This window comes from Haemaphysalis longicornis, unplaced genomic scaffold, assembly GCF_048455015.1.
Source record: "Haemaphysalis longicornis isolate Haplotype H1 unplaced genomic scaffold, Haemaphysalis longicornis Haplotype H1 scaffold_7, whole genome shotgun sequence".
Taxonomy (NCBI): domain Eukaryota; kingdom Metazoa; phylum Arthropoda; class Arachnida; order Ixodida; family Ixodidae; genus Haemaphysalis; species Haemaphysalis longicornis.
In genome coordinates, this window is record NW_027526422.1 from 178028935 (window position 1) to 178274096 (window position 245162).

The window sequence follows — 245162 nt, forward strand, 5'->3', positions numbered from 1 at the left end:
GATACCGAAAGGATCCTCTGAAAAACGTTGAATTTGTCAACACTGCTTTTTCAGGACATTTAATGCTGTTTTGTCCTCGCTAACAGGGAGCGTGAAGTGCTTTCAGCCTCCCCGAAGTTTAGGCCACCAGGTGTCTTTTATATGAAAGCAGAATTTTGTATTGGGTTGTGGCCGTCACGAAGGTTTTCAGAATTATTTAACGCTAATAAGACCTCATGTGAGATTCTTACTTTATCGGCTCCACGTGTATGAGTGGTCACCTCTCTGGTTTCCAGATCATAAAAATATTTTAATTGGTATTCTGCAATTATTTCACTAAGTTGCCCTCACAGCGAAAGTGGCCTACTCTCATTCAATCTTGTTTACGGACGGGCGAATTGCAAACCTGACAGAATTATATTCTGGTACCAAGAAAAGAAACGCACGTGCGCTATTCCCGAAAACACAGCAGGTAAACGCGACGCGAGTAAGTAGGGCGTTACCCTTAAGCTCCTCGCTGTTGTTGTCAACGCAGGTGGTTCAACCAGCGGGGAATGTCCACCATGCCCTTATACCGAGACACGTGTCATAAAACACTGGCTGTGCCGCAGCCTTCGGAGCCTGCCGCGAACCGCCTGACTAAAAAATGCTTAGTATGCAAATTTTCAATTCGATGCGTTTTATGTTGCCACCAGTTTACCTGGAGTAGGGTAATTCAGTAATATCCGAAAATGTGCTGACCCTCCCGGCCGCCAGAAAGAGGCTCGTCAACACCTTTACCTTGTTTATTGTTCTCGCATTTGCTTTTTTCCGCAAGGCGTCAAACAGCAGTGATTATATTGGCGGCATTCCATACAGTGATGTTTACTAGCAGGCTGACAGCAGGGGATTCACCTCATCTGTTCTGTGCCCTCAGTCGCGTCGCAGCTACAGCTGGGGGACGATGTGCGATAAAGGCGGATACAGAGTAAAGGCGAGTTCAAGCGCGTGTATCCTCCGACGTGAATTTATTCCTGCTTCGCGTGTACAAAACCCCAAAATTTACGGCCTCAAAACATCAGTTCGGCGTTGGTCACCATTACAGCGAACGAACTGACTCAAGTAGAGCTCCGCAAAGCGAACAATCAACGTCCAGGTACGAACATTAAAAAATTCGTTTGCATAGATTTTTAGGATGGCTACTTTCATAGTGACATCCATGCGTCCACTTGCTCCTTACAATGCTCATTTCTGAGTGATTTTGTATGTGTGTGTGTACATATGACAGAATACTCGTTTTATAAGACCAAAGTATTTTGGTCGCCATGTACAGGTTAAGAAGGATGATGAGTGATGAAAAGAGTAAAACGTAGCAGAAAATGAGCGTGATGCGTTTAGCATCAAATTCACGGAGGGGACATCCAGTGCCGGATTAGGAAACTTTGGGGCCCGGGGCTACTGCGTCCTTGGGGCCCTAATTATGATGATGAGTATGATGATGATAATGATTCCGCTTTAATAGGCGAAAATTTTCCAAGCCCGTGTTATGCTCTCTGATCAGTGATAAATTATCATTATTTTACGCTTTCCTGAAACTAATTTCTTGGCTTGATGCCTAGTATTATATAACGGATTTTATCAGGCGTAAAAGTTAGTACGGTTTGATTGCCGGTCCATCACAGATTCCCAATTAATCGAGCAGCCGTGTCGGCCTGCACATGCCATGGTACAGAAGAGTATTTTCTTACAAGAAGCGTATTTTATTAAGCCTGTAAGGTTTTAGTTTTATTGTGAAGTTCTCCACATATGGGAGGGCTCAAAGTCCGCGCAGGCAGCTGTCACTCACAGACATCTGCCAAACAGTTAGCCGCCACGGCTTACGGGCCAGAATCCTGTAGGTTAGCCGCGCAGACGAGAAAGCACGCGGCGGTTAGAACACGCGCCACCTTTGAAGGAAGTTGGGAGGGGGGCGGCGGGGGGGCTCTGACGTGTCGCGCAACGCAACCTTCCTATTGCGGTACGATTAACACAAAGACGATGATAAGCAGAAAAATGTCGCTTTTTTGGGCTGGGGAGCGGTCCGCTTCGTGGGTGGGTTTGCGCATGGCCGTCGAACTTTCAGCGGCGATGAACTCCTGTTGCGCAGCTGGGATGGTCTTGCTAGTCGCCAAGCCGTTACACATTAACGGGTCCCCTTTGGGTTGGAGAGCAACAGGTGAGCACGAGAGATGGCATCAGACAACAGTTTACTAGGGATAGAATGTTGTCGGTACAAAACCTACACTCGCCAAAATGCTATAAACAATAGGTAAAAAACAAATGACGTTTCGGGGCCCGTACAGGTCCCTTGTTCACATATGAAGCCGATTTGTACCGACAATGTTTGTACCGACAATGTTTGTACTGACCACATTTGTACCGACAATGTTATTTCATCGCCAGACGAGTTTTCGTCGAACCTTGGACTACAAGGGATAGAATGTCTCTGCTCACCCCCGCGCTGCTGCTCCCGTCGGTGCCACGCAACAGTTCCAGCAGTCAGTAGTTGTAGATCGGTCGGGTTGTTGTTCGGTCGTAACTGGCAGTGGAAACACGCTGAAGCTTCTCGTTTAGATTCGGGGTCTACGACGAAGGCGAGTGTGGGTGGACCTCTCGCATTCGAGTCCTCAACACATCAACCGCGTCCACTGTTTTCCCGCGCTCCTTTGGGGGTTCCTCTCCTTCGGCCGCCGGGCCCAAGCTGGACCAGATCTGCGGACCGCCCTTTGGACCGCGCCGTCCGCCGTCTTATTCCAAAGCGAAAAGCGCCTACGGGGACAAACAGCTTACCGCCGAGTCGCGGCGGAGGTCCGTTTTCAAGACGGCATCGAAGGGGTCGCACGCAGGATATGTTTTTAAGTGGACACAGCTTTCGTCATCCCGAAAGGAAACAGACGTTGTTGTTGCTTTGTTTGGCGTCCACGCCTGAGCTCTTCACACCGCCTAGGCCTGCTGATTCCCCAGCTCGAAGGGAGCCGCTAGGGTCGGGCTGGTCAGGCGGCCTCTGCGTCCGCGCGGAGTGGCGCCTAGAGAATTACGCTACGAATGGAGTCGCGCGGACATGTGGTTTCCGCAACGCTTGTTGCACAGACAGTCTGTAGAGGCTACAGCACACAGGCGCGGGCTGAAGCGGCGGTGAAGCCTAACGACCCCGCGAGTGGCCTGCACAACCTTTGAACATTTAAATAACCATATATACGCTGACCATTGAGCGAGAAATATCGTGTCAATATCAATCACGCTTATGCGACTCAACTAATCCACTAGCTTTATTAAACGGGTCGTCATCGCAATGAACTTCCTTGTCAAGCGCTATACATTGAAATTTGTGGCAGAAACTGTATGAGCCCGTAGGGCAGTGCTTGAGTTGTCAATAATTACATATAACGTCCCTCAGGCTTAAACAATTTACAATGTTCTTCAGACATTATTTCATTATGCGCATGCCTGACCCTTTCTTATACCTAAACATGCGCGCGCCGAAACGTCCGCGTACCTAGATGACCGTGTACCGAAAAGACTACCGAAACGACCTGTACCGAAAAAGACTGGAGCCGAGATCGGGGCCTTTTTTATGTGGCTTCTTAGGCCCGGTAAACCTGTGTACCCACGACTTTTGATCCAAGACGTCTTCTCAAAAATCTCGGTAAAATAAGGAAGAGGAGTAGGAATAACTAAATTAAATTGAAATGGACTCGAAGGTTGACAACCATAACGTGAGGGGCCCCCCACTCCTCCCCACCGGTCACGAGTTAGTCAGCTTCGGTGTGAAGGTGAGGTTGAAGCTCCTACCTTCAACTTCCAATGCGGGCAGCGAGCACACTCAAGATATTTTTTTTTTCATATGATTGAGTGGGGCCCCTGACAGCTGGGAGCCCGGGGCTGCAGCCCCCGTAGCCCCCACCTTAATCCGGCCCTGGGGACATCCCATCTCAAAGTTACCAAACGAAGTGTGTTAGGTCTTACACGTAAAGCACTGAACTGAGAACAGGTGCACCATCCGAGCAACGAATCAGTACTAAATAACGCAGTTAGCTTTTGGAAGGGAGAGTTGGCAGTAGGGAAGTAAATAAAACTTTCGGGGGCAAAGAATGGATTAGGGTGACAAAGATTGGCTGCAGTTAAAACATGCAGTCTCCATATTGAAATCTACACAAATGGCCTAGCCATGATGATAGGCATGATGACGACGGAGACGATGTTGCTTGGAGAATTCAGACGTTGCAGTACTATTTTGATGTAGCACCGAAGTAATGATGGCATTAGGTCCATATGTCAATATCATTGCATTTTATATAAGAAAAGCTTAGTTTTTCTAGGATAGGTGATACTTTCTCGGTCTTGCGTAAATGTTATATTCTCAACTTAAGCACCAGTAAAAATGGGTGCTTGAATAGTGTCAGTAACTTAACGGTTCTCCAACGACTTCAAAGAAATGGTGCAGTTTCAAATTTGAAAGCAGCAACATTGTTGTGCAATTGCGATTCTGAGAAGAGCAAGACTGACTAAAAACGCCTTAGAACTGATTAAACACGCGCCTACCTGAGTAATAAAATGTGCAACTCGGACCACCTCTTAACAAGCTTCTAGGAAGGTTTATAAATGAGAAAAAAGGATGAGTGAAACTTCATTTTGTGATAAGAATAAGAGAGGGTTACAGCCGGTGACCCTGCTGTTCCGGGACCCAATTGGTCAAGGCCGCCGCTCTCGCCCGTTGAGCTAGAGCCATTTGAGACTCCCGACCCGACCAATTGAGCACGGCTGCCTCCCATGCCTCTCTGGTAAGGAAAGGGTTGGGGGATAACGCAGGGTTGCTATGACATTCCCACACCATGTGGAAGGTATCCGACACCTCCCAACAGTGCACAAATGGAAGCACAACTGGGAATGGAAGCACAAGGGGATATCAGTTTGGTGTTTAGTTGGTTGGAAAATTTTGGCTCGGTAGTAATTATAGTCCCGTATTCCTCCCATATAAATGCCACAAGTACTTGTCAAACATTTGTCATGCGAGATACTAACAAAACAACCCAAATTGACAACACCAATGTGGTTTATCATTAGACACCGGATTTTCAGCCAAGTCTTGGAAAGCAAGCGCTAGCAGCAGTGAACAAGGGGCACATTTTTCAATCCAAAAATCTGGAAATCATAGTAGTTTGCGATTGTTTCCACAATTTTTATGTTATTCTGCGCTTTGTTCCGCGTGCTCTCCGTTCAGATTTTGTCAAACAAGTGCAGTCGCATCCTCGTTTTAGGAGTATATTCTAATCCAACTCTATTTTCAACACAGCGATTCAGCATCAAAAAAGCATTTGTTAGTAGATCATTCCCGTTATTAAAAGCCAACGGCAAAACATCACTGCACAGTTGCATTTCCTCACGCCGTGAAATTCATACTGCCAACTGGCTCTAAAACACACTTTTCAATCACAAATCTTTTCAGTTGCTCAACTCCTTTTGAAAAAGTCTTCCCGGAACAATTCGGGTAGTATTATTGTATAGGAGAAAATTGCTGCCGTTGTTTACTAGGTTGTACCTATTCGTCGTATCTCAAGTTGATTATTTTCACGACTGTTTTTGTTGTGTCGCAATTAAATTGCGTCAGCACACAAAGCATCACTTGGTTCAATCAATACTGCCAGCTCTCAAGTATTATTTTTCGTGCCAGTTTTACTATAAGCGATGCTCCAGCAAGCGACAGTGGCCATTGTTCATGAATGCGAGCAGTGCACTTCTTGAATGAAACCAATGAATCGTCATTATCTCAGCAGTTTTATTGAATGGCTATGCACAACATCTGCCGCCTTTGTGTCATCATAAACAATAACACTTTTAGTTTTCCTGTCGTAGATGCAGGTTGCGCACGTCTTCGTTAGGAATTATTTGCGTTGATGTAAAAATTTATTTGTGCCTATGTTTATGACGTTCGGGCACTAAACCATTTTTTGCTTGCCTAGTTTTGGCGCCTAAAACGCTATTTTAATGCCTAAGTGTTCGGCCTTTATTTATCACAGACGAAGACCTATGTAGAAGAATTTTTGGCTGAAACTTTTAGGGATGCTGTGGCCTTCATTACTTAAAATGTTGTGCATTTCCCCTGTGGGGAAAATTTTGAATGTAAATGCCTTAGGTGCTATGTGTAATGCTAGTTATTTGTGCCCAATGAAGTTGTCATCAGCCTTTATGTAAGCAACTGCAAAACCATGCTTGTCGCATCCTGAAGTTTGGATTTGCTTGTCCTTTTTATGTTTACTTAAACATCAACGTTGCATGTGCAGGCCCTAGGTCATCATATCTTAGCGTTGATTGTTCGGTGTTCGTCATTTTGGGGGAACAAGAGAAGAGTTTTTCAGCAGTTTTTTATATTTAGGTTCATATTTGAAAAGGGTTTAGACTGAAGAGTCTTTCAACCAGGTTATTTGCAGTAATGTTTTACATCTTACTAAGGAGAAAGGTATTGCTAATAGTGCTTATTCTGCTTCAATCGAGCCACCTGTCTTTTTTGGCAAGCACCTCTTTAAAAACTGCGAATCATTCTCAAAAGTCTAGAAAACCCTGGTTAAGACGCTGGCAGTAGCAGTGGTAGAAGTTTATTTTGTCAAAATGTTGTGGTGATTTTACAATGGTTATTAGCTCAGTCACCAGGACAGCGGGGCTGCCGATGTTTTGGAAGCTCGGTGTCTTCAGCCAACGGGGCGAGCGCCTCCTGTCCCAGTGGGCTTGGCTATATACGGTAGCCTCTCACTCTAGGAAGGATGATATGAAGAAGGGGATGACTTATTGTAAGCGTGCTGGTATGTCCGGGATGACGACATTATGTGGTGAGCGAAGCTCATTTTACTTAACAGAAGGGTCAAGCATCTTTGTACTTCGCATGTTATATCATGTACATGAGATGTGGAGTGGAAAATGATAGCGTTTGAAACTGCCTGAGAAGCACTGCATGCCTTCGACTGAGTGGTGGAGGCGGTGGTGAAAAAAGTTCGCGATCCTGGCGGAAATGGTAGATAAAATCACTGAATACCATCCTTGTTGCAAAACGATTGCAGGCTATCCTCAGGGGAAAACGAGGCTCTACGGAAGTCACCTCTCGAGCAATATCAAGAACACGGTCGTTTCTTATTGGCCAAGGGTAGGCTAGTGACCGGACGAAGCGGGAGGTCTGGCTATGAGTCTGCGACCCTTGCGGTAGGGTTGCCAAGGTTCTAAATGATATTCTGCCGTTTAGAAAATTTAGCAAAGCCGATTTGAGATCAGTTATTATGTTTAGCCAGGAGACTGGCTGTGGGCTATGGCTAGACAGATTGCCATTTCCTCTGCCTGCATGCCGACAGTGCAGTTTTCGGATGCTGTAGGGATGGGACTCTTAGAGTCGACTCACGCTAGTGCCGATGCGCCCCTGTCTTTACATGGGCGGCGTCAGTGTGTACAACAGTAGACTCCGGTGGGTGTTGTTTGGCGAGGGCCTTTATTGTACCTCACGGCGATCCCTCTTGTGGATGGGGTGCATTCGTCTAGGCTTCGGAGATACTCTGCTGACACCCGTCAGAACAGGCGGAATGGAAACCAGTCGCCTGTACTTGTGGTACGAGGCCTAAGACTTTAGTGTGCAACGACCGGCAAAGCTGCGAGAGAGCCTGTCTAGTGGTGCGGATCTCTGTGCCGCGATAAGTTTGGAGAGGGTAATGTGTATCCATAGGTGCAGTAAGTGCGCTGTTGACGTGTGCTGAAGGAATTCGAACACTCGCCTGTTTGCCGTAATGATGTGGCTGTCAACTTCATTTTGGTCAGTGTTTTGCACGCGAGTTTGTATTACTTAAATAAAGTTGAACTCTTTGAGGTCGTTGTGCCTTGTCGGCACCCCGGAGATGAGCGGGGTGGATTGGGAGACCATCTCGATCTCCCTGAGTGCATCGGTATGCCGGCCATCGTCGTTTAGGCGGAGGCCCAAGGTCGTGATGGAGATGCTGGCCCCTGATGATGCGGTTACATTCAATATCGGTGGGTTTTTATGAGGTTGTTTGCAGATGAAAAGCTCCAACGCTTGGAGTAGCACGATAAGTAGAGCAGGGCTGCGTACCCCTCAATGATATGAATTGCCAATTGCAGGGCTCCCTGGATTCGCCATTCGAGCCTTGAACCCTTCACAGGGTGATATCGTTTGGTTGTTGGAATGATGTAGGCGGGGTATGTCCGAGGGAACGTAGGGAGGTCCCTTATTGCGAGTCTAAAAAGGCAAGTCATGCCAGGACTAAACTTCTGTTAGATTTCTCGGGCAAGAAGGTAACCAGATGCATATTACGTGATCGATGTGTAGTGGATTGTCAGGTTTTGTGAGTATGGTTTTTGTCACTCGCTACTTCTCCGAGATTTTACCGAGGGTGCAGCATTCATTATAAAGGGCCGCTACACCGGAGATGGATTCATCGCCCAACTACGCAAGAATATTATTGGTAATATTGTCAGGGCATGGGGCCCACCTGGTTTTTAGTTCATCAATGGCAGCCTTGACCTCGGCTTCGGTAAAAGGAACATCTAAGGAGGCTTCCCCAGTGTATGCTGGGTGTTTTGGGTGAGCGCCTTGCGGCATGCCCTTGTGTAAATATGGGATGAGTACCCGTAGTGTCCGCGGATAGCTGTGAATCAAGAGGGCCACCGTTTGATTGTGGGCCGATTTAGTCGATGTCGGATAAAGAAGGTGACGCTAGATTTTCGAAGTTGTTTTGGCGATAATTTTTTTTATGAGCGGAGTCAAATTACAAAATATAGCTATCCGATTCCAATCTGCAAGCGTGGCTTTCAATCTGCTGATTATTTTGCGCTGTTTTATGAGAAGACCGCGGCGGCGTTTAGGGTGGGTCAGTCTGTTTTTTGAGGATGTCCCTAGCCTGAATGAGGTTAGTCAGGCACTCTGTTGTGTAGCCACTTCTACCATTCTGAGAGAGTGTCTACGGTAGGGATAGTATCCTGTGTTATTTTACAAAAAAGGTCAAAGTGTATAAACGAAGCCCATTCATGATATAAAAGTAAAGAATGTTTTCTATCATGCTTTTTTGCGGTTACTGCGTGCGAAACTTTAGTAATCTACAGGAAAATAGCGGAGCGCGGCATTAAAGCTAGTTAAAAGTGCGGACTAGGAGGACCGTATGCCTATGTACCCATGCTTGAAATAAACCAATGATTGATTGATTGATTGATTGATTGATTGATTGATTGATTGATTGATTGATTGATTGATTGATTGATTGATTGATTGATTGATTGATTGATTGATTGACCCCTTTTGGGAAATAGTGGGCACCCAGTTACAATACGAAAACTGATAAACACAGTTCTACGCCACGAAAATGTAAGTTTTCCACACGAGGATATCAGAGAAAGCGGCAGTGATGTAATTTGGTGGCACAGAGGTTGCTGATGCTTTGAACTCACAAAAGTTATATGTACGCCAATATGCCTGGCAGGTAAACCAACTTTATCTGACGATGATGATTAATGATCGTGGGTGAAGTGAAAGAAAGAAACACTTCCCCTGGTCAGTAGTTGAGCCTGGGTCTCTCGCATTATGAAGCCGGCGTATATCCGGTTGCTCCATTTCGACATTGTCGAGGCGAACGCCAAGCAACATGTAGATTCGCGCCGTACACCCCAAACCCAAATGTTAAAGGCCTACGGAGAGCCCACCCGAGAGTTGCTGTGGATATTATAAACGAGTGCGTACCTCCAGAGTAGCACATCATCGCAGATATGATTGGCCAACCAAAGAATCCTTCACGGGAAAGCTTCGCGTGTAACCATCGTCGTCGTTAGACGGAGGGGTGCATGACCTTTTAGTGGAAAGCTGACGTCAGCTGAGATGGTATATATTGTTATACCAATGTTCGACCGAGACCTTGCATGGCAATTTCCGCCCAGAGCATGAATGGTGAAGGTGAACGAATAAGTTGCGGCATGGTGCACCTCGCGTGCTTTTGAGCGACCGAGGCAAGGCCCTTTTATTCCAAGTTCTTGCGGAAGGGCTTCGAGCTTCAAATACAGTTCATGAAACGAGTACCAGCTACCACGCTCAGATTGACGCCTCACCGAACGATTTCATAGAAGTCTCTCCGACATGCTCTCCATGCACATTAAACCAGACCACACCAGCTGTGATCACGCTCTCCCTTTTTGCCTATAATACGGCGGTACAGCGCACCAGCGGCTATTCCCTTTTGTTCCTCTCGTTTTGGGCGTTCCCGATCCTTTGTTATGCACAGCGCATTGCTATCTCGACTGGTGTCTCCTGCAACTCCATTTTCCTAACAGTTGATCTCTCGAGTCAACCAGTGCCGTCAGCTAGCCCGCATAAACACCGAAGCAGCGCAGCAACAACGAAAAACACAGTATGATGCCACTAACAACGACTTCCATTTACACCCAGGAGATGAAGTGTTACTCCGGACACGAATTCGTTCGCTTGACTTGTGCGGGAAGTTTTTGCACCGGTATATTGGTCCCTACGTCGTTGCTGAGAAAATTTCTCTTCTGAATTACCGAGTGTGTCCGGCAACTGTGTCCACAGATAATCGCAGACGCGGAAGCTAAATTGTGCATTTTTCTCGCATAAAGCGTTTTATCCCCCGCAGATCTTAAATGGGAGGTCTGATAGGGCCCGTAAAGACTACGAAACCGTACGCTAGACTGTCAATGATAGAATCGATGAGAAACCAGAAAGAGAATTAACGCCATGGCTGGTAAAAACAACAAGTACATCATCAGGCAATGGAACTGCAGGGGGTACAAAAACAAGAGAGGCAACGTGGAGCTCTTCCTAAACAACAAAGAAGTGGAAAATAGACCAGACATATTATGCCTACAGGAAACCGGAGGGATAGCGAAGATGACCTTCTACAAAGCTTTTGGGCCACTGAACGGGATCAAGAAGCACGGGAAGGAAACGGTCACGACGCTGGTTAGAAGAAATATCCCAACCCTCCAACACGACACCGGAATAGAAACTATAGAGCATGCATTAATCGAAGTTATACCTGGAAGAAAGGGAAAACAAAGCAGCCTCTTCATACTTAACCTCTACAGTAGTCCAAAAGAAAAGAATGGGTTCACTAACCTACTGAAGAGGGTCACGAAGATTGCGGACAAATATCCTTTGGTAATAGTAGGCGATTTCAATGCTCACCACGCGGAATGGGGATACGACAGAGAAACCAAAAGAGGCCGTACCTTATGGATGGACGCCCAAAACCTCGGCCTAACTCTTCAAACCGACTCGAGTTTTCCGACAAGAACGGGCAACAGCGTCAGCAAAGACACGACACCCGACCTAACGTTCACCAAAAACTTGAGAGAGAAATTCGTCTGGGCAAACCTACACGAAAATCTCGGAAGCGACCACTACATAGTACAAAGTACATTGGAAACAGGACCTCCTCAAAAGCGTAAAGGCAAAGAAATCCGCATAACGGAATGGGATAAGTTCAGAGAGATTAGATATTCAAGAAAAGAGGCAGAAGGAGAACACTGCGCTGAAATAAAGGATATCCATGAATGGATCAAGCAACTACAAGAGGATGCTGGGACAGCCACGAAAACAATACCACAAGAAGCCGACCTGCAGCAAGCAGACTCCCGACTCTTACACATGTGGGAGGCAAAGAACAGCCTACACAAAAGACTGGGCTCTCAAAAACACAACAGAACCCTCAGAAAGAAAATAGCAACGATAAACAAGCAAATAGAAGAACATGCAAACAAACTGTCGAGACAAAACTGGCACGACATGTGCAACAGAATGGACTCGCAGATAAGCTTAGCGAAAACCTGGAACATCTTCAGGCACCTAATTAATCCAGAAGGCAGCAAAACGGCCCAAGGAGTAAACCTAAAGAAGATTATTCACCTGTACGAAGGCACAGAAGAGGACCTAATCAAAGACATCCGAGAGAAATATTTTGGAGGAACGCATCAACTCAAGAGCCGCAACGGAAAATACCAAGGTGCGCCGAACCCCACACTCGACAGACCGATTTCGGAGAGTGAGGTCAGGGCGGCTATCCAGGAACTCAAGCCGAAGTCGGCGCCGGGCCCAGACGGCATCACAAATAAGATCATAAGAAACATGGATGACGCCTCCATAGAAGCACTCACCAAATTCTTCAATCATGTTTGGAACAAGGGCCAACTCTCTGAAACATGGAAGACAGCCAACATAGTAATGATTCCCAAACCTGGAAAAAAGTTACATCTTAACAATCTTAGGCCAATCTCCCTGACATCATGTCTGGGAAAGCTCCTCGAGCATATAATCCTAAACAGACTCAACAAACAAATGGAGTCAAACGGCCTCTACCCAGACACGATGATTGGCTTTAGAGCAAACCTATCGACGCAGGACATACTCCTACAATTAAAACAAGCAATCATAGACGGAGAAGGGGCATCTATCTTGGACACGAGAGCCCTTTTAGGACTAGACATCACCAAAGCATTCGACAGGGTCAGCCACGATGCGATACTAAATTCCATCGACAAACTCGGACTCGGAGAAAAGGCCTTCAACTACGTAGAAAATTTTCTCAAGAACAGAACTGCCAAGATAAAGATTGGAGAAATCGAATCGAAGGAATTTGACATGATTAATAGAGGAACACCGCAAGGCTCGGTGTTATCACCTTTTCTTTTCAACATGGCGATGATAGGCCTCCCTGATGAACTTAATAAAATTCAACCACACCATATATGCAGATGACCTCACATTATGGGTGGCAGGAGGCAGCGATGGCAACATACAGAGCACATTACAAGAAGCTATAAACACGGTTGTGGAGTTCTTATCTTCGAGAGGCCTGGAATGCTCCCCCGAGAAATCGGAACTACTGGTTAAGAAGTACCGAAAATCGACCAAACAAGCGCCAAGGGAACATGAGATGATCACGCTCACCCTACAAAACAGACCCATTCCGACGGTGAACGCTATCAAAATATTAGGCCTCAGAATACAAGAAAAAGGCTCAAACACCGAGGCGGTCAACGTCCTGGAGAGAAACGTAAACCAGACCATCAGGCTCATATCCAGGGTAACCAATCGACACCACGGCCTCAAAGAAAGCAATATAATAAGACTCATACAAGCATATATAATATCAAGAATTGCGTACACGACTCCCTTCCTGAAATTGAAAACAGAAGAAAAGACCAAGCTAAACAGCCTGATTAAAAGAGCGTACAAAAGGGCCATAGGAATACCGATCAGCACCTCAAATTAGAAGCTGGAGGCCCTTGGACTACACAATACGCTGGATGAAATAATCGAAGCCCAACAACTAGCACAGCACGAGAGACTCTCAAGAAGCAAAACAGGCAGATACATCCTAGACAAACTAAATATCAGAACCAGAACACAGCAGGAGGGACCCAAACAAGAAATGGACACAAGAATCAGAGAAACGTTCATCATAACCAGCATCCCAAGGAACATGCATCCAAATTACAACCAAGAAAGAAGACAGGAGAGAGCGAAGGCTCTCCACAAGAAATATGGTGAACTAGAAGGTACCCTATACACAGATACGGCCTTACAACAAGGACCTAAAAGAAAATCTATGCTATGTGTAGTCATGGACAATGCGGGATCTATTGTGACAGCCTGCACGATTATGACCAAATACCCGCAGATCGGAGAGGAGGCGGCAATAGCCCTCGCCATGGCTACCGGAAAGGCAAAAAGAATAATTAGTGATTCGAAGACAGCAATCCTAAACTTCTCACGAGGCTACATCTCGACAACAGCATACAGTATTATTAAAGACATAAAACGAGACCCTGAAGCCAAAACCGCACTAATATGGACTCCAGCGCACTCCGGAATGCCTGGCAATGAAGTCGCACATGAGGCTGCTCGAGATCTAGTCTACCGAGCCCCCCAACCCCCTGCGGACACACTGCCAGATGAAACAGCGGATGACAGAGACCCACTCACAACATATAGAGAAATCTTGTACCACTACAGATGCAACAGGAAAAAGTACCCAGAGGCACACGGCAATCTGAATAGATCCCAGGCCATCGCCTGGCGACAAATACAGACAGGAACTTTCCCCAACCCACTTCTGTATAGCTACTACTACCCCGGGACAGTCAGCGACCTTTGCAAAGCATGCGGCCAAAGGGCAGACCTCAAACACATAATATGGGCATGCAGAGAAAAGCAAAAACACACACAAAGAATAAACATCTTTAATGAGGAGCAATGGGAGACGGCGCTGCTCAGCTCCGAAGAACTACTACAGCAACTACTGATCCAAGAAGCTGAAGAAGCCGCCAGGGGTCAAGGACTCCTGGCCGACGACTGAAAAGAAGGGCAGGGAAATCCCCCTCCTTCCCCTTCTGGCTTTCTGGAAAAAAAATAAAGTTGTTTCTCTCTCTCTCTCTCTCTCTTAAATCAACGCGGCCAGGTGGCCGCTTCCAACCACAGGTGCCAGGGGGGATGTGAGCGCTTACTCGTGCGCTCGTGCACTTAAATGCATCGTGGAACTACCCTACACCATGCCCGTACCCCGCCCACCGGTGTCGTCAATCTCGCACCTGTACGTGACCATTACAATGATCATTTCTACATGATCATCATCACAAGTCGCTTGGTTGTTGAGTCACGATCTTGCAAGTACAGCGGGCAACCGTTCGATCTGCTGCCGCCCTGAAAGAAGCGTCCTGTCTCCTCACAACATACAGTTAAGACCCGATCCAACAAACTCTCCGGGAACAGCGAATTATTTCGTTAAATCGAGAACTTCGCAAAATTGAGACTGCCATTTCACAGTCAGTTGATTCCATAGATTCCATGACTTAAGACGTGCGCATCCCAGCAGCTACCATGGCATCCTAATTGCGGCGGCCGCGGCGCTCGCCTGCGGATAATGTAGCAATGCCTGAACTGTCCGCGGTGAAAATAATAATAATAAAATGCTAGGGGTTCTGGTGGAAACGAATTCATTTCCTGACAAAAAATTGTGCAGAAATTCAGAGAATTATCTACTAATGCATAACAGTCTTATGCCGCGTGTCTTGAGTGTGAATTTATTGCAGGCAAATTATTAGGTTTTTCTAAATCCTTCCCGGCCAATTATCTCCAGTTACGCTACTATAAACATCACAGGTGAAACTTTTGCGAAACCTTCATTATTGTAAAAATGAAGGGCGTTACACGGTTCCCCATTCCGTAATTATATTATATTTTTCTTATTTTTTAGTTTTTCATAATTTCGTTCGACCAATCATGTCAATTTACGCTATTATAACGCTTACAGGTGAAACTTTCGCGAAATCAGCGTGCAGTGCGTTACACGGTTGGAAATTTTCGGTAATATTTTATATTTTTTCATTTTCTGAGTGTTCGAAATTTCTTTGTGGAAAAGCCATGCCTTATAAGTTCTGCCATTTTTAGCATTTTCTAAATATTTTTAATATTTTTTCGTTTTTCAAAATATCGTCCGTCCCATTATCTCCATTTACCGTATTATAAGGATTACATTTGGAACTATCGCGAAATATGCGTTATTGTAGAAATGCAGGGCGTTACAGGATTCACCGTTTTTCCGTAATTTCTGTATTTTTGTTATTTTTTTATTTTATCTAAATTTCGCGCAAACCGTTATCTCCTTTTACGCCATTATAGCGATTACAGGTGGAAATTTCTCGATATCTCTATTTTTGTGGAAATGCAGGGCGTTACAAGGTCCAGGCTGTAAGGGTACTCCGCAAAGAATGCTGCGCATTAAAAGAAGCCTGTGATTTTCGCCTGTGTACTCTTCGTTAGCATTGTTCGGAGCGACTTTTCCGAAGCACCCAAGAGCGTTCATGGCGTGCACTGTTCCTTCGTGGGTCCCAGCGCACCACCTGAGCAAGCCCGTAGCATCCATCACTTGGTGTGGAGCGCGCACACCAGCTTCGACGTCCTGTGACACTTCTTGTTTGCTGGAAACTAAGTCTACGATTTCATCTATACCTCCGTCGTGTCGGCGTCTGCATCTGCGTCGGCGCTCAGGTAGTCGTGGAAGCTCAAGTCTGCTGCCACCTCTTTAGCCGACGAAGCTCTTTCCGAAAACTGGGAGGGATTTTTTCTTGCTCGCGTTGAGGACTCGCGGAACTCGAAATACTTCGTTAAATACTTGTGGGGAATCGGAAGTTATTTATTCGTTAAATGTTGAAAGTCGTAAGACATCTCGTTAGACCGAGTTGTTATTATATATATATATATATATATATATATATATAAAAGGCAATCATACCTCATTCGGCACTATAAAACACTGTTAAAACGCCAAACAGCACTGGCAATAAGGACTGCAACTTTGATATGTGTCCTTACGGAATCCCTCGTCCCGTACGTCTCTGTTCTACAAAAAATATATATATATATATATATATAGTCTGGAAAAATAAAAACTCACACAGAGCACGAGAAAATAAGGTAAGTAGAGACAGAGACACACGAGGAAAACATTAAAAATGAAAGTTTACGGACCTTTCAGGAAGAGGACTTTCTTTCTTCAGAGTACAGAATTTCAAGGTTATACATATATGTAAAAAATGTAGCAAGGGCGAGGGCAGGGCAAGGCAAGGGAAGGGAGAGTGTGTACAATGGGATGATGGTTGGTGCGCAGCGAAAAAAATGAGGGAAGTGGAAGAGGAAAAAAAAAGATTACAAGAAATCACAATCACGTGGTACGAACGTGAGAAAAAAACAGCAAAAGAAGAAAAGAAACAGAAAGAAATTTTTTTAACAAGGTAATTCACCCTTTCCTTCGTGGCAACAGGGGTGAAAGACGGGGTCAAAACAAGATATGTCTATGCACGCATTTGACATGGGCAAAAAAATCAGTCACGCGGAACGAACATGATAAAAATAGAACTGAATAAAAGAAGAAACAGTACCAAGAAAAAAATTTAAAAAGATAATTCCCCTTTTCCTCTTGGCAACAGGGGGGAATGAGAGGAGTGAAAACAGTATATGCTCTCACACACATTTGGCATTGGCAAAAAAAATAATAAAGAAATCACAGTCCCTGGTACGAACATGAGGAAGAAGTACGAAGAAAAAGAAATTAACAAGGTAATTGCTATCTTCAGTGTCCCGTGGCAACTGAGGGAAAGAAAGGGGTCAAAAGTAGATATGCCCATGCACGCACATGGCGCACATCTGGTCATACACATCCGTTCTATAAATAACAGTCAGGTGATTGAAACTTGAGAGTACTATACTTGGCTTCTGTTGGTGGGAGGTAAGGGTAACGCGCACAAAAGCAGTCAGGCAGGCAGTGTCGACCAGAAATGAGTGTACATTCCCATACAAAGAGCAGGAAAAAAAACAGGAAAAAAAACGGAAGAAAAAAAAAGAGAAAAGGAGAAAAAGAAACAGGGTAAAACAAGTCATGAAAGAAAGATAACAGAAGGCAAGTGCACGCACCTGACGCTCACCAGGAGGCGCACATCTGGTCGGCACATGGGGAAACCAATAGAAATCATCATCATCATCATCATCATCATGGTACCAGTTCAGGGAACGTCGAGGCGGTCAGAAAAGAATATTAGAAAGCAGCAGTACAAAAGATGAAGGGGAGAGGAAAGCAATCACACATGCTCGCGTGCACAAATCAATTACAAGGTGAGAGTATTAAAGCTAACAATGGTACCGCAGCCTTCTACCCAGAACATAATGTCCAGACTCGCTGGTCAGACTTGGTTTAGTGATGCCACTGTGCTAAAAAACGCGGTGCTAGCACGAAACTATAACCGTCTACGGGGGGTCGCCATTTGATGGGAGAATATTATCGATCGAAAGAAATGAACAGGCGTAACACTATTCTTAGAAATGCAGAATTCCAGCATATGAATAAGAAGAAGGAAAGAGGGGTAGGAGAAGGCGAAAGCCGAAATTTTAATCGGAGGAAAGACACGTCTATGGGGGACACACTTTACTTGCTTTACCGACTCGCTTAATTACTTCCTGGTAGATTCGAATGTGTTAGCGTTGTTTCACATTGTGAACGCAAAAATGGGTGATAGATAACGTTGTTTACTTTAATATCATTAGATGCTGGGAGAGGAGATGGCCCGATGCTTGGTTGATGGTGAAAGGGTCTAAAGAATATAATCGATGTGATGTCTCTTATCTATGCCGACAAAAATATCTTAAAAAGAGGCTACAGCACGATAAGAAAATTAGCTTGAATTTTCCGAATATAAAATGCGTTCTATGGAGAATAATCAATATTATGTATCTTATCTATAAGAAGAAAGATTTAAAAAACAGGGTTTACTATTTTTTTACATGCAGCTGCCTTCAGCTTCAGTTTGCCGTAGCAAACATGCGACAACAGTCGATTATGCTTTGCCACGTCCTCTTTGCGTACGTGGTGTTCGTGGTTATCACCAGCGCTGAAAGTACCCGAACGTCTGCTACCGACGTGCAGCCATCCATCGAACAGGCGGAAGAGCTTGCTCGCGAGCTGACGCAAATATTGGACAGCGTGAAATGTGAGTGAACCTTTTCTCGCCAGTAAAAACTATTCCTCCTGAATAGCAACTGCCCGGTCGCAACTGTCGCGACGCGACAAACCGGCTGCTGGTATGGATACTCTCCTGCTCACCCTGAGCTAATCAGCCATAACGAGCGGTTATGGCGACACTGCAGACAAACCCTTTGGCCTGCCGAGCACTACTTCACCGCATTCACCACAAGAAATTCCCCTCGCGAATTCGTCCACTCTGTGGGGACCCAGCCTCACTAACCCACTCTATGAGGTCCTGTCCTCAAGATCTTCCCGTGTGCTGCTGATCGCGAGGACGCGGATTGGATTACCGTCAGCGGCAGTTGCTTTTCTGATGGAGGTGAAAAGCGAAAACGCGCGTGTTTTCGATATTTTGGCGTACGTTAAATGTCCCCAGGTGGTTAAAATGCCTCCAGAGCCCTCACTACGGCATGCCTCATCGCCTAAGTTACGTCGGCGCGTTAAACCCTAAGATCAATCAAGATCTATTTCCCTCCACAGTTAATGAACAGCAGTGGGAGGGAGCGCTGGGCAGCTCGGTCCCAGAGGTCCAGATACTTCTGGTCACCCGCACTGACAACGTCGTCACCGGCCTCAGACCGACGGCCACACTGCCCCCATACACCCGCTTAAAACTCAGCAATGCGATTTCTTTCAGTTCGGAATCACCAAGATTAGTCGTAATGCGATAAGGCTTTATTTAAAGGGTTCAAGATGAAGATGAAGTTCCCGCATAAAACTGTCCGCATCTGAGAAAGATTTCAAATCTCAGCTCCAAACTTTTCAAATACCTACCCGCAGCTTCACCGCATTAGGGATCCTGAATTAAAGTGCCTCTTCATGCTTCGCCCTCTCAGTCAAGTTTATTATTTCGTAAAACATGCCAATGTGTTGGTACAGCCAGATATTATTACACCATTTACTAAACACACGTCTTGCCTCATTGTCGTAGAAACACAAGTCGCGATCCTTGCACCGATTTCTCGGGGGTAGAAACAAAATATATCCCGCTGATGCTAAAAGCTTCACAATTAACAAAAACATTTAAAGCAAAACTTTACTAAGTCGAGCCGGGTTGCGCCATCGTTTGCAATTTGACTGTTATTTGACCGCAGCCGCGCCGTAGCCTTGGCAACGCATCACGTGAATCGGCGCTAAGAGCTACGCGCCGCCGCGTGCGGTATCTGCTGCTGGGTCGCCGCCTGCCTGGCTGTCTTCTCTGGGCGTTGCTCGGGAATGAGTCGTCGTCGGCAAGCGGCGTCCGACCGCCGCGCGGATATCGCCCGGGAAGCAGCTTCCCTACAGAGGGTACGGAATGCCAAGCGCGCAAAGCTAGCGTCGGAGACTGAAAAAGAGCGAGTCGTTCGGCTCGCATGACACCGGAAGAGGGATCAAAAGCATTCGCCATACGTGGATTAACGATTAGTGTATACCTGGTATGACACAGCTAAATCAAAGGTTAACTAAGTAAAAACAAGACTTACCTAGGCTGAACCAAGCTTTCGCTTTGTATTTCCAGGGTTAGCTGAGCTAAGCCGCAGCCATTTTTGCCAGCAGAGCTGTTTAAGGTTTTAGTTACGCCGTCCAGCGTTACCAAAAAAGACCAAGAAAAATATCTAGCGCGGGTGAGCGTGCCCCTCGTGTGGAGCGCCCCCGTCGGCCAGGCTCGCGCGTGGGCTGGCGTCACGTGAGTAGCTTACAAGAACAACAAAAAATCACGCCATATCCACGGAATGAATGATGATAAGTGGGGCGAAGCTCGAGAGGGGGAGATCATCGGTAACCGTAACTCTCCCGTGAAAGTTCGCCCATTACATCATTAAGAAAGACGTAAGACTGTGTGCGTGCATTGTACAAATCAACTTTTATTTTCGGAGTCAATGCTCCCAGGCCCAGACCTGGTGAAAGACCACGCACCTCGACCACAATTTGTCACGTAGGATGGGACACAACGGTAAAGAAAGAACTTTTATTTAGGGCGAACTTGTGCCCGAACAAGACGAGAGGAAACGAGCAAAGGTCCTTGCGTCTCGTTCGATCTCCGAGAACGACTGCCTGCGTTCGTGGCGCGATCTCTTGCGTGATCTCCCCCTCGCAGTGCACGTGCGCTCGCGCCTCCGTTGGCGAACACAGATGAGCTCGCGCTCCCGGTGCCGAGTTTGCTCTGCCGGTTGCAGCCGGTTCTTGCGCGTTCAACGCGGCCCACTTTGCGACATCTCCGAAAGCATGCGGCGGTCACGTACCACGAGACACAAGGGATGGACAGACCCATGACTTAAGGAGCTTCGCCCCTAAAATACCGAGCGCACGTGAGCGTGCGCCTCGTGACGAGCTCCCGGCGTCAACCAGCTCGACCTTCGAGAACACTCTGCAAATCGGTCGTGGCGTGATCGCTCGCATGTTCTCACCGCCAGTTCACCGGCGTTCGCGCGCCTGAAGCGAGGACCACAGACGCCGAGTTCACGCTACAGACGCCTAGAGTGAGAAGCCGGTGTCCCATGTGAGCTCTACGAGCACATCATATCATCTAACCTAAAGCTTTATTTAGAATCAATAAATTTCTTTTACTTCTTACAACACGGTTTTAGCACATCTCTGTGCTGCGGAACTTAATAAGCCGAATTCCCAGATGGGCTACTACAACACATGGACGACAACCTTCAAATAGTCGCAATATCTTGGATTTTTCCAAGGCCGAATTTGATTGCATTTCTTACAACAATCTGCTTGCAAAAATATCTTCCCTCAGTATCAGCCCAAACATTATAAAATGAATTGAAAATTTTTAACAGGACGCGCCGAGTTTACTTGCCCCAACAATTTTCAGACAATCCTTACCAATGAGCCTGAGGTGTTCCCCAGGCTGCAGGCTTATCCTTACTGTTGTTTTTATTTACGTAAACGACCTCCCTGCTAACATATCATCAAGGTTGCTCTTTTTGCGGACGATTGCGTCCTGTGTAACCCCCTTCTTACATCTAGCTACACTATCGCCCTGCAACATGATCTTGACACCATCGCGGCGTGGTGCGAAAAATGGCATGTATTTAAACCATGCAAAATGCAAAGTAATGTCTTTAACGCGCAAACGCGCAACCACAGATCACGCTTATCGCATTCACTATGTTGGTATTGACCACGCCAGTGCTTACAAATATCTAGGACTTCATATGATGCAATCACTGTCATGGGTGACACATGTTCCAACAATCCGCTGTGAGGCTTCACACCCACTTCGGTACTTTCACCGTAACTTAAAATCCGCATCTTATTTAACGTACATTCAAATACAGCAGGGGTACGCATCATCCTTTTGGCCTCCACACAAGCTTATCTTACCGACGGCTTAGAAACCGTGCAAAACCGCGCTGTTTGTTTCATTGCTTCCCAATATTGAAGATACATCAGCAAACCGCCTTAAAACAAACTGTGTCTTTAATCGCTTGCCTCATGGTGCAAAGCGTCTCCTCTCTGTCTTCTTCAGATTTTCTCGTACTTCACCTGGTCAGGACACGCCCTCCTGAAAGGTGTGTTTTGAACATCATCCCGCTTATCTTACCTTCGCCCCTTGGCGGCGACGAAGTGCCGCAGGATGGCGATGAGCAACTCATGCTTCCCCCACGCTGTCAAACCTCGGAAAGCTATCCCAGATAATATTGCTTCGTGCAGCAACCGCACAAAATTTCGTGAAAAACTAACATATTTCAGTAACCAAAGTGACGCTAGCTAAGTACCGTGCCTGCGTTCGTCGTCTTGTTTTTTTATCTTGTATTACACGGCTGCAAAATGTATTCATACTCTTGCTGCTGTTACTTGAGAGTTCATTGCTTTGTTTTCTTATTTCCTTTTTTGTTGTGGTTGTTTCTTGTTAAAATAAATGATCATTCTTACTTTTTTATGAAGGTATTGCAACCGTGATGTATGCCCTGTCGCTCGAGTGTTAAGTTCTTTCTTTCTTTGTTTCCTTTTTTTGTTTTTCTTCCTTGTTAAAATTTGTGATCATTGTTACCTTTTTGTCCCCCCCCCCCCTTGCCTTCGTGCCCTTAAAGATGACTAAATGAAATGAAATAAAAAACGCTACTACTCCGTGGATACATCTTTCAAGGTCATTCATCGCGTCTGCAGCCACCGGCGCGCAAGCAGGGGCCCAATTCCCTAAAAAAGGGCCGTCGTTTTGAAACGACCCGGTAGCGCCATGAAAATGCATGTGTTCTTGTGCGGGGGGCACCACTTTGAGGGGCAGAAAATGTGGGAGCACCACGTTGAGGACCACTGTAAACAGGGAGCGAAGTGACGCTCAATGCACCCGGTCGGTTTGATTGTCCCGCGGTGGCTCAGTGGCTAAGGCGTTGCGCTGCTGAGCACGAGGTCGCGGGTTCGATTCCCGGCCGGGGCGGCCGCTTTTCTGATGGAGGCGAAAAGCAAAAACGCCCGTGTGTACGAGATTTCGGCGCACGTTAAAGATCCCCAGATGGTCAAAATTAATCCGGAGCCCTCCACTACGGCGCGCCTCATCGCCTGCGTTGCGTCGGCGCGTTAAACCCCACAATCAATCAATCAATCGTTTTGATTGTCGCTTCGCACATTGTTTACAGTGACCATCCACAAGGTTTCCGCCGGTCTGTTACCCCGCAAAGCGGCGCCCCAACTCGATGACACATGTATTTGTATGGCGCTACCGCGTCGTTTCGAAACGACGCCCCGTCGTTTTAGAGAATTGGGCCCCACCACGTGTGTGTCGTATCTCTCATTCGCTCGTTCCCTCGCTGTTGCAGTACCCCGTTACTAGGCGAGCGGGAAACAGATGCTTCGCCGGAGCATTATTTCTCAGTGTCGACATCGATGGCGCGCCGGACGAGCTGTCTGTGGATGTAGCTTCATTCAGGGAGCGTGAGGATGGGCACAACTAACCAGAAAAAATGGTTAGTCGGCAGGTTGCGCAATGTCATACAAAGGAAACATTCACGAAACTGTTTTTCATAGCCTCTGCTTTCGCTAGTGATAACTAGGTTCGAAAGAGTTAAAGCTGAGCCATTTTTAAGTGCGAATGCACTTCTTAAGCGAGCCTGAAGCATCCGCCGCCGTCCGCATAGCAACAGCTGCGGGTGCGCGCGCTCCTCGTCTTCCTTGGCAACGGGGGGAGATGGGCGCGCGCTGCCTGGCCGCTGACATGGCACATACCCCCGTGGGGGATTGGCCAGGAATCGGGCGTGAGAAGGGCTTATGCACCCGCTTAAAGGAGTACTGACACGAAATTTCAAAGCTGAGATCCGCTCTAGCAATCAAGTACAACAACAACACAAATAGGTGTCTGTGCATGGCACATACCCACGTGGGGGATTGGCCAGGAATCGGGCGTGAGAAGGGCCAATGCAACCGCTTAAAGGAGTACTGACACGAAATTTCAAAGCTGAGATCCGCTCTAGCAATCAAGTACAACGACAACACAAATAGGTGTCTGTGAATAAATGCATCTTTCTTTCTTTGTAGTTGTGTGTGTGTGTGTGTGATCTCTCTTTCACGAACATTACCGAACCGCGCAAATTCAACTCCTGCATTCGCACTTTCACATTCTTCCCCTAGGGGAAATGCGGGGAATTTTTCTGTTCCTGTAGCTCTACAATCTTTTGCTTTGTTTCATACAACAAATTATGCGCGTACATTCATTTTGGGATGAAGTGGACGTGCTTTCAAAGTTGATGCGCGACGATGGAGACAGCATTGTTTAAAAAAGAGATATTTTTTTCAGCTTCTATTCTGCCACGCCACTGCGCCGATCTCCTGGATGCCGGACAGAGGACGAATGGAGTGTACACGATTTTTCACGCGGCGGCGGGCCCGTCTGGCCAGACCGTCTCTTGTGACATGGAAACTGATGGAGGAGGCTGGACGGTGTGTGAGACGTCTCTTTTTGCTGAGAACGTTGCTTTGCTGCATCCGCTTGAGCAGATTTGTCCTCTTTTAGAGCGCTTGGCATTTATATAGTGCATCTGAAATTGCCTTTAAGTCTCAGTTTATTTTGGCAGCGCTGAGGACACAGTAGGACCAGCTGTAGGATACAGGTGACAAGTACGTCCCTGACAACACCCAGGACGCCGTTTGCGGGAAGACATCACCCGGAACGTAACCAGCTGCGATGCAACTTACTATGATGACACACTTCTGGTGTTAATATTGCTTTTAGTGAAGATGTCGCTGACATGATTCGCATGTGGATATGCGGCCCTTGATGTAAAAAGCCGTCTCAAAATACAGGTGGCTCGCCTGGAATCGAATGACGGTCCGGAAATTACCAGCAAGTAAACGGAAGGCGTGGATTTTGAGGCTCAGCAGAGTGACAAGGCGTGGAGAATCGATGCAGGGCGCAGACGGCAGGGACGCAAAACAATATAACTGTGACATAAAATGCTTTCTGTTACTCCGTCCTCAATCAGCTTCAAGTCGCAAGCATTTTGAGCCTCAACTCGGCATAAGTTTCCTGCAATGTCAACCAACCTATCGTACGTTGTGAAAACATGCAACAGTCATTCAAATTCTTGATTTGTTCGCTTTTGCGGCTTTTCTTGCGTCTTTTCCCTGAGAGTGGAGGTATTTATTGTAAACGGAAAAGCAATTTTCCACTTTCGTTAGGGCATACATGAACGTATGCGCAGTTTAGGTGCGCATACATTCAGATGATACTTGATATGATGCATCCAGACAGAATACAGGGTATGAATTAAATGTGAAGACGGAGAGAGAGAAGGAAGAGGGAGGAAGGGAGAAAAGGCTCTTTAGTGAAGATGGAGAGAGGTTTGCCGGCGTTGGGATGGAGGCACAAAGGGCCGAAGAATGAGCGGAAGAGAGAAAAAAAAAAGAAAAAAGAACAAAACTATCGTGCAATTGGCGCAATGACGAACTTTCACACATTTTTTTTTGTTCGGAGCCTTGGCCGCGTAATTTACTGTTTAGAAACTAGGCCAATATCATTCAAGTATGAAAGCAAACTCTTTAGGGTTTGGCGCTCCTTCGAGGGACAAGTCCATGGTCCTAAAATAATCTTGAGAGTTATTTGGCCCTGTTCTAAACGTTCAGTCCCTTTAAAATAGTGTGATATGGGTGCCATGCAGGCTGCACATTCTAATAGAACGTGTTCAACCGTTTTAACACAATAATAATTATAGCAGTACCGGTTTGGCGTCACTTAAAGGCGAATTAGGTAACTGCTTGTGCATGCGCATTTCAGCCGTAGACGGTGATATAACGTTTCCAGGTTACGAGGCAGCTGCCTCGGAAGTCTTGACTTTGATTATGGGCCAGTCGTGTGCCAAAGGCAATGGGTAGTTTGCAAGTTATTCCACAGACTGTTTCTTTCAGTCACTTGAAAGCGATGAGCCATGGCACAAGCTTCTCATTTAGTGAAAGCACCTTACGCTATTTCCTGCGCAGAAGGCCTTCACGGGTCGCTTTGTTAGTCTTTTTGGTTCCCTTTGATGCCGCTGTATCGAGCTATTCACTGAAATTGAACGCTACGTTCAGTAGACCAGGCGGAGTGGGGAAGGTATGAGATGTCACAGGCTGCGGTTTGATGGGGGGAGAGGGAACATATCTTCTCCTCGAACGAATTTGTAGAGCAGCTTTGGAGCCCGTGAAAATGCTCCGCTGCTACGGTACATGGCGCAGGATGTAAACAGTTGCTTCCTTAAGGGCACAAAGCTCAGCCACTGCCGAAAGTGTTTGTCGCTCCAGAGCTCTTCAACAGTTAGTGACTCCAGAGCTTTTCACCAGTTCGTGGTGTGTACAATCAAAAGAAAGCTTTACATGGATGATGAACCATCGGTAAGTACGAACGTTCTTGCTGAATGCGTTTTATCCATGTAGTCTAGAGCGATGTGGGGGATCTATGACCGGGGCATAGTCTTTTAGGGCCAGTTCCTGGGATACCACATTGAATTTGAAGGGGAGCAAGGCTACAAGGAGGGCAATGTGGCGATATTATTTGTGAGGGCTGGGTTGGAACGGACAGCGGTATTATATGAATCATTTCGGCAAATCAACAGCTACCGCACTTGGAGGCGATACGACTTAGGAAGTGATTTCTTGCGTGTAGCCGATGCCTCAAGTGCACTGGAAGAGTCTATTTTGTTGTCGAAAAGGCAGTGCTACGGTTCCAACACTCGAAAATCCCTTCGAAAGTCCTAGACAGGAACGTAGGTTGCTTTTCTTGCCACCTCAAGGCTTTTCTTGCTTGTCTCACATATTTCATTCAGGATGAGGAGACTGTAACGCAGCGCTCGATCCTCATAGCTCTTGAAGCTGAAGGCCGCAAGCTGTCAGGTAGTTAGGGATGCTGTATAGGGCTCTCTGCAAACGCTGCTGTGTACTTTGTCGTAAACGCAAAGCACTCCATCCACAGCTGTCATCTGCGTAAGGCGTGATCTTCATTTCGCGCAGCACAAGAAGCTAATTAGCAGGTCAGCAAGCTTCAACCCTCTTTTACTCGTGTGCTACCCCATTACATTGAGTGTATTGAGATCCTCACAAATAATGTTCTGGTCTCGTTTTCCCTTCTCCTCCCAGTGTGAGTTTCCGCTTAAGTTTCACTTAGGGAGAGCGCGCAGTGTTTATGTGATTTTCTAGCCGTGACCTATCGAAGGCAGCCCCTGGCTCGACGTAGGCGGATATTAATGTGAGAAGTTGACGGCCCATAACAATAGTCCCACAGACATACTCATTGTGTAGTGTAGTGTGATGTCCGCTTCTACGAAGGGCCTGTCGCCGCGAATACCGACAAATAATCTCCCTGGCCTGTTAAACCACCGAGAAGGGCAATAATTGATAACCGTTCTTACGAAACTCATAACCCACACGAGGCTCTTAGATGACTATAAAGGGAAAGCGGTAGTTGTTCATAAGGTAACGAAAGTCTTCCTACTTAGATCGCAAGCACCTGTAGACTCCCTGTAATTGGAGTGAAGTGGCAGTCCAGGGACTCGAGCTTGCATTGTTATGGCGCTCCTCCAGGCGAGCAATGCAGCGCTGAGAACGAGGCGTTCACCAATGGCTCTAAAGCCAAAACAGGTTCGACTTCGGGGAGGCGCCGGAAAACAGCATTTCAGGGAGGATAGCCTTGATAGCGGTGAACATCATGGCTATTACAACCTGTCCGAGGTCAGTAGTGGTAGAGGTGACTGTGGTCGGGTTTCGATGGTCGTTCCGTGTGTGCGGGCATCGGTCAGAGTGAGACGTCGACTTGGGAGCTTGCTTGTGGGCTAGTTGGTATATTAGAGAGTTTTAGCAGTCCGCCTGTTCCGTTGGTTACGTTGTTACCGGGTTGTCCGGGACCCAGGGCGAGGAGGAAGGGCGAGAAGGCATGGACATGCCGAAGGCCGACCCACGGAACTAATGTCCCAGCCGCGACGAATGCACAAGTGCCCAGACGGGTCCCGGTCAACCCGGTAACTACGCACACGGTGGAATGGACGGACTGCTAAAACTCTCTATTATGAATTATAAAGCACTGCGCTGGAGGGGCCTGAACGTCATTGGTTGCTATTCCGGATCGTCACGTGACGCCAGCCTACTTAAGCAGCTTGCTTGCCCGGCTCTGCTGGGTTTCGGTGCCGACATGAGGACCGCACGCTTACGGCTCCTCTTTCTACAGGTTGGTGAATTTTACCGTTATAAACGAGTGCCCATGCGCTCAAGGTTGGTACCGAAACCCAAAGAGTCTGCTTGTATGAACATTGTAAAAAGTCTCGTAGTGTGTATACCATGTACATTGCACAGATGTATAACAGAGGCAAGATTACTGTTAGCTGGTGATGTTGAAGTTAATCCCGGGCCTATAAATAAGGAAGCAGAGCAGGAGCTTATCGAAACCATGCGACGTATACCTAAAATAATAGAAGACCAACAAATAATAGTAAAAGAACTTAGAGAGCTAAGGAATTACCAGAAATCACTTGAAGAAAAAATTGATAAACTGGCATCAAAACTGGAAGGTTTGACTGAAGTGACTTCCGTAAAAACTACTGAACAGCTTCAAGCTCAGAACTGCCAGTTGTATGATGCCATGCGTAACGTAATACACAAGGAGGACGATTTAGAAAACCGGTCACGCAGGAATAATTTACTTTTCTTTGGTTTGAGCGATGCTGATAAAGAAACCTGGGATGAATCAGAGGCGAAAGTTATCTCTTTATGCGCAGAAAAACTAAAAGTGCCAGTGAGTCCTTCTTCAATTGAGAGAGCCCACAGGATAGGAAAGTGCGCTGAAGGAAAACTAAGGCCAATAATTGTTAGATTTGCTCAGTTTAAAGATAAACAGCGAGTACTATCCGCGGCTTCGAGGCTGAAGGATACTGACTTTTCATTAAGCGAAGATTTCTCGAAAACTGTGGGCATTTCCAGAAGCAAATTGGTAGCATTTGCACGTGAAAGAAACGCCAAGATAACGCTAAAGTACGATAAGCTAACCATGGATGGTAAAACATATTTCTGGGATGCATCAGGCAGCACTGTTCGAGAATGTGATTCGAGTAGTCGAATAGCAGTAGTTAGGCAGAGTGAGTTGAGCAATGAAGCTAGTTTTGTTGACCAAGAGGGCAATCAGTAGCAACCATTGCCCGCTGCTTCGCAATCATCCCGACTAAGTCCGCGTGCATCTGATCACCTGTCAATCATCGTTAATTGTCGAAGTCTCAAAAATAAGTCTACTGAATTTACTGCACTGTTGAACATGTTGCAGCCGGATGTTGTTATTGGTACAGAGTCCTAGTTGAACTCTGATATAACTAGTGCTGAGGTCTTTCCTTCGGGATTCAAAGTTTATCGGAGGGACAGAGATGCTCGGGGAGGTGGTGTATTTATTCTTGTTAACGACATTATCGACAGTGTACCCATCAATAATTTTGACAGTGTCTCGGAATTGGTATGGTGGAGACTAAACGTATCACATGGAAACAGTCTTGTAGTTGGCTCTTTTTATAGATCACCCAGTTTTAATAGCATCGAACCATTCTGTAGTTTATCGAGAACGTTATCAGTTTTCGCATCGGAAAAAGTAATATTAGGGGGTGACTTCAACATGCCAGAGGTTGAATGGTACGACCGTTTACCGGTTGAAAGCAGCCGAAACACGCTTCACACCGCTTTTTACGAACTAATTCAAGTCTATGGACTACATCAGTTTGTTGATTTACCAACCCGTTTTGGTACTACTGGAGGTAACGTATTAGATCTACTGTTCGCTAACGATACTGATTTAGTCGAGTCTGTTACAATAGTCCCAGGAATCAGCGATCATGAAGTTGTGCTTGGTTCCATTGTTTGTGAAAGACCTGTGTGCAGTAAGCAGTGTCCGCGGAAAGTGTACACGTATGACAGAGGTAATTATGACGCAATAACCAACAGACTTGACTCTTTCTTTCCGACTTTTTTAGATCAAAGTTGTCACACTAATATGAACGATTTGTGGGCGCTTTTTAAAGAAAAGCTACTTCATTTTATTAATATGTATATACCGTCTAGAGTGTTGTCGGGAAAACAGCGCTCTGAAAAACCTTGGATGAATGCTAAGCTAAGTTCCACAATAAAAGCAAAATCACGGGTATTCAAAAAGTACCATAAATCAGGCCATCCTGCCCTCTACACTAAGCTAAACTCGATGAATAAAAAACTTAAGAATGAACTATGGCAAGCGAAGCATGCGTACTTGTCAGGTCTAGCTGATAAAATCAAAACAAATCCAAAAGAAGTTTGGCGATATATAAAGAGTAGTAAAAAAGACGGCAATGCAATTCTGGTCGTAATAAATGATAATGAATTGGTTAAAGATGACGTAGGTAAAGCTGAATGCTTTAGTAAGTACTTTCATTCTGTATTTAACACACACCAACTGAGTGGAGTTCCTGGATATTTCATACACTTGCCCAACATGGACGAAATCGTTATAACTGAACCAGGTGTACGTGCCCTTGCTGGATAACCTGAACCCACATTCTGCAAACGGTCCTGATGGTATCTCTAACCATGTACTGAAGCATTGCGCATCTGCTATTTCTCCCTTCCTAGTAATATTCTTTAACAAATCACTGCATGATGCAATGTTACCAAAGGATTGGAAATTGGCTAACACAACTCCTATTCAAAAAAAGGTGATAAAGGAAACGTACACAATTATCGGCCGCTGTCCTTAACATCGGTTTGCTGTAAGACTTTAGAGCATATAATTTATTCAGGTCTTATGAAACATCTCCAGGATAATGATTTCTTCACAGCTACACAGCACGGCTTTCGCTCCGGATTATCTTGCACAACCCAATTAACCGAATGTATCCACGATATCACACTTGGTATAAACAACAGCACTCAGATAGATGCAGTATTTCTAGACCTAAAAAAGGCATTTGATGTGGTGTCGCGCAACCTACTTTTGTTTAAATTATCTAGTCTAGGAATTCCAGAGCGTTTACTCGGCTGGATCCAAGACTACCTACATATGCGTGAACAATGTGTCGTCGTCAATGGCGCGTCGTCTTCACCTGTTGAAGTTTTATCCGGTGTACCACAGGGGTCTGTGCTCGGACCACTGTTATTTTTTAATCTTCATAAATGACATGCCAGCTGATCTTAAATTTACAGTTAGACTGTACGCAGATGACTGTGTGTTGTATCTTCCAGTTACGTGCATAAATGACGCGAAAATTTTGCAGACTGACCTGGACGCTGTAACTAGTTGGTGTGATAAATGGATAATGTTATTGAACATAAAGAAGTGTTACCATGTAAAATTTACAAATAAGATAAATAAGTTAGTAACTTCATACCGCATAAATGAAACCGCCTTGCAAATGTGCTATAAAGTTAGATATCTGGGTGTCACATTTTCTTCGACTATGAATTGGTCTGCGCAAGTGGACACAGTTGCGGCGAAAGCATCCCGGATGTTGTATTTTTTTCAAAGAAACTTTAAACACGCCCCTACAGGTTTGAAGGAAACGTTGTACGCCACTAACATTAGGCCTGTGCTAGAATACGCTTGCCAATCATGGGATCCATTTACTAATAAAAATATTGATAAGTTAGAGCGCGTCCAAAACCGAGTCGCACGCTTTGTCACAGCCAATTACGATTTTACTGTCAGAAGCTCGAGTATTGTTGACGGACTTGGATGGAAAACCTTGGAAAAACGTAGGAAAGTATTGAGGTTAAAATTTTTATTTAACATTCTAAGTGATAAGACAGGAATTAACAAAAACATTTATATAAAAGAACCTCATTACATCACTACTAGATGAGATAACCCAAGAAAAATTAGCCCGTATCAGTGCCGCATTGATGTCTTTAAATACTAATTTTTTCCTAAAACGATCGAAGATTGGAATGCTCTACCCAGTGAAGTAGTTCCCGCATCTGATGTTCACACTGCCATCGATGATTTTGTGATGTAACATGTTACAGTTGTGTATTATGCTCCCCCAATGTATTTCTAAGTGATGTTGCCCTTTTGTGTATTGCCCTTTTTGGTGATTGCTTTATGCATCAAGATTATAACCCCCCTACAATAATGTCATATCGGCGCTGTAGGTATATGTAACAAATAAATAAAAAAAATTGACACTTACGAATAACGGCAGGACACGAGATGCGCACATACGAAAGTGTAACGAAAAGCCCACTTTCGTTGTTGTGCATCTGGTGCCTCGCCGTCCTTCGTCAATGTGAACTTAGTGAAGTGTTTTATAATTCGTTGATTTAGACTGTGTGTCTTCTGGCAACAGCGACTTGGTGTCCTCCGGAACAGACGTTGCGTATGACTTGTTAGGTGTCGCCTTGATTTGCGACGACTGTTCTGCTCAAAGAGAGTTTGTTGCCTTGTTAGGTGCCCTCTTGGTTTGCGACGACTGATCTGCTTGAAGAGAGTTGTTCATGCAAACACCGTTTCCAGGGTTCGGAGTGGGTCATGTCGTCTGGGGCGTTTACCTCCCACATGCCGTAGGGCCAAAGTGAGGGTAGCAGCTTTTTTCTTTCTTTGGACAGGATCCTTTGGACGCCGGGTTCCAGCCGTTACAATTTGCACAACGTGAATGTGACCACGATGTGCCGTCGTTGTAAGAAGGCTGCCTAGCCAACACTTAGCACCGCACAGGGCCGTTGCAGTGCTTAGCAACGTGTTCGTGTCGCTGACCCTTAAAGCACTGCGTAGCTGCACCTATATATTCCCTTATAGGCTAGCTACGAAACCCAAGGTATGTCCGCTTAGGCAAGGAGGACCTACTCGCAAACTTGAGTCACTGTGCCACGTCGTGACTCTGACTTTACCGTTTTCATCGAAAACGTACGGCACCTGTCGCCTGAGATATATTACATCTTTATCATTCACTGTCGGTGTGCTCTAGAGGCACGCGTCGAATTATGCAAGAAGCCCCTGAGTAAGAGCCAGGAACCGAAACTCCGAGGGCCATACTTCCGTGACCTCTAATAGCCAATAGGCCACAGCAAGTGTTGGCATTGTGGCAATGAGGCTGTCATTCTTGTTCATACGATGTGTCAGTACGTTTTCTTGAGCCGACGTGACAAATCCTGCCGCTAGAATGTTTGGATTAGGCCTCCAAAGGGAACGTCCTGGTTGCAATGGCTCAAACGTCACTGGTATTCCTGCCGATCGCGCTTTTTGTACTAGACTACTGCAAATACAGCCTGGTCCGTTGCCTCGACTGCTTCGACCACCGCAGCCGCGTTCTCTTGCACCTCGCCGACAGCGAAAGCATACCGTGCAAATAGAATGGAATCGCGCAGTCGAAGAGCACCCCGTGAAATTGTGCATCTAATATGTTCAACTTTCTGACAGGTAATCCAAAAGCGTGGACAGTTCAAGAATCGGGTGTACTATTTTTACCGAAACTGGGCTCAGTACAAGGTCGGCTTTGGAAGCGCTGCTCAAGAGTACTGGATTGGTAAGTGGTAATGAGATATTCATTGTTAATTCGTAAAACTAAATCCTTCACTTTGGTGTCTTTTTAAAGGGGTATTTCTCAATATATTTTCGAACCAGCAATCAACCAAATGATGTGACAAAAGACGTTGCAAACATCAGGGTAACAAAAAAAAAAACTCCCACCTCCCCTCGCCGGAACCCCTGTGTAGGTAGATGCGACGGATAGGGGGTTCACGTTGCAGCGTTGGACAGCGGATGAACGGCGCTGCAACGATGGAGCGGAGCGGCGCAGGCACCGCGTTTTATAGCACGCATAACGCTGAGGGGAAGCGCCGGCGCCAGTGCGTCTGCCGCGGCTATGACGCAACACAATCCAACACAATCCACTTTAATCCAATCCAATCCGAATCCAAGCCAAGCCAAGCCAAGTCAAGCCAATCCAAGCCAATCCAATCGAATCCAATCCAATGCCCCTCGCGAGAGAGTGTTCGCTATCGGAGAGGAGAGGGGGTGAGCGGCGGAGAGCGAAGCTGACGCGGCGAGGAGAATGGGGGAGGGGTGGACGCCGACAACAACGACGCCGACTCCGGATGCAGGGACTAGGCGGGTGAATGAGATGCCTTCGCATCTGAAAATGTTTGCTGTATTCGAAAAAAAATATGGTTCAGAAAACCCCGGAATCACATGATTGCAGTACTGCAGAAATTAAATTAGAAAATTATCGGAGAAAGTAACGACAATTCCTCCCCTTGATTTAGTGAGTCGGCATCTCTCCGTCATTTTATCTGTACGCGACAACCCGTTCTCCCGGGAGAGGGCATCACTTTGTCCTTGAAGGGAGTGGATTGGGAAGGAAAAAACTCCCACCTCCCCTCGCGGGAACCCCTGTGTAGATGTGACGCATAGGGGGTTCACGTTGCAGCGTTGGACAGCGGAGGAACGGCGCTGGAACGATGGAGCGGAGCGGTGCAGGCACCGCGTTTTATAGCGCGCGTAACGGTGAGGGGACGCGCCGGCGCCAGCGCATCTGCCGCGGCTATGACGCAACACAATCCAACACAATCCACTTTAATCCAATCCAATCCAAATCCAATCCAAGCCAAGCCGAGAGGAGAGGAGAGGGGGTGAGCGGCGGAGAGCGAAGCTGGCGTGGCGAGGAGAATGGGGGAGGAGTGGACACCGACAACGACGCCGACGCCGGATGCATGGACAAGGCGGGTGAATGAGATGCGTGGCATCTAAAAAAACTGAAGAGAGGTAAGAAAAGAGGAAGTTGACTGCAGTTACACCTTCAAACTGAACAGGGTAAGGGTATTTAGAGGCAGGTGACTGAGGAGAGGGGTAGGCGGATGGTGGGCGAAGCACATTCATTTCATCGTCACAAATCGGTCACGAAACTGGAATAACGCCGGCCGCATCAAGTCGACAGTCATCGATCAGGGTTCTTAAGTTTTTTTGTACCAAATATCTTCGCCTACGCCGATGACGAAAGCGAAATATCCAATACGATGTACTAGTACCGGTCCCGCCGCTAACGGTTGGAATTAAGCATTAACGAATACCTTCTGCGAAAAAACAAACAAACGAATCCCTTCCCTACCGGGAAGAGAGGTGCACGCGAAGATTGTTCAACCCTGTAAACCCGCAAACCAATTTCTGATGTAATCCCTGTGGGGCCAAACGAAATCTCCAACCCTTGCTTGCGCAAACCCTTACTCTGGCCGCCCTTGTCGTTCCGCCTGACTTTCCGAATGGCGAAACTCAGGATTAGCTCGCAGAGCACACGCACGTTCACGGCGGTCCCACTCCGACTGTGGTTCTTTCAGTCCTGCCAGGCTGCTTTTCTGATGGATGGGAAAAGCAAAAAACCCCGTGTTTCGAGATTTAAGCGCACGTTAAAGATACCCATGGGGTCAAAATTACTTCCACTCCTTCCACTACCGCGCGGCTCATAGACCAGGTGCAGCTACGGCACGATACATAGCACAGATATCATTATTAACGGGAGCGTTTCAACGTCACCTTTTTCAGGAAGGTTACGGCAGCAACATGTCGATTGCAAGTCCTGGGCCTGCTTTCTACGGCATGCCAAGGAATGAGGCACACTGCAGTTGTATATACAAGAACTCTTTATATATAAAAGAACATTATATATACAAGAACAAGAAGATCGTATATACAAGAACTCTTTATGCGGTTATATACAAGAACTCTTTACTTACATCATGGCAGTCTACCCCCAGCCACACCTTGCAGGCCCATACCACAACTACCACCAGGGTCTCGAGTCCGAGTCTCAGCGCCCAGCCAGCTTGTGCCACCCTACCGCCCGCCACGCCACGTCCACTAGCGTCATCCCTCGGACGCTGATGTCCCCAGGTCTCGCGGACCGTGGCCTCCGCGATTTGCTGCCGGCGGCGCGCCGGCGCGCCGCCGGTAGCCGATCGCGGAGGCCACGCGCGGACCAAGGCTTCCGCGAACCGTCGGCAGCCGATCGCCGAGGCCATGCGCGGCAGGCGAGGAGGGCTAGGGGAGAGAGCTCCCGGCGAGGGGCGCCGAAGCTTTCCCCACAAATTTCACGCTTCATAACTTCTCAAAAAGTACCAATGCCCATCAAAACGTTCTCAAATCACAGTATATCTCACACCGCACAACTGAATGGGAAATTAGTGTCCCCGAAGTCCCTCTCAAATTTCGCATGCGCCCCTTTGTCAGTCCAACCTATATTCGCCGCTCACCGCTGCGTGTACTTTTCCGGCATTTTTCTTCCTAAGAACCCTGCTGTTTCTCCGATTCCACCGATCGAGGAAACGCCGGGTGTCAGCACATGCGCTTAAAGGAGCCATGAAGAGAAAATACAGCTTCGTTTAATTTAAAAGAACTAGGATTCAGTATCTCACTCAGCTCCATTGCAGCCACAAAAGATGTTTTTTAACGAAAAAAAAGCAAGAATTATTTAATAACTTTCAAATTTTGCGCCACAGTGACGTGTTATGAGCAAGAATGACGTCATACGGGCCAACAATAAAACATAATTTTCAGTGCGTTAACTGCACGTTAGCATTCAAGTCATGCGGTCAAATGGAACTAGAGGCCCCATTACAGACGTCCAGTCATGTGTCGTCTCGACAGGTCAGTTAGGCGGCCGTCAATCGCACAAACAAGGTTCCGTGACGTCATAGAAAAGTTGCGGGAAACTGGCTAGTGGGTCGCGACTGCTTTACACGTTTTCTTTAATATATTCGTTATTTGTTCGAAGATTGCGATGATATTGGCATCATTGTTATCGGGACTACGCAGTCTTTCTAATAAACCCAACTTGTATTTTGTCTTCATTGCTCCTTTAACTGGTTTGCCCAGCGTCGTCATAGAAGAGAACGTTATGCAGTATCGGGTGGTTTCTTAAGCTTCTTGTTGCTACTCCAGGTATCCCGATATGTCTTCATGATTTTCTGGCCTCCTCACACATGGCACTGGAAGGTTTAAGGTTCGGACAAAAGAATGCATGAAAATTTAGCCTTGTAAAACTCGGCTGCAAAAGCATTCGGCGTTCTTTAAATGACAACAACCCAAAACCACTGTTTGTCGTTAGCTCTCATTACTCCAACTACCACAAAAAAAAAAACAATTGCGGAAATGCAAAGGAAACTCGCAATGTGGACAGAGGCAGCAGATTTGCGAATCACAAATATATTTTCACCAGAAAGATGTCAGAATGTCCAGGTTTAGGATTGTTTTTATCCGTGCGTTTCATCCCAGGAAACGACGCTCTTCACGCTCTCACATCAGGCAATGAGTCCATGGCGTTTCGAGTGGTTCTCATCAATAACACGCACGATTACGCGTTACTGGACTATGAGAGCATCCGTGTGGCATCAGAGAAGGACCTTTACAAGATACAGCTGGGAAAGTTCCTGGGCCCTAATGGTGAGAACGCTTCTAACAACATTGACCGAAACTCACACCACAGAGTTAAAAGTATTTAAAACAAGCAGTGTTTGCCCCCTGTGTGCTGTAAGTGAGCGTGGGATTACTGCGGTCAGAAAATGACAAAGTCACATGCACCGTGCTTTTAACACCGGTGGAGTATTTAAGCTGTGGGAAAACGTGAGCCTGCTTGTGCTACCAATTCGCTGTGAACAAAAGATAGGTTAATTATTACACGAATCATCCAAGGTAATTGTACAATGTCGAAAGCTGCAAAGAGGTCTTGGTACACACATTTCATCCGCTGTTTTACCCGTAGTCACTTCTGTCCAAGAATTGAACCTGTCCACGCTCTGGTTTCCCTTTCCACAGAAGGTGTCACGCTCCTGGTGACGCTTTCTTGCCCAACTCTTTCTCCTCTCCGCTAACTCTATCGTTTTCCCGAAATATTAAATGTGGCAAATGTGAAGGAGAACACACTGGTCCAGTACGCAGTTGCTCGTCGTGACACATGAATTTGCTGTGCTCAAGGCATGTGGCTACGTACAAAGAATGTACCACAGCTTTGACAACCTAGACTTTTGGAGATGATGATAAGCCAACGCCGAATTATATTCAAACGGGTTGAAGGACTCCCAGTTGTTATTTCCTGTGAATCCAATTCACACCCTGATTTCACTGCCCTTACCGTAGTAGCACGAGTACAGCCACCTTCAATCGGCGGCCGCGTCTTAATCCCGGCTTACTGGTACCCGTACAGGAATTTTCACCATGCCTTAGAGCTCCCTGAAAGCGATGAGTGCTAACACACAAGAGTTGCAGTGTTAGAGCACAACCTAAACCTAAAGCCCAACAAACGCGTAACTTTGTCAAGATAAACTCAAACAAAAGGCAGAGACGAGCTAGTTGGTGGACATTCATGAGTGAAACTTATGTGCAAACTGGCACAGGGACAAGAAAGGAAAACGAGACCATTTGATATAAAGCGCTCGTCTCGTTTCCTTTTCTCGTCCCTGTGTCAGTTGGTGATTAAGTTTCACTCATGGTTGTTGTCAACCTTATTTTACAGAACGGGCATTCACATTTTTCCTTATTTATCAAAATGTTCGATGATCATCCGTACCTTTTTATTTCAAGGTAGACCTTGAATCGCGTAAGTAGGCTTAAGCGATTCGCGCTTGCTGATAAGTCTTTCGTGGGGCTTATCTTGTGTCACGTGTTGTATCCACGACGCACTCAGTGCGCGCCTCAGTTCATGGCAAAATGCTTTGTGCCGTGCACCAGGAAACCAAAGAATATTGGGTCTCCTTGATTATCAGTCCCGGATCGTCCGCGGACTGCCCGAGACGCGATCTGGCGCTCGATTTTCCGATGTATTCCTATGGTACAGGTGCCCCAAAAATAATACGGAGCACGGGAGCGGTGGCCGGAGCGGGCAAAACTGCATGCCAGCGCGATCTATCTGTAGATGCGCCGCAGATAGCGAGAGTGCGCGGGCACATCCGGCTGTCCCGTCTCGATGTCCTGATGCTCGCCTTATCGCCGGCTCAAGCGAAGCCGCTCTGCTGCAATCCCTGCTCGCCAGGAGCGCTTTCGGAGCTTCATGAAGGCCTGTTTACGCAGAGCCAGCGAGGAAAGCTTCGTCTTGAGCGGGGGGTCCGCTTTCTGCTTCGTCATGAATGACACCGATTACACTATGGGTGCCTGCCGTGCCTCGCGGTCCGCTTGATTTTGAATCACGTGACAAGGACAGTGCTTGGCTCAAGCTAACGCAAAAAAAAAACGAGCAAGAAAAATTCATGCGCGTATTGGCTGCATTGCTTTGATGGTTCCAATCAGTGCTCAAGAGAATTGAGAAAGTGAGCGGAGTGGAGGCCAGTTGCTTCAAAACAAATCGACTTTATCACATAAAGTGAAATAAACTACAAGAAATGGGAATAAAGTCAACTTAGCGCGGGCTCTGCGGCAATATCTTGCAGTCATGAAAAAATGATTCAAAGGTACTGACAATTAACAGTTAAAACAGGTACTGACAAAACAGTTAAAACAGACTTCTTCGACCTACACAAGAGTTCAATAACGGGTGAAGTTGCCACCCACATTGATCACTTCTGCAATGCGCCGAGGCAACGACTCATACAGAGTATCAACGTATCCGGGCAACTCTCGAATAGTTTTTCATTCCTCTCTTACTGCCTCCCAAAGGTCGTCTGCAGTTGTGGCATGATTACAGCGAGAAATTCGGCTCTTGAGGTATCTCCAGACATTCTCAATTATATTCAAATCAGCGCCTTTAGGTGTCCAGTCCAGCAACCGAACAGCTCGTTCTTCTAGCAAGGCTTTTACCTTACGCGCAGTGTGGACGGGGCTGTAATCTTTCTGAAGAAAAAAAAGACCATCTTTAAAAGGCCCGTCCAGCACATAGGGGAGCAGATGTTCAAGCAGGTCGCAATAGCTGCCAGCGTTGAAGTTCGGTGGCAGACGGACCAGTGGACCGAGGCCTTCTGCGCTGACAGCTCCCCAGACGTTCACGCAACAACAACTGCTGCTGAAGACTTGCGTCATAAAGGCCGGCAGGTATCTGATGAGGAAACATAATATTTAGTGGTACTGAGACCCGTGGAAGAATATAATTTAAAAGGACGATTAACTCAAAAGTTTCACTGATGTCATTTCAAGAAATAATAGAGAGAAATAATCACTTTGTGGCTGAACAACTACATAAACACACGCAAGAAATTGAACGTCTCTACTATATTACTGGCGTGCAAACGAAAGAGCTTTCTAAAAGCATCCCTCTCGCTTTATACACATGAATAAGTTTGCGGGGTACCTGCAACTTGCTGGACGCCATACACGCCGTTGTTGGTCCCATCTCGTGGAGAAGGTTGATTCGTCGGTGAAGACAACCTCTCGCCAGTCGTCCACAGTCCACTGCTCGTGAGCACGAGCAAATGCAAGGCGTTGTTTCTTCTGTTTTGCCGTAAGTACGGCTTTTGCGCAGCCACACATCCGTTTAGACCCGTTTAGACATCCGTTTAGATCCGTTTAGATCCGTTCAGACGGTTTCTAATTGTGCTCAGACTGACGTTGAGGTTCAGGACATCGCGGATATCCCTCGCACTTTGAAAAGGATCTTCGAAGGCTGCAGCAACGATGAGGCGGTCCAGCTCGTCGGAAGTGCAGCGCTGGCGGCCTGAACGTGGAGCGTCGGCAAGGCGACCGTCTTCGTCCCGGTAGGCTTGAATAATTCTATTCACAGCAGTCATAGACCTCCCAGTACGACGACAGATCTCACGTTGCGGAACTCCTTGAACGGAAAGAAGGACGATTTCCCGCCTGGCGCTTAGTGGTACTCGAGGCGGCATCTTCGTTTCTTGCACTGGAAAGTGCTACAGTACCCGCTGATATATATGTGCATGTGGGCGTGTTGTGCTCTTGATTATCTAGATGATACCATGAACGTTGATGCGGTAACCGAACGAACGCGTCCAAGGAACACGCCTAGGGCACGCACACTGCCGGACAGTGAAAGTGAGATTGCATTGTCGGCGAAGCAGGCTGCGTGCATAAAATATACTAGTTTAGCGCACGCAAAACTTCCTGTAAATGCAGGACAGACCGCGCAGGCGCAGACAAATGATCAAGGTGCCCAGCTTCTGAACCGCACGCCAAAGCCGCATGTGCGAATGTATTTAAAACGCTTTTACAACCTTGAAGTGAAAGCTTGCACGTGTTATTCACATCAGAAATTCAGATGTCTTCAGAACATAGTCACCTTTGGGAGGCAGTAAGAGAGGAATGGGAAACTTCGGGAGTTGCCCGGATACGTTATTACTCTGTATGATTCGTTGCCTCGGCGCATTGCAGAATTAATCAATGTGGGTGGCAACTTCACCCGTTATTAAACTCTTGTGTATACGTCGAAGAAGTCTGTTTTAACTATTTGTTTCATTGTCAGTACCTTTGCATCATTTTTTCATGAGTGGAAGATATTGCCGCAGAGCCCGCGCTAAGTTGACTATATTCCCATTTCTTGTAGTTTATTTCACTTTATGTGATAAAGTCGATTTGTTTTGAAGCAACTGGCCTCCACTCCGCTCACTTTCTCAATCCTCTTGAGCACTGATTGGAACCATCAAAGCAATGCAGCCAATACGCGCATAAATTTTTCTTGCTCGTTTTTTTTGCGTTAGCTTGAGCCAAGCATTGTCTTTGTCACGTGATTCAAAATCAAGCGGATCGCGAGGCACGGCAGGCACCCATAGTGTAATCAGTGTCATTCATGACGAAGCAGAAAGCGGACCCCCCCCCCCCCCCCCCCTCCGCTCAAGACGAAGCTTTCTTCGCTGGCTCTGCGTAAAAAGGCCTTCATGAAGCTCCGAAAGCGCCCCTGGCGAGCAGGGATTGCAGCAGAGCGGCTTCGCTTGAGCCGGCGATAAGGCGAGCATTAGAACATCGAGACGGGACAGCCGGATGTGCCCGCGCACTATCGTTATCTGCGGCGCATCTACAGATAGATCGCGCTGGCATGCAGTTTTGCCCGCTCCGGCCACCGCTCCCGTGCTCCGTATTATTTTTGGGGCACCTGTACTTCCGGCCTGAAGGCAGTCCTCGGACTGCCCGCGGACCGTCTAGGACTGGTAAATCGAGGATCCCCATTGTCTTACCGCGAAAGATTCTATTTCCTTCAGAGGTGCTAAAATGGACACAGGTAAGCTTCTCAAACCGGTTATTTCTTATATTTCGACTTTAAAATACCCGCATCAGTTGTCCTGACATTTACAAAAGGCGCCATTAAATGCGAGCTTCGTACAAGGTTGATGCGGAAGTGATGATGGACTGTTTTGCGAAACCAAGCACTGATGCATCAGTAAAACGTTGTTTTCACTTATATTTCAATCAAAAGCATTCTCTTACATCGAATCTCAGTTCAAAAGACGAGCCTCGGTCTGTGACATACTATGCTGTATTACAAGTTCCTTCAAGGCGTCGCAACAGCTGCCGTTAAAGGGTCACATTCGCCTGGCGCCCTTCCGCACACTCGCACACAGAAACGCGCACCACTTTGCCTACAGGATCTCTATACTCTAATAATCCATAGTTCGTTTCCAGTGAATGCCTGTGTAGCAAGAGCTAGTAATTTTCCGAAGCCAAAATACGCTTCGTATGTGCAGACAACAATATCTAGGGAATCATTCCCGCACTTACCTTTCTTATTTTGGGAGAGCTTGTTTAGAACGCTAACAAAATGTTCTGCTACTGAATTGTATCCACATCGCTCTTGGCATGCTCCGCTGGATACCCTTTTCTCCACACACGTGCAGGTTGGGACTCGATGGAGGTGTCTAACGGCCAAAGCTTCTCCACGTACGACCGTGACAACGACAAGTGGTCAGACAACTGCGCAGTGACGTACCGCGGCGCCTGGTGGTACAACCGTTGTCACTCGGCCAACCTGAATGGCCTCAACCTCAACGGCGCACACGACAGCTTCGCTGATGGCATGGACTGGAGTCTGCGAGGATACACCACCCCGCTGCAATACTACTCTTATCCAAGCGCACTCATGATGATCCGGCCCGCCAAACTGCTCCGCCGTTGACAAGAGTGAATATCAAGGACGTTCTGGTGAGGGGCAACGAGAAACCTAGCCAATACCGTTGCCTCCATTTGTCAGTTTCTTGGCCTCAGGCCTATTTATAAATAAAGTCGTTCATTCATTCCCAAACTGCAGATGCCTTGCGGTTCTTTTTTTGTAATCTTTTCGCTCTCAATAGCTGCAGATTTCACACTTAATACATTTATTAGTTCCAAAAAAAAGAAATAAGTTACAACATCACAGATGTAGAGGGGAAAGTACGGTAGTCAATTACTATAGTGGGACACTCCATGCTCTAGTGGGGCTCTCAAAGTCAGGTATAAGTCACTCTCCTCGGCTATATGCTCGGCACTGCTCTGCAGCTGTACATACATGCACAATGAAACAGGGCTAGAACCGCCGTCTCGGGATGTCACCCGTAGAGGACATTAGCTCCGGATGTCGCCCGTAGAGGACATGTCACCCGTAGAGGACTTTAGCTATTCGTATCGACATTCCTATGGGTGTCTTTAGCTTCTTTTATAACTGGTTACATGGTTGTCTTTAGCTATTTGTATCGGCATTCTTATGGGTGTCTTTAGCTTCTCGTATAGCCGGTTCTATGGCTGTCTTTAGCTATTCGTATCCACATTCCTATGGGTGTCTTTAGCGTCTTCTATAGCCAGTTCTGTGGTTCTCTTTAGATATTCGTATCGACATTCCTATGGGTGTCTTTAGCTTCTTCTATAGCCGGTTCTATGGTTGTCTTTAGCTATTCGTATCGACATTCCTATGGGTGTCGTTATCTTCTTCTATAGCCGGTTCTATGGCCGTCTTCAGCTCTTATTTTGATATCGCTTGGCTATAGAAGAAGCTAAAGACACCCATAGGAATGTCCATAGGAATGGCCAAAGACAGCCATAGAAACGTCTAAAGATAATTGGGCCAAATAGCTAAAGACAACCATAGGAAGAGTTTTCAACAGCCGAACATACGATATTTTTGCATGGGCTGCAGCCAGAAGAGAATCACCACTACTTGAAACACAGCGACAGAAGCAGCCGCTGAGAAATTATTGACACGCTGCCATGCTGGCATATAGCCTTGCGGATCTCTAGAACTTCTCCTGTGGCACTTAGGTTGTGTGCCTATCTGCATTCTGTAATATATGCCCCGTGAACACTTCAGCGATATAGGGGGAGTGCAAGGTTGCGATTGCAAACGCTTCACCTGTTTTCATTCACAAAAGGCTCAAACACAGGCAAACAAGGAAAGCAAAACCAACGGGTTTATCCATCCCATTCATTACATAAAAGGCTACTATCTACGCTCCTTCGCCGCCAGTAAACAGTTGTTCAGATACGCCGATCGAAACACACAGCACACACATTCCAACACTCGGGCTCGCAATTAGGTTATTCGCTCGACAGCCACACTACGCGGCACATTCCCCGCGAACGTCCGCTGAGACACAAATACCTACAGGTGCTGGGTAGTCCACAGAAAAGAAAGCACTCAGAAGTCGTTCATTTCACTCAGTACTCAATGCACGAAGTTGCAAGTATGGTGGCTGAAATGGAAATGCACTCTTAATTAAACAATGAAGACGGTCGCACACAATGCAATAATAAAAAACGTTTTCCAAGTCCGCTCAATTAGTTACTTGTAAGTTTTCTCAGTTCTCGAAAAAATAATTATCTTTGTCTCATCACCGCGGCCAAATCTTCACTTCTGTGTACGTTGCAATGCCCATGTGGTGCAGGGTAGTTTAGAAAAGTATTCGTAAACACCAAAAAAAGTCCTGCATTTCTCGCACTATAGAGTCTCTGTAGTTCGTAAGATCACTCACCCTGGAGTTTTGCGTACGATGGAATTCCTGTCACAGTATCGCAGGTTTCCATTTTCACATGACTTGGAGTTGATGTTGAAATAATCGTAACACTCACCATAAACACCGAAATTTACGACACCAAAAAGTGGCATATTGTTTGGCGTCACACCATCTACACGAGCACATTGCCGTCGAATCGAAATTCCCAGCACCAGGCAACACGTCCCATGCCCGCGCACATGAGCAAGGAGACGAAATGTGGCTGACTGAGTACATCCAGGTATAAGCAGGTCCATCGCGATAGCAAATAGGTCGGAGATACGTGCCCATATTTTGATCTTTTTCTAACTTGTTCGCTGGTAATTATTTTTTTTGGTAAATACAAGATCGCTTAACGTTTTGTTTTCTTCATCCCAAAAAACTATATCTATTCTCAGTACTCAGGGAAAATTGTCTGTCACTATCATTGCTGGGCGCATGAATACTAACACAGCGCGGAACGCCTGACCCTCTTTTCAACGAAAACTTTCCTTCCCACGGCCGGGCTGCAGCGTGGACGCATGCCGCACCCACGCCGACCCTTTCCGGCCATGTCATTCAGTGCCCATCGGCAAAACCAGTGTACCAAACAAACAAACGAAAATAAAACAGGAAGCAGGGGTGTCCCCTCTACCTTTTCATCGCTTACCAGAATTTCCTTACCGTGCCTCCTTCGGTCCAGCGTGGGTCGCTCTCCCCCTTTCTCACTGACTAATTTCAAAGTGGGCTCCGCAGGAGAAGGAATGCGGTTGTTCGCAGATGCCACCATATTTCTGACTGTGTCCGCACGTACCGTGGGCCGCGAAAGTTCTTTCCAATTTGTTTCGACGCTGAGAGGGCCGTTCTGAGAGAAGCCCGCTTTTTTTCTTGACCGCGGAAGCGAAGAGCCGCAGAGGAAGAATTCTCCGAACTTATACGTCTTTCGGTCAACGTTCATTTGCAAGCTTTGCCGACGCGCACTATCCAAAGTTGCAAACTGAGTTTGAGCGTTAATCTGTTGCGGCCTTTAATTGTACTTCTCCCGCATTGTTGCTATAAGAACAAAAACTTTCATATAACCCGCCGATGAACCTCATCATCGTTATTCAATCTGTGTTGTAGATGTAGATAGGTAGATCATGAGTATATGAATTACGCGTCATAAGTCATATTAAAACCAGCGGAATAGGATTGAATAGTTGCTCGAATTATACCTTTATAGGTTAACAATTTTTTATTAGCGGCTGGAGACTTGGAGCCTTATGTCACTATGTAGTTAGCTAAGGAAGCTTTTATGGATGCAGGCCTGTAAATTCTGCGCCAAGCGCTTCCCTTATTCCGGCTAAATGTTGCTTAATTGTCACACGTCTAAAGTTTTAGAGTTATATATTCCGCTGTAGCCAGCCGCAGAAGCTTTTATGGGTGGCTCACTTGAGATTTAGGGCAGATTCTCTCCAATAGCTGGAAAAAGACTGCTGAATGGTTTTGAGTCTGTAGAGTTAGAGCTAAACAATAGTCTTAGCAAGCCAAAAGAACTTTTATGGCTTTGTCTCCAGCTTTAGGACGAACTCTTTTCAATAGCTGGCAAAAGACAGCTGAATGGTTTTAAGTCTGTGGACTTAAAGCTAAACAATGGTCTATAGCCAGCCAAAAGAGCTTTGTCCCGGCTGGTCTATAGAACTAAAGCCATACATTTTTCGTTAGCTGGCTACAGTAACCTGAATAGCTCTGACTCTATAGACTAAACACACTAGGATGTTCTATAATCGTCTAAAGAGAATTGTATGGTTTACATTCTTTAGTGCATAAAAACTTCAATAGCTGGCTATAGCCTAATTTATGCAGTTTTATGGGTGATCATAGGGACCCATAGGTGGCCATAGCTGACCATACATTTTTCCATAGACGCCCATAAGGCACTTTTTGTATGGGCGAACATCGGCGCCAGCGAGTTGATAACGACAATGGCCCACGCTCGAAACTTTACGGCTGCGTACCATGTAGACTGTAAATTAAATGGGAATAACTAGTACAATAACAAACAAAGTGGCAGGGTATTCAGTTTTATAGCCGCCAGTACCTTTAAAGGGATCTGTATCAATTGATTTATTGGTTGTTGTGTTTAACGCGCCGACGCAACGCAAGCGATGAGACGCGCCGTAGTGGAGGGCTCCGGATTACTTTTGGCCACCTGGGGATAAAACCCGCGTCCTTGGGCTCTGAGCCACTGCACTCCAAGCCGCTGAGCCACTGCAGTGGGTAATCTGTATCAATGCCATAATGAATATTTTGCAGGTGCCGTCGCGGAAATAATCAAGGCCTTTCGCCGTTGGGGGAATCTGCGATCTTTTCGCCACACGAAAAAGAAATCTTACCGCTTTTGTACCCCACGTTGAGAAAGGCGTAAACGGTTGCCGATAAAATCTAGTTTTTTTATATATCATAACGTAGAGGACATAAATCGCTGTGGGCTTTTGCGGTGTGTGAAGGTGGTATTTCGCTGTTGCCAGATTCGCGCGGATTGAAAGATATGTGCGATACCTGCTGCGGCGAGAAATGCACGGATACGTGCACGACTTTGTTGCAGACCGTCAAGCTGTCACCAAGGTGGTTGACCTCCAATCAGAGACCTTGGCGTGGTGAAGTTGGGGCACGTCGCAAGTTACTGTCCGATCTCCAATACCTTCCATTAGCGCCCTGATAAACCTGCCAGAAAATTGAAAGAAATTCAGTATATAAATCATGGCATTTACGCCGACAACATAACTATCTGGGTGAATAAGGGGGCGACAGGAACCATTCAGGACCGCCTCCAACAGGCCGCATACGTCGTTTATGCTTACGCTATGGGGTGTGTTCTCACCTGCGCGCCTCAGAAATCGTAGCTTCACATGTTGCAAAAACGCACCGAGATCGAACCATCGACATCCATGTCATGTTGGATGGGATCAAGATCTAGCCCACTTCAACCAAAAAAAGAATACTCGGCATAACATTGCAAGAACACCCGACTAATCAAGAAACCGGGCTCGTCCACCGCAGAAATCGTCAGGATGCTCAGCCGCATTGCCAGCCAAAACCACGGCATGAAGGTGCGGGACATGCTGCATACTGGCTCTGCTACTTAGCCTGGCTACTGCGTTGTTCTACGTGAAAAGAATCAGCAGCGCCACCTACTTCCTACAAAAGCGGCTCATGAGGTGGGGAGTTAGCAACAAACCTTGTAATATGTAATATCTATAGGGCTATGAATGGCCATTCTCTGTTTTGTCAGTGAATGGCTAAGAAATGTGTGTTGAAAATATTAGAAAGTAAGAAGAGGTGGCCACTGCCAGCTGCCTCATACTATCACCATCATTGTAATATTGCAGTTCTATCCGGCCATAAAGAAATACTCATGTCCCGCTACCCAGGACTTGGTTTATTCAACAAAATGGCACCCTGCTCAGGACTACAGCATTGAGTAAGACTACGTCGTGACTAGGACTAAACCGTCCAACAACTGAGTGTGGGCCCCCGTACAAAAAATTAGTAGTGGCTTAGGTCTGCTATGCCAAGATATACGTAGCGTGAGCTAAGGTTCAGCAATCCAGTCCAGTCCAGTCCAATTCAATCTAATCGAATCCAGCCCAGTCCAGTCCAGTCCAATTCTGCCCAGTCGCTACTCCTCGCGCATGCTCAGCACGGCTCTTCACACAGCACGGTTCTTCGCGAGCCACACGAAACGGCTATCAAGCGGCTCCGGTGCAGCGTCAGACTTGGCTACTGCGCAATTGAGTTGCACACCTGGGCACGCGCCGGCGGCAGTGCGTCTGTCGCGGCTATGACGCAACACAATCCAACACAATCCACGTTATACCAATCCATTCCAAGCCCCGCCAATCTAATCCAATCCAATTCAATGTCCCTCGCGCTTGCGCAGAACGACCCTTCACGGCACACGCGAAACTGCTCAACCTCGGCCAGTGTAGCTTACGCTACAAAATGACGTGATACGGCGGCGTTGCGACTGCACTACTACTGGCGACCACTGACCGCAAACGTCCGGAAAGAAGAGCCAGGGAGGAATAATTGAGGACGTGCCAAATAGTTACGTGACCCCACGCTAGCGACGCTACCGAATCTTGGCGAACGCCTTGCGGCCACCAGCGGAGGAAGCGCTTCGGTTTTTCGCCAGCTATGAGTCTTCTCGATGACCCAAAGCACTAACGACGCCGAGCATCGACATGGCGGCCTTTTCAAACAAAGACGCTTAGTCCGCAACAATCCCACAAAACTGTTTGACATTAAATCACAGATGAATTCTGAGACACAGTAAATTAGTGAGCTGATTTTTCTAAAAAAAAAGCCTGAAAAGAAAACATAAAATTATAAAGCTGTCCAGCCGCCTGGACAGCACCCTTCGAAACTCGTTCCTCTCGTTTGCCATTGCCACCTTTACGGCCCCATCGGTACATACCCATACACCACCAAGGCGGCTCGTATTGCACACGCGGAGGTGGCCTACTCTTCACCGGTACTGCCGTTTCCCTTCCTCTGTGCACGATGCGTAGCTTTAATTCTGAGCCGTTTCCTGATCCTTTTTTGGCTTTTTTAGGTGCGAAGAACCTTAAGTCCTCGCAATGTCCGCCCGCCGTCCGACGGTGTCTCCCCATGTTCTTCGTTGTCCGTGCGCAGTCACTACAGCGAGCTACACGAGTGGGCGCTACGCGCAAACACGACTACAGCGAGTTACACGAGAGGGCGCTACGCTCAAACACGAGATCAAAGTGCAGTTTTGGCGCACCGTTTGAATGGGGCGTGGAGCAGCACCCTATTTATACTTGGGACGCGACTGGAGCGCGAATTGTCTTGCGTGTGGCGTTTGTCATTTACAGTGCAGCTACTGCACCCCAAATCATTTAATAAACTTTGAGTGCATCATCGTGCACGGACAATAGCACTCATCCACACAATACACACAATTTGCGTCCCAGTGCTTCGCACCCTCGGCATCTTTCACGACGTAAAGTTTGCATTTCCCCTTTTCCCACTCCGCGATCACTAGCTGAAGCCTCACCGTCCGACTTTTTCGGATTCTATGAACTTCAAAACAATGTGTTGTACCTTCCGCATTCCATGAAGCGTAGAGATTTAGGGCTTCCGACTTTCAATGACGTCAACCGTCTGTCGTAGCTACTATTTTGTGATCTCGTGAACTCTCCCTCAGACACGATGGTGCAACTGCACTGGAAGGCGAACTGCATGCCATCAATTGGGCCCTTAATCATATTTGCTACGACCTCAATACCCGACCACCAGCCAAAATACGGATTCTAACGGACTCGTTCGAAGCAATTCAAGAACTTCGCAAGCCACTCTCCCTCAACCCGCTCGGCAACTCTATAATCTTACACAAAGGACTCATCAAAAGCCACAACGTGCACATCAGAATTGACTGGATTCCAGGCCACGAGGAGACCGGCCCAGGGAACCAGTCCGCGCACGAGGCGGCACAGGAGTGTTTGAACTTTACGCCTCCACTGGTTCCCCTTTCAGCCTCCACACCCACTCCTCCAGTCCTCCTCCTTCTCCGAATAAAGAAACGTAAAAGACAACGTTACCAACAGGTTACACCGCCTGGGTATCTTGCCAACATCGTCTCCTGCAGCAGATACGAGGAAGTATTCATTAACAAGCTATGCGCGGATGCCGCCTACACTCCTCACATTACCTAGAAATGGACAAGATGCCCCAACACACACCCACGCTGCCCCTACTGTAACACTGACGTCAAATCAGATCTCCACCACCTAGTGTAGACGTGCCCACGCTTTTCCAAACATCGCCCAGAGAGTTTAACAAACATTAATCCCTACACCCTACCACATGAAGCACATACTGGATTAGACGCGTCTTCATTACGAACAATTGCCGCTTTTGCAGTTATGAGTGGTCTGGCGCGAGTAGTCTAACTGGGGCCGACCCCGGTGAAGACCTTCAGGTCCCCATAACACGAATCCCTCTTCGAATACGGACCTTGATTAGTGATACCCTTCCTTCTATCCCTCTCCCCACTGTACGGCAAACGCCCTACTTGCTCCAATAAAAAGACTCAATCAATAAATCGTGTGCAAGCACTGAAATGTGAAATATCCCGTATGCGCTCTAAATGAACCTTCAAGATTTAATACAAGTTCGGTTTATTTGAACGGTGGTAACATTACCCCAATAATCACGGCAATTTTTCTGCTAACTTTGGTGGTTCTCCGCACCACAGCTACACCCTGGGTTCAGATTTATTGCTGTGGAGTAGTAGCAAGAAACATTTATAGACTTCGGTTGGAAGATACGAACTTCAATTCAGCTAACTTAGGCCAAGAGGGCTTGCTGGTTAAGAGGGCTTGCTGCTGCTCCGGATATGATTTGTCAGCGGGAGGTAACAGAAAAACATGCACCCCTCCGTCTAACCACGACCATGGTTTGAACGCGAAGCTTGCTCGTGATAGGTTCTTTGGTTTGCCAATCCCACACTGCGAGTATGTTCTCCTCTGGAGGAACGCACGACTTATCTATAATAACCCCCGCAACTCTCGGGTGTGCACTCCGCAGGCCTAACTTTTGAATTTGGGGTGCATGGCGCGAATCGGTACCTGCTGCTTGGCGTTCCCTTCCACCGTGTCGAAATGCAGCAATGCGATAGAAGCCGGCCTCATAACACGAGGTATCGAGGTTCGATTCAGGCCACGGGAAGCGTTTTCCTCTTTCACTCCAACCACGATCATTCATCATCATCTTCAAGGAAACTTGGCTTTCCTGCAGGGCGCATTGTCGCTACAGACGCCGTCAGTGAGTACAATAAAGCACCGCTTTAGTAATTTCCACCCCAGTGCTTTGTGAACATGCGGCAAAATGTTGACACACCGGCATATCCGTTTTTCAGGTATCTCGAAAGACGCGCAGTGACGCAGGGATCAAACCTGCCTCTACCTCCATATCAGCACAACGCCTCCAACGGGTAACCGTGGGGGCCAAGTTAATTGAAATAATATTACAATAATAACAAAAAAGAACAAAAACATTAAGGAGCCGCCAAGCATTTTCTCCTGAGTCCCTTGGTACGTTCGGAGGCCGCTTAACAAAGCTCCCGCGTCAATAACCATGATCTGACCATCAACGTCAGGTTCCGTGTGAATTCCCGGTGTGAATACAAGCCTGCAGTTTATAAGCCAGTTGCTTTGTTTTTGGTACCAACTGGGGAAATAGCTTCTGACCTTGTGTAGCTAGAAAATGAAAAAAATTGTCAGTTCTTGTGATATATTTTCAATTATAAAAGAACACCATCCTGGGCCAGAATGAACTGAAATGCTATCAAAAGGTAGCGCTTTCGAAGGAAGCGAGAGCGAACGGGGTGATCGTGCTCTGTTTACAGTCTAGAAAAGTCCGCCCTTTACCCGCCCTATTTAGACCTTCGCGTTTATGGGTCTTCCGCGACGCCAGAGGCAATTACTATGCAATTCTACGCAGCCAGTTTTGCGCGTGAGCTGCTTCTCAGCCGGGTCTGACATGCTGACATACGAGAAAAAAGGTGTAGCGACTTGTCACCCCGCCATTAGAAAAGTAGAGGCCTCCTTGATAAGAGACATTCGACAGGCGACCGGCATTTCTGAAGAAAGTAAACACTGAACAGAAGTGAGGGATCTTGCGACGTCGACTCCGGAACACGTGTCTCAAGTGCTCAGTTTATCTCCCCCGGGGAATTCGCTGCATTTCACTTTACAAGAGCGCCCGGCTGCTTCACGTGCATTTCCTGCCTTGCAATAAATCTGCCAGAGGACTAGACGGCACGGAATATGCATGCGCGCTTGGTGAAGGCAGAAAAATACACGTAAAATACTGCAAGCTCTGCGTGCATCCACCGTAAAGCTTATCATCAGGGCGTCGTCCCTTATTGGTCTCTTTAAATGTTGCTAAGCGGTTTACCGCATCGATGTTCGGAGGCACGAATCGTAAGAACCGGGGCAGTGAGTTTGGAACTATTTTCTCTCGGGCAGTTAAAGGGTCGTATCGTTCGGACTCTTCTTGACGCTTTAGAACTGCGTACAAGTAGCAGCGAGGCAAAGCGTTGTATCTTGTTTACACAAAAAAAAAAGCACACGCGTCCTGCTCTGAACACCTGGGAGCACTGAACGCCGCTTCACATAAAACCGTCTGCCTCGTGTCTGCCTGACCATTGGGCTGCAGACGGCGCGCGTCTCGTAAGAGTGGTGCAGCTCTCGGGAACTAGGGCAGGTTTTGCGAAGAGGCTGCAAGACGTACTCCTGGGAAACTGGCAAGTCTCTTCGGATATATAGTTTTAGCGTGTTTGTGAATCGTATCGATGTTTGACATTGGGCCCACCTATATGGAAGTTCTGGCTTATTACTGTTGTATTACTGGTGTGCACGCTTGACATTCTACAACTGAATGCATATTTGGTCCTGTTTTGTGGAGTAGATTATAGAGTGGCTTCCCTAGTGGTTTGACCGCAAAACTGTTCCGAGGAAAAACAAAGCATTTGATGCAATCTATCTAACGCGGGCCAAAAGGTGTCGTATATTTCTGCGGACAAGTATTTCAACATTTATTCAATGTAAAGGTGCGCTTTTAAGTGTATGTTCATCTGAAATCACTACTGCAGGTATACATATCACCCGCGTAGGACTTGCTGACTATATTACCGTGATTTGTTCAAAACAAAACGCCCCTTACTTGCATTCCCTTCTTCCATCTATGAAAGCAGCCACGTTCAGCCATTCTACCGATTACTACGAGAGCGTGTTGATCAATCCTATTAGAAACACTAATTAAAGAAAAGACAGCTGTACGAAAGACGCAATGCTGTAGATTTGAAACGCCCGCATTACGTTCGAGTGGTATGAAGCAGTACATTCGCATCGGCGTACTAGGCTACCAACAGTGCTGAAATGGGTTCTCCCAGCAACAGCATGGTTCTACACAGTAGCTCCCAAACGTGTTAGAGTTAAAGTACCATCACAGACTTTTGCAGAGGTTAAACTAACTATATACACAAGAAAAGAAGCAGGGCTATCGACCCCCTTAATGTCGTGGCCAGCTTTTTTTGGGTTCCCACTTTCTTAGCGTGCTGTTGTTCAAAAAAGATAAACGAAAACAATAGGAATATTTATAAAATTTGTGCCTGGCTTAACCTATACATACCGGAGATTGTAGCAGCAGGCTGTGTTTTTTCTGGCAGAAAGAAACAGTAGATGCAGGGCAACGGCAGACTTTCCAGCAGTAGGTAGCCTGCACTTGCGCAATGCGTACTCAAATTATGTTCATCCGGTTCTTGTTTTCTTTTTGTCAAGTTTGTACCAGCAGCTTTCTTCGCTCAAAGTAGTATTTCGTGCTTCTACCGGCATTCCACCTCACTTTTTGTCCCTGCCCTGGCGGCAACAGCTCTGGAAATCCAGAGCTGTTGCGCAGTAGTTGTCACGACGCTAATTTCTTCAAATAACCTGTTAACATGGTTGCAAGCACCATGGGTGCCCTTCGCTCAGTGTGGACAAATACTCAGAATCATGCTATGCTAATGCGAAAAGAATAGGTTTGATCACCTTTCCTTACTGCCTCGTTTTTTAACTGTCATTACAATCCTTGTGTCTCATCGTGAAAGCTGCACCTGAAGTAATAATGTGCTTTTGTCTGGCCTTTTTCAATAGGGCGGTTACGTTCAGCTGATGACTATCTCGAAATGGATAAGTGCGCAGTTGTCGAATAAGCCACGTGTACAGTTTCGGATTGAATTTCTTGACGTGCTGCCGCGAGATGCAAGCAAAGGAACATCCGCAACGAACTCGAGTGCGGGTTTGCGAAGGACCCATTTTTTTTAGTTGTACGTGCTCATCAGTTTGTGTTCTGTCGCTAAATAAGGGAAACTCTGTGGTCCTGTAACGCATAATTACAATATTGTGAAAGTTTCGCGCTTGAGCGATTCTACGATAACATTCAAATTTTCTACCTGAAGACATCGTGCGCTGTTGTCTTCCTAAATTTAACATCGGCGTTCGCTACCTCGATATAATTTTATGCCTCTTAAAAAAGTGTAAGCATGTGACTGGATTGAGGCTGTTTATTTTTACTCTGTTTCCTCAACGCGCACCGTTTTTAAAAAAATAACACGGTTTTTGAAATTACGCACTCTAGAAACCAACGTATTTTTATGGTTTCCTTTCTCTTCGCAGACGTTAGTAGCGACGCCTATAAGGGGATATAGTCACTAAACATCGCCAAAAGAATAGAATGGAATAGGAAATTGACCACCGTTCACTGAAGTGGCATTATTTTTCGAGCTGCAAAGTAATCCACGTGTATATATAAAAATAGAGTCAGTCGTGACCGCCTTCAAGTCACTGTAGTAACGAAACCCTAGGATGGTGTAGGCGGAATGGTCCATCAATAATTTGTGTGGAAATAAATTTATTTTTGAAAATTTTTAAAGCGAAAAAGAAATTAGAAAAAGCATGCTTTGCGGGTGGAATCTCAAACCGCGACTTCAGAATGCGCGCCCGATGCCATACCAGCTAGCATACGAGGAGGCTGTGCTTCCTTTGACTTGCATGGGTACTTTTATAAATGTGGTATCATCTTACGCCTGGTAGTGGTTTTTAGCGCCCCTCCTGCAACTCTGGGCAATGTAGATAGTCTATTAATATTAACCCCAGGGCCATGAATTGAGCGCCTTCAGCGTTGAGAGAGCAGTCAACTAGCTGGTAGGCCTGTTATGCTACGCATGGCACCAAGACAGCCAGAGCCGAGGCCCTAGCCCTAGAATATCGAAATAAGAGCACGTTCAATGAATGCAGAAAGAAAAGGCAGCAGTCGTGAATGCTGGGGAAGGCCTAAGGGGAGTACTTGATTTTTTCTGTGAAATGGGTTCTTTTTAAATGTGTAAAAGACGGAAAAAGCGAGACCTTCGTAAAGCGGGACCTGAACAGATGACCTTCAGAATGTGCGACGCGATATCAACTAGTCTAACAAAATTCACGCGCTTCGCTGTGAAACATTTAAAGCAGCGAAAAAATATGGCTGCGTATATCTGCTCACTTCGCTGTAACTGTCGTCACAAGACGATAGTCTTCGGTCGTTTCTGCTGCGTAAATATTGCTTCTATTCACCTCCCACCCCTCGTGCTCTTTCCCTCCATTTCGGTCATTCCACGGCGGTGGAAGTTTGCTAAAGTCAATTCAATTGTCCCGCGTTCCACTGCTCGCGCCATCAAGTGAAACTTTTTGTTGCTATTGAAGTTGGAACTATACCACGAGTTCAGGGCTCGCGCGAGCTCTCCTTGTATTTCTAGGTCAAAATTTTTTTCAACTCGTATTTTTTGTATTCCCAAATATCAAGCACACATTTATTTTCAAATACAAGAACAGTGCGAGTAGAGTTCGAGCATTGTTGTCATGCTTCAAATATGCGGAATCTTTTCTTTTTCAATAAAAATGTTGGTAAGTATGAAGTGTGTTCCCACATTTAGTGGTTTTTGAAATATTTATCTATATAAACCTCTGGCTGAGGCGTTGTGCTGCTGAGCCTGAGAACGCGGGTTCGATTCCCGGCCGTGGCGGCCACTTTTCTGATGGAGGCGAAAAGCGAAAATGTCCGTGGGTTCAAGATTTCGGCGCACGTAAAGATCCCCAGGCGGTCAAAATTAATCCGGAGCCTTCCACTTAGGCGCGCTTAATCACCTGTGTACCGTCGGAGCGTAATACCTCTCCATCAATCAATCAATCAATCAATCAATCAATCAATCAATCAATCAATCAATCAATCAATCAATCAATCAATCAATCAATCAATCAATCAGTAACTTAGTCAGTCAATCAATCACTCAATCAATCAATCAATCAATCAATCAATCAATCAGTAACTTAGTCAATCAGTCAGTCAGTCAGTCAATCAGTAACTTAATCAGTCAGTCAGTCAGTCAGTCAGTCAGTCAGTCAGTCAGTCAGTCAATAAATCAATATAAACGTCTCCTTCAAGTATTCTTTTACTTTTAACCGCAAGGCCGAGTCGTGGGACACACACACATACAGGCAAACCAAAATTTTCTGCTTTAACTTGCACAACAAAGACTATTGTATTTCAAACCCAACGACCACACGACATGTCTATGTCCAGCTTGGTGATCGGGAAAGGAGATCAGGTCAATGTTTTCCTGTTCATCTTACCACTTTGACGGTTCTTCTAAAAAAATGTTTTAACAATCGCGTTAAGCGGTAGTAGGGCCGGTGTGCTTGGTCGTTTTTTCTTCCTGTTTTTTACGAGTTTATATCTGATTAGTATAGAATACCAAATAAACACCAATCCCTAACGTAACATATCACCGAGCGTTCAGTCAAAGTTAAGGATATGGCTGCCCCTGGAAGGCGGTAGCGATGCATAATTAAGGTAGGTTGAAATAGTGAAACCGCGATTTTTACAACTTCTATTTTAATAAGCGAATTAACATACGATGGTGGGGAAAGCTGACGGTACCAGGGAATACATTGCCCACCGACTGCCATCTTCTTGGGATGTTTCACAACACATTCTCAATGTCTTTCCGCCCTCAACAACAACGTTAATATGTAGCGGCCTGATTTTTAGAAAATATTTGGACGTACTTTTTTTAAAACTCCGACCGCTAATATGATATTTTTTTTTTGTCCTAACAGAGCAAAAACTTGTCGGAATGTGCTCTTGGTACGGTCCACCGCAATTTTCATCGTTACCCCGACTTGCCTTTCAGTAACCTAGATATGGCCCGCTCCTCACTCATACACAGGGTGATCAAAGTTAAATTGACAACTTTGTTTAAAATTAGGCGCTTAGATTTACGTGAACCCCAACTCTACAGTGACGTTATGCGAGCAGGGGGACACAGAATGGGGTGGTAATTATTGGTTTCGGTGGGCTAATTAAGTAAAATTGTAAAACTAACTTTCTGTGGCAGCAGTAAGCAGGCATATTTGTTTTAAAGAGTTGGACACAATCACCTTTCTACACACATTCATTTGGCAGAATCCTACAAGCGCATCCGTAGCCCGGGATATCGAACTGCGAATTTTAAATACCGTTCGTATGATTACGCATGCAAGGCAGTGGGGACCGCGCAAAGCTCCTCCCTTTTGTCCCGTGCTGTCTGTGTCCGGTGTTTAGTTTGACAACGGGTTGGAGGCATAGGCAAAAGTGACAACTGCCCCTCTCTCACTCTCGGCTGGCTAAATCAGAAAAGACAGCGGTTCCGCGTATTGAAGTTTGCGATTACTCAGGCCAAGACTGAAAGGGTGCCAGTTATCCCTTTTGCCGATGCCTTCACCCCTTGTCAAACTAAACACAGAACACAGCAGGCACGTGACAAAAGGAAGGCGCTTTGCGGCGATCCTCACTGCCTTGCATGCGTAATCTAGCGAGCGGAAACTAAACTTCGTAATTTGATACCGCGGACTACGAAAGCGCTAAAAGAATCTGCCCAATGAAACTGTTTAGAAAGACGATTGCGTCTAACTTTTCAATGCAAACATGCCTGCCTACTGCAGCAACTAAAAATTAGGCCACTGAGATCCATAATTACCACCTCATTCTGTGTCCCTCTTGGCGCCCAACCTTACTGTAGAGTTAGTGTACACGTCAATTTAATCACGTAATTTACAGGGAAACCTGTCGGCTTAACTTTGATCACCCTGTGTAGGGTAGCGTGCTTTCCGTACATTGTGATGCACAGTTAAAGTAATTCATGAAAGAGACGTGAAGACAACATACAATTTTGTTCAATTAGCGAGAACTAGCCTTTGGTAACTCCCTCAGCTTCATTCCAGACACGAAAGACATTTTTTAACTAAAAAAAGTACGCAAGAACTTCTGAAGGCCTTTTATGTTTCGCAGTACAGGGACGTAATATGGGCAGAAGTTATGTAATGCGGGCCGGCATTGAAACCGTTGTTATCGGTGTATCGACGCACGTTAGCGTTGAAGGGATACGCTCAAACGGAACTAGAGGGCCCACAATCGCAAAGTCGTGTTTCTTGCCTGCGGTTTAGTTAGGCGGTCGCCAATCACACACACAAGATATTTTGACGATAAAAAATCGCGAAAAAGTGGCTGGGAGTCACTTCGGCTTTGTGTCGTTTTATTGTGTCGATTATTTTTTTGATGTTTCGAGTAGAATTGATGTAATTGTTGACGTCGCAAAGCAGTCTTTTTAGAGAACTAAACATGTATTTTGTGTTCATGGCCCACTTGGGCGGTATTCAGAGAATCGGTGTGAACCTAAAATTTTCAAAGTGGAGCCGAGTTTACAATTTACCACGCTAACCAAACTCCCATGCACTGCACAATTTTGGGTCGACACTAGCATCCCCTTTGTGAACATTAAGTGTATCAAGACTCTTCTGCCCAAGGTTGCCTCTGTGGCTTCTGGATAGGGCTCAACATAAAATGGCCAATCTTTCCAAAATTTTCCCTGCCTTCTTGGGATCCGTGTGCCAGACGCCGACATAGAGTGTGCATTTTGTGCCCTGCCTGGGGGTATGGTCCTAAAAGCAAAAAATCGCTCTCCGCACGCACTTCCATTCTCTAGCTACAAAATGACGTGATACGGCGGCGTTGCAACTGCACTACTACCGGCGACCACTGACCGGAAACGTCCGGGAAGAAGAGCCAAGGAGGAATAATTGAGGACGCGCCAAACAGTTACGTGACCCCACGCTAGCGACGCTACCGAATCTTGGCGAACGCCTTGCTTCACCAGCGGAGGAAGCGCTTCGGTTTTTCGCCAGCTATGATACTAGTATGCTCGCCAAAGTAGGGCGGCATCAACTTAATTTTTACTCGTGTCACTCATTGTAGATATTGGTGTGATCATTGACCATTATTTTGTCGCGATGCCAGTTTTCCGCAATAACTGCAATTTATAACACCACAAGTGCCCTGTTTCTGTTCACGCAGGGTCCGATAAAAGTGCCAAATATCTTCCAGGCGCTGAAATTATCCACCGAAAGACATCGTATCCAGGGCGTAAATTAGTCGCTGAGAAACTAACCCTGGGAATTGAAGGAAAATAAACACCGTAAAATGAGAAATCATTCAAATGTGCAATATAGAGCGATATCTCACCCTACCCTTGATAAGCGAGTGCAATGGTCTTGACAAACAGTGCTGACTTAGGAGAAAGTCGGAGAGAGTATCGCAAACCGTTGGCCACATCGTGGAGCGTGTCTTGAGCACCCTCCCTTTGTGAGAGGCAGTGATATCATGCCAAAGAATGAAGTGAGCAATCATTACATCTGTTCTAAAAATCAACGAACACTTCGTCGAAATGACCACAATAGGGGAACGCGAAGCTTTTCAAAATAAAGACCAGCACCGAACGAACCAACTTAGAAGCGAGCGTTGCCTACTAATTTTTGACGATTAGTATGTTGGTAACGTGATTCCTAGCTTCTCGGTATGGGAAGGTGGCGTGAAGGGGATCTACGCACTCCTGATACTGACATGGCTTTCCCTAGCGTTCAACCATCACCGTCGTTAGGCGGAGGGGTGCATTTTCTGTCTAATTTTTTACGTCCGTGTACCCCTTTCGAGATTGAAACTGCTTCGACAGCGCGGGAATGACGCAATTGTTTAGACGTCGGCCTCATAACGGGAGGGACCCTGGTTCCCTTTTCACCCCGGGAAGCATTTCTATTTTTTTAACTTCACCACACGATCACCATAAACGTCACAGAAAGTTGGCCTTCCTACAGTGCGTTTTGGGCAGACTACAGACGACATCATTAACAGGTTGAAAACTTCGCTTTAAGAAACTGTAAAGTGATTCCGACTGTAATCATGAAACACTGCATTTATTTCCACACAGCACAGTCAAGTGAGTGAGTGCATAACTTTATTGAGCCCTAGATGGGGGTAAGGGAAGAAGTGAGATGGGAGTCCCCTTCATTCTTCCCCCCTCAGACGGCGGCCAGGAGTCCTTGCACCTTGGCGGCGTCTTCGGCCATCTGGACGGCTCGGAGTTGAACGTCCGGGTCTGAACTGAGTAGCACGGTCTCCCACTGCTCTGAGGAAGTGATGTCTAGTGCTTGAGCTGTGGTGTTCACTTTAAGGGGGCAGGCCCATAAAATGTGTTCAAGGTCGGCCCTTGCTGAACATAATTTACACTTATTTTCGTATAGACCGGGGTAACAATGACTGTACGTCACCGGGTTCGGAAAAGTGTAGGACTGAAGTAGACGCCCTGCTACTGACTGCCACTTTCCCAAGGTGCGATGAGGGGCGGGATATCTGGCCCTCCCTAATCTGTAATGGTCGATTATCTCCCAATAGGTCACCATGCGGTTCCTACCCCCCGTGCGAAACGATGCCTCAGGTGTTTCTGGGCAGTCTCGGAAGCTCAGACCTCAAGCTGCCTCGTGAGCGTTTTCGTTCCCCGGAAGTGCAGAGTGCGCTGGTGCCCATACCCCTCGGAGTCTTACTTCTTTGAATCCTCTAAGGATTCCTTGGGCCTCGGGTGAGATCCTTCCGTTTGCGATGTTTACGATTGCAGATTTGGAATCGCTTATTATGTATTTCGCTCTCGTAGAAGAAAGCGCCAGTGCAATGGCTGCCCTTTCTCCTACCTCCGGAGTGTCCGTGCGGATCGTTGCCGAGGCTATGCAATGGCCCGGCCGATCGACTACTGCCACGGCCATGGCGTTGTGTCCACAATATTCGGCCGCGTCCACGTAGACCACGTCACCAGATCGTTCGAATCGCTTTTGGAGGGCTTTGGCTCTTTAATTCCTGCGCTGTAGGTTATGCACGGGATGCATATTTCTGGGCAGAGGGTTGTGTATATACGTGCCCTCTGCTCGCTAAGGATATCCACCTTTTTTCCTTGTTGAGCCGCACAGTCAACCTTACCGCTCGGTTGAAGCTGTCTCCGCTAAATATTGCCAGTAACTGCAATATGGTAGCAATATGTTTCGTTGCCAAGGTATTGGTGGTGTACACACGCGCTCAAAGACTATGACCATCACGCACCATGTCAGCGGCTCCCATTATTTTCCCTGTGTGTATACGTCACTGTTTTTGTGAACAGCTGCTCAATTAAAGTGTGCTTCCCATCCCCCACGGGGGCAGCGTCTGGGCAAGTGCTCCGATGGCCCTTCTCTGGATTGTGGTTGTAATCACTCACGCGTTGCCTAAACCACGGCTTATCCGCTTGCTGCGGTGCGTACTCTGGAAGGTGGTGGCTGCTCTCTCCTGGCTGCGCTTTCAGTTGGCTACTCTGCTCCCGACGACGGCCGCTGCGCTTTTCTTGTGTCCATCGAAAGTGCCCCTCCCCCTTCTATAAACGTCTTTCTGTTGTTCGTTCATAAATGGAGGGGGGGGGGGGTGGAGTTCTAAACTGTTGACGGCGGAAGAACCCGTCCGCCAAAACAAAACCCTACAAGAGCAAAGAACGGCTCCCGTAGATTGCTCGAGCTGCGGAATGCAGGAAAAATGAATTGAATTCAGAAAGCCTCCACCGTCTTTCTCGTGGGTGGAGCGAAAAGGGAGGGGAAGAGCGTGAGAGGTCGGAGGGGGAGATAAGGTAGGCAGAGGCGGCAGAAGACTATCTTCTCTGGATAATACTTGCAGCGGATTAAGCAGACACAGCCATTTTTTTGGTTTGTTTTAAGCTATAAATGGCCCATTAGGCGACAGACAGTGCCCGGTATACATATTCCCCGGCACAAAAACATCCTCCAACCCTCCCATTGGGTGCAACTCTTTTCCTATCGCGCTCTCTGCGGCAGTATGTTCCGTTCCGCTGTGCTGTCTGAAGAGTATGCATCATCGGAGGCCGGAATCTTAGCTGTAGGGAAATGTAGCCGTCCACGCCCGTACACCGTAGATAGCCCTCAGATAATCTATTAAAACATTTCTGGCAAGCAAATATCGAAGGTGCACTCAGCAGCATTCGATTGGATATTAACGATTTTCCACTCCAAGTTCTTGAGAGGTGCTTAAGCACCCTCATAATTACCTAAAATATGTCCGTTTGTTTCTTTTGTGGGAAGATGTATTTTTTGTTGTGGTGGTGTAACCTATCGTCCACCTGAAAAACACACTTTATCCACAATAGGGGAAGTTAATTTCTTCCATGGCATTTCTGTTAGTGAAGGCGAAAGATAACAATAATAACGTAAGATAACCTACATTTCTCTTTTTACGTCCAACAGCATTGTCAAGTTCCCTTGAGAACATCTCGGGATAACCTGCACCATGTTCAGCAACGTCGTCTTACTCAGCGTCGTCGCCGTGGCTGCCACCAGGGCCGCGGCCACGGTCACTGCGCTCAGCGTGCGCCCATCCATCGAGCAGGCTGAACAGCGGGCCCGGGAGCTGACGCAGATACTGGCCGATCTGAAATGTGAGTCTCCCTTTGATTGCACAGCAGCTGTAAAATGGCGGTAGTGGGACAAGGGGTGTCCTGTAGTGGCGGCGTGTTCTCTCCAGCAGAGCGGGCTGTTGTCGCACGGCAAAACCGTGTATAGATAGGAAAAAAACCACGTTCACCTCCTGCACTGTCGTGGCGCAGGCGAGGGTGGCACAGAATGTGCCGCATGATATAACGACTGCCGGTGAATGAGTGAGCGGCCAGTGCAGGATAGCCTGTCCACAAAGCGAGTACGAAAATTTGTTGAGTTTAAGACTGACGTTGTGCCTCCCAAGTCATACCGGACGTCGCCTATATCGGTCAAACGGTGCGCTGGATGAGCTGAAACCTTCACTAGCACAGGAGGAGTTTAAAAGGAATAAATGTACACCCGCTTATTGCAAAAAGCGAAGCCCCCTAACGCGGCCTGAGGACCTCTGAAGAGGCGGAAATGAGATAGAAGGAGAGTGGCAAGAACATGCAAAGAAGGGCAGCCAACAGCAGTTCCCAATGCCTGCTTCGTTGAAAATCAGCAGAGGGCCAAGCAGGTGCTTCCTGTGAGTTGGGGCTAAAAGCAGTCTGAAAAAAATTAAATAATTTTCCACTTTTACCGCATGTCACTTCTTGTGAGTGCTCGGCATGCTTCAGTGATATATTTCGCGCATGCATAATCTACATGTACGCGAAGTGATGGAGGCCTTCCCTGTAGGAACAGAATGTGCGTGAGTTACCGGTCCTTTTCTTTCGCTTGGGCAGTGAGAACCCATTCATGTTGGTGAGTTGTGTGGTGCTGCCTTTCCGTGCTTTAGTTGTTGTTTTTTTCCGTGTACATTCCTGATGCCAGTGAAACCTCCACATCTCATCTGTACGAATACGTAACTTACTGAGGTAGTACTTTTGTTAAGACAGTCGACAATTTAGTCCCCCCAACAAGAGATTAGTTTCCTAAAAAAAAAAAACAGTTGCGATTTTAGTCCTCGTCTCAGGCCTCGTCTGGCTTGTGGTGTTGAAGTAGAAACGAATTCCTACAAGCTCGCGCTATTCACCATCCATATCCAATCGCTACACAGAAATCATGCGCCACGGTTGTCAGAGCAGCCTCCTCCCTCCTTATTCAATGTACGCGATGCCAAACTGTGGCGCATACTGCAGACAGAAACGTACTCCAACACCCCCAGCCTTCATTTACGATATCCTACTTCATAATTCTGCAACAGCCCCACCTACCATACCCACCAATTAAACACGCCATGTTGCATGGGCATACCCTAACAACAAGAATATCCTCCTTTCATTCTTAACCACAAAGCACAGCTATAGAAAAGTAGTTTCCACATTGTGGCTTGTAAATGAAAAAGACTAAGCGTTGCTAGAGGGAGCTAAACTTAAATCATGTCATTAAATATTCGTTGATGTCTCTGACGCATTTTTTGCATCTGAGATAATTTCGGCCAAATATTTTGATGTGACATAATGATAATAACCAGATCTGAAGGTGCACGATTAGTAATACCTGTGGCGTCAAAGACTGCAGTATTGTCATTCTTTGAAAGACCGTCGTATAATGCACGGGGCAGTGCTGAGCAATGCATGAGAGATATACTGACGCAATTTAAGAAGGACGAGGGAAAAAATCCTCAGCCCTTTCACTCGGTGAAGAAGGACGAAAAAGAGCGAGAGAGAAACTTTATTTCAAGACTCCAGTTAAGTGCATTGGGTGACCGGAAGCCGCAGCCTGCCGGTGACCAAGGCATCTAGTTCCGCGAAACTCGCCTGCGTCTGCAAGTTCCAAGCTGCCCAGCGCCTCGTTCCAGAGCTCGACTGCGGGTATTAAGGAATATGTGTCTTCAGGGCATATCCGGTGCTGCACCTGCAGGACAATTTGGTTAGGGGTATAAATTCGGGTTAAACTGGTTCAGTGCAGAGCGACATGACAGTATGTTCACCTGTAGCAGGCGCCACGGACGTTTTTCGGCGTTAATAAGATCCCGATATGCGGGCGGATACACTCGGCCAGAGAGGCGATAATATGTGATGATTTCATGATAGCTGTGATGATTTCATGATAGAAAAGTAGATCAAACGCGGAGTAATTCTAGAGTCGTCTTAGCGGCAAATTGTCATATGATGTATTGCGGAGACGTTCGGCTAAACAACAGTTACAGCCGTTCTCTGTAACCCTACACCACCCGTAGACACCAGACAGAAAATCTAATGTTTACAACCTCATGGTGAACTATTTATTTATTTATTTATTTATTTATTTATTTATTTATTTATTTTTAATACTGCCACTCCCAGCTTGAGAGCATTGCATCTGGGCACAACAAATACAATGCATTGATATGCCACAGTAGTTACAGGGAACGAAGATAAGAATGAGGCACATAAAACAAAACGTTCATCACTCGATGACGCTTAGTCACAAAAAACTTTCCGTTTTGCATAAAACCACCGGCATGAATTGTATAATTCTAACATTTTCAACACAAGATGTCAAAAGAAGCAATCAAGATAAAACATTAATGAGGCACATAAAACAAAACGTTCATCACTCGATGACGCTTAGTCACAAAAAACTTTCCGTTTTGCATAAAACCACCGGCATGAATTGTATAATTCTAACATTTTCAACACAAGATGTCAAAAGAAGCAATCAAGATAAAACATTACAGAGGCTAGGACACTTGAATAGACGGGAAAAAAGACAATAAAGACTCAAATATTTCATCCTTGAACATTGTAGTACTTCCCGAGAACTAGGGAAAACTAAGGCGGAACACATGAAAATGGGACAAGGGTGCGAAAAAGTACACTTTTTAGTGAGGTAATAATCAGAGGATAATATACATCATGTGTATCAGCCCACAACGTGAGTTCACAGAAAAAACGGTGAAGTGTTAGCTTTCACTTAACTCGTCAATTATTTTCGTGAATTTAGCTGATGAACTGAGTCTGGTGATGTCAGGATCCAACTGGTTCCATTCTTGTATCGCATGCGGGAAAAATGAATATTTAAATGTATCATTGTGAGGGAAATATTCTGTTAAAGGGTAATCGTGCTGGTGTCGCGTTCGGCGGCCCCGTGAAAATGAAGTATACTTGGTAACGACAATTTTATAAGAGTTATGAAGCAACTGGAACAGAAATTTAAGACGCGCCTGCCTTCCCCTAACTGCCAGTGTATGCAGGCCAGATGCCGATAGTAGCATGATAGTAGGTTGGTCGTTGAATCAGTGCACCTATACTTATTAGATGCGACTGCACCTCATTCACTCGCCTTGTCCCTCCATACGGCGTTGTTGTTGTCCGTCCACACCCCTCCCCATTCTCCTCGCCGCGCGAGCTGCGCTCTCCGCCGCTCGCCCCCTCTCCTCTCCGATAGCGAACACTCTCTCGCGAGGGGCATTGGATTGGATTCGATTGGGTAGGCTTGGCTTGGCTGAGATTGGATTTGGATTGAATTAAAGTGGATTGTGTTGGATTATGTTGCGTCATAGCCGCGCCACGTTGCGTCATAGCCGCGGTCATTCCAGCACCGGCGTTCCGATTTCCGTCGATGCGTTGAATGGAGCCTAACAATTCTGCTATCGCCCGCGCAACCGTAACAAGCACCGATCACTGTGATAACAGGGATGCTAGCACCACTGAAGACAAGGCCGCGTGCTAAATAAAGAATACATCATACGCGTTCCTCACACGTTTCACGCAATTAGAGAATCAACCCAACGGAAACACCAACTGAACCCCCAAGATGCGTCGCATCTCCACAGGGTTCCCCTGGCGGGAAGGTGGGGTAATTTTTTGAATGAGTCTAATACCTTTTCGCTGCACATTTTCTAAAGTCATGATAAGCGTTGTAGTGTCTTCGTGTTTTCGGCGACCTAATCTATAATCTAGAACAAATTGCAGTTTAAGTTCAGTGTTCCTTTAATAATCTGTTTTCGAAGGAACTTCGAGGAGCATTTCGGAAGTTCTAAAAAATCGACGTCAATAATAAACGTCCATATGTCTTGATGTCCTTGAATGATCTGCATGTATTCCTGTTGGCCGAGGTAACGGAGTTCCATTTTGTTTTGCTTCAAGCTGCCATTCTACCACGGCACTGCACCGATCTCCTTGGCGCCGGGCAGAGGACGAGCGGAGTGTACACAGTTTTCCACAAGGCGGCGGGCCCTTCCGGTCAACCGGTATACTGCGACATGGACACTGACGGCGGAGGATGGACGGTTGGTCATCTCATTTCATTATACCCTGAAATGTATTTTGATTGCTCCCCGTGTGTTTTTTAAATTGTTTACTGGTCTCTTGGCTTCCGAGTGGACTGTGTCATGGGGTCATTGCTTTTGTTGTTTTTTTCTTTAAAAATAATTCAGTGTACTTGCTCTCGTACAAAACTCGCCTAAAGTAGTTCCCTACGGTATCCGGAATATCCTTTTTTGTTGTTCTTGTAACCGCAGAGCCGCGTAAAATAATGTCAATATCGTTTGTACAAAATTTTTCGGCACGTTTGCACAACATCGAAAGTGTAACGCCTTATGAACCAGTGCTCGTTTTCGGAAGAAACGTAATGCTAAAACCTTTGCGTTGCACGTGCATGCGCCAAGTCGGAGCGAAATAGGACTGCCATATATTCTCCCCTCCTTGCCGCAGATTCCACCCTTCGCAAATTCCAAAGAACGCTGCAAACGGGCTCGGCCCATTCGAAGTTTAGCTGGATAAGTGTAAAATGTGGAATCTTAAGCCCCACAGGTGAGTGCTTCAAGAAAAAAAAGAACTTCAGTAAAAAAAATTCCCGCGCCTTCCCGCGAGGGGAACACGATAAATGCAAAGCATTGGGGCCTCAGTACTGATTGAAGGCAGTGTTGCTTCCATCGCTTCTTCCGTAATGCTGGAGTAGCAGACACGAGTAAACGTGGGCACGAGCGTCAACCAAGGAAGGAAGGAGCAACGCAGTGACTGAAACACGAGCGACCGCTAGCCGCTATATTTGCAGTGCGCGCAGTAGAGAGAGAGCAGTACGGGGGGGAGAGCGCGCATGCGCAAGCAGCGCGCGCCCTTCCACGCCCCACCGCGCTGCTATCACGCACCTGTTACGCCGAGACCGCGACGGAGCCAACGGGCTGACTACGACGCATGCGCGCGCCAGCTGCTGTTGAGAGAGAGGAGGGAAGGAGAGGCGCACCTGCTGCGAACGCGGAGCTGTTGACACCGTTCGACGCAGGAAGAGGCGAGGCTAAGAAATGCTCTGCATTTAAAACGTGTGTCTCTATGCATACCAGGAAAGAGGCAGTCACGTGGCGATGGTTGCAGACAAACAATTTCTCAAGACCTGTTTCCCTCAACCGCTGCTATCCAGACCTTTACTCAAACCTCTGCTCTTTGTGCAACAGCAGAGCAGACCTACACCGCATCGGATGTGGTCCTGCCATGAGTTCAAAAAAAAATAGGACCGCCTATAATAGCAAATCCTATGTAAACACACTTAACAGATAAAAATTAAGACTGTAGAACAAGGGGAGACTATTATGTTCAGCTCCACACCGGAGGCACAACTCACAGCAGTCCACATGGCAGAAGCCGCCGCGAGGATCCAAGGAATCCTGGCGAATGGCTGAGGGAGAGACCGTCCAAGTAGTCTACCCTTCCGAACCCATCTCGGGCATCAAATAAATTCATCTCTCTCTCTCTCTCTCTCTCTCTCTCTCTCTCTCTCTCTGTGCATACCCATAATGCCTGAACTATCTCTTAATAGCAGTTGTACGTATTGATTCTTGGCCATGGTTAGTAAGCTCAGTGAGGCTGTTTTGCATGGTGTGAATAATCTCAAGATGAGATGGCGATGGACTTGTTGAGCCAGTTTTTTTTTCATTCACGAGCTATATATCTGATGCCCGTTTCATAATATACACGATCTCCATTTAGGATCCCGGCAATGCGACAAACATTCGTGTGATTCACGGTGTTAATGTTTACGGTGTCATCCCCACACCTCTTGAAGGGCAGAAAAAAAGTTCAACCTCTTAGGCTTAATACGAAATTCCGTACTCGTATAATTTTATTTATTTATTTATTTATTTCAAAATACTGCAACCCAGGGAGGGTTATAGCAGGAGTGGGTACAAAAGTTTTTGTACAATGCAGATGTGGGATCAGTGTAATGTATCTACACCGGGTTAGGAAAAATAAAACAAGAAAACCAAATAATACATATTAATTACATCGAAAGCAACACACATACAGTAGCAAAATTTAAACAGTTATATTTTACAGAGGCGCCATACACTATAATACAATGGGAAGACAGTGATGACGTGAACACTATTGCGATTATTGCGATTAGACCACTGTCAAAAATTGCTGCTGCGGCTGTGCACGAACAGAGCCAGGCAGGGCATTCCACCACTCTATGGTGCGGGGAAAGAAACTGTATTTGAAAATATCGGTTCGGGCAAATATTGATGTCAGGTTAAGATAGTGATGGCTTCGCGTTGATAATGGTCTCGAAAATGTGAAGTGAGTATCGCTATAAGGGGAGTGCACGGCAGAATGTAACAATTTTAACGACTCGATGCGCCTGCGTTCGGCAAGTAGGGTTAGATTAAGAGACAGCAAAGCAGAGGTAGGCGAAAAATGTCTGTCGTAACAGCGGCATATAAATCGAATGGCTTTTCTTTGAACTGATTCGATTTTATTAATTTCGAGCTGCTTGTGCGGGTTCCACACGGGTGAGGCGTATTCGATTATTGGGCGGATTAATGACTTGTACATAATGAGTTTAGTATCTTTAGGAGCTTTAGCTAAAACACGACGTAAATATCCAAGTTTTTTTAAGGCTTTAGCAGTTATGTAGTCTATGTGTTTCACCCATGATAATTTATTGTCGAAGATAACGCCAAGATACTTGTAATTATTTACCCTAGACAGCGTGCAGTTGTTAAACGAGTAGCAGAACTGGGAAGAGGATATGCTGGTAGTGAAGGTTAGTATAACAGTCTTATTAAAATTAATTTTCATCTGCCATTTACTGCACCAGGAACAGAAGTTAGCAAATGATTCGTTGAGAACTTGGTGATCGTTTTGCGAGTTGATTACTTGATATAACACGCAATCATCTGCATAAAGTCGTATACTGGAATTTATGTTACTCGGAAGATCATTAATATACAAGAGAAATAACAGTGGTCCAAGGACTGAGCCTTGTGGAACTCCTGAAGAGACATCCATAGTAGAAGATTCAGCAGAATTAAAACAAACAGATTGTGTGCGCTCGGAAAGAAAGTTAGAAATCCATTGAACAAGAGAAGGATTTTTTAGTATTGCGTTTAATTTACACAGTAATTTAGAATGAATGACGGTGTCAAAAGCTTTTGAAAGGTCTATGAATATGGCATCTATTTGGCTTCCGGAGTCCATGCTGCGAGATATGTCGTGTGTAAATTCTACCAGTTGCGTTACAGTACTGAAACCACGACGAAAACCGTGCTGAACTTTTGAAAGTATGGAATTTGACTCAAGGTACTCCATTATATGTTTAAAAATTATATGTTCGATAAGCTTACATGAGTGTGAGGTTATAGAGATGGGCCTGTAGTTCGAGAACAGTTGTCGATCGCCCGCTTTAAAGAACGGAAGTACCTTCGCATGTTTCCATGCTAAAGGGACAGTGGCGGTGGACAGCGATTTCTGAAAAATGATGGTGAGGTAACGGGATGTCCAAAGTGAGTAGCGAACGAGAAATGCATTCGGGATATTATCCGGTCCCGCGCCTTTTTTAGTATCTAAGTTCAAAATGAGGTTCAGAATCCCTTGCTCACTCACTGAAACATCGGTAATGGGAGAATAGCAAGGAGCATTCGAAAACGGAGGAATTACACTGTTATCGTCCGTAAAGACTGAGTTAAAATACGTGTTGAAAGCGTGTGATATCTCTTTAGTATCTGAGATTATTTGGCCTCCGGAAACAAATGAGGTCAAATAATAAACAAATAATAAAAGAAATAAGAGCGCACTGTAGAGCTTTTGTTTGCCTGCAGGTAATCCAGAGGAGAGGACAGTTCGGGAATCGGGTCTACAACTTCTACCGCAACTGGACCGAGTACAAGCGTGGCTTCGGTAATCCATCTGAAGAATATTGGATTGGTAAGTAGTCAGGCAGGTGCTTGAGTGGAATGCACATGGGGGGATGGTACTTTTGAGTAGGTAGTACGCCAAATTCTCTCTTAAAACAAAATGGGTCTTGTAGGACCACGGAAACAGACGGAATGCTACTGCAATTGAAGTTTAAGACTAACAGTATTTGTCTATCGCTAGGTGGTAAATAGCTAAAACTCGGTACAGCCACTCAGTTTATTTACTGCGATTATTATTTATCCCACAGGAAAGCCAGTTACGTTACTGCCGTACTGAATATACAAATGCAAAGCAGTTTTACCTTTGTGTGTTTAACAGGATAAACACAGATTACTTTTATTAGTAGTAATAAACGCACCGAAGCACGGGCTAAGGTGAAGTAGTGGACGGCTCCAGATTATTTTCTACCAAGTGGGGATCTACAACGTGTGCCGAAACCTCAACACACAGAGGTTTTCGCTTTTGGCCTCCATCAGAGAAGCAGCCACCGCATCGGGGATCGAATCCGCGACCTTGGGCTCAACAGCACAACGCCATAGCCACTGAGCCACCGCGGCGAGTAGCCGCATAAGACAACGATCTCAGCTGCGCTCATTACCGAATACCGACGTTTCGAAGGAGAGTAAGTCACAATACGTGCAACTGAGGGGGGGCACTAGAACAGCTTTTTTAAGGCGACCGTAAGTTCAAAGAGGCGACGAGTTGTCCTGTTTCTAAGGCCCAATTTGCTTTAGTCATGTCCCATGAAACCTGGCAAAGTAAAGTATCTTTTTTTTGGTACAGTACTTAAACAGTGAGTGAAGAGATTGTAACAGAAGTCGTAAAATTGCACCATTCGTATCCGTTAATCTACCTGTAATGGTTGCGGCGTCGAGCCACCTGGGAGTGGTTTAGCGTCAGCGAGCGCACCTGCCTTTGTGTCCGCTGTGCGCCATTTTACTCATAGCGTTAACGTGCCTGTGTGGCAGAAAAGCCGGCGTCCTCAGCGGCATTGACCGCGAGCGGAGAAACCGTAGCGCCACCTTGCGGTGTCCACTGAAACTACCGGATTTGTAAGGCTGTGGCCCAAGAGATGGTGTGCAAGCATAGGGACCGATAAAGCCCCTGGAACCACAAAAGTGCCGCCATAATGCCATCAGCGGGTGGGGCGCTGGCAACGTTGGGGTGTTGTTGCCAGATAAGGTTTAGCGCTGCGGTCGCGTCGTCTGATTCGCATAGAAACCGCTGCTTGCGCGTGTGAACGTTCCTCCAGCTGGCGGATAAGAACCTTTTGGTATGTTATTTGAGAATTCCGTGTAACTTTCCAACCAAATGAGAAACAGGTTACAGAAGAGTGTTTTTGTTTTCCACTGTACTATATTAAAGGGACACTGAAGTGAATTTGCCAAGCTCCCGTTTTTGTTTGCACTGTGTAGACTGGCTCAAATTAGCACGCTTTTCATCGTTTATCCGGTTGACAAGTCGGTAATTATTTTACAAAGCGCGAAAGAAGAAAAACTACCATGCGCGGTTTGCGGCGGCCGCATCAACTAAGGCTGTGACGTTGGGAGGAGGGGGCACCGTGATTGGACGATACCCAATGTTAGCAATCAAACAAGTTTCGGTTTCGGTTTCGGTTCTGTAAAACACAACCGATGGCGTTGATGGATGGGCATTCTCAATATCTCAGTAATCATCCTACCGCGCTTCTGCCATGTTGTCGCCTGTAAAATGCATAAGATAAGCCTCCCAGGACGGCTTGGAATCGTAGCATTCACTAGCAGAGGCCTACGCAGTGCATGAACGCCCTCCGCGTCCCCGCAGACGCTCAAATGCCATGCGCTTTTCCCCCCTATTTGGAGCTTGCCTCACACATGCCTGTATCGTAAAAAGCGTGTTCGCACCAAGCCAAGGGTCTGTTGATTCTCGCCTGTGCCCACTGCCCGCAAGCAGTCGGTGCTTATGGCAACAGCACGCCAACGAGAACTCGCTAGCGCGCCAGTGCCAGCCTGCGCGCGTTCTGTGGACTAGTTCGTGGAGCAATGAACGTTGCGGACCAAAAAAAGGTGAACTCAGTATAGAAAACATCGGCGGAAAACGAAAAAGTTAATTTATAAAAAAAAAGCACGCAATGGCGGGGATTCGAACTTGTGACTTGCAAAACACTTGCGATAACATACCTAGCACTCCAAACCACTGGGCCACGAGCGAGCGCTGCCCACCAAGGAAATATAAGGTATATAATGTATATTCAGTTTACACTTTTATGTAGTTTTAGCATTCCAAGCAGCTTAGGTGACTATTTGTTGTTTTGCGCTCGTGCAGTAAGCATCCCCCAAGTTTCCACAATATCTCACGTCTAGCAATTGCATTTCTTAGACGGAAAAACGTTCGCAGATGCGTAGTCGTGCTGCTGGCCGCTGTGCTTGTTCGCCCAGCGCAAAAAAGTGCTTCCCGCACCCTAGTTTTACGCTGTACGGTAAAAATATCAGTTGATGATTTTATTTCCTTATACCTATATTGACTTCGCTGACTCTTCTCCCGCCTTCAAGAGGCCTTATATTTTGCTACTGGCGTACCAGTCAGCGAAGCGTCGCATGTGCGCTTGTGCAGCGCTTGTGTGAAGCGACCTTGTCTTGGAGCTAGATATAGTGTACAAACTAACCAAGTAAAGAAAGGAACATTCTTCCATTCACAAAAGTGTCCTGCCGACCTACCTCTTTATCACCCCCTTTCTCCTCTCTAATCTTTATATCCCCCTCCTCCCTCTCCCCACCGCACTGGATTGTATGCAGGTGAGCCCCCAGTTGGGCTCAATAATGTCCCCAGTGCACTTCCTTTTCCTTTTCACCGGAACCACCTAAGAAGAAGGCTTCGTTTCAACTGAACGAACGAATTGCGACGACCCGTCGACGGCCGGCGGACGAAACGCTGGGCCGACTGACTCTGTCTGAAAGGGACACTGAAGTGATATGTAAACATTGCGGGATTACTAGCGCAAATTGTAGTCCGGAGTCCCCAGGTCATGTTTCGACCACTCTAGGCGCGTTTACGCGATTTTATTTAGTAGAAAAACTAATTCGAAAACGCTGTCCTCCTCTCTTTACGCTCGCCCATTTTCTGTGGCGTTTTCGTGTGACGTCAGGACGGGATGAGCTGGCAATTGGCTGCGCCACGGCTGCGCTACTGCCACTACTGCACGGCTCCCCGGCCGACAGAGTCAGTCGGCCCAGCGTTTCGTCCGCCGGCCGCCGGCGGGTCGTCGCAATCAAGGAGGTTAAAAAAAAATTGCTTGGTCGCAATTCGTTCGCTTAGTTGAAACGAAGCCAGGACACGTTTGTGAATGGAAGAATGTGCCTTTCTTTACTTGGTTTGTTTGTACACTGTATCTAGCTCCAAGTCAAGGTCGCTTCACACAAGCGCTGCACATGCGACGCTTCGCTGACTGGTACGCCAGTAGGAAAATATAAGGCCTCTTGAAGGCGGGAGAAGAGTCAGCGAAGTCAATATAGGTACTAAGCAAATAAAATCAACTGATATTTTTACCGTACAGCGTAAAACTAGGGCGCGGGAAGCACTTTTTTGCGCTGGGCGAACAAGCACAGCGGTCAGCAGCACGACTACGCATCTGCGAACGCTTTTCCGTCTACGAAATGCAATTGCTAGACGTGAGCTACTGTGGAAACTCGGGACCGCTTACTGCACGATCGCAGTGCAACAAATAGTCACCTAAGCGGCTTGAAATGCCAAAACTAAATAAAAGTGTAAACCGGTTGTACAATATATACCCTATATTAGCAAGGCTTCCGCGTCCCGCTCCGTGGCCTAGCAGTCTGGTGCGCTAGGAATTCACCCCGAATGTTTTGCGAGTCACGAGTTCGAATCCCCGCGGGTACGTGCTTTTTTTTTTTTTGTAAGTTAACTTTTTTGTTTTCCGCCGATGTTTTCTATATTGAGTTCACCGTTTTTGGGGCCGCAACGTTCATGGCTACACGAACTAGTTCACAAAACGCGCGCAGGCTGGCACTGGCGCGCTAGCGAGTTCTCGTTGGCGTGCTGTTGCCATAAGCACCGACTGCTTGCAGGCAGTGGGCACAGGCCCGAATGAACAGACCCTTGGCCTGGTGCGAACACGCTTTTTACGATACAGGCATGAGGGAGGCAAGCTCCAAATATGGGGGAAAAGCGCATGACATTTGGGCGTCTGCGGGTACGCGGAGGGCGTTCATGCACTGCGTAGGTCTCGGCTAGTGAATGCTACGACTACAAGCCGTCCTGGGAGGCTTATCTTGTGCATTTTACAGCCGACAACATGGCAGAAGCGCGGTACGATGATTACTGAGATATTGAGAATGCCCATCCAACAAAGCCATTGGTTATGTTTTACAGAACCGAAACCGAAACCGAAACTTGTGTGATTGCTAACCTTGGGCATCGTCCAATCACGGCGCCCCTCCTCTCAACGTCACACCCTTAGTTGGTGCGGCCGCCGCAAACCGCGCATGGTAGTTTTTCTTCTTTCGCGCTTTGTAAAATAATTACCGATTTGTCAACCGGATAAACGATGAAAAGTGTGCTAATTTGAGCCAGTCTACGCAGTGCAAGCAAAAACGGGAGCTTGACAAATTCACTTCAGTGTCCCTTGAAGGCTGGGGAGCCGTGCAGTAGCGCAGCCTATTGCGATCTCGGCTCCTCCCGACGTCACACGAAAACGCCACAGAAAATGGGCGAGCGTAAAGAGAGGAGGACAGCATTTTCGAATTAATTTTTCAACTAAATAAAATCGTGTAAACGCGCCCAGAGTGGTCGAAACATGGGCTGGGGACTCCGGATTCCGGACTACAATTTGCGCTAGTAATCCCGCAATGTTTACATATCACTTCAGTGTCCCTTTAACGCCATGGGGAAGCAAAACGTCTTCCCGAGCGCAATAAAGTCACTGAAACTTCGTGCACCGCAGCTCAAACTTGCACGCATTGTTTGGGTGAACGTCATCTCTATCACAAGCTGGCTGTTTTTACCAAATAGTGTCAAATCCCCCCCCCCCCCACGTTTATCGGGAAAGTTTTCAAACATGCAGTGGTGAGTAGGGTGCATATCAGCGAACATCTACATTGTTAGTACGCCCCAGTGGCATACACTGAATATCTTTCCGGGTTTCAGGGAGCGAAGAAAGTGCTGAAAAAAATACCAAATCATCAAGGAAGGAAATGTAAATGTTTAATGAAAAATCTATTTTGATGCTCAAAAGTTAAAAAACATTATATCCTTAAGTGGCCTCGTCCTAAGCTATATAAACTCCTCCACCCGGTCACCCTGTAAGAAATTAGGCATGGAAACAAGGGGGGGGGGGAAGAAGAGGGGGACGGGTGCCTGCCTTTCCCGTGCTCGCACGGAGCCTATGCGCGGTTTATTTACCCTACATCACAATATGTATCAGTTCACTCATATTAGCTTTAAAATGTTCGAAAGATTGCTATCAGCACGTGCTGCAAATGCATTCAATCTTGAATTTTCCAGTGCGCGCCTCGTGAAGTTATTGCAAGAGGGAATTTCCCATAGTCATCGGCATTATTAAGGGACTGCGGCCTTCGAATGCACAGCCCCTTTCATCATACCGCCCTTGAAGTTTAGCGAATTGACACATAAAAGGTCTCATTGAAGAAGTATACTCACCCCAACATCATGCGTTTGCATTATTTTTTAGGCAGGTACTGGGATGTACAGAATGCAAAAAAAGGGCAGGGGTCGTATGATGCATATAAAAACAAGCGAATCTCAAACAAAACTGGCCTAAGCTTCGTAATCGACCCCATACAACACGTACCATTTGCGCCTTTGAACGCTCCAACCATTCCGTTTTGTCCGTAACACCCATCTCGGCCCAACGCCATCTCTAAAGCCATCTGTAAAGCTCTCGAACAGTCTAATGTCTCCTTTGCGGAAAGATTTGTCCCGTCGAATTCTGCGAATCCATATCGATCGTCGCTTCGCATCTGCCTTGTCGCTTAGAATCGAAAAAAAAAAGTTTCTTTCCTGACTAACTCCTGTTGCTGCAGTCAAAAGCAGAGCACCTTGGCATTCTGTTATCCTTTACGTTACGCTGTAGCCCTCAACCGAATGATAGGAACGCGCATGAAATTGACGATACGATCCGACTGTCCCACGATCCCAGCGGCCGCTCAGGGGGAGAACCGATCAGTTGGACCAATTGTGGTCACCGCCTAACACGTGTCCGAAACGGACCAATGAATGGCGCGGATTCGCGCGGCGGCGGAGAGAAAAGGAAGACGGTACTTTTCCAGCTCCAGTGGCCTTAGGGGTACGCACTGCGTGGTGCACAGTAGGCCGCTTCTGGTAGATGACATATTGTTTAACTGGCCGCTCGTTCGTGCCAATGTCGAGCTTGGTCGTGTTGTGATGACGCCATGCACGCACCTACACTGGCAGTACCATATTCCATTTGGCTATTCGATTTTTCGAAATATTTTAGGGGTGGGCGATTGGTCAATTAACGTTCAGATTAATCGATTAATGCTTTAGTCGCGATTATTTTTTTAATCGGTTAATCGAATGAAGTTTAGGCCGCCACGGGAGAAAGGCCTGCTGTCTTCAACCCTGCGTGCGACTCGGCGTTATTTTTTTGCGTTTTTACGTCCCACCTACCAGCCTTCTCCTTTCCATTAGCTCCCGCCACCCTGAACTACCGCGTTGCATTTGTCCGGATCGTCGCTGTCAGTTCCGCAGGCGAAGGGGGAACGCCGTGCTGTTCAACGTTTAGTGCTGTTCACGCCGCGCAGCTCTGAGAAGAAAATGCTGTTTGAGGGTTCGTTTAACCGAAAAAACATGCTTCCGCATCGGCGAACACTCGCAGCGGAAGTGATCGGCGGCGGCTGTTTGAAGAATTTACACTCTCAAAGAGTAGATTGCACAGCACCATTGTAGGCTGGCCAACGAACCCTGCGTGCCAAGATGTTTTCCAAAAAATACCGCCTGCGACGATCTCCGTCTCACAGCGAGAAAGCTGGGCGATGCGCTTGCGGACAACAGCACTCGCTAGTGGGGACTTACATGTGTCGAGACGTCGCTATACGCCTTTGACCTTTTTCGTGTCACGTGCTTTTCACGTCGTCAATTATCCATGGACCTCCCGTGAACAGAGCTGCCTTTGATGCCTTCCGCGCATGCGCTTTCCTGGTTGCGCTCAGCTGCTGGTGTCATTCTCCTTTCGGTGTAAAAATGTTGCTGTGTGTTCCAGTAACTTCAACGCCACGCGAGCATGTGTTCAGCACAGCCGGGATGACTGTCAACAAGCAAAGAAACTCTCTGCTGCCTGAAATTTTAACAAGCCTCTTTGTCTCCGCAACTGGATGAATTATCACTGATTGTCTAAAACGATTTGTACAAACTAGCATCGACAACGTGAAAATGAAAACAACCATAAACAAAAACTGAACATTATGGGTCTTTTAAGCCTTATTCACCTAAATGAACACATCCCCTTAATCGATTAATGAACCGATCAAAGGAAGCCGGTTAACCGGATTAAAATTTTTGATTGACGCCCAGCCCAAAAATATTTATAACCGAAAACAGCCGAAGGATGTACAGTACGGTACGGGGACTCTTGTTAGAGTGCGTTGAGCATTACATTTTCTGCTCCGCCCTTTACGTTCCGGGAAACTCCTACGCGGCCGTGTGTTTTAGACAAATACACCGTAAAAGATATTACAAGCGGTCTCGGAAGAGTGCTGTGAGCTTAGAGACCGTGCGTGGCTTCTTCTTTGTTTGACGGTGCTTATAAGATTGCACAAAACAATTATTCTCGTCCTCGCTTTTAACCCTGATGGCCTAGAGGCCGTTTTCTCTCTCTAATGCTGTCCGTTGAAATCTTTTGACGTGCTCAGTGCTGCCTATTGCGATATGCAGAGGGTTTGGTTGCTGGACGAGGCCCTATATTCTCCACTCCACAACCCCCCTTCCAAGATTACCTTGTGTCTACTTCAAGGGGCACTCGCCTCTTAACATTCCTATTTGACTTAACACTTCATGACCCACGGACTTAAAAACCGTTGCCCACAAATAAGAAAAGCTGTACAAATACATGTCAATGTTCACAACGGCCTAGTTTTCTTATTTTGGAGATATGCCACGTCTGTAGTGAAATTTAAAAAAAATCTCGTGCATGCTAGTCAGCTAGCGCCGTCTAGTGAAAACTGTATACCAAAAATGCGTTCATTGTTTTTTTTTGTCTCAGTAAAGAAGCGACATGCTTTTAAAAGAAGAAAACGAGGCCGTTACGAACATTTCAATCAATTTGAAAAATCTTCCGTGTCGGTACAAGATGCTTTAGAATCCCGTGGATCATGAATTAGTAAGTACCGTCGGAATGCGATCAGGTGAATCCCCCTGAAGTGGATGGCAGGACACTTTAGTCGTTGTAAGGACATACCAATTTTGAAAAACACACACATCACTATTTCTCCCTCTTAAAGTACGATTGCCTTTTTATGTATCGGTAGCACGTGTTTAAAATCTAACAAATCATGCAAATGAATTATTTATTTATTTATTTATTTAATACATACTTCAGACCACAGTTGTGGTCCTGGCAGGACGAGCACTTGAATAGCACAATAATACAAAAAGAGCAAAAGGGACAAAGCTATAGTATGCGCTTGGTATGGTGTTAGCGATCTAGGGTGATGGTGCCGCGTGTGTCTTGTGATCAGGGCGGATGTATACAGAGAGGAGTCGATAGCCAATTCATGGTTAGTAAGTGAGCAGAGGAAATCGAGACGAAATTTTTGTCTTCTAACTGAAGCGTGCGAATGTTATTGGCAATCATTAATTCAGAGGGAGAATATCTCTTCCAATTTATCGATGTTATTTTTGGTATACGGGTCCCATACTACAGCAGCATACTCAAGTTTTGGTCTAACGTATGAATGGTAGCAAAGAAGTTTAACACATGGAGGCGAATTACGAAGTTTGTGTCTCAAGAAACACAGTTTTCGAAAAGCGGAGGAGCAGATGTTGTCGATGTGCAAGTTCCAGGAAAGATTATTATTAGTGAACGTTACGCCTAAGTATTTGAAGCTGTTGACTTGGTTCACCGCGCACGATCCCAGTGTGTACTGAAATTCGAATGGATATTTTTTACGCGTTATGCGGAGGGAAACAGTTTTCTTTGCGTTGACAACCATGCCCCATTCCTTGCACCAACTGTATATATTGTCCAGGTTTGTGTTAAGTTCTATTTGATCTTGCATGCTGGAGATTTCACGGAATAAAATTAAACGATGCATTGACGTTTCATATGACAGTTCCACAGTTCCACCAAAACAATTTTGTTTTCAACTCGCAAACACGATTCGCAAACATGCTATTTAGAATAAAAAAAAACAATTAGCAACCAGTCACATAGAATAAAAAAAAAACAACCAGTCACACCACCCGAACTTTCGATCGGCCGACGTGTTCGTGTCGCCGTCGGTGTCGTGTGACAATGCGGTCTTCCAACTCGGAAGTCGGCGTCGCCGTCGTGTCATCGTGTCTTGGGCAAGCCAACACACCTCAACGAGAAGCGTGGTAATAGAGTAAAAAATATAAATATAGACGGACGCGATAGTGTTAATGCTGCAGGAAGCGTTGATCAACCAAAAGAGCCGGTGCGACCCGCCGGCGCTGAGCAAACGACGCTTCTCTTCTCCGGAAGTGCCAGACAAAACCACCCAATCGCAAGATTTCTGCTCCATGACGCACATTGGAGAATCGATGACGTACATGCGGGAAGGTGGCGGAGGCCAAAAGCACGTGGAAAGGGTAGGAACGCGGCAAAAACCTTTTCAACGAAAGTGTGAGCTTCAGGCTGCACGTAAAAGTGATATACTTAGCACGGATGACGTTGACCACCCAGGCTAAAGATTGCGGTAGTTCAATTAGTGTGCCCAAAACGCCTTTCAAAGACCCTTCAAGTGACCGAGGAATTTTCCCCCGGTTCTTCTTACCTTCAAAACCGTAATAGGTCCACACCACGGTTTTCACTGCGGATGACTTGGGTAAGGAGCGCGAAGTGTAGGAGTTGTTGTTGTTGTTGAACACGTTTATTTCACATTTTGAAGCCAATTTAAGGCTGCTGTGAAAGAAAAAAAAATGAGAGAAAAAAAGAGGTTGAAGCCAATTTAAGGCTGCTGTAAAAGAAAAAAATGACAGAAAAAAAGAGGTAAACGTTTCGTCGTTTGATCACTGGCTTCGGTCGTGACGGGCTGTGGTTCTGGCAGTGTGTCCGAGCCGGGAACCGGTGGCAGGAGCTTCTGCATCATCCATAAACTGGTTTAGCGACCGCCAAAGTTCGTTGGCGACCGCTGCAGTTGTACACGGGGGTGGTGCAGCCCAGCTCTGAAGGGAGTTCGGCCTTATGTCACTCGGGAGTGAGGCCAGGGCCCGAGCTCTGGGAGCCGAGTACAGCGGGCAGAACCACAGGAGGTGTTCCAGGTCAGCCCAGGTTCCACATGGGCTGCACATTCCAGTGTTGGGTTGGTCGAGGGAACGGCTGCTTTCCTTGCTTCGGAAGCGCTGCAAAAGGTAGGGGGTAAGGAGGGTGCCAGTCTGTACCCGCCGGAGCGTAACTTGCTGCCAGCGGGTAGCAGCCTTGCGAGGAAGTGGAGGGATATTAAGTGGATTGCAGGCGCTGCGTAGAAAGCTGCGTCGGTGCTGCTTGGCAAAAGAAACCGTTATGGCGGGATCTAGCCACTGATTGTGTGTCTCCACGGAGTCGGCTAACCGGCTGGAAAATCGCTCGGGTGGTTTCGACTGCGCGGATAGAAGTAAAGCGCGCGCTAGTCGGTGGGCCCGGTCGTTTCCTGGTATTCCGGAGTGTCCTGGGATCCAGTGTACGTGAAAGTCGTGTCCCAGAGCACGGAGGGAGCCAACGTGGAGACGAAGTTTCTTGACAACGACGGTAGTAGTGCGAGTGTTTTGGCAGGCACGATAGGCTTCCTGCGAGTCCGTGTAGACTCGGTAGTGATGGGAGCAATCTTCCCCCGTTTGGTGTTGTGCCAAACTGACGTGCTCGGCAAAATCTACAATGGCGCACAGTTCTGCAAGGGAGCTGCTGACGGCTTCACGGGTGAGGTGGAGTTTGTTTCCTCGCGTTGTTGCATCATGGCTTGTCCATGCCGTGGTGAACATTGGCTGCTGCTCGTGCTCACCGATTGCTGCATCTACATAGATGACATGGGTCTTGCGAGTAAGGTCGTTGCCATCGATGAGTTGCCTTGCTTGGGTGCCGTGTCTTCTTGCGAAAGCTTGTCTCCTTGCCGTTTGTTCTTGTCCCATGTTCTGGGGTAGCGGCTTGGAGTCTACGATGTCGACGTGCTCCCAGGGGGGAGATATTTCTGGGAGCGGTGGTAATGTCGAGATTTCAAAACCAACTTTTTTCAAAGTGAATCTGCCTGCTTCGGTGGACTTTAATCGCGCAATATGCGTGAGTTCATGAGTAGACATTAGGTCCGCTATATCGCTCAACGCGCTGCAGCTTTTGAGAGCCGGAAGGGGCGTATATTTCGGAAGCCCAGTTATCACCCTCCTGGCTTCATTATTTAGGCGCTCAAGAAGGCTTAGCTGCGTGCGCGTGATCGGATGGAACGGTGCTCCGTATATGATACGGGAGTGTACAAATGCACGTACAAAATGTCGCAGTTCGTTCTCTTTGACTCCTCTCGTGCGGCTGGCGATCCTGCGTAGGACTTGGATGACTTGTTTAGTGACACGAACTGTCCGGCCAAACCAGGTAGATGCTATGCACTGCTCGTCGATAAACATCCCGAGTATACGTATGGAGCGTTTTCTAAGGATAGGCCTTTCCCCAATTGTGAGGTAGACGCTAGCCTTCTCCTCATCCTTGGATGGGGTTTTCCTGCCACCGTGGATGACCACAAACTCTGTCTTCTCGGGTGCCAGCGTTAGCCCTATCTGCTGTGTGTAGCTTTCGACAGTATCCAGGGCCGCTTGTAGTGCCTGAAGCGAACACCGGGGCGTTCCTTTGCCTCCCGCAACGTGGTTCCTCGAACGAGCTCCGGAACCCCAACATATGGCGTGCTAGCACAAGCGGAAAGTTGTCGCCTCTCGGAAAGCTTTCGTACTATGCGAACGGGGCCCGACTACGCTATCGCGTTGCGTGCCTATGTGCCAGGCTTTAGGTTTCCCTGAGGGATTTTTGTGCAGGTACCATGCAAATATAAAAACAGTATTTCTTACAATGACGCGGAAGAGACGACGACACGACATTTTGAAACGTTAAAGGTAGGCTATATATGAGCCTACGGTGGAACGTTTTTGAACTTTTATATGACTCGCTAATGGTGGCCGCATTGCCAAATGCCTATTATTCCTTCCTCGCATTTGGCCACAGGAAATGAAGCCCTTCACGCCCTGACATCCGGTGACGAAGCCATGGCGTTTCGGGTGGTGCTTGCCAACAACACGCGAGAGAAGGCGTCAGTTGACTACGAGAGCGTTAAGGTGGACTCCGAGGCAAACCTGTACAAGATACACCTGGGGAAGTTTCTGGGACCTGATGGTAAGATGTTTGTGACACTGCGCATCTGCGGCGCTTGATATAAGGGACCATGCGGCGTGCTAATCCGACGGTGGGGCTTTTCGCTCCGCGATTGTTGTGCGTAGGTACAAAACAGAAAGACAGCATTGCAAGTTTATAAAATGGTTCTTCAAGCCAGGAACTTGTGGAAGTTGAATGTATTCCCAATTCCTGCCCACAACCACTCCCTAAATTACTGTTTTTCTTTTCAGGTTGGGACTCCATGGTTACGTCCAACGGACAAAACTTCTCTACCTACGATCGGGACAACGACTTGTGGCCTGACAACTGCGCGGTGACCTTCCGCGGGGCCTGGTGGTACAACCGCTGCCACTCGGCAAATCTGAACGGCCTCAACCTTAATGGTGCCCACGACAGCTTTGCCGATGGCATGGAATGGAGCCTGCGCGGATACACCGCCCCTCTGCACTATTATTCTTTCCCAAGCGCCCACATGATGATCCGCCCAATCTCATCGTCACGCAGCTAACTCTACATGCCGCGACCAAAACTGTGTACAAACATCGAAAACACGCGCTTCGTATTTGCCATAAAGTGTTCTGTACGTTTCTTTTTGTCTCTATTTTGAGTGCATGATGAGTTGTGAACAGTGAGCTCCAACTCTACAGCTTGCTTGCTGGAGAGCTAGATATGACTGCAATGAGGGGGTCAATATCCGTGTTGACGGGCCGGTGGTGAGAATTGTTTTTTTAGCACACTCACTTTATAGCACACACACAAAAAGGCTCCAGGATCCTGTTCCTACCGACCAGGATCTATGGAAGACCGCTGAACGCAGTTGGGGCTACTTCTTTATGGTTACAGTGGCAATGTCAAGTGGCTACACACCCAGTTTCACTCCGTGGACAACAAGTATACTTGAAATGTAAGGGAAGTCGAACCATCCGAGATGCACTAACACTTAGGAGAACCCCAACTCTAGCAAACGATATAGGAAGGCGATAAAAAACGTACTTTTTCTGACATTTCTTCCAAAGCGAGGGGACGGAAACTGGTATAAAAATGGCGTTTGACGCGACGAAACTACAAATACCTACTATTAGCTCACAAATTATCCATGCTTTTAACATCCAGAGCTAGCACCGCGACCGGGCTACAAAACCCCCCACTGATTGTGTGTTCAAAACAAGCCTCGCTGCCCTGTATAGGAAAGTATTGTCCGCCGTTGTGGTCGGTTTATCGACACTCGTAATCGGTGCGTGTATTACAGATTCGAGGCCCATGCGTCTCGCGTTTCTTGTGCTGCTGAGCAGAAGGGCGCGGGTTCGATTCCCGGCCACGGCGGCCGCTTTTCTGATGGAGAGAGAGAAAAGGAACTTTATTTGAGCCCAAACTGGTAGAAGGAAGGGGGTGACAGGGAGGATGTCACCTAGCCTTCCCCGTTAGATGGCGGCCATGAGCCCGTGGGTCCTAGCGGCATCTTTCGCCAGCTAGACGAGCAGTTGTTATGAGTCGGGGTGAGAGCTGAGCAAGGTGGCCTCCCATTTCTCTTGAGTCCTGATGTTTAACGCTCAATTAGGTGAACGAAGTTTTTGTGGGCCAGCCAATATGATGTGTTGTAGGGTGGGTTTGCCTGCACACCACTTGCATCTGTCGGAATATGTGTCTGGGAAATAACGGTTGTAGACAACGAGGTTGGGGAAGGTGTTTGACTCTAGTCGTCTCCATGCAACCGAGTGCCATCTGTTGAAGGAAGAGTGTAGTGCAGGGTACTTGAGGTGGCTCAACCTGTAGTGGTGCGTAATCTCCCTGTACGTGACCAGCCAGTCTCTGTTCCCCGTTAAGGATGTCTCCGTCGAGGTCAGCCTGGTTGCCGAAATCTAGGCCTCCCTCGTGAGCCAGTTCATTCCCCGGCAGGGACGAGTGTGCTCATGTCCATACAAGGCGAACATGCCTCCATCTGCCGCCAATAAATGTCGAAAAAATTTTGGCCGCTTGCAGGGACATTCGTCCCGCCAGGAAGTTTCTTATTGCCGTCTTGGAATCAGACACAATAATTTTGGCTTCCGTGCTAGCTGTTGCGAGCGCAATAGCCGCTTCTTCCGCCACCTCAGGGTGCGTCGTCAGAATTGTGCCCGAGGTCACTGAGTTTCCTTGCTGGTCTACCACGGCTAGAGCCACAGCCGGTCGGTCGTGATAATCCGCAGCATCTAGATAGAGGACATGCGGGTTCCCGCACAGCTGCCGGTGAAGTGCAGAAGCTCTGGCGGTTCATCTGTCTTGATGATGATCCGGGTGCATATTTCGTGGTATGGGAGAACCATGCATGTATGATCGAGTGCTGTCATCCAGACAGCATTTGATACCATGTTGACAGGCGGAGAGGATGCGCAGTGACCTTAGAATTGCGCGGCCAGTCTCGATACATCAGAGCCTGTGCAGCTACGCCATCCTTTGTGCATCTACTAGCTCTACCAGGGCATTGTGCACCCCCATTGCTTGGAAGCGCTCCGTCGATGCAGCTTGCTTGTAGGCTTTCCGGATGATGCATTGAAGCTTCTCTATTTCTGTCCTTCTCAAGTTCAGAAAATGGAGCCGTAAAGCAAAAACACCCGTGTGTTCGAGATTTTGGCGCACGTTAAAGATACACAGGTGGTTAAAATTAATCCGGCGCCCTCCACTACGGGGCGCCTCGTCGCCTGTGTATCGTCGGCTATTTATACTCCACAATCAATCAATCAATCAATCAATCAATCAATCAATCAATCAATCAATCAATCAATCAATCAATCAATAAATAAATCAATCAATCAATCAAAACATCACGGGTTTCAATATAGCTGTTATTCCTGTCATAAGCACGAAGACGCGGGTTCAATTCCCGGCCGCAGCGGCCGCTTTTCTCATGGATGCAAACAGCACGAACGCCTGTGGGTACGAGATTTCGGTGCACGTTAAAGCTCCCGAGGTGCAGTTTTAAAATTAACCCGGAGCCCTCCACTACGGCGCGCCTCAACGCCTGCGTTGCGTCGTCGCGTTAAACCCTACAATCAATCAAATCAATCAATATTGCTGTCATAGCAATGATGGCGTCTTCTCGAAAATACCCTTTCGGCTCACTAATTAACTAAGCCAAAATTTTAATACAAGTTTGTCGGAGCTATTTCGTTGCTCGTTGTAGACGGCAGCAATCTGACATACAAAACGGGCCATTATTATTATCGATGTCAAAAGCTATCGAAAAAGCCTGCTAGGGGGCCATGCCAAGCGTTCGCGCTTCACAACGGCTCCGTATTTTACTTTATTTAAGGGTGGTACGCCTTGACCAACGACATTGAAGCTCGACACAGAGTCACCGGAAGCACCCACAGCCCCGGGTAACATTTTTTAACGTCATCCACCCCGCCAGCTAAAAATTGCAAGCCTTGCAAGACCGGACCACGCCGCTCGCACTGCTAGGCCTAACGAGGACTAGCACCGCGGGTGCACTCGCCCCCAGCACGCCAGGCGCCCAGGTGCTCCTTGATGCGCGTCGCCCGCCCCACCGCTAGGGAAAGCGAAGTTGTCGGTGAACCCATCACCCCGGACGAACTGCTTCAACCGGGCTGGAAAACTATGCAAAGCAAGCAGCAAGCTCTTTGTTGTACCGAGAGACAATCACAAGAGGCAAGTCTCCCAGCAACCTCTACAAGCTCTCTACGCAAAGGCCGGGAGAAGCCTCTGCGTCGACAAACTCCAGTGGAACTCCTTCCTGCGACCGACGCCAAGATTGTTTTGCGTCCGAGAGGCAGACTAGCCCTCGCCAAACTGTTCCTTGCGGTTCTGGCGGATACAATCCAAGAGCACGCCAATGTCGAACCCAATGGTGAAGATCCAATACGCATTCAAACTAAATCCAACTTTATTGTAATAAGTACTCCCTCGGAGGCACGTGCAATTAAGTAGGCTAGAATCTCTTCCCTATATATTGGAGAACATCGGTACGATGTCGCGGCTCACATCCCAGTCCCGGCAAATACCTCCTTGGGCATCATCTTCAATATCCCAGAAACGGACACTCCTGAACAAATTTCTCACAGCGTCATCAATTATAACCCCCACTCGAAAATCCTCGACGTCCGCTGACTGAACAGATCCAACAAGGCCGAAATAATTTTTGACGGACCTCACGGTCCCGCATTGGGTTCGGTACCAGGCCGCCACCTATCGCTGCCTACCCTTCCGGCGCAGAACCAAAGCTTGCACGAGCTGTTGAAAAACGGGTCATCGCCAGGACATGGGCCCTACGCAACAAACTGTACCCCGCTGGTCTCGCTGTGGCGCTATCAACGCTCAAGAAAATCACCCCTGCAACCCACTGTGCATAGTGTGTGAAGGAAGCCACCTTAAAGGTTCTGCGGACTGCCCGGGTCGCTACCAGCCCAAACCACGGACGCTCTCCTACGCACAATCCACAAAGCCGCGCTCCGCTACCTGACTCCTTCTCCCCACTACAAGCCCAATACCGCAAGTCCGCAACGCATAACTTAACAGGCAGCAGGGCTCCCTTTGATCCCCAGCGCCAACTCCTCAAGTCATCGCCTGGCTCACAGTCCCAGCAGGTAAGCAGCTCAAGCGCCCCTCCCAGCTCCCAGCCCCAACACGCTCCCCAAAACCCCCATGTAGGTACCTCCATAGCAGACATACTAAGAGAACTGCAGACTATTCACGCTGAAATCACATCTCTCAGACAGGAAAACGCTGCTCTCAAGCGCGAGAGCGTTTTGCTAAAAAATCAATTTCACTCAGCTCCCCTTTCGCAGCAGGAGAACTCAACTTCCCCACCACAAAACGGAAAGCCTGCTCCGTCTCCCAAGATGAACTTCAGGACCAGCCTCCTCAGCAGCTGAGAGGAACGTCTCGGGAGGCTAGAACATACCCTGGAAGTACAGAAAGGGGAGTACACCAATCTCCACCAATCCTTGCTTAGCAATCAGGCGGCCATGCAGGGAACCATAGAGGCAATAAGAGCGGAAATGCATAGCTACCTCTAGCGAATATGTATTAACCACCATGAACGTTCCGGTAGACCCAATATTAGACGTCCCCATCACAGACGCCCCCATCCCATGAAGAATTCTTAGTCTGTCAGTGGAATTGTCGCGGCCTCCAACGGAAACGCGCCACCTTACAAATGCTTACTGCCTCGTCCGACCAACCCCCACAATAATAGCCCTACAAGAACCTGGTCCCCACGCCAAAATAGGTGGCGACGAATCATTCCAAGGCCCCCGCAACCCATACACCGCAGTCTTAGTGCACCGTAACGTCCCATCCAAGCGAGTGCACTTTGAGAGCGTTCCTACTCCTGACGACATGGTCGTTATTTACTCCAAAACTCCATCCTCCCCCTGACTACACGTGCCCAACATATACAGCGGCACCAAAAAATATACACACACTTTCAACAAACTTTTTTCGCTAGCCAAGAAAGAGGCACAAAGCCGCCCCCTCATAGTAGTAGGCGACTTTAAGGCCCAACATACAGCGTGGGGTTATCCTACAATTTCGAAAAAGGGACGCCTACTTTGGGAACACGTTCACTCGCACAGGCTCACACTCGAAGCACCTCCTGTCATACCAACCAGACTTGGCAACAGTGCATAACGAGACACAACACCAGATCTCACTCTTACCCATCGCATATCCAAAGCACACTGGCACAACATGGACCACACTCTTGGAAGTGACCATCCCCCTTCAACGCACTTATGTCCCCCAACACAAACAACAATACATAACAGAGTGGCACGCCTTCAGGACCACTCGCAACGAACAGCCGACTGAGTCCTCTACGTACAGCCCCTGGATACATGGGTAGCCGAAGTTTTTCGAGACAAAAAAGCTCACGAGCAACCGCTTGACCCTGAGATCCCAGCTGAAATGGTAGACTCCTGTCTCAAAAACAGGTGGAGTGCACTAAGCAGCCTACGTCGAAAATGGCAAAAAAAGTAAACATAACAAGCGCCTCAGAAAGACACTTGCAGAGCTAAGCCACAAAACGGAAAAATACGCTGCAGAATTAGCTGGAACCCGATGGGGAGAAATCTGTGACAAGCCCATAGACACCCTTACCATGAAGTGCACTTGCTCCCTTCTCCGTCACCTCATTGATCCCCATCAATCCAAAACTTCTCAGACCAACCGCATGGCCCAGCTTGTCCACTACTTCCCAGGTACCCCGCAACAACTACTTTCCTCCCTTCAAGAAAAATAAATCCCTACTGGCGAACGTATAACCCTACCAGACTACCAAGGAGCATCCAACATACTCCTCGACGCAGATATAACTGAAGCAGAGGTCCGACCCACTCTTCCGACTCTCAAAACCAGTTCCGCTCCTAGGAGAGAGGGAGTAACTAATAAAATATTACGAAACCTTGATGAAACCTCCCTTACAACACACACAATTCTACAAGAACCACTGCAGAAGGAATATTACCAGCATCATGGACACATGCGAACATTTCACTCATCCCTAAGCACGGAAAATCGTGGAGCTTAGATCACCTCCGGCCAATTTCTCTGACTTCCTGCATCGGAAAAGTACTAGAACATATCATACATGCCAGACTCACCAAACACATAAACCAAAGCAACGCCCTGCCTCCCACCATGTTCGGTTTCGGGCTGGAATCTCGACAAATGATGTTCATCTCCAACTTTACCACGACATCATTTCTTCCCCCCAGCTGTCTGACACAGCAACGATTTTAGCACTAGACCTCACGAAAGCCTTTGACCGGGTCTCACATGAGTCAATCCTCAATGGCCTTTCCTCTATCTCCCCTGGCTTACGAACGTACAATTATGTTAAAGCTTGCCTTTCTTCACGGACCGCAACCCTCCGACTAGACAACTTAAAATCAAGCGAGCTTCCCCTAACCCCAGTAGGCACTCCGCAAGGAGCTGTGCTATCCTCTTTCCTTTTCAATATAGCACTCCTGTATATTCTAAAGGCTCTAGATTGCATTCCCAACCTACACTTTAGCCTGTATGCAGACGACATCACACTTTGGACAAGCGGAGGTAGTGACGCACAAGTAGAGGAGACTCTCCAAGCAGCAGCGTCAGCCGTGGTTAAGGGAGTCACTATAGCCTGCCTCCAATGCCCCCCGTCAAAACCAGAATTACTTCTCCTCAATCAGAAGCGTGCAAACTGCACAACTCCCAACATCCACATCTACATAGATTCAAAGCCTGTGCCAGTCGTCCCACAAATCAAAATCCTCGGCCTAGTCATAAACCGTAATCGTTAAAACACAGAGTACATCAAGCGCCGTTCTTCACATCTTTCCCAAACCATCAGACTCCTTCGCTGCACAGCTTCCAAAAAACATGGGCTTAAGGAAGCAGATAGGCTACGTCTCGTTGAAGCATTCATTGTTAGCCGAATGACCTATGCTCTTCAGTCCTTCCTCCTCTCTAATTCAGAACTGGCCAAAATGAATTGCCTTATCCGCACAATATACAAAGCTGCTCTGCAACTGTCTCCCGGTAGCTCCACTGCCAGACTAGACGGAATCGGGGTGTTAGAACACGGCCCAAGAGTTGATAGATGAGCACCGGATGATCCAACTAAGCCGCCTAGCCAAAACTACCCCCGGCCAACACCTCATTCGACGCCTACCGCTAAATGCGCCTATCATTGCCGATACAAAACAACCCATACCTATTGAAACCCACGGCTGCCTCAAAGTACGTCCCCTACCCCGCAATGTGCTCCCTTATATTCACCAGCGCCGCAGAGAGCAACGAGCCAAAGCCTTAGCAGAACGCTACCCATACGGCCCGCAACAGTGTACGTAGAGGCCGCCGAGTACCGTCACAAGAACTCTTTCGCACTGGCGATCATTAATTCCCGCAACAACCCCCCTATCAACTCCCTCACTATCCGTACCTCGGAACCTGCGACGGCGGAAGAAGCGGCAATCGCACTAGCTCTGTCGCACCGGCCAACCCCTGAATTCATATCAGATTCGAAAACGGCCATTCGAAATTTTGCTGCGGGTGCCATCTCACCCCAGGCCCTAAGACTTCTTGTGCAAGATCCACCCACCACCCAAGTAGAACTGACATAGACTCCTGGCCACACTGGGCTTGGATGCAATGAGGCAGCTTATGCAACGGCCCGAGCACTCACCTCCCGGGCATACCCCAGCCCCATTGCTTCCAACGGAGCCAGGTCAGCTCGCGACAGCCTCTTGGGCTACCCTGACATCACGATATTTTACCGCCTCTCTCGCCTCAGATACCTCCCCCCGCCCACCCTTTCTTTAGCTACACGGAAGAATGACCCTGGAGACTCCTAAAAACAGAATCATTACGCAACAGAGCTCTCCTTAACCGTATTCACCCCTCCCTATTCTCCTCTCCAGAACTACACATCATGCGGTGCGAAGACTACCGTACAGCACCACATGTGGGTCTGTCCCGACGACTGCATACCCCCAATCACCACCCTGGAGCTATGGGAGGCGGTGCTGGGCTGCTCTGACCTGACGACGCAACAAGCCCTGACGGACAGAGCAGCCAAGGTCGCTGAGCAGCTGCGGCTGCTGGCCACCCGCCCCCTAAGGGCCCGATTATAATAAAGTGTTTCTCCCTCTCTCCAAAGCTATCTGCCAAGCACAAAGTAAACTCCTGTTCACACGAGCCATGAACCGATGGTTCAGATTTGTCTTTTCAGGAGCCCTGAAGCGAAAGTTTGTGTCCGTGTTTGTGTGTGCGCGCGCCCCTGCGTATGCACATGTGTGTGTAGGTGCTTCCAGCTAAAACAAATCAAAAGCTATCGTATGTTTTAGTCGGTAATTTGTGTAAAAGTATTCAGTTCCCTGTATTTTCTTACACACTAATACGGCATGTTGGCAGGCTCGTAGGGGAAGGTAGCTTTTATTAGGCTATTTAGATCTCCGCCATTCCGTCTATATATCCCGCTTTCTCAATATGCCAGCAGCGCCTGTGTGAGTATGTGTAAAGGATACCCAAGCGCCTACTTCAGCAGCACCCGTGAAGTGCTTCCGCATTCCTGCATCAATGTAGTCTTAACTCGAAATTTTGCGTGTCCGCACTCTGCAAAGATTGTTGCGTTTAAACAAGTTGCAAAAATTATTTAGCACACGGAAATTTTAGTGCTGTCGACTGCTCGAACACGTCTTAGAGAATGAAAAAATAATATCCTCGGAAACGGTGGCCCCAGGCCTAAGTGGAGAAGAGGGTAGAAGTAGCCTTGAGGGGAATCTTAGAGAGAGGCAACGTTAATAATTTCCAGTGAAGTTGTGCCCGCTTATTGAACTACGCATAGCGTTCCGGACACAGCAGAGTGCCCGTGCTTGCACTCTTAGACAAAAGGGGGAGCAAAAGGACAGCAAACTGCAGCATTTAGTCCTCGCGAAGAAAACTTAGTCACCTGTAAGACTAAACGCGCCAAGAAGACGGTTTTGGAAAAAATTAAGGGACCAAACCTTGGACCCTGGGCGTGAATGTGATCGACGGAAAGGCTTACAGAACCCTCTGCTCCCCCTCGCGGCGGCCCTCCGACTTGTTTCTACCTGTTCACGGCCGGAGTTGAGGAGCGGCGAGCACACGCGCCTGCCTCTCCTTCAGCCAGGCCGTGACCTGTTCAGCCCCCAGCGGGGACGGAAGTGCGAAAGGTGAGCTTTGGCGCAAGGGCTTTTCCCCATTCGCGCTCTTTTTAAATACTTGGGATACTTGATACTTCGGATACTTGAACGCGGACATTTTGGTGTGTCTGTATGTCCCTCGATTCAGGCGCCCTACCAAAGTTAAACAGACGTTAAACAAGACATTTATATACCCACAACCATTCTTAACCATCTATATCTTGCAGCAGTGTTCATACTCGTAAACACTGTTGAACAAAAACAAAACATTTCGCATATATCGGGCAAAACATCAATACATAAGTGACGCTTTCAATGTTTCTTCATGAACATTTACACGGATTCTTGATTTTCGCGTCATTAGAAGAAATACTACAGCGACAGTAGAAAAAATGCGCCGTACAAAAAGGCGTCATCTGGCAGTAGCTCTGGGAGAGCACTGGTGCGTTTCACACCATGGCTTCCTGCGCTGATTTTCTCTGACAACCCGAGGTGAATCTCTACGCATAGTTGCATTCACGTCGCAAGGCAAATGTTTGATAACAAGTACTTGCTTTTGCAGTCTGCACTTCTGTGCAAACCCCGTTAACATATTCAGCAAATTAGTTGATTCCCAAGTTCAGTTTCATTTGTAGCAGCGAAGACCTGTCATTAGCAACAATGTAGTCATGTTAACCCTTCGTTCTAAATGAGCACCACGGCACGGATTGATGTGATGAATACAATGAATCGAATTTTAATCATTCAATTATTGGCCCACAAGAAATTTAGCAGGCAGCAAAGCAATGGTGTGTTTTCTAAATTGCGTGTGTAAAACAATGAAAGTTTCTTAAAGTAAACTTAGCCCAATGACTACTAAAGAAAGCTGTTTATTTTTGCGTAAGCTTGGAGAACGAAATAGAATTTGCAATTGAAAGGATAAATATAACGGAAAAGTATGCAGTCTCTGCATCATCAAAGAGCAAAAGTAAATAGAAGAGCAATCATTTTCATGGACGGAACGTTGCAGATGCCGCAGCCACATGACCACGGTGGAAGGAATTCCCTGCTGAAGCCCATAAAACAAGTCATGTTAGCAATTCCATGCTGAAAATTTTATTAGTATCTCATGGATGCACGTTGAAACAAAAACGTTCAAAGGTCGAACATTACGGCATCCTCTGTATTGCTAGAATGCTTTTATACAAAAACTCTTTACACGTTCTAAGTATACAATTGTGATGCACGAAAAAGGTTCGAACAAAAACAAAAAAACGAAGACTCCAAAGCAAACCACAAAAAAGCTGACAAGGGTACAAATATTTCTCGATAAGGGTATCAAGATACGGCGTTGAACGGCTGGAGGGCGGTTATGGATAGTTTAAACCAAACATTGGAACAATGACAGTCAAGTCAGGAGGATCACTCCCCAGAAGGTGCTTTCTTGAAAATTAAACAACTTTTGTTGAATAAGGCAGGTTTAAAAGAAAATATAAATGCCTGTGCATAAGCCACAAGACAGTTCCTACTTCAGACAGTTTCTTTACTTCTGTAGAACAAAAAGAATTTTCGCTGCATGTTCGCACGGCTGGGTTGCCTTGAAAGTTGTGCGCAAAATACAAAGGGTTGATACCCGGTTTGCTGGCTAACTATAGTAGCAAAACTTTAATATCGTCACTTCAGTCAGCGCTAAAATGATAGGCTTCTGCAGACCGTCGTCAAACACTGACCGTTCAGCAGTACAGTGCCCGTCCTAGGGATCGTCACAGAACAGGGTTTAGAGGGGCTTTCACATCAAAGTTGATCGTCTGTTGCTCCTGATTTAAGAAAAAGCAGAAATTTTTGAAAAGAGCTTCGAAAAGAACAAATGGCCTGTTCAAAAAGAACAAAAGAACGCGGCTAGCGGAACAATCCAAAAGAACAAAATTATTGTTCCGCTAAAAGGATTGTTCCGCTAGCCGCGTCTGAAGAATTTCACACTTGCCACTAATTCACAGACATCATTAGGGCTGCGCGATTTTTATTATAATATCGCACGTTGATTTGACTACAGAAAAGAATCAAGCAGAGTCATGGACAGGCCGGTCTATTCTGAGAGCCCAAGCCTGGGAACAACAGCTCAATTTCTGAGGAAGATTCCTAATATATTGAAATAAATTATTTTTATATGTGCTTCTCAACCCTTGCTTCTGTTTGGCCAAAGGCAGAGATAACAAATCGCCTGAACAGTCTGCAATATTAGTTTCATACGAGACTCCGTACCTACGGTTAAAGACAGAAAAAAGGCACGTGCAATTATAAAAGTTTCATTTGTCAGGGCGTTCATTTACAATTCACACAGTTGGAAAGAAAAGAAAAGAACTTTATAAATTATTGCATTGCAGGAGTAACAGGTTCCTAGCTGTGCTCACCAAAAATACAGCAGAACTTGTGGTTTCACACTTCGCATGAATACCAAGTGCTAAATGGTTTGGCAAGGCAAGATACTATTCTTTGCAGACCACCTAACATTATTTGCATAGTGGCTGAAATCCCTGTAAAGCAACTCCTGTTCCCAAGGCAATGTAGATCTTTTTGTATTGAAATTACAGTAAAAGTAGACGTAATGGGCAAACAATTCTTCCCGAGTAAACACCCTCCAAGCAATGCTTTTGTGAACTAGAAGCATGGATTAATACCTATACGATGTATTACGCAGAAGATTGAAGCCACTTTTTACGAGGAGAAAATTCGCTAATATATATTTTACCTAGACATAAAAATATTGTGTAAATGTAAAAGTCATTACGAGGTATTCAGTTTTTACATTAATAAAAATTGTGTGGTCAATCTAGTTGGAAGACATGCATAAGCACTAAATACAGTGCCTTGTGATTTGTACGCAAGCCACAGAATTCTATCAAACACGATTGATAACAGTTACCACTCGTTTACCCCAAAATCAAAGATTCAGCTTTTACCAGCTCACGAATTGTCGGAGGTAAACTAAGCTAACCGTCAGTAGCAGTGCAAACTGCACAGTGCATTGCATAGTTCTTTCACATTCAGTTTCACCGTAACTGGCAATTCTTCGACTCTGTTGCTTTGATTTGTGTAAAAATGGCGGTGCAACGTTCGAGATCACGACAAAAAGGTCACTAATGACACATGGAGAAACTACGAGTACGTACGGTATGGCTACCCCCACGGAAGTGATGCAGAGTTTGACCCTAACGGAATGGGCTTTCTCAGTGCTTCTACTGCATCGTAACCGTACAGATACAGTTCGCACGATTGGTTAAGTTGCCCCTGAAACCACCATGCGGAGAAATGCCGCCACCTGGGGGATTGAAATCAACACAGGCAGTCCACCCAGCGATCAGGGGTCTAAGTAGAATGCCAAGTGCTTGAACAAAACCTTGTTATAAGCTTTAGCAGCTCAACACCGGTATGTTTACCATCCCGCCACTTAACACCTACACCGGCACACTACAGCCGTGAGGAGCCTTTGCCAACTATTTCGAACGGTGCCTGCCATCCTCCAAAGACCTTCTCGAGCTCCGCTGCAACTGCAAGGCACAGGCGGTCCATGTACGGTCCGGCGATGACCTGCACCCCCAAAGGCCGGCCGTCGGAGGTCATGCCGGTGGGAACCGCAGTGGAGGGAAGTTGGGCAACATTGGCCGCCGCCGTGAGTGTGATCTGTCCTAGTCGCATGGCGTGCTCGTTGTGAAACGGTGCCGGGCCTAGGGCGGCAGGGCAGATGAGCACGCCGTCTTCACCAAGGGTGGATAGGAGCCGCTGCTTCAGGTCCCGTGCCATGGCAACGTAACGGCGCGCGTAGCTGGAGTCCGGCTTTGGAAGCAGGTACCGCTCGATGATGGTGATCACCATAGCAGGGAAGGTGTGTTCTGACCTGCACCAGGAATGAAAGCAAAAATTGATGAGCTTTTCTACGCGGTGTGCGTGGATGACCAGCGAAGCTGTATAAAATACGCATCCCACGTGGTTATCTAAGATGTATATATTTACTGTTTACATATGGTTAGATAGTGTACATGTACTGATTTTTTTCATCATTCAGTATGCTAGTGACCATAGGTTTCCGATTACTGGTACTACATACACTATGTTGATTGGTTATAAGAGCAGAAATTCTTGGCGACAATTCAATCTACAGTGGAATCTCGATGATACGATTCTGGGTGATACGAATATCTGGCAAGTCCTGACGAAATTCCATTGTTTGCAGTGCGAAACATTTAGGCTGTTACGGACGGACCTAAGCGGCTGGGCGGGTGATACGAACAAGCCGGCGAGGCGCCCGTCTGTCGAGCGTGCAAGCGGAAGCGACGTGCGGGCTCTCTCCGCTCTGTCACTCTTCCTCCAACGGACGGACTGTTTTCTACTCACAAAACTGCGCTGCGCACGCCACAGGCGCACTGGCGCAACCGCGGAACCACCCGGAAGCTGCGGGCGGCGCGGCCAGCGGCGGCAACATGGCGACTTCAGCCGCGAAGTGGTGCGGGCGCTCGAGCGACCGCTAAAATGCCGCTAGGGGCACCCACGAAGTTGCTTGTGCGGTAAAGAGGGTGATAATGTGAGCGGAAACGGTACTATAAGAAGTCATCCGCGCCGCTAGTGACAGCGCCAATGAAATATTTGCCGGGGTGGTGAGCCTAAACATCGGCGGTGGTGGTGGTGGTGGTGAACGTTTATTGGAGCAACAGGGGAAGGGGGAAGGGGTGTGGGAGGCCTCCTTAGTCCAGAAGGCCTCGTGACCGCGCTGACTGGACAGCCCGGGAGACCAGGGCCTGCTGGCGGGCTGGGTCCGGGCTGGTCAGCTCAGTCTCCCACTGCTCCAGGGAGGGGGATGAGAGGGGGTAAGGTGAGTATGGGGAGGAGAATACTAGATGGTAAGTGGTGAGAGGGGTATTGCAGTGCTGGCAGTGGGAAGGGTATATAGTGGGGGCGATATGGTGTAGGATGGCGTGATTGAAGAATGTGCCAGTTTGTAGTCGGCGGTATGTGTAACATTCGTAGTTGGTGAGCGTGTGATGAGGAGGAGCGTATGTTCTTCGTGTGTGGGTATAGTGAGATAGAAGGGCATTGGAAGTGGTGTCGAGGGGTGAAAGTCAGGTGAGGATAACTGAGGTGTCCGGCTCGCCGGTTCCTTGGATGGGAATGCCCGGGAGTGAAGCGCTCGAGAGGCAGCATGCGATGCTTCGTTCCCTGGGAGTCCAGCGTGACCAGGTGCCCAAATGAGTGTGATGGTAACATCTTCGGCGAGCCGTTGTAGGAGAGGGATGGCCTGGGATTCTGCAAGGAGAGGGATTCTGCAAGGCCTTCTTGGTAGAGGCGGCAGGCCTGCTGGGATCCGGAGATGATTGTTAGGGAGTGAAGGCCTGAGTGGGTTGTTGCGGCGTGGGCGATTGCTAGGGCTTCGGCAGTGTCGACCTTGCATGAGCAGTATGTAGCGGCAGTTGCAATCTGCCCTGTGGAGTTGAGAGCGACAAGGGTGGTGCGGGTTGATGTTAGGTCATGGGCGACGTCTGTGTAACGAACCTGAGGGTCGGCTTCATATTTCGTATTGATGTAACGGACTCGTGCCTCCCGCCGGCCTCGGTTGTAGGTGGGGTGCATATGCTGTGGTATGGGAGTCACGTGCAGTCTTGTCCTGATGGTGGGCGGAAGGCGTTGGGGCTGCTCCGCATGATTCGGCGATGGCCAACCCAGCGCTTGGAGAACTGCCCGGCCTGCTGGGGTGAGCGCTAGCCGTCGCAGTTGAGAGGCGCGTTGTGCCTCAATATGCTCAGCAAGGGTGTTATGTAGTCCCAGCCTTAGCAATTTATCATTTGATGTATAGGTGGGCAGGCGAGTGCCGCCTTGTAGGCCTTGCGAATTAAGGCATCAAGCTTGGTGGTTTCGTGCTGCTGAAGGTTAAGGTACGGCGTGGCGTATGTCATTCTGCTCAGTAGGAGAGCTTGCACTAATCGGCATGTGTTCGATTCCGTGAGACCGTGATTTTTACTGCGTATCCTGCGTATAAGGTTAGTCAGCTGTGTGATGGATGCCTGCTCCGGTGCCGTCATGATGAAAGGGGACTCCAAGGATCCGGAGAGTAGGCACTGTGGGTATTGGTTGACCTAATATAGTTATATTGAGGGTCGGGGGTGGGTGGGAGAGCGAGTCTTCTGGACCGTGCCCTGAGGATGAGGAGGGCGGATTTGGCTGGTTCACAAGTGAGGCCTCTCGGACGAAGGTAGGAGATGGTTTCGTCCACGGCTTGTTGGAGAGCGTCCTGTTCGCCGCTGGAGCCAGAGGTAGTCCAGAGTGTTAGATCATCCGCATATAATGCGTGTCGGAGGTTGGGTATCTGCCAGCCGGCTGTCTCGAGCGCCTCGAAACTCGCCCCCCCCCCCCCATTAGCGCAAGTCATGCTCCTCCACTGCCGCGCGTCACTTTCTCACCGAGGCAAAAAGCTGCCACGGGTGGGGAATTGTCAACGCGGGCGCGAAAAAAATCGCAGGCACAAATCGCCTGCAAAAACGCGCCATGCCGTTGGCGCCTTGACTGTTGCGGCGTACGTGTAGTTGGCTTGGGCACCGCGAGTTAGGAGGTAAAAGTCCAGAAACGACTGCTCGGCAACATGGAGGTTAGAAAAAAGATGAAAACCATCGTGGATTTCTTCACACGAAAGTAAGAAAAAAAATTTTTTTATCGCTATTTTGTTTTGTTCTGCGTTGGTTCATACGAATTTCAGATATGAATATTTTTCGCGGTCCCGCGAGATTCTCATCATCGAGATTCTACCGTATACACAGTCGTATTGTTCATTGAATTGAAGTGGTGTGGCACTGAAAACCAAACAGTTCAAGCACAAATTCAGTAAAGTTGTGTTCTCTGGTCTGTAAATGTCGTTAAAGCCTCGTACAGTGCTAGCCCAGGTACTGTTATCACGGGTAATCCACGGAAAGTGCGCGGTCACGAAGTACATGATCTCACACTGGTTTTGCTTTAGATATGCACACAGTGGACATTAAAATTTCGGGTTTGTTTGTATGGCACAGACATTCCCAGAGTCGTCACTGCCATCTTGGGGGTCAAGTATGTGTAGTTGCACGCACATTTTGTCCCTTGGATAAATGGCAACGCCTCCTCCACATCACTTCCTGGGCCGATCACAAGCGATTCTATAAAGCCATTGACTTGAAACGTACATTTCACCACGTCTACGAGAAACAAAGCTCTGGTATCTCTCTCAAGATTGCATTGTGAAGCAAATACAGGGAATGTGTAGTCGCTGCAAACAAATGTACAATGAAACTAGGGCACGTAAATGGAGTCTGGTGCAGCGGTACGCTTTTCTTAATGTGACTAATAAACAGTGCCTTGCAATCGCCTAAACTGACCTAAACACAACCACCTGAACGCAAAACAAATGCGCTACTCTACAACGCTTCCTTTTAAGTGGCCGCGAAGACTCATCCTTGCAAACCACAAATGGCAGCAGGGTCTGCTGAAAATAAACCAGCTTTCCCCTGTATACTGCGATGGGCGCATCCATACTTTATAGGTACTTTTCCAATCCCCTTAAAGTATACGTGGCATAACTGGATGTGTGCAAGGGGTGTTCCTCGGGAAAATTCCTCGAGGAACTTAACCATGCTTATGTGAGTTGAAGTCCTCGCGATACTTATTACCAACTAATTTGCTACAACATCAAATTTGTATCCGTTTCTTGGCTTTCTTTTTCTTTTGAAGACAAGTACTTCCAGCCACATTTTTGTGGCAAGGCCGTGTCTAGAGTTCCGTCCGATGGTTTTATAAGCACTCCACTATATCGACGTCCACCGGCGTTTTATGACCAAATTGCCGCGTCTGGCAGTACATCGCTCTAGATAACGCAAAGCTAGGCAACCTAACCTAAACATAACATAAGTTAACGCACACACAAAAATCATTTAAAACATTAAAAGTAACCTAAGGCACAAAAATTACACTTCAATGAAATAATGAAAAAAAAAACCCTAGGAGAGAGCTGGTCTCGAACTACCGACTCTAGGATCAATAAGCTAAGGCGGATCCTTTACACTACAACGACAGACACTCTGGTCGGTGCTAGCCTAGTGTTAAATATTCTAATGTCGTCGGACGCCACTCTAGCCATGCCTGCAACGATCAGCTAGAGTGCCGTCGGACGGCACTCTAGACACTGTGTTGTGGCAAACCATATATGCGTCTCTTCGCTCTCGCTCCTTCCTCTTACAGTTCAAATTACTCACCAAGCAGACTGCAACAGATCAGATACCCACAACCTGTTCTGTTTGGCTGGTGCATGCGTGCTGTGCTTACGTGCCATCACGTTTATGTCATGCGACACACGTTTTTACACATTGTCGATTTTGTGAAGCGGGCACATTGCCTCCTCGAAATTCGCGATTCTTGGCCAGTCCCCCGAGTTTGTATGTGCACCAAAGAAACAAACAGCGACAAGGACCACAGCTTTTGGTCTGCACTGGCAACATGCTTAGATAGCGCACTTTAATATCAACAAAACGTTTTTAGACCTGACCAGTATTCTGTTCCTAATAAGTGTGTATTATTGCCCACTTACTAGCGCGCTAGCAAGAGGGCAATTGTCATGTTACCCGTTTCACTTTGTATATATTAAGCGCCCCGATTTGTGAACGGTTTTTGTATCACTGTATTTAAATTAAATATAATAATAGAAAAATTGGCCGCGTATCTGCTCCTTTCGTTGCAAATGCCGTCAAAAGACGATAGTCTTTATCGGCTTTTGCGAAGTAAATGCCTCCTTTCGCTCTCCCGCTCACCTCTCATGTTGTTCCTCTTGCGTCGCGCTCCTCCCAAGGTAAAGACTCCAAATGTTTGCTTAAATCATTTTAAATTTCCCGCGTTCCACTGCTCCAAACCGGGTGTCTCGATGCGAGCGCTGCCGTACGGCGAAGACGCTCGTTAATTGAGGCGCCCTACTTCAACGTTTATAGAACCGCGTTTCCCTACTCTACGTGCGTTGCAAACAGAACGTGGAACCTATCTAGTGGAACCTTGCGTAACTGTTGCCGGTTTATTTCTTAAAATGGCGCCAGAAGCTGTAGTGGCGCGGGCGACAGCAGGCGACGGCGGAGTGAATTCTTTTTCTACAGTTGATGAAGTATTTAATTTCGCAAAAGTCAAGCGTGTTTGATTTTTTTATAAAGGAACACTGCAAATATCACTTCTGTATTGATTTGTTGTCTCATATTTGCGTAATGTCTTGTTCTTCTCCAACAATGCTGAGAAGTATGAGCATTACACCGGACATAGACGGGTAGATTTATCTGTGACTATATAAGACTATTGCGCAGGCATTGTCTTGCTTTGGCCGGGTGGCTGAATCGAGTCACAGACCGACAGACGGACAGACGGACAGACAGACAGACAGACAGACCAAAATTTCTGGGTTTAAGTAGCCCAAGAAAGACTATCGTCTTTAAAAAATTGGCTCCAATCCATGCCGTGAAGGTGGTTGGACTGCGAAGCTGTAAATGACCCCCGCAACGATTACCCAAGCGGCGTCACTTGAATTCACACACGGGGCACCCGCTCACTGCGAACACCCATCGCGATCTTCGCCTCCCTGTCTTACTCCTCTCTTGATGAATTGAATGGAGGTGTATAGAGTGCAATTCAAATTTACCACCTTCACGGTGCCGGCCCGCCACCTGCCTGAACAGCACGAGCGCGAGTTCTGTATTTTTAAAGACGATAGTCTTTCTTGGGCGACTTAAACCCAGAAATTTTGGTGTCTGTATATCTGTCTGTCTGTCTGTCAGTCTGTCTGTCTGACTCGATTCAGCCACCCGGCCAAAGCAAAACAATGCCTGCGCAATAGTCTTATATAGTCACAGCTAAATCTACCCGTCTATGTCCGGTTGTAATGTTCATACTTGTCAACATTGTTGAAGAAGAACAAGACATTACTGAAATATGAGACAAAAAATCAATACAGGAGTGATATTTGCAGTGTTTCTTTACAAACATGCTTGACTTTTGCGAAATAAATACTTCATCAACTGCAGAAAAAGAATTCCCTCCGCCGTCGCCTGCTGTCGCCCGCGCCACTATAGCTTCTGGCTTTATTTTAAGAAATTAACCGGCAACAGTTACGCAAGGTTCCACTAGATAGATTCCACGTTCTGGTTGCAACGCACGTGGAGTAGGGAAGCGTGGTTCTATAAACGTTGAAGTAGGGTGCCTCGGTTAACGTGCGTCTTCGCCGTACGGCAGCGTTCGCATCGAGACACCCGGTTTGGAGCAGTGGAACGTACGCGGGAAATTTAAAATGATTTAAGCAAACATTTGGCGTCTTTACCTTGAGAGGAGCGCGACGCAAGAGGAACAACGTGAGAGGTGAGCGGTAAAGCACATTTACTTCGCAAAAGCCGATAAAGACTATCGTCTTTTGACGGCATTTGCAACGAAAGGAGCAGATACGCGGCCAATTTTTTTTTTGCTTTCTTTCATGTCGCTTGTGCCCGCGCCTTACTGCGCACTTTGGAATGCACTGTTTCTGGCGGCAACTTTTGGCGTCTTTGCAAGGGTGAGGAGGCGGGCGACACGTACGTCTTTGGCATCAGCTCTCTCACTGCTTCCCCCTCACTCTTGTTCAATGCGTCGCTGCCAGAGAGCGCCCTCCCCCTTCCCATACGCTGAATCCAAACCACCATCTACCTCCTCGGTCTCCACATGTGGGCGTAGCTTAGTCGGAAAGACGGCGACCTCTCGCTCCGCTTCTCTTCGGGCCCAGGTTCGATACCTGGCGGTGCCAGCAGTTGATTAATGTAGCCAGAGCTGTAGCCAGAAGGTAGTGATAGCCTGGGAGCATTGCTTGTTTGTGCAGCCAGTAGCAGCGTGGGAGTTTTCTGCTGACGCGGACACGAAAATTTCTTTGGCTGGTTAGACGTATACTGCTTCGAAATAAAGGAGACAGTTGTTAGAGCACCCGGCTGCTACTGTTGTGGCCTGGGGTTCAAACACCAGCAGATCACATGTGTGTTTTAGTTACCCGCTGCGGTGGCAGCAATTTTTTTGACTACAACAACAGAATTTTCTCGCAGGATGGCGTCCTTATGGCTTTCACCTCGGAACTAGGACAAAGGCAGCCGGCATACCTTCGGAAGAGTATCCTGACGATCTCAGTCCAAGGATTCACGGGCTTCCCCTGGGCATTGGTGAAGAAGCGGGAGGCAGGCTCTCCCTTGCTCAAGCTGAGCATGGACAGCCACATCTCGAAGCCGCAGGACAGGGCCTCCAGGCGTATGTGCTCGACGTGGCAGCCGTGCGTTTGCTGGAAGTGAGTCGACACCTGAGAGGAAGAACAATTTTGGTATTGTGGGTGCAAAGATGAAGAGCAGTACTCCCAGGCAGCACAGGACTGTTCGGCCTAAAACAAGCCGGTGTACTTTGGCCGGTGATTTTCTGTCCGGCCGTTTTCCGGCAGCCATGTTCGGCCCATGTCCAAATGTGGGCCTTTTGGCCGTATACGGCCGTACTCCCATGGCTGTCCAACGGCCAGTGTCCGTCGGCCAGTCGACCGGCTTACGGTCATACGGCCAGATTCCAGCCGTAGGGCTCCGGCCATTCCAAAGCCACCCGTGTACGGCCGAAGTACGGCCGCCGGAGGACAGCCGAGATGCGGTCGTCGGACTCCAGCCGGACTAAAGCAGCCGGAAATACGGCCGTGCTACGGGCATTGGAGTTCAGCCACAGTACGTTAACTGCACTGAGGCCGGTCACTTCATGCCGCGCAAGCAGATGACTCATTCACGCAGTGCAGCACAAACCCAGCATTTTGGGTCCAATGCAGCCACATCAAAGTGAGCTCGCGCGCAACCACCAGCCGTCAAACTTTCAGCGCAGCCTTGCTTAATTACTATCCTCAGTTGACAGCAGAATTCATTTATTATACAGTGCTTACAAATTGTCGTTCCTTTAATTGCTGTGCCTCTTTTACTGCCGAACACAGAAAATATTCAGTTCTTTGTAGAGCTTGAATTGTCCAGGTCCTGATATCCTCTGTGGTATTGTCCAGGTGGTATTGTCCAGGTCCTGATATCCACTGTGGGGCGGCTTGCCTGTAATAAACGGGGAAAGAGGAGGGGGGGGGGGGAGGTGGCGGAGGGCGCATACTTGAGTGGGTTGAATTTAAGAGAGATAAATTCCGCCGATTTTAGCCAATTTCTTTTAGGGCAATATTCCGGAACACTTTCATGCTATGACTACACAAAGTATTCTTATAACAGGTACTTTCATTTTCAATCTATTTTAACGTTGTTTTCATGAGTTACGTCCACACCACTTAGTGCAAAAGAACTTAATTTTCTTCTAATGTCATTATACGTTAAAAAAATTCTAGACGTGTTGCGAATGACACCCTGCTTCAGGTGGCTGCAGTTGTATCCCTCTGTGTTCACGCAAGGAAAGGCGTACAATTAAAGTTACATAATTTGTTTCAAACCAATAACATAGCAATGGTAGCATGCATACAGGATACCTTGCATACTGCAACAAATAGGGCAATAAGAAATTTATTGGTCAAGGTTGAGTGTGTAGGGTTCTCAACCCCACGGAGGCAAACTTCTGCCTCTGGAAGTTTATTTATTTATTTATTTATTTATTTATTTATTTATTTATTTATTTATTTTTACTCATTTATTTATTCAGTGTTATTTATTTATTTATTTATTTAATGCCTGCTTGCCTTTGCATGCATTACAGAAGGGAGATACATAACACTAAGCATTAAATATGCGACAAAATAACAAAATAATTCTACAAAGCGCGCTGAAAATCGTCAACAGTAAATGCAATCATACGTGGAGGATAATTACACTGCAGTATTGATGTAAAATAAAATGAATCGCGCAAGGCGTCACCTTTAAAGGAAAGTTAATAATTTGCTTTAAGCTAGCGGTCCCACTTTGCGATATGTAGAATGGCGCTTGGACATACTTCTCCCCTTCTACTCCAGTTTTCGAATGATAGATGTTACGAAAAAAGTTCAACCTGTGGTTTCGTCTGTGATATTTCACGTCCTGCCATTTCAGTTTACTTTTACTTACTCTCATTCAAAGTTGAGCGTGCCAATTACCTGATACGAATCGCACTGACATACAGAATACTGTATGTTTTCGAGCGTATCAACCAGCTCTTTGGTGTACGGATCCACGAACACACATGCGTACTCCAAGATTGAGCGAACATGAGTTTAATACGGTTGTTCTTTTCAGTTAGATGGAGGTTCACTGAAATTTCGTCTCAGAAAGCCAAGAACATATGCAGCCGTAACTTTTATGGTGTGAACCTGCCTATTTAACCTCTAACCACTCCCTAAATAGACTCCTAGGTATTTATATTCCTCGGCCGTTGTCACAGCAGCATAATTTACGGTATACGTATTCAATTGGAATGAAGGTTTTCTTGTAAAGGTGCCGTTAACACAGTGTTTAACATCCAGAAACCTTTCTGAATGAGCACACCAGGATGTTATTAAATTCGAATAAAGCTGCAGGTACACGGAATCACGTTGATTCGCCAGAGCCCGGTATATTACACAGTACTTCTGAAAAAAGCTATAGGGCCAGTAGTAATAACAATGCAAAAAAATTCCCCGCATTTACCCGAGGGGAAGAATGTGAAAGTGCGAATGCAGGAGTTGAATTTGCGCGGTTCGGTAATGTTCGCGAAAGAGAGATCACACACACACACACACAACTACAAAGAAAGAAAGATGTGTTTATTCACAGACACCTATTTGTGTTGTCGTTGTACTTGATTGCTAGAGCGTATCTCAGCTTTGAAATTTCGTGTCAGTACTCCTTTAAGCGGGTGCATTAGCCCTTCTCACGCCCGATTCCTGGCCAATCCCCCACGTGGGTATGTGCCATGCACAGACACCTATTTGTGTTGTCGTTGTACTTGATTGCTAGAGCGGATCTCAGCTTTGAAATTTCGTGTCAGTACTCCTTTAAGCGGGTGCATTAGCCCTTCTCACGCCCGATTCCTGGCCAATCCCCCACGTGGGTATGTGCTATGTCAGCGGCCAGGCAGCGCGCGCCCATCTCCCCCCGTTGCCAAGGAAGACGAGGAGATTCCTGGCCAATCCCCCACGTGGGTATGTGCCATGTCAGCGGCCAGGCAGCGCGCGCCCATCTCCCCCTGTTGCCAAGGAAGACGAGGAGCGCGCGCACCCGCAGCTGTTGCTATGCGGACGGCGGCGGAATGCGGACGGCGGCGGACGCTTCAGGCTCGCTTAAGAAGTGCATTCGCACTTAAAACCGATTCATTCAGTTAATAGGATGAAATGTACAACGCAGAAGGGGATATGAAACACCATCATTTGCTTTTTTGCAGTCCATGAATATATAGTCAACCACTTTAAGCTTATCTATTGCAAGAGCCAAATCGTGCGTGAAAATCCTGACAAAGCCGTGTTTGCTAGGATGCTGGCGAATATGTTTAACCAAATGAGTCATATCCCAAGAGTAGCTAAGCTCACCTTCAAACATCAGAACTAAATTAACAGCTAGGCTTCGTCAGTGACAAGGCTCTGTTATCGCAAATTTAAAATATTTTTTTTTCTAAATAGGCAGTCGTAAAATCCCATGAAGTAACATAGTGCAGGGCATGAAGTTGATCCTACCAATGCACGAGCGAGTCTCTTCTACGTTTATCACCAACAACATAGTGCAACATTGCTCGCCGCAGTTTAATTGTAAACAGAATAACTTGCGCTTTTGCTCCCACTTGCCTTTCTTTGGCGGGGAGTCCTTGACATGATGGCGGTTTAGCTCCTGCGTGGTGGCCGCTTGCTCGACGCCCTTGCAGGCCAGTTATTTTGGTGAACCATCTCCATCTCGGATCGGACATTTCTGCCGGGTCGATGTTTCCAATGCTCTCCATTTCTTGAGGGGGCGAATAGCCTCGAGCTGATGCGTCGACGAAGCGGGCGGCAGAGGTGTGGTAGCGGCGATGACTGGCGAGGCTTAGCTCACCCGTCGGTGTGGCACAGTCTTGTGGCAATAAATGACATTTAGATGGCCTAAAAGGTTCCCTGCTAATGTCCAGTGAGTCCTTGCACCTTGCCCGTTCACCGAAAACACTCATTACTGTTTGACAAACGATGCTCGTTCATTTAAAACGTAGAAACACGGAGCGGATGAAAAACGCATCCCCGTCGTTCGGCTCCCTAACGGCTTTTTCTCCCCCAGGAAAAAACCGGTCGGTCTCCTTCAAAACACGTCTGTGCATGAATTCTCGGCGCCCAGGCGCGTGCCGTTGTTCGGCTGTATGCCGTTTGCCGAAAAAATGACGTATAACCAGTTACCTTACGTAGGCCGGTCTCCTCTTGAACACCGGTTGCCAAATATTCTGTGGCCATTCGCTTGCCGTAATTCGGCCGAGGACAGTTAACCGAATGAAAAACGTATATTCTGGGGCCGTACGTCGGCCGGTATCCTTCATAACACTGGTTGCCCGAAGAAAACGAATATTCTACCACCGGACGAACGGTTCACCGTTGAAACAACGAATGCACGGCAGCCGCGCTCCGGCCTGTCTCCTTTCGAACACCAACTGCCGCAAGAATTCGCATATTCTGTGGCCGGTCGCTTGCCGTGCTTCGGCCGATTACCGCTTCCCGAAGAAAAAACGGATGCCCTAAGGCCGTACTTCGGCCGTTCTCTTTCTCAACATCGGCAGCCGTAAGAGAACTGAATATCTGGCAGCCGGTTAGCTGCCGTTGTGCGTCTGGACACGGGCGGACGGAAAAATACCTAAGCGCTGGTTGCCGAATGTTGGCCGTTCAACGCATGATCAGTGGCTGCCAGAACCTGGATGCTGGCCGGACATGCCAGAAAGCGGCCATAGACGGGCCGGTCTTGGGGCACACTTTCTGTGCCGCCTGGGGTATTGGAGGTGAACTGAAAGAGATACGTTCAATGTTATTCACGCAATATGTGCTTGCCTCTTGAAAGCGGCATTTGCTGCACGGGTTCAGTTCTTTATTATAAAAGTTCAGTAGTAAGCTGCCCTTGAGCTGCAAGTCAGAGTCCTTAACTCCGTGCTCCGCCATAGTTCGCAATGCTTCCTGAGCCTTGGTAAAGGGTTGCATGCATTCCTTCACCTAGTGAGGTGGCAAATGCCATCCCGCCTAAATAAATTTATTTAACACATTTAAATAACGTACTCAGTGATTAACCCGAACAATTGACCAAGGGCTCTTCACTTGTAACGTGACAGCTGAAGATGTGGAGTGAACACTTTGTAAGTAATGCAAATTATGTTTTGTTAGCGTAGGATGAGCAAGTATTTCTAGGTGAGATTTTATTTCATTATTTCACTCAAACATGAGCTCTGTGCTGAGTACTGGTTGACTTTGCAAGGAAGAACCTCGTCTTTTTGCCCTCCTGAGGTGTGAATGTATTTTCGCTCCACAAATAAATGAATAAATATTGGCAATTTCTTCACCGCATGCTGCTGCACTCCTCGTAAAGACCAGTTTAGAACAAATCTGCAGCTTGAAGTCTGACTGGCCCAAGATTAATGCGTTGTGCTACAGGTTTCAGTACAATGGAGCAGCAACATGTATGCGCACATCAGGCCACATATATCGTCGCTCTTTCACGCCAGCATCAACATTAGTGAAAGGGAAGGCTCATTTTGCGAGTGCTCAGCTTTTCATACAATCTCACAGTTAGTGCAACAAACAGTTAGTGCAAGCTATACAAACTCTATATCAGCGCATGGGCAACACGAAGATTCTTTACAAACAACGAAACGACACTAAGTCAAACAAAACGATAATAAGGTATTTACATCAAGACGAAAATACAATTGGTACATCAGTTAATACTAATTGTAGAAGTCAATTGCACCACAGATAAAAATCGAGTAGATATAATTTTAGTTTCGACGAGCTGCGCACTCGAACCAAACTCAAACGTGAAAGAGTGCGTATGTTAGCAAAACGTAGCCACCATACGCCGTCGCATAGGTTTTCTAGGAAAACTGGAACAAGCATACGTCTCTGTTAAGGAAGTAGTCTTCGAATAAGCAGAGAATCACACATCGGATCAACAGACAACGGCGCCAAGGGCGTTGATTCCGGCGGCCAAATTTCTGTCTGCCTCGACTCTGTGCTGTTTAAACTTCCGTCGAATTTTCCTTCTTGCTAAAGCGAAGAGGGGCCCATAATTTCTAACACTGGTTGTGTTTTATGGTTATACCAAAATTCCTGGGACTTGGGTATAACCATAAACACCTAAGACTTACACCTAAGATATTTAGCCATGCTCGAAGCGAGAAAGGACTGGCCCTAGAGATATTTCCGCCATGCTATAGGTGAAATACATTCCTTGCAACCACCACAACATCACTACGTTGGGCAATGCAAATCGAGTGGGGCCAGTGTTTAAGGATACGGTGGCCATTCGTAGCTGCTCGTGACATACGAGAAGTTTTTCATCAACAACACGCGCCAAATAATTATATTCCACTACCCTAAATTTCAAGGAAATATGGAAATATTGCAATTCAACTACGGCAATTCTATAAACTGTCAACTGCAAGATTGAAGATTACACCTTCTGTTTACACTTAGAAGACCCGGCATGTGCACTATTGCGAACTGATATTCAAGACCCAGCCAGTAACGCCAAGTGCAAAAAAAAAAAAAAAATAAACTGGGCAAAGAAAAATGTTATATGCACTTTCCCCATGTTTTTTAGAGCCGCCGCGGATCAGTGCCAATTTCCGAGTACTGGTCACAGATAATGCTCCCGTTTCCAACACTGAATTCAGGTACAAATCCAGAGTAGAAATTGCTTAGATGTGGGGTGAGTAATATTTTTTTATTTGGTACGCATTGCCATTTAATAAACTGTCGCTCAAGAAATATGACAGTATCGTGCCCCTTCCATGCAAAAACTTTTACAAGCCAACAACAAATTTATGCATGGTCATCACCTTGCGCACAGCCTCCCGCATGTCGGGATGGACTCTGCTGAAGAAACTGCAGCCTTCGTCGTCCGCGTAGAAGACCCTGAGTTTACCGAGCTCCACCTGCGAAAAAAAAATCGTACCGGAGTACCCGTCACGTTCAATATTCGGAATTTTCGTGCCAGGAGATCTCCCGGGTGGCCTATGAGAAACCAAGAAGGCGCACTCGCTGCCTGTCAGTATCGCCCGCCGCCCATGATCGTATAATTTGAGAAAATGGCGGGAAGTGGGGGAGTTCGGCGAGATAGGGAAATATGATCAACAAGGACCAATAAGACGAACCGGTTGGAGGGGAGCGAGTGATACAGGGCGTAGCTACATGTGGGAATTGCTATAGTGGATGGCTAGGGAATCATGTGGACCCCGCGACAACTTTTCATCCAAAATCTCGGCACCCGGGCGTTTTTATTTCTTGCCTCAATCAGAATAACGGTCGCTGCTACAAGGATCGAACCCCGGTTATAAGAAGCATTACGACGGCTCTAACTGGCCACCGAGTGGTTAAAACCGCCGGAGGCTTAGTTTTTCTTTGCAAAAAGGGCTACCGTTTATAGGAAAATAACCGGAGCAATTATTTTCGAAGATGATGGTTGAATAAAACAGTCCTACAATGGAAGCATTCGACGTAGTACTTCAGTAAAGGCTATTACGCAGAAGGCAGAAGCTTCTGGACGCATTCCACACTTGTCTGTTCAAACCAATAGTAAGATGTAACAGCCCTACCTCGAATATCTCGGAAGTGCTTCCCAATAACTTCGCTGTGTAACTTCTGTTCCGCTTTGATCAACAGCGTTGAAACAAAGAGTGGAACAGTACGGGTCTCACCTTCTTGTCCAGCTCCATCTTCGCACGCTGCTCGGGAGGAAGCATGACCTTTAGCATTGCCACAAGGTCACAGGCGTAACGCGTCATCGGTCCCGTCGAATACAGCTTCATTAGCTCGTCGTTGAACGGGTGCCGGTGACCCTCATACGACATGATGCCTGCGTTAAAACAGGAAAACATTGGATGCAGTTTTCAGTGATTTGTATCACGACGTTCACCCTCTCGTAGACAAATACACGGGTAATAGAAAGAGTAATTACAGTGAATACCAAAAAAGGTTGGCTTGCAGCGTTGTTGCCATTGGGTTAGAAGCCTGGGAAAAGTAATGCTTTTTGGTACAGCTCATGACGATTTCCTCTCGAATTTCGGTCGTTTAGTTTTGACGTTCGTACTTCTTATAAACGCTGTCACTTCGTTTCTGCCGACACCAAGCAAAATAAGACGGATGCAAAGCATAAATTACCTAGTTGGCATAACTGTCCGCTTGACCCCTTCATATATATAGCAATAGGCTGTGTCCGCAGTTGAGCTGATACACTTTCATGATGCTAATTAGCAGAGTTAGTAAAGTCTAGGTTATGAATCCGCTAATATTACCGTAATGAGGCGTTGAGCAATGAAGGCGGCACGTCATGTTTATTTGTTGTAGCATAGAGGATCAAATATGTTCAGACTAAATGGTTTGATGGCTTCAAAACTCTGCAGCATGGTTGTGTACCCCAAGTCTAACAATGCTGAAGGAATTTCTCACACTATCTTATCTCAACTGGTAACAGAACACCTGTAGGTAGCACGGCTTTGCAGGGCTGTTGCTGCAGGCTCACTGCTGACAAACAGATTTAGAGTTTACACCGCCTACGGAACAGTTCCAATCGCTGGCTACATATGTGTGTGACATCTTTCGTGTGCTATAAGATTCGAACAAAGTTGCCAGAAAAGGCTGCCTTTCGGTTGCCAACTACAATTAATATGCTACAAAACCAACGCCTGCCCGACTTGCTTGAAATTACTTGTGTGAAATGATTTCCTAGCACCACTGGTGCAAGTAATGTATGTTCTAAATAATAAAGGCGAGTTAATATTTATATATCTGCCCAGATATGGGCCACATACCATGCACCATGGTGCGTGGCTCATGGTTCATAGAACAGCATCAACTGCACCACGGAACACCATGAGGCAGTTTTCCCCGAGTCGTTGCACTTTAGTACACTATTCACTTGACTGTGCAAAAAAAAAAAAAAAAACACTGAAGGTGCTCAGCGCTGAACACAGAAGCCGCACCGCTTACATTCCAGGACAGGTATCAACAAAACAGCCCCAATTATCACCACGCCATATAGTTGGGCAGTTTTGGTTGCGTAGCTACCGTCAATTTTGCAGTTCACTGTTTTCTACCAAGCCACTCGGGAATACACTTAGAGGTATTCTTCGAGAAGAATACCTCAGCGTCGAGGCTTGTCAAAACTAAGAAATACACTCCTACTAATCATATGATAGAGACGCCTTGCTTGAAGCAGAATAAATAGTAGATCATGGACATTTCTTCGCAAAATTTAACAAATACAATATTCTCATCCAGTAAGAGGTTCCCGGGTGATCCTTCTACTCTGATGACCCAGGCGTGGTTTCCAACGAAATCAGAATAGGATGGCCCGAAGGTTTATGTCAAAACAACACCTAGGCGCATCTATCGGCTGTTGGGCTAGTTCGTATTTTCATGTGCATGTGGCACAGCACACTTTGAACAGGACAGAGGCAAGGGACGCGGACACCGGGCTATCAACTCAGGTGAGTAACAACTCACCAGTTCTTCGTCAGCCCAGTGTCAAGTGCTCCGCGCTTCAAGAATGCCCTAGGAGCAGTTCTCTTGAATGCTGCAGTATTTTAGCAGTTATATTTGACGGACATCAGTGTGATTCAAACGTTTGTGTCTATTAAAACCTATTACACACGCGCGTGCACGCGCGCACACGCACCTCGTAACGAACCACGGAATTTTTTTTAACTTCAAGTGTATGCACACCATGCATTTGCACTCACTGTGTAACGAAGTCCCGTTTGCCGAAAGGTTAATGTAACAATGATGTAGAACTGGGCACGGAATTTCGTTTGTAGAAGTAGATTTTGGGGGGCGCAATCGCCGAAACGGGGTCTCGATAAAACGCCAACGGCGACACAGGCTGCCCAATGCTATACGAATGCAGCGAGACACGGAGTCGGTGCGTGGGCGCCCTGCCTACTAGCTCCGTGCCAGCTAACTGCATATGACGCCGCCGCCATCGCATGCCGCCGCTTTGTCCGTGTTTGCTCGTCCTTGTTGGGTTCCATCCTTCCAGACGTGGACTAGAATAGTTCCAGCAGGTGCACGGCAAAGCATTTGTGAGTCTTTATGAGGCTTCCGCGCCCGTTTTATTCACGTCCGCGTCCGGCGATTGCGCGCCGGCGGTGTCTTTTGCCTTGGTCAGAAAGTGAATCGCACCGCCCGCGGCAGTGGGAGGAGCCTGACAGCTTGCGGCAGTGATCAGGCGCGCACGGTATGGCGGGAACTTCGAAGCGCTCGAGGTGCCGGCTGGCCCCACCAGAGGCTGTTAGGCTTACCATCGCGGAGGATATTTGATGGGACCTTTTCCAAGGAAAAAGCCTCCAAATAATTACGGACTCTAAGAAAGCCGTACAAAACATAAATGGCCGAATCCGCAAAAGGCTCACAAAAATTTTACCTCTAAATATCACTAAGTTCCAAAATATCATTTGGACACCGGAACATGAGGAGCTTGAGGGTAATGAGAGAGCAGACCAAGCTGCGCGAGAACTTACTAACCGCTCAGCCAGTAGTCTTAGCTTACTCACTCCTCTCCCCAATACCTTCGGTGAGCGACTCAACATTCAAAGAAAAGCCAGAGCTCTCTTTCTTCCACCAGATAAAAGCTGAACAGCTGCAGAGCATCAGTATCATAACAAATACGGACGAACACCTATCCCAACATCCTCAGGCTATCGAAGATGTTCCGAGAAATTCTCAAACGCATGTAATAAGTGCGGTGAAATATCCACCCTATTCCATGCATCCTGGGGTTGTCGTACTATATGGCCCTCAGTAAACACCAACACCAAGTTATATGAGCTATGGGAGGCAGCTCTGGCCAGCCCTGATTCTGGGGTTCAGAAGTATCTGATCTTTAGGGCCAAGACTGGGGCAGAGGAAACATGGGGCCTGGAAGGAGGGAACCTACCCTAGTTCAATAAAGACCTTTCAGTTCAAATAAACGTTTAATCTCTCTCTCTCTCTCTCTCTCCTAAGCGGCACCTATGACGAGTTAGTGAAAATACTGCACACATTATCAGCTTTTTTTTTTTTCGAGTGAACTTCGTTTGCCCCTTGCACGGCGTTTCAGCGAGAGGTTAGACGCGGTCGCTGGAGCTACTCGCATCGCGCGGGTGGTCTCCGCTGCTGTGTCAGCGCGCCTGTGGCTTGCGAGGCGCGTTTTTGCGTGCAGAAAACGTTACGTGCGGTTCACGCTCATGCCCCCGTACACGATTAAGCTCCGACAAGAACGATTAAACTATGCCAGCCGTGTATGCGCGCCACGTTTTCGTTTGCATGATCCGCATCACGCGGCTAACACTTCATTTAACTGCAATTTCACGGTAGCGAAATTTCTATGTAACGAACTAAATTACAAATTTTACCGACTTCGTTAGATCGAGGTTTGACTGTGTGGTTATGTGTGCTTGTACTGTGAGTGTGACTCTTTTATTGGCTCATATTGTGCCTTTGTCTCAATATGAGCCAAATTCAAACTTATCGTCCCAATATTGCTCAAATTTACCGCATAATTTTTAATTTCTGGTGGCCATAAACTTCTCCTAGCTGGCATGTAAAACATGTGATATAATAACATTGTCCGCGTTGCATTTAGGTCAGGCAACAAACTTCTGCTTTTTTTCTGAAATTCGCTTTAGGTGGATCTGGCTCCTTTAGAAAAAAAAATGCGCCATTGTTTCGTAGTGAATATAATATTTCACACCTCGCACGCCTCCCGAAAAACGCAGTATATTTTATCTGCAATGTGGTAAAGACCGCGCGTGGACAATTTTAAAGGTGTACTGATACGAAATTTTTATGTTACGTTTTTTTCGCTGCTATGCGTGCCTACCAGCCCACTAATCATAGAATGACAGATTAGACGGTCGAGCGCAACGTAAACATTTATTTACGGCGTCGTTTATTCGTGCCAGTTTCGGTTTCGACAAAAAAACGCCGAGCGGCCGCCATGACAGCATGTATCACATGGCGTCATCATTCTTGCCGTATCGCTGCCTCTCTGGAAGCGCGCGCGAGCGAGCGCACGCGAGCGCCCAGACCGGCCGAGGTCTTCGCCGTCCCCACAGGCCCGGGCAGCATGACGTCAGTCCCAAAACCATGACGTGTACACACGCCCGAGCAGCGCGCGCCAACCACAGCCAGCGCGTCGGCTTCGTCACGGGAGCCCCGACGTCGACAGTTTGGGGCATGTAGCAGATGATGTCACGTCGACCCGCTATAGCCTTTCTCGTGCGGGCGAAGATTAAAATGGATTTTAAATATGTTTCGCTGAACGGTTGGTGTTGAAACTTGCTGGGAGATATCTCCTGATAAAAAGGAAGCGTTTTACATAGTTATCTCAGCTTTGAAATTTCGTGTCAGTACTCCTTTAAGGGACCGGGAAGGCAACAGGTAACTTTCCTCCATTGGAAAGCTTCAGCAGCTCATATCTTATCGCAACTGTTCACGGCGGGACATGATGCATGGAGTGCGGATGAACTTTAATTTAAACGGGGAGATGTCAATTCAATGGTTCCGGCCAAAGCCTTTCTGGCAGCGAAGCCAAACGATCGACCTGTGGCTCTATCTGTTGCTTCCTATCCCCCGAGCGAACTCCCATTTCGCCCACTTGTGGGAAGCCTTGTGTTGAACCACGAAGCCAATCGAATGCCAGAGGTCGATCGGGACGCAGGCCAGACTAGGGAGCCTACATGCCGCGCCTTCGTCGAAGGAACGGTGCATATGTAGGCTCCCTAGGCCAGACGAGTGAAACAAATAAAACACTGTTGTTTGTAATTTAATATTTCTCTACTCTAGAAATAATCAGATTGTGAAAACTGGAAGAATTAGTTGATTTCATTATGATGACTAATGCGCCGACGCTACACAGGCGATGAGGCGCGCTGTAGTGGAGGGCTCCGGATTAATTTTGACCCCCTGGGGCTCTTTGGCATGCGCCTAAATGTGGAACACACGGGCGTTTTTGCTTTTCGCCTCTATGAGAAAAGCGGCCGGCGTGGCCGGGAATCGAACCGGTCTCCTTGGGCTCAGCAGCACAACGCCTTAGCCACTAAGCCACCATGGCAGGTTGGAAGGATTAGTTTTCAGCATAGAAGCAGTGGCTGTCCACTTCACGGCAGCTTTGTGATGGCCCTCCAATGGCACAAGAACTGCGGCTTTGTTTTACTAGGGCGCAAGCTTTACTACGCTGCTACTTTCAAGTTAATTCATCTCATAGCAATCGCATTCAGCCACCGGCGCGGAGGCTGCACCTTTGCTTCGCTTGCTTGGAGATTTTCGGCTGGGGTACTGCCTGTTAACTGGACGACGGTGAAATAACTTGTTTGCCCACGCCTTATCACCCAACGGTGGCTGGGCCGTCTGCGCATGTGGTTCAGTGCATGCGAACCAGGACAGGCAACGGTTTCACGACTCGTATGCGAAAACACTGTGCTCTGCTGTTTATACGAACGAAGACTAGACAAACGCACAATGCACGCACACGAAAGCCCCGCTTTACCGGCTGTTTTACCGGCACTTGGATCCTCAGTCTCACTATTGGTGGCGCGTGCTGGACTGTGTGCGCTCTTCAGCACAAGCGAAATGATTAATACTCATGCAGTAGATACAGCTAGAAGGCAGGATGAGAAATGTCAAGCAAAGGCAAGCTATCACGGCACATTGTTCATAGTGTTTGCTTTTGCTGTTGATAACTAGTTTCAGAAGTGCTAAACCAAGACTATTTTTTCTAGTAAAATAAAAGCTGAAATAGAAGTTTTAGATCTCTTCGTTTCAGCAGTACAACGTCAGCTAAATTGTTTCGGAAGAGTTCCGTTATGACAAGGTTTTCTACCTTTTTCCGTAATCATGCTCCCCGCAAAAGCCTACGTGTCGACAGCAAACTGGAAATCCGAACGCCACTGTAAACTAGTTAGTACAAGGTAATAGAACTCAGGTAATGCTAGAGTTGTCATTGTGGCAAATTGCAGTGCCATTTTTTTTCAACACATCTACACTAGATGCTAAGCTAGTGTATGAATAAAAGTTGGCTTTCCCTCAGAACGTATTGTGGTGACAGACGAAAATCTCGCAGACCAAGTGAAAGGCAGTGCTTCGCCGCAATAACGTGAAACCGCCCTACATACAGCATTCCAGAAACATCCCAAACCCACTGGGACACAGAGAGGCTCTTGTTTGCCTGCGAAGGTAAAATGTTACACTTCCAACTTTCGTTAGCCTAACCAACTCGGAAGCAGACGAAATCGCAAACCACCAACAATGGGGTTGTGTTCGCCTCGCCACTCGTTAAGCTGCGCTGTGGAACCACACGCACAGCGGCGATATCGGCCAATCGTTCAAGAGCATCGGTTACTCCGTGAAAGCCACGTCGAATCAACCGATGACCTTCATTAGTTGCGCAAAATTTCTTCAGGCGTCGTATCCATGCGTGTTTTACAGAGAAGCGGCACGCGGTTCACTTCTAAGGATGTCTGTGCCGTGGTCCATCAGCAACATACGCTTTGCGACAAATGAGACCTTGTAGCAAATGGTCTTTATATAGCTCCCGATTTATTGGTTACGTAGAAACAAATTATACTGCAGTACATCCGTTAAGACTACTCTATCACAAAGTTCAGTTTCATTTACTTCTCCTTATAGTAAGTGGGAAGTTACAATGAGAATGGGAACAGAAAACGTACACTAACGGTTTCTCTGATTGAGCCAATTTAGCGGCAGCGAGAAAATGGTGCCGAAGCAGAAACTGCTACTCATTTAGCACCCCAAACAAACCCGCCGTGGGTTACAAAAACGCTAGTTGCTTCGGCCTTCAGCAGCCATTTTAATATCGAAAAAAGCCACCGGATTAACTGTTCAAGGCGGAACAACCTAATTGAGCGGCATGTCGCACATGTCCAGCGTAACGCAAACCAATTTGTTCCCCGGCAATGGCGCTACCCACAATCTTCCCCCAATTTAATCGTCGCTACGGTCATTATCGTCCGCTGGGTGGTTAGAAGCGCTATAACATTCTGCTAAGAATGCCACATCATACAAGGCGCTCAATTCGTTTAAAAGCGCGGCTCAACGCTGGGTAAGTAAAGTATATTAAGGTGGTCTTCGTATCCCGCCAAAAATAATTCGCACATGCTTAGAGGGGTCATGATAAAATACAGCTTTGTTTAATACGAAATATTTTGGTAAATCACACAGCATCATTCCAGCCTTAAAACACGTTTTTAATTTAAAAAACGTAATAAATACTGTAATTTCTGAAAGTTTAGCACTGCAGGGGCGTAATAAGGGCAGGAGTGACGTGATACAAGCCAGCACTAAGAACAGTTAACTGCCTGTTGCAATTCATCAAACGGAGCAGAGGGCGCATTACAATACCCAAGTCATGTTTCTTGTTGGGGAGAACTCGACGGATTGGTTTGATTGACTGTAGGGTTTAACGCGCCGACGCAACGCAGGCGATGAGGAGCGCCGTAGTGGAGGGCTCCGGGTTAATTTTGACCACACGGGGACCTTTAACGTGCGCCGAAATCTCGTACACACGGGCATTTTTGCTTTTCGCCTCCATCAGAAAAGCAGCCGCCGCGGCCGGGAATCGAACCCGCGTCCTCGCAGAACTCGACGGAAAGTGGCTGAGGAGTCGCCAGTGCTTAATCTGTTTTCTTCGATGCCTAATTACTTATGTGAAGTTTGCGATATAATTTGTATAATGATTGAAATTGGGACAAACCATTCTTTAACTGAACCAAACTTGTACCTGTCTTCATAGCCCCTGTAGCACCAGTTTATCTGAAAGTTCCCTTAGTCTTATAAGGGTAAATGTGGTGGCTAGGTGTTCGCGCAGATCACCCGAAGCGTTAACGCCTGCGAGAATTAGTTGAAGAGGTAATGTTGAGGAATTCGAGCCTCCCGCGTTTCGTGTCAAGAGAGCACAGTAATCACCCCCTTGCAATTCTCCGGCTGACGGCTACAGTTGCGCTGATATCCAAACCCTTCGTCACTGCCAATAGCAGCGAGGCGTTCTTGCCGCTTTCACGCAACAAAGCATTAACTTCGAGTGGTGAACGCAGGCGGTAGGACAGGACCTCCGCATCATGATGAGCAAATCACCAAATTCTCGTCTCGCCCACACTAATATACGGAAACGGGAACTTTGGCTTTCAGCATCATTGTAGGCCACTCGTGTATACCTGGTGTGGTCATGTGTCCGAAAGTTCCGCAGTAAGTTGACGGCAGCCGAATGCTTCCACCGATGTCGGTGCCAACGCCCAGGAGAGCGCCTGCCGCGGACAGCAGGCTGCCCTCGCCGCCTGCAGGGGTGACAGCCAGGGAGCAAAAGTATGGATGTAGAACAAAAAGATCAAGAAGAAGAAACAACAGCGCCGTATTTTTTAAAGAGTTCAAACTTCACGCTATGCATGAAATTCGACAACCACTACGGTAATGGCCTCGGAGCTTGTCGAGGCGTTCGGTTACCGCAGGAATTGATGGCTCCATCAGACACTATAGCCATTGGAATTTTAATAAGGTTTATACATCAAAGTTGGCTGGTAATAATATAGGCACGTGTTCAGCTCGTTGCCACGTTGCATATGAAAGCACATTTACCAGTTTTAGAAGTTGTCATTACGGAAGTTTGCAATGTGTTTGGGATAAATATAGGATGAAGATAAATAATATTTTATTTTCACTTTCAGTTTGTCAATTCAGCATTACTTGGATTAAAAAGGGTGAATTGGGGCAAGAATAAAGGTTGCAAAAAGCACCTCGACATATTCCATCTCCGCAATTTGTACTGAGAGAGAGAGAGAGAGAAGGCTCTTTATTAGAAAAGAAAGCCGAGATGTTTGCCGGAATTGCGACACCGACATGCTACTCGGCGGGGGAAGGGGGAGGGGAAAGAAAAGGGCCCATAGATTACAGGGCAGAAGAAAGAGGAAGAAAGAAAAGAAATAAAAGAAGACAGAAAAATAACAAGAAAAGCACACTCAGTTTGTGAGTAGTAAGATTACAAAGTCTGTCTTCAAAACTCTAAATCACTGCAGTGACGCCAATCTCGTCCAAATAGTCGAACAACGCCTCCAGTACTTTGCGTTGAGCTGGTGGAGATGGCCATGGACCAAGAAGTACTTTCAAGGTCATTGGTCCTGGGCTGAGGCGCTCTAGTTTCTGCGCAAGACTACATCTTGCGTGTATGTATGCAGAGCATTCCAGCAGCAAATGCTTCACGGTTTCTGGTGACCCGCAGTTGTCACAGTAAGGGTTTGTGGTGACACCAAGTCGAAAAAGGTATGCCTTCGTAAGCGCTGCGTTGAGACGAAGTCGGTGATATAATGTCTCTAATCGGCGCGGAAGTACCTCTGGCAGCCTCATCCTGAGCTCAGGGTCTATGTAGCGTAGGAAGGCATGGTGGTGATCTGGAAGGGACCAGAGGCGGTTCCGTTCCATTAAAACAAGCGCCTTCGCCATAGTTCTGGCATCATGCTTAGTGAAAAAAATCTTCCTCACATTGCGCATTTCCAGGCCCCTGCGAGCAGCTTCGTCCGCCTTCTCATTTCCTAAAACACCACAGTGACCGGGAAGCCACTGAAACGTTATGCGGTGTCGAGCGTCGTTGGCAAGGTGGTGCAGGTATGTGACGTTGCGAGAGGCATGTTCATGTAGGGGGAAGCAGTCGCTGCGTCGCAGGTTTTGGAGAGCCGCCTTCGAGTCTGTGAAAACAGTACATTGCTTTGGCTGCTGGCGTAAAATGTAGCGTATAGCTTCCTTGATGGCGTGAAGCTCGGCGGTCATCGATGATGTCGCACGCTCGAGGCGATAGGAGAACGTCTGGCCAGTAGAGGGAATAAATATTCCGGAGGAACTGCGCTCAGGTGTGCAGGAGCCATCTGTGAAGATGTGGTTTGCGTCCAGCCAGCTGATATGCCGAAGTGTTAATTGTAAGAGTACGCTTTGAGGCATGCTCTTTTTGGAGCCGATTCCGGGGATGCTGCATCTGATATGTAGGGGCGAGAGGGTCCAGGGTGGAAAATTAGACGGCATTGCTTTTGGTGCCTGGGAGGGAACAAAAAGATTTAATGTCCTGAGTCTTTGCCCGAAACTCGAATTATCATCTTCAACCATGCGTGTTAGTATACGGCTCTTGGCGTGCAGCCGATGTCGCAGATGTATTCGCACAGTCTCCTGGAGTCGAATCACTTCCAGAGGCAGACAGCCAGATTCAGCGATCGTACATAGGCACGACGGCCCTTTCGGGAGGCCGAGGCAGATGCGGAGGCAGTTGTTTCTGGCCGCATCTAGCTGCTTTCTGCTTGTGGGCGGAAGCTTCTGGAGGACAGGGAGGCTGTAACGCAATAGACCGTCGACATAGGCTTTGCAAAGCAGTACCATAGAGCGACAGTCACTGCCCCAGCGACTGCCGGCGAGATACCCCAGGATTTTTGAGATGGCGGTGATTTTTTTACGGAGTTTCTTCACTTCAGGACCCCAGGAAAGATTTCGGTCTATTAAAATTCCGAGGAATCTGTGGGTTCGCACATATTGCAGGGTGCGGCCACCGAGAACCAGTGGATACCGTTTCATGTGCTTGCGAGTGAAAGCAATGGCAACACTTTTCTCGGAAGATAGGTGGAGTCCTCTCGGTGAAAGGTACGCAGATATTTTTGCGAGAGCTTTCTGCAGCCTTTGCTGCGTGGTACGACGCGATCGCGACGCACTCCAGATGCAGATATCGTCCGCATAAAGTGTGACGTGGACACCAGGTGGGAGTACTCGCTTTAGGTGGATAAGAGTAAGGTTAAATAGCAGAGGGCTCAAGACGGCTCCTTGAGGTACTCCTTTTTCTATAGTATAGTAGGAAGTTCGGCCGTCCGGCGTGGACATGAAAAGTTGTCGCCCTTGCAGGTAACTTGAAATCCAAACGTAAAGTCTTCCACCAAACCCAAGAGCAGCAAGGGATGTCAGAATGGCATCATGAAAAACTGAATCAAATGCCGATTTAATGTCTAAAAACACGGCAATAGGAACATATCCATTATATTTTTCTTCCAGAGATGAAACTAGAGCAATCACATTGTCAATGGCTGCTCTATTTTCGCGAAAGCCGTTCATCTGAGGCGGATAGAGGTTTTTGCTCTCGAGGTACCAGGCCATTCTTCGGAAAATCATTTTCTCCATAATTTTGCCGACACAGCTTAGCAAAGCTATTGGTCGGAAAGAGTCATAAGTCGTTGGTGATTTACCGGGTTTTAGGATGGCCACTAGCTTAGCTAGTTTCCATTGTGGAGGTACTGTGCCACAGAGCCAGATTGAATTATAGTATTCTAGGAGACGCAATCGAGAGTGATGGGACAGGTGAGAAATGGCCTCGTAAGTTATTTCGTCTTGACCCGGTGAAGAACGTTTGTTCGCCCGAGAAATTGCGGCGTTCAGTTCGTATATGGAAAAAGGAAGGTCGATGGCGGGGCAAGTATACACATACAAACCTTAAAAGGTACGGCAATGATGCGTAGTATTAACGAGAAATTCAAAAATACATAAAGGGGGAGCAGATGTATGCATTCAATTAAAGAAAGTCAGCGCATACACCCGATATGACAATATGAATACATTATGTTGATGAAAATTACATTAAAACAAGACCTCACGATTTGGGACACAGAAAATTAATTTTCAAAAAATGTTCTTTCCAATTGAACTTGTCCTAGGGCTCTTCCCTAGACTAAACATAGCAAGAAGGCCATGTAAAATACTATTGGAGAGAGATCGGGGAGCGGAAAAATTGGCTGGCGATTACGACCCTCCCTAACGCGATATTTGGGCGCAGCAGCAGTGCGCTGAGCCAGCACTCCCTCGTGGGTTCTCTCGATGGCAGCGATGATGAGCCTCTGCGTCGGCGGCGCAAAGTGCGTCTCAGGCAAGGACCGCGACCCGCGTCTTAGGCAGGGAACACACACTATCATCAAGCGCACGCCCCCCTCACGTATTCGCCAGCGTCACGCAGACGAGCTTCCCGTACTTGCATAATATACTGCCCCCCTCCCCCATCGCACACTTTCTGGGAGCGCTATCGCCTTAACGGCGAACCACCCTCCCCTCTAAATTTCGCGACTCTCCTCCTTTGCTTTTTCACTATTTGTTCTTGCCATCGTTCACTCGGTTACGACAACGACGCGGCCCAGCCCAGAGACGGCCGCCAAAGGGCTGCGCCCTAAAATTTCCACATTGAATACTGGCAGGAATAAGCTGGTCTTTTTCAACTCGGTCTTTGACAGTTGTGAAGATCCTCTAGATCCATTTTCTCTCCCCGCGAGCATAACCTTCAAACGACCGCGCTTTACCACTCACGTGACATCTCGCGGGCCGACGCGCCGGCGGGTTCCAACCTTCTCGCCCAAGAACCTGGCTCCTTTTGTAACCGCTGCGCGCGCATTTCGCTGGCCTCTTGGATAGGGGAGATGGGGATTGAGGAGATTGGAGCCGGGGAACCGGGATAGCCACCCTAACCGGGAGGCTGTTCGTCCTAACGTCGGCTCGTCTCCTCTGTGCCGTTTCTTCTTCGTTCGGTCGGGGCTTGCGTTTGGCCCTGGTCGGACGCGTAAAATAGGCCTATTCCTACCTCGCGAGCGGCCTCGGCCATAGCCGCCCGTTCGGGTGGCGTCTTCAGACGCGCGTCGGTACACTAGTCCTTAGCCCTGTCTCGGCGTTCAGTATGCGCTCTACCACTCCACCAATAAATCTCCTGCTTCGTCGTGGCCCTTTCGAGCCTGTCTTCGCCTTTGACGGCGAGTCGAACCCGTCGCAACTGGAACCTCTGGGTAATATTTCGCGGACGTGGTGGAACACCCTGTACCCCACGTCGGCCCTCTTACACCCACCGGAGCCTACGCACTTAAGAAAAAAATTAAAGGCGTTCCACTCAACGTGAAAGCTGTCGGAAGTGCGGAGCAGTAGGCGATTCGCCATAATGGGCTGTGGCGCGGTTATCCGCTCACTGCTTCCAAACCATCACGTTCTTCGCCGCCCTGTCTCACTCCTCTCCTGATGTATTGAACGGAGGTTTGCCCAACGCATTTCAAATTTCCTGCCTTCGCAGGGTTTGCCCCCCCGCCTCCCCCCTCGTGGAATAGCGTGAACGACAGTTCTCATTTGGGGGGGGGGGGCTTACTTTTTGTCCCGCCCGTGCCAGCGCCTTACTGCGCAGTTTGGAACGCGCCATTTTTTTCTTGCACTGCCACTTTTTTCCGCTAACTAGTATCGTAAAAACCAACCCAACGAGCATTCCTAAATAAATGAACGCGGGGGCTGCCGGTTAATTACAAGTATTTTGACTCAATTGTACCTGCTGTTTTCGTTGCGCTCAACAACGGGGTAATGTGTGGCAAGCGGCAGCGGTTCAGGAGTTTCGAGCTGTTAGGACTATATAAACAGCTTGTTCTCCGAAGCTTGTGTGGGACACCGTGACGACGGTACGCCGTGGGGCGAGCTAGGACCACAAGGAGGGCCGCTAAAGTTATGTGCACTTAAAATAATGTTTCGGGAAATATCGGTCGCTCTGCCCTTTAACAGTGGTGACGCAGCGTTGAATACATTATGTAGTCAAGATAAAATGATGCTACTTTGTTTAAATAAAACGGTGACTTGGAGTTTGGAAGGTGAAGCATAGCAACGATGTTCCTCTCCGCTTGTTTCGAGCGAAAGGGGAGCAGTTCTGCTCTCACCCGTCGAAGCGTTTTGCATGCAGGTATTTGACGCAATAATTTTCGGTAGCAATTAGGCCTTAAATGTAGCCGCGATGGCTTTTTCAGGATACCCGAGTGCCTAGCTAAAATGTGATGCATAACATACTAACCTTTTCCCGACGTTATCACTGCAAGCACTCTTACGAATACGAAGCACTCTTCCTCACTCTCGCGCAAATTCTCAGGCCCGATATTTCTACATTTTAAAGCAACGAAGGAACAGGTTGCACCAGCCAGGCCTGTATTGTGAGCTCACGTACTAAAGCAAAATAGCAACCGACAATTGTTTTTTTATGTTTGAAATGCATTCGTAGTAATGAGGTTTCTACGTTTAAAAACTAACCCGGATTTTATGCACGTAAGCTGCATCGGTACAGTCAATCTTTACCAAAACAAGCAAGGTGGTTTTAATTGTGGTTACTAGTAAGCATTTAATTCCCCTATTTATACAATTACTTTATCTACTGAAGTGTGTGAATTATATTACTTTGCTGCGCTCGCACAATATGCTTGGCAGGCACTACGAAAGAGCAAATGAATTTGGGAACCAAACGCGGTGTCGGAGTGATTTGATTGATTGTAGGGTTTAACGTACCGACGCAACGCAGGCGATGAGGCGCGCCGTAATGGAGGATTCCGGATTAATTTTGACCACCTGGGGATCTTTAACGTGCGCCAAAATCTCGTACACACGGGCGTTTTTGCTTTTCGCCTCAATAGAAAAGCGGCCGCCGCGGCAGGGAATCGAACCCGCTTCCTCGTGCTCAGCAGCGCAGCGGTGTCGGAGTGGCCAAGGCGTTGTGCGGATGCCAAGAACGCGGGGTAAACCCGGCTGCGGAAGCTAATTATCAAATGGAGCCAAACATCGAGAACACCCATGTGTACAGATTTCGACACACGTTAAAGGGACACTGATGTAAATTTGTCAAGCTCCCGTTTTGGCTTGCACTGCGTAGACTGGCTCAAATTACCACACTTTTCATCGTTTATGCGGTTTATAAGTCGGTAATTATTTTATAAAGCGCGAAAGAAGAAAAACTACCATGCGTGGTCTGTGGCGGTCGCACCAACTAAAGGCTGTGACGTCGGGAGGAGGAGGCTCCGTGATTGGACGATGTCCAAGGTTAGCATTCAAACAAGTTTCGGTTTCGGTTCTGTAAAACAACTTGCTTCACATCCAACGACATCGTTGGATGGGCATTCTCGATATCTCAGTAATCGTCGTACCGCGCTTCTGCCATGTTGTCGGCTGTAATGTGCCTAAGGTAAGCCTCCCAGGACGGCTTGGCATCGTAGAAATCACTAGCCGAGGCCTACGCAGTGCATGAATGCCCTCCGCGTCACCGCAGACGCTTAAATTCCATGCGCTTTCCCGCATGTTCGGAGCTTGCCTCACTCATGCCCGTATCGTAAGAAGTGTGTTCGCACCAGGCCAAGGGTCTGCTGATTCTGGCCTGTGCCCACTGCCCGCAACCCGTCGGTGCTTGTGGCAACAGCACGCCAACTTGAACTGGTAAGCGCGTCAGTGTCAGTCTGCGCGCGTTCTGCGAATTCGCTCGTGGAGCAATGAACGTTACGGCCCAAATATGGTGAACTCAGGTTAGAAAAAATCGACCGCAAACGAAAAAATCAACTGACAAAAAAAGCATGCACCATCGGGGATTCGAACTTGCGACTCGCAAAACAAAATTTCCAGCGCTTTAGACCACTCTGCCCAAGCCAGCATTGGGCGAACTGGGATATATAAGGTATATAATGTACAACCAGTTTACACTATTATTTAGTTTTAGCATTTCAAGTACTGCAGGTGACTGTTGTATAGCGCTCCTGCCATAAGCGTCCGCCAAACTTCCACAATATCTCATGTCTAGCAATTGCATCTCTTAGATGGAAAAGCGTTCGCAGATGCGTAGTCGTGCTGCTGACCTCTGTGCTTCTTCACCTAGCGCAAAAAAGTGCTTCCGGCTCTCTAGTTTTGTGCTTTACGGTAAAAGTTTCAGTTGATTTTATTTCCTTAGTACCTTCGCTGACTTCTCCCGCCGTTTATTTTATTTCCTTAGTACCTTGACTTCGCTGACTTCTCCCGCCTTTAACTGGCATTAAACTTTCCTACTAGCGTGAAGTCAGCGAAGTGTTGCATGTGCACATGTGCAGCACTTGTGTGGAGCGACCTGGACTCGGAGCTTGATACAATGTACAAACTAACAAAGTAAAGAAAGGACATTCTTCTATTCATCAAATGTGTTGTGGCTTAGTTTCAACTGATCGGAAGAATTGCGACCACCCGTCGGCGGCCGGCGGACTAAACGTTGGGCCGACTGACTCGGTCGCGGAAGGTCGGCGCGAGCCGTGCAGTGGCGCAGCCAATTGCCAGCTCATCTCCTGCTGACGCACACGAAAGCGCCATAGAAAATGGGCGAGGGTGCAGAGAGGACGACGGCATTTTCGAACTGATTTTTCTACTAAATAAATTCGCGTAAACGCGGTCAGAGTGGTCGAAACATGGCCCTATGGACTCCGGAATACAATTCGCGCTAGTAATCCCGCAATGTTTACAAATCACTTCAGTGTCCCTTTAAAGATGCCCAGCCGGTGCAAATTGGTCCGGAGTCTCCCATTAAGACGCGCCTCATAGCCCAGGTGTTACTTCGGTGCGATAAATAATCCCCAAAATTAACGAAATCAGAATCCCCTCCGTCTAACGATGACGATGGTTGAAACGCGAAGCTTTCTTGGATGCGAAAAATCAAATGGCGAAGGGCCAAACTCAAAGTCGCTGCAATAAAAGTCAAAGCACCATTGCTTAAAGTGCAAACTGCGTGGGAATCAAAGTCCAAACTCAGACGACAGTACACGAACCCACCACGACAAAGCTCAGACCCCCTTCCCCCTCCCCTTCCTCCATGGTCACCGTTCGAAATCAAAACTGTCCAACGCCAACGCCCGCGGAACAAATCCAAAGAAAAAAATGTTCAGCGACCCCAATGCGATAATGGCGCAATCGGAGAGACATCGGCTTCATAACGACAGTGACCAAGGTTGTAATCTCGAGAACGAAAACCGTTTCTTTTATCATCATCGTCATCGTCATCATGTGACCTCCCGTTGTGCAAAGTTGACTTTCCTGCAGAGTGTTCTGGTTACGACACCCTCAGCGTGACCGAGAAAGCCTCCCTTTAAAAAAATCGAAGTGAACTTGCGAAATACAAACTTAATCAGTTCATCAGGGCCACGGACCTTTTTAACGCTGATAGTGCGTGTCATTTTGGTTGGAAATGTTAGTAGTAGACTCGTGTAGTGGAGTTCATTGTGATCGACTGTCGAAAATGACAAAAATTGGTTGAGCGCTCGGAGGAGCGCTCAACCACAAAAACAGCCCTATATTCTGAACGCTTCCGATGAAACTTGCCGCATCGCGCCCTTGAGTGCACTTTAAGGATCATAATATCGAACGCAGAAGAGACCAACTAAAAATGGGCCGTCAACACGTTAGGCACAATAGGGCAGTTGTACAGCGTCAGTGAAGCTCCGTATAACGTAAAGCTTTACGTACGAGGAAACTCGGTCGCGATTATAACTTCCGTGTTTTTGCACGTAAATCAACCTTTTTAATAGACTACGTCCTTTGTATACACCCCTTAGATGTTCCGTACAATAATTTGCTATACCGAATGGCCTGAGCACTAAGTCATAACATGTAAGATCGGCGGGAGCAGTTTATGAGAGCACAGGTAACATGTTTTTAATGTGGCTTTGTAGTTTTCCTTTTGCAATAGAAAATTGCCCATATCACAGCAGAAAGCTATCAAAATAACTTAACGTTCTGGAAACTTTTACACAAAAGGAAATGTTCCCGGAAACACGAACAGATATTCCGGTGTGCTCAATTAGGGACGATGAGAGGAGTCACGCGATGGACGGTGAAGAGTAAATGTTAAAAAGGAACAATGCACATGCGATAACTTCCTCCTTGGTTGTTCCGACTGGCTACTCAGCTGCTTTTGCGGACCTTGAAGGCCGCATCACACCATCTAATACGTTCTTGTGGCTTCATGCACGCTCAGTACAGGTTTCCTGCGTACGAGGATACTAAGAAGCAAGTTTGGTGATTGGGACCGCAGCACTTAGCGCAGCACATGGCCCTGTATTTGTTGGAGGACACAGCACTCCCTTTTACCAGCCACACAACTTCCCACCAATCGAACTCTCGTGCAATTTGAAATGTAAGCCTCCTCATCAACGCTGGCATTTAAGAGACCAGGAAAATTAGCAGCGAAGCTGTTTATCAAATCATAATTTTTCCTGTCCGCAGTTAAAAATACTTCGAAAATGCCGAGCACGCGCACGTGACTGCATGCCTTTCGGAAAGCCCGGCAGTTAAAAAAACCAAGAAAATGCCGAGTGCTCGTGTGTGCGTTACTCGCCACGACCGCCCAGCGTCCCCGGAGCACGTTTGTCAAGCCAAGCATACCCACTTAGGGAGACTGGCGGAGACTGACAAAAAAAAAAAAAAAAACTCCAGTGTTCGCCATAATCGTGGCAAAACTTGCTCGAAACGAGAAAGACACGTCATAGCGCACGCCTCTCCAAGGTGATGCATAAAAAAAATGAAGGAAGCTCACACGTATAGCTACAACAATGGACTAAAGGTCGTTGCGGCAGCGAAGAAGGAGCAAATCGGCTGCAATCGCGGAGTTAAACCTTCGTGATGGTCGTAAACGCTGCGTACAGCTTCGCTGCCTTCAAGATTATTATTGTGCGATTCCTTCATTTTTTTCAAGAGAGTATAGGCCGAAGTTACAAGGTGTGAAGACAACATAGTAGCTTGTTTTATTAAAAAGCTTTCCCGCTTACAATCATACCAATTAATTCAAAAACTTTTAAAAAGTGGTCGAGATAGCAAAGAAAACATACGAACTAGTGATGGCTCCCCAGCCAATTTCGTGCAATTGCATATGATGTCACGGAAGTTTGGGCAATTGGTAGCCGCTGAGCTAAGTCACCACGGATGAACATGACTGGGCAATGTTTCTAATCTCTAGTCCCGTCTTACCGTATCGCTGTCATGCTAACGTGCAGTTAAAAGACAATCATGTTTTAGTGGTGGCCCATTGTACGTGACTCCTGCCCATATTATGACACTGTAGCATGAAATTTAAAATTTACTCAATGTTTCTCGTGTTTTTTCGGCTAAAAAAGTCTTTGGTGGCTGGAATAGAACAAAGGCTAGCTCTCCCAAACCAAGGTTGTGTTTTGTCTTCAAGGCTTCTTTAAACGGACCCTGCAATACTTACCATCGACTACTCGGAAAGTATTTAGGGTTAAAGTCTATTGTCCCAGCCATCTCCTTCCTTAAGAATTATGGAAATCCGTTCCCTATAACCGAAACTACGCGTGATGAGAAATCGCGCATAATTGTTCCCTCTCAACTCGACCGCGGTCAACTCGACGAAAGCTGCGCGGTTTCTCCCGTAGAGTGGGGCTGCCCGCGGTGTTCTCTTCAGCGGCCTTCGATATATCACATGCCGGGGAGTTTTCTCCTTTTCTCCGCAACATGGAGGGGTCTATTTCCGGTCTGGTTTCTCATAATCTCTGGCCATAGCTTCTGTACAAGCGTTGACTTTATACGCTAGCCTGTGCTCACAAACACAGACCGAATTTTGCTCTTCTGTCTCATTCTGGTACCTCGTTAAATCCGTTGCTTTAACAATACAAAAAATATGAAGAGAAAAAAGGGGGGGAGTACCGCTGCTGCCGCCAGCGGTGCGCCTCGTGTCGTGGGGGTTGTGGGTGCGTCCGTACAGCTTGTTGAACGACTCGGTCCACAGGCAGAGCTCGGGCGTGTTGGTCGTGGCAACAGGGATGGCGCCGGCGTCCCTCAGCAGCGCAATGGCCTCGGCGTCCCTGTCGGCACGCTGGCCACGCCATGCCGGCAGACCCGCGTCCACCAACAGCCCTGCGCGAAAAGGCAGGAAATTAAAGTTATCGGCATTTGCTGGAGGAATTCCCAAGCATGCATTGGGACAGTGGTGTCTGACTGCATCCTCGACAATTCCTTTTCTGGAACGAAACACAGAGAACAGCCTTTTACCGTCTAAAAATAATCTCACAAGTACGAACCCTGGGCTACTAAAACAAATACAGAAACGTTAAAAATGGTAGAAGAAATGATAACCCCAATTATCTGCGATGTTTAACAATATGAACCCCTCAAAATTTAAGTGCGAAATATCACAAAGACACGAAAAGCCACCGGCGAATAACTCGAGTATAAATTTGAGACCTTGTGTAATTATCTACAGCGTTTGTATTGAGTTATTTTCTGGTGTAATTATCCCGAGTAAATACCTTTTCACATTGTTTTACTATTGGAAATCGAAACCGAATTTCAACGTATTTTTTTTACCCGTTATACCTCTGTGGTACGGGAAGGGTTTCTGTTTTATGAGCCGGTTTAATAAAGCGGCGTAAATAGTTCTCCTGGTGTACAAGTCTTACCCTGCCTCAATTTAAAGGACACAGCTACCATAGGAATAAACGGGCAGGCAACTGCAGCGGCCACCTGTTAATGTCCACTGAAGGCTGAAGGCCTACCCTACAAACCTCTGGCATTGCAGTATCGGAACTATATTTCTCCGAGCCTCAAGCACACACCTGCATCTTACGGGCGTGTGCAAGGAACATCCGTTATCAAGACCTCTGCGTTACACTAGGCGCATTTATAAATGTTCTCCGTTCAGTGTACTTTTGCATGCATCTGTATACAAGGTTCCGTTGTATGTGCATGGGAACTACTGTTACAGCACATTCTTTTGTACAAGCGTATGTCCGTCCCTCCGAATGCAAGGTGGTTGAAGATAGCAAGCTAACGGTCAGTGTCTTGAACTACGCGCCAAGGCCGCCCTTACGGGTAGAGGGGCGGCGTACGCGGTCCGAAAGCGCTCCATCTGTAGGTGAAGGGGGGGGCGGATATACTTGACATGTGAATGTAGGTTCGCACAACTGCATGGGCTCCACCGCCGTCCGTTTCGAACGCGGTTTTTAAATGCGGCGCATCTTATAGTCTGGGCATGTCCCGCGTCGGCGTCCGCACTCACACTGCGCATGCGCAACTCTCCTCCTTCCCTCTCTCCCACAGCTGCGCGATACTCCCGACACTTCTCTCGTACCAGCTGCGTGCACTTCGCTTTCGCTTCTCCCGCGTTCTCACTTCTGCTTTCGCGGCGCATTCTCGGCGCTTGCGCATCTCTCTTCTCGTCTCCTTTCCTTCAACCTTGAATGTAAATCGGGTAGCGCGCTGCGCGCGTTCAGTTCAGCGCTTGCTGCGGTTGACTCCACTTCACTCCGTTCTTCCGATGAAGTGTCATGGAAGCAACAGTCCCGTCAGTTAGGGGGTCACCGAAATTCGACTACGGACACAACGGAAACACAACGGAACCCCGAGATGCTCCGCATCTACTCAGCGTTCCCTTCGGGAAGATGGGGCTAATTTTTTCTCTTTATTAAACCTGCCTCTTCTCCTCCTCAAATGTTTTCTAACGTTGTTGGTAGACATGATTCATTGTAGGGTTTAACGCGCCGACGCATCGCAGGCGATAAGGCGCGCCGTAGTGGAGAGCTCCGGATTAATTTTGACCACCTGGGGATCTTTAACGTGCGCCGAAATCTCGTACACACTGGGGTTTTTATTTTCGCCTCCATCGAAAAAGCGGCCGCCGCGGCCGGAAATCGAACCAGTGACGTCGTGCTCAGCAGCGCAACGCCTTAGCCAGTGAGCCACCTCGGCGGGTTTGGCAGACATGTTAACACTGCAGTTGTAAGCACTAGTTCCAGCACAAGCCTCTTCCCTCATCCGTCTCATTTTTTACTACGGGTGATTGAATGAAATGCGATTGTTGCTGCTTGCGCGCTCTCCGCGGATAATGTGTTATCTTAAAAGCGCGCAAACGAGAGCTCGAAAACACGCGAAAGAATAGGCGTAGGTAGGACTCAGTTCAAAATATTGAACCGAAAACTTCAATAGTTGTCACAGAAATTAAAGAAGCATAACTGAGAAAATAATGGCATATAAGAACGGGCGCTCTGATATGATCCCGGCCTGGTCCCCCAGAATTGTAATATGAAAACCTTCTTCCCGCCAACGGATGCCAGAGAACATTATAGACAGCGCTGAAGACCATGAAGAGTTGGCGCCGCCACGTCGTGTCCTCTATTGAGCTATTCAGACTCGCATGTCGCCACTGTCCTGTGTGCGTCGACGTAACATGGAATCGCTCTTTTGATTTCGCTGTCTAAATCGTGAGTATGCCGTCGAACGTAGAGAACATAAAGGGTGTTTCCCCTAACTTTAGGAAGAGCTTAAAAATATGTCGATGCACTAACACCACGCAACCCAATGCATGTTGCTCCCATTTTTATGTAGTTGCTCAAGCTATTTTTTTTGTATATTGCCTAATTAGATAGTTAGTCAATTTTAGTTAGCGAACTTTCGAACCAACGAAGCTGAGCAAAAAATCCGAATTACAAAGTTGTATAGCGGTGCTCAAAACGTCCGAACAAACAGTTTTTGTCTTTCCATCCATGAAGTATTAGTGTTTTCCGGCTTAGTGAAGATACCCGCGAAATACAAAAGAACACCATGTGACGTGTCGGCTTGCGCGTTTTGATTGCAGTTCTCCCAAACGTCGTGCTTACAAACTGCCATAGGCAGGCCGCCGCTTAAAGGGACACTGAAGTGATATGTAAACATTGCGGGATTACTAGCGCAAATTGTAGTCCGGAGTCCCCAGGCCATGTTTCGACCACTCTAGGCGCGTTTACGCGATTTTATTTAGTAGAAAAACTAGTTCGAAAATGCTGTCCTCCTCTCTTTACGCTCGCCCATTTTCTGTGGCGTTTTCGTGTGACGTCAGGAGGGGATGAGCTGGCAATTGGCTGCGCCACGGCTGCGCTACTGCACGGCTCCCCGGCCGACAGAGTCAGTCGGCCCAGCGTTTCGTCCGCCGGCTGCCGGCGGGACGTCGCAATCAAGGAGGTTAAAAAAAAATTGCTTGGAATGCCCCTACGCGCCAAACCCCCTCCCTTCCCCATCCCCTGAGCAGTGGTAGCGCGAGCTGGCCAGCTCACGGTGCGAGGACCGAGAACGCCTCATCACTCGCGCCCAAGCAGCTGCGCTAGCTCGCGGCTATCTGGACTGAGAAAGCCACCCACTTTTATGCTCATTAAATGTTTTCCAATCCAAAAATTGGTCGCAATTCGTTCGCTTAGTTGAAACGAAGCCAGGACACGTTTGGGAATGGAAGAATGTGCCTTTCTTTACTTGGTTTGTTTGTACACTGTATCTAGCTCCAAGTCAAGGTCGCTTCACACAGCGCTGCACAAGCGCACATGCGACGCTTCGCTGACTGGTACGCCAGTAGGAAAATATAAGGCCTCTTGAAGGCGGGAGAAGAGTCAGCGAAGTCAATATAGGTACTAAGGAAGTAAAATCAACTGATATTTTTACCGTACAGCGTAAAACTAGGGCGCGGGAAGAACTTTTTTGCGCTGGGCGAACAAGCACAGAGGTCAGCAGCACCACTACGCATCTGCGAACGCTTTTCCGTCTACGAAATGCAATTGCTAGACGTGAGCTACTGTGGAAACTCGGGCGACGCTTACTGCACGATCGCAGTACAACAAATAGTCACCTAAGCTGCTTGAAATGCCAAAACTAAATAAAAGTGTAAACCGGTTGTACAATATATACCCTATATTAGCAAGGCCTCCGCGTCCCGCTCCATGGCTCAGTGGTCTGAGGCGTAGGTATGTCGCCCTGAATGTTTTGCAAGTTGCGAGGTCGAATCCCCACAGGTACGTGCTTTTTTTTTTTGTAAGTTAACTTCTTTGTTTTCCGCCGATGTTTTCTATATTGAGTTCACCTTTTTTTGGGCCGCAACGTGCATGGCTACACGAACTAGTTCACAAAACGCGCGCAGGCTGGCACTGGCGCGCTAGCGAGTTCTCGTTGGCGTGCTGTTGCCATAAGCACCGACTGCTTGCAGGCAGTGGGCACAGGCCAGAATGAACAGACCCTTGGCCTGGTGCGAACACGCTTTTTACGATACAGGCATGAGGGAGGCAAGCTCCAAATATGGGGGAAAAGCGCATGACATTTGGGCGTCTGCGGGTACGCGGAGGGCGTTCATGCACTGCGTAGGTCTCGGCTAGTGAATGCTACGACTACAAGCCGTCCTGGGAGGCTTATCTTGTGCATTTTAGAGCCGACAACATGGCAGAAGCGCGGTACGATGATTACTGAGATATTGAGAATGCCCATCCAACAACGCCATTGGTTTTGTTTTACAGAACCGAAACCGAAACCGAAACTTGTGTGATTGCTAACCTTGGGCATCGTCCAATCACGGCGCCCCTCCTCTCAACGTCACAGCCTTAGTTTGTGCGGCCGCCGCAAACCGCGCATGGTAGTTTTTCTTCTTTCGCGCTTTGTAAAATAATTACCGATTTGTCAACCGGATAAAAGATGAAAAGTGTGCTAATTTGAGCCAGTCTACGCAGTGCAAGCAAAAACGGGAGCTTGACAAATTCACTTCAGTGTCCCTTTAAAAGGCGACAGGGCCGCAACGTAAGTGTTCTCCAGCGATGTGCTTCTCGCGCGAAAGGTCGTCAATACCGATACGCAGACGCAGCGGTTATCGCCTGTCGTGCCGGAATCAACAGGTTCGTCATCTGCCCTGTTAATTTTTAAGTGGCTGTGCTCTTGGTATAATTGGTGACAACTTAAGAACGGCACCGGAAGTTGCCGCTGTGCCTTATCACCGTAGCCGAATGTTTCTCCGCGCGGCGCAAGTAGGGCGTTACTGGGAATATTTTGAACATGGCGTGAGCCGTTCCCGTGATTTTTTGGACTTAATATGCTTACAAACGACTCCAGTGATGACAAACAAACTGCGTGAGACAAGGCAGACGATATCACGTATTCATAGCAAACCCCTTTCAAAACGCGCGCGCACTGCCGTCACTGGTCCGGCGCTTTGGCGGAGTGATACACTACATGAGGTGGTGCCGTTCTTGAGTTGTAACCGAGTATAGTACGCAGAACAATTGGGAGCACTGCGATCAGGAAAAGCAAGCTGGCATGTAACGTGGTGTTTTGTATTTCGCGGGCATCCTCAATAAGCTGAAAAACACGCATACTTCGTGGATAGAAAGACAAACTGTTTATTTGGACGTTTTGAGCACCGCTATGCAACTTTCTAATTGGAATTTTTTGCCTAGCTTCGTTGGTTCAGAAGTTAACTAAAATTGACTAATTATCTAATTAAGCAAAATACAAAAGCTAGCATAAAAAGTGCATACAAAAATGAGCAATATGCAGTTAGTTGCGCCTTCGAGTGCATCGACACATTTTTAAACTCTGGCTAAAATTAGGTGAAGCACCCAGTATTTACTCAGACAACATCGAACAAGTCGAGTCTCCGCCGACCACGCAAGTTTTATGAAAGGTTCAGTCGGGAATGTTTATGAATCCGCGACCCTCTCGTCGCTCTACCTCGCGACCTTGAGGATCGTCCATATGCACTCTAGTTTTACATGTCTGTTACACGGTATTTGCGGGACGCCCCTTTAACCCCGTGTCAACCGCGTTTTGCACTAGAACCGTCTCAGAAGTGACGTCTTGCTTTAGCAGCGGCATTTGGTGGTTCTCGTTTGTTATGTTAAAGAGATTGAGGGGGTCTAACGCGCCGAAGCCACGCACGCGCTATGAGGGCTGCCCTAGTGGAGAGTGGAGAGCTATGGATCAGTTATGATCCCCTTGGGACTTTAATGTGCGCCAAAATGTGAACACACGGGTGTCTTCGCTTTTCGCCTACACCCGAGTCGCTCCTTTTGTTGCCCACCATTATCCACGTCTCGTCTCCATTCCCATTCCTTTCTTGTCGCCGTCCACTGGGTGCTTACTCTATGTTTGCAATGCGCACAAGCAATGACGGGAGTCACGGGACCCGTGGAGACGGCGTGCAACGGGCGTGTCGGCAGAGATAGGGGCCAAGCCTTTCTTTGACTTCGCATCTCCCTCGCCTCGGTGGCTGATCAGTCGGCTCAGAGGCTAACGCGTTGTGCCCGAGTTTAAGGACGCGGGTTTCATCCCCGCTGCTGCGGCCGTTTTTCAGGTGGAGGACAAAAGCAAAAAGGTTTTAGCGCAGGTAAACGTTCTCACATAGTCGAGAACAATCCGAAGCCCGCCATTCCCAGGCTCCTCATAGCACAGGTGGAGCCGCGGGGCGTTAAACTTGCCCTCCGAGTGCCTCTGTGTTGAAGTAGTTTCTCGTGCTCAGAAAGAGAAACGGGATCAAATCTTCAAGGTCGTCTGCTGAGAAGCGCATTCTTCAAGTTGCATAAGCACAGGGAAGCTAGCTGTTCACAAGTTACGCACCTTCACAAAGCGGCACTTGAACTTTTCCCAAGGAAAGTAACTGGCTTTTCCGCTTAAGCGAGAACGAAAATATTCCACGCGCTGCAGCTTCTGCGAGGAGGATAAGAAGTCGCCAGAAAACACTCCCCGAGAGGCATGTGTAAGCTTCCGTTTAGACAAAGGCACGGTGACTAGTTTTCCTCCGTTTTTCCTTCCTTTTAGCGCGCAGATAGCGGGCGTGAACGATGGAGTTGTTCTTTGTCGGGCACCCCGTGCAGGTGTTGGCGTGAGCTGTCATACATGCCCCCATTAGCTTGCATTTTTGTATCGTCTAGAGGTACACATGCGCACAACGCACCAAGGAAGTTCCCAGCAATATAAATAAAGCGCGCGCTCATACAGTTTTCATTGCGCGTTCATTTTGAGCGTTTTGTTGTGAGGTTTCCTTAGTAGGAAGCTACGAGAGAGTAGCCTGCCATCAAAGAACATGAAATCTACCAATAAAGCATCCGCCTGAGAGAACGGAGTCACTCGATGATCGTATACATGCGCAAATATGGATAAATGTTATTGTGGCTGGGCACCTACACACGACGACAATGAGCAGCCCGAAAAGCGCGCATGGAGATGAATACAACGCGAGCCTGACAAAGCTTTGGGCACGATACTGTAAAAAGGTATCTTGGGTACATATACCCGACCATATCAAAATGAAAATTTTGATACAAGTAGCATACACCGAAGCAGAACTGCCTCCCGGTGCATATATTCGACAGCGTATACCCTCAGTATACCTCGATACATCAAAATGTCATCGTTGTTAGAAAAAATTGAATAAAGTTTTATAATTTAAGTATGAGGCCAACCATTCTGTGTAAGAGAAGCTTTTAAAGCCGAGCTTTGTTTGGCTTGACTGCGAGGTTTGGCATTCGCGGCATTTGGTTCAACTATAAGGTCACGTGATTCAGGCTCAAGAGGACCGATTCGTTGTAGCAGGTATTCCTCCTGCTGCCGTAACAGTGGGTTTAAACTGCAAACACAAGGTATGTAATTGCAGATAACGTTCACATGTATACTAGCATTGGCTGTAGGGTTCACACATGAACATACTATGTACCGGAAAGAAACTTTCCGTACATTAGCAGCAAAGTTACGTACATACGTATTTGAAGGCAGCAGTATTTTGCAATGAAAAGTCTCAATAAATTTTTACCCCCAATAAAAATTTGGGGTTAAGAATTCTTTTCACAAAGGTAAAAAAAAACCGAACGCAAAACTGCACGCCCAAAAGCAGTCGTTCGCCTGTTCACGGTCGCTCGATCTCCCCTTTTAAAGGGGAAAGATGGAGCGGCCGTGGCCCGTTGCTCAAATAACCTGCGGCAGTCATTCCTCTGGGGTTGGTAAAACGATCAGCTAAATTGCTGTTCATGTGTACGCGCTATTCCCTGAAGGCATGCTTTCAGCGGAGGAATCCGACCGAGATGCTGATGTCACTGCGGGCGGACATCCGCTCTGTCGGCTCACACTGAGGATGTGACAGATTTATCAGTGTTCTCCGGAAACAGCAGTCGCCAGTCTCCACACTGCAAAACGGATCTTCCGTAACACCGACGCACTTGCAGCAAGAGTATATCAATACAAAAACAGAGGTTTCCGTGAAGCGCCGCAGACCCAGGCGCAGTTTCTTCCGTTTCTTGGAGGAACAAAATAGCTTCCTTCTTCATACACGCAGGGCAAGGAAGTGATGGGAACGGTGGTGACAACCACGATTCTCGATTCAACCGGTTGACACTTTTCTGTGACACAACGTGATTACAAGTTGTGTAATACCTATTACTACCTGGAAGCTGTGAATAACAACAAACATTGGGGAAATAGAAATAAGTATAACATAAGGCTACAAAAATTCAGAGAGGCACTTTAGTCTTTTTACATAAGGTAATGATGCAAAACACTACATTATATTTCGAAATATGTAACTATCTATAATTGTAGGTCAGTCGTGAATATACGTGCTGCGACAATGTCTCCTCTTCCAAGCGATATATGTCTGGCGTGTAATTGACGTGGCGTCATGGTTGCGGGAGGCACATGGACACTCGCTCAGTATGTAAATTGTTCGCTGCAGGTCGTTTTGGATGGCTCCGTCAGATCCTCGCGTGCGCCAAATTGGGACGTCGTCGGCATAACATGCGTGCTGGAAGCTCGTGAGTTCGTAGAGTCCTCGCGGCAGCTCCCTCATGGGTTTGTCGAAACGCATCGTGCGTTTGCGTCGTCGCCTTGACTCCTTTTTCTTGTTAGGCGCTCTGCGCTTTCTGGGCTCCATTCGCTCTATTTTTTCTTTTACTTAACTTTATTTCGCGTTTTTTTCTTGAATTTTGCTTTTCATTGTTGCTTTCCCGATCGCTCACATTCACTTTACTGCATTGTAATCACCCCCATCTGGCGTAGCCAGCACTGCCGCTAGCAGAGCTGACCTCCAGCCCACATTAAGGAGTTTCTCTCTCTATCTCTCCCTGCCTCTCTCTCTCTCTCTCTCTCTATCTCTCTATCTCTCTATCTCTCTATCTCTCTATCTCTCTATCTCTCTCTCTCTCTCGTGCTGAGGATATCCCTTGCGGTGTTCCTCTGTTTGGTAGTTGCAAGTCTTGACAGTTGCAAGAGGCCGGCCTTGTGTGCATATGGTGCTAAATCTTGACCCCAAAGTAGTCTAGCTAAGATAGTAGAGTACGCTTTAGTGATTGACATCCATTAGATCTGTCAAGAGGCAAAAATTGCTCTTTAGGATCAATTCTAAAACTGAAGGAGACGATCATAGCTTGATAGATGCGTTCGATGTCTGAATAGGGAGTAAAGGACTAGATCAGTCATTGTACGTTTAAAGCGATCTAGTACTGCATGTACCAAGAGTTTTCGGACTCACAATGTCAGGTATTTGTACTAAGGTGCCTAATGTTAATGGTTCATTTTCACTAGATACAACCTTGACGTTGCCGTGAAGCTATATGATTCATATGATTCAGCTAGTATGATGCCAATGACCGGTTAACTTGCGTGACAAGTTCTAGGAATTCCTCGTCAAGGTGCACCGGGATTTTTTTGTTCGTGGTTTTATACCTCCCACGTGCAGTTGACGGTTAAAAAAAGGGCAGTCTGCTTGATTCCTAGAGGGTGATCAGCGCATCAAGCTCTTGGTTCCGAGTACACGAAGCTATTTTCTGTAGCGCAGGGTTGGTGTTGAAAGTTAGTTTTGCCGTGAGATCCTAAAGCACATTGTATTCATTTCCAGGCTACTGGTTCACGAGTTTTCGGATTGCTTGTGTTCTTCGTTCCTTATCCGTAGCGGGATTGAGGTTGTGCTTGGGTAGGGACCTCGTGCGTGTACATTAGGTGTGTCGTTTAGTTGATCGCAAAGTTGCCGCCGGGTCTGCGGAATATCTGTCACCGCTTACTTCGTGCCTCGTTCTGATACTACCTATTCGGTGTTCCAGCTTCTTAGCCTTCTTCGCTTTCCATCGTCTCTTGAGTCCCTGCCGAGCTTTCCAGAGGTGGAGTTGGTCTTTCGGGACAAATGGAGCGTTTGAGATGAAAGCACCTTTGTTTTCGCTTTCAATTATGCGTGCCGTTGAGCCGCCCAGTGTTCAAAATTGTCGATGACGCTATGTACTCGTGATATTATGCGTGATTTAAACTTCTACAAGTCCGTGAGTGGAGCTTTGACCGGATTTTTCATGCTGTGGTCGAAGCTACAAATATTTCTATTATACAGCGGTTTATTCGTTTTGCGCCACGATGACTTGAGCGTCTTTCACGAGAGTGAGGTCAGGGCCTATATATGACCAGTTGAAAACTGAAGAGCGTAACTATTTTCTGGCTGATAAAATTGTACTCTAGCTTTAAATTTGAATTGGTAGCAACTTCTCTCCGTTATATTTCTTGATATTCGCGATTTATTCACGTTATCACCAGCTATTTTTATTGCGTCTGCAGTACGTTGGGCATGGCGGCGAAAGTTTTCGCCGTCTATCCGTGGACACACAGGAGCGGAAAAATCAAGAACTACTGAGCGCTTGCGGAGAGGGAGAAGGCAGAGGCACTGGAGGAAAGAAGCAGAGGCACTGGCAGCGGAAGCGCCGCACCCGCGACTCGGCCCCCGCGCGAAGCGCTTGTCATCCCGTTTCCGGACGCGTCCCGTCACCGGTTGCACACGTTGTGAAATTAAGCGTGCTGCGAATGAAGGGCCGATTAGGCGGCAAAATGGATGAAATGACGATTGATTGATTGATTGATTGATTGATTGATTGATTGATTGATTGATTGATTGATTGATTGATTGATTGATTGATTGATTGATTGATTGATTGATTGATTGGCTGATTGATTGATTGATTGGCTGATTGATTTGACGCACCGAAGCTGCACCTGGGATGTAAGGCGCACCTTAATGGAGGGCTACGGAATAATTTCGACCACCTGGTGATCCATACGCGTGCGCCGAAATCTAGGATGATCTGGGAATGACGGCGACGAAATGATACTGGTGAACAATAAATGGATCGACGGGCAACCAATGCCGCTATTTAGGTGAGAAAACGTGACGACTGAGGCAGTTTGACCGCAAACCACGGCTGGCATGGTGCGCTAAACTCGGGAACAAGTTAAGAACGACAATAGCTCCTGTACGGTATCACTCCGCCTAAGCGACTGACCCGGATGTCAACGGGCGGGCGCGTTTTGAAAGGAGATTTCTATGAACTGGTGACATAGTCTGCCTTCTCTCGAGTATTTTGTCGTCGCTGCTGTAATTTATAAGCATATGAAGACCAAAAAATCACGAAAACGACCCGTACCATGTTCAAAATATTCACAGTAACGCACTACTTGCGCCGCGCGGAGTGAAATCCGGCTGCGGTGATGAGGCGAAGCGGCAATTTCCGTCACCGTTCTTAGGTTGTACCTGCGTATAGTGGGGTGAGAAACGCTGAGTTGCGGGACTCTAAAGAACGGACAAGGCGTGCGTATCGGGCGAGCCTTATGCCCACCAGGGAGAGGGAATACGAGGTTATGTATCGTAAAGGGATAACAAAGCGTAAAAGCACGTTGGCACATATCGATAAATTGGAGTGCCGTGATACAAATGCCCTACTTGCAGCAGCAGTAGTTTCTTATCCACGCCCCAAAATGAAAAACAGACGGGAGAACAGCTATCGATGCCGCATACAGTTTCCCGCACTCCGTCTGACATTTCAAATCCCGAATGCGTAATGAAAAGCGATCGGCAAGGCTTGCCGAAGCGTCTTCCCGAAACCATCACCCAGGCTGGGACGTGCGTACATGAACTGATTGCATGCGGGAACTTTTTCTCGTCATGTGTTTTTTGAAAGCGAATAGAATGTCTAAGCCTAGCCTTTGTTTCAGTTTTGATTTCGTCGGACGGTTCCTCTTTGAACAAGTGCATACATGCGGGTGAACTCGAGGTCGAGAGACTGCGGTACGTATTTTCATCTACCCAGTATACGCGAAAAGACATTGCCAAAATTTGATTTTGTTAGCGCAATCGGCTTGACACGAGAAAGCCTACAGCTGCTGTTAGGAGTTGCGGTTGTTTTTTTTCTTCAGCTCCCAGGTGGCAATACACCCTAAAGGTTCTCCGATACCATCAAGCGTCATCAAGCTTTCACCATAAATGGAGGGGCGGCACACGAAGATCGTGACGTAAAATAACCTCATGGCTTACAATTCATTGCGGTGAAAGCGAAAGTCGATGAGAACAGGCGCTCAGGAAGATGGCGACAGCAGACTAAAATTGAAAATAGGGCACCGGCTTGCAAGGAGTATTTGACGTTGAATACAACGTCTCAGAAAAATGTAAGGGAAACGAGAGAGAGGAAATGCAGTTTTAATTAATGATTTCACAGCGGAGAAGTTATCGTTGTTCGTCGAACAAAAGGCGAGAGAGCTATAAAACGTATGACCTTTCAGGGGAAACAAATTATTCATTCTTCTATGCCCCTCAAAAGTCCAATGAATTTTCTATCAGGCTTTTGACCTTTAGAGTAAATGCGCGTAGGTTGTACCTTGAGTTTTTTTTTGTTGTTTTAGCTATTGCGGTACCTCAGGGCTACTGTAAGCCAGTGACATCTACTACTCACCTCGCACCATGACCGAATTCTTGGTGATGAACGGGACTCCTAGGAGTGGCTTAGTGCGTTCCAGTTCCTCCGGAGAGGCGGTCTGCCGGACGAGCTGGTCGGCTGCACGGGCGTCCTCCAAGGCCGCTTCGAAGCGTTCGTCGACCACAGCATTCACGAGAGGATCAACCTCGCGTACACGTCTCTGGTAGGCTTGAATAACGGCCTCGCTTGTGATCTGCATACCACAGCAAAGAAACGAACACCGAGGGGAGAAAAGGTTAATAAAGCAATTGGGAGAGTAACGCATTTCTAAGCCCCGTGTCATATGTTAAGAACAATACCCCAAAAGGTTTTAGGCAAGGCCAATGGGAGTAAAAAAAATGTAGAATGTGAAGTGGTACACTTCAAGCAACTGGGAGTTAAACCCGTTTTCGAGCCCCATGACAAGTTGAAGTTTTGCTAGAGGCCAATAGCGAGTTTTAGCTGACCGTTTTTCACGGTCCGCTCCACTCCGGGACCGAAAGCAAGCGGGAGCGCCATTGCGCATGCGTGGCCCGCTTGGCCGCGGACGGCACTGGCTCCGGTTGCTCTGACCGTACCGCCGATACCGGAGCAGACCGTCGAAAACGGTTAGCTAAAACCCTCTAATGACTGATTAACGAAGGCAGAATACATTTGACCGCTAGGTGTCATCGACTTGGGCCAACCATCGCATACGTAGGACCTCACGTTCGGTGCGCGAAACCTCACGCCTGGTTTTGCGCCAGTGAACTCATGCTAGCAGCGGTAGTAGTAGTCCTACAGGCTCAAAACTACAAAAAAAATGGTCCCAGTCCCGCCCTGCGGAAGTGGATGTCCAGTAAAGCTGCTGTAATCCATCAGATGTTGATGGAGGAGGGTATGAAATGTTTCTCATCGTCTCGGTGGGCTTGTCGCTTGAGCTCGGCTAGTGTCACTGGATAAGTGTACAGAGTATCGGCACTCTTATCTCCTATAATTTTGTGCCGCCTCAATGATCATTGTTGGTCAGTTCGCATTCTGTGACATTTGTTTGCACTGCGACAGTGCACGGGCGCCGCGATTTTGTTCTTCAAGAGTTTTAGTCGGCCAACTCCTGTAGGCTTAGCTTGCCGTCCCTGCTCCGCGGCTGCGCGTGACTGACAGTCGTTACGAATGCGAATCAAAGAACGCCTGTAAGAGCATTTCGGCAGCAGAAGTGTTCAAAGATGCCGTTTTTCTGCATCTTCGGCAGTGTTGTTAACAAACGACCCGGTCGAAGTTAACGGCGAGGCCACAGATGCGGCAATCTCACAACACTGATAAACGCCGAAATGGTCGCCGTTGTTGACTTGCGTGCGTCAGTGGCGGTACTCTACTAACACCTTATCTACTGACACTACTTTCAGCTTGTCTGGCGGCAAATGGTTGGTCTTGCCTTAGCCTAACGCATGCGCTCTGCGTCCTGGACGAGAGCTGCTTTATTTAGGAACACTAGCCCTGCCTAGCCCCTTCAAAGATAATCTGCAAACAATCTTTACCAGGAAAACATGGTGGGAAGGTCCTATTCACGTGTGCCTTATCAGCCATAACGTTTGGATGCTTGTTTTCTTGTATCATTAAACGAATTATCAGCTCTATGCTGTATGCCTGCTTAGCCTGACGCATGCGCTCGGTGTCTCAGGCCTTTATCACACTGAACACTCAAGTTTTACTCCTCCGTTATACTAGCTTATATTAGCTCGGCGCTGTTTTACGGAACATACACGCGTAGTCGCGAGTTAATATATCGAATGACGTACTGATGCGCAGAAAATGTTCCACGTTTTTCTGAGGGGATGCGTTCTACCACCCGATTCCTGCATCAATGGAAAAATCTCAAGTAGCAAGCAGCCCGTTGTTTGCTACAGGGTCGTTCGACAGCAAGCACCGAGCAGTGGAACTCACCCTCACCCTGATGTAACTGTAGAATCTCTTTAAAAGGGTCACAGCCGCATCGTCATCGACCGCCATAGGCGTGGTGCGGACAGCCATTGTCTTTAAAGAACAAACTTCAATCTACCTTTGCTAGCAGCATATTCATGTCTAGGGCCGCATGAGCGGACGCACTGTTTTCTTTCTCTTCACCCTACCGCTCGACGTTCCATTAAATATAGACCTTGATGGTCCCTTCTCTTTCACCTTGACACTCGAGTCTTGTCCTGGGGGGTCGACGGATCCCACAGTAACCAAGCAGATTGTTTATTACGGTAAGAAGTGTACTACGCACAAATATTCGTGACTAAAATTTGCGCTTGTCTACGAAATATAAATGCGGCTCACTGAATGAAAGCAAACTGTTGTAAAACATGTAAAAATCTGGATACTCGCAACCAGTCACAAATCGCTTATTAGTTCAAGAGTTTACATAGTTCGCTTTGATATTCAAAGTTGCAGAATGAAAACTTTTTCCAAGCATATGGTTTTGCACTAATCATGCAAAAAAAAAAGAACAACAAAAGTAACTTTTGTCTCCGACACCCCGTTTTATGTGCATAGAAGCAGGACTTAGGTGTCAATGGTATTCCGAAAGCAAGCTGTACAAAACTTCTAAAAAAGTCTGGAAACCGTGGAATATCCCTCCCGAATGTTTGACTGTTGAACATTTTTATAAGGGCCACATAATGGGAATAATAAAAATTAAAAAAAAATAACGCGTTTTTACAGATTGCTCACTAAGTAGCCCAATAATAGGTGCATTTCGTTTTCGTTTACAAATGCTGCACGCACGAATAACCAAAAAACAGTCTCACGATTTTGACCCAAGAAGCACACAAAAAGGCGACTAGAGTTTTACAACCACACCCCTCAGGAAGTGGAATTGAGTTGAGTTTTCGCGCGTTTAAACAGGGTGCGCCATGTCTGAACTTTTCTTACCCCACACCTTTAGCAGGAGCTCACGTTATTAAAAAACTGCGAGTGATGTTCACCCATCACACCTTCTAAGATAACACTTCCCATGGGTAGAGAGGGAGAAAATGTTTGACATGAAGGATTAGGGCGCGTAGGATGGCACCCTAAGGGTCGCGACGACTTCAGAACGTGGTGTAATGAGCTTAAAGGAGTACTGACACGAAATTTTTATGTTACGTTTTTTTCGCTGCTATGCGTGCCTACCAGCCCACTAATCATAGAATGACAGATTAGACGGTCGAGCGCATTGTAAACATTCATTTACGGCGTCGTTTATTCGTGCCAGTTTCGGTTTCGACAAAAAAAAACGCCGAGCGGCCGCCATGACAGCATGTATCACATGGCGTCACCATTCTTGCCGTATCGCTGCCTCTCTGGAAGCGCGCGTGAGCGAGCGCACGCGCGCGCCCAGACCGGCCGAGGTCTTCGCCGTCCCCACAGGCCCGGGCAGCATGACGTCAGTCCCAAAACCATGACGTGTACACACGCCCGAGCAGCGCGCGCCAACCACAGCCAGCGCGTCGGCTTCGTCACGGGAGCCCCGACGTCGGCAGTTTAGGGCACGTAGCAGATGATGTCACGTCGGCCCGCTCTGGGCCTTCTCGAGCGGACGAAGATTAAAATGGATTTTAAATATGTTTCGCTGAACGGTTGCTGTTGAAACTTGCTGGGAGATAGCTCCTGATAAAAAGGAAGCGTTTTACATAGTTATCTCAGCTTTGAAATTTCGTGTCAGTACTCCTTTAAGGAGCTGGGGTTCGAACGGGCCAACGCGTCCATCCACTGGTCAGAGGAGTTAATAGGAGGGAACGTGTTTTCTACAAAAGCCATGATTTGGAGTTTAGTGTAGCCCCTTCACCGCAGCGGCATGGTCACGCAGTCCTTTGAGCACGCCATCTTAGTACAACTGATTTCTGAATGATTAAAATACAATAAAAGTTCGAGTACTTTCCCACGCCCACGTATTCAAAGCAGGTGGGAGTTCCTAGTTGTCTATAACTCCACAGTTAACTACCCCATTTTAACAAGAGGCAACTAGAAAAGTGTCACACCCGTTCGTTGAATCGTCAGAGTGGCCCACCCTGGTATCGCCGGGTGCTACCGCTAATTGCTTGCAATTCCGAAATGAATAACCTTTTTTTTCGGGATAGGTCTGGTAAAACGCGACCTACAGCAGATTTCTCTAACCATACTTCTCTAATATAGGCCTGTGTATTGAGATCAGGGAAGCATTGCGTGACGTTTACATCCCACTGTAAATAATTCATGAGAAGTAAGTACAACTTCCCCTAATGACATTCATCTTAGGAGCCAGACAGATTCATTCTATTTTTGTTGGAGAAATTGATAATTTGTGAGCTATACTACTCTGTGAAGGCTGATAATAAGCGAAGCTGGAGTCCCGCCTACACGCGGCGTGCCCATTACGACGACAGAAGACATCAAACTTAAAATGGGGAGCGGACATTGGCTGGACGTAGGACCGCCGCCACAAGAAGGCGGAGGCAACTAACTAGACACGCAGGCGCTTCGAGCGTCGACAAGACAGGGCAGTGCTAACGTAGACGATTGCGACACAGGTATCACAGCAGAAAATCTTTGAACATTCCTTTACTGACTTTCCGATAATCTACTGATCTTCAAAATGATGGCTATTGTGAGGTACAAATCATGTGTTGAACCAGATGCGATTTTAACAGCGACCGCAAGTCATAAGCACACACACCAGCATTCTCGTTTTTCAGCGGCTCACGATATATACTGCGCCTCAGCCTTCAAAGAAATGCGACTGTTTTCAGGCATGAAAAATACACGACAGCTGAGCCATATAAGCTTCGCAATAAATAAACCACTGCCCCCCGCGGGGATAGTCGCTACCGCGTTATTTTGCTAAGCCCAAAGACGCAGGTTCCATCCCGCGGCGGTGGCCGCTCTTCAGATGGAGGCGAAAGCGAAAACGCCGTGTGTCAAGATTTCGGAGCGCAGTAATGATCCCCAGTAATGAGGCGCACCTCTTCGGTGCGCCTCATAGCCCAAGTGTAGCTTCGGTGCGCTAAACAACAGAAAAAGTGAATGGCTGCGAGTAATAAATGGCCAATATGAGGCTACTTTTGCTGGCAAAATGAATTGCAATTACCGAGGCGGATTGAATAGGCGAAGCATTGATATTAAAAAAAATGAGTAGGAGTTGAGAAAGCTAACAAGGAACATGCAGAGCATACTTTAGTGCAGGAATATTTTGACTCATTGTATACAATTCTTACTACCTAGATTTCACACCTCCCAAATTATCTGTTTTTGAAAACGAAAATCGTAATAAACCAAGGAGGTTAACCTCCTTGTAATAAACAAAATACACTTTCCCGGTCTCTTGGGGTTTTGATTAACGAGAGTCGACCGTATCTGGTACATAGTTCTTCCTTCGACACCACCGCAAAGCGTATGCACTCCGCAGTTTGTATTCTCCCTCCAACGAAACACCCGTCTAAGGGCATTCCCGGTCAACCGAGCCCCATTTGCGGCAACACGGACATGGGTCGCTTCAAATATCTCTCTCTCTCTCTCTCTCTCTCTCTCTCTCTCTCTCTCTCTCTCTCTCTCTCTCTCTCTCTCTCTCTCTCTCTCTCTCTCTCTCTCTCTCTCTCTCTCTCTCTCTCTCTCTCTCTCTCTCATTTGTGTGCACGCGGCGGAGAAACTCAATGCCTGGGGCTTATGTGTTTCTGAAAGAACAATTGAATTGAATTGAATCGTTCTTGCACAAACAGTACATCAGTTCGCCCGTGCCCGCCTGCCTCTCTTGAAAGAACCGCGCCAACTTAAAGGCACGAATACAAGTCAACACAAGCACTTACTAACAATTGGTTGATTGTGGGGTTTAACGCGACGACGCCTCACAGGTGGTGAGGCGCGTCGTAGTGGAGGGCTCCGGATTAATTTTGTCCTTCCTTAACGTGCGCCGAAATCTAATACACGGGCGTTTTCGCTTGTAGCCTCCATCAGAAAAGCGGCCGTTGCGGCATGGAATTGAACCCGCGTCCTCGTGCTCAGTAGCACAATTCCACTGAGCCGCCGCGGCGGGTAGTTAATAACAGCTGAAGTTTTAATAAAGAGTGGAAAAATAAAAATGCACCTGCGCACTAACGAAAGCCAGGGCGAAGAAAACCTGCACCCCACACTCACCCACACAGAAAATAAAAACCCAAGGTGAAATGTTGTCGAGATTGCAGCTTCGGAATCAAGCAAGGAGCCGAAGTGGGAACTAAAAGTAGTAGAGTTCATTTTTATTTAAAAAAAGGCTTCTTAAATTTCTCTGATGCAAGCGTCTGTGTGTACAAAGCACAGTTAGATTAGGCATGGAGTAAGAACTACTCCTGGAGCAGTGGGTCGAAAGCTGGTACGTGGGCGTGCCCTCTACCGGGCTGTGGTGTCCACGCCTCTAGGGACACGTTGATGCACCGCCGCGGCTGTCTGATGAGCATTTCATCAAAATATAAGGGTATGCAGTACAAAACGTTGATATTACATTCAACAAACCGGGAGTGGTGTTTTACGGAATGGCGCTGCCCCTCCCCGGCTCCTCGCGAAACCGCGAGAGAGCACTACCGTTTATCAACAAAGAGCGGGTGTGTGTATTGCGCGTATGAGCGAAGGGCGAAAAACTTTGTTTAGCGAGTGTTCCGCATTTCAAGCTGACCAGAAAATATTCTGCTAGTTCTATTGTTTCACTCGTACCAAATGGTAACAGGAAACAGCGCTGGAACGAACGTAAAAAAGTTTACTTAATAAAAAACATAACACGAATACACGCGACTCTAATATTGACAAAGAGCAAAATTCTGGTATCGAAAACCCGGAAAAAAAATTAAAAGAAACTACAAGGGATCCTTTGCGGGAAGTTTTCATTCAAAAAATTATCAGTGTATTTTTAGAGACGCGGTAGCGTCGTGACGCTCTCCATAGCCTACTTGAGGGTACGACAGATGCGTGTGCCTCTTTCTCTGGCATCTGAAGCTCGCAACACGGTGTTCCTGATTTAGCGCTTACAAGTCTTATTCGCACGACGCACCAACCATGCTTCGCGTTCTTCCCGTCTACCAATCGTAATAGTTGCTCGCTAAACGGTAGCACTGACTGCTTTTTACTCCTCCGGTAGTTGAACGGTCTCGCTCGCATATTTTACCCTCTTTTGCAGCACATTGAGCCCTGCAGTCGATTCACACTGTAATTGACGCTCCGTATCATGGCTTGCATCGGTAACTGCATGCGCCCCATCATTATCCTGCACCGTCAGGGTCGCCCATCATTGCGCAACTTCGACGTTTAGTGTGCTAGAAGGATCCTCTAGTACAGTAATTGAGGTGAAAGCAGCAGTAAGGTTTGCTATGTCCTAAAGGAAGGTGTTGGTAAATTGCTGATGGAAGACAGAAACATCGCCACATTCAGCTAAAAGGTTGATTAGAAAACAGATGGATCCGAATTTTTGTAAAGGATTCTTTGTTTTTCTATTGGTAATTTAAAAAAAAACTTTCTTTTGAGAACCGTGACTTCAAAAAAAATTAATGGAGGGTCTCTCAACCATTGATTCTTGTAGAACGCGCAAAACGTTGTCTAAAATAAACCGTAAAGTTATAACATTTGAAAGGATAAACCAAACGTCGTGCATGTATACATTGCTACTTGACAAAAATACTGGTTAATTCTTTGAGTGACTAGACACTACACACTTCCTGAAGAAGCGCCACGTAACGTATACCATAAAACATAATTACAAGAACAGAATACCAAAGGCAATTCAACACTGGGAGCTCAGCTGTACATATTTTCACCATCCCTCATTGACGAGTTTCATGTGATGCTGATTCCTTGATACCTTCCTTGACATTGCCTGGTCACCACCACCTTCACGTAAGTGTTTTAATTGATTGGCTTTTAGTATTACCTCGAGCAGTGAAAGGCATTGAGGGAGGCTTGGAAGGACAATCTTTTCGGAGCCATATTAGTAAGGCCGCTCCCACTCCCATCCAACAATAAGGCCGCTTTCCGTTGAAAGCGAGGCATTGAAAGGGTTGGGAAATTTATAAACCAACCAACGCTAAGAGCCAGAAAGTAACCGAATAGCCACACCAAAAGTTTGTTAGCCGCGAGCACTTAAAGTGCAAAATCGCAAATACTTGCCACCCTGGCCGCGAGGCGCTGCTGGCTGGGCATGGCGTCACCCCAGACAACTAGGCAGAGGCAGTGGCGCGGACGCCGCGCTACCATCTCGACCGTCCCCGCCGCCTCGGCTTGATGTCACCCCTCGCAATCTGTCACCCTCGGTTCGCTGGCGGGCGGGTTGCGGTTCGAAGAAACTGAACGATCCAACTCCCTACAAAAAGAGGCGTGAAAGTGGCGCAAAAACGAAATCTACGCAACGGTCAAAGTACAGAACAGCCCCTGATTTAGAACCTTGGGAATAAGCGCCGACGATGGCTGAAGATGCAGCGAACAGCCCTTTTCTATTAACTAGACAAAACGTGTGGACAAGGTTGACAATTCAGTTGCCTTAACTTCTCGGAAGTTTTCCTTCATCCAGAAGATAAATCCAGAGTTAATTGGGAAACATTCCAATCAACGCCACGCCATTTTGAAGGCGCGAAAAGGTTTTCAGCCAGCCGAGACTGGTAGCTTATTCTCCAAGCTTTGTCGTCAGTGTTTCGGCTTATGTGTGCTTAGCATGTCCTTAAAAAAAGAACTTCCAAAACTGCGGGGTATCTTCTGAATGTGTAGACACAGAACCGTGCCAATACAATGCTTATACCTGCGGGTTTATTCGTCAAATTTGATCCGCATCCTCAGCGTTGAGAATATTGACACAAAAATTAGGAAAGAAGAAAGCACGGTCACGAGAGCCACCGCTTGACTTTGAGGAATGATAACGACACATTCACACGATGGGAGTGCTTTGTACACCACACCATGTTACACGTATTGAACTGTGTGCTTCTCGCCTATGCAGATGTGTTTTTTATATATATTTATACTGGCACAAACAGTAGAACCATGGGCCTGAAAATTAATATGCAGAAAACTAAAGTAATGATCAATAACCTCGGGACAGCCCAGAGATTTGAGATAGGTGGCGAGGCAGTAGAAGTGGTAAGCGAATATATCTACTTAGGCCGAGTTGTGACCCCAGATCCGAACCGTGAGGCAGAGATTTTTACAAGGATAAGAATCGGGTAGAGTGTATACGGCAGGCATTCTCAGATAATGAATGGCAGCCTACCATTGTTTCTGAAGAAGAAAGTGTATGACAGCTCCATCGTAACGGTACTCACCTACGGGGCAGAAACCTTGAGGCTCACTAAGAGGGTTCAACTTAAACTGAGGACGACTCAGCGAGCGATAGAACGGAAGATGACAGATGTAACATTAAGGGCCAAAAAGAGAGCGGAGTGGGCCAGGAAACAAACGCCGGTTAAGGACATATAAGTAGAAATTAGGAAGAAGAAATGGACGTGGGCTAGGCATGTAATGTGGGCACGGCATGTAAACTTTGGTCATTAAGGGTAACAGAGTGGATCCCTAGAGAAGGCAAGCGTGGTTGGGGGCGGCAGAAAGTTAGATGGGCAGATGAGATCAAGAAGTTTGCGGGGATAAATTGGTCGCAGTTAGCACAGGAAAGGACAGTTGGAGATTATTGGGAGAGGCCTTTGCCCTGCAGTGGGCGTAGATAGGCTGATGATGGTGATGAATATGAACACATGAACAACTTGTTTAAATACACCCACTGCATCTGAAAACCCATAATGTTTTGCTCGGGAGGACAACAGGTTTCTTATTAAAGAACCCAGGTTATTCTACGTGCTTTTTATCCAGTTCATAGTTTCCATAGAAAACCTACCGGAAATGCACAAATTCCTGCTCTACTGCTGGACTGAATGGTGTGGCAGACGCAATACCTGCGAAAAAACTTAAAAATATAAAAAATCGTATATCCCCTACATGCCCAAGCTTTACCAAGAAAATTAAGGGCATGATAACAAATGAACTAAGCCCCTAAGTGTGCGGAAAACAAGAAAACAATGCTAGGCCTGATGGTGGTGATGATGATGAGTGGCACATATTAGTGGCCCAACTCTACGGGCACGTATACAGGGCCATATACACTGCACGTCCATATATACGGGGCATATAGGCGTGGGAAACGTTTTCAGCAGACCCTAATGCACCCAGAGTGACAGATTTTATATATGTGGTACAACCACGGGCTTCTTGCTATGCCGACGTTTTTTGCTACATGTTCACTTGTGGAGATGAACCATTGCGGCTGATGGCTGCATCCCCTGAAGTTGCTACTTTTTACACCCTTTGGTGCACATCACGGCAGTGGTTGAGTTGAACGGAAGTCGGGTTGGAAGAGGCCGTCCGTCCTGCGTGACCTAAAAAACTAGGCCTTGAATAAAGGAGCACTGACAACAATTTTCGGCGTTAATATTATTGCACAGTTCGTTTCCTTCACTCAACAGAATGCCCTGGGTGAAATATGAGCGGCCTGCGACGCGAAGAACATAGTTTAATTGGATCTCATTTATCGCACCGAAGGAGCAGCGCGCGGAGCGACACTCAGCAAATGGACATCAGTGACATCATCCAGGGAGAGCCAAAAGAAGTGACACGGCAGCGCTCGTCTAAAGATCGTAACGTCACTTCATGCGCGCGGCCCCACGAGCGGCGAGCGGGCGCAACACCCTCTCAAGCGGGCGCCGGTGACGTTCGCACAAGGCGGTGAGGTCAGGCAGGGAGTCTTTCATATGCGCCGTTCGGGATGAAAGCGCGGAAATCTGAAACAAACGATTTTCATGCCGTTCATTGTAATTACCTATCGCGGGCTGAAGTATTTGAAGTGCTGCTTCAGGTTCGCCAGTCCATTAAGCATCGATAAAAGCAATAAAAGTAACATAAAATTTTCGTGTCAGTGCTCCTTTAAGGCCTATGTGTGTATGCTTATTCGCGCATTGAACAGAAAATTCCCTTACTTTTTTGAGATCGCATACTAAAGCGAAAAACGAGCGCCGCGATACTAACTTTCTAAAAGCGATATGTATAGCCTTCGAGGGTGCGTGTACGCACAGACAGGGGGACGGAGTTCACGCTCATCGAATAAGAATCCAGCTAACTGCCCTATTGTAAGCGGTGCTAATAAGCTGCGCCGCTGAGATTGGGAGACACTTTATTGCGGCCCGCCACGGAAGCAAGGCAAGCGCAGCTTCCTGAGAAAATATCCTGTGTTTCCGAAGAATTGAAAGAGAATTTTGATGCCCAGTATTTTGTTCTAATAAAATGCACACAGTGTTTGTTTTTCTTGCTGCAGACAATCCGCACATGTCCAATCACTGTCGCATTTTCTTCAATATCGCTTAAGATTTTAACTTGTTCAAAGTGGAAACGAAAAGGAGGCCATGACATTTTATCACAACACTGGCGCCGTGTCTAAATCATTAGGAGTACCTGAGATGGTAAACACCGGTTTTATCTATCGACGAAAAACGGTGCCTCGTCAGTGTTCGTGTTGTTAAGTTGATTCACTTGTTGTAATAAGCATGTTTGTGTATTTTTAATGAGTTGTTTGGCTGTACAAGGCGTGTTACGTTAGACCTGTTTATTTACTTCTTAATTCGGTAAAATGCAAGTGTAGTACATCTTTATTTATTCCTTTTACTGTTGCAGTTTTTGGTGTTGTAGGTTATGCTCGTCATGTTTCTTTTCAGCGTAGGATGAGCGAGTATTTGTAGCAGATTTTTTTTATTTGGTTCCTGCTGCGTGGTCAGGGACATGTCACCTTAGGTGGAAGGGCTTCGTCAGTCACTACCGTTTCTGTGCATGTATTTTGACCCCTCGAAGAAATAAATTTGCGCTAACATTTTATTGCGTTGCAAAGCGTTTTCTGCGTCTGATTCTTGCGTTTCGGGGGCGAAGTTCTCGAACATGACATGCCACGCAAGTTCGTTATTGCACTTGTTCAATCTCATGAAAAATGTAGGAACAAAGTTGGCCATGGATTCGCTGTTCGTGGTAACCTCACAGTAGTGAAGATGCCCAAATTATTTACATTAAGTAGTGCAAGTGACCAAAAACACCAGGCTTAGAAGGGGATGGGTGCGAGTTAACGATTTTGAATTCATTTTCCCTTAAGATCGATGAATACACTGGATGGTTGTGCAAGCATGGCCTTGTATTTTACACATCCATATGTACGTCAAGCAAGCAGCTTCCAGCTGTATACTTGTCTTGAATATTTGAACAATATTCCTCAATACGTGCTATATGTGAGTCAGTCGACTTCGTGGCGCCTAGTGTCACTACATAAGGTCTCAGAGTATCGGCACCCTTCTATTGTGACGTGCCGCCGCCATGATCATTGGTCAGTTAGCATCACGTGACGTTTGTTTGCACTGCGAAGATTCATGGGCGCCGTCATTTTGTTAGGGACGAACCCCGTAATGTGCTCGGGCTGTCGGCGTATCCTGTCGTCTTCGTCTCATGTAGTCATGGTACTAAAACACCAGGACACGTTTTCCAAGTGATCGCGCTGAACGCTTCGTGCTTCAAAGACACGAGACTTTTACAGACAAGCTGTATACCTCCACCCTCCAACGGTTTCACCCCCGCGGGAAAGAAAGCCAAAGCGCTAAGAATGCACTTACACACTGCACACTTATACCCTGGGGCGTGTGCCACGGAGCATCTGTCAGCTATCAGAGATATCGCAGCCTCTCATATTCGCCCCCCAAAAAAGACGGAGATTACAAAGTCCTTTGGCAAGTAAAGGTACGTCATGCTAGGGAAAATTTCGCGTTTTTGTCTTTCCTTTAATGTTTTGACAATCGGATAATTCGACAATTTTTCGCCATCCAACCAGTGTCGAATTAAAAAACTTTTACTGCAAGTAATTGGAAACGCGGTGTGGTTACTGCTGCCTCGCCGCCGTAAGTGCATGCCACAATCTGGTCAATTAGATGCCTGGACGCTTTGGCTATTGGTGTTATTGTCAATGCGCGCATCGACACGTGTTTCGCATGGTACAGTCTAACCTCGTTATAACGAAGAAATATTGTGGCAGTTATTTAGTTCGTTATATACGATATTCGTTGTAACAGTAGAGGTAAATATCGGCTCGAACATATCGGCAATGGCTCGCGCAAAAATCCTAGACAGTTGAACGCATTCTAGGCTTTGAACCCGCTATAAACGAGAAGTCTACTCGAGGCATTCGAAACCAAATGGGCCGGAACATGACAACATGAAATAAAAACAGAACAAAGTTCATTTGCAAAACAAGCCTGAATCCTTGTTTATTTGAAGAAGGATGTGAGCTGGTCTTGATCCAAGCCTTTGATCTTATGACATTTAGTTTCGCCAGAAGGTAAAGGCATATGTCTACGAAGCCAAGTAATTAAAATGCACGCAAATAAAGTAACCGGACAAATACCCAAAAAGATTATTCGGTACTCTTTGTGCCCATAAGTGTCAATGTAGTTTGAAGGTTTCCATCTTGATGTGTGCTCCGTCTGTACGCGGCCTCCTTTGCTGTCCGAGAATAAACGTCGTAGTTTGAGTTGTGCAGTGAGAGGCGTCAGTCAACAGCCGCTTTTCCACACCGAATAAAAACACCAGAACCGAACGAGCGAAGCTTCACTGCCCTAGATAAAAATATCCCGCTTCACGTGTGTTGCGATCAAACACTGCCGGAGCTGTAACCACTCTGCCATTCATTCGATTTTAGCAACGCCCCGCAGCCCAGGCAAGTCTTTCGAGCAAGAAATCTTTACACTGACTCAGAGTATAAGCTGCCTCGCTTCGCCCTTGCGTTTCGTCCAACAGACCTCATTCCATTCACGCCTCGTGGCAGTCAACTCGTCGGGTCATGAGGACGCGGCAGTACTCAAAGTCACCTCGGAGGACGACGCGGCGTCGGCAGTCAAAGACTGGAGCGCCCGGAGAGGTCACGCGCGCGGACGGGCGTATGCATCAATGTAGTGAACCAGTGTGTCTCTCGGCAAGAAAGTGCGCGTAGTCCTCCTAGCCTCGACGAGAGGCTGAGTATGTCCCGCGTACGGGCACTTCCGCGTGTACCCGTTTAAATCCAGCCTCTCTCTCTCTCTCTCTCTCTCTCTCTCTCTCTCTCTCTCTCTCTCTCTCTCTCTCTCTCTCTCTCTCTCTCTCTCTCTCTCTCTCTCTCTCTCTCTCTCCAGGGCTAAGTTCGTCGACGGGCCCGTCGCGAGTGACAGCGTGACTCGACGTGTACCGACCTCCGAGAGCGTGTCACGCATGAATAGAGGGAACGCTGATGGATGGCCGGTCGGTCCGTGAAATGCAGGCATGCAGTGCTGGGCTTTCTTAAGGAAAACGCAGGCGGAGGATTAAGCAATTCACAGCTGCTTTCGCAACGAGCACCCATTCAGTGTAACTGTAGGGAAGGAAGAATTGGATACAAATTTATTAATTTAGGTCAAATTCAGAGCAAAAAGTCCCGCAACAAAAAAAAAAAGATGTTTGTCTGAGGATGTTTGCCTGGCTACAACCAAAGCTTCAGCATTCGTACGTGTGTACGAAATTCTACACCTATCTATGCTTATTCTATCCCTAACTGACATCGTATGATGGACCCCCTACTTACGATGGTCATTATATAGCGTGTCGTCGGCGCGTGACTTGCGTGCGTGCCGCCTCCCACCAAATACCAAAGACCACAAAAACACCGGAAACCAAACAACTGTCCTATATCACACACCGAAATATACATTTCAACTCCAGCAGCTAAATATATGGGCGGGAAGCAAGAACGTTTACAGAGCTGTCTACAATGCGGTCCGCGAGCGCATGTGGCACGTCGTGTGGAAATGGTGGGCGAATGAAGGACGAATATATACCGATATGGCCACCGTTGCTGACATGCGAGCCTCAGTGACGCGGTACTCTGATATCTTATTTAGGGCATCGCCTCCTGTGTAAAAATACAGGAGGCGAAGTCTAGGGACACTAGCTGAGGCTCAGCGCATGCTCCGAAAGTGCGTTCAGCTGGGCTCAGCTGATAGTTTCGAGAGAAAAAAAGAGGAAGTCGTTTTCTCTGACGGCAGTGCAGACGGAATTCGGTAACGTTTACAACTTCACTCGAAACTTATTCCGACAAAAAAATGAAACACCACGTAGTAATCGTCAACTTAGGTGCAAATTCCAGAGTAATTTTTTTAAGATACCCTCATTAGGCTAGAGAACATGTAACACTGGCTCTGGGTGCGAAAATTGGTATTCCACGTGGCTCTGCCGACGGACTCAGGTTTGGTCGGAATCTAGCCACATATAGCTTGGGTCTGAAAAGTGGCAGCGAAAGCCAAGTATTCAGAGTTTGGATCCCCACGGTGACTTCTCCCATTTTCTATCGCGCAGACGAATACTTAGTGCGTGCCAGCCATCGGGGAATGCTGCATCTGAAAACAGGAATGAAGCTCGAACCTACGTTCTCCGCCGTAAAACAGCTTCGTTGGTGAGCAAGGGCTGAGCGATAAATTGCATGAGCTCTGGCTTCTGAAATCTGTTCCTTAATTGGTATCACTGTGCCATGAGAAGCTACAAGTTTGGCTTATTAAGACACCTTTGTCCCGATAACGACGATGTCTTTTTTTTTTAAAGTTGCAACAAATAAACCCCGATATGAAAGAACATATGAAACGGAGCTCCCCAGTCACTTTAAGGATATTTCTATGACGAGACAGAAACTTATTTGTGCGCTTGGCGACCGTCAATCTAGGTCACGCTCAAGAAACATGACCAGATGATTGTACAGGTGCCATCAAAAGTAATGGGAGCACGGGAGCTACGGCCGAACCGCATAGGAGCGCCGTGTAGCTGCACCGGCGGCAATCGAAAGCAAGAGAACACGTAGGGCGCCTGCCGACAGCGGTAGCCAACCTATACAATACAAACCACTTTTAACCTGGCTTCGAGTATTCTTCGCATGCATACTGGCCTTGCCGATAGCTCTGTTAAAGATACATCTGACAGCGTCTTTGGCACACTGCCGGCTTACGCGAGCTGCCGGAGAAGCGGGGCTCTCACAGGGATCTGCCGTGACAGTTTTTGTTTCTTCAAACATTTTTAGGTGTGTATGCTATCAGCGCCATCGCCGAGACCAGTATGCTGCGAAGAATTGTGGAATTCAGGTTAAAAGAAGAGTTGTGAGATCTATAGGTGGGGTTGTCGCCGTCGTCAGGCGCGCATGCGTATTCTTTTCCTTTCCTTTGCCGCCGGTGCAGATACACGGCACTCCCATGCGGTTCGGCCACGGCTCCTGTGCTCCGATAACTTCTGACGGCACCTGTACCCGGCTTTCCACACTCGTTCCGTTCTATCTTATCATTTGAATGCTAACTCACGGTCAACACCCTCATAATTACGCTTTTAGTGCAGACCCATATCGCGTCACCCTAGCACTAAATTGGAAACATCAATATTTCTTGTCTTTTTTGGTTAAAAACCATGTTTGGTGGCTGAGATGGAGCTGATCGAGTGAGTTACCAAAAACTAATTCTTGCTAGAACAAAGCTGCATGTTGTACAGTTAAACCTAGATGTAACAAACCTGTATGTAACGAATTCCTCGATTTAACGCAGTTTTTCAATTCCCCATTTCCAGCCCCATTGAAGCCCACGTGTTTGCAACTTCCGTGTAACGAAGGTGTTGCGGCGGTGAACCTTGGTGTGCCAAATTCGCTACGATGATGAGCCATTGTTGTTTGAACTTTCTCTGAAAAAGTGGCCGGAAAAATTCACTAATTCGGCGAACTTTTCCCGCAACGCAAACTACTGTACGTTTCCAATGTGATCGCAGCGTCGGTTAGGTGCTAGGACTGCCTGTCGGCGTGCAGTTGTGCCTCTCCGCTGCCATCTGTGGGGTTAGGTCGTCTGTGATGAGTGCTGCTGCCAGAAAGCGAAAAGTTGTCTTTTCAAGACAAGCTCGCAATTTTGAATGCAGTCTCCGCCGGCTAGAAAGAAGAACGTAGCCGCCCTGTGCAGTATCCCAGCAAACACCCTCTCAACAATTGAGAGTGCGGCAAAGAGCATCAAGTTAACTTAAAGGCACCATTTGAGCATACGTTTGATCATTTAAACGGGTTAAGGTACCGATAAGTGTGAAAAGGCAAACGTGATAATGCAGTTACGTTTGTGAATCCGGAGGTAAGTGTCCCTGCTTCTTTGGTGTGCTGTGTAGTGACTAAGTTCGCGGGAAAGCAGCAGGCGCAAATCGCGCAGTTTTTCACTGTGAAATAAATCCTTTACGGTAACTTCACCACCACTAATCTCTAGCATTTCTGCTTCGTTCACGTGAGCATTAAATCGAAACTTGGATGTAGCAAAAACTTGTATGCAACAAAAACTTGTATGCAACAAAAACTTGTATGCAACAAAAACTTGTATGCAACAAAAACTTGTATGCAACAAAAACTTGTATGCAACAAAAACTTGGATGCAACAAAAACTTGGATGCAACAAAAACTTGGATGTAACGAAAAATTGCGGTTTTTTGTGAACTTCGTTATATCCAGGTTTAACTTTACTCATGGCCATTTTAAGTGGAAGAATAAAGACTTCAGATTTTCAAACACGTCATGGCCGTGCACTCACCCGTCCGTGTCGTATCGCCTCCGCCAAGGCGACGGCCGGCATCAGGAGCAGGGGGTCACGCGTGGGCTCGACGCGCTGCCTGCGTCGCCTCAGGTTCGCCACGAAGAGCAGCAGTTCGGCAATGCGGTCCAGCACACGCACCAGGAGTTCGCCCACTAGGGTCGGCACAGCCACCACCACAGCGGCCATGGTGATTCTCGAGCCGAAACAACACGCCCCCCACAAGGAGCACGGTAGCACAGGAAAACGGTCTACACGAATTTGGGCTGCCACTCACCACGCCTGATTCGCGGCTTAACGTAAACTCGAAGGTAGCACGAGGTGAAGCCTGAAATGAAAGAAAAGCAGTCCGGCTTCTGCTGCTCAGGGCTTGTCAAACGAAGAACGCGGCGTTATAGCTGCTGTGCCGGCTGGCTGAAGGAGCCCGGCAGCAGACGAAAGGAGAGCACGCCCCACTCTTGGAAGGAGCACGCGGCGACGCGGAGCGAGGGAACGTCGGCGCGCACCGGGCGTCAGCTGGGAAGGGTCACGACTGGCTTACCGGCTGCCGCCGTCTTCCAACGCGCACTTCCTTCGCTATTTTTTCTTCTCTTGACGGGCAGCGCCGCCGCTAGTCGCGCCGGTGCACATTGCCGCCGGTTATGGGGGTCCTTCCCCTCTTTTGTGTGCGCACCTGAGTTGTCAAGTAGGGAGTGTTTCAGCTTTCAACGCTTTTTTTTTTTTTTTCAGAATGTGACACTCGGCTTGCTATCGGGAGTATGCAGAAACCACTGTAGCGTTAGAGGTGAAGTGACCAGTTGTGCAGGTCTGCAGCAGCAATTTTTTTCCCATAGTTTTACGCTCTTCACCAACGCATTTATTTGTAGTTATGTGGAGGCATTGTGGGCGCTGATTTTTGAGCATGCTTGAAAAAATGTTTGTTTCGTCTTATCCGAACACACTATACGAAAGCCATGCGGTGTTGCGGGCACACTTGCGGTGATGTGATTTTGGTTGGAACAAATATACGGGTCGAAAAAATAACTGTTAAATTCCTATTTTTGTGCTACACACTGAAACTACGCCGGTGCTATTAGGTCCGCCGTAGGTACGGCCAACAGGACATCTGCACATTCTGACTATTGGAACAGTTGCATTAAAAACAGCCCGACCCTAATCAGGAATGAACATTGCTTAGAATCATCATGTTAAACACACCCCGAAGATGGTGAAGTCTGCGCTGAAATCTCGGATGTTCACACATCTACGAGTGGCATCACTGTATACAAGCTCTAAACCAGGTCCACGATTACGGCACTGAAAAACAAATTACAAATTACGCGCGGAAATAAAATAAATTAAGAAGCATGCTGTAATATATTAGCATACACAACATGGCATTACAATGTCACCAGGAAGACTGAATTGTAGTTTCGCCCTAAAAGCAGTCTAAAAAACTCAGGGCCAAAATTTTTTTCTAGTATATAAATATCTCTAATAGCGATCGAGGCATCGAAATTCCGTTCTGAAGCATTGCCTAACATTTTTTTACTGCACGTGTGAGAGAGGGAGACCATTCTAGAATGTAACTGCGGTGTTAAGAACGTTGCTTATGCAGAGTACCTTATAAGACAGCTATCGCACATTCTTTCTGGCAGAAATACAAGGGTTAATAATGCCCTAATTTTCAAATTGGGGTAACAGGTGAAGAGTTAAGAGTAATTCCATCCCTAACAGAGCGATTACGATGGTGGCGCGGAGTGGGACACATATTTTCCGCTTGATATGTCTCTGACTGGTATATTCGTATACTTTGCTTCACAGCGCTAGATTGGGATCAGTATAAATTAGGCATTGGTCATTGATAAACCAACTACAAGTAAACGTAAAGAAAACAACTGCTACGTTGTTTATGCCGAGATATAAAACGCTGATAGCAACGGAAGGACTTAGATTTGCCAGATACTGCCTAAAGGGCTTTGGAAAAACTAAACTGCTTGGGGCCACCATGAGCGTCAGCAGGACTTCGCCTTGAGGGGGGAAAATCCACTGTATTGAGGGGCAACAGGGACAGGGCGAGGGGACGGAACAATTGGGCTTGGCTGGCTCGAGGGGGAGAGGAGGTGGAGGCAAGGGCCCCTTTTGCATCCCCCTGCCGATGCCCATGGAGGTCACATTCATAGCCAGCTTAGTCGGGGTGATGATGTTGAGACAGGAATAAACTTGACAGAGCTGACGGGTTAATATGCCGTTATCGTTACTTGCTACCAACCAAAGTAAAGCTACTGCTGCAAAGTTCCTTATTTACGCCGCACTTGAATTACGCCCACTTTGTGTGGCTGCGACCTTAAAGAAGCAGCATATTCACCTTCTGCAGAACAGGGCTTTGCGTGCAATATATAAGTAAAAAAATACTTGGATCGTACAGCTGAGCTATTTCTGAAATTCAGGTGTGTAAGAATATTTATTTCTATAAACCCAGAATAATTGAAAGCTATAGAAAGGAAACTGAGAAAAACACGTTAAACCTTAAAGATTTAGCTGCTCTCCGTAGTAGTCATCATATGTATACCAGCAGACGAAATGAACCCTGGAGCATTCCTACCGGGCCGAAAAACGCACGGCATTCCAGATACTGTCGAATACATTACCCCGCATTTTGAACGCGCTAAGCATGATGGAGATTGATTTAACTACACTAGAACGCCGACAGCTGCCTCAAACCGCTTTCTTAATGTAAAATGTAACCAAAGAAAGCTGTTGTCTTTTCTACTTGCTTTTTTACGGCTTCCTGCGTTTCGCACGCATGTCTGAATTGTATCATGTTTTGAGTGGTTTGCCCTAAGTATGCATTTTATCTGCTTTGATGCACATTTATTTTGAGTTAGAGCCCAAATGTGCTCGTTGATGTATTTGGGCTAGACCACAAGCCACGGTGTCTAATTTGCGCTATTGTATTGTTTTCTTTTCTACTGTGTTTTTTTCCTTTCGCGAAAAATATTCATGTGCTGTACTGTTCGTGGCACTTTATTTATGTACACAGTAATTACAGTTTTGATGTCTATTCTTGTGATGCATGAGTGTCACTTTTGTATTCGCAGTTCAGCAACTATGCCTGCGTTGCCGCTTGACCTTTCATTGTAAGGGACAGGGACCCGTCAAACTGCGCACGCAGTTTTTTTACTTTTTCTTACCAATTCAAACTAGGCAACATATAATATTGAATAATTTTTTTTTAAATTTGAAGTCACCAACTGCGGTTAAAATTTCCGGAAGAAGAAGCAAACGGTCCTTAGGTATACCTGACAAAGATACAAGACAATTAACAAAAAATATTATGTTGAAATACTTGAAAACTACACCAATAAAAGGCACCTAAATAATTCAAACAACTACAACTAGTAACGACATGTAAGCTGAAATTAGAGTTTCTTACGGCTTCGGTGTTAGGCTGAGGGGTTTGAGGACGATAGGTGCAGGGGTTACTTTATATTTGTCAAAAATCTAAGTAACGTACCCTGCAATGTTTGATAAAGCTGAGGGTTTTGCTAAAAAATAAAAAGAATGCAGTAGCTAGTGCTGTACCGACCAAAATTTTCAAGAATGCTTGACATGGGATACGTGAACAAAGGCGAGACATTTGCTGTGCAACTTTCCAACTATGCTCCAGGAACAAGATGAACTACAGTAAAGCCCGCTTATATCGAACAGCGCGAGGATTGTAAAATAGTTCCATTATAGTAAAAATTCGACACAGAAAGTGAAGCAAGAAAAAACGTACTTGAGAGCAATCCTGCCGACGGTGTCATGGGCTAATACTGAGCTCTTTTCACCCTGCAATTCACTATTGATACGCCACTTTCTCGGAAAGACAACCATCATTTATTGGGGCGGAAGAACTGCGTGAGTGTAGCCTGCTTCTTGGAGCGCAGCGTGTTGCTGGTGAGTGCTTGCTCCGCGGTATCTAAACAGTCGACAACACAAGACTGCTGCCCTCAATGACACTGCAGCATCGCCGTAGCAGGGCCACCGCAGCGACGGCTTCACTCGTGCTCCTCGGAAGCGGTGCTAGAGTGAACTAGAATACTTGTATTCTAGTTCACTCTAGCGGTGCGGAACCCTCGGCGACTTCGACAGAGCGGAGACAAGCATGGATACACGCGAATAACGGCGAACCCAGCGAACCGAGCAAGTGCGGGGCGGGCAGCGAGTGGCGCGGACTTGAAGATCGGTGACACCGCAGCCCGCAGCGCCCAATGTGGCGCTTTCGGCGCCAACGGCCTGCATGCGTGGAGCTGGTCCACGCTGCCACGGCCGTTTTGGACGTGCCCGAGCTCGTGCGGGAGTCGAAAGCGACACCCGCGCCAGCGCTGCGCGCCGATGATGTATTGCGGCAAAGCCTGCCGCATGCCTAAGGAAAGCGAAAAATCCCGCGCGGGAGACTTCGATTCATCCATTGTGAGCAAAATAGAGTTCGATATAAAAATTTTAAATGCATGTAATTTTTACCAGAATTATACAAGGGTTCGATGTAGGCAATAATTCGATATATCCATGTTCGATATAAGCGGGCTTTACTGTATATGAGTTTATTTCGGCCCGTCCCGCAGACGTCATTCTCTGTACAGAAACTTAACCTTCAGTCCCGCAGAACCATCGTTCCCAGGAAGCTGTGGTGTCTGCCAGTATGCTTGCTGACGTCATTAGTGCCGCAGGGCGAAGAGCAGAGAGGGAAGTAAAGAGAGACACGTGCACGGTGTGGCAGAAAAGAAGCCGGTAGAACAAATTCACCCTAAGAGACAAAGAAACGAGAGCGTAGAAAGAGGTATAAATGTCATGTAGCGGTAAACAAGCTGCTAATAAAAATAGCCAGGGTTTCGTCTTAAAAGCACGTAAGCAGCCTGAAGAGTCCCCAGGAATTTTTTTATCTACAAGCTCCCCCTGAGCGCTGCCGCCGTCCTAGCCAAGGCTAATGCCGTCGTGCAGGCACAGCAGCAACATTTCTTAAAGCTATTCGCGGGAGCGTCCGTCCATTGTCGGTTGGGTAAGCGCCTTATCACGACAGAAAGCGGCAAAACGAGCGAGAATGGATTGCACAGGGCGTTTTAAATGCAGAGCATTTCTTTAACTCACGGTGTCACCCGTTCTAGTTGTCCATCGTCGTCCGCACCCCTCCCCCTACACTATATATAAAAATAATACTTACCGGCGCCTGGTTTCGATCCCACGACCCTGCGGGCGGAACGCAAGGTACATGGTGCTCTACCCACTGCACCACAAAGCCGACACGGAATGGAGGGCTACCAACGCGCCTTATATCCTTGACTCATTGCAACTACGTCTAGAAGCTGCTGATACAACGCATTCACTACCTGTGGGCGGAACGCGAGGTACATGGTGCTCTTCCCACTGCGCCACAATAATCATACCCACCTGCTAAAAAATGATGTCACGTGACCACGTAATTACGTCTCCTCATTTAATTACAATACAACAACCAACAGCAACAAGTGCAACAACATTAACGTAACGCAAACTACTTAACGTCGTGCGCCCCCGGAAATGCTCTGCATTTGATCGTGCCCCTCGCGAGGGGGATGTTTAGTTTCCTGCCGCAGCAAGAACCAGGCGGCCTCCTGCGCAGTTTGTGGCGCATACCCACTTGGGGGATTGGCCAGGATCGTTTCACTTACTACATGCCGGTTATGGCAGGGTTTCACTCTTTACGCCGTGCTCTAAAGTCTCTTTTTCTTGATTGATTGATTGTAGGGTTTAAAGCAGGCGATGAGGCGCGCCGTAGTCGAGGGCTCCGGATTATTTTGACCAACTGGGGATCTTTAACATGCGCTGAAATCTCAAACACGGGCGTTTTCGCTTTTCGCAAGGCCTTTTTCTTAAGAAGGCGTCTACCACTTGCGTCGACACAAACTAGGCTCTTAAACTACACAACATTCGTCCGTCCAATTTTAGAGTACGCCAACACGGTTTGGTTTCCGCAATCTGTTACTCATATCGCTAAATTGGAACGGGTACAAAGTAAGGCCGTAAGGTTTGTCCCTAACACATACAAACGCACCGGCTCACCCACCAACCTTTTAGAATCCGGTGGTCTTCCTACGCCAGCTACAAGAGCAAAACTGGCACGATTAAAATTTATACACAACCTCCTTCATAACCGCAGCCGCATTGATGCATCAAAATACATCTCCCTACCTGAATCCAGAGCCCTAAGACACACGAACATGCGTACACCATTACCGAATACACTTTTAACAACGATTGCTTCAAGAATAAAGTTTTCCCCCTGGCAATAAGAGAATTGAATAGTTTAGATTCTTCGACTACCAGTATACAATCATTCTCACAGTTCACCTAAAAAATCGAGGACATGTTACGTGAATAATATTTCAGTTTCTTTCTTATGTTTTTCTCTTTTGATGAGCCGTATTACCGTTTTCCAGGCGGTTATTTCTGGTGTATAAATGTTCCCGTACACTTGTGCGTAAACGTATTTGTTTTTCCTGTAGCAATAGCTGGTTCTACGTTACTGGAGTGTGTTTTTTGTGCCGATGCTGTTATGTTTGCGCGCAACTATTGAATTTTCTGCTTGATAAGTAGTACTGTCTTATATGCCGCCTGTAAGTATGCACCAACTGTTCACTGTTTGTGTGTAATTAACGCCATTTTTCAAAATGTACCTATTGAATTTTGCAAATGCCTCGAGGCCCCTTAAGGCATTTCTGCCTTTAGCCTCTGGGTCCTCTTAGACATCGTCTGAGAAAATATGCCGCTGTAAAAATGTGAACCTGTAAACGGTGTATCTGTGTATTCTGTATCCACGAAATGATGCCCTTCTGCTTTGGTCTCCTATGAGACTGGCAGTATCGAATATAAATAAATAAATAAATAAATAAATAAATAAATAAATAAATAAATAAATAAATAAATAAATAAATAAATAAATAAATAAATCTTACGGATTACCGCAAAGAGAAATGAAAACAGCCACAAAATCAAAGGGCGGAAATAGATTGCTTGTTGAAAATGGCAAAATGTTCACTTAGAGAGGGAAAAATACCGTATCAGCGCCAATTTAAAGTTAACAGTTGGAGTTTTTGGTAAAAAATCTTCCACCAGGGAGTTATACAAAATTCATTGTTCGAGTAATGAAGCAGGTAATAAGAAGCGGAAATGAAGTTGTCCAGCGGGAACCGGCGTAATCTAAGGTCAATGGAAACGTATAGTGTACCCAGGACGAACACTTTGTAAAACAAGAAACTTTCCTGCTAGCCGATGTCCCTGTTCACTCAAAGGAACCCTTGATAGCCTCAACGCTGGGCTAGCATAACTCCATGCAGATGGGTTTGTTCAAAGAGCGGAATCGCAGTAAGCTGCTTTGAGTTGTAATAGAGGTACAAACATGAAGCGGAAGAAACATCTCGTTCTAATGTTTATGCTACAGGCTCCGAAGGTAAACAGCTAGCAACAGTAATTAGGAGTCCGAAATATTCTGGCGATCCGTTCAAGTGTGGTCGTTCAAGGACGTAATGCATGTCAGCGACTTCAGGTCAGCTCTACTACGGCTGCTTTCTTTTCACCATCTTCAACACTGCAGCCACGTGCATACTAGTGATTGCTCCCGGTACGGTGCTATGGTCCACCAAATGCTTTTCTGGGGGAAAGAACTTTGACCAATCAGCGCTAATGGGTAGATAAGTGCGCAGGACACAGAAGCAGTTCGAAAACAGAGGAAGTCAGCGGGTGAAGGGTGAGAAAAAAAGAACACATGAAAACAGTACTCGAGGTGCGAGCTTTGTGCTTGTGGCTGGAAGTTAAAGACGAAGCATGAATTCCCAAAAAAGCAGGGACTCTTTAGGGACAGTCAAGATCTCCTTGTGGAAACACTCTTTGAGGCCTAGCAGTATTCATCATGATGGTCCTTAAGGTGCTTCAGTGGATCTGCCATTCTCGGTGTGCCGCTCGTGCTGTTCTCAATTACCTCGGTTCTCTCATATCACCGCATGTTGTCTTAATTTAGGAAGCTTGGTTAGCTCCTCAAAAAATGTTTAGGATTCACAATTTTTGCTTATTTCGGTTGGATTGGGCCCAGGGTCCAGGCAACGGCCACTTGAGTTTAGTCTCTTCCAAGTTTTGCGCCAAAGTTTCTTTGTCGTGTCAGTTGATGTCCCCTATAATTGACGCGATGTACAGGCTGATGGGATCATACCATTCTCTATAGCAAACGTTTATTTCCCGGTGGGCGTCACCTGCACTGCTTGCCGAGATGAAATTGTTTCAAACAGTCACAGACACCTAATCCTAGCTGAATATTTTAGTGCGCGGCCTTTGGCACCCAGCCCCTGGATTTCGCGGCGGTGGTGGCGGCCAAAGCGTCCGTCGCCGTCTGCGTAGCCGATGGAGTGAACGAAGCACCGCAGTGAGAAAGAAAACGGCGCGGAGCGTGAGACGAAAGTGTTACGGGAAGGGTGGTATGCGGAGCTATGGCGTCATTTCGCTCACTGCCTCCCCCTCACACTTTCGCCATGCGTCCTGCATAGGAGCAACGCCACCTACGAGGAGCGCCCTCCTACTCGCAGTTTCCCCAGATGGAGCTCCGTTCGCCACTCACCTGAACCACGTGACATTTTCGCGGCAGGTTCAAACACGATTTGCAACAACATGCTCGCGGCTTCTCCGTGCGTGGCTCATCCAAACCACGTGGCATTTGCCCGGGAGATTCAAATAGGATGTGCAACAACTTGCAGGCCGGCGGCGGCGACGCGCTGCGGAATAACAGCAGGGTAGCGCGCGCCGAGGTGCGTTCACTGATCACGCGATCACTTCCAGAGAAGCCGCAGACATGCGCCCCGGCCGCAGTTCGCGCTGGGCACAAATTTCGCATCAGGGCGTGTAGCAATTGCCAATGAATTTTTTAAATGCACATCATGTATATTGGGTCTTCAGAACGGACAGCTGCGGTCGACGCCTTTGGTCATGGACATAGAACAATGAATTTCAACGCGTCAGTTTTCGCACTACGTTTTTGCGTGGTTGGGTCCAATCGGCCCTTGATTTAACATTTGCTTCAAACGGAATTTCTCTGACTGGCCTACGGTGGACTACGGGCCAAGCAGTTTCCACCTTCGCGTGTCCTACTCGGTCATCGCTCCTCCCTTCGGTTCCTGCTTTAGAACGTAAATTTGATGACACCGTTATGCTTGAGAAAGCCGTTCTCGCCTCATTCCTATCACTTGATATGGTTGACGCATACGAAACGGCTGTTCAGTTTAATTTACATTGTAAGACGCCATTAATAGATCTGAATTCACTGTTAAGTCACCTAATAAAACTAAGTATAATTGATAGTGGAATAGGAAGCGTGATAGGGCACACTGCCGCCGGAAGACCGCAAAGAAGTCTCTGCTTTGTAACCAATGCCCTCCGCTTTTACGATGGTAACTTCAAGCGATTGGAGGCAGTGTGAATTACGATAATTATTAGGAAGTAAATAGCACCCTTTCAATCTCTGAACATATAAAAGAGTTGTTCTGTTTTATGACAAAAAAGTCCCCCGAATTTCCCCGAGGGGGAGAATGTGAAAGTGCGAATGCACGGTTGTCGGCCTGCTTGCGGCGCTTGCGCTCGGCACCCGCAGCCCACCGCCTCGCCGCCTTCTCTTCCATCTCTTCCATCGGGTTTGTAGTATCACGTGTACACTACGCAGTTATCAAGCCGCTATAACGCCGCTGAGTCGCCAACGCAACGCCGCTGACGACGTAGTTTGAATGCGTTAAAGATATAAGGAGCGTTCCTAACTCTGAAATCAGCGTGGCTGATGACGTTGCAGTTTTCTGTTCAGACAAGGAAAGTGTCACTCTTGTCGTAGAAATCGTGAAACGGTTCGGTGTTGCAACAGGCAGCTTTGTAAACTGGGGAAAGTGTGTGGGATTCTGGCATGGTGATTGGTTGACAACCCCAGACATTTTCGCCAATGTCACTTGGGTCACCCATCCAGTGAAATACTTGGGTATTCCACTGGAGTTTTACAGAGACAGCGAGCCCTACTGGCGTGCGCAAGCTCGGGAGCTGCGTGAGAAAGCGAATAAATGGAGAGCCAATGGTTTGTCTATGTTTGCTAGGGCAACTGTGTGCAACATTTTTCTGGCTAGCAAATTATGGTATGTTATGCAAGCGCTGCATTGTTCTCGGGTGAATATACAACGACTTCACCGCGTGTTCGCTGTATTTGTGTGGGCTTCTACTTGGGAGAGGACCAGTCGACAAACCCGCGATGGTGGCTTAGGGCTGACGCACCTTTTTGTAAGACAGCCTGTAAATCGATTTCTGTTTTTGCGGGACGTTCAAGACCCTTTTCTGCGCACAGTACTTCAAGTGCGGCTAATGCGGGCTTTGCCCGAATTCGTAGTTTCTACGAGTAGTATGACAGGGGGCATCTATGGATACTTTAAAGAGATTGTTGTGTCATCCCGTTTTTTGTTTGCTTGATTTTCGATGCACTATTTGGCTAATGTCACGCGGAAAAAATTATATAAGGATGTATGCGATGTGGTCATACCTGTACCAAGGTATAGAGTTTTATACTGTGCAGGCCCAGGACAAGATGTTCTAAAAAGGGTTAAGCGAATGGAAGTATCACCAGGAGCGAAGTCTTTCTTCTTTAAACTACACACGGGCACGCTTTCAGTTGCAACATGGATGGAGGGTAAGGGGATTTCTATGCCATGGGGAACTGACTGCTCTATTTGCAAACAACCGGAAACGGTGGAGCATATCTTTCTCCATTGTTGGGCAGCAGTGTTTCTATGGGATGTCCTCCAAAGGACACTGCGAAAGGACTTTCCACTGAACCCCCATGGAATACGGTTTTTATGTATCGAGAGAGAGGATGGGGTGCCGTACGATCTCGTCATGTTGTTGGGCCTGCACAGTATTGGGCGGTCGCGCATGGCATGGCTCAACTGTGTTGTAGACGCGCGGCCGACACGACAATATTTCCGCGAAACTGTTTCCAAGTTCATTGAAATTCAGAGAGCGAAGTTTTCTGTTCCTGAGTGGTTGCCAAGGGTGGAACCCTTCGCCATGCTTAGGGAATTTTAAATGACAACGCCAGTCCACCATGGCATGGCGGCCCTTTTTGTAGATTGTGTGTTTTCTGTAGTACCTTTATGTTGTGTTGCACTGTCGAAGACCGGCAATAAAGAAAAAAAAAAGGCTTCCGTGGCTTAGTCGGTAGAGCGTCGCGCTGCGGCCGCAACGTCCTCGGATCGAAACCGGGCGCCGGATGCTGTTATTTTTTTATATAGTGTAGTGGCCTGGCTGGCGCGCCGAGAGAGGGTGTTGCGAGCTGGAGAGTAGGCGAGGGGGGAAAGGAGGCGCTACGCGAGCCCCCTCACGCGTCGGAAATCCGGCGCCGTTGCTAGGCACGCTAGCTAGCTCCGTTGCTAGGCTGCGGACGGACGGACGGCGGTGGACGCGTGATTCAGGGTCGCTTAAGAAGTGCATTCGCACTTAAAAACAAACCCCCAGATAATTCTATGAGTCGTTCCAGTCGTGCTGTGTCCCCGTGAAGATCAGAATAAACTTGACAAACCGCATGCGACGTACCGTCCAGGCTTTCGTCTTCGGAGGGTCGACCATTACCACGCTCATATTTTACCCAAGTTTCTTAACAGGGGTGGTATTCTCGTGTTTTGTACGTTTTGCATCCGTTTCAAAAGTGTCCGTTTAAAGAAAGCCCTGATTGGCTAAAAGTGAACAGCCTGATGTGACGCCATGCAAGCACTGCGGCGCTATGAGCCGCGGCTTCTCGGAGCAGACGATTTTTCTTCGTTGTTCGCTGGCGGAACAATAAACACATAAAACATAGTTTGAAATAATTCTATTCGTTTAAAATGTGTTTACAAGAAGAATTGCGCAAAAGTCAATCCAAAGCCCACCTACAACTGAAAGTACGTCACAACAGAAAGGACGCTAAACGGACTTCTTAAAACGGAGAAACACGAGAATACCGCCCCTGTGTCGGACACAGAACTAGAAGCTGCGCTATGGTCTTTTCAGTCTACGGCTTCCGGGTCTATTGGGGTCACAGTAAGCATGCTGGGATTGAGGGGATCAGATTTCATTGGTCACTTGCTTTCCGCTTTAAACACGTCCTTCAAAAGCGCATGGATTCCGCGAATGTGGAAATTATTTTGGAGCTGAAGAACTCAAAGTTGGGTTATGAAATCGACATTATCCTATTACCCTCACCTCGAATATTGTAGAATTGGTGGAGAAAATTCTATATGACCGTTTGATGGCTTCCATTGCAAGTAACAACAGCTTCTGCGAAAACAAAATCCTCTGTGCGAAAAAAGAACCCTTAACGTCCACTGAAGTTGGCGGAGCGTGATTGCCTGCAATGACAGGATGTTGGTCGCTCAGAAGCTTTGTAAGTTCTTTTATCACAGGAAATTCAGGAAGTGTGCGTCCGCGGAGGATTTAAGCTTCGGAATGGCTCTCTCAGCAATGAGTCGTTCGGGTATGGTGCCGTACCTGTCCCAGACCTTGGAAATGAGCTCATCATTTCGAGTCAACGTTGCGCACAGGTTTTTAGCTGGTGAATACTTTCTGCCTAGAATGTGAAATGAGCACGCGGATTTGCCAAGTCACGTTTAAGTGTAGTGTAATGTAGAATATTTTGGGCTGCGCCGCTTTAAAGCTGGTAGTTCTACCGAAGCGTTTGTTCTAGCAGTTTTACGCCCTTAGCCGAGTTCTCCAGGAGGTAACAATGGGCTCTGGTGGAAAAGACACAATCGGTGACTGCTTCTTGAAGACATCAACGCTCCTCGAAGAGCACTTTTTTGCCTGGAGAACGACCTTCTCAGCTCTTCGCAACAACGATGCATTCGATGGATAGTACAGTCAAGTGCAATAATTCGGGATAAAAAACTGTCATCCTCTCTTGCAGACAAGGATCATGAGTGAAGCTGCTGGGAATAGCACCATTCAGTAGCTATGCTCTATATACCGATTAACAACATTAGACAGCACGCAAGGTACTTTGAAACTAACTCTTGGAATTAGGTTTCCAACGCCCGGGAAGGTTGCCTGCACGGCAGATGACGGCTGTCGCGACCAGACTACTTGAAAATGTCCGAGATGCTCTTTCTATAACCTCCGTCTCGTTCCTTTTTCGCGTTATACGTGCTGCATCTTGCCGGCCGGTGGAGTACCCGTGATCGCGTGTGACTGTGCAGGTGTTCGTGGCGTGACTATGAAACTTTACTGTGTCAGATGTTCTCGTGGTTTTCTCCCGCGAGGCGTGCTTTAGCGACTATGTCACGTACCTTTGAACAGCTGAGCTGAATTGTTGCTCGCCGTAATGTGTGTGGCGTCATCAGAAAACCCCGGTTAATAGTTAGTTCCGCCTTTTATAGCGCGCGTGAGCAGCAAGGAGGTTCTATAAAATTTTCTTGGTGAGCACGCACAGATAGAAACGGGAATATACCTTCATCAACTTAAAATCACTAAAGTTGTTATTTTCCCAGAAGGCGACAAACTGGAACCTGTCAGCTATAGACCCGTTGCTGTTTTAAGTGTTATAAACACAATATTCGAGAAAGTTGAAAGTTGTCAGCGGTCATATCAGAAAGTATATATCGAAGTACAACATCATAGGTTCCAGTCAGCATGGCTTTACTCCGAAAAATCTACAACTACAGCAGTACTCGTTTAAGCCAAAGTCTCAACACTGCCATTCACAACAACAATATAGACGTAGTAGTTATTTAGACATCAAAATACCTTCGACACAGTCATTCACACCTAATTATTGAGTAAATTCCACAACTATGGTTTCAGGGGTAAGACGCGTGAATTGTTAACCAGTTATTTAACAGATCGAAGTCAATGCGTGACAATTAAGGACTTCATATCTGACCCGCAAACAGTGTTAACCGGTGTACCATAGGGTTCAGTCTTAGGCCCGATTCTATTCTCCTTGCACATAAACAATGTTTTTATCAATTTTGAAACATTCACAGGCATTAATGTACGCTGATGACACGGCTATTATATTCACTGGCACGACGATCGACCAAATTCAACCTATAATAAATCACGATCTCGGAAGTATAGTGGCGTAGTTCAGCAACAATTATCCCTCCCGTAATGTTGGTAAAACTAAATACACCATTTTACCTGCAAGGAGAAAGAAATTAGGTTCCAACTGGTTACCTATTTACTTAAGCATCAGACAACTTTAAAGTGGACATCCGTTCGCACAAGTACCTGGGTATCATCTTCGAATCTGATATGCACTTGGAGTCGCAAATTCAACACTTCTGTTCCAAGCTGGCCAATGGATTCCATATCTTAGTGAAAGCGCGCGAATGTTTTGATCTGGGCATACCTCGGATATTATACTCCGCTTTCGTCCATAGCCCCCTCAGTCATTGCCTGGAGTCCTCGGTCAGTACGTACACGTCATATCTGGAACCGGTTAAATTGCTGCAGAAGCGCGCTCTAAAAATTATCAACTTTTCAAATTGTACAGAACCGACCAGACCTCTTTTCCAGTTCACACAAATAGTACCCGTCACCTTTGGTGCACAAGCAAAAAATTATGCAAACAATTAATACCATAGTACATAAGAGGGATCTGTTACCACTGAGTATATTTGATAGCCCTAGAGAAAACACCAGAGCTGCAACTAATAACAAATTTATTTTGCCGGTTTGCCGTAATACCATCGGAAAAAGATTAATTCAGTCGAATGGCGCCCATATGTGGAATGCATACCTAATGACTTGAAGAATAACAGGAACTTTTGGGTGGCTCTAAAACACTATTTGCAAAGTTTGTACACATCATCTACATTGCGCCTTTTTTGTTCGAATGTAATTATTATTATGACTGTGTTATGTTATTTGGTGTTATGGTTTGTCACATGATATGTTATGTTGTGTTGTGCTGTTATACGTTATAATATCTTCACCTACCTTCTATTTTTCCTCGTAATTATTGCTATCACTGCTTGGGCCCAGTACTATCCAATCGGCTATGGGTTCAAATACTGTACTGAGTATTTCTGTAAATACGAGATGAATAAACTGAAACTGAAACTGAGGAGCGTCCGGTGCCGTCAAGGCTTTGCGCGTGGCGCTCGCAAAAAATACCGAGAAAACAGTTCACGTGCGTCTGCGCCTCAAGAGGAGGCAACACAGGACAGCTCGCGCCACAGACCAACGTTACTAGATCTTAGTAACATTGGCACAGACGCCCAGTTCGCGAAGCTGATGGCCGCTGAATCTAGCCCGTGCTGACGCGTTCCACTTCGGGAGAAATGTGAAAGCCTGCCGACAAAACGATCCGGGCCTGCCAGCCATGCATGAGGAAGACGACGATATAGATGGGTATGACTATACCACTACTAGCACAGTGCAATGCGATGACCATGTGCAGCTTTCCCCCTCATGGCAGTCCTTTCAACAGTGATTACTCTGCAATTTTTTATAGAAATGAAAATGTTATTTTGCACAGCTAATATTTGGGGTGAATACTTGCTTTGTGCACAGTTTCAAGTAGCGCACGTTGCGCGACTGGGTTCCTGAGCCATGGGAACTATCCCATAGAAATGCATGGGCAGTTAGATTTGACAGCGAATTACACAAAAAAATATTCAGAAACCAGAAATATTCTTTTAGCGTTTTAATCTTCACGTTGACTTCTAGCTTTATGCCAGATATCATTTTCCTAAAGTGGTTTTTCTAGGTTTCCGAGAGGTTGTAATTTTGAGCGAGAAAGCTGGGTATGGAAACATGTAAACAAACAGTTCCAAACCTAATGCAATGCGCGGTAGTGTGTCCTTCAGTGCTTACAAAGAGACACCCTCTAGTTCCGCTGTGGTTTAAAGCCTTGCGCGACTTGGTGCACCCTTCGGAAATTTCTTTTCTTCCTTGCTTGTTTTCATTGCGTTAGCGATGGTTAGGCAAATATTTTCGCAGTAACAGAGTGACATAGAACGTGAGAGTTCGTGCGAACCTGGGTACTTCGAGCCCACCCTGCAGCAAGGTTGGCTGAGGTGTCGGTCGTATGGGCCTCTGGCGGCTTTGTTGCTCGGGGCAACGACGGGTTGCGATGGCGGTGTCTCGAACACGCTTTTCGCGTATTGGTGTACATGGCACTGTACACGGATTCTGATCGCAATCGGCGTGCGACAAACGCCGAATTGAGGGATTCGCAAGTGAGAACCGTCCTTGGAGAACATGGACTAAAAAAAAACACCCAAGCAGGCATCCATATAACGGAAAAAAGGCATTTTTATGCCCTAATAAGTCCAATAGGCACGGACTTTCAAATAAGCACTTATAGGCGAAATAAAGGATTGCTTAAAGTGTTTCAACTCCGTTAGCTTATGCTTATATGTTAAACAGGATTGATACAGACTAAAAAATGTAGCTGGAAGGTACGGAGTAAACGTGCTGTTCTCTGCCCCAAACAAATTAAGTAGATTGTGCAACACAGTGGATAAGAAGATATCAGGAGCCGCCAAGCATACACGCTGCGAAGTCAAACACGTGTCGCCATGCGTTCCTTGCAGCGTGGCAGTAGTGTACGTGATCCCGTTTTCGTGCTACCAGAAATTGTATATCGGGCAAACGGGGCGCTGCCTTAACCTGAGGCTCTTGGAGCACAAGCGCACGTTGCAAGGTGACAAGCATTCTCAAGCTGCTCAGCATTGTGCCAAGTGTGGGTGTGCTCCTGTGTTTGAAGACACTGTCGTAATAGCTAAACATAAGGACCAACGTGTACGGGAAATTATAGAAGCGTATCACATTAGAAAGAAGGGAGAAAAGTGCGTCAGCATTCCGTCAATGTCGTTAGCCGAGAGTGAATATGTGTTCTTGAATGGTAGCAGTGCAGAATAGGGTAGTCCTTGGCACGTGAATTGTGTCAGGGATGCTATCGCGTTTGCCAAGGTGATGGAGTGAATTTTTGTTTTACTGTCTGGTGCAGTGCGTATTGTGTGGTATTTGTCAGGTGTAGTTTCACAACGTTGTAGTTTTGCTGCAATCGCGAGAGACATGATAGGAAGCCACGTGGATTTTCAGAATTTAGTATATATATGTGTGTTTTTTCTAATAAATTCAGTTGCGAGTCAGCGCCGTGTCGTCGTTAATTCTTCTTTTGTCCCGTCCTTTTTTGCGTTGCATTTCGTTATGGCCAAACAGGTCCAGTCCAGTGCATTGAAGCGTGCTTGACAAGAGTTTTTAAAGCCGGAGGCGATGTGAGCGCGTCCAACCATCCCTAACCCATAGGAAAAGCGCAGTGGCGTAGAAGATATTGGCGATCAGGTTCGCTGTTTGAACTCGCCGGGGGGGTGCAGTCTCATGACTCGACTAGAGGAGTCCCTGCGAACCTCCAGCCTAAAGCCACCAAGGAGACGTAATAAAACTTTGATTAGTTTGAAAAAAAGGAATCTACATAACAAACTTTATTTGCACTACTCAAAAGCACAGAGTAACCTCCGTGGCCCCCGCCCCCCTCCCCCATCAGTCGGACGAGATCCCTTGGGACACGGCGGCTTCTAAGGCGAGACCGATGACTTTGCGCTGAGTGCTTGAGGTCAGGCTGAGTAGCAGGACCTCCCATGATGCAGTATTTCTATGAGGTTTGTTGTGAGAGGAACACGTCCACGCCCTGTGGACGAGGTCCGCGACGCCGTTACAGTTCTAGCATCTACAGTCGTATATTTTGGGGCGCCATTTGCTGTATAATAAAGGGTTTGCGAAAACCCGCTTTGTAATTTCCTCCAGTAGGCCTCTTCTTTCCTGCTAAGCTGTGGATTAGCCGGGGGAAGTACCTTACGTGCTAGTCTATAATGTTGGGTAATTTCGTGAAAATTTCCAAGTTCCTCTACCCTCGGGGAAGGTTGTAGAAACGGGTCTAGGGCATCCTCGGCGATCGTCCGGAAAGTAAGATCTCGGGCGGACGTATGCGCCTTTTCGTTCCCGATGAGACCCCGATGAGCTGGAGGCCAAATAAGCGTTACCTGTTCTGCTGTCACTTTCGCATTTGCGAGAATTTTCCAGGCACCGTTGGAAATCCTGCCTCGGTCGTAACTTCTAATGGCTGACTTCGAGTCGCTAACTCAGGCTGCACAATACTTAGTTGCGACACGCAAGAAGCTGAGGAGGCTGCCATCGCCCTGGCGCTGACTAAGCCAGGAAAAAAAGGAAGCCTTTATTCCGTACTCGATCTCGATTCCGGCCTCGAAAGCCGTTCACTCACTCACTCACTCACTCACTCACTCACTCACTCACTCACTCACTCACTCACTCACTCACTCACTCACTCACTCACTCACACACACACACACACACACACACACACACACACACACACACCCGCACGCACGCACGCACGCACACCCCCACACACGCACACACACACACACATACGCGCACGCACGCCCGCACGCACACGCACACACGCACACACACACACACATACGCGCACGCACGCACGCACGCACACGCACACGCACACACACACGCAAGCACGCACGCAAGCACGTACACGCGCACGCGCACACGCACGCGCACATACACACACGCACGCGCACATACACACACACACACACACACACGCACGCACACAAACAAATTAGCCTCGTATCCGCTCGCGTCACAGCAAATGTTGTCGAAGGACAATATTTAGTCTTCTGCCGCCTTCGCCAAGTCACCGCCTCTCCTGCCTCATCCGCCTATCTCTTCCGCCGATACCCTCTGTCCACCCATTGGAGGCTTGCGGAAGTCAATTCCGCCGCGTTCGCAATTCAGGCGCGCCGCTTGTTATGACTCTTGGGACCGGCAACGCTCAAACAACGAGTGTGGGGCTTGGCCGCAGCTTTGTATTTTGCGGTTAAACATGGTTTTCGACGCACATTTTGAATTTGCTGTAGCAAAATTCGAGCATACATCAACTTTTAAGTAAAAGAGCACTGCAAACGGCAGTTACGTATTCACGATCTTCTTCAAAAAAACCTATTATCTTTTTGCTCACCAATGTTGACAGATACGGAGATAGCGAGATACAGAGAGCCAGTGAGAACTTAAAGACAGAGGGAGAGAGAGACACATAGAGAGAGAGAGAACTTAATTGGGCCAGAAGTAAAGAGCTCCCTTTCGCGTTAGTCAATCAGCCAAGAGATTTTGGTTCTTGACGACGTCTTGCATTAAGGGATCGGAGCTGCCCAGCAGCCTGTCCCAGTGCTCTGTATGTTTAATGTGTATGGGTGGTAGGCAGGTCCTGCTCCGTGGTTTTTTCTCGCATTTCCACATTATGTGCATGAGCTTTGTGACGTGGTCACAGTGTTTGTATTTATGTGACAATATTTCTGGGAGGAAATGACTCTAGGCCACATGTTTGGGGTGCGTGCTGGTTTGGAGTTGCCTTCACGCCTTGGCCTGTGCAACGTTGAGCGCGCGGTGGGCGACTGGGAATTCCCACGTGCAATGTTTGCATTAGTTTGTTGTCTATTACTACGAGTGGAGAGTGTCAAGCCTCTCTAAGCGCTCTGCTGCTGCGAGGGGGGGGGGGGGGTATTCTTGCTCGGGTTGCGTTCTAGCAACTAGCAAGCAGCTGTGTGGGCCTGATTATTGCCCTGTAATCCTTTTTGTGCAATTAGTCCAGAAAAGTGTAGTTCTCCTGCAGTTTCACAAGTATTTTTTGCGGCGGCTTGTGAAGCATCTTTCTTGATTTGTTGTATTGAAAATGTTTTGAATATGTAAACGCCTTGTTCAAAAATTATTTCAACTATGGCCGGCCGGCTGAATCGAGGGTCAGTCAGACAGACATACATACCTACAGACAGACAAACGGGCGGAAACTTTCGCGTTAGGGTAGCCCAAGAAAGACTGTAGTCTTAAACACACGGTAAACAATTTTCAAATTTCTGTCTGCAAGACATTAGCAGTGGCGTACGTAATCGGTCTAACACGTAAACAGTTATTGTTCTAATCCAAGGATAGCACTCAAGTATAGTTGGAACTAACAGAACGAGAGTCACCACAACAATCACAGATTCATGCTTGTTTGTGGTGGCCTCGGCCGGTGGCCGCCAATCGCACAAATAAGCACCGGTGGCGTCCCGATGACTGGCCGATAACGTGGCTGGTGAATCGTGACTGCCTTAGGTGTTTTCCTTCACTGTGGGGATGAATGTTTTGAATTTCACGTTAGAATTACTACCATTGTTGCTAAGACAAAGAAGCCTTTTCATTGGTCTGCATATCCACTTCAAATGAGCCCGGAACGAGTTGTCATCCTCGGGTACATGTTTTGTCACCCTGACAATGGGTGCGACATAGCTCGGCAAGACTGGATGATACTGACTCACACTCACTCAAAAAAATATATTTATCCTAACGCACTCACTCGGCTCACGCTCGCTATTCCGACGTCATCAATCGCACTCACTCGCACTCACACTCGCCACAACACCCTCACTACTCACACTCACTCGCGCTCACGCTGGCCACTCGTTCCCACCACTCACATTCACTCCCGCTCACGCTCACCACTCGTTGTCACCACTCGCACTTACTCGCACCCACGCTCGCCACTCGGGCCTCACCACTCGCACTCACGCTCGCCACTCCGCCCTTACCACTCACACTCACTCGTACTTACACTGGCCACTCAACCCTAACTATTCGCACTCACTCACGCTCACGCTCACCACTCCACCCTCACCATTCACACTCAGTCGCGCTCACGCTCGCCACCCCGCCCGCACCACTCGCACTCCCACTCGCCACTACGCCCTCACCACTCACACTCACTCGCACTCACATTCGCCACTCCACCCTCACTACTCACACTCACTCGAGCTCGCGCTCACCACTCCGCCCTCACCACTCGCACTCACTCGCGCTCCCGCTCGCCACTCCACCCTAACTATTCACACTCACTCACGCTCACGCTCACCACTCCACCTTCACCACTCACACTCACTCGCGCTCACGCTCGCCACACTGCCCGCACCACTCGCACTCACTCGCACTCCCACTCGCCACTACGCCCTCACCACTCACACTCACTCGCACTCACACTCGCCACTCCACCCTCACTACTCACACTCACTCGAGCTCACGCTCACCACTCCGCCCTCACCACTCGCACTCACTCGCGCTCCCGCTCGCCACTCCACCCTCACCACTCGCACTCACTCGCACTCATACTCGTCACTTGCAATGGCCACTCACACTTACTCGCAATCACCACTCGCTTCCTCCACTCACCCGCACTCACCATTCTCATCCCCCCTCACGCCCACTCACAACCACCACTAATTCAAAATCCAAGTCACTTCCTTTCTTTACAGCATGGGAGTTTTAACTTCGCTTTTTTGTAAACCACTTGAATGATTCCATTTTGTGAAGACCTTCAATGCGGCCGTATTGACACCGACACCACAATGATACCGTTACTTGAAGCGAGAGAAAAAGTGGGTGTTTTAAGAGAGAACATCCATATTGGCTATGACGCATGCTCCAAAACAATCATCAACTCCAAGCAATTTGATGCAACTGACGAAAACAACCTCTTTGCAAGAATTAAAACGCGAACCTTTCTCCCGTGCAACCTGAGTCAAAGTCACAGTTTAGAATGCGAAATAATTCAACAGTGTCGCAAAGGCGCAATCGGATAGACGTCGGCTTCACAGCTCTGGAAAACGAGGTTCAATTCAGACCAAAGAAACGGTTTATTTCTTGAGGCGCTTGATGTGCCTTCGCTGATCACTATCATCGTATTGAAAAACCCACTGTGTAAAGTTGGCTTTTCTGCAGTGCTTTTTACTCAGACGCCGACGCCATCAGTGAGAAATAGAAAGCTTCGCATAAAAAATGGCGAAGCTTGCACTAAGTCGCGCAAGGCTTGAACCACAACGAAGCTGTAGGATTGTTTTCTATGTAAGCGCTTTCTTTCTTTGTAAGCACCACCACGCATTGCAGTAGGTTTGAAATTGTTTATTTACATGTGGTATCGTCGTTTTTCACTATACCCATCTATATCGTTGTCATCTTCATGCATGAGTGGCGGGCCCGGGTCGTTTTGTCTACACGTGGCAACCGACTTCGCGAAATGGGCGTGTGTGGCGCGAGCTGTCTTGAGCTTCCCCCTTGAGTAGTGGACGCACTTGAACTGTATGCTTGGTATTTTTTTGCGAGCGCCACGCGCAAGCCTGGACGACACCGAGCGCTCCTAGTGACGCGCGTGCTCACGTGCGCAGTAAACGGCGGGAATAACTATGCCAGTTTTCTGGTGACGCCACACACCGCACATATTGCGGCCAGCAACAACAGCTTCAATGTTGAAAGCACAAGCTGAAGAAAAATTCACGCATCTCCACGAAGTGAATCATGACGACTGGGCGAAGCACTGGGGATCGTTCTTACCGTAAATCACCCGTAGCATTGCCCACTCGCGCATGTAAGTGAGTGATAACGGTACCGTATCTACGATTCCAATCCAATCCGACACAATTAAATTTAATCTAATCTAATCCAATCCAATCCGAATCCAATCCAATCCAATCCAATGCTACTCACGCATGCGCAACACTTTGTACACGGCCGCTAAGCGACAAGCCACGGACAAAGCGAGGCCCTAAGGTACCCCGCCCCTAAAAGTAACACGTAACCTATAGCAAAGCGGCGATGCGGCTGCTAAGCGCAACAGCTCAAAAAATATTTCTCGGTGGCGACAGTTTTTTAGATGCGACGAATCTCTTTAACTCGCCTTGTCCCGCGTCGTTGTAGCGGCGTAGTCCGCATCCTTGGCGCGGCAGCTGTGCGCTCCGCCGCTCTCACCGCAGCGCCATCTGTGCGTCAGAGCGGTCAGCTCTGTCTCGTCGCCCTGTCAGCTGCGCGTTAGCGCGGAGCTTGCGCTCGCGCTTGCACTCGGTTAACACAGGCGCATGCACTGCTATGCGCTGATATGCGCTGCTATGCGCTGCTCTCTTTCATTCCACTGCACATAAAAGCGGTAAGTGCGCCAATCCGATGACATCGTCCGATCATTTGAATAACGCCACGGCAACCCCCGATGCGTCGCATCTACCCCATGGTTCCCCTCGCGGGAAGATGGTGTAAATTTTTTACCTCTAACGGTAGACTCCAGGCAGTTACGTCTGCTACTTTTCTGGGCCGATTATTGTGCCCTGTATACATAAAAACAAATTTCTCCCTGCGTTTTGTAGAGTGGGGTTTAGGTTAGATGGTGCAAACAATTAGGACACACGAAGTGGAGAGTGCGGGCGCGACTATCAACTGATTTATTATATGTACAACATTTCCTTGGATACCAAAGACGTCGGAAGTGTTACAAGATACAAATAGAAGGGGGGAAGTATGGGAAAATGTTTCACTATAACTCACAGGTGATACGCGGCAAAGCATGGTAAGTTGGTAAAAGCCTCTTTTCCTTAGTTTAATGTTAGAGTAGAAGAGTATTCTCTGCATGAAGCCTTTTATTTATAAAGGGGTTAACACACCGAAACTGCACAGGTTATGAGGCGCGCCGTATAGTGGATCGCTCCAGATTAATTTGGCCACTTGGGCATCTTCAACGTGCTCCTAAATCTCGAAAAAAAACAGGTGTTTTTGTTTTTCGCCTCAACCAAAAACGCGGCCGTCGCGGCCGGGAATTGAACCGGCCGCGCTTTTGAACTTGGCGCTTTTTCCTTCCTTTTGTCGACTCTCTCTAAGCTGCTTTTTAATATGTCTATTTCAGGCACGGTCAGCATAACTGAGCGTGAACTCACGCATGCGCTCTGCTCGCTTGATCTGTGAAAGAATTCCGAAATTTGGTGTGTGATTGGTTGCTATTTTGGTAAAACTGAATTATTTTCAAACACTGGGCTGCACTCACAATAATGCAGTGCAGGGACAGATTCCCTGAGGGAGCCATTTTCTGGCGTGTGTAGCGGTGTTCTTGAAGCTTTTTGAAGCTTCAAGAACACCGCTTGAACTTGAAGCTTTGTACTTCTAATAATTACGTTGATAGCTGCGTTTGTGCTCGCAGCGTGGTTCATGTGTTCTTCTAATTTTGCGTACCGTTAACCTAAAACGCACACAACAATAATGCGAATCCAACTATAGTCGGCGTGAGTCTTCTACTCCTCGCCACTTCTGACACCGCTTTCACAACTGTTATTACCCTCGCCACCACGGATTTCTCTTTCACAAGCTTCGCAATCGGCTGATAACGGTGGTAGCGCCCTTATCAGGCGTTACCAGAGCAACTTGCCGTCTTTCAACGCCGACGTGAGCCGAAAAGTTTTCTGCATGAAAGGCACGGAGTAGTGTCCAGCAAAACACCACCACGAACGGATAGAAAACGGCAAGCAAGGTGGAGGAAGGCTACTGGGGGGCTTGGCCTTGAGCACTTGCGGAGAGAAGGCGATGGAGAGAGTCGGCACCGTGCGGTCGCGCCAGCACGGCGCCGCCTGAGTTTAGCGCCGGCGTCCTCATGGAGACAAGATGGCTGGCACACAACTCCCTCCCCCTTTCCCTTCCCCTCCGTCCCCCTCCGTAAACGGGGCCAGCCTGCTACACAGAAAAGCCGCAGCTTAATCCTTAACTGCAACGTCATGCGCCCGCACGGGGCACCGAGACAAGTTCACGCCGAAAGTTGATACGAAATAACGGGCAGAATGGGGGTCATCGGACACACACACACACGCACACACACACGCACACGCACACGCACACGCACACGCACACGCACACGCACACACACACACACGCGCGCGCACACGCACACGCACGCACGCACGCACGCACGCACACGCACACGCACACGCACACGCACACGCACACGCACACGCACACACACACGCGCACGCACGCACGCACGCACGCGCACACGCGCACACGCGCACACGCACACACGCACACACACACGTGAACACTCACTCACTCACTCACTCACTCACTCACTCACTCACAAACTGCGCTATCTGATTGCCGAGAAAGCATACTATTCGTCACACCACACAGTGGTCACAGTACATCTCTCCGCTAGTCTGTACGCCACCGGCTTGCGCACGACGATCTACATACGGGGCGCAAAATATGAGCAACACTAGACTGCGAAGCCCTTTTCAGCGAATTAGCGCAGCAAGCGTGACGGGGACTATAGTGTTTGGGCTAAATACAATGCGAAATACGAAAATAAAGCAGCAGAAGCGATTTCGCCTTTATAACTAGCTGGTTGGCGACCGTGAAAGGACAGAATGAAAAAAGCAAACTGCGCGAGCCCAGGTCTCAATTTTAAGTTAGGCAGGCAAATTCACAAGCGTAATGGTAAATGACCTTCGATAACAACATAGCAGCGCGAACAGCGCTTATTTTACTTTTCGTTATCTGAAGATATGAAATATATATTTCACAAACTGCACGCAATGGTAACGATTCGTGCTCCACGATTCGGAAAGGCGAATGCGGAGTCAGACATAGCATACGATTCTTGTTAATCTGCACGAGCGGATACGCAAACATTATACTGCGGAATAAAGGTGGTTTCAATCAACCATTCAAAATTCCGCGCGAGACAGGGAACTAAACGAAGGGTGCAGTCGGCGAGTCATAATGGCGAATACTATTTAAGGTCTTTGTGAAGGCGAGCTACGTCGTTTTCTGCACATTGCGAAAGGTACGCACATTGGCGTATATGAATAAATGCAACATTCACGCATTGTTGTGCACGTTCTTATAAAATCGGTACAAAATGTCGTACCTCGTTCCTTCCCATTTTCGAAATGAGTTCCCGTTACGAGTTCCTGTATTATAAAAGGAACGCGTTCCAGTTACACTTCGGACATTGCAACGTGTCGTTACATTAACGTTACATTTGATTTTTAAAAATTAAAATCCGATGTCAAATAACCCTAAGGCGAAGTGAAGTGAGCATTTTAACAGTCCCATTGAACTACGTATATTGTGCGAATATGAACACCGCCGGCAGCAGGTTATCTGGAGATAAAATAAATTCAAAGAAACGCTCCTAGACGATTTTTTTCAGGGAGCAGCGGACATATTCCAGGCATGTTTAACTTCAAGTGTGGCGCTCGTGTATTACAAGTGCAACTCATATGGCGCTTTACACTTGGTCTTTTGGTCGTTCAATTGCGCACTAAGGATACTGCGTTTCAGATATGCAAAAAGAAAGTTACTCACCTGCACGAACATAAATGTCTGGCACAAAAAACCGCATCGAAAGGAACAATGCATAAGCGTTTAATGAATGCTGATTGAATATTACATTATGGTGAAGAAAGAATGTCCAGAATACATATTCACGACTTAGTTTTGTCCTTTGCTTGAACTCAGAAAGAATTGCTTCTCGATGTTGGTGTCGGACAGGCGAACCTGTTTTTTTTGTCAAGACTTCGTTGGCAATGCTGAACAGCCGAGCCACCAAAGCTCTTGAAAGTACTACCTGTTGTACTTGAGGATAAGTTGGTTCAGTCCCTCAGACTCAGGAGACTGCCTCCGCATGCTCTCATACGCACGTGCTAGCATACAATGCGCGCTTGCCATGGACAGTTGTAGTTTTGTGTATATTTTGTTTGACGCCCGCTGAAACACTATGTGGGGCCGTGCGCATAACTTTGACCGTACTGGATTGCTCCTTAAATTCAGGCGCACGCGAGCAACTGAGCCAGAGTGTTAATAGCACAGGTTCTGAGTGTTACTCTGCGGGATTGAGAGCTCACGGTGGCCATTTTCCCGCTGCGTCGTCTGCTGCAACTTTATGGTACACTTTTTAAGTATGGTCTCCTGCTTCTCCTTGTCGGAACGGAGGAACTCTGCGCACGGCAGCAGCCAGCAGCTTACGCATTATACTTTTTTACACCCTTGTATCCAAAAAGAGTATAGCATAACTGGAAAAAGGGAGTAGGGAGGCCTTTACAACCTTTGTCTTGAATGTCAGCACCCTTTTCCTAGCTCTCTTTTTGTGTGATAAAAAAAAAGGTGTTTATTAGCTTCAACACCCTTCGTTTTTCGTAGAGTGTTGAAAGGGTGTAGAAAAGGTGTTCAGCTGTTCATTGAATAAGGTCATGCTTGGATGCATAATAGCGCTGTAAAGAGAAGACATCCCCTAATGAGCTGCTGAGCACGAGGTCGCGGGTTCGATTCCCGGCCGCGGCGGGCGCTTTTCTGATGGAGGTGAAAAGAAAAAAACGCCCGTGTGTACGAGAGTTCGGCGCACGTTTAAGATGCCCAGGTGGTCGAAATTAATCCGGAGCCCTACACCACGGCGCGCCTCATCGCCTGCCTTGCGTCGGCGCGTTATACCCTACAATCAATCAAGGCACCCCCTCATATACTCCTCTACTTGCAAGAAATTTTCAAACACAGAAAAAGAAAATAATTGCTCGCATGCAATGATCGCTTGTTTTCATATGTGGTGCACCTCATGCTCCAAATTTAGCTTTGGAACGTGAAACAGCAATAAGAACCTTCAAAATTACAAAAACTGTAGTGGTGTGACGAAAATGGTGTTCACCGACTGCAACACACTTGGCTTTGTGTAGGTTGTTGAAACGGTGTGAAATAGGTGTTCAGTTGCAAAAAAAAAAAGAACAGCGGAGCTGGGATCCACCTAGTTCCTTCTAGTGTGGCTAAGTTTTGTTATGTTCGCTAAGCTTTGCAATCTTCTTGCTAAGCTAGGATGACCGCTGAGGGGTGAGGCCAATTGTAATAGGATTTTACAAGACAGTCCCGCAAAATCCCGGATGGTTCGAAACCCTACGTGAGAATACACTACTCGGCTCGCCATTCTTGACCGGCTGAGTCACTGGTCGGAACCGGTCCGTAACAATAGACCACAGTCGCCGCAGTGCTATGGTGCGAAAGAAAGGTGGCGCAATAATTCCCAGCAAAAATTTGCAACCAATCGTCAAATCAAGCCTGGCAGGGGGCACATCAGGAAACTGATGGTCCGCTTGGTCTTTGAGAAAGTTTACGGCGACGCATTTGAGCGCCATGGCTGTGCCGTAGGGTGACAAAACGTCCGAGGTCAGATTCGGCTTGCAGCTCTCAGGGGTGGTTGCTGTTCCGCATGAGATGACACAGCTCTCGCATCGCTTTGGGCAACAGTAGCAATATTTCAAGAATCTGAGACTAAGAACTTGACGCCTTGGTTTACGCGTGGTGAGCGCAACGTCGGCGACCCTGATGTCCATTGACAGACAGCACAGAAGTCTCGTACGGCCCCTTCGGCTCGCACGGCTGCCTGTACTGTAGATAACATATGTGCGATGAACACGGTACAGTCGCCTCTTCTCCTGCTCGGCTTTCGCGTTCCACTGTTATGCACGAAAGAAGAGGTCGCGGCAGAAGGCGAATCAAAGGCGCCGAAACACCTGTCTCATGCGCATCTGCAGCTGACGTGGCGACAAAGCCGTGCGCACCCGGTGCAGCCTGACCGACAGACTACGGCCCCGCTGCGTGGTTATTCTTCTGTCTTTGACGTTCGAGGAAGCGCGTTCTACGGAAGGGCGGGCAAATTGTGGAGCTTAAAGGGAGATAAACACTGTAGCGGCCGGCCAGTGGCTTTTCGGACTAGCATCAGCGCCATGAAGCCTTGACATCAAAATTGGCTGCGTATCTGCTCCTTTCGTTGCAAATGTTGTCAAAAGACGATAGTCTTTGTAGAAATTTGCCAAGGAAATGCCCCCCTTTGCTTTCCCGCTCACCTCTCATGCTGTTCCTGTACCGCCGCGCTCATTACAAGGTAAACGCACTAAAGGTTTGCGCAAGGTCATTTGACTTTACCGCGTTCCACTGCTACAGGCCGGGTTCCTCGATGCCAGCGCTGCAGTACGGCGGAGACGCGCGTGAATGGAGACGGCCGACTAGAAGATTTATATAGCCGCGTGGCCGTGTTCCACGTGCGTTCCAAGCAGAAGGTGGAACCTAGCTAGTGGAACCTTTCGTTGCTGTTGCCGCGTGATTTTTCATACGCCGCCAGGAGGCGGCGGTTTTCTGCAGTAGATGTAGAATATCATTTGCTATCGAAAAACCAAGTATCTATGAATTTTTTAGTAAAGGAACACGGTAAATATCCCTTGTGTACTAGTTTCCTGTGTTATAGTTGCGTAATGTCTTATTCTTGTTCAATAAAGTTAACAAGTATGAACGCATAAATCGGGCTTAGACGGGCTTAGACGGGCTTAGAAATCGGGCTTAGGGCTGTGAGTATATAAGACCATTGCGCAATGTCAAGTTTACTTTGGCCGGGTGGCTGAATCGAGTCACAGACAGACAGACGGACAGACAGACAGACATACAGACAGACCAAAATTTCTGGGTTTAAGTAGCCGAAGAAAGACTATCGTCTTTAAAAACAGCCAAATCCTAGCGACGGAAAGTTTCCAGAAGGAACACTGCTCCCTCGGCCCTTCCTCCGTAAACGTAACGAGTTACCGTTACAGTTCCACCCATTACCAATGAAACAGTGGCGTTCCTCCGTTACTCCTAAAAGGAACTAGTTCCAGGAACGCCGTTCCATTGCATTCACGCAACATAACGAAACGTAAACATTTTGGCTAATTTTGCTATAACACAGCAGCGGTGAAGTTTTCCGGTGAATCAAACGGGGACAGTAGCAAATCACATGTCTCAAGGCAAGCATCGTAACTGCCGTAGAAGGATGTGTGACGCCAGGTCTGCGTGACAGCGAAGTATCATAACAGAGTACGTTTAATACGCTAAGGACTCAAAAATGGGCTACTTCTTCCAAAACACGCAAATCGCCCAGCTGAGCCGTTTCACCATCCTGATACGCGAATCCATGAAAATCTGCGACACTTTTCGAACGAGTATACGAGCACTCACAATTTGCGGTTCAGAACAGCCTATAGTGACAGCTGTAGTAATAGTGACATCTGTAGCAAGCCGGCCAATTATGTACACCAAGTACTACGGCACTATACCACGGTGCTTCCTAATGCTTCCATCGCAGCGTTCAGCAGTAGTAAATTGCATTCGCTTTGTTGCGACGACGTTACCGACACCAGTTCAATTACAAAACGCTGCGAACCAGAAATATCATTCGGCGAGAGTTCGCGCAACAGCTCCTCAATGAGTCATGACAGTGAAGAGTATCAGTGCATTATGGCGTCAGACGTCCATCCAAATAGTATTCCTAAACTAACACGCCGGCGGAGAGTCGTTTCCATGGTGCCCCATAACTGGAGGGCAGTAGCAACATATTCCCGGAGCTAAAGGCAGCCGTTCCATTAACTAGTGGCTGTTCGTACGAATGGATATCGCCAGCAGCAATTATCACAGCAAGCGGCTCCTGCGACGAATGCCAACAGCGAGTGATGCTCACCGCGGTAAGCCCCGCACATCGCGCAAGAAGCGCGCGTTCACTCGCCACTCATGAGTGGTGAGCGGGTCTGACGCGAGTGGAACTCGCACTCGCGAGTGGTGAGTAGGGATTGCCGCGAATGGTGAGTGGGGCTCACCGCGAGTGGCGCTCGCACTCACTCGCACACTCACTCACCAGGCCAAAACGATGGTGAGGCTCACTCACCACTCACTCGCGAGTGGTGAGGGGGGGGGGGGGGAGTGAGTGCACTGATGAGTGAGCCTGTCGACCTATGGTGTGCGACACGTGTGTTTACTAACACTTCGCTATCCGATATGGGTACGAGACCGCCACTTCGTGTGCGCACCCAGCGCCCTCCAACGGTTCGCTTTAAACACTCATTCTAATATTTGGAGCAACTGCTAACAGAATTCGACTGTTGACATCAGTAGCCCAGAGGGAGAACCGAGGGTTCTGTATCGAACGCTGTGGGCTCTAGCTCCAGCTGTGTTCATTTTAAAGACGATAGTCTTTCTTGGGCTTCTTAAACCCAGAAATGTTGGTCTGTCTGTCTGTCTGCCCGTCTGTCTGTATGTGACTCGATTCAGCCATCCGGCCAAAGTAAAACAACGCCTGCGCAATAGTCTTATATAGTCACAGCTAAATCTACCAGTCTAAGTCCGGTGTAATGTTCATACCTGTCAACATTGTTGAAGAAGAACAAGACATTACGCAAATATAAGACAACAAATTAATACAGAAGTGTTGTTTGCAGTGTTCCTTTATAAAAATTCATACATGCTTGACTTTGGCGAAATTAAATACTTCATCAACCCCAGAAAAAAAATTCACTTCGCCGTCGCCTACTGTCGCCCGCATCACTATAGCTTCTGGCGCCATTTTAAGGAATCAACTGGCAACAGTTAGGAAAGGTTCCACGTTATCCTTGCAACGCACGTGGAGTAGGGAAACGCGGTTCTATAAACGTTGGAAGTAGGGCGCCTCGATTCACGTGCGTCTTCGCCGTACGGCAGCGTTGGCAGCGAGACACCCGGTTTGGAGCAGTGGAACGCGGGAAATTAAAAATGTTTTAAGCAAACCTTTGGCGTGTTTACTTTGGGAGGAGCGCGACGCAAGAGGAACAACATGAGAGGTGAGCGGGAAAGTGAAGGGAGGCATTTACTTTGCAAAAGTCAATAAAGACTATCGTCTTTTGACGACATTTGCAACGAAAGAAGCAGATACGCGGCCAATTTTTTTAATGCTTAGCATTCTTTGCCGAGTACCCCCCTTCCCCCCCCCCCCGCCAAAAGCGTGTAACGCCCTGCATTTCCACAAAAATGGAGATTTCGCAAAAGTTTCGAAAATCGTTAGAATAACGTAAATGGAGATCATTAATAGAACAAAATTTTGAAAACCTCGAAAATAATAAAAATATAAAAAATTACGGAAAATGTCAAAACGTATACCGCAGGCCTATCCACAATAATGCAGATTTCACTAAAGTGTCACATGTAGTCGTTATATTTGCGTAAATGGAGATAATTGGTCGAACAAAATTTTGAAAAAACGAAAAAAATTCCCCGCATTTCCCCGAGGGGAAGAATGTGAGGGTCTATTCGATTCAGCCTGCACCTCTTGAACCAGTTCACAGTGGTGCAAAGCGGGTTCCGCCATCGGCGGAACCAGCCCTGCACTTTTGTCGTCTGCTTCTGCACCTCCTCGGCAGGGAGTGCAGGCAAAGCCATGAACCCGTCCTGCACCCGTCGGCACCACCGGTGAATCGAACGGCGCGGTTCAGGTGCCGCGAGCTGCACCGCTGAAACGAACGGCGAAGTGCGGCACCGCCTGAACTGGTTCACGCGGTGCAGGTGAAACGAATAGACCCTGAAAGTGCGAATGCACGAGTTGAATTTGCGCGGTTCGGTAATGTTCGCGAAAGAGAGATCACACACACACACACAACTACAAAGAAAGAAAGATGCATTTATTCACAGACACCTATTTGTGTTGTCGTTGTACTTGATTGCTAGAGCGGATCTGAGCTTTGAAATTTCGTGTCAGTACTCCTTTAAGCGGGTGCATTAGCCCTTCTCACGCCCGATTCCTGGCCAATCCCCCACGTGGGTATGTGCCATGTCAGCGGCCAGGCAGCGCGCGCCTATCTCCCCCTGTTGCCAAGGAAGACGAGGAGCGCGCGCACCCGCAGCTGTTGCTATGCGGACGGCGGCGGACGCTTCAGGCTCGCTTAAGAAGTGCATTCGCACTTAAAAAAGAAAAAAACTTGATATAAAATAATGCGGAAAAAGGCGAACCGTGTAATGCCCTGCATTTCCACAATAATGCATATTTCGCGAAAGTTCCATATGTAAACGTTAGAATAACGTAAATGGAGATAATTGGTCTAGCGAAGGTTCTAGAAACTAAAAAAAAAAATATATAAAATAATCACGAAAACTGTCAAAACGTATAGAGCGTATTCACACACATACAGGCAACCATGCGTGCGCCGCCATATCTGTGGCCAAGCGTCTGTTGCTAGGCGACGTTGTGCGCACGGCCCGCAGATCAGGCCCCCCTCTTCTCCTCCGTGCCTTCATGGCGGCCAGGCAGGTCGCGGTCCGCGATATGAGCTTGTGTTTTCGTGCAAGGCGTGTGCGAGTGGCTTGATAGTCTGTTGCACCGCGATAGCGTTGGTTACGCGAAAATTCATGGTTCCGCTCATGAGTGTGACAACCTTATCTGCAATTCAACCCCAGCCTCTGCGCACACCTACGAGCGAGTGCGAGTCGGTCGGGGCGCAAAGGTTGCATCGTTAGCGCATTGGTCGTTTGTCGGTATGAACTGCATCATTTCTAAACTGATGCCCACTGAACGCAAAGTAATAACTCGACGCTAAGTACTGTTGAGTACAGTGCGATCTACCTATCGCCAGACGCGTATCAAGTCGCCGCCGCAGATCAGCTGATGGCCAGCCGCCGCGCTCTAATGTCACAGGTGAGTTGTTTTGCTGAGTGTGAAACATTTAGCGCGCGAGAAACCCAGTGCCAATGTGTCGCCCGTGCCATCTTGAGGGAAGCCGTTTTTAGGGCTGCTTTTTTGATAATAACTCGAACATAAGCAGCAACGTGCTTTCTTTTTGTTTTTTCTCGTGCGGTGATTGGATCGCATGCAGCGATCAATTTACTTCTGTTAATCTCAGCGCAGGGCATGAAGCCCTGTGTTTCGATTGTCCTTGGGTGGAGTGAGGAAACCGGCGAGCATCAGTTAAAGGTCAAAACCTCGGGTACTTCTATCCTGCGCACTTTTGAGGCCGATACATCTTTTAAAGAAATTGCTGTTCGATCACGCCGTCCGGAAACGAACGTCGTCTCAAGCTGTTGTTTTGCGCCAGCAGCGCCTAGCGAAACTTACTATTATGTGTTTTTAGGGGCAGCAGAACTGCCATTTCAGTCTCCGTACAAAACTTGTAGCTCCTGCTTGGTTTAGAAAAACTAATTGTGCACATAATGGAAGTAATTGTGCCTTTCTGCTTCACCCCGAACTTTAGCCCGTTTTTTTTCTTTCTCTTTCATTGCAGGCGTATGCAGCTGCTAGAAAAGAAATACGGCGCCCTCACAGAGCTGGTGTGCGTCCTGCGGGGCAAGCCTCAAGAGTGCCGTTTTTTGCGGCATCCGTGAGCAGCAGCAGGTTTAAATACAGTGATGGTGTTTAGCACACTTCGAAACTGATCTACAGAAATATTCAGAAATAAATAGCGGGGTCGACTGGTGCCCTTTTATATGCATTTAGGTGCCTTTCCAGCTATTGCTATTTGAATTTACAATGACTGTGGAAAGTGAAAAAAAAAAAAAGGAACACATTTTGGTCATGCTTTTCATGTGCTAGAATATATAAAAAAACATTTTAGTCATACTCTTCATGTGCTAGAATATTTTTTGCAAGACGTGGTTTCTGGCCAGGAAATGATAACTCATGGCTATCGCCTTCATTTTGGCTAATTCAACTGTTATGAAATGGTGATCTGTACAGTGAGCACAAAGACTTCATTGAATTATCGGGCCACATTTTGCCACACTGCGAAAAGTTACACTTGTGTTCCACTTTTTGGGAAGTGTGTTCATTGCTTAGAAAAGGAAAAGTTCACACATGAATTGATAGGCGTACTTGAAATTGAATGTTTAATAATGTGTGCATTGAGACCCTTCAGTTGCACTCCCAAAAAAAGAAATCGTGTATCAAAACCTTGCTATGTAGCAGGGAAGGGGCGAGACGACTTGTTGGTTTCGATGTGCTTTTAGCCTTTTCATTGGTTGTAATCGCATTGGTATGTTTATTCCTTGAATAAACAATCAGTCACAGTTCAGTGCTTTGTCCTGCCTTTGTTCATATTGCTTGGTAAGACCCACTTTTCATTATGCAATACCAACTAGCTTACCAACCCATGTTCTTTGTGCACCACCAAAGCTTAACATTGGTGTTTCTGGGCATCAGCAGCAAGGCTTGTTAAGTTAACTTGTCTTACTCACACCTAGGGTAACTGCTAACAGCAGCTTGGGACACTATTAAAAATGGCATAATGAGAACATGTCTATCAAGAAACATTTTATTACACATCAATAAAACACCACCCAACCAACAGTTCACAATGTAATTACCCATCAGTTAAATATTAGTGATAGTTTGCAGTAGGTCACAGGAGCACCGATGCAGTCTGCCGATTCTCTTTTGTTGTCACTTCTGCACTACTACTTGGAGCTAAACAGAGACAAGGAGCCTTGCTGGGGTACAAAAAAAAATTACACCCATCTCCCCGAAGGGAACCATGAGTAGGATGCGGAGTGTCATGGGGGTTCCGTTTGCGTTTCCGTTATGTTTAATTGCGTCAGCGCACCCGCTGACGGGACTGTTGCTTCCATCCTACTTCATCTGAAGAAGCACGGAGTCAAGCGAAGCAAGCGCAGCACTGAACGGGCGCTCTGCTAGTTCCCCTTTATATTCACAGCTGTAGGAGAGGAGACTACGAGAGAGAGAGCCGCGCATGCGCGCGAGAGAGCTGAAGCGAACGGAGGAGGAGCGCGCGCAGACGGTAGGAGAGGAGAGGAGAGTACGCAGCTGTTTGGAAAGGAGGAGAGGAGCGCATGCACAGATGGTGTGCGGACGGTCGCCACCGGTCAACAAGTGACATACCCCCGAGCATAAGACACTCCGCATCTAGAACACGGAAACACCATTTTTTCCCATTCCATTTGGTTTTTGTGTGTGGGTGCTTCCACTTGTAACCTTCCATTCTTTGTGTTACGATTGATACACATAGCCATGCCCTATTGTGCACAGTTAATCTAAAGCAAGGGTGTGAAACACCCGGGCCACATGTGGCCTGCAGACCTTTTGATTTTTTTTTTGACCTTTTGATGTATTAAAGGATCACCGTAAAACAAATATCAGTGCCTAGATTTTAGTCATCCTGGATATCAGTAATGATATGTTTCTCGAATGGTGACACCAAATTCCATACAGAAATGACCAAGCATATTTACAATGTGTGGGAAAGGACTTGTTTCGTTTGAACGGCAGCATTAGGTGACAATTTTTTACACCCCCCTCCCCCCTGCCTTTCTTGCATTGCAACCTTCCCATGTGGGACTGAACTTCTTGACTGTGGCTTGCTTGCTCACTGATGTGAGTTGAGACCCCTCATGTCACTAACTAAGATGCACAATTTGTTTTGCACAAAACATTAACAACTCTTAAAAACTTGCATACTACGACGACAATCATCAATGTCAGTTTGGACAAAAAAGGGAAAGAAATACTGACATTGGGCAGCATTACAAACACCCTGTATTTTTTGTGAAGACACAGAACTAAGCTGAAGAACGTTTACTAGAGCAGCAGCAGCAGCATAAAATGGACAGTGGTGTAACAACTGACAAAAAATAACCTACCTAAACCATTGGAATCAAAATCACGAGCGTAACAGTTCAAAATTGGGCTTGATGTCTTCATCTAGACTCCCATTGCTTTAGGCTCGCAATGGGTGCTGCCATTCACTGCGTGGAATAGCATTTCACATTATGGAAAATTCGGAGGGCTTATTTTACACATTACGGCACATCAAAACTTTCTCACCGCCAAGAAATTAGGTAAATCGTCGGTCAACAGTCTAGGAAACAGCTTTTCATGTCTACAGGAGCAAAATCCTCATAATGTTCTGTTTGAACAGAAGAGTGCATTCATACAGATGACCAGGGCTAAAATCTTCATGACAGAACATAACTGCAAATCACACAATGAAAACCAAAACATCTGTGCATTTAGATACTACAGCGAAACAAAAAATTGCATCAATAAGGCAATCATCAGGAATTGCACTACCTGGTACAGTAGCCTGTGCATTGTGCTGTTATGCCCATCGCTGGGTAGTCCCTAAATCATACTTCCAATAAATACGCATGGTTTGCGGCGATTTTAGATGCCCACCATACAACATTTTTTGCACACCCGTTACACACCACACTAACCATGCGTTGCATCCTGGCTCCTTCTAACCAGTGGCATTGGATGCCTCCTGCTCTTTTCACTGTTGCCCAGTATTGGCATTTCATTGCGGCCATTCCCATTCCATCCTCTTCTGTGTGGCAAGGTGTTGTGCTGCTGGGCCCAAGGACATTGCAGGTTCGATTCCCAGCCACTTTTTTAACAGAGGCGAAAAGCAAAAACGCCCGTGTCTGCGAGATTTCGGCGCACGTTAAAGATCCCCCCCCCTCCTTCTTGCCCCAGGTGGCCAAAATTAATCCGGAGCCTTCCACTACGGCGTGCCTCACCCACCTATTTCCCACACAATAAGGGAAACTGCTAGACATTGTTGTCTCAGCCAAACTGATGCACACGGCTTGCTGGAAAATGCCTATTCGAATGGCACAACTGACTGGCTCAGATTTGCTAGAGCTGCACAGACAGCTACAATTTTGTCTAGCTGGGTGAGCCTCTCGTTGTGCTTCACAGTCACAAGATCAATTGGAATAGTGCTTGACAGGATTCGGTATCGTCCTCTAAGTAGCCCAATCACCCGTTCTACATGAATGCGGACATTAGCCAATTTTCGAGTTTTTTGGACGTCCCAAGCCGATAACTGCGATTTCCCCCTAGTGAAAGCCGGCATTTCTAGCTTGGCTGAGTGGATGCCAACAGCATCACCTATTGTGAATCCTCTGTCAGCCAACACTGTGTCACCTGGTACAAGGTTATTTAAGATGCCGCAAGACTCGGTAAGGCGCTTGTCGCTGGTCCGCCCACCCCAACCCTCGGAAATGAAAGTGACTGCACCTCGTGCTTTGCAGCGCAACGCCTTAGCCACTGAGACACCGCGGCGGGTTATATTTGCAGCATTGGTAAAACCATTTTGGAATACTGCAACTTGCCAAGGAATTTAGTCCTGTCAGTTTTACCTCCCAATCTGATTATACTCACATTTTTTGCAGTTTGTTTTTAGTTGTAAATTAAGTGTATCAAGTCATTTTTTTTGCGTGTTTGCCATTCAGCAGAAGACTGCACTTACTGGGCACGTCTGGTATTGATGGTCATTTGTCCTCAACACATCCTGTATTTACAGATTTCTTTTCTGACTCCAACAACTGCATCGGTGAAGCAATTTTGTAAGCCTGCAGCTCGTCGTCTTGTTCAGTTGTTATTAACGTGCTATGTTAGAGAAATCACATCAATCTCAATTATCTTTTTAGTTTAAGAGTGTGGCATTACTTTGTGTATTTACCAGAAAACTATTACCTGTCTGTATAATGCCTTTAAATCCCTATTTCTTTGAACTGTTTCAACACTTTTCTGTGTATGATACTGTCCAGTTGCTGTGATTTTTTTAACACGAGGAAAATGCAAATATATACTGTGTGCTGAATAAACTTTTTCTGTTGTTGCCCACTAACCTGTTGCCTACTAACAGCTTTGCAGGCTTTGCTTGAAGACCTACAAAAAAAAAATAAGTAGCAGATAGTGAATTTTCACTATTGTAAACGCAATACCCAGGACTCTGCTGGGAAAAACTCGTCATTGTGTACATAGAAGGGAACTTAGTATCTGGCACACAGCATCACTGAAAAGCAATTTACATGCCCATCATAGCTAAAACATGCTAAAATTCACACTCACTGCTACATTGTAATTTTTTTTTATGCTAAGCATCCCCTTTTATTCATGCACCTTGCACTTGCGATAGATGCACTTACGGTTGCACAAAGATTTGGAGTATTTAACATTCGATACACCTTTTATTAAAATGGGGTAGGAACTAAGAATTGAGCAAATGGGGAAGTAAAAATTGGAACAATTCATGCGGTGAAAGGTGTTGGAGGGCCAGAGACAGATGTGATGATAGTTCCAGGGTGCTTACTGCTCCTACCCTTGTTCTACTCTCCCCAAGTAGGAGCTGTGCAGTACGGTCTCCCACTGCTATTAACACTGCAACTTGGTGTGGCTGTGTGAGGACGCTGACATAGCATGTGTGCTAGGCCTGCTCCTTCCTGGCACCTGTGGCACTCTGCAGGGGGGGGGGGGGGACAGCTACTGTTACCTGTCCTGGGTAACAGTAGCTGTAGACAATTAAGCTCCGACACGAATTTGTCTGGAGGTGTCTCCAAACCACAGATTCCTGGGAGGGATACAGGCTCAGGTCAGCCGACAGTGGTTGGGGATATCCGTGTAGGACACTACTCTGTTCCTGCCTGACAGTGAGATGAAGCCACCGCCCAGATTGACATGCACTAGGTAGGTGAAGCCGCAAGCGGCGTTGTGTGCGGATTCACTCCTGGCCATGCCAAAGAGGGCAGCGGTCCAGATTAGATGTAACTTGCCGGTTCTTTTTTCGGGGTTGAAGCCAAAAGTTAGAGGTACGGACACCTCTTCGGAGATCTGCCCTCGGGAGAAATTTAGGATTGCAGACTTGGAGGTTTTAATTAACAGCGATGCTGTTGAGCAAATCATTTCTGTATGGTGTCCGCAGCTTTTAAAATACTACGAAAATGCACATCATTCATGCTCGCGTGCCTTGATACGTGTGCATAGTTTGTCGCGGATAGTGGATAGGCCACAGATAGTTGGCATGGCCGAGGAAAGGAAGAGGCCAGTGTGCTTCGACAGGCTCGGCGTGCAAAGCATCTGCTAGAGACGATAAGTCATGCTTACAGGGCGGCACAAGAAAACATCGACCAAAACGACGAGCTCACTCTGCGTTGCTCAACGTAAGGTAATGAAATGCCATCCCGCCGACGTCAACCACGGCACCACGACAATAAAACTCAACTTTGTGTCCGTCAATGATCAAGTCTTGCACGTGAGCGCAAGCTTCCCTGAATTTTTTTTCTGTTCTGATTTTTGTGAAGGCCACCATTGCCAGTGCAATGGCTGCTGCTTCATACACCACTGGGGTATGAAGCGGGCCAGAGGCAATGGAGTTTCCCTGGTTATTGACTACAGCAACTAATATTACGTCGAGACGAAAATAGTTGGCTGCGTCCCTGTAAACCACGTCCGTGGTCGAACAGAAGTAGGAGCACTGTCATCCAGTGGTAGTGCGAGACCACTTTCGGTGCTCTGAGAGCAGTTGGGAGCAGTTCGATCTGCTCCCGCTTGAAAAGTCGGAGTGAGCACAGTACGATACGAAGGAAGTCACATGACCTTTAACGTCATATCCTCCCCTTTGTGTGTGTGTGTTTTGCTCCCTTGTATCGGGGAGCGCGGCAGTATCCATCGTGCATTTGCAACTTTGTGGAATGGGCAGCGAGCCCTACGAGCATGCGAATGCTCCACACCGCCACACGTGCTTTGCCCGGCTTTGCTCACACATGCTTTTCCGCAGAGATTGCTGGGACGCCTAAAGGCTGGAATACGTGGAGCGAACTTTCACGACAAAGTTCGCGCGGCGGGAAATCTCTGAGCTGCCGTACTTATCCAATTCTAACGCGCACCCGATTTTTCTGACAAAAAAACCAAAAAACTTGCACCTCCGTTTGTAACGCGCACGGAACTTTATAACCCAGACAAACGAATGCGGGAGAAATGGGCGATTTATTCCCCAAAGTAATTTCGCTCATCTCACTCCTCATCGCTTTCCGCTGACCAGAACATCTCGTCCTCGGTGCCGCCAAGAGCCTTCGCGATGCCACACTTCTCAACGAACATTCAACCATGGTCGATGGGATCGTGGCCCACGCCTCGCACGCCCATCCCGCGAGCTTCTCCAGAGCCGCACGCTTCAGCCGACCGCTCGTTTTGAACGCGTGAGAGCCGCTGCTGCCATGGCTGTTATCAAGTGCGCAAGTGGAACAATTTGACGATTTGTGTGAACGCCGATAGAAAAGTCTAGCGCATATGCTTCCTGCGTCCGAAAAATCGCTGTGATGGCGATGGGTGGGACGAAATTTCCGCTGTTTCGGTTTCGGTTTCGAATCTGATGCTAACGCGCATGTGATTTTTCGGCCTATTTTTCCGGAAAAAGGGCGCGCGTTAGAAGCGGGTAATTACGGTACATGGAGCGACAACATGGCGCGCGCTGCCGCTGGGCTGCTCTACATTAAAGCCCCTCCGCCGCGGCCCTGCCCATAGGAGGGGCTTTACTCTCACTGAACTCCATGCCCAGAATCAACGGTGCTGTTCAGTAAACAGACCCAGTGAAGGAGCTTCCCACTTTGGTTGTACATCATTTAACGATTCTGCGTGGCGCGGGGGTGTTTCTTCTACTGAAATATTCGTTCTCATTTCTCAAAAACGCTAAAGGCTGAAGAGAGAGAGAGAGAGAGAGAGAGAGAGAGAGAGAGAGAAAAAACGAACGGCACCGGGGAGATTCGCACGAACGACTACAAGAACAAGTAGCCGGAAGTTTAACCTCTACTTCACCCCGAGAGATGGTGCATATGAGCAAAATAGCCTCTGTTACTGGTTTTTGTCGTATTTGAGACGCCCTCGTAGTGATACCGCCTGTTCCTCACTCGCCAATCTTGCAGACAGGCCTCATATTGCTGCTACTGCAAGTAATGTAGCCGGATCGCCCTTATTTAATCTGATAAATGCTATCATGTATGCCCATACAGCCGGTCGGGACCGTGTTTTCCCCTTGTCGTTTTTTCCTCTCCCACCTGCTCTCCGGGTGCGTGCCGCACTCATGGCAGGTGCAGTGGCCCTGCTCCCGCGTGCCCCCAAGTGTTCTGTCACCTACTCCTCACTGCACGATGCCACTGCTCCTGTTCTCTCAATGGAATTCCCCATTAGGTTGCATCAATGTATGGCTTGGCTCTTACCGAGATCGATGAAGCATCAGACGACGTTTCATGTCTTGGGTAGTTGCTTCTCACGGTGCAATCGCAAGCTGCATGCCAATTTTGTCGCAATAACTGAGTATTCTTCAATGTGTTGGTCAAGCCAATCCAGGCGACAAAACACGTTGCAACTGACTTTGTTCTTGCGGAGCTGCTGTTGCAAACCACTCTTGGCCTCCCACATGTGGGGAAGCTGCAAGTCAACCTGGCATTGGTTCCCTGCTTCAAATGTATAATTAGTTGCCTGCTCAGCATCTCGGCCCAGTTGATCCGCCTTTGCCTTGATGTTAGTTATTTCTCAGATATGTGGACCAATCACCGAGTGTGAGGAATCCCGCTGCACCACTCAGAGCCCTTGAAATGCATCTCAGTAAATGAGGATAAGCGGGCCTACCAGACCTTCGTTTGATGTTGCCGGGTGGTCGCTGCCGAGATTCTCTTATGTGTTGCGTAAAGTGGTCTTCCTTTACGTGTGTTCTGTAAAAGTGAGGCAAGGCTGCTCACACTGCTGCTCATCACTGCTCGCACTACTTCCGGTGCAAGTGGGATGCGTATGGTCAGTGGTACGGGTGAGGCCTTCTTGTTGGGCATCAAGCCAAAGGTTTTCGCTTTTTAATGGTGTCATGCTTGCAATCCCCACTTAGTGTGATGTGCATTAAAATCCCCGACAATGAGTAATGTGTCGAAATGGAAAATTTCAAGAGTTTTCTAAAAAAGCTTGGTCAATTTGGAGGTGTTGCGAGAAGGGCTCCATACGTTTAGGAGAAACGTGCCGGTCAGCCATGTTTTGCATTTAGTAATTAATTCAATGCAACAATACTCGCATCCCGGCCAGCAAATTTCACTTCTTTTCACAGACGCAGAAGTTTTGACGCCTCCGAACGCTCCAAGTTCTACACCGTGTTTGCCATTTGAAAAGACTTTCCACACTGATGAGTTCTACACTGTTTGTTGATTAGTACACACATACCCTGAAGTCACTGACCAAAGAACTGAAGCGCATGAAAAATTCCTTGCCGGCCTGACCCCTGACCCGACAGGCACAGTCAGCCCTGTGCGGCAGCAGCGGCTCACCATTGTTTGCATTGCTGGATGTAAACAAATCTTTCCTTTGCAGCTACGTCAGCTGACTCCTTAGCCATGATTGGCTATCCGGTTTTGCATTGCCGAGGCGCAACGAGGGGATTCAGTCCTAGAGCGATCTTGTCCTCCCTCGCAAAGCGAGAAAAAGCGATGCCTGGCTCATCACTTGCGACGTCACGCAATGTGCCAAGTCGCCAGTGGGAATGTGCCTTTAGACGATTGGTGAGCACTGTGGAACTGTCCGCTGACAGAGGCCAGACGCACGTGCAGTCGATTTTATAGGGCCCATTCCCCTTCACGCAGCGTCCTCAAATAACCGGTGATGCAAATGTTGAGACCGGTGATTTCAGCACCAATCTTATCCTCAAATTGCACTAACATGGCTTTGAATGTCGCACGAGGGTTTCCATGATCTGTTCTCCAAAATTTTGAAGCACACCTTCCGTAACGTACTAATCATCCGACCCCGAAGCAAGGGGGGTTTGCCAAGGCCAATTTTCTTGTCCCAGTGTTTTAACTGAGTAGAGCCAGATGGAGAATTGTCCATTGCATCTGCGGACCCAATTTCTGAGGACCCCAAGGTCGGTAACCTGCTGTGGCTGGAGTCAACGATGGCCTGAGATGCTGGTCTGACGTTTTGGAAGAGGCGGGGTTGACAGTGGTGTCGACTCCCTAAGTTCAGTTAGGGCTGCTTTTAGAACTTTTTTTTTTCCAACGATAATGGACTCAAGCATGTGATGGATTTTGTTAATTTCTGAGCATGAATCGGAATGTCTGCCGTGAGTGTATTGACTCTGGGGGACCATGTGTCTCTGAGTGTGTTTGCTGTGGGAGACCGTAGCTGCCCAGCTCACCTTGTTGTTTAGGTTGATTCTGTTGGCATGGATATGGCCGCCTGTCCTCGATGGTTTTGGCCCTCAGTGCTCGACAGCCGACGACGCAACGTCCAGCGCACACAATCCCAGCTCCGGGTGGAGTTGTCCTTGGTCGCCGGTCCACAGCTCGCATTCCCTTGGCTTTGCTGCAACCAAGGAAAGGAGCCCAAATGGTCACTCTCCCCAGATGAGGACCTAAAGAATTTTTTACTGCTCCTTTCTATTGTCCTCGTCCTTCACGAATAGTCACAATCTGCGCATAGAGTGTAAATCCCGATGTGCTAGGACTTGATTTTAATGAAGCCTGTCGCGTGCTTAAGCTCCCAATCAGAGGTCAAGAAAAAAACGTTCAATGCATTACTGACCGCTAATCGCTAAAACGCTTCAACAAGGCCGAAGCCACATGTAGCCAAAGCAACAAGCACGAAATGAACATCGTAGTGTTAAACTAGGCCGTACAGCCAGTGTCTTCTTGGCAGGAGGCACTTATTCATGTGGCAGCATGTAATGCCTTTCAGCTGCTGCTTGCATCAATCTAGAGTTTTGCTCCCGTGAGTACACCCCATTGTTTTTCTCAACAGCTGCGTAGTTTAATTTGACCCAATGCAAGTGCAGTTACTAATACGCCTGCAGTGCACTGGCCTTGAATGCAGGATCACACATGCTTGGTGCATTGCTACCGTGGTATGCTGCACGTATCAACTCGACTCAACAGTGTGTCACCTGACAACCTCCAAATGCACACCTGAAACACCTCCTTTAATTCTTTCCAGGGTGCTCATTCTTCACAGTCCATAAACTGTTGGTACAGCCAACAGTTGATGGCTGTTGGTACAGCCAACAGCCAACAACTTTTAGGGGTTGGGGGTGTATGGAGGTATGGGAGAATGGAAGGAGCCTTGCCAAAATGAATGCTAGCACTTGCTTATGTGCAGCATAGTAAAATGTTTGGGGGAGGGGGTTCAAAACCCCTTCGCGCTGTACCTGGAGAATCCTATCGGCCATCTGGGAGGCCATCACTGATGTGTTGCTGGGGCATTCTTGGCTCGTTTCTCTCTCACAAAGGTGAGCACATGACGGAGTTATTTGTGCACTTGACAGCACCTGAGGATTCACAAGGATTGCCAGCTGCTGATAATGGCTGAGCTGTTGGGTTGACCTTTTTTCTGTGCAGCTTAGCAAAGGGGTCAGCCTCGCGTAGGATGTTTACTAGCACTGATGAGAGGCTGAAAGTTGGGACGTAAAGAGTAGTCAGGCAGTGGATGTTCACACGTATTTAAAGAATTGGCCATCATATGGCTTATGTGAAGACTATGACATGCTTTTCATCACTATCAGAAGTGGGGTAGGTCCAGCCCCTTTAAGGGACCGTGGCACACCATCTTGCATTCGGGACAGACGCAAACACCCACACATCAAAACGTTCGACAAGTACTCCTGTAATGATGCCAGCATTTACGGAGGTGAAGGATAAAAAAATCTAAAATGAAGTTTGCCTTGGAGGTGCAGTGTCCCTTTGGCACTGCACATTTTTATACGTTTCAACACGAAAATGCATAATCAACATAAAAAAAAAAGTTGTACAACTGAAACTGAAAAGCAACACAGGCTGCATAAACTTTACCTTCTTAAGAGAAGCAAAAATAGGCCAGAAACATGCATACGCTATGCCAAGTTTTTTCTGCAGCCTTGTGTGCCTAGTGGTGGCTGGATGGCTTTTTGTTGACTTCGCCGGACTGGGGGAGTGGCTGTTGAGAGCCAGTGGTTGGTCTCATGCTTCAGACCTGCAAGAGTAAGTAGTAACATGTGAACTTAAACATGCTGCGATGCACAGTTTTACAACAGTCAGTTCACCAGTGACCACATAAAGTTGAAAACGGCTTGTGCTTGCTTTGTAGAAGGTTTGTACGAACACTTTGATTGACTATGAGGTTTAACACACTGACACTACACAGGCGATGAGGCACACCGTAGTGAGGGACTAAGGTTAATTTTGACCACTTGGGGATGTTTTAACGTGTGCCAAAATCTCGAACATGGGCATTTCTGCTTTTCGCCTCCATTAGAAAAGCGGCAACTGTGGCCAGTAGCCGCTTTTCTGGCGCTGAGCAGATTCCATATTCTGGCGCTGAGCAGATTCCAAAAGGTAGCCTTTGGAAACAGAATCTTCCTATTGGTGTTATGAACGTAGTGAGTTCTTGACTTTCTTCTGAAAGCTTCACCTGGTGAAAGCTAGCGGTAGCATCGAGCTTAGAGAATACCTTTGCTGATCCGAGGCGTCCCAGGATGTTCTCGACTGAGGGTAGTATGTGACGCTCCCGAAGCACGACTTCGTTGAGTCGGGTGAGGTCAACGCATATTCGGTAGCCTCCTCCTGCTTTTGGAACAGCCACCATACCGGAACACCATGGTGTGGGACGGTCCACCCGTTGGATGACTCCCTGGGATTCGAGCTTGGTGAGCTCCTCTCGAACTGGTTTGTGAAGCGGAATCGGTACTCTTCTCGGCATGCTGAGTGAGAACGGTTTGGCGCCTGGTTGGAGACGTATCACGTATTCGTCTTGCAGCTCGCCCAAGCCATCGAAGAGACTGTCCTTCAAAGTGACGGTAGAATCCGTTACACTGTCCACGAACCGTATAACTCCGAGAGCCTGTATCGCAGGGAATCCAAGAAGCGGCGGGTCTTGCGAAGGCACAACATACACTGTTTGCACTGTAGACCTGCCTTTCCAGCTCAGTTTCGCTTGGAATGTTCCGAGAACGGTGAGGGAGTGATTTCCTGGGCCCGTAAGTTCACCTTCTGGCTTTTGCAGCTGTTTCGGTATGCCTGGAAACGAGTCCGGTACCACTGTCACCTCCGCACCCGAGTCAACCTTGAAGTTAGCGTAGTCCGTTGACGGCCACTTTTACGAACTTGGCTCTGGTGATGGCTGCTACGGAGTGCAGTGTGAGAGCTCCCATGTTCTTCTTGCTTTTCTTTTCGCAGACTGCTTCGAAGTGTCCAATCCGATTACACCCTTTGCACTTGGCTTGCCTAGCTGGGCAATCTGCTCGAGGATGCGTTGGTCGACCGCATTATCTGCAGCTCGTGGTAGCGTCGCTTGGGTTGGACTTCGTAACACGCTTGCCGGAGCTCCCTTGAGAATCCGAGCCATGTCGCGGCTTTTGGAAGCGCTTTTGAACTTTGGCCTCGGCCACAACGTGAGCAGGATTTGGCTCTTTATGGAACACTGCTGCACGGGCTTTCACGGCATCTTCGTTGATGCGAGCCTGTAGTCTTGCTTCTTCAAGGGTAAGCTTTTGTGTTCGGCACAGTTTGTCCACAAGGTTAGAGTCCCGGAGACCCACGACGAACCTGTCTCGAACGAGTCGTTCTTCCACTCCCGCTGAGGCGTAGTTGCACTTTTTGACAAGTGTACGCAGCGTGTAGAACTCGTCTACGGTCCCGCCTTCGCCCTGGGTTCGACGGTGGAAGCGGACACTTTCGTAGACCTCGTTGACCGGGTGGATGAAGTGATCGGTGAACTTCTTCTAGCGAGCTCCAGTCTTCGCTGGACAATGCTAGAGTGTCGAGAACGCGGCAGGCGTCTTGGGAGCCCATGTCGTAAAGAAGCGTTCTGACCTGTACTTCTCCCGGCGCTTGGTATAGCCCAGATGCATAGCAATAGTCATCGAACTGGTAGACCCATTCTTTCCAAGAGCTTGGGTTCCCAAAATCGAATTTCGGTGGCGGTTGAAGCCCGGTGCCGCTGAACTGGATAGAAGGATCTCCATCCGCCATAGCATATTTTGCAGGCTACGCACCTTAGACTGATTGCTATTAATAATTGATCGATGTGTCGCTAACTTTATCCCACTTCTGACACCATGTCTCGTCGGCTGACGAGCGACGATGAAAGCGACCACACCGACCGGTTGCTGGAACTCAAGTACCTTATTAAGCGAAGAGAAATAAACGCCCCCGGTCCCCGATGGCGCGGCGGCGCAGGCGTGGAACACGATAGCTCACGCGTCACACATCCGGCGGGTCCGGTTACGCGAACCGCCGCCCGAGCGAGCGTGAGAAACGCACCTTCAGCGCGCCGTGAAATGCGCGTCCACTACACTTCCGAAATCTGGGTCCTAGTAATTTTTCTGCGTCAAGACTTGCGCGTTGAATCTACACGGCACCAGCGGAACGGGTTGGTCACTGCAACAGCAGATTTTCTTTGGAATTGGAGTCTGAAGAAAATCTCAGTGATGTCAGTGATTGTCAGTGTCAGTGATTGCCGCGATTTAAATAAAAAACAAGAGCGCGCCTGTTTTTTATCCCTCGTACGAACAACCGACAAGGCATCCAGCGTGCGACCGCGACTGTTGACTGCAAAGCTGATGGTGGCGCATTGCTGCCTGCCTAAGTTTTCATTCCAATTTATTTGAAAACACGTTGGCACACGAGTAGGTAGAGCGGTAAAAACGTTAGAGCCCACGTATGCGTGCGACTGCGTCGCGATAAGTCACGCGTATGCTCGCGGAAAAGCGATCGCCCGAAGGCATATGCAGAAAATGTTGCCGTACGGAAGCCAAACTCGAGGGATTTGTTCAAAGGGCGCTTGCGATCCGTCAGCGCTCGGGTTACAGCACGGCTCGGGAAGCGGCCTCGCATTCGCTACCATCGCTAAATCGGCGTACGCGTGAACACAGCTCTCCAAAGAAATTATTCGGTTTTTGTAATCAACCATGTATTAGAGGGAACTTACCAGACAAAGATACGGTGCGGGTGCACTTGCGTCGGCATCCACGGCGGCAGCCAACTGCAGTGTCGGACTTTTGCGCGCCGTTCCGGCCGTTCGCTGCCGCGGTTTCATCCTCCGGTGATGCGAAGTTATCGATGGCAGGTAGAGCGCCACCACGTAATGTGACTGCAATTAATAATATATCTCTTGACGCCACTACCGATAATTGGGTTGAAACGCGGCAGACGACAAACGGGACACCGGGGTTTTTTTGTTTTTTTTCTCGAGATGTGGGCGCACAGCGCATGCGCTAGCACAGTGGCCACAGACATGGCGGCTTTCAGTGTGGCCAAGCGAAGAAAATCGCCCGCTAAACATTTGAATGAATACCGTCTATACCGCATCGCATTTCCGCACCAATGTATATTTCGCGAAAGTTTCGCCTGTAATTGTTATAATTGCTTAAAGGGAGATAATTGGTTAAACTAAATCGTGGAAAACTAAAAATAAAGAATAGTATAAAATAATTACGGGAAATCGTGAACCGGATGCGTTTCCACAGTATTGCAGATTTCGCAAAAGTTCCAAATGTGATCGTTAGAATAACATAAATGGAGATAATTGGTGTGAGGATATTTTGGAAAACTAATAAAGAAGAAGAACATTTAAAAAATACGAAAATGGCCAAACGTATAACGCATTGTATTTCCACAATATTGAAAATTTCGCGAAAGTATCACCTGTAATCGTTATAATAGCGTAAATGGAGGTAATTGGTCGGACAGGGGTTAGAAAAAACAAAAAATTTGGCTGGAAAAAACTCACACTGGAGACAGGCGGCTGAAGAGTGCTACGCATTAGTAGATAATTCTCTGAATTTCGGCAGCATTTTTTGGCGATGCTGTCTGACTGAATAAACTTTATTTGAGGAAAGATGAAGGAAAGGTGAAGGGTTAGAAAAACTTTACAGAGTCACTCGTGGAACTTCTGGGTCAGCGCTCCAGTGGCCTCTGCTCCCTTCTTCGCCCGGCTGACTGAGTAGGGGCTTTTCGATCTTCAAGCCTGCGCCTAGAAGGGCGCCCTTTCGTGATTGCCAAGAAGTGCGTGGCGAATGCATTTGAGGTTCGGCCCGATGTCTGGTCAGGCCCTCGTGCCGTGGAAGAGGGTAGTGGTCTCTCCGCATAGCCTGCAGTATTCTGCATTGCCGGAGTGCCGTTAGTATGAAATCTTTGCCCGGCGAGGTTTAGAAATGAAATTGCTTGTATTTTCCCTAGAACCTGGGCTTCAGATGCCGTAAAGTGGGGTTAGAAATGTAGCATGCTGTTAGCTGCGTTTGGGAGGCATTCACCGTGCGTGGTGGTCCTAAGGCACAGTATTGCCGCCGTGAGAAGGGGTGGGAAGTAAAGTTTTACGCTCACTTGTTCAACGCCTCGTTACCCGACGTAATCCGCCGAGAACGTCCCTCCAGCGCCACCACGCTGGGTGGCCTCGAGGTTAGCTCTTTTGTGGACGTTTTTGGCGAACTCCTCAAGAGTGAGGATTTGTGGACTCCAGCCGCGTGCGCGCTATCGCCTTCGTATAGCCAAGTAAAGCTTTCGCGTTAACCAGAAGCCATAGTGGCCTCCAAACCACTGGATCGGAAGCAGAACTTTTAAAAGCATATGTGCGGTGTATTTCTTTATTTTTCTGTGTTTAGAGTTCTCCAGTCTAGCGTGATGTGGCATATCACTTTAATAGTGAACGTGACGGAAAGTAGGGCGGTGTTTTGCGATCGTTAAAGAGAAAACGAGTTTCTGAAAAGGAAGTGCTGTCTTCGCGTGTGCTTAGCACTGCGGAAGATATTTTGTGCCTACCTTGAAATAAAAATTTTCCGACCGATTAGTGCATACGTGACATATCTTCTCGATACTCACAGTACCGAAACTTTCAACTAAAGGAAGATAGAGTCCACCTATAAATCATGCTCACCGTAAAGAAATGGCTCGTGCTGATCCCTCATCGGTAAATTGTTAACTGAATCCTTTGACGCTAAAACCGATGTTATTGCAAATTTACGTTTATGGTTACTTTAGCCTTACAAAGGTCCAAATTCCGGGACACCATTGCACCGGAAAGCAGCAATTCCCCTAACAGCGCAGCTGTCATACGTGCATTGAATTAAATGGACTATTTATTTGTTGTTTTCTTGCAAGAGGCTTGTGTGGCACTGCTGCTGGTGGTGGAGCCTTTATTCCAGGGCACACCCGCTTGGGCCGCCTAGCTTGTTCTCGCTGCTCAGCACCTGATCACGTCGCCCCGCACTGCAGATGTCGCATGTGTTGTGTTAGGGGTGATTTGGTGCATTCCAAGGCGACGTGTCATAGTGTGGGCGTCTTCCCCAACCATGGGCATAGGGGTTTACACCTGACCGGGAAAAAGTATTGAGGAGATTCAAAATTGGGCACAGGTTCGTCCGGGCTCGTCAGCATGGTACCGCCTCTTTCTAGCGCGCAGGGCTTCGGCGCCCGGTACAGAGGTTTCGAGGCGGCGGCGGCGGCGACGAATGCGGCGGTGTCCGCGTAACCGAGCGAGCGAACGAGGCACCTCAGGCAGAAAGAAAACGGAGGATCACGCGTATGGTAAAGGGGAGGGCGGCACGCGCTGCTAAGGCGTCATCTCCGAGCTCGTCCCCACGGCTCAGCATGTCTCACTGCCTCTCCCGCACACTTTCGCCATGCGTCGCGCTCAGGAGTGCCCTCCCTCTCACACTTTCGCCTGCCGCTCCTCCTTCGTTTGTGGGTTCTCCGAACTACGCGAAATTTGATTGGGAGGTTGAAAAACGATTTGCAACAACATGCTCGGCGGCAGCAAAGCGCTGGGAGATAGCGGCGGCGTTCGCTCATCACGCTATCCCTTCCTGAGACTCAGAAGATATGCGCAGTGGGCGAGAAAACTGCTGTTAGGGCTGCGCATGAATTTCGCACTAGGGGCATAGTAATCATCTTGTGATTTTTTGTAGTGTTCTTTGTGTGATTCTGGATGTTCTTTCCTAGTTTCTCTCTAGTATTCCAAAATATCTATCTAGGTGTACGGTGAGGTACTGAAGTTGGAATCAGTGGCTTCATCTGCGGTCGCCCGGTTCTGTGTGTATCGTCGCGCCACCTCATCGGCCCTGCTGTTTCGTTCTATTCCTGCGTGTTCCAATATCGTCGCTATCGCGTGTTTCTTTGCAACAGTCGTTTTCAGGATGGTGTCGAGTATTTGAGCGGCCGACGTTACTTTTCCAGCTTTAAGGTAGTCACGAACGCAAGATTTGAGTCCGTTAATATTGCTAGGAAATTTATCGAGCATTTCCGAGTGCCATTTCAAGGGCAATGACCGCTTTCCCGCCCATGCGGCGCCTCTCGTACGGATTGTTGCGCTGCTGACTTCTTGTATTTGGCAGTTGGTGACTACGGCCACCACATACACTTTGGTGGGGTGCACCACTGCATCCGCGTAGACCGTGCCAGTTCAAGTTTCGGTGTTGTTTTTGTATGGCTTCCGCTCAACCTGGTGTGTTGCTTTTGTGCAGCTCTGTGTCTGTGTGCTTCGGGACAGGTTTGAAATTCAGACGTGTGCTGTGTTAGTCGCTCATTTATGTAGTTCGATGCACCGTGCTATGTTGATGCCAAGTCTTGATGCCAAGATAATAATTCTTTCACTCCGTCTCAACATGGCTTTCGTGCAGGCTTTCTTGTGTTACACAGCTAAACGAATTAATCCGTACATGACATCGCTATATCATTCGCCCAGGGCATTCAATTAGACGGTGTATTTTTGGACTTTAGAAAAGCTTTTGACGTCGTTCCCCACAGTCTTTTGATGCATGAGTTGCCATTTCATGGTATTCCTACAACTCTAATAGACTGGATTAAGGATTGTCTAAGCGGCCGTCAGCAATGTGTTGTAATAAAGGGGGTGTCTTCATCACCAGCTGATATGTACTGTCGGGGGTGCCACAGGGGTCAGTTTTGGGACCGCTTCTTTATTGATTTTTACAGCAAAGCTGTAAATGGCTAGGATCCAGCAGATCGTCTCCGGTCCCAGAGCGATGTAGACAGGAATCGCTAGCTAGCGTAGCGCCACGTTGCGGAGTCCACTCAAATCCCCGGAATCGTAAAACTGCGCGCCACACCCCCGGGGCATGTAAAAAATCATACAAAATAAAAACGTCCTAGGGCCTTCATAGAGCATGCGCCGTGATTACCATACCCGCGTTATAATAAATTTCTACCCACGATTCCTGTATGTTTTGTAGCGTAAGCTACACTGGCCGAGGTTGAGCAGTTTCGCGTGTGCCGTGAAGGGCCGTTCTGCGCAAGCGCGAGGGGCATTGGATTGAATTCGATTCGATTGGCTTGGCTTGGCTTGGATTAGATTGGATTTGGATTGGATTGGATTAAAGTAGATTGTGTTGGATTGTGCTGCGTCACAGCCGCGACAGACGCACTGGCGCCGGTGCGTGCCCAGGTGTGCGCTTCAATTGCGCAGTAGCTATTGGGAGCCGCTTCGTCGGAGCCGCTTGATAGCCGTTTCACGTGGCTCGTGAACAGCCGTGCTGAGCATGCGCGAGGAGCAGTGACTGGACAGGTCTGGACTTTCAGTTAATAACCAAGAACAATGCTCAATCGCAAATTACAAACAAACGTGTATTGCTTCGTGCACCGCTTGGACTACGACCCAGTCAAACCTCAAGTTGAGGCTCGGAACCGCAGCTTTGCTGGCCATCCCTCTTCACGGGCTGGAAGGGCTCTGAATTTTATCAATGATTTCACACTGGGCTTGAAATCTACAGTGAGGCTTTATGTCGATGATTGTGTTTTGTATTGCCCCTTAAATTGTGTTGATGGCACCACAGTACTGCAGTGTGATCTCGATAAGATTGTGTCTTGGTGTGCTCAGCGCAAATGAGTTTAAACCTAACTAAATGTTTTCATGTACAATTTACTAACAAGAAAAGGTAGTATCCAGGTCTTATTACTTAAATTCCAGCGCAGTATAAAATATAGATCAAGTTAAGTATTTTGGGGTAACATTCACGGGAACTCTAGATTGGACCAGTCACGTAGGTTTAATCACAGACAAGGCCTCGCGCTAAATTAATTTTTTCCTAAGAAATTTCTGTGACGCGCCGCAAACACTCAAGGAAACACTGTATATTACAAATGTGCGCCCAATTCTAGATTACGGTTGTGTTTCTTGGGACCCTTTCACTAGTTTACTTTAAGAAACGTTGGAGAGGGTGCAAAAAAGGGCTGTGAGGTTTGTAACAGGTAATTATGATTTTGGAGTAAGGACCTCGGAAATTCTTCAGGCCTTGGGATGGCAACCCCTTTGTGGACGACGGAAATATCAAAGACTGAAACTTCTTTATAATGTATACCATGGTAAGACGGGGATAAATAAAGAGTGGTGTTTAAAGACGCCTAGTTATATGTCTCAACGGAAAGATCACGTATATAAAATTGGAGAATATGCCTGTCGAATAAATGTCTTTAAATACTCTTTCTTTCCAAACTCTATTAGCGACTGGAACGCGCTAAAAATACCAATATTCTCTGATTCTAATTTCCTAACGGCCATTAAAACAGCAATTTGATTTGATGAAATAACCCATAACTTAACGACGATGATGATGATTATTATTATTGCTATTGGTTTCCCCTTTGAATCGGGGTGATGACATGTCATCTTACCAAAAAGGACTAATACAACCATGTTTTACACTCTTCGTTTAATACTAGCGCTGCTTAGGGCAGGCACTAAAGCTTATTAGGCCCGAAATACTTTTTTCCCTGTTACACGTGGTAACTGTCCTTGGCAATATTCCCCTCTCTGCTTTTCGTCCACCAGCATTCTAATCTTCTTTTCGTACCCTCGACAGCTTTGAAGTTAACTTTCTCTCTGATACCCTTAAATCCTAGGGCTTCTGGAAGCCCAATATTCCCTTCATGTAGATTTGGATGGATACCCTCACATTATAACACTATGTGCCGCATAGTTTCTGTTTCTTTTCCGCAGACCACGCATACCCCATAATTTTGTGAATACTTCCCCACAAAACTCTTAGTTCGCAGGCAACCTGCTCTAGCCTCAAAAAGCAAAGCACTGCCCTGGGAATTATCGTAGAAATTTTCCTTTCTGATGTTCAATTTCTCAGCCCTGTTCACCTCTAACGACGTTTCAGCTTTCATTTTTTCCCTCCATTTATTCGTTTAAATCTGCCTTGCCTCTTTTTTGGTTACCTTGGCTATTTTGGATTCTCCACTGTTCTTTCCGTATTTCATCGTTAGCCTTCTAGTCTTATTTAGCCACTGCGTGTCCACGCTTTTCAAGTATAGGTACATAAAAACCTTAGCTGCCCACCTTCGTTGATCCATTGCCCTCAACCTCATCTCAAAGCATATTTTACTCTGTGCTTCTCTAACTTCAAACAACGCCCAGCCCATATCTCCCTGAACTGCTTCGTTTGTTATTTTTCCATGCGCGCCTAAGGCCAAACGTCCTACCGTCCTCTGGTTTACTTCCAGGCCTGATAGAACGTCTGATTTTAAGCAGGGTACAGCATTCGCAAACGTAAGACCGGGAAACATTACTCCTTTCTACATTCCTCTTAATACTTCATATCTGTTATACCCCCACATAGCTCTATGCTTCATTATAGCTGCGTTTCGCTTTCCCTTAACCTTAAGTTGCTCCTCGTGAGTTCTTAAGTAGTTATCCCCTTCCTTTATCCACACTCCCAAATATTCATATTCCTTCACTCTAGGTAATTCGCCTTGCTGTATAGACACGACATCAGTGGTAGCGTCATTGAAAACCATTATTCTTGATTTTTCTGCACTGAAATCTAACCTGAGGTCGGTGGCTTCCTGGCCGCTAATATTTATTAGCCGCTGCATATCGGATTGGTTATCAGCTAAAAGAACAATGTCGTCTGCGTATAACATTCCCGGAATATGCTGTTGTACCACTTCGCCTTGCAGCATATGGGTTAGGCTAGACCCTACTTGACTTTCTTCAAGTTTATTTTCTAACCCTGCCATGTAAAGCATGAACAGTATTGGGCTCAAAGGGCATCCCTGCTTCAGTCCCCGATGGATGTTGACCTGCTGGGCGCATTTCTGTCCTTCCCAAGTAAGGTGCATTCTATTGTCTTTATAGATTGCTATAAGGAACTGTACTAACTTGTCATCTATTCCCTGGAGTTTCAGCGTTCTCCACAGCCGTTCTCTATTTACGTTGTCATATGCCCCTTCAATGTCCAAGAACGTAATCCATAGTGGTCTATTCTGTGTTTTCGCAATTTCAATGCATTGCGTTATCACGAACAAATTGTCATCCAGTCGCGTGTTTTGTCTAAATCCATTCCGCAGTTCGCCAAGTATTTCATTTTCTTCCATCCATGCTTGAATTTCTGATTTTATCGCCTGCATTACGAATCTATACACCACTGACGTTACTGTGAGTGGTCTGTATGAATCAATACTGGCTTTGTCTCCTCTGCCTTTATATATTAAATTCATCCTACTTTCTAACCAGCCCTCTGGTGTTTGTTTGGTTTCTATCACCTTATCTATTGCTCTCATAAACGATTCCTTACTTTTAGGTCCAAGCAGGTTTATCAGTTGCATTGGTATTCCGTCCGGGGCTACTGCTGTATGGGGGGAAACCTTTTGCTCTGCTTTTTTCCAATCAAGGTTGCTCAAACTTATTTCCCTTACCGCAGCCTTCTGTGGCGCTGATGTTATCGGAGGTGGTTTCCCTACCACAATTGTCCTAAACTTCCCACTAATCACTCGATGAATATGCGCCAACGCGCGCTCTCCTTCTAAATGTTCCCCCTCCTCATCAATCAGGAATTTTTGATGGTTATCGTTTTTTGAGCTTGGTGATTTTGCATCGTTCCAAAACTTCTTGGATGCGCTTTTGTCCTTCTTCCGTATTTCTGCCATCCATTGTTTGCTTTTCTGCTTGATCTTTGCTTGCACCATTTTCTGCACTTCTAGTTTTTTCCCAAGGTAGATTTCCCATTTCTTCTTCACTACCTCCGGTTCCATACCAGTTCTTTTTGCTTCTCTATGTTCTGTCGACGCCTTTCTTCGCTGGTCAATAGCCTCTTTTATTTCCTTATTCCACCAGCTTCTCGGCTTTCTCTCGTGGCTTTGCTTCATTTATCTTACCCTTTATGAACGCAATCATTTCGTCGTAATCCCACTTTTTGCCTGGGTATTTATTGATTTCATCTTCCAATCCATCAGCGATGATCTTTAAGTGCTCATTATTCAAATTAGTTCATTTTATTGTACCTATTTCTACATTTGTCCGGGTTGCGCCTCCAAAGTGCAAGCTAAGGCGCTCGTGGTCGCTTCCTAAGCTGTCTGTTCCATTTTCATCTATCCTCATTTCCCACAGCCTTCAGTATACTGTCACGGATACTAAACTGTAGTCTATGCTGGACTGTCTGTTACCGCTTTCCCACGTTATTTGTCCGTCACACTTGCTTTCCGTTTTTACTATTACAAGCCGGTTTTCCTGACATAGATCTATCACCAGAGAACCGTTGTGGTCTGTAGATCCATCCAAACCTTCTAATCGGCATTCATATCCCCAACTATGATTATTTCGCCCGAATCTTTGAACTCGTTTGTATCTCTTCTCAAAAAGTTTACCATTTCCTCATTTTCTTCCCTAGCACTACTTCCGGTCCACAGATAACTACTCCTAACCATGTATTTTCCCCCTCTATGGTGCCTCTAACCCATAGATGATCTTTACAGCTTTCATACACTCTCTGCCGGTCGGTTCCTTTTTTAATGAGCATGCCAACACCTCCCCCTTTCTTCATTCCTGTGGTACTGTTGCAACCTTCCCAGACATAATTGTCTATGATAGGTGGGGCTTCTAGGTCCGGGAGGTGATTTTGGGCTAAAGCGTACACGTCTATTCCTTCCCGTTCAAGTTGCTTTTGGATTTCCACCCACTTATCTGGCTTTCTGCCTCCCTGCATATTTATGTAGCTGATTAAATATTTATTGCATTTGTTTTTCATTTTCCGCTTACGGGGTCTGTTTTTGCCTTTTACAAAATTGTTTGCTCCATTGTTTCCACTTAAATGGCTTCCGTCAACGCTCTCAGTTACGTCTGTAGGTTCTCCGTTTAGCTCTAGGCCTGACTGCCTCCCAGCGTTGAGTGTGCATGTGTCCCTTGCCTCCCCTTTGTCTCCTAGTTTGCCTTCCTTAGCTGCACGGGGCCCCCTAAAAAAGCTACCTCTCTCCCACCTAAGCGCCACCCCACCTTCTTTCCTAGCCTGGGGCTGAAGTGAATCCCGTCCCACTGAAAAGCTTGTTTATGACCGATGCTGCCCACTACCCTGTTCACGTCTATCACTTCAAGCCCAAGTTCCCTGTCACACCTCACGATCTCGCTGCTAGCAGCGAGTACTGCCCGTTCGGTGTGTACGCCCTGCTTCATCACCTCCGGCACGGTGCAGACTGCAATGAGCACATTTGGGGCCGTCGCCCGCAGGTCCTTTACCCCCTTTGCTATCTCCTGGCCAAGTTTTCCCTCCTCTCCCTTTAGAACATCGTTAAGCCCTGCGGCAATCACCACAAGGTTTCTAGCTTTACTAGACAAGGTCAGCTGCCCCTTCACTGCAGTCATCACCGTCTGCATCGTTTGACCTGGGAAACACCCCACCTTCACACGCTTATCCCCCTTTACCCTTTCCACTATGGCAGCGCTACTCCTCTTCATGTTAGAGTCACCCGCGATGATTACCACGCTATCATCTGCCACGTGCCGCTCTTTACTGGTACCCGGGTTATCGACTGGTTTTGCTGTCCTATCTTGCAGCACGTGGCAGTAGCTCTTGCCTTTCGTTGCTTCCACCCCCGGTGTCACCTCGGTGCATGCCTCCGCTTCGCTGCATGGGCCGAGGTGTTCGTCATTTGTTGGCGAGATGACGCTCCTTTCTAGCTTCTCTGAGGTGCTTCTAACTTTCCCTCAACGGCCCCCCGTTCATCGCGTTCGTTACTTAGCGCTGCCTCCAGTTCTGCAACCCGCTTAGCTAACCCCGAGTTATCCGCTTCTATGCGCTCTAGCCGCGACACCAGTACGCATAACCGACACGTACCTGCCCCTTCGTCTGCCTCGCCGCCATCCCGCTGAAACTCCTCCGCGTCTACGTGCCGCGGACAGCTACCACACTGTACCAGCTTTCTACGCGTCATCTCGGCTGAAAAACCCGACACAACGAGAAAGAACCGTGCAGGTAAATACTCAGCTTCGGCTGTCCTCCGCTGTCTCTGGCGGTGAGCTGTCCTTCACTGTAGAAGCACGCTGTTGTCGGAGCACCAGAAAAGCACGTCCGAACAGGTCGACTGCGCACTGCGCACTCTCCAACGTTTGCTTTGTACTTTTGGTTGTTTATTTTTGATATGTATAATTACTGCTTTCTTTGCATAATCCTGTGTTTTGTACTTTTGTTACATGATGTCCTGTAAGTGTTTAGATTTATTATGTATAATAATATGCATGATTTTATTTTGGTTATAATTTGCTGCTTGTATTCTATTTTCAACTGTAACCCCCATACAACAATGCTCAATGGGCGATGTAGGTTCTTGTAATAAATAAATAAATAAATAAATAGACAAATAATAAATAAATAAATAAATAAATAAATAAATAAATAAATAAATAAATACAGGTGTTATCAGGTTTGTGACTGTTCGTGCTAGCGTGAGTCCTTGTTTTTCCGCTGCTATCTGGGCTTCTTGGAGTGCGACAAGTGTATTGTGCAGTCCCAGTAATAGAAGGTTTACGGTATATTTGCTGCGGCGTAGCGTGACGGCTATTTTGTACGCTTTGCATAAGATGGTCTCCATTTGCTCTGTCTCTGCCTTCGTTAGGTTCTAATAGGCACCCTATACGACGCTCTAATGACAATGAGGCTGTTGACAAGCCGTAGCGTTTATTCCTGCGTACCCCTGACGCGGTGCGATTCTGCCATTGTGGTTATGCTCTTGGTGGTGTTTTAAGTGCCAAGATGTTTTTGCAGCTCTTTGTGCTGCTCTGAAGCCACGTTTCGAGGATTTTGATTTTTTGTCTGTGGATTGGCTTGCAGTCGAGCAGTACTAGTATGCCTTCATTTTCTTTTTTGGATTAGGTATCAATGCCAACAAAGTCAGATATGCATGTGGATTATAAGAGACCGCACCGTCGGACGTGGGTCGTATCGGCCGGTGCTCGCAGTCTCCTTTCTTTTCCCCCCAGGAACCTATCTTTGTGTTCATTATATTATGATCCGGATACATTGCATGGCTGATTCTGGCTGTAACATTAAGTTGTATGGAAAGGTCTATCATGGCTATGTTGAATCAACAGCGCTGATATCACTCAGCCTTGAAAGGTTAAGTTGTTAGGCAATACAAAGCAAGGAGTTCTCGTCTTCTGCAAGACTACTATTGCCGTTTTGTTGGTTAAAAAAGGCTTTCACGTAGCCGTACGTCATTTTGCCACAGTTTAGTCTCTAAACCGAAGTGTCTGTAAACCTTTTATAATGGCTTTGTGGAAGACATTGTCGAACGCACTTTTACATCTAAAGCCGTGGCTATTTTCTCGCCGATTCTAGGTGCCACTTGTTTGAGAGTTGAAGTACGATGTCCTCCGTTTACTGTACTTCTGAATGAAATCATTGCGTCCAAGCCTGCGATTCTTTGCCTTGGATGTAATTCTGGATGTCGTGTTTATTATTCTGTCACATCAAGCATGATGTGGGACAAATCGGTCGCAAATTTTCGATTTGTAGGTTTTTCAGGGTTTGGAAATCACCATGTTTTGGGCGTGTTTTCATATCTGTGCTACTTCCTCACTTTTCATATTACATTAGGGTATTTTCAGGCCTCCTTTTTTTTGTGTCGGTGGGAGACGAATACCCATTCCGCTCCTCCCAAACTTAAAATACCACCCACCTTTGCGCACCTGTTTGTCTCCGGAGCTTCATGATTTCATACCAGATGACGTATATCATCTGTTAAATATGCCTTTCCAACAATGCGTTTGCGTTTATGAATGAAGCCGCCTTTAACAGAGTAGTGATGTTGGTTCTTGTGAGCTGGTTTTGCAACATTGTGTGGTGCACAGGGAAGCCTATTTATCCAGAACAATATGAGTGCGGCTTAGCTGAGCTATATCTGGATATGCAAAGCAAAACTTGGTTTAGCTTGCTTAAGTTTTGGTTTCCCTTATTTAACCTTTGATTCAGCTTTAACGATTATACTATTCGTCAAAAGCCGTCCTTTGTCTACGGGTATGGTGCCGTGTCCGGCGTTTTCCGAGCCGAACGGCAAGCTCTTGCTCAGTCTCTGACACTAGCTCCGTGCGCTTGGCATTGCTCCAGCGAAGCCGCTCGCCCGGCGATATGCGAAGAGTGGTCAGACGCCGCTTTCTGGCAACGGCTCAAAGCATACAGATTTCGCGCAACGCGATGCTGAGAAGAGGACATGGCCCGGCACCGCTTTCATTCATGGCCAGGCTCGTATGCACGCGGCGAGTCAGGTGGCCAGGCGGCGAAGCAGCTGCGGAGAGCGCATGCACCACGCCTGCACAGGCGGCGCCACTGGGCGGCTGGCGAACGCGGCTGACGGCGGACCTTGGCCCGGCCAGTTACGTGATGCGTTGCCAAGGGTACGGCGCAGCTGCGGTCAAATGAAGGTCAAATCCTCCGCGACGGCAAAAGCGCGCGGTGAGATTAAAAAAGTTTCGCTTAAAAAAGAGGTGACAATGGACGCGAGCGCGGCGTAAGGATACCAGAGACGACGATCGGGCTGCGAACGTCGCCACGCGTAAGCGCGATGCCCGTCGGTACAGCGAATACCATTACGCAGAAAACGCCAGACGACGGGGTGGTTACAATCGCGCCAAACGCTTTGCAAGCGTGACGGCGAGGTTTTAGCGGGAGTTTGTGGGCAACGAATAACCTGCCAACAGCTCCACTGGTCGTCTACTTTTACGGAGTAGCATGGCACTGATTTTTTTCTTCAAAACTATCTCGAGATGATGGTTGAGGTTCGCTGAATGCTTTCTTGTAAACATTTACGTATGATGCAATGAAGACAAAGTGATTAGGACTAATGAAGACTCCACTGGCTCCGACCGGATAATTTCGTTTTTCAAAACGAAGTAGTAACGCTACCGTTGCACTTGAAATTGGTTTCACAACAGTCCCAATAATAAATGCGTAGGGCATTGTCAACGAGGATCAATACGGGATCCAAATATAATGCACAAGAATACGGTATTTACAGTTTTGTCATTGTTATTGTGGAAGCCTGTAGTCGCAAGAAGTCGCAGTCGACGAACAATCGTTTGCTTCGGTGTATTTTCCGGTAAAACAAAGACTTCGGGAACTTTCAGCATGTGGAAACTCGCGGCAAAATGAATGAGCTGTTGTGGAAAACCAGGAGACAAAGGGCCGGGACGTGCAGAGGGAACCATGAATTCTATTTACATAATGATGATGATAATGGCAGCATGCGCGGGGATCGGAGAACATCTTCTTTCACAACATCCTCCCCGCCCCAACAGAGTGAATAAACTAGTTCAATGATGTGGAAAACCAGGAGACAAAGTGCCGGGACGTACAGAGGGAACCATGAATTCTATTTTCATAATGATGATGATAATGCCAGCATGCGCGGGAATTGGAGAACATCTTCTTTCACAACAGAGCTCCCATAAATTTAGCCCGACGCCAGCACGCCTTCAAAGAAGGAAGGACCGAGAAGTTCTGGAAAAACACGTGGCCAGCAACCTCCTGAATCAATTTATTTTTTCTCTCGGCAATAACTTGTGTCGAACTGCAGCCTCACCAGCACGACTTCAATCATACGCAATTACCAGCAGCTGTTACTGTTCCCAAGTTTCTCATTAACATTTCTAATCCCCTTCTCTTCTTTGTGCTTGCGCTCCCTCTTGGACAGCAAGAGTAACTGAACCTGCCTCATGCCTGGAATTTCGCATCATGACTTACGACCCGTCCAAATAAATTATGTTTAGCGCTCATGTCACCCCTCCTGAGTTCTGTAGGCGTAGGAAATCGAACCAAGTTCGCGCGAACAAAAAACCGCGCATATCGGCGAAGGTGTATCAAACGTGCGAACTACTATGCTTTTTAGGCGGGATCTTCTGCCTTAAGACTCCGACACAGCGGACGCTCAACTGTCTGAGAAGATCCCCCTTTCACGGTCCACGTCACTGAATCGCCAAAGGCGGCGGCCGCAAATCAGCCGAACCCGCGGCGTACATCCTCCGTCAGATGTCGGCCTTTCGGGCGTCGTAAACTACGCGGTGCCCCAATCCCACAGCTTTTTGTGTTGGTCGGCGGTGATGCGGAGCCACGAATGGAGGGAGTCTCGTGACCAACACCCAAGTCTAACGACCACGCGGACGTCTTTAGTGGCTGGCGCACCTAAGGCGAGACTCCGCAGAGATTTTGGCGAGGAAGGAGGAAACCTGGCGTGAGCGGAGGAGTTTGCGAAGCCATGAAAACGACGCTGCTGCTAATTATGGCCGTGTTGGTGGCGGCCACCGCTGCTCAAAGAGGAAAGAAGAAAGTACTACGTGAGTTAGGTGGCCTTCTCTTATTGGCGATATTGTTGAAATTTGGATGGGGTGCTATTTTGTTCTGTGTGTGGGGTCTAGTACATTCCCATTACACTGAGGCTACTCAAAAAGGTCCACATTGATTTGAATTGTTTAGGGTAATGCGGTCACCGTTGCACTGGTTTAATTCACTATGGAGAAAGTTTTCGTAAAATATTTTGTTTAAAATTTTACGTTCTTGTCCAACTGTGATCCACTTTGTGAAAGGGATCAAACGAGGGCGCACCATATGGCTCTCTTCCGGGACGCTTACCAAGCACCGATACCAATTTTTCTATTTTTACGGGAAGCATTGAAACATCTAGCATTACTGTATACCCTTACCGTAGCCCAAACTTAACCTCCGCGCGAAAATGACTGCGCTCACGCATCCACTCCAGATCTATGGACTTGTAGTGAAGAAAACTGATTACTCTTCCGGTAGGCACTAGCCCCACCCCCTCCCTCCTGAGTGATTTTTTTTCTCTCTAGAGGTTATTACTACGGGAGTTAGCAGTCGTGTACCCCGGCAAATAGGTATACCCACCCAGGTCCCAGGTCTTACGTGGCGTAAATAGCTGTGTGCAGTTACTGTAATGAAGGCGAATGTCAGCCACTATCTTTTAACCTGTCGAAGATTTTAGAACCTCAGAGAGAGCTCCTTGACATGCCGCTTCGCAGTCTCGGGATAGCCTTATCACTGCCGGCTCTTCTATCATTCGGGGCTTTCGAAACGAGGTTCTGCCGATGGTATGTTTGCTCTTCCCGTCTGCGCTTAATTTAAAATTGCAATCGTTTCTCATTATAATTGGCATTGATTACTTTCGCGCTAAACGTTTACTTCTTTTCTTGTTTATGAATCCAAAATTCTTCCGAACCACTTTAAATTATTTTTTCACAGTGCCGTGTAAGAAAATGTTTCCTTTTCGCTATCCTCTCATGATTCGCTGATCCCCTGATTGGGTATGTGCACTACTCAAATAAAAAAGTACAAACCACAGCAGTTCACAGCTTGGCTGGATCTGTCAGAATTATTCGTACATAGATTGCATCCACATCAACCACGGTTCGTGTCATCTGTCAGGCCGCCACGTTACCTGTCTGGTGTAGCGGCTCGGTACATCCCCATCATGGCCCCCGAGCTTCACCCGGCGATCGGGCCCTGTATAAATGACTCCAAGCATGTTTGGTGATGGCGGCCCGCCCTACTCACGGCGAGCCCCAGTTTATGATCCGCCGAGACCTTCCGTTGTGACTGGCCACGGCCGGACCAAACGATGGTGCCAACCACAATGCCAGAATCGCAGCCGCGTCAGTGGTACGCAGGAATAAACGCTACGGCTTGTCAACAGGCTCATTGTCATTAGAGCGTCATATAGAGTGCCTATTTGAACCTAACGAAGGCAGAGACAGAACAAATGGAGACCATCTTATTCAAAGTGTGTACAAAATAGCCGTCAAGCTACACCGCAGCAAATATACCGTAAACCTTCTATTACTGAGAATGCACAATACACTTGTCGCACTCCAAGAAGCCCAGATAGCAGCGGAAAAACAAGGACTCACGCTAGCCCGAACAGTCAGAAACCTGATAACACATTTATTTATTTATTTATTTATTTATTTATTTATTTATTTATTTATTTATTTATTTATTTATTTATTTATTTATTTATTTATTTATTTATTTATTTATTTATAACAAGTACCTACATCGCCCATTGGGCATTGTTGTAGGGGGGTTACAGTAGAAAACAGAATACAACCACCAAATTATAACCGAACTGGTTATAGAAAGGGAACACAGGAACGCGTAGAAAATACCCTCAGACCCAGCTATGAGTGGTACGCAGCGGCCGCCGTCGGAAACAAAATGGAAAGGGGGAGGCTGTTCTAACAACTATTCGCATTCTCGCCGAGAGTCTTATCGGCCTCGAGCGCGGCCTGTAGGGGCGCCACTGAAATCCCCCTAGGGGCCCGTTTCGAAAGCAGCCGCGGGAGTCCGCGCCCCGCTCCCCAGTGCCGCCGCTGTTTTTTCGGCGCTTTGACGACTGAGATTTACCGTTTGCTGGCGTTTGAAATCCGTGTTTACGTGGAGCAGTCACTCTGTTAGCAAATGGCGTGTGTTTACGAGAGTGTAAATGTTTCTGACGCTATCTTAGTGTGGTACATTCGGACTGTATAAGCTCCAGGTGTGTGTCACAGGCCAGTGTCGCGGAACCGGCGTATGATGGAGCTGATTGTAGTTACACTTACCTGGATTTACTAGCAGTGTCTTCGTAACCATCGGTTCCTCAGATGTTCATGCTACGGCTATACACTACGATTTAAATTGGTTTTGTGCGCTTACATAATCAGCTGAGCACTCATACCTGACAGCACGCCAGTTACATTTGCCAATATTATTCCTCAGATATTGATCACCACCATTTACAAGCCAGTCTGTGTTAATTTCGGGAATATTGAACCAAAGTACTATGGACAATTCATAAGTATACTGAGGGATCAGCACACGACAGAGTCGTCTTGTCGTGAGGTGAGCGCCCGCAAGCATTCATCTGCTACATATATCCTCTGCTAGCAGCGCGGAGACAGGCTTACAATATAATCCACGTCCGCGACTAAATGCTTTTTCGAAATATCGTCATATGGCACAGGGAGCCTGCAGAATAAAGCAGAAACTGAAATCAGAGGACGCATCACATACCACACTCTTCCAACGACACCTTCCATCGCTTGTTGAACAGCCTACCCTGTAAACTTCCAAAAATGCGTCCGCCGTACGATTAGCTCTTCGTTGAAGTAGAAAAACAGAAGGAATGTGAACGCGACATTTGTGTGTGGGACTACTAAAACGTTCATTGCTTGATTCCGCTCCGCATTTGTACACAGTGTCACCCTCTCCTCCCTTCCCCACCCCTCCGCCCCCCCGATGTCTCGCAAAATAGCAGTGCATTTCCCGTATAGTTGGTCTAGTGAACCCTACCTGATTTAAGTTTCGACGAACGTCTTTAGCATGTCAAAAGCTGCACTGTTTTTTTTTTCATTTCCGTTAGAGCTATTATCTTTCTTAATTCCGCACTTGCACAGCATTTATTTTTCCGTGGTTTCATTAACTTGCCTTGGTTCTTGCTATATGGCGTGTGTGGGCACATATTTAAGGACGTACAGGCTTGGAATATACTTAACATTTTCCCATGGTTTATATTTTTATAAAAGGCATAAGTTATTGTCCGGGATTGGGTAATCACATCCCCGAAACATATTTTTCTGGGACGTATATATTCGAAACGAAGCCGCATTCGTTGTCCACGCTGCAAAATGAAGCCAACCTCTTATTGTGCCAGTATCAGGTCTAAACGAGGCGGCAGTAGAATTCATTCGTGCCTGGTGTTTTGGAAGTGACATGAGTGATATGTTGCTTCCGTCGCCAACGGCCGGAAGAGCGGCGACAAAGCGCGCAGAACCGCGTCTCGGGGTAGCTCTTGCAAGAGATCGCGCACTCTACGAAGACGCAGCTGCTCTTTAAGTGACCTAAACGTACTCTTTGCCTATAGACGTCACCATAACAAGTTTTTTTAGTGCGCGGAAAGGCGAAAAGAAGCGAAACAGAACCAAAACACTGCACGAGCCCCTATCGGCCACGCAGCGCAAATCCCGTCAACGCCGCGGAGAAGCGGCGGCAGGCGGCGTAGCGATCGCGAAGCTCGAGGCGTGTACCATATCATCGGCGAAATGGCGTAATCGGCTGCTTTGTAGAAATGGAAGCGCGGTGGGAGTGCCAGAAGCTAGTGGAAGAGGGCCCACCTTTTCCCCTTTGTTTTTCACAGCGCCATCCGCGTATCGCTCCGAGTCTGTTTCGAGGCTATTTGCCACGCGTTCCTGTGTTCCCTTTCGTATTGCTCATATTAGTACTTCTTACGACCGCACTTTTCCCTTCCTCAATTTCTACTGGATTAGCGGAACTATAAGCTTATGTCAAAAGCAATAAAATAAGTTAGACGATGGCGCCTGTCATGTCTGCTTTGTGTTTGCAGTCCGCGTTTTTTGTCGCGCTTCAAACCATGGGAACTACTCACCAACTAGCGCATCAGGAAGTTCTATTATACGAAATCGAATGTCCGCCTCGGATGGCAGCAAAAACCGGTGCACCGTCACCCAACTAAAAATATTCAGGACACCTAATCCTTCATTATGTAGTGACTGCGAAGTATTACTATTGAATTATTGAACGAATATGCCGGTATTCTATCACCGTCATGGTTCACAGCATCTGTTGTTGTCGTTTTTCCAAAGACCTTCGGTGCATAGACCGCACGGATGGACTTTGGCGATCAAGTGGCGCGTGGAGCGCAGGGCGCTTATTCTGTGCATGGTAATGACGTGGTGCCTACACTGACACGTGACCGGTGGTGCGCCTGTGTCCAATTATAACCAACTTATTATCAACACCATCATTTTCCTTTCTTTTGTTACTATGTTTTAGAGGGGGTGGCAACCGCCATTGCTATCCCTACTTTGAAGCTATTACAGGATTGTGCCTTGCTACTTATTTTACTGCTACCAGTGTTATCCCCATGCTCAAAATATTCATCCAGTCCAAAGTACCTTCCTCAAACTCACGTTTATAAGATGACGCATGCGAGCCGATGGCTATCTTCACCTGTAGTTTTAGCCAGAGTTTAGAATTATCGGGATGTTGGGGTATAGGTGTGGACCGTGTGGCTGAGGTGTCTTGTGGGCTTTTCGTGTTTATAATTGGTATGTTTCGTTCTGAATAGTTAACAGGCAATATGAAAAAAAAATAGCAGTGGCTTAGCTCGGCTGTGTCAGGATATACGTAGCGTGAGCTAAGGTGCAGCAATCCAATCCAATCCAGGCCAGTCCAGTCCAGTCCAGTGACTGCTCCTCGTGCATACGCAGCACGGCTCACCAGGAGCCACGCGAAACGGCTATCAAGCGGCTCCGGCGCAGCGTCAGGCTGGGCTACTGCGCAACAGAGGCGCACAGCTGGGCACGCGCCGGCCCCAGTGCGTCTGCCGCGGCTATGACGTCACTCCTTTGGAATAAGCTGACCGGCAAATGTGCAGACCCAATTCTCTACATTCCCGTACCCCAATTGGATGGGACTTCCAATCTAATCCAATCCAATTTCATACAATCCAATCCAATGCTCCTCGCGCTTGCGCAGCACGGCCCTTCAAGGTGCACGCGAAATTGCTCAACCTCGACCAGTGTAGTTTACGCTACAAAAAAGCTGCTGTGGTCCAGGGGTTCCGTGCGTGTCCCGAATAACCAAACCCGGTCGTTGTAATCCTATTCAAGGCTAGCCTTACTCAGCATTAGCGAATTCGGCTGTTTTGCCTGCCATCAGTCGGGCGTATGTGTTGTGCTGAGACACCGTCTGCTCGATCAACATAGATGATTAGTGCTTTTGAATTCCCAAAGAAGGACAGGTACGGGAACCGAGCCCAAGGACCTGGAGTGAAAGGGGAGGGATTTAAGCATTACTCTGTGCCAACACCGCTCAGAAAACCCCTTTCTTGGGCACGTCATTACGAATGATAGGGTGCTAAGGCGCGATAGCAAAAGACAAAATGAGTGTGCGCCTTTGCTTCATTCATTGAGCATGTTTTGAATAAATGAAACTTTCTGAGCTTGCACTAATTCGCACAATGGTTGAACCATAGTGAAGTAGAAGGATTTCTTTCTACGTGAGCACTGAAGGGTCCATCACCATGCATCTGCACAAGTTTAAAATCGTTTATATACATGTTCCGTCGTGGCTTTGCACTGTGCTAGTAGCAGTCACCATCATATTCATCGATATCGTCGTGTTCCTCCTGCCAAGCATTACATGCGCGGTAACGCTTAAAGGCAGCTTGGGAGCACGGCGGTGCGTGCGTGCACGACGCATGCGCGACGTTCCTGGAGTCGCGTCGAGGTACCGTGGAGTAGGTGTTGCGCCATTTGTGGCGTTGTTGGTTGCTAGGCAACGCGAGGTGGTCCTCGAGGTTTTCGCCAGTTATTTATTTATTTTTTGCTAGAACCACTGCGCGATTCGGGGCGCTCAGCGGTCGCTCCGAGGTACGCGCTCACGAGCGCTCGGTATTTTCTTGGTATCTTTAACCCGTTGCTCCGCATACTACGGCCAGCTACAACAGCCCCACTTTTAAAATTCGTAAGCCTGGTTCGATGGTTTAAATGCAAAATAATTTTGAAATCCCTGGAAATATTTTGCAAGCAATGCTTTTGTTCTACATCGCACGTTTCAATGCTGTTTACATGAAACTACCATAATAAAGGTTCGCAGTACCTCAGTAGGAACTTTTGAATAATCTCTGTGTGGCGACCAATGAAGAAGAAGAAAAGCAGGGAGAGAGTGCGAAAACTGTTTAATGGTAAGAAGTACTCAATAAGCATAGTAACGGAACGCTATATATTTCTGTATAAAAGATTGTAGAAAGACGTCAACTCCTGGAAGATTGATTTTTTTTTTGCCGTGAACGCACGTTTGTCGAACAATAAACGGTGTGAGAACTAGGCGTTTCCTTTCTAGGTTCAACAGTTCTCTGTTCAGAGATGTCAATCTTCGCATTGATGTGATCAATTTAGGCACCTAATAAAATGAAGACTGAATTTGGACCCGAAGTATTCAGAGTTCAGTGGAGGCGATTTTCTCATCATTGGAGCTTACTTAATGATTTCTTTATTAACTATATATATCTTGCTTCTGAGAGTCCTGTACGTAGACGCTATTGCTTCATGTAGGAAACCCAAATTTCTCCTAAAAAGTTCATTTTCAAATTGATGCGCTCAAGCTAAAACAAAAGTTCACCATTCTAAGAATGTAATATTCAAATATTCCTTTATATTAGATATCAGTAGTTTAAAGCCGTGTGTTCATTTTTTCCCCCGGGATTTTATGACTTGTGTTCAGGCATTGCAGCTACGACGGTTGCAGCCAATTTTGAACTTCGGTATTTAGGCATCCGTTCTCTTAACGCAGGTTGTTTCTGGGGCAAGTGCTTCAGCTTTCAACTATCGTGGAAGAAGTGCGTACCCAATGTCTCCTGCGACGGCACTGAAATGAACTGCGAGCGGCGATGCATATTGGAGAACACGGGTAAGAGAAAAGACCGGAAGATGTCCACAGAGTGTCACTCATCACAGTACGGGAAACCCCATTTTGTGCGGCGACCATTTCAGGCAGTCATAATTTTCCACAAATCAAAGCGTTTCCGTATATCTAGAACGACACTGATGCCTCACATTAGGTTTCATTCACACGTGGGCCCAGGATATTTCCTGGCCATCCCTCACCTATGGTGGTGGTATGTTGACCTGCTACATACTATTTGTAACTCTGTTATTCTGTTATATGAGTGATCCTCACTACTTTCAATGGGTGCTTTGCCCAGCATAATCCATTATGTTCCGTATTTCTAACGCAGTTGCTCTTCCTAAAATTTACATACGCAAGGAACGTGTGAGACAGTGTTTCTAGTGGATGCGTGCCTTAGGTGTCTGTATTGTCACCTGTGCTTTTCAACTTCGTTTGGCGTGTGGCATGGCAGATCGCAGACACGTCTGAAACATTTTTTTCTTTATGTGAATGGGTAATGTATCTTTTTTGTCGCTAGATGCCAGTTGTGCCGTCGACAAGTAGGTCGACGGGCTGCCTTAATGTAATGTCGCAAAGTGGTCACTTGTCGGCTTGAACTTGTCACCCGCAAGGACGCATGACAATTATGAATAAAAGGGGCCGAAGCCGCTTTTTGACGACACCAATGTGGCGGTTTTCAAACGGCGAACCCCACGCTGCTGGCACACAAATGCGCGAATGAATTGCAACCGGTTGGGCAGACTTATGGGTGCGTCCATTCGACAAAGAGGTCAAAGCGGTTCCCCTACATCGAATGCGCGTAGAGACGCTCGACTGGAGCAGCACTGTTTCGTCTTTTTTGTTTTATATTTAATTCATTTTGTCACCACTTATTGGTCAACAGACGCGTGCTGGGCTTAGCGTCGTTTACGCTCCAGACTGCACAATGAGCGTGACGCTGAAAATTGATGTCGGCGCAAGAAATTGGCCTCCAACATCGAAGCTATTGCTAGAGGTGAAGTGCTTCGCAAACACGAGTAGATAAGACATTTTGGGTAGGACCAAAGCTGCATGGCGCTAATATTGATTGATTTGGAGGTTTAACGCGCCCGACGTTACACACGCGATGAGGCGCGCCGTAGTGGAGGACTCCGGATTAATTTTGACCAACCGGGGATCTTTAACGTGCGACGAAATCTCAAAACCACGGGCGTTCTTGCTCTCCGCCTCCATCAGAAAAGCGGCCGCTGCAGCCGGGAATCGAACCCGCTTCCTTGAGCTGAGCTATACGCTAATATCCTCTCCATACTGTTGCCCTCCGTGCTTCCGGTGGAGTTGCTGAATCCTCCACTGACGCAGACAGTACACGCTGTGCCAAGCATGGTCACTCATGCAGTCCCCAGTAGATCCGAGGTACACCCGCAGCGCAGAGTATAAAGGCAACGGCGAAATCAATAACGCTAGCAGACTATGTTTCTGGAAAGATCCCGACAGCAACCTCGGAGGGGAGTTTTGGCCTAGCAAAGACTTTCTTCTAAAGTGAAAGCTTTCTAGTGGGACTGATTGCGTTGTGTCAAAACTAACACATTTCTCCATAGACCGGTTGGCCGACCGAAAAGCTGTGATAACATCACTGGACACACGCGCGTGCGTGAAACCGGGTTTCCATTTTGTCAAAACGGGTACTCGAAAATCCGAAAAAGTACCCTGCTAGATAACACAATACGCGCATCGATCATGAAGAAGGGCTACAGTAGTGTATCTTTATCTCATAAACCATGCGTCGGAATGCAATTCGATCGTTCTCAAATGCGTTTACTTAGTAGGCGAATAATCTCCGCATGGGTCCGGTCTTGGTTTGCGATTTGGGTCTTTAAAAATTTTACGGTCGATTTGACGCGCTTTCAGCGAAGGTTGGACGTTTTAACGAAGTTTTGATGTTAAAAAGTTTTCGCGCTTCTCCTAATTTTTTTTAGGAAGTGATGGTAATTTTTTTATGGTGGTGGTGAGCATACCACGCCGCCAGTGTTGCATGCCAGAACAGAACCTTCGGCGAGTGATGTCCTCATACGATGTCTTCAATGGCTGCCGTTATCCGGCGAACCCGCTCGATCAGCTGTTGCTGCACTAGCCATGACGGCACCTGCTGGAGCCGGAACTGCTTTATGTAAACCTGTCTTTGAAACCTATTTCCCCCTTTCTCTCTCCTTAATTGTCACCTCGGTATAGTGAAGGTAATCGTATTCCGCGCTGAGAATAAAGCTGGTACACACAGACTCACAAATAGCTTAGCTCTTTGAGGGGGCATGGAGGCGTCCACAAACATTTTTTGATTTGCTGGGTTTTTCTCCATCTTTGTCTCATCGTCTGTTCATGGAGAAATGTGATGGAGCTTAAACGCTGCTAGCGCTCGACTGCTGTATGCTGTTTTGGGGGCACCGCTGCAACTGTGTGTTAGTGGAAGAGCCAGAGGTGCAGCACGCCGAGACTGCGTAGAAATCTAGGCTCCGAAATCTCAGCTACACTAACCAAGTCGGCTGGCATGAAGCTTGAAGGCCGCGCGGTGCGGGCCATGTTTGCAACTTCGGTAAAATGCCATTGGAATCAGTGTAGTTTCCTACGGCGACACTAAAGGTGTCGAAGCATTTAAGGGCACAAACTACTTGAGATATTAACAGTAGTAATAGAATATTAAGCACCGGGTTCTTGACAATACAGGCCCCAGGATAATGAGAGAAAGGAGAATTAGGTGAATTTCAATCAAACATATTTACTTTCGGCTTCATTCCAACCAGAGTTTAGGTGGATCGTCGAAGGTGGTGAGCGCAATGTAGGATCAAAATATGTTTAAGTAAACCGAAGCTGAAACGGGCAGCCGCTCCCGAAGCGCTTAGTCGGAGAGAAAAAAATATTTCAACGCCTTTCCGCCCTGCGATTGTGGATGAGCAGCGTAGATGTCCAGACATTGTCAATTAGTAACGATGGTCCCAACGGCTTTGTTTTCGCAGTGGCATAGGCTGATCGGACTGCTAGCAAGTAGTACATACACGTCCATGCAAGGCCAACATGAAATCGTTGCGTGTACGCCGCTGTGTGGTAGATTGGGCCGGATCGATGTGGCATCGCAACCCACATATATGTAACGGGCTGATGCACTGAGACCCGTCCCATACCACCAAGGTATAACGGGTAATAACAGAGACATTGAAAGTTCATGTTTGGATTTAAATTTGAAAACAAACGTAAAAAAAAGGCAATTACATGAGATAATTATACTGACGACAACTTGAAACTAACCGTAAACATACGCAAGATCTCGAAGTTGTTACCGCGTTGTTTGCCGCTGATTTTGTGCCGGACGGTGTGTGAAATGTAAACAAAATATTTGAGGTGTTAGTATTGTTGAATGTTATCGTTAATTAGGATTGCCATTTTTTCTGAAATTTTTAACGTTTCTGCATTTTTTATGAGGTCGGCTTTCTTTATTTCGAGATTATTTCTATAGACAGTAAGAAGTTGTTCTCTGTGCCTTTTGTTATGGGGAAGTCCTGTAAATAAGGATGGAAGCTGTCTGATGGAAGGTTACATTAGCATTTGTTGTTATTTGTAATGGCAGACATGGGAAAGTAAAATGGAAATCTACCGTGTTCAGTAATGACCTGCTGGGTACAATATTTTGTGGGAAAGTGGGTCGGAATTTGTGAACATTTTTTCTCAATTGGTATGTGTAACTTTTCTTTTCTTCTTCCTGCCAATGAAAATTCCAATATTTTCTTACATTAAGATCAGGCTGTTTTTTTCGATAAATTGTAGTGGAATACGCCAGTCTATTTTGTTCCCATATTTTGCTGCTTTTTTAGGCATTCCGTCCGCTATTTCGTTGCCTGACATTACCACTGTGACCTTCCCTGTAAGTTATCGTTACTTTGACCTCGTACGGGAAACGCGTAATTAGGTCATTTTTCGTTCCCGACAAAGCCACTTTGAAATCACCGACTACTACCCTGAGTGGCTAAGGCGTAGTACTGATGAGAACGAGGACGCGGGTTCGAGTCCCGGCCGCGGTGGCCGCTTCTCCGATGGAGGCGAAAAGCAAAAACGCCCGTACAAAGATCCCCAGACCGCAATTTATGGACGCGGCGAGAAGCAAGGACTACAACATCCAATTTCTGGCCGTCCAGCAGGTGTTGGCTGCCCTCGAACGCCAGCGACCCGAAAGTGCTACCTCCTTAGGAGGTTCAGCATGAAGAGGTAGCAGGCGACGTGCGGCAGACCGACGCGACGTTTAGGCCACGTCTCATCTGCAGGTCTCAATAAAGTTGTTTCCTCCTCCTCCTCCTGGAGGTCAGAATTAATCCGGGGCCCTCTACTACGGCGCGCCTCATCGCCTGCGTTGCGTCGGCGTGATAAAACCTACAATCAATCAATTATTCCGATTACGACCACAGTGTTAGTGTCATCGCAACCAGTTTTTTGGTCCGAGAGCTGTACGAGCAATCATAAGCCCTTCTTAAGGGTTCTGAATGCAAAAGAATGCTGGTCAAATTTACCGCCTGAGGCGCTTGGTTAACACGCCGCGTTCTCTAAACGCTCCGTTCTCTTGCCCCTGGACACGGTTGGCTTCGCGATCAGCTTCCGCAGTACGCTTTCGGACGCCCTCAATCTGTCTCCGAAGTGTTTAGCCACGACCCATTCTTTTAACAGCGATTCTGTTTAGGCTGGTGGTTGGGCCGGCGAACGTGCGCAGGAAAACCTCGCCCAGCGATGACGTTATAGCGCGTGCCGGCACCGCAACATCTTAGCATTCAACCCAGCGTCCCGGCCAATTGTAGTCGTAGCGCCAAATCCTCCCCTGGCGAGCCTGGGCGGGCAAAAGTGAGTTGTAATTGCCATACCAACGTCGCCGCCATCTTAAACTTAACCACAGTTAAGTTTAACCGTGGTTACTAAACTTTAACCGCGGTTATCGCAAACTGCGGTTTTGGATGTTACACGCGAAATTGCAAGTTTGGTGACCGGAGTCACTTGATTATGAGCGCAACAAATATAAATGCACACTTTTAACTTCACGATAAAAAACAAAAGAGAAGCAGTGTAGACAAAAAGAAATATCGTTAAAGCATTCGCTTTTGACACAAACGCAACGCACTCGTGCGCGGCGAGAAATTCCCCAACAGCTCGCAGCCGGCTTGGTTTGCTAGGTCTGTTCGGTGTTGGGGACTTTCAGCTTAGCACAATTTTTCACCGCACTAACATCCATTTTCTCGCATGCGGAAGTTCTTTTCCGCGATCAAATTGATTTCGAAGAGCGGCGATGCGATAAGCTGTTGCTGCAGTGGTCTGGGCCGGTTCGGGCCGCAAGCAGTGCCGTGCGGGCAGGCGCGCCGGCGTGTATACAGGCACGGCCGACGCGCGCGCCGATCGTTTCCGAGTGCTGAAAACGCTTCAAGATTGCCTGCTATATTCATTTTTGGCGGACGACGCACGGAATTTGCAAATTTAGCACGGCTCTTGTCGTAGTTGATCGGGCGGATCGGGAAACGAGCCGCTGCTGACGGGCAGTCGCGCTGATTGCGAGAGCGATGCTAAGAACGCAAGCGCGTCTTGGGGACAGCTTTGGGGCGCCCGCTGTTGGAGAACCTTCGTCTCTTCCGAACGCCAGGTGATCTTTTTTTTTTTTTTCGCCTCCGCTGATGCGCCGCCACTTGCGTCCGAACTGAATTGTGTGATTTTGAGCACTGCGGCTGCGGAAACTGTGGTTAGCGTGACCGAACTGGCCAAGCTCAGTTTGCGTTAACCATCGTTAGCGACGTAACCGCAGTTTCGTCTGTCGTGTAACGCAGCTAACTGCGGTTTTGTCTAACCGCGCTTTTTCTTAACCGTGGTTAACTGTGCCCGTGTAACTAGCTCTCCATTCCCAGGCAGCAGGCTCTGCAGTGACCACTTTACTGACAACTGTTTTGACAGAACGGGCGCACGAACTCGGCTAGAGCCTGACGCCGTGCCCACGCTGTTTTCTTTCTAGAATAAATCCCTAGCATAAGTTTCTAGCATAAATCCCGTTAGAGCTGCGTCGTCTCCTCTCAAACCAAGACCCATGTGACATTCTCGTTCTACTTTGCAATTACATTCTGCTTCATATTAACGTCCCATATTTGGGTATAGCATAAGTTGCGATCTGAACGCGATGTGTACAGCCAAAATGCAATAAAGCGAGAACAAATTGCCAAAATGCACCAATGGGGACGCTTATCAGCGGGTGAGAAGCGTAGCAGACGTCTGACTTCCAGGACGAGCCGTTGAACTTCCGGTGGCCGTGCGCGCGCCCGGCCGCGACAGCGGCGAAGCGCCATCCAGCAGATCAGTGGGTACAACTGCTACAAGCACGACATTGGAACGCGTCGCGGTGTGACTCGCTCTATCGCTTGTTTCGACGAGTGCTACAGTTTTGATGGCGCAAAGAAGAATTATCGCCAAAATGAAAGAATATAAAAGACTGGGTAGTGATGGCGTTAATCAACTTAGCGTCCCACACGCCACACAACGCCAGTCGAACGGTAGCCACCGAAGGAGTTCAAAACGTTTGAGAAAACGCTTGTCCCGCTGCTCCCTCCGCTACTATTGGAGCTTCCCCGTCAAGCCGGTGGGCACGTGTACATTGTTCTACATTAATGACGGAGCGTACACTGCTCTCTGAGGGGCTAACCATGACACAACGCAGAAAACGTGACCGAGTCTTGGCGCATAACCACGCAAAAAACTTGGCTGAGTCTCCAAGCATAACCATGCATAAACTTAGTCGAACCAAGAATAAGCTAGGTGGTGCCGCCAGCTTCGCTGTTTACCCAGCCTTCCTGCCACTATTGCGAAGCGGCCACGATTTTTTCATTAGTGAAGGTTAAAGCAAGTGTGGCGGAACATCTCGTGCTACAGAACGTCTGTGTCGTGCTCTTGAAGGCAATATGCAGCCTCGGGAATTTTAGGCGCCTATAAGCAAGGAAGCAAGCAGGCACCGAAAATAACAAACAATCCGACAAAAAAAAAAAAGAATGCCGACGCATGGGCCCCTCCATCTGTAGAACGCCTCGCGGTCGAAAGAAACACGGATAAGGCTGACTTCACGGCAATGCTTTCTTTATGTGCAGGCCCAGAGCAACGTACGAAAACCTAGCCTAATTCAGCTGCGCCGTGAAAGAAACGCCTCTAACGTAAAAAAATATAATCCGAGCTACCACGTTCTCCTTCGCAGCTACGTTCTGTTTATTTTACGTGTAGCCACAACCACGGCCTTCATTCTACTGAGGACTGCAGTGCATGCAAGGCTATATATAATACGCCACAAGTTAGGCATTAGCTATCGCTGCGTGGCGCGGCTCAAATTCAGGAATGTAAAAAAAATATGGCAGTAATCATCAGAAAAAGGAAGGGTAGAAGATGCTCACCCCCTTCTCCCCTTCCACGTGACAACCTGGTAACCATGCGCCTAGCAGTTTTTCGTCAGTCTCATGACCGTAACAGCACGTGTTATCTAACGAAACGAATTACTGAGGCGGAACCTTAAAAACTAGATCCTCAAGTGCAGCACTGCGGTAAGGGTTGACAGATGTAAGAATATTAGAACAGTTTTTTACTGTTGGAAATAAACTCCATTGTCAGTTTACCCATATCTTTACTCATGTTTATCTTGAAGTTTTTTTTTTTGGTTCGCATTTACCACGTGTTCTTTCAGTTTTTCACCTGATGTTCATAATAGTAAGCATAAAATTACGTTCACTTGCGCCATTCATTGCGGTGAAAACCACACATGCTGAGGTGCATGGGAATTTCTCCCGAGCTAGGAGAAGACTAGAAGCTTTTATGCTGACAGCACGAATGGAGAGTGCGGAGGTCGTCGTGCTTGACATCCGCCTTTTCGTGCCATGACACCCTAAAACAAACTCACCCGCCTGCAACTTGTCATATATGGTTGCGTTGCCCGGGGGTCGTTTATCGGTTCCTCCACGAGAGCACATGATCCTGTATATCACTACAGGCAGCGATCAACCCCTTTGGTTGGAATCATGTCGTTCCAAGAGCCAACTTGGCAGCGCACTATTGTTGCGCACACTCCCCAGCCGAAGATTGGCGCAGGGGGTCTGAAATCACAGTCTATTTCAAGCTCATACCATTCCGGAAAAATAAGTAGCATCTATGTCTATTTTCATTGTCGTTACGAATGATTCGGGAGTCATTCAAACTCACGATTGGTGACTTCCTAGAACTAATGTGGAATAATATTTTGACATGCTGGGGCCACAGGGGGCCGGGGGTGTTAAGTTCGGGCTACGCATGTAATTAATGAAGGCCGCCGGTGGCCCATGTATTGGCGTCGCCTCCGCTGGTAGCTACGATCCTGTGTCCCTTTCATGTAGCCGCACGGACGCCAAGTTCGGAGCCGCGGAGAGCGTGTGTTGTGCCCGTTCTTTGGTGTGTCAAAGGACGGGGGTGCTTGGCCTAAGTACGTCTGTTGCGTCGAAGGTGGCTGGGTCGTGCGTCATAACAAGCTGACGGGAAGCCAGATTATCGTATCTCTTAGTGTTGAAAGCGCGCGCGGTGTAAGTTTGGAAAATCTTCCACTCCGGCGGCGGCGTTGGTCGTTGACGGGTCAATCGCCTCGGAGACGACCGAGTGGGCCTGAAGCGCGTCTTCCGGTGGGACTGGCGGCAGGCGGCGGCGCCCTTCGTCTGGGAGGGGATTAGCAACCCTCATTGTCCCGCCGCGCGCGCAGACGCACGGCGTCGCGGGAGGCGTCGCGCGGAGGAAGGTCAGCCGCGCGAGGACCGCTCCAGGCCCTCGGCTTGGCTTTTGTGCAGATGCCGCCCGCTGAACGTAATGGTGTGCCCACTTTAGGCCGCAGATACCCTGTATTTGCTGGTCGGGTGCAACAGCGTGCGTTGGAAACGCACTACGACTGCATAAGAGAGAGGGTTGGGTCACGTGACCGCAGGTGGGGACATGTGTGTGATTGGCTGGTTGCTGTGGCCAATCAATGGTTTGTATTAATTGTTTTGAAAGGTTTTTTTCTCTCTTTCTTGAATGCCCCCTTTTTGGAGGCGGGGTTTTTGGTATCAAAACCTCAGTGTTGGGTTTTGTCGAGGGTCGGTCGAGAGGGGATCTAGTACAGTATAGATCTCGGCCGAACCGGCTGATGCTGTCAGAGTGACAATGTAACCGTCACTCTGACGTGATGTAAACTTGGAGTAATGTAAATAGTGTAAATAAACCTAATATCCAGCAAGGAAGGCAGTCCTCATCCCTCACCCGCTCCAAGCATCGGTCGTCGGTCATCGGAGCGAGTCGAGATCGTCCTCTCGGCTCGCGCATCAAAAGAACATCACTATTTCGTCTCCATCAGTTCGGCAAGAAGATGGAGAGGCGAAATTCAACTGGGGGAACTAATAGCTCAAACTGTAACCTTACGCGGCTGGCTTCATAATCAGTTTACAAATGCGTGAAAGAGTTTTATAATTCGGTGAAAGATTGCTCTGGGGATCGCCTTCCTCCCCCTTGGATCACCACGGCTGCAAGTCACCCCGCAACAAAACAGAGAGAGAGAGAGACAGAGAGAGAGAGAGAGGGCGAGAATTTACGTGTAATCGAGAAAACGGTGGGCTGCTACAACGCAAAAACATTTTTTTCTGTTCAGTTCAAGGAGACCACGATTCTCGGTTTAAAAAGTTTCGTAGGACTCACGCCGATGCAAATTACCATGGCTTCTGTAAGATGGAATCGCGATGAGATAGCCGGATTCACAGGTTCTTCGGGGTGCTCTACAATTCCCTTCTTTTCAAAGCCTACCATAGGCGTGTATACAGGCGGACGGAGTTGTGAGCGGCAGGCACGCTCAAAAATACCTTTTCGATGTATAGTTAAAAGATGCGCAGTGATAACTACGAACGTTGTTAGGGGCCCGGATGAAGGAGAGTTGGTAGCCAAGGCGGCGCAGAAGGTCAAATTCGGTAGGGGTGAGTTTTAAGCGTTCTATGTGGTTGACGCAGCGGTCCTCAGAAAGTTCGTAAAACGCGCAACAAAGATATCTATTTGGCTTTACTGACATTGATAATGCCACATTGTAGGCGGTAATGACCCCTCCAAGGCTATGCGGGGACTACGGAAAAAACCGCTTGAACCACTAGGCGTAGTGAGCAACCTTTCAAGAAGAGGCTGCGTCTTCTTGGCTGGCTGCCCTGTGCGATGCTTTGTGATTAGTCCACTTCTCTACCCTGACCTGGACAGGGCCATCTATCTCTCTCGTGACAATATTTACCGTCATATACCACAAGTAACATTGATATACCCTTTAAATCATCACAACAACGCCGCCTAATATCTTTATAATCGTTGTGACACGCCAACGTCTTTTTCTTTCACTTATATCTTCTTGTTCAAGGGACAATGTAGAGCCTCAATGCTTTGCCCTTAGTACACTGCACCTCTTGAGCCTCATGCCTTGTATGCTGCCCTACTCTCCAGGGGATCAGAACTCCTGATGCGGTTTTAAAAGCTTTTACCAGTCCTCGCAGCATTTTTCTCGTTACGGAATATATTTTCATTTCAACGCAATTGAAGTAATGTGAGTGCTTACTCGTGCACCTGTGAGCTACCTCAAACCATGCCCGTCCACCGTCCACTGGTTGCGGCCAATCTCTCACCTGTTCATAACCATTACAATCATAATTTTTACATAATGATAATCACCGGTCGCTTGGTTGTGGAATCACGATCTGGGAAGAAAAGGACGGAACCGTTCGCTCTGCTGCCTCCCCGAGAGAAGTGTCCTGTCTCCTTACCGTAAATATTTCTTTGTCTGAGCCCCTTTGGACCCCCCCCCTCCCCCCCCCCCGCCATTCCGGGACGCTCACTCGATAATCGTTGTCAACGCAGGCTGCCCCGGCAAGCACAGTCCTGGATACTGCCAGAGGAACCTCTTCCTCTGGAGGTGCCAGAAGGGCGTTTCATGTCCGGGTGGAAATAGCGCCAACTGCCAGAACACCTGTCTGCCCAAGAAAGACGGCGAACGCTACAGTGGGAGCATCCTTGGACATCTTCCCTTCGTGCACGCACTCTTTCAATAAACCCTGACAGCGGGGCTCACTGCAGCACAGGGCAGACGTTTTAGGCCCTACAATGTGTCCACTGTTACCGCCTTGCATGCACACAAACGCCGCGCCACACACACACACACAAAAATCACGCCATATCCACGGGATGAATGATGATAAGTGGGGCGAAGCTCGAGAGGGGGAGATCATCGGTAACCGTAACTCTCCCGTGAAAGTACGCCCGTTACATCATTAAGAAAGACGTAAGACTGTGTGCGTACATTGTACAAATCAACTTTTATTTTGTTCTTTTATTTTGTTCTTGTTCGTTTGTTGTTTCGTTTCTTCGTTTGTTCTTTTCATTTCGTCGTTGTCATGACTGGATTGCGAGGTCCCTTGATTACGACGGCTTTATGATCTGTGAAACGAAGCGAGAGAGGTTCTTGTACTGGCTGCAATGGGAAGTTTGCAAACACTAAGTCTATACACGTTCCTCGGATCGTGGTAGGGTTCATATGGATACATCTGAGTGCGTATTTGGAGAAAGAACTTTTATTTAGGGCGAACTTGTGCCCGAACAAGACGAGAGGAAACGAGCAAAGGTCCTTGCGTCTCGTTCGATCTCCGAGAACGACTGCCTGCGTTCGTGGCGTGATCTCTTGCGTGATCTCCCCCTCGCAGTGCACGTGCGCTCGCGCCTCCGTTGGCGAACACAGGCAAGCTCGCGCTCCCGGTGCCGAGTTTGCGCTGCCGGTTGCAGCCGGTTCTTGCGCGTGCAACGCGGCCCACTTTGCGACATCTCCGAAAGCATGCGGCGGTCACGTACCACGAGACACAAGGGATGGACAGACCCATGGCTTTAGGAGCTTCGCCCCTGGAAAAAATTGGTTGCCATCCCGCCTTGCGAAAGTGGATGTCCCGCAAAGCTGTGGGAAACCACGGTGACTAAGGAGGGTATGAAATGTTTCTGGTCGTCTCGGCGGGCTAGTCGCTTGCGCTCGACTAGTGTCACTTGACGAGAATACAGAGCATCGGCGCTCTTTTCTCTTATTGTTCCGTGCCCCCGCCATGATCATTGGTCAGATCGCATTACGTGACATTTGTTTACACTGTGACGTTTCATGGGCACCGCCATTTCGTTGTTTATGCGCTTCAGTAGGCCAACTCAGGTAGGCTTAGCTTGCCTTCCCTGCTCTGCGGCTGCGCGTGACTGACTTCTTTCCGAATGCGAATTAAAGATAACGCGGGTAACAGCATTTCAGCAGCAGAAGTGTGTCCCAATGTGC

At 47.4% G+C, this 245162-nt stretch overlaps 4 protein-coding genes and 1 long non-coding RNA gene across 7 annotated transcripts; 2 read left to right on the forward strand and 3 right to left on the reverse strand.

Annotated features, from left to right (window-relative positions):
• Nucleotides 1–856: 856 nt before the first annotated feature.
• LOC144147276 (ficolin-2-like) lies at nucleotides 857–43116 on the forward strand. 3 transcript variants are annotated; one of them, XM_077679374.1, is made up of 6 exons: nucleotides 857–1114; nucleotides 18332–18531; nucleotides 24295–24437; nucleotides 33379–33484; nucleotides 37225–37392; nucleotides 42720–43116. In XM_077679374.1, the coding sequence occupies exons 2-6, from the start codon at nucleotides 18363–18365 to the stop codon at nucleotides 42995–42997; spliced, it is 864 nt and encodes a 287-aa protein (XP_077535500.1). In that variant the 5' UTR covers nucleotides 857–1114; nucleotides 18332–18362; the 3' UTR covers nucleotides 42998–43116. The 3 variants fall into 3 exon arrangements, with proteins under 3 accessions (XP_077535500.1, XP_077535499.1, XP_077535498.1); XM_077679372.1 differs by lacking the exon at nucleotides 857–1114 and having other exon boundaries at nucleotides 18220–18531; XM_077679373.1 differs by lacking the exons at nucleotides 857–1114; nucleotides 37225–37392 and having other exon boundaries at nucleotides 18199–18531.
• Nucleotides 43117–52775: 9659 nt separating this feature from the next.
• Nucleotides 52776–84526, forward strand: LOC144147278 (techylectin-5A-like). Its single transcript, XM_077679376.1, has 6 exons — nucleotides 52776–53133; nucleotides 63047–63237; nucleotides 67330–67472; nucleotides 71280–71385; nucleotides 83771–83938; nucleotides 84169–84526. Exons 2-6 carry the CDS (start codon nucleotides 63090–63092, stop codon nucleotides 84444–84446), a joined length of 843 nt encoding a protein of 280 aa, XP_077535502.1. The 5' UTR covers nucleotides 52776–53133; nucleotides 63047–63089; the 3' UTR covers nucleotides 84447–84526.
• Nucleotides 78968–83750, reverse strand: LOC144147277 (uncharacterized). Its single transcript, XM_077679375.1, has one exon. The coding sequence runs from the start codon at nucleotides 83179–83181 to the stop codon at nucleotides 81601–81603; it is 1581 nt and encodes a 526-aa protein (XP_077535501.1). The 5' UTR covers nucleotides 83182–83750; the 3' UTR covers nucleotides 78968–81600.
• Nucleotides 84527–94665: 10139 nt separating the features above from the next.
• On the reverse strand, nucleotides 94666–163274 carry LOC144147280 (fatty-acid amide hydrolase 2-like). Its single transcript, XM_077679377.1, has 8 exons — nucleotides 162651–163274; nucleotides 145054–145270; nucleotides 132233–132442; nucleotides 120937–121056; nucleotides 112426–112583; nucleotides 111568–111663; nucleotides 104715–104908; nucleotides 94666–97453 (listed from the first exon to the last, which is right to left on the reverse strand). Exons 1-8 carry the CDS (start codon nucleotides 162837–162839, stop codon nucleotides 97027–97029), a joined length of 1611 nt encoding a protein of 536 aa, XP_077535503.1. The 5' UTR covers nucleotides 162840–163274; the 3' UTR covers nucleotides 94666–97026.
• A 34337-nt stretch (nucleotides 163275–197611) lies between these two features.
• On the reverse strand, nucleotides 197612–208090 carry LOC144147281 (uncharacterized). The gene is made up of 2 exons (XR_013317877.1): nucleotides 207973–208090; nucleotides 197612–206454 (listed from the first exon to the last, which is right to left on the reverse strand). It is a non-coding gene; the product is annotated as an uncharacterized LOC144147281 (long non-coding RNA).
• Nucleotides 208091–245162: the final 37072 nt, after the last annotated feature.

What these genes read in the sequence shown, in the direction of transcription:
- LOC144147276 (XM_077679372.1), top strand. Translation starts at nt 18,270, where the DNA reads ATGTATCTTATCTATAAGAAGAAAGATTTAAAAAACAGGGTTTACTAT. An exon ending in AATATTGGACAGCGTGAAAT is followed by an intron (nt 18,532 to 24,294) that starts GTGAGTGAACCT and finishes TATTTTTTTCAG; the next exon opens with CTTCTATTCTGCCACGCCAC. An exon ending in AAAGTTCCTGGGCCCTAATG is followed by an intron (nt 37,393 to 42,719) that starts GTGAGAACGCTT and finishes ACACACGTGCAG; the next exon opens with GTTGGGACTCGATGGAGGTG.
- LOC144147278 (XM_077679376.1), top strand. Translation starts at nt 63,090, where the DNA reads ATGTTCAGCAACGTCGTCTTACTCAGCGTCGTCGCCGTGGCTGCCACC. An exon ending in GATACTGGCCGATCTGAAAT is followed by an intron (nt 63,238 to 67,329) that starts GTGAGTCTCCCT and finishes TTTTGCTTCAAG; the next exon opens with CTGCCATTCTACCACGGCAC. An exon ending in CTGACGGCGGAGGATGGACG is followed by an intron (nt 67,473 to 71,279) that starts GTTGGTCATCTC and finishes GTTTGCCTGCAG; the next exon opens with GTAATCCAGAGGAGAGGACA.
- LOC144147277 (XM_077679375.1), bottom strand. Translation starts at nt 83,181, where the DNA reads ATGTTTATCGACGAGCAGTGCATAGCATCTACCTGGTTTGGCCGGACA.
- LOC144147280 (XM_077679377.1), bottom strand. Translation starts at nt 162,839, where the DNA reads ATGGCCGCTGTGGTGGTGGCTGTGCCGACCCTAGTGGGCGAACTCCTG. An exon ending in AGATGGAGCTGGACAAGAAG is followed by an intron (nt 111,664 to 112,425) that starts GTGAGACCCGTA and finishes TTTTTTTCGCAG; the next exon opens with GTGGAGCTCGGTAAACTCAG. An exon ending in TGCGGGAGGCTGTGCGCAAG is followed by an intron (nt 104,909 to 111,567) that starts GTGATGACCATG and finishes TCTTCCTCTCAG; the next exon opens with GTGTCGACTCACTTCCAGCA.